Source organism: Mya arenaria, chromosome 6, assembly GCF_026914265.1.
Source record: "Mya arenaria isolate MELC-2E11 chromosome 6, ASM2691426v1".
Lineage (NCBI taxonomy): Eukaryota > Metazoa > Mollusca > Bivalvia > Myida > Myidae > Mya > Mya arenaria.
Genome location: NC_069127.1, coordinates 41086341 through 41358840, shown reverse-complemented (window position 1 = coordinate 41358840; position 272500 = coordinate 41086341). Strand labels below are relative to the sequence as shown.

General features: G+C 33.8%; 8 protein-coding genes and 3 long non-coding RNA genes across 14 annotated transcripts in view; all 11 read right to left on the bottom strand.

Moving 5' to 3' along the window:
• Positions 1-1815: 1815 nt before the first annotated feature.
• LOC128238332 (deleted in malignant brain tumors 1 protein-like) lies at positions 1816-52622 on the bottom strand. 4 transcript variants are annotated; one of them, XM_052954150.1, is made up of 27 exons: positions 52503-52622; positions 37939-38086; positions 37374-37537; positions 36825-36987; positions 36256-36419; positions 35731-35875; positions 35216-35388; positions 32749-32916; positions 31895-32062; positions 31412-31547; positions 30901-31070; positions 13909-14076; positions 13157-13324; positions 12291-12458; positions 11434-11601; positions 10599-10766; positions 9744-9911; positions 8879-9046; positions 8036-8203; positions 7495-7662; positions 6867-7034; positions 6040-6207; positions 5397-5573; positions 4614-4761; positions 4071-4234; positions 3075-3244; positions 1816-1950 (listed from the first exon to the last, which is right to left on the bottom strand). In XM_052954150.1, exons 1-27 carry the CDS (start codon positions 52570-52572, stop codon positions 1948-1950), a joined length of 4179 nt encoding a protein of 1392 aa, XP_052810110.1. In that variant the 5' UTR covers positions 52573-52622; the 3' UTR covers positions 1816-1947. The 4 variants fall into 4 exon arrangements, with proteins under 4 accessions (XP_052810110.1, XP_052810112.1, XP_052810114.1 ...); XM_052954152.1 differs by lacking the exon at positions 52503-52622 and adding an exon at positions 41519-41603; XM_052954154.1 differs by lacking the exons at positions 36825-36987; positions 52503-52622 and having other exon boundaries at positions 37939-38059.
• Positions 23203-29287, bottom strand: LOC128238342 (uncharacterized). The gene is made up of 3 exons (XR_008261671.1): positions 26540-29287; positions 24519-24706; positions 23203-23340 (listed from the first exon to the last, which is right to left on the bottom strand). It is a non-coding gene; the product is annotated as an uncharacterized LOC128238342 (long non-coding RNA).
• Positions 52623-71139: 18517 nt separating the features above from the next.
• On the bottom strand, positions 71140-71757 carry LOC128237797 (uncharacterized). Its single transcript, XM_052953383.1, has one exon. It carries the CDS (start codon positions 71755-71757, stop codon positions 71140-71142), a length of 618 nt encoding a protein of 205 aa, XP_052809343.1.
• A 5220-nt stretch (positions 71758-76977) lies between these two features.
• On the bottom strand, positions 76978-79845 carry LOC128238343 (uncharacterized). Its single transcript, XR_008261672.1, has 5 exons — positions 79723-79845; positions 79000-79100; positions 78506-78583; positions 77331-77401; positions 76978-77060 (listed from the first exon to the last, which is right to left on the bottom strand). It is a non-coding gene; the product is annotated as an uncharacterized LOC128238343 (long non-coding RNA).
• A 725-nt stretch (positions 79846-80570) lies between these two features.
• Positions 80571-140912, bottom strand: LOC128237796 (deleted in malignant brain tumors 1 protein-like). Its single transcript, XM_052953382.1, has 12 exons — positions 140828-140912; positions 139461-139608; positions 138933-139099; positions 137428-137569; positions 136885-137042; positions 133373-133549; positions 131716-131863; positions 131209-131375; positions 127069-127216; positions 126536-126702; positions 123547-123732; positions 80571-80632 (listed from the first exon to the last, which is right to left on the bottom strand). Exons 1-12 carry the CDS (start codon positions 140910-140912, stop codon positions 80571-80573), a joined length of 1755 nt encoding a protein of 584 aa, XP_052809342.1.
• A 291-nt stretch (positions 140913-141203) lies between these two features.
• On the bottom strand, positions 141204-146929 carry LOC128237795 (scavenger receptor class A member 5-like). Its single transcript, XM_052953381.1, has 5 exons — positions 146923-146929; positions 146269-146416; positions 145731-145897; positions 143809-143985; positions 141204-141262 (listed from the first exon to the last, which is right to left on the bottom strand). The coding sequence occupies exons 1-5, from the start codon at positions 146927-146929 to the stop codon at positions 141204-141206; spliced, it is 558 nt and encodes a 185-aa protein (XP_052809341.1).
• Positions 146930-153245: 6316 nt separating this feature from the next.
• LOC128237794 (deleted in malignant brain tumors 1 protein-like) lies at positions 153246-170536 on the bottom strand. The gene is made up of 14 exons (XM_052953379.1): positions 170532-170536; positions 169928-169962; positions 168298-168445; positions 167754-167920; positions 166836-167012; positions 163235-163382; positions 162699-162865; positions 161064-161211; positions 160520-160686; positions 159602-159778; positions 156004-156151; positions 155468-155634; positions 153831-153978; positions 153246-153456 (listed from the first exon to the last, which is right to left on the bottom strand). Exons 1-14 carry the CDS (start codon positions 170534-170536, stop codon positions 153246-153248), a joined length of 2013 nt encoding a protein of 670 aa, XP_052809339.1.
• A 4442-nt stretch (positions 170537-174978) lies between these two features.
• On the bottom strand, positions 174979-195825 carry LOC128237793 (deleted in malignant brain tumors 1 protein-like). The gene is made up of 15 exons (XM_052953378.1): positions 195807-195825; positions 192156-192303; positions 191620-191786; positions 189989-190136; positions 189445-189611; positions 188527-188703; positions 184931-185078; positions 184395-184561; positions 182761-182908; positions 182217-182383; positions 181299-181475; positions 177696-177843; positions 177159-177325; positions 175525-175672; positions 174979-175147 (listed from the first exon to the last, which is right to left on the bottom strand). The coding sequence occupies exons 1-15, from the start codon at positions 195823-195825 to the stop codon at positions 174979-174981; spliced, it is 2265 nt and encodes a 754-aa protein (XP_052809338.1).
• A 1244-nt stretch (positions 195826-197069) lies between these two features.
• On the bottom strand, positions 197070-203499 carry LOC128237792 (putative DMBT1-like protein). The gene is made up of 5 exons (XM_052953377.1): positions 203481-203499; positions 199827-199974; positions 199290-199456; positions 197658-197805; positions 197070-197280 (listed from the first exon to the last, which is right to left on the bottom strand). The coding sequence occupies exons 1-5, from the start codon at positions 203497-203499 to the stop codon at positions 197070-197072; spliced, it is 693 nt and encodes a 230-aa protein (XP_052809337.1).
• A 20996-nt stretch (positions 203500-224495) lies between these two features.
• Positions 224496-233643, bottom strand: LOC128238341 (uncharacterized). Its single transcript, XR_008261670.1, has 3 exons — positions 233422-233643; positions 227569-227968; positions 224496-224736 (listed from the first exon to the last, which is right to left on the bottom strand). It is a non-coding gene; the product is annotated as an uncharacterized LOC128238341 (long non-coding RNA).
• A 16902-nt stretch (positions 233644-250545) lies between these two features.
• The window catches only part of LOC128237790 (deleted in malignant brain tumors 1 protein-like), a 431829-nt gene continuing 409874 nt past the window's right edge, over positions 250546-272500 (bottom strand). The window contains exons 38-59 of the mRNA XM_052953374.1: positions 272319-272489; positions 269627-269731; positions 269177-269268; positions 267585-267746; positions 267179-267253; positions 266322-266421; positions 265596-265739; positions 265213-265291; positions 264909-265008; positions 263713-263762; positions 263476-263587; positions 262975-263078; positions 261883-261985; positions 261202-261355; positions 259140-259209; positions 258929-258995; positions 258665-258750; positions 254775-254901; positions 254368-254409; positions 253692-253760; positions 252868-253011; positions 250546-252712 (exon numbers count right to left, since the gene is read on the bottom strand). Of these exons, the coding sequence (XP_052809334.1) occupies positions 252692-252712; positions 252868-253011; positions 253692-253760; positions 254368-254409; positions 254775-254901; positions 258665-258750; positions 258929-258995; positions 259140-259209; positions 261202-261355; positions 261883-261985; positions 262975-263078; positions 263476-263587; positions 263713-263762; positions 264909-265008; positions 265213-265291; positions 265596-265739; positions 266322-266421; positions 267179-267253; positions 267585-267746; positions 269177-269268; positions 269627-269731; positions 272319-272489 (2177 nt within the window). The 3' untranslated portion in view covers positions 250546-252691. The remainder of the gene's footprint in view (positions 252713-252867; positions 253012-253691; positions 253761-254367; positions 254410-254774; positions 254902-258664; positions 258751-258928; positions 258996-259139; positions 259210-261201; positions 261356-261882; positions 261986-262974; positions 263079-263475; positions 263588-263712; positions 263763-264908; positions 265009-265212; positions 265292-265595; positions 265740-266321; positions 266422-267178; positions 267254-267584; positions 267747-269176; positions 269269-269626; positions 269732-272318; positions 272490-272500) is intronic.

Genomic DNA, 272500 nt, shown 5'->3' with positions numbered 1-272500 from the left:
TACTACTACTACTTCTGCTTCTACATCTACTGCTACTACTACTACTACTACTACTACTACTACTACTACTACTATTACTACCACTACCACTACCACTACCACTACCACTACTACTACCGCTACCGCTACTACTACTACTTCTACTACTACTACTACTACTACTACTACTACTACTACTACTACTACTACTACTACTACTACTACTACTACTACTACTACTACTACAACTACTACTACTACTACTACTTCTACTACTACTTATACTTCTGCTACTTCTTCTACTGCTTCGGACGATTCACTACCCTGCCTTGGTCATACCAAAGAATGCTGTCCGGGCATGGTGTTATTCAAATATGACATATTTGCTTGATATTATTAATAGCAACTTGTAATACTACTGTAATATTAGTTAGCTTAATTCAAGTATTTATAAAGTAAACAATGAACACATGATTTCGTGTACCAGTAAGCTCTTTGTCTGCATGTTTACCCCGAAGATTCCGTTGCAGCAACGTAGCGTTTAAACGTAAGCAAATATTTCTAATTATTCATTAGGCTTTCTGAGTCGTATCGGATGTTGCTGTTCTGACATAATCGTAGTAGGGGGATAAAGTAATGATACAAGCGTTGTGCGTTATGTAATGAAAGCACTGATAGTGCTGAAAGGCTTGAGCGACGAATACTTCTATTGGTTACTCGCTGCCAGCAAAACTCACTCACTCACTCACTCACTCACTCACTCACTCACTCACTCACTCACTCACTCACTCACTCACTCACTCACTCACTCACTCACTCACTCACTCACTCACTCACTCACTCACTCACTCTCTCCAATTTATATTCTCACTCACTCACTCACTCACTCACTCACTCACTCACTCACTCACTCACTCACTCACTCACTCACTCACTCACTCACTCACTCACTCACTCACTCACTCACTCACTCACTCACTCACTCACTCACTCACTCACTCACTCACTCACTCACTCACTCACTCACTCACTCACTCACTCACTCACTCACTCACTCACTCACTCACTCACTCACTCACTCACTCACTCACTCACTCACTCACTCACTCACTCACTCACTCACTCACTCACTCACTCACTCACTCACTCACTCACTCACTCACTGGTCCAATCTAGTATGATTTTCAACTCCACATTAACTCATTCAACTTAATATTGAATTTTTGTGATCTATGATAAAAATCAATAACACGAATACGTAACACGTGCACCGAAGAATGTGCTTGTGTGGGTTGTGTATGTGCTGTAAGGCACCGCTGGTACGGTGCCACAATCTGTGTATAAAAAAACTTAAAAAAGGAAATATTCTAACTGTTGGGCTTATATCCCAGAATTTAAATGATATATTTAATATTGATTCAAATATTCTAATTTTAGCTTATAATCAATTCAAGTGTATTATGAAGTAAAATGATAAAAAAACACGATTTCGTGTATCTAAAAGCTCATTTTGATTAAGCATTATTAATTATGAAATAATACAGATAATATTTATAATTTATTTACGATAGGAATGAAAATTAAATTCAAATGCTTTTCAAGAAATTCGTTTTAAATCTTAAATGGTCGATTTAATTAATTGTCTTGATTGAACCTTTATGTTATTAGAGCGGTGGTTTTTCATATTTTCGTTTAAAACTGAAAGCAGTGTTTTATGCAGGCAAAAACTAATGGAACGGAAAAAATGGTTTCCACAAGTCAGTAGCCTAATATTAATTCATGTATACCACATACCTCGAGTACATATTGGGGAGGTTCCATCCAATTGGCCGTCAGCTTGACATGTCCTACCTAAATTGCCATTTGTATGGATGTAGCCTCCTGCACATGTGTACGTTATTGTCGTGTTGTAAAAAATCGTTCCTCCAGAATCATTGGAAGTGTCATCTACGTTCAGTACAGGGCAGGTTACTAGGAGAACGAATTTATAACAAGTAATACCACTTCAATATCAACTTTGTACGAACATTTCCAATACTTTAAGATCATTAAACAGTTTGCATACAAAACCAATCTGATTTGAAACACAAATTAAGATTTTAATAAACTTGTAAAACATGTGGTTCTGAATTCACGCACGGCGTATACTAATTAAAATGTGTATAAAAATAATAGTATTTGGTAGTTAACATCCCTAGCGCTACACTTGACATGAATGTGAATACTAACTTCAGAGATTTACATTGTGCCATTATGCCATACAGCTCCACGATAATACTTTCATTTTATGCCATGTTGAATCCAAGAATCTCAACAAACAGGAATAGTTGTATAAGTTTATTTCTTTTTTTGGATTGTAACAATTGTTTTTACCTAACGACAGATTGTTTGACGTCATAGAATTTCTTGACTTTGACATCAGTTATGAAGTGCCCTTTTCGGAATCCGAATTAGGCATCTTAAATAATGTAATATTCTAAACAACTCTTTTCAACTCTTTCCAACACTTTTCAACACGCTTATTTATAACAGCGATTCACAGTTTCGATACAGTAAAGAAGCTCACTTTTAACTGTAAAAATGATCTATGATCTATGTTACACGGATGCGGCCGTAACCTGTACATGTTCTTATTAACAGAAACAATCTTAGTATAAAAAACAGCAGAAAATACATTTAAGAAAGATTCAAGTAGAAAGTGATATGCATATGTATTTAAATAGCAATTATGGATACGGAAGCATACAGATAATTTGATTTCAATGCTTTTTCGAACGTGTTTCTGTTTTCCTTTATATTTTTTAATCGTATTCCAATATAAACTATTAATTCAATGGCTTATTTTTCATTCTTGGGCCAAGAACACGATTGAAAGAATGCTTACAAATACATTACCAAAGAAATAATATTGTCTTAATTTATTTTTCATGGAAGCATTTATGATCAGGGGTCGTTTCATCAAGACACTTAGGAGAAATTTGTACTTAGAACATGGTTTTCAGAACTAGTATGGTGTTGCTTATAAACTTAGGTCCGAAGTTTCTCGTCGAATTACTGACGAACCGGCCCGAAATTAAAAAGAAAAATACTCCTACCATTACAATTAACTCCGACATCTTCGCTATGCCCGCAGTTCTGCTGTCCCCATGCACTGAACGTACACGCGTCGATCGAAGCCTCGTCTCCTTGACAAGTGACATCGTCCAGCCAAATCGGGCCACTACCTGCACCGAAATCAGCAACCGTGCGTAATGCCACACTGTCACTAGAATAGATGAAATTTTGATGAACACATACTTTTATAATAGAAATGCATTATTTCTTAGATTAAGATGACTTGTTTTTGATACTTAAGAAAATGAACTTTCGTAATGCAATCATTGCAAATGCTGACACCCATACGATTCAAGTTCTTGGATTGATATGAATGCTGGTGTTCGTTTTACTTTTTTAATTGTCTGCCAAACAATTTCAGAATTTTCCCACGAATAAGTCAGTAAAGCATACACAGATGTTTAAAATAAAACAAAAATATCTAACCGAGAATTACTTCAATAAAATTAGTTTTGTTTAAACATTGAATCATTTATGAAAAAAAAATACGTAGGATATCCGAGCTGTCGACACACGACCTTGGCAAAGTTTGTATTTATGCCATCATCACAGACAGTACCCCATGTGTCATTGTGAAATACTTCAACACGACCCTCTAAGTACGTTGTACCGTTACGTAGTTTTATAGCAGGTGTGCCTAAAGAAGGATGCATACAATATGAAATTACGTTCTACCTTCAAAAATCTTGTCTACGTCTATATTTTATGTTTTATATGGGATTATGTTGATTTCCGAATGGTCATATGTGTTCCTGAAGTATTAACAATGTAAGCCTTGCATTGTTATATAAAGCAATCCCCATCTACAATATTTTAGTGTTTTTCCTTTAATATTAATATGCATTCTCGATTGTACTTGCTGTTTTGTATCTGAATTTTATATGACGCATGTAAACTTTGTATGTTTGAATAATGTATGTACTGCATTTTTCTATTGTACTCTTTAGAAATGGAGAAAAGAAGGTGTAATCAGGTACATAATACTCCGACATCTTCGTTATGTCCGCAGTTGTGTTGTCCCCATACACTGAACGAGCACGCGTCGATCGAAGGCTCGTCTCCTTGACAAGTGACATCCTCCAGCCAAATCGGATCACTACCTGCACCGAAATAGGCATTCGTACGTAATGCCACACTATCACTAAAATAGATGAAATTTTGACAAACACGTACTTTTATTCTGGAAATGCATTATTTCTTATTGTTGACCCTTTCCACACTTGGTGTACGCAACTGATTAAAATTACTTGTTTTTGATATGTAAGAAAATGAACTTTTGTAACACAATCATTACAACTGCTTAAAACATAAAGAAGCCCACATGATTCCGATTCTTGGATTAAAATGAATGTTTATGTCCTTTTCATTTTTTCAATTTTGTATAATTGACTGACAATCGATTTTGAACATTTTCCTTGAATAGGTGATTGAAGTTGTGAAAAATATTTAAAAAGACCGAGATTTACTTCAACAAAACTAGTTTTGATGTAATCATTTACATAATTAGGAAAATAAATTACGTAGCATATCCTAGCTGTCGACACACGACCTTGGCAAAGTTTGTATTTGTTCCATCATCACAGATCGTACCCCATGTTCCATTGTGTACTACTTCAACACGACCCTCTAATTGAGTTGTACCGTTAGTTAATCTAATAGCTCGTGTTCCTAAAGAAGGATGCATACAGTTTTAATTATGGTTAACAAAAACTATTTGATCATGATTATCTTAAATCCTTCTTTCAGAAATATTGCTTTCGTCTATATTTTTTTTTATGTTTATTTTGATTTCCGAATAGACATACATATTCCTGAAGTGTTTACAATTTAAGGTCTGCATTTTTATATAAAACATTCGCATTTCATTTTTGTGTTTTTCGTGTATAAGTAAGCTCATTCTGATTAATCTTTATAATTTATGAAATAATACAATAATATTCATCATTTAAACTACGATAGGAAATAAATTAAGTTCAAATTGTGTTAAAACATTCGTTTTAAATCTTAAGTGGTCCCATTTTTCAAGGGTTCAATATTTTTTTGCGAAATAAACGTGATATTGAAATCGAATGATTAGACTTGGATTTGCAATTAATCTTCAAGATCGAGAAGCCTACACTGAACAACATGTAACTGTAGGGAAAGAAGGTCTAGATTGAAACTTTATGATTCCAGAGTGATGGTTTTTCATGTTTACGTTTGAAACTGAAAACCGAGCCTAATGCAGGCAAAAGCGATTGGAGTGGAAAAAAGGTTTCAATACAAATCATTAGTCTCATAATTATTCATATAGCCTTATATACCTGGAGTACAAGTTGGGGAAGTACCATCCAATTGGCCGTCAGCTTGACATGTCCTTACTAAACTGCCATTTGTTACAATGTAACTTTCTGCACACGTGTACGTAACAGTCGTGTTGTAAACAATCGTTGCCCCCGAATCTTTCGAAGCATCCTCTACGTCCGGTACAGAGCAGGTTACTATGATAACGAATATATATATATATATATATATATATATATATATATATATATATATATATATATATAAAATAGCACTTCGATATCATTTTTGTTCTTACATTTTAAGTACTTTAAGGGCATTTAAATGTTTGCAATTTTGTTGTTTAAATGTCTTTAATTGATTTGTTTGATTTATATATATGCATATACGTTAAACGACAACAGAAAGCCTCATTTAAATACGATAAAGCTTATTATAATTTAATAACAATTGCGTTATTTATGCTTTTCCGGAAAAGTAAGCATTGCAGGTTGTATGTTAATATCATTATGTTAAATCATATTTCTGAATGAAAGAGTTTAATAATCTTGTAAAAAATGTGGTTGTGAATTTAAAATCAAACTAATCGTTGCAATTGTTAAAACAGTTTGATATGCTTAATATGAAGATGATTATTAACCGTTCTATTTATGCGTATCGTACCTGGATGGCAGTACGGTGGTGTGGTCCAACCGCTTGTCGAGCATAAAATAATCTCTGCACCCGACGCCGTATATCCAGAATTACACGAGTACGTTACACGCGCACCTAGGAGTGTGTTTGTGGGGGCTGTGTACGTGCTATGTTGTACAACTGGTACATTGCCACAATCTGTGTATGAAAAGCTTGTTGACAAAAGGATAGGAAACATTATAACCAATGAGCTTATATCCCTGAATATAAGGTATATATTTAATATTTATTCAAGTATTCTTATTTAGCATATGAACAATTCAAGTTTATTATGAAGGAAAAAAATTAAAAACACGATTTCGTGTATCAGTAAGCTCATTACCTGCACGTTTACCGCGACATTATCATAGCAGCAACAATGCGTACAAACGCTGTCTGAGTCATGCCACTGATTGTTGTTTGGACATAATTGTAGCAGCAACAAGTACTCGTACAAACGTAGTGCGTTTTGTAAACTGATAAGTCACTGTGTATTTTGGAATAAAGCCCTAGTGTTTCATCCGTTAGTGGTTCTAGTCAGGATGATAATTATAGTAGGAAATCGAGCAGGAGTCATTATTTAACCTTTTGTTGTATTAAATGTGACATATTAGCTTGATATAGAAACTTGTAATACTAAACTGATATTTGCGAAACCATATTGATGGAATTTAAAATATGAAATTCTTATGTTCGATCGAATTCTAGACATAATTTACATTGCGGATGAAATCAAACTTAACGTCGCAAGGTCCTAAACCGTTAGATATACTAAATACAAAGATGATTATTTATCGTTACATTCATGCGCATCGTACCCCAATGACAGACTGGTGGTGTGGTCCAACCGCTTGTCGAACATGAAATGATCACTGCATCCGACGACGTGTATCCAGAATTACACGAGTAGGTTACACGAACACCGAGAAGTGTGTTTGTTGGGGCTATATACGTGCTGTGTGGAACTGCTGGTACGGTGCCACAATCTGTGTTTAAAAGTTGTAACAGTAAGCTCATTGACTAAATTTTGCCGCGACATTATCGTATCGTAGCGGCATCAAGTACTCGTTCAAACGTAGTGCGTTTTGTAAAAATGATAAATAATTGTGTATTATTGAGCGTTAATATAGCCCTATTGTTTCATCTGTTAATGGTTTTAGTGAAGATGATATTTGTAACAGGAAATCGAGTGTAAGTCGCAATTTAACCTTTGGTGGTATACACATATGACTATTTGCTTTATATTATTAAAACTTGTAATACAACTGTGATATTGGCAAAAACATATTTATAAAATTTAAAGTCTAAAATTGTCATGTTCGATCGAATTCCAGACATAATTTACAATGTGGAGAAAAAATCAAACTAAACGTCGCAATTGCTAAAACAATTTGATATATTTAATATGAAGATAATGATTAATGGTTACATTTTTGCACATCGTACCCCAATGGCAGACTGGTGGTGTGGTCCAACCACTTGTCGAGCATGAAATGGTTTCTGCACCCGTCGACGTATATCCAGAATTACATGAGAACGTTACACGTGCACCGAGAAATGTGTTAGTGGGGGCTGTATATGTGCTGTGTGGAACCGCTGGTACGGTGCCACAATCTGGGTATGAAAAGCATGTTGAAAACAGATAGGAAACATTTCAACTAATAGGCTCATGTCAAAGAATTAAAATCATATCTTAAATATTGATCCAAATATTTTTATTTTGGCTTATAATGAATTCAAGTGTATTGTGAAGTAAAAATAATAACAAAACACGATTTCGTGTATCAGTAAGCTCGTTGACTTCATGATAACGCGACATTATCGTAGCAGCAACGATACGTATTTATGGAATTTAAAATATGAAATAATAATGTTCGATCGATTTCCAGGTTGTGGAGAAAATCAAACTTATTGTTGCAAATGCTAAAACAGTTCGATATACTTGAAACGAAGATAAGATTAATCGTTCTATTTATACGCATCGTACCTTTATGACAGACTGGTGGTGAGGTCCAACCGCTTGTCGAGCATGAAATGATCACTGCACCCGACGCCGTATATCCAGAATTACACGAGTACGTTACACGTGCACCGAGGAGTGTGTTTGTTGGGGCTGTATACGTGCTGTACGACACTGCTGGTACCGTGCCACAATCTGTGTATCAAAAGCTTGTTGAAAAAAAAGGATAACAAACAACTTTCTATCTATTGGGCTGATATCGCAGAAATTAAATTATATATTTATTATTGATTCAAAAAATCATTTTTAGCATATAAATAATTCAAGCATTCTATGAAGTAAATGAAAACACGAATTTGTGTATCAGTAAACTCGTTGGCTGAATGTTTACCGCGACATAATCGTAGCAGTAACGTAAGTGTACGCGAAGATTTCGGATGATTCATTTCGCTATCTGAATCATTCCACAGATTGCTGTTCATACATAATCGTTTTGTGCGTTTTGTAAAATGATAAGTCATTGTATATTATCGATCGTAAATAAAGCCCTAGTGTTTCATCCGTTAGTGGTTCTAGTCAGGATTGAAATTATAGTAGGAAATCGAACGGGAGTCACTATTTAACCTTTTGTGGCATTAAAATATGACATATTAGCTTGATATGAATAGAAACTTGTAATACTAAACTGATATTTGCAAAAACATGTTGATAGAATTTAATATATGAAATTCTTATGTTCCATCGAATTGCAAACCCAATTTATTTTGTGGAGTAAATCAAACTAAACGTCGTAAGTTCCTAAACCGTTTGATATATATATATACTAAATACAAAGATTATTATTTTTCGTTACATCCATGCGCATTGTACCCCAATGACAGACTGGTGGTGTGGTCCAACCGCTTGTCGAGCATGAAATGATCACTGCACCCGACGACGTGTATCCAGAATTACACGAGTACGTTACATGTGCACCGAGGAGTGTGTTTATGGGAGCAGTATACTTGCTGTGTGGTACTGCTGGTACGGTGCCACAATCTGTGTATAAAAAGCTTGTTGAATAAAAACAGAAAAAAAAAACAATTTTCTAACTGATTGGCTTATATCCCAGAATTCAAATTATATTTTTATTATTGATTCAAGTATTTTTGTATAAGCTTATAAACAATTCAAGTGTATTATAAAGGAAAACTAGAAACACGATTTAATGTATCAGTAAGCTCGTTGGCTGCATTTTTACCGCGACAATATCGTAGCAGCAACGTAATGTACGCGAAGATTTCGGGTGATTCACTACGCTGTCTGAGTCATGCCGCAGATTGCTGTTTGGACATAATCGTATGCAACAAGTACTCGTACAAACGTAGTGCGTTTTGTAAAAACGACAATTGATTGTGTATTATCGAGCGTGACATAGCCATATTGTTTCATCTGTTAGTGGTTTTAGTGAAGATGATAATTGTGGAAGGAAATAGAGTTTAAGTCGCAATTTAACCTTTGGTGATATTCAAACATGACTGTTTGCTTGATAATAATAAAAAAAACTTGTTATACAACTGTGATATTGGCAAAACATAATTATGAAATGTAAAGTATGAAATTATCATGTTCGATCGAATTCCAGACATAATTAATAATGTGGAGAAAAATTAAACTAAACGTCGCAATTGCTAAAACAGTTTGATATACTAAATACGAAGATAATGATTAATGGTTACATTTTTGCACATCGTACCCCAATGACAGACTGGTGGTGTGGTCCAACCGCTTGTCCGGCAATATATGGTCATTGCACCCGACGACGTATATCCAGAATTACATGAGAACGTTACATGTGCACCGAGAAATGTGTTAGTGGGGGCTGTATATGTGCTGTGTGGAACCGCTGGTACAGTGCCACAATCTGGGTATGAAAAGCATGTTGAAAACAGATAGGAAACATTTCAACTAATAGGCTCATGTCAAAAAATTAAAATCATATTTTAAATATTGATCCAAATATTTTTATTTTGGCTTATAATGAATTCAAGTGTATTGTGAAGTAAAAATAATAACAAAACACGATTTCGTGTATCAGTAAGCTCGTTGACTTCATGATAACGCGACATTATCTAGCAGCAACGAAGCGTACAAACGAACGCCATGAAATCGTATGATTGACTGCGCTGTCTGAGTCATGCCACAGACTGTTGTTTGACATAAAAGTAGCGGCAAAAATTACTCGTAAAAGCGCAATGTGTTATGTGAAAATGATTAGTCACTGTGTATTATCGATCGTAAATATACGATAGTGTATCATCTGTTATTGGTTCTACTCAAGATGATAATTTAAGTAGGAAATCAATCGAGAGTCGTAATTTAACCTTTGGTTGTATTCAAATATGACATATTAGCTTGATATAGATAGAAACTTGTAATACTACTGTTATATTAGCAATTACGTATTTATGGAATTAAAAATATGAAATAATAATGTTCGATCGATTTCCAGGTTGTGGAGAAAATCAAACTTATTGTTGCAAATGCTAAAACAGTTCAATATACTTGAAACGAAGATAATGATTAATCGTTCTATTTAAACGCATCGTACCTTTATGACAGACTGGTGGTGAGGTCCAACCGCTTGTCGAGCATGAAATGATCACTGCACCCGACGCCGTATATCCAGAATTACACGAGTACGTTACACGTGCACCGAGGAGTGTGTTTGTTGGGGTTGTATACGTGCTGTACGACACTGCTGGTACCGTGCCACAATCTGTGTATAGAAAGCTTGTTGAAAAAAGGATAACAAACTTTCTATCTATTGGGCTGATATCCCAGAAATTAAATTATATATTTATTATTGATTCAAAAAATCATTTTTAGCATATAAATAATTCAAGCATTCTATGAAGTAAATGAAAACACGAATTTGTGTATCAGTAAACTCGTTGGCTGAATGTTTACCGCGACATTATCGTAGCAGTAACGTAAATGCCCGCGAAGATTTCGGATGATTCATTTCGCTATCTGAATCATTTCACAGATTGCTGTTCATACATAATCGTTATGTGCGTTTTGTAAAATGATAAGGCATTGTATATTATCGATCGTAAATAAAGCCCTAGTGTTTCATCCGTTAGTGGTTCTAGTCAGGATTGAAATTATAGTAGGAAATCGAACGGGAGTCACTATTTAACCTTTTGTGGCATTAAATATATGACATATTAGCTTGATATGAATAGAAACTTGTAATACTAAACTGATATTTGCAAAAACATGTTGATGGAATTTAAAATATGAAATTCTTATGTACGATCGAATTGCAAACCCAATTTATTTTGTGGAGTAAATCAAACTAAACGTCGTAAGTTCCTAAACCGTTTGATATATATACTAAATACAAAGATTATTATTTTTCGTTACATTCATGCGCATTGTACCCCAATGACAGACTGGTGGTGTGGTCCAACCGCTTGTCGAGCATGAAATGATCACTGCACCCGACGACGTGTATCCAGAATTACACGAGTACGTTACATGTGCACCGAGGAGTGTGTTTATGGGAGCTGTATACGTGCTGTGTGGTACTGCTGGTACGGTGCCACAATCTGTGTGTAAAAGGCTTGTTGAATAAAAACAGAAAAAAAAATCCTAACTGATTGGCTTACATCCCAGAAATTAAATTATATTTTTATTATTGATTCAAGTATTTTTGTATAAGCTTATAAACAATTCAATTGTATTAAAAAGGAAAACTAGAAACACGATTTAATGTATCAGTAAGCTCGTTGGCTGCATTTTTACCGCGACAATATCGTAGCAGCAACGTAATGTACGCGAAGATTTCGGATGATTCACTATGCTGTCTGAGTCATGCCACAGATTGCTGTTTGGACATAATCGTATGCAACAAGTACTCGTACAAACGTAGTGCGTTTTGTAAAAACGACAATTGATTGTGTATTATCGAGCGTGACATAGCCCTATTGTTTCATCTGTTAGTGGTTTTAGTGAAGATGATAATTGTGGAAGGAAATAGAGTTTAAGTCGCAATTTAACCTTTGGTGGTATTCAAACATGACTGTTTGCTTGATAATAATAAAAAACTTGTAATACAACTGTGATATTGGCAAAACATAATTATGAAATGTAAAGTATGAAATTGTCATGTTCGATCGAATTCCAGACATAATTAACAATGAGGAGAAAAATCAAACTAAACGTCGCAATTGCTAAAACAGTTTGATATACTAAATACGAAGATAATGATTAATGGTTACATTTTTGCACATCGTACCCCAATGACAGACTGGTGGTGTGGTCCAACCGCTTGTCTGGCAATATATGGTCATTGCACCCGACGACGTATATCCAGAATTACATGAGAACGTTACACGTGCACCGAGGAATGTGTTAGTGGGGGCTGTATATGTGCTGTGTGGAACCACTGGTACAGTGCCACAATCTAGGTATGAAAAGCATGTTAAAAACAGATAGGAAACATTTCAACTAATAGGCTCATGTCAAAGAATTCAAATCACATTTTGAATATTGATCCAAATATTTTTATTTTGGCTTATAATGAATTCAAGTGTGTTGTGAAGTAAAAATAATAACAAAACACGATTTCGTGTATCAGTAAGCTCGTTGACTTCATGATAACGCGACATCATCGTAGCAGCAACGAGGCGTACAAACGAACGCCAATAATTCGTATGATTGACTGCGCTGTCTGTGTCATGTCACAGACTGTTGTTTGACATAAAAATAGCGGCAACAATTACTCGTAAAAGCGTAGTGCGTTTTGTCAAAATGATTGGTCACTGTATATTATCGATCGTAAATATAGCCATATTGTATCATCTGTTATTGGTTCTACTCAAGATGATAATTTAAGTAGGAAATCAATCGAGAGTCGTAATTTAACCTTTGGTTGTATTCAAATATGACATATTAGCTTGATATAGATAGAAACTTGTAATACTACTGTTATATTAGCAATTACGTATTTATGGAATTTAAAGTGTGAAATAATAATGTTCGATCGATTTCCAGGTTGTGGAGAAAATCAAACTTATTGTTGAATTTGTTGCAATTGCTAAAATAGTTCGATACACTTGAAACGAAGATAATGATTAATCGTTCTATTTATACGCATCGTACCTTTATGACAGACTGGTGGTGAGGTCCAACCGCTTGTGGAGCATGAAATGATCACTGCACCCAACGCCGTGTATCCAGAATTACACGAGTACGTTACACGTGCACCGAGGAGTGTGTTTGTTGGGGCCGTATACGTGCTGTACGACACTGCTGGTACCGTGCCACAATCTGTGTATCAAAAGCTTGTTGAAAAAAAAGATAAAAAAAACCTTTCTATCTGTTGGGCTGATATCGCAGAAATTTAATTATATATTTATTATTGATTCAAAAAATCATTTTTTAGCATATAAACAATTCAAGCATTCTATGAAGTAAATGAAAACACGAATTTGTGTATCAGTTAACTCGTTGGCTGCATGTTTACCGCGACATTATCGTAGCAGTAACGTAAATTTCCGTAAGATTTCGGATGATTCACTACACTTTCTGGGTCATGCCACAGATTGCTGTTTGGACATAGTTATTGCGGCAACAAGTAATCGTACAAGCGAAGTATGTTTTGTAAAAATGATTAGTGATTGTGTATTATCGATTGTAAACATAGCCTTAGTGTATCATCTGTTAGTTGTTCTAGTCAGGTTAATAAGTATAGTAGGAAATCGCGCGAGAGTCGCAAATTAACCTTTGGTAGTATTTAAATATGACATATTACCTTGATTTAAATAGAAACTTGCTATACTAAACTGATATAAGCGTAAACAAATACTTAATACGAAGATTATGATTGATCGTTACATTCATGCGCATCATACCCCAATGACAGACTGGTGGTGTGGTCCAACCGCTTGTCGAGCATAAAATGCTCACTGTGCCTGACGACGTATATCCAGAATTACACGAGTACGTTACACGTGCACCGAGGAGTTTGTTTGTGGGGGCTGTATACGTGCTGTGTGGTACCGCTGGTACGGAGCCACAATCTGTGTATATTTTTTTGTTGAAAAAGAGATAGGAATTATTGGAACTATTGAACTGGTATCTGTATACGCTTCAAATGAGCTGTGAATGACAATCTTTACAGGTTCCCATTTTCACGGTTCAGTTGTGCCCAAAAAACGATTTCCATCACTGCCGGAAAGAAAGTAGACGCTGGACTTCAAGCCCGTATTCAACTATTTCACTTAGCGCTCCTATGTTGAAATAAACTATACAAATGATTTCATTTGTAAACATGTATTTATGTTATGAAGAATAACACCCTGATTCGTATAGAAAACAAAAAATGCGTTTTTTTTAAATATTTACAAATTTAAGAATTTCCTTCTTCTCCCTCATATGCATAATACATTTAAACTGCGTTGCTAAGTTGTGGCTAAAATATTCATTGTTACTACCGGTGCAAAGTTGAATTTATGAAATGTAATGTGCATGTTTATATTTTTTATGATAATGTATTTAAATAATGAACATTGATGTTACATAAATGATAAAACTCATGCGCACTGCATACCAGTCCTATTGAAGTATGCAGTCCTATTGAAAAGTTATAAAGCGCAAGATAGTAATTAAAAGGAAAATATATACTTAAAAATTTTGCTAGCAGAACTTGATTGTACGCTCTTTTACAAGTTAAAATACATCTTTAAGCAAGTAGTTATTCCAATTAATTAATTATAGTGATTAAAAAAAGGAATATTTCGACTATGAAACTACTACTACTACTGCTACTGCTGCTGCTGCTGCTGCTGCTACTGCTGCTGCTACTACTGCTACTGCTACTGCTACTGATACTACAACTACTGCTTCTGCTACTGCTGCTGCTGCTACTAATACTATTACTACTACTGCTACTGCTGCTGCTGCTGCTGCTGCTACTGCTACTATTACTACTACTAGTACTACTACCACCACCACCACCACCACCAACACCACCACCACCACCACTACTACTACTACTATGATAGCCTATATGCGTCTTTATGCTACGATTTGAAATTTGTAAGCAAATCGGTATCATTGTTTAACCCGCTGCTGAAAAGAAATGGTGAAACAGTGAAAGAGAATTAAATTAAAAAGCAAATTGGTTTCTAAGTATATACATCTAATAGTGTTTTATTGGCATTCTTCTGTGACTTGGAATGTAATTGATCGAATATCAGACAAAGGAAAACACAAGTCATCTCAAACAGCATCCGGTTTAAGTTTGCAAATCCGGTTTACTTGCAAACTTAGTTTTTATAGAAAGTTTGCCCATTAAATCAGAAATATTTTAAGTAAAATTTAAAAAAAAAAAGTTTTAAGAAATATGAAAATTTTAATTCCAAAATTGATTTCTCCCGTTGGCCACCAATTGGATTTTAGGCCCCCCCCCCCCCCCCCCGCGGGGTTTTGGCAAACTCCAATTGGAGAATATTCCATATGAGCCAAAACGGGGGGAAAATCAGCAATTGGAAAAAGATCAAATATTACAATTTGGAACAGAAAATTACATTTCTATTTATGTTTTGAGTACTACTGGTTAGCGACCCCTTTTCGGCCGGAAATGGAGGTTTTTCTTACGTTACTTTTGACACAAGATAGCTATTACGATGAAACTTAACACTCAGATAGGTTGGCTCTTTCGACAAAAACTGTGTAATTTGTTTTTGAAAATAGCTAGGGATTCCGAATATTTCCACGCGCAAAGTACCCTTATAATTTCGCTTAAATAAGCACCCTACTGTACCAATTATTCGCCCACCCCATTAATTCGCTATTCTTACGATGTCTTTCATATACGTATTTCTTTCTAAGCTATATCTTCAAACATTTTCATTTTAATTGACCAGTCTAGCCACCGTTTAAAAAGACAATTGATCAATAAGTATAACATGTTTACTATTACATACTGTTAATGTATGTGTAAAATGATACAACACCTACTCAGTAATTCTTCTCTTAGCAGAAAATTTAAGAAGCTGCTGGGATCTGGGATTTCTTCTTGAAACATTATCTACATAATGTATGCATATTTATAGACTTTCGAAGAGGGACAACGCATGTCGGTACAAGAATATAATGATTTATTCAAATTTGAGTTGCTTCCCTTAGACGAAAAATTTTGCGATAACTTTACCGTTTTGAGGTTTTACCATTTGCCTTTTTGAAAATTGAACTTAAAAACAGCAATTTATGGTATTTGAATAATTTATCACCGGCTTTATACTTTATTATGACAAATCAATAGTGTCGTCTGATAGTGCAAGGTATAAGGAAAATTAAAAAATCCTTACAGGGCCTCATGCAAGCGAGCGCGCGCGTTATGACGTCATCCCCGCGTGTAGTCTAAAATAATAGACGTGTTATATGGGATTCTTCCAATCCCTTACGTCTAAACGGGAATGTGCAAAAAACGGGGGTGTTTTAAAAATATTGAAATTGTTTTAAGTGAAGTATTTTATGGTTAAAATTGATCATAAAGAGTTATATTCATATTTTACCATGTAACTGAAATGTTATTTTGCACTAAACAAGCATTTAATGCATTAAAACAAGTTGTTTACCTTTCCAATAAAACGAAAGTTGACTGACACAGAAAACAATTATGTGAAGGGGAACAACTCGATACAATCGTAATAACTTGGCCTCCTCCGACAAAGTTCGAGATAGACTTCGTTATACAATCGTAACAACTCGGCCATGGCCAAAATGTTCCGAGCGATTTAAAACTGTGCCCTGAAGCCTTGCAGGTGCCCTTCATGTATATATCGTTATGTTTTGACAGAATGAAATGAAAAAAAGCCGTCAAACTCATAATTATAAGTTGGGATATTTATTTTTTGTGTACGGAACTAATATAAAATAACATTATCTGTTAATATTTCTTTTTTTTATGATATTTTATAGACTCTATATGCTTTAACCCGGAATCCTAATCGGAACAACTACCCACTTTTGATACTAAACAATTTGTACGTGAAGGATTTGCCATATCAAAAATCTAAAAAAAATCCGCCAACGTAAAATTATTTGGACTACCCCGCGTGCAACTAACAAGGTTAGAAGTGTAAACAATGTTTATTTGGGTCAAATTCCACATACTACTTACATTTTAACGCAGAAAACAGCTGATATCTGTCAAAAGAGATGACGCAATAAAACGCCATACTAATTTGTGTAAAATATTTCGTTTTGACTGGTTTAAACTGGGTTGGCGAAAAAGTGGTACGGGCGAATAATAGGTCGCTAACCAGTAGAGTTAATAACTTTATTAAAATCTAAAAAGAATTAAACAAAATATGATTTTGTAAAAACGGCTCTCCAATTGGTGAAATTTCCAATTGGAGAATTCCACAGTCAATTTCTATTGATAAAATTCACCAATTGGAGAATACAGAAGTTGGAGAACACAGAAGTTGGAGAAATCACCAGTTGGAGATTTCCACAGTATTACAGCTGCCGGGTTAAAAAAAGTTGGGATATATACATGTCATCATATAATTGCTAATTAATTTAATATTGATAGAATATTCAAGAAAATAACAATGCAAGATGTTAGTTGTAGTAATGTTACCTGATTTCGCGTATACCATCGGCATTTTCAACTTGTGTGCAATCTAAAGCAGTTTTATTATAAACAACTGCGTCAGATGTGTAGTTTTATTATTCCTTTTCAGAAAACTGTTTTATCAAAATGCATATTTCACTAATAAATCTAAAAAATCAAACTGTTTGCTTAATTTTGCATTTTCCAAAGATACTTCTTGGTGGTACTTGGTTATAATATTGAATTTTTAATCGACTTTAAGGTTAGAGAACCCTGAATGTATTCCTTAAGACCACTCGGTCAAGGATTACCCGTGAAAGCGCAAGCACTTCAAACAGGGTCCTTTAATTATTTTTCAAAGCACCGATGAAGGGGTACAACTTTCATTGGTTAAATCTTACTAAAATAAACAAGCTCGATTTTGCTAAAGGTGAATAGCTGATAAAATCACTCTCGAGTCCGTTTCCTGGCTAGAAACTGTTACTGTGTCACTTTTGAAAGGCCATCCATGAGATAGTACCCCTGGTGGGGATCGAACCCACATCGTCGTGGGTTAGAAGCAGAAACCTACACCACTAAACCACTTTCATCCTTAAGGTACCGAGAGGCAGGCATCACGCGGCAAAGGGATCGAGCTAAATGTACCATGAAATGAACCCACGACTACGACTTCAATAGGCTACGCCTTAACCAATAGGCTACGGAGACGGTATTAATGCATATACTCAATTGCAGATTCAGGGGCGGGGGGGGGGGGTCGGTCCCTCCACCCCTTTGAATCGTCCGTTTATACATTCTCAGTCAATATCGGGGAAAATACAATATTAAGATAAAAATGCCCTATTTCGGACTATAAATTAGAGGAGTACACCTACCCCGGCCCAACATTTTAAGCCATTCAATTTTTTGTTCTGAAGGAGGGGCGGATGTGGAAAGATTGAGCCAATGAGTTTCTGTAATCAGAATTGTTGTTTCGTAATGTTATAGTTCCTTTAAACCGTTTAAACGTTTTAGGACATCGAAATAAACAGACGCATGTTCAGTTTAAACATACTCTGTATACAACGTTCTCGTACTCCAGTGCGATGATGCTCTGCATTATATTTATCATCCGACCTCTGATGAACAGGAATGACAACGTTTAAAAGCTATTATTTATACAATTATGATCATCTGACTGACTGAGTATCTGCCAAAACTTTTCTATTTAAAGAGACTCTCTCATGTTTTGACACCAGACATATTTTTTTCTCGTAATGCATCTGAACACTTATATTTATTTTACTCCTTGGTACTGAATTTGCAGAAATAATAGTAACCAGGTTGATTTTCTTTTATACTTCAAGTGCATTTTTAAAAAGATGGGAGCAAGCCCATGCCGGTGCAGATAACACATACTGTCATACAAGATTATGTCAATCAATTGATTGTGCAACAGCCTTTTGTTGAATCGTGTTTGTAACGCATTTCAAAATTTTGGACTTCAAAGACTATATATTTTAGCACATATCAACATTTAGGGTTCCAGCCATCAATAGCTTAGCTTTAACACTTAGCTTGATTCACAATACTTTATTTCGTAACAACAATCTATACAATCCAAGTAAAAGATGCATTTTCAAAATTCTGAACGCTTCGCTTAAATTTACTCAAAAACTCGAGTTCGAAAGATTTAAAAAAGTATGTCATAAACATATCCCCTTTAGCGGCTGAGGAAGCCGGTCCAAACCATTCACATACTAAAAAACTGAGTTTCTTAATATATACATCTCTAATAAATTTGCCAAATAAAATTCAACATGGGTAAACAATTATAAAAAATAACGTATTTTATGTATTGCAACATATTTATAAAAAGATAAAGTCAATTGAATCAAATGAACATTTTCAATGTACTTTCTTTCCCGCGGTAAGTGGACTTTTCATCTTACTCCAACAAGTGAGAAGTATGGCTGATTCTCTTCGTGACTGAAATCAACTTTTTTAAACACTTGGTGTATTTCAAATCTAGTCCATATAAACATCCCCTTTAGATTCTTTGACGATTGCATTTTCCATGGGAGATCACTGCGTAGGATAAACATACAAGTGTTGTTTAGCCACACTGTGGTTTCAATAATGTCAGGGGCGTAGCTACCCCTCTATTCGTGTGGATTCATAAATGTGCTGTGGGGTTCGGGGGCATGCCCCCCTCAGAAAATTTTGAAAATCATGGTGCAATCTAGTGCATTCTGGGCGTTTCGATGTGCATTATTTAGTACTGGAAAATAACCAGTTTTTGGATCATGTAGTCAAGTTCGCATACTGCTACTTTTTTTTTTTTTCAGAACCATGTTTTTTTCAGCCGCGTATTCACGTATAGGCGGCTACACGCCTGTATGTTGTGCATATGAATGTATAATTTGGTTTATATGATGCATCCTTAATGTAACACCTCATTGCTGCTACACCGATAGAAACTTCATTGGATGTTAACAGTAAAAGAACTAGCACTGACGTTCCCAATTTTTGTCTGGGTCATTTAAATAATAGAAAACAAATTACAAGATAAACAAATTTGTTTTGACTTCTTTAATGAATTATATAAACACATTGTACAAACATATCATGACACTTTTAAACAAAAAGTATGTTGTCAATTAAACAGTATGCTAGCTTTAAAGATTGAGGCAAACCATTGGAATTTTACAGCGGTCTTAAAAAGGTGTATTTAAAGCTGCAATCTTACTAATTGATCGTTTTGACTACCTGCACTCTTTTATTGTTGGTCTATTTATAGCCATATATTCAAAGCCATCATTTCAACTATGAAGTTATTTTTAACTTTCAACTTTTTTATAGCATATATTCAACAAAATATACCAAAAATACAAGCCATGAACAATATGATTGTTCAACTTGCATTGTCCTTGACCTTTTAAAATGACCATTTTCCTGTTCTGTTTATTTGTAAGTTGTGCCCTGAGGAATGAAGTATGACTGTATGAATCACAAAAAGCAATAAAAAATCCCCGGCTACCCCTGCAATACAGCAGTAAAATCATACAATTTTCAAGATTGATTGTGCTGCCAAATCAAAATCAAAGCGCTGAAAGCGCTGCAAGACTGTCGTTGACGTAACTGAAGCAAGCAAACACTACCGCAAAGTTCTTTCAAATGAAACGTGATCAAATGATTTCATACAAATGATGAACACTCTTTAAGGTAGATGAAGAAGGATAAATGTGATTATAATAAGCACAAATATATTGGCCCTACTTAATCATGTATCCAATGGCCTACAAGATTCTTAATTCAAATTTCCTAATTTTGAACCGCTTTAAATTAGTTAAATGCATATTCATTATGTTAAAATTGCTTCAATTTATGACGTCGCTTATAACAGTTTCAATAAGCAATTACATTCCTTCATTTCATTAGGGTCTGTTGAAGCCAATGTCTTTAAAATGCAAATACAATACAAACTATACCCAAGATTCAAGGGACATAATAAAAATATAACTTTAAAATGATGAAGAACTTCTATCAACAGAGTCCACATATCTACAAAATTTGTGCTCGAGTTACTTTCTTTGATATAAAAGTGAAAACAAATCTGCATGGTGCATCATACCATGAAAAAAACTAATATCTTTAAAATATGTTTTCTAGTTTGTTTTTATTATAAAAGTGTTAATAAATCTGCATGGTGCTGAAGAAAAAAAAACTAATGTCTTAAATTTCAAACCTGCAGCATTAATTAGCGCCATGTTGTCAAGAATATCTGGACAATTGAATGAAACATGCATGGACCGAAATGACTGCTGGTTTTTCATTGACAAAAGATGCCTTTGAGGCAGTTTTAAGATTATGCTATTCAAAGTATGAGGGTAGTTGGTACAGTTTTCACTCATATTCAGATGATGGCTGATATTTGCTGATAAACATGTATCCTCTTAGCAGCAGGGAATAAGTAAATGACATAGTTTTAATGATCAATATTGGAGATGTGACCTTGACCTCCAAATCCAAAGGGGTCATCTGCTGGTCACCCCAAACCTAAATTTCAAGTTTGAAGGCCATGGGTGCAGACTTTGTCGAGTTGTCACACAGGCAAGCTTTTTGCGTTCAATGGTCTGTGACAAATCAATAGGGCTCACCTACTGGTCAGGCCCAACCTCAACCCCAAAGTCAAGATGTTCAAGGGCCATGGGTGCAGGCTTTGTCCAGTCATTATTAGTACAACCTTTTAGCATTCAAGGTCACTGTGACCTTGACTTTTGACCCAATGACCCCTTAAATCAATAGGATCTTCTAATAGTCAGACTTAGCCTCCATGTTGAGTTTGAGGGCCATAGGTGCAGGCATTGTCAACTTATCAGTCAGATGTATGGTTTGACACCTTCCTGTTCAAGGTCACTGTGACCTTTGGCCATATTACCCCTAAAATCAAAAGGGGTAATCTACTGGTTAAACCAAACTTTCATGTTAAGTTTGACAATAGGTCTAGGAATTGTAGAGTTATCACCCGGAAAAGCTTTGGTCTACTGTCAGACAGACGGACGTAGCGGCCAACATGTGCAAAGCAATATACTCCTTTTCTTTGAAAGGGGCATAATAAATTGAAATTGATTAAATATTTTTGTTTATTATGTTAATTAACTTACACTACATACAACAAGTACCATTTTGATATTTTCGAATGCTCATTTGGGCATGTACATGGGTTTTGATCTGACTATGAACATGAAACTACATAGTGATGTTCCCTCCTATCAATTCTAAATTTAAATAACCATGAGAAAAAAGAATGTTTTCACTGCACCATGAATAAATATGTCAAACAAAATAAATGTCAAGTTATTCAAGATTCAAGATAACACTGTTCTTTTGATGATTTCCGTGCATTCCTGACTGCAGGTTTTTCCCATTTTCTCACACAGTTATTTCATATTGGCCTTACAAGGTCAGATCTTGAGTTGGGTCTTCATTGCTGGACACTATCTCTTTATCTCCACACAGAAAACACACTGGTGCAAGTTTCACTGCAACAACTGCAAAAAAGTTATATTATATTCTAACTGAACTCTGCATCAATATTCAATTATTTTTTATTGGATTTAGGAAATGTCTTTGTTTTAAAGGGTTCATATAAATTAATGCATTTTTTTCAATTTAATGCATTATCATGCTGGACTCTTTGACATTGATGGTTAAAACAAAGAAGGCATATGATTTGTGTACAGATTAAACATTATTTATTATAAATATGTTCTTTAATTATTAGACAAGTGGCAACAATTTCCCCAGTTAAAAAAAAACTTACATTTGTATATCTGCAGATTAATCATTTGCATTTCTTTTGCTTTGATCATTTAAGTCAAATGAGTTAGACATGATAATGCATTAAAATAAGAAATATATTTTTGGGCATCAATCTATAGTGTGTGCCTTCAATCTAGAAATAAATTTCTTCTCAACAGATGCTAAATTATAAAAAAATATATAAACCAAGATTTTGATTATGACATACCTGCATAGTTAGTGGTCTCCATAACTGCTCAGAAATGCTCCCTATGACAAACTAAGTGCTGGTGTATGGCTGGGTAATAGTGCTGCTCCAACCAATAGCGCAATTCTTCCTACAGGTGGACCAGCTCCTCAATATGGTTTCTGTCATGGCAGTGATAACAGTATGTAACATGCCCTTTTCTACTTTCCAGAGAATGAATCTTCCAATCTAAATTACAAATTTAAGAACAAATATATACATATGCACATGTAATGTTGTTAAAAACAAACCATTTAGATGCCACAAAACTATAAGATTTTAGGTGAAAATTGAGCCAAATCAAAACATTTAGTCATTTAAAGCTGCACTCTCACAGATTTACTGTTTTTACAACTTTTGTATTTTTTGTCTTGGAATGACCTATTTTTTTGCTAAAATATCTGCAAACCAGTGATATAAGACTACTGACAAAATATTAGATTGCAGACTTCCATATTTCAGGTCGAATACAAAGGTTTTATGGCTTAAAGCGTTACAAACGGTTTAAGAAAAATGCATAAAACATTTTGAACTTAAATATAAACATTTTCTGACAAATTTATTGTCAGCAATCTTATATGAATGGTTAACATGCATTTTCACATAAATTGACCCGTTCCAAGACAAAAAATAAATAAAGTAGTCAAAACATTCAATCTGTAAGAGTGCTGCACTCTCAGTCACAGATTTAAGGTTTTGACAACTTCTTTTACCTTTTGGCTTGGAATAAGCTAATGAAAAGCAGTATGAAAACTGATGAAATAAGACTGCTGACAAAAGATAAGATCATGTTTTTTTATATTTACATTTGTAACTATTGGTTTTATGGTTAAAAGCATTACTAACGCTTTACTAATAATGAGATTTTTGGCACAGAACATCATCTTTTGACCGTATTAAAATAAGAAAACAGCGTTCCAATATTTTCAGTTGTCTTTTTTGACTGAATTAATATAAGAAAGCAGCGATCCCCTTTTTCCAGTTGTCTGTTATGTCCAGTGTTCAGAAATTCGCATAAAATAATTCATTACAAGACCAAGAAATAAAAAAAGAGTTGGTAAAACAGACAATCTGTGAGAGTGCAGCTTATACAAATGATATGCATTATCAGCAAAGTGCAGACCTACTCACATCCTGGCTACACAACCAGTTACTGAGTACATTCATCAGCTTTACTGATTCGAACCAGGCACATTTATATTGGTAGACTAGCATTTTACCATTCTGTGCTGGCCAGTAAAGTTCTCATTTGAAATAGAATTCAAAATGTGTATACCTTTGTTCATTTTTTTGCCAACTCTGTTTCAACTGAACTTCCTAAATGAATGAGAAGTTTCAAAAAATAATTACAATATCTCAGTAAATACCTGCATTTATGTGTTTCTTGTGCAATCTGTCAGCTTTCATTTTGTCCACCTCAATACTTGTAATATTCTAGTCTGATGTACTGCCATCCAATTTTTAAGTCAGGTCAGGCAGCCATTTCAGCTTTGTTCCAGTTGATTGTATCAGATGATGTTAACAATACTAGCCTTGTATCCAGGCACTTCTCAATCTGAAAGTTTACAAAAGAACATGGCCTGTAATATTTAATAAGAAAATCATAATTGTTTATTCCTGGATGATGGGTTCTAAAGTAAACCTTGGAGAAAAGATGCTACTGGTATGGTGCTTGAACCCACGACCGTGTGAACATTTGCATGGAGATCTGTCAAACTGAGCTAACTGGGTAACTGATTTTTAGGCAGCTCCCAGCTTGGCTCTACAATTGACCGGTGCATTATACATTATAGAGACAATAAATCAAACACTTGAAGCACTAGTCCAAATAATAGTAACTTAACTGATCTTTTTACAAATTTTGAAATGCCATATCCTTCACATACAATTTTTTTGTACCAAAAGTGGGTAGCTATTCCGATTGGGATTGTGGGTCAGATAATTATATATATCTAAAATATGAGTTATGTACACAAAAAATAAAAGCTGACGAATTATTATGAGTTTGATGAGTGTTTTTCTTCATTTCATACTGTCAAAACATAATGATATAAACTGTTATACATGAAGATCACCTGCAAGGCTGAGGTGCATAGATTTACATAGATGTAAAATGGTTGTGTTTAAATGCATTAAATGCTTGTTTTGTGAAAAAAATCTTTGCACTTACATGGTAATAACTAAAATACGAATATAAACCTTTAATATCTATTTCAAACATATAATACTTATCTAACTACGATTTCAATATCTTTCAATCCCCACCCTGTTTTGCACAAACCTGATTAGACGTAAGGGATTGGAAGAATCCCATATAACACGTCTATTTTTTAGACTATTGAAGCATATATGTTCTTTTTTGATGGTTGAGACGTTTCAGGTTAAACAACAAGTAAAAATGCGAAATAATTTTAGTGAATAATCTACTCTGAATTGAAAGTAACATGAAGATGTTGTAGTGAAGGATTTGCCATATATATATATATATATATATATATATATATATATATATATTATATATATATATATATATATATATATATATATATATATATATATATATATATATATATATATATATATATATATATATATATATATACACACATTTTTTTAATCATAAAAAGAGTCCATCAACGTACGAATATTTGGACTAAGAGATGTAGATCAGCTAGATGTACCTCTAGTCCAAATAATTGTACGTTGACAGATTTTTTTACGATTTTTGATACAGCAAATCCTTCACATACAAATTGTTTTGTACGAAAAGTGGGTAGTCATTCCGATCGGGATTCCGGGTTAAAGCAAATAATTATGAGTTTGATGTTTTTTTCTTCATTTCATTCTGTCAAAACATAACAATATATATACATGGAGGGCACCTGCAAGGCTGCAGTTCACAATTTTACAACAATCGAAACATTTCGGCCATCAATTGTAACAACTCGCCATCTTCGGTAAGCTTCGAGATAGTCAATCCCTGTTGGATACTGGCTGAGGTGTTCAGATTGTTCGGCCAAGGCCGAGTTGTTACGATTGTATTATCTCGAAGCTTGTCGGAGGTGGCCGAATTATTACGATTGGGTCAAGTTGTTCCACTTGGCATAATTGTTGTCTGTGTCAGTCAACTTTCCTTTTAATGAAAAGGTGAATAATGTGTTTTAATGCATTAAATGCTTGTTTTTTTTGCAAAATAGCTTTGCACTTCCATGGTAAAATATGAATATAAATCTTTACTTTATTATCCATTTCAACCATAAAATACTTCACTTAATACAATTTCAATATTTTTCAAACACCCCCGCTTTTTGCACAAAACCGTTTAGACGTTAGGGATTGGAAGAATCCCGTATAACACGTCTATTATTTCAGACTAATGTACATGTACCTTCGTGTCCGAAATCGATCACTTCCTGGCAGCTCATTTCTGGATTGTCTCCATCTAAATTTAACATTTTTAGACGCATACATTGATGCCATTTTTGCTTCGATTGATGTTAAAGCAATAGCACTAAATACAGGTCGGTTATTTTGTAGAAGAACGTGTTCGAAGTAACATTCAATTTCATTTTCGCATAATCGCCGCCATATTGTGTATGACTTTAAAAACTACATCCTATACTTGGCTATAGTCCAAAATAACAATAGGCATAACGTTGACACACTGTGATAGGTATAATCCATATAATTTACTCAAACAAATACAGTAGTTCGATTGCTGCTGAAAAAATCATTTGAAACATAAAAGCTATTTCACAAAATATTACATGACATGAACTCTTTAACCGCGTATGATTTATTTCTTAATAACTTTCATTCATAAAATAAGTTCTTTGCCGGGGTTTGCCGGGTCAGTCTTTTATGCCGGGATATGTGTGACGTCACACGGGGTGCAAACATGTGGTGTATTTTACTATTGGATGTAGGGTAAAATGACTTTGTATGTAAATGCTATACTTTCATTATTTTTCATTATTTTGTTCAATAAAACTCACCAAATTGCAACGGTACAACTATACTAAGAGTAGCACGCAATGTTTGTCATAAAAAAGACAATAACGCGTTAAATACACATAAGCAGGTACTTGACGCCCCACATTCACGTAAGTAGTTCTGTTGCTACGCAGGTGGTGTGTATTAATATATTCATGTTCAATATGTCGTGTCAGGCGACTAGTCGCGTTTCTGAAATACCGCTCTCTAAAGACTGTCGATTGCAGCCGACAGTCTAAACATGTTTGCCAAAACATTTAGAGCTACATTCTCACAGATATACAGTTTTAACAACTTTTGTTTTGTCTTGGAATGAGCAAATTTTTGCGTAAATATCAGCAAACCAAAGGTAAAAGATTGCTGACAAAACATCAAATCCCAGATTTCATGATTAATGTTACTAATGGTTTAAGAAGTGCATAAAACATCAATGTTTTAACTTAAATAGAAAAGTCTGCGATTAATTTTTTTGTCAGTAGTCTTATACTATTGGTTTCCATGCATTTTTCGCAACGATTGGATGGTACCAATCCAAAACAAACAAGAGGCCCAAAAGGGCCTATGCTCTACTGGCTGGGTTTGTGTGGTCAACATCACTGTTTTCGAAAAGAACCAACCACTTATGGGTATCTGAATACTCAAAACTGAAGACTGTATCATATTCGCAAGCATTTATTACAAAAAAGCATTTTTTATACTATCAAGGCCCATCATCTAATAATTTCAAGGCCAATAATCCAGGAAACATGGGCAGATCAGGTTTTTGAAAGGAACTGAGCTCTGATTGATATACTGGACAAGTTTCATCAAGATACAATCATAACTGAAGACTGTATCGTGTTACCGAGCAATTGTTTACCGACACACTATTTTTTTTATTATCAAGGCCCATAATCTTGGCATGCATAGGCGGATCTGGCTGGTTTTCGAAAGGAACCGAGCTCATATGGATATGTAGATACTGTACAGGTTTCATCAAGATACAATCAAGATACAATCAAAACTGAAGGCTGTATCATGTTAACGAGGATTGTTTACAAACGCACGGATGCACATACTACGTACACATTACCATCGCATAAGCTCTTCTGGCCTTTAGAGCTAAAAATGAAAAAAAGTTGTCAAAACATCCCCAAGTGTGAGAGTGCATCTTAAACATTTGAAAGTAACTCTGTTTGTCTCATGCCCCTAAACAGGGTTTATTCATATTATATGAGAAGTGGGCTTGTCCCTGTATTTTTTATTGTATGATTGCAGTAATGGATACTGGTCTCATTACCTTCTGACAATTTTTCATCAATTTTAAGGAAACAGAAAACACATATTAAGCTCATATAACGCTGTACAAATTTAACCTATTTCATTACATTGAGAAATAGTCCCTAAAAATATTAATTGTGGAAACATATCTTATTTAAATACATACAGGAAATGGCGACATCATTTACCCTTTAGCATGAAAAATGCACAGAGACTTGAAGGGAATGTGCTGAATTTTGACCTCTAAAAAAATTAGTGAAATTTTACCTAAAATAATCCAAAATATATATGTTTTTCTTCAGATTCATCAAAGGGGTCACTCATACCAACTATCTAGCATAAATAACTATGAATTACGGCACTTTTACAAAGTCAGAAAATCTCGATTTGTCTAAATAGACACTTGCATTGATATTTTCTTGAATTAAATCTACAATATTAAATTAATGAGCAATAATATCATGACATGTATATACAACTTTATTTCTCCTCAGCAGATGTTATACAGTGGAAATCTCCAACTGGTTATTCCTCCAACTTCTGTGATCACCAACTTCTGTGATCTCCAATTGGTGGCTTTTATCAATAGAACTTGACTGTGGAATTCTCCAATTGGAATTTTCCCCAATTGGAGAACCGTTTTTACAAGATCAATTTTTTTGATAATTTATTAGAATTTAATTATGTTTAATAATCTAGTACTGCAAACATAAATAGAAATGTAATTTCTTGTTCCAAATTGTAATATTTGATTTTTTTTTCAATTGCTGATTTTTTCCCCCGTTTCTTCTCATATGGAAAATTCTCCAATTGGAGTTTGCCAAAATCCCGCGGGGGACCTAAAATCCAATTGGTGGCCAACGGGAGAAATCAATTTTGGAATAAAAAAATTTCATACTTCTTAAAACTTTTTTTTTAATTTTACTAAAAAATATTTCTTATTTAATGCCCAAACTTTTTATGCGTCATTTTTGAAGTTGATATATAAGATAATAAAAAAACTAAGTTTGGAAGTAAACCGGATTTGCAAACTTATACCGGATGCTGTTCTCACCAATGTCCGTTCCCCAAATAATACCTTGTCCTTTTTTTGGCCCATCGATATGGGTTGTCATACCGTCTTCTCATGGTGAATGTTTGTGAAAATATATTTTAAAGTACATCAATGCATGGACAAGTTACAGCCCGGACAAGAAAGAAATAAAGAAATTTTAACAAACGACCCTTTAGATATGACCTTGACAGTTGACCTTTATGGGTCTTACCGGCGATACGCCAGCTTCTCAGTATGAACATTTCTTCTTTTTTAAAAAGAAAACCATTGCATGGTCATGCAACAGTCCGTTGCGAACATGTATGCCATTTTTTTCAAAATCTCCTATGCATGGATGGGTCATAGCTCTGACAAGCCAAAAATGAAAAAAAAACACCAATGACCAGCTTGACTCTTGCTATTTTGCCAAATCCGACAATGAACAACAAAGTAACATACATTATTGTTGGCGCTCGGCAATCCAGCAGACAGCCCTACAGTCCGCCGATATACCCCAATCCAATAACCTATTTTTTCTTCGAAGAACTTAGATATAGAGTGATTTTTTCTATAATTATTATTATCATTATTATTATTATTATTATTATTATTATTATTATTATTATTATTATTATTATTATTATTATTATTACTTTCATGTCACATTTAAAATGTAAGAACTAAATTATCATTGTACAATCCTTACATGTTTCAGATCCCGCGTACATGCATATTTGCTGTTAAATGCATGCATGTCCATTTTAAGAAATTCTTCGTGTATGCAACACACTATAACTGCTGCAAACAATAGATCTATGTTGCATACACCCAACACATGTATACATACTATATTGTTCTAGCAAGGCGATGTGGCCGTAACTTGTACATGTTCTAAGAAGGTGCGATTTTAGTGTAGAACTTTAGCAGAAAAAAGAAACGTATCAATATTTCAAGTAGAAAATGATATGCATATGTAATTAAAGAGCATGTATGAATACTGAAGCCTACAGATGATTTGATTTCAATGCTTATTCGAACGTGATTTTATTTTCCTTAATATCCTTACATTAACTATTAATTCAAATGCTCAATATTCACCCTTGTGCCAACAAAATAGTTTTGGCATTACGGACGATTCATTAAATACGAAATTTGTTATAGCCTTTACGGCAAATAAGCAAAGAGAAGGAAATCGGTCCCAGAAACCGTAGTTTGGTTCTATACAGTGTTTTTTGTACGAACGAATGCTTACCAGAACAAAATTAAGAAAGGATTATGTCTCGATTTATTTTTAATGTGAAAACATTATGATCAGAGGGTCGTTTCATCAAAACACTTTGGAGAAATTTTAACTTAAACCATGGTTTCAAAACTAAGGTAATGCTTATAATCTTAAGTGCGAAGTTTTTAATATATATTTCTTGACGAAAAGGCACGCAACAAAATTGTAAAAAAAAACCTACCATTACATATAACTCCGACATCTTTGTTATGTCCGCAGTTGTGTTGTCCCCATGGTCTGAACGTGCACGCGTCGATCGAAGGCTCGTCTCCTTGACAAGTGACCTCGTCCAGCCAAATCGGGTCACTACCTGCTCCGAAAAAGGCACTCGTACGTACTTCCGCATTGTCACTGGAATTGGTGAAATTTTGATAAATACATATTTCTATTCTTAAAATGCATTATTTCTTAGAAAGGTCCCTTTTTAAAGCAATTATTTCAAATGTTTAAAGCATTAAGACACCCACACGTCTTGATTCCCTTCTCTGGATTATAATGAATGCTTGCGTCATTTTCGCTTTTTGTAATGTGTATTACTAACTGCCAATCTATATCGGGCTTTTCGCATGAGTATGTGAATAAAGCCAAAACAAATGATTACAAAACCAGCATCAAAACAAAAATGCTTGACCGAGAACAACTTCAACGAAACAAATATTCTAATCATTCGCTCATTTATGAAAATAAATTACGTAGGATATCCGAGCTGTCGACACACGACCTTGGCAAAGTTTGTATTTATGCCATCATCACAGACAGTACCCCATGCTCCATTGTGAAATACTTCAACACGACCCTCGTGCATTGTACCGTTACGTAGTCTAATGCCTAAAGAAGGATGCATACATTTTGAAATTTTGTTCTAACGAATACTTTAACATGATCATCTTAAATCATTCTTCCAAATATCTTGTATTCGTCTATAGTTTATGTTTTATATGGGATTATGATGATTTTCGAATGGTCATATATGTTCCTGAACTATTTACAATTTAAGTCTTGCATTGTTTTATTAAACATTCTGCATCTAAAGTATGAAATTGTCAAGTTCGATCGAATTCCAGACATAATTTACAATGTGGAGAAAAATCAAACTAAACATCGCAATTGCTAAAACAGTTTGATATTCTTAATACGAAGATAATGATTAATTGTTACATTTATGCACATCGTACCCAAACGACAGACTGGTGGTGTTGTCCAACCGCTTGTCGAGCATGAAATAATCTCTGCACCCGACGACGTATATCCAGAATTACACGAGTACCTTACATATGCACCGAGGAATGTGTTTGTTGGGACTGTATACGTGCTGTGTGGCACCGCTGGTACCGTGCCACAATCTGTGTATAAAAGGCTTGTTAAAAAAGGAAGGAAAATAACTTTCTAAATAATGGGCTTTTATCCCAGAAATTTAATCATATATTTATTCTAATATTCTTATTTAGGTTATAAACAATTCAAGTGTATTATGAAGTAAAAAGTAAAAAACAACAACACGATTTCATGTATCATAAGCTCGTTGGCTGCATGTATACCACGACATTTTCGTAGCAGCAACATAAATGAACGCGAAGATTTCGTATGATTTGCTACACTTTCTGTGTCATGCCGCAGATTGCTGTTCGGACATAATTATTGCGGCAACAAGTAATTGTACAAGCGAAGTATGTTTTGTAAAAATGATTAGTGATTGTGTATTATCGATTGTAAACATAGCCTTAGTGTATCATCCGTTAGTGGTTCTAGTCAGGTCAATAAGTATAGTAGGAAATCGCGCGAGAGTCGCAAATTAACCTTTGGTGGTATTTAAATATGACATATTACCTTGATTTAAATAGAAACTTGCTATACTAAACTGATATAAGCGTAAACATATTTTTGGAATTTAAAATCTGGAATTCTTATGTTTGATCGAATTTCAGAAAGAATTTACATTGTGGAGAAACTAAACGTTGCAATTGCTATAATAGTCTGATATACTTAATACGAAGATTATGATTAATCGTTATATTCATGCACATCATACCCCAATGACAGACTGGTGGTGTGGTCCAACCGCTTGTCGAGCATGAAATGCTCACTGCGCCTGACGACGTATATCCAGAATTACACGAGTACGTTACACGTGCACCGAGGAGTTTGTTTGTGGGGGCTGTATACGTGCTGTGTGGTACCGCTGGTACGGAGCCACAATCTGTGTATATTTTTTGTTGAAAAAGAGATAGGAATTATTGTAACTATTGAACTGGTATCTGTATGCGCTTCAAATGAGCTATGAAAGACAATCTTTACAGGTTCCCATTTTCACGGTTCAGTTGTGCCCAAAAAACGATTTCCATCACTGCCGGAAAGAAAGTAGACGCTGGATTTCAAGCCCGTGTTCAACTATTTCACTTAGAGCTCCTATGTTGAAATGAACGATACAAATTATGTCATTTGTAAACATATATTTATGTTAGGAAGAATAACACCCAGATTCTTATAGAAAACAAAAAAAAAAGTGTTTTTCTTAAATATTAACAAATTTAAGAATTTCCTTTTTCTCCCTCATATGCAAAATACATTCTGTAAACTGCGATGCTAAGTTGTGGCTAAAATATTCATTGTTACTACCGGTGCATAGTTAAATTTATGAAATGTAATGTGCACGTGTACTATTACAACAACTACTACTACTACTACTACTACTACTACTACTACTACTACTACTACTACTACTACTACTACTACTACCACTACTTCTATTTCTACTACTACTACTACTACTACTACTACTACTACTACTACTACTACTACTACTACTACTACTACTATCACTACTACTACTACTACTACTGCTCAGAAAGACACACACACAGACGAACAAATGATAGCCTATATGCGTCTTTATGCTACGATTTGAAATTTGTAAGCCAATCGGTATCATTGTTTAACCCGCAGCTGAAAAGAAATGGTGAAAGAGTGAAAGAGTGTCAAATTTAAAAGCAAATTGGTTTTTAAGTATATACAATTAATCGTGTTTTATTGGCATTCTTCTGTGATTTGGAATGTAATTGATCGAATGTCAGACGAACGAAAACACAAGTCATCTCATCAATGTCCGTTCCCCAAACAATACCTCGTCCTTTTTTGGCCCATCGATATGTGTTGTCATACCGTCTTCTCATGGTGAATGTTTGTGAAAATGTATTTTAAAGTACATCAATGCATGGACAAGTTACAGTCCGGACAAGCAAGAAATAAAGGAATTTTAACAAACGACCCTTTAGATGTGACCTTGACAGTTGAGTGGTCTTAAGCCAGCTTCTCAGTATAAACATTTCTTCCAAGTTATTTTTTAAAAAGAAAACCATTGCATGGTCAGGCAACAGTCCTTGGCGAACATGTATGCCATTTTTTTCAAAATCTCCTATGCATGGATTGGTCATAGCTCTGACAAGCCAAAATGACAATGAAAGACCAATGACCAGCTTCACTCTTGCTATTTTGCCAAAATCCGACAATGCACAACAAAGTAACATACATTATTGTTGGCGCTCGGCAATCCAGCAGACAGCCCTACAGTCCGCCGATATACCCCAATCCAATAACCTATTTATTCTTCGAAAAACTTAGATATAGAATAATTTTTTTCTATTATTATCATTATTATCATTATTATTATTATTATTAAATTTATTGTCACATTTAAAATGTAAGAACTAAATTATCATTTTACAATCCTTACATGTTTCAGATCCCGCGTACATGCATATTTGCAGTTAAATGCATACATGTCCATTTTAAGAAATTCTTCGTGTATGCAACATTCTATAACTGCTGCAAACAATAGATCTATGTTGCACACACCCAACACATGTTTACATACCGTATTGTTCTAGCAAGGCGATGTGGCCGTAACTTGTACATGTTCTAATTAAAGGTGCGATTTTAGTGTAGAACTTCAGCAGAAAAAAGTTTAAAGAAACGTATCAATATTTCAAGTAGAAAATGATATGCATATGTAATTAAAGAGCATGTATGAATACTGAAGCCTACAGATGATTTGATTTCAATGCTTATTCGAACGTGATTCTATTTTCCTTAATATTCCGATATAAATTATTAATTCAAATGCTCAATATTCACCCTTGTGCCAACAAAATAGTTTTGGCATTACGGACGATTCATTAACTACGGAGTTTGTTAAACCCTTTAGGGCAAATAAGCAGAGAGAAGGAAATCGGTCCCATACACCGTAGTTTGGTTCTATACAGTGTTTTTTGTACGAACGAATGCTTATCAGAACAAAATAAAGAAAGGATTATGTCTCGATTTATTTTTCATTTGAAAACATTATGATCTAGAGGGTCGTTTCATAGAGACACTTTGGAGAATTTTTTACTTAAACCATGGTTTCAAAACTAAGGTAATGCTTTTAATCTAAGGTGCGAAGTTTTTAATAACTATTTCTTGACGAAAAGGCACGCAACAAAATAGTACAAAAAACCTACCATTACATATAACTCCGACATCTTCGTGATGTCCGCAGTCGTGTTGTCCCCATGCACTGAACGTACACGCGTCGATCGAAGGCTCGTGTCCTTGACAAGTGACATCGTCCATCCAAATCGGGTACCCACTACCTGCACCGAAAAAGGCACTCGTACGTACTTCCGCATTGTCACTGGAATTGATTAAAATTTGATAAATACATATTTCTATTATTAAAATGCTATATTTCCTAGAAAATGACCCCTTTTAAAGCAATCATTTCAAATACTTAAAGCATTAAGACACCCACACGTCGTGATTCCCTTCTCTGGATTAAAATGAATACTTGCGTCATTTTCACTTTTTTAAATGTGTATTACTAACTGCCAATCTATATCGGGCTTTTCGCATGAATATGTGATTAAAACCAAAACAAATGATTACAAAACCAGCATAAAAACAAAAAAGCTTGACCGAGAACTACTTCAACAAAACAAATATTCTAATCATTCGCTCATTTATGAAAATAAATTACGTAGGATATCCGAGCTGTCGACACACGACCTTGGCAAAGTTTGTATTTATGCCATCATCACAGACAGTACCCCATGCTCCATTGTGAAATACTTCAACACGACCCTCGTGCGTTGTACCGTTACGTAGTCTTATAGCACTTGTGCCTAAAGAAGGATGCATACATTTTGAAATTTTGTTCTAACGAATACTAAAAGATCATTATTATCTTAAATCATTCCTTCAAATATCTTGTATTCATCTATAGTTTATGTTTTATATGGGATTTTGGTGATTTTCGAATGGTCATATATGTTCCTGAACTATTTACAATTTAAGTCTTGCATTGTTTTAGAAAACATTCTCCATCTATTTTAGTGTTTTTCCTTGAATATCGATATGCATTCTCAATTGTACTTGCTGTTCTGTATCTAAATATTAAATGATGTATGTACACTTTGCATAATGTATGTACTGTTTTTTAATACTAGGCATTTTATTCTATTGTACTCTTTAGAAGTGGAGAAAAGAAGGTGTAATCAGGTACATGTTACTCCGACATCTTCGCCATGTCCGCAGTTGTGCTGTCCCCATGGTCTGAACGTGCACGCGTCGACCGAAGGCTCGTCTCCTCGACAAGTGACATCGTCCAGCCAAATCGGACCACTACCTGGACCGAAAAAGGCACTCGCTCGTACTTGCACAATGTAACTGGAATTGATGAAATTTTGATGAACACATTCGTTTTTTTTAGAAATGCATTATTTCTTATTATTGACCCTTTTAAAACATGGTGTATGCAACTAAATAAGATGACTTGTTTTGATACTAAGTGTTTAAGAAAATGAACTTTTGTAACGCAATCATTACAAACGCTTAAAGCATTGGACACCCACATGATAATCATTCTTGGAATAAAATGAATGCTGTTGTCCTTAACACTTTTCAAATTGTGTATCCGGGACTGCCAATTAATGTCGGGCTTTTTGCACGAATAAGTGATTAAAGCCAAGACAAATGCTTAAAAAAGAAACAAAACAAAAATGTTTGACAGTTTATTACTTAAACAAAACTTGCTTTGTTTTAATCATTTACTAATGTACGAAATTAAATTACGTAGCATATCCGAGCTGTCGACACACGACCTTGGCAAATGTTGTTACAATAACTAGGCCATCTAGGCCATCATCACAGATAGTACCCCATGTTCCATTATGAAATACTTCAACACGACCCTCTAAGGGTGTTGTTCCGTCACGAAGTCTAATAGCATGTGCGCCTAAAGGAGGATGAATACATTTTGAAATGTGGTTGTATCAAAGACTATAAGATCAGGATTATCTTAAATCTTTCTTTGAAACATCTTGCTGTCGTCTATAGTTTATGTTTTGTATGGGCTTATAGTGATTTCCGAATTGATATATACGTTCCTGAAATATTTACAATTTAAGTCTTGCATTGTTATATAAAACATTATACATCTATTTTAGTTGTTTTCCTTGAATATCGATATGCATTCTCGATTGTACTTGCTGTTTTGTATCTAAATATAAAATGATGTATGTACACTTTGTATGTTTGAATAATGTATGAACTAATTTGTAATACTAGGCATTTTTCAATTGTACTCTTTAGAAATGGAGAAAAGAAAGTGTAATCAGGTACATGTTACTCCGACATCTTCGTGATGTCCGCAGTTGTGTTGTCCCCATGGTCTGAACGTACACGCGTCGATCGAAGCCTCGTCTCCTTGACAAGTGACATCGTCCAGCCAAATCGGATCACTACCTGCACCGAAAAAGGCACTCGTACGTACTTCCACATTGTCACTGGAATTGATGAAAATTTGATATATATCTTCTTCTATTTTTGAAATGCATTTTTTCTTATTATTGACCCTTTTAACACATGGTGTATGCAACTAAATAAGATGACTTATTTTTGATACTTAAAACATGAACTTTTGAAACGCAATGATGACAAATGCCTAAAGCATAAACCACCCACATGATTAAGATTCTTGGAGTTCAATGAATGCTGGTGTCCTTTTCACTTTTTCAGTTGTCTATCCGGGACTGCCAATCGATTTCAGTTTTTTTTGCTTGAATTAGTGATTTAAGCCAAGAAAAATGTTTGCAAAACAGCAACAAAACAAAAACGTTTTACCGAGAATTACTTCAACAAAATAAGATTCGTTTTAATCAATTACTTATTTAGGAAATTTAATTACGTAGGAAATCCGAGCTGCCGACACACGACCTTGGCAAAGTCCGTACCTAGGCCATCATCACAGATCGTACCCCATATTCCATTGTGAAATAACTCAACACGTCCCTCTAAGTGCGTTGTTCCGTTACGTAGTCTAATAACACGTCTACCTAAAGAAGGATGCATACATTTTGAAAGTTTGTTCTAACAAAAACTATTAGATCATAAATCAACTATAACATATGACCGTGATGTATGACCCTTCAGCCAGCAGAACGCAACACTGTCGGGGCAAAAAGCTCTATACAGCTCTATAAAGGAGACAAAACAGCGTATCGAGGGTTTGTGCAATACACGAAGGTTTTACTCGATGAACTCAATATTTGCTTAATGCGACGAGCTTTTTTATTGGTCGATGATGATAACAGAAAAATGAAACTTCATAGTTTTGCACTCGATTTTGCAGCAGTTGAATCCTGTTTTGTTCTGATATCAAATTTAACACAGGGTAAAACTGATTTTTTTTTTCCAATTGACTTAACAATAAAGAAGCTATAGGTGTTTTCCATTTCCTAAACAATTCTGTAATTTTAAGGAAGTTGGCATGGATTGGGACCATAATACGTTTTAATATGTTCGTGTTTTAAATAACACTCTTGTTTGCAAGCTAAACCACTATGTTATTGTATGTATATCGAATGTCTTTATCACAGGGAAAACGTGTTTCTATGTCGACTAATAAAGATAATTTTAATTGATGCACATTGATAAGAGGTGTGAAGAGATATATAATTTACGTTACACCATCAAATTTCACTTAAAATTAAAGGTTGCCTATTTTCATCAACACAATGCCATTAAGATGACTTTAGAAAATCGACCACAGCAAATGCCCTTTCAAACATTTGTCAACTATCTAGACGCCATTTTGAATTTATTCATCTATGACATTTCTGCATATATGCAGTTACACATTGTTTTGATCTTAGAAGTAAAAATGAGATGACAAACAACGTCAAGATTCCTGCCCATATTTCTATGATTATTTGAATCAACAGTCAGCCATGTCGGATCTTGAATATCTATTAATTTCCAAAAGGTCAAATAAACGAGGCCATCAATCGGGGCTCTATGCTATCAGGATATGCAAACACATTTAAAATATCCCACTGTGTTGCCGTTGTAATGGGAACAATGCTTCCCCCCCACCCCACAATTAGCTATGACCGTGGATCATTTTTTTAGACAAAAGACCTCCCCCACATGTAGAATGCTAACTCCGAATATAATTACAACCCGCCGATGTTTATTCTGTATAGAAAAATGACCCCTAAGAATAAATTATGTAGACATATAGATAGACAAATTTATGTTCACAGACATAGAAGATGCGAACTAAATTGGCATGTTAGAATTATGCTAATGAATATAAATAATTAATCAATTGGATGCTACATAAATAAAACATATCATGTACTGTATACTTATGAAACAACTTATTACACAATATAGTTACCAAAAAGGAAATTTATACAAATAATAACAAGGACGAACCTTAAATTTATCTTGACCTGAATTACGAGTTCATATAAAACTAGTATCATACACTGTGTCAAAATGTTTAATAAAGAATAAAGGGACTTATTCATCATTTATTAGGTAAGAAATCTAAACAATTAACTGATTGTTGTGAATTGTAAACGAAATGCTTGTTTCAGTTTTAAAACAATATTAACAGTTTAAATAAGAGCTTTATTGTAAATAGTTATTATAAAGTGTGCAAATGCTCCATTTTGCCGAAAAGCATCCATACGTAACGCTATTGAAAATCAACTGTGTTTATAATATTAAGGCTTCGGTTTTACAAAAGTGTAAGTGAATATCTATCAATTTCGTGTTTTCCATAGATGTTAGCACAACAACTCAATTTAAAAAAAAATACGAAAAAAATACGTTGCCAATAACAATCTGCGTACAAGTCAATTTAATGGCACAAAAGCAATCCTATTTTTGTCTTCTTTGATGCTTAATATTGCAATATTATGTATACTTTTGAACATTTTAATCTATAGCTGAAACGGGCTATTAAACTCTCCAAAGAACGAAAGCATACACTGGAAGTACTTAACAATAAACACACAGTTAGTTTATATATATATATATATATATATATATATATATATATATATATATATATATATATATATATATATATATATATATATATATATATATATAAAGTCCCATTTCTCTGATAGCTCCATTGACCTAAATGATAAATGTGGATACCTGGTGACCTATACAATGGTGGTATAATTTGATAAAGATTTGGTTGCTGATTAATTATATGCCAAATAAATGACCGAAAATATATATAGTTTAAGTTGCAACCTATAGAATAATTTAACGGTAGCAATGTCTAGGTTACTTTTTTCATCTCATAAGCTGTCTTTTGAAACCGGTAGATGTACAATTAAAATTACAGAACGATATGCTGATGCTGCTACTATTGTAACTACTATGCGATATGTTTATTATAAACATACACTTGCACCAGAGGGGTCAACATGTTATACTCTGGGAATATCTTTCCACATTTCGAGTGTCAATTTTCTAAACAAAACTTATCATCTAGTAGCACACATATCAACAAGAAACTCAATGATACTCATTTATAAGGATTGTTTTGCGTAAATCAATGATAAAAATTGGATTTTTTAAATGTTCGACTACTGGGTTTTTGTCCCTGTTTTTAATTCATTAGTAAAATAAACCTACAAAACATTTATATGTAATAGTTACTTGAAGCATTATTTTTAAACATTTATTAACACAAAATCACTTCTTTGAAATTTCAATGAAAACCATTGATACAATAATTTTCTCCTAAATTTATAACTTTTCAAACTCTCAATACCTGGCTCTGTAAAACGTGGTTAAAAACCTTTAAGCCAAATTAAAAATGTTAAGAAACGAATTGGAAATAAAATGTTATTTTCCCCACTCGCTCAAAAATTTCCTCAGCCAAAATCAGACAAAAAAGTATTTCAATTGGCATAGCCAATCATTCCAAAAAAAAATACGCATCGCATAACCAATATGTGAATTTTCAATGTCCGGTTATTTTACAGAATGTTCGAATTTCATGGGGCCACAAGGTCTCAGAAAATAAAAAAAAGTTATTTACTTATTGGCTGTGTCTGTACATATAGAACGCAACATAAATATTGACCTCGAATTACGATTCAGTATCTTACACTATTGTATCCATGATACAGCATATTTCACTGCTTATAAAAATAGTTACAAATAGTTATTATCATATTTAATTAAATCGGACAATACAAAATAGCAGTGCTCAAAAAGTAACTAGTAATTTGCAACACCAACACAATAGTCTTACATTTATCACAAAGTAATTGACTTGTTCAGATATGTTATTATATAATTTCTTATTTGTTGCTGTTATTTATTTATTACCAAAATACATTGTATATTGTAGTATGTTTTGTATGCATTTATGCTATAAAAGTTATTCTGTGAAGCAATATTTGAAAACAGAAATCACGATAGTGTTATTGAAAGTCATTAAATACTCTTACCTTGACAATTGGTACACGGAATAAAGAAAATCCCTATCATCAAAGGTAAAAATATTAGAGTTCTATTGCAGTATTACACAAGTCTAAAGAAGAAATTCTATTTATGACGATCTAAAATATATTTTTTTCTGATATATGTCTTTGACGTTGACGTTCATGATTTGTAAATGAGACACTTAATGGCACAGCTCAGTCACTCAAGCCTTGTGCGTTCCCAATGAAAATGATACAGCCTGTGTTTACCTCCCAGCAGTCTTTGCTCTAGTATTATGCAAATGAAGACGATATGATACTTCGAAAAGGTCTTATATAATTTTGATATAAGTTGAATTGAAGGGCAGGCTTGTTTAAGTATGAACTGTTAAGAATATGTACTGTCTCAGTATAGTTTATTGTGTTCCTCTTCATACATTAACAGATGGGATTCCTTCTCTCTGAATATTGAATAAATATGGTCGAACGACCCATTGTGTTAGTTGCAGATGCGTTTAGTTGACAAAAATGATAGTGATGATACTGTAAACGAGTGTGTTGATGGTGAAGGTAATGTATATGATGATGCTGACGTTGATGATTATGTTGATCTTGAAAAAGTTTGATTAACCAAGTGGTATAACATATTTAGAACTGGTCTGTGAAAACTTGTCGTTCTCATGAATACAAGATCTTCATAGTGAACACTGGGCAAAATCATTAATAAGGTGTCTTTATGGTGCACTGTAGTCCACTGTAAACACTGGTCTAATGCAAAAATATAATGTCTTTATGGTGATTAAGAATGCACTGTCTGAGTTGTAATCATAAATGGTCTTTATGTTGTAGAGTAGTCTTAAGCATTACTAGACTTTTTTCTTGTTAAAGACTGGCCTTAATCAAGTATACACTCTCTTCATGGTAATCAAAAGTACACGGACTTCGTGGTGATCTTGAGTACTCTGCCTTCACGATAAAGACTTTTTAATCATTAATTCACGTTTTTCATTATAAGGAACTGTCTGAGGCATTGCTACAATGTCTTTCGGGTGATTATAATTACACTTCCTTCGTGGTGAAGACTTCTTACTATTTCATACGCGTTCTTCATGGTGCCTGCACACTTAAGCATGAAGACTGGTTTAAGCGTTAAAACACATTCGTCCTGCTAATGATTAATACACTGCCTGTTTGGCGAATACTTGTCTAAATCATGAATACACTGTCCTCATGCCAATAACTGGTTAAAATGTCAAAAGCTACACATCTCTGACAAACCACAATGTATTTTTTTGTTTAGTTCAAACTTCCTCCAGAAAAAAGATGTTCTCGCAATAATGCAAGTGTTGCATTTTTGAATTAAGATAACACTTACAAACTATTACAGTAACGATGATACCGCTATCATTTTTGACAATAAGATGAAGTTGAACAACGCTTATGTACCTCTAAACACTGATATATTTCATGTGGCCTATGTCTTGCATGTTACTGGTAATAATGATACATAATTCATATAAGCTTCCTGGATTGGAACTAACGAATACGATTAATTTCCTTCTTGTTTAATAATGAATCTAGCTGGTCGATACCCGACTGACCAATCAGTGTTTAGATAAGACGGGGCTTATCAGTTGCCCGTTCGATCCGCCATGACCTCCGACAATCAGCACTTATCAACAGTAGTGTAATTACGCTGTTTTCTATACAAAATGTGTCTCTCATAACTTAAAACAGACTATTAAGGAAATCCGAAATACTGACATTTTCCCAAATGCTGCTCCAATTATGCATTTTGTTTTTGTGTTTTTGTTTGTTAAAAATGTTACCTTTAAAAAGACTTTTCTACACTCCAAATATATTTATCGTTAATGTGTTATAATGTACATTATATACGTTTACTTGAGTCTCTAAAAAGGAAATATCACTTTGAGTAATTAGTATAAGAGATAATATTGACGATATCTTACGATTAATTTTCACTTTGAAACTGTTCTCCTTCATGTGCATAAAGTTTACATTGGCTTTTAAGTTTGTTTTGATATACTTATAGGAATAAACTCAGTTGATTTAAGTAACCTTTTTTTAGTTTAGATAAAATATATAATATTATATAAATAAATGTCACAAAAAGTATATACGTATAGATAAACGAAATCATCTTTGTAAATGACGCAAAAGTATCAAAGTATAATCTTGTGATAATGACTGTGATCATTTCGTTATTGTTGCTTGTAAGAACAGTTTTGCGTTTCATTTAATACGGATATAAATTCATTGAGAGAAGCATAAAGGTAGTTATATCATTAATAATAATGCATTTAACTTGTAAAAATAGGTGTTTCATAATGGGGAAAGGAAGAAAAATAGCAAAATCCATTTTTGACAGTTTTGACATTTGATCTAGTAAACAATCGTCATTTTCTGTTGACTTTCGGAAAGGAAAATAATACAGTTTTTGTTTCCTTAATTTGAATTTAAATATAGAATCGTCCTTTCTACTGTAACAAAATTACAATGTTATTAAGGAAAGAAATGTTTCAAAGTTTCAACATTAAATTATTTCTTCCTGAATCATACATTGATTTCAAATGATAATGATAAATCTAATATTATGTTTTAGTTGCTTTTAATGCTATGTTTTACCAAGTTCCCTGCCTTTCAGAGTATTTGTCGAAGCGCCCTTACTAAGGGGTTACGTGACACTGTAGGCGTTGCCTTATCGCTATGGTGTGGTGTCAATTAAAGTTGAAACAGGGAACAAATATACAAACTGTAACCATTTCACTGTAATGTATTTTCTGTCAGCTATATACATATTAGTAATCATCAACTGTTCTGAACATATCACACGTATGATGTTTGTTAGTTTTGAAGTAGGATATATAATTTGTATTACACGGCATCAACTTGAATGTAAAATCTAGTCGATATTATTTTTATTTTAATTTTTCTAAATTTGGCCCCGCTTGTGCACAAGGATTGAATCCGAAGCCTACGAGATTATTTTTAAGATGTACAACAGCTTACGATGATTTAATAAACATACTTTTTAAATTAAGATTAATAACTTTTTTATTATAACTATCATCAGTTTAATTTATATTTTTTCATTAAAATCGCTTTTAACACATACTTAACACAAAGCGGAAATATATACCTTCTTAAAATGTTTTTAGGATTTTGTTTTTCTTTGAAAGGGAAATTAATAACCATATTGTTTCCCTAAATAACAGCTGCCATTCAATGAACACATATAATGCAACAAAGTTGTTTTTGTTGTACCACATTTCACTTTCTTTTGATCAGAATGTCAAATTTAAATTCTTATATTTTTCTTATATCTTATAACATGCTATTTGTCGTTTTTGTGTACTCAAAATGATTTCTTTTTCTGTCTAAATGTCTATGTTTTGCTTTAATACTTTTGAAATGAAATATATACGAAGAAAAAGGTTAAATATATACAACCATTTACTGAATATTGTAAAATGCACTTTGTTGTATTCGGGACGAAAAAACGTGTGGCAAATCATAAGGTGTGTTCGAAAAAAGCTACTGACGGCTAAAACCCTTCGACAAATGTTGATTTATGCTCAAATATTGTCTTTTGCAACGTGAATCAACACAAGGTATAAACGACAAGTTATTCTTATGTTTCTGTATGAGTCCTTGTGGGTGTGAGCTTTTGTTGTAAGTTTTCCTTGAACTTACTGAGGTGGGTTTGCTCCCAACTTAAACCAGAACATTTGTTTATACTCTAGGTGTATTTTATCTGCAATTTCTGTATCAAAGAGTGAACTAGTTATAATAGAGATCTTTGCAATTGCCATTAAGGGAAAATATTGGAGCCAAAACATGAGCGAGTCCCTTTAAGTATGTTATTGATATATTGCAAAGTAAAAGAAGTTCAACAGAGTTATTCGATGTGTAAACTTATGTAGAAATTACAATCACTGAAACAAACTGTGTTTCAGATAAAAACACTTATCATTTAAAATTTATGTAAATATCTTGAAGGCTTCTAATCGTTGGTTTACATAACTAAAATTTTGTCTGCTTATTACAAGCAAAAACTGTTTAAGTTGTAAGCAGAACAGAAAAGGCCAGAACATTGATTCAACTTAAGCATAAAAGGCTCATTGTCATAATAATATGTATAACAACAAAATATGGCATGAGATTATAACATAAGTTTTTATAATATAGTTTACATAAATAATGTGAGAATATGTAAACTAAAATCAAGAACATACAGGCATAATACGTAAAGCCTTCATTAGGTAATAAGTAATGAATTTGATTAGATACTAATTATTTATGTATACTGATGTATGGTTGATAAGTACAACCACATGATCTTGTTGAGTATTGTTGAATCTATTGGCTGTATAAGAAAAGGATTCATTTTTAAAATATTGAATACAATTTTGTATCTGTTTGTATCAAAAAGCTTAAATAACTTAACTGATAAACGCCACTATAGGATAACCTATGCAATATAACTAGTGTAATAACTATGCAAATAAGGTAGCATCATCACACAAAAATGTATTCATACGCTCTGTAAAAAAACTTAAACATACAAACATCAGAAACGATGTTTCAAAAGAAATCATGTCGGTGTTAACAAACTTAGCTCCACGATGGAACGAATTGTAAAAAAATATTTGGCTAAATTTAAACAAACATCGTCCTGATTATAGCGCCAGAAAATACCTCGTACTGAAATTGAATGACAACAGTGTTCCTGCGAACCAAATTTTGCAAATATCGGGACACATGAAATTGCATCTATAAACAATTATAGCCACATAATTCCAAATCAACTCAAGGAAATATGCAACATCATGTACTCCAGCGAAAATACCCCGTCTACTTCCATATAAAATGCATAGTATAGATTGTTCGCCAGCAATACGCAAGTTGACACAGTCACTGATTCGTCATTAAATCTCACCTTTTTGCTGGTGTTATGTACAACAATTTGGTGCTCCAATTTACGGAGGTAATATTCATGTGCACATCCATCAAAATAACAAAAAAACTATGCTGAAATCCACCAGCTACAAACGGATTCCCACCATTGAACGAGACTGTGGCGCTGACTAACGGTCTATTCAAACTTCAACCGCCAAATGACAAGTACACGCTCGTGTCATTAGTTATGGCATTGCCCTTATAATTAATTTGCTTGATTTAAATGGATTTAATTATGTATGTTTATTTTTTTTGAGTAAAACTTTTGAAAATCGGTTGAAAATTTGGACAAGATTTATGCTTTTATTGTAAATAAGATGTTTTAATGTCGGACTATTTTCTTTCCTGAGAATGAAGCATCTTAATAACAGACAACATTTTTTTGCAATAGGACACGAGAATGTGTATTACGGAAACGTTGACATATATTTCGACCGTAAATGAGTTATGTTATAAATAGTGTTTATGTTGTATGAAATGTATTAACATCGTCATTTAAAAACGATAAAATATCGACAGAGTCATGTTTTTATCGTTTATAAATTAAACTCGTTTAATAATTCGATACAAAATAAACACTCATTAGAGATATTCTATTTACTAATTATAAAATTTGCTTTAATAGTGGAATCAAAATGCACTTAATAATTAGACCACACGAATTGAATGTTGTGTTCGTCCGAGTACTAGGAAAATTGAAGCAAGTGAGCGAAATGAAATTAAAGAGTTTCAGAGTTTATGGGCGAATCGGCATGTTTGCCTTTCGCCATTTACAAACTATCTACTAATGCCTCTAGTCACAAAAGTATAGTGATATAGCAATTATGTAATGACAAAACATATCTATTTACAAAAGCAATATTCAGTGAATGAGATGAAAGTCTAAATCTTGACAATTCTTCACTGTTGTTGTCATTTTTGACACACTTTAAATATTCGTCAATACAAATTCTTGTTTGAATCTAAAATAGTATTTCCATTTTGGGTTGAGATGTTAAGTTATCATACCACGTTTGAACATATTGGTCTCTGACTCTTTGGGTTAACATAGGCATATAATTGTAATCAGTATAAAAAATTAACTAAAACATTACCATTACCCATTCTATTTAACAAATCAGACATAGCGGAGTACCATATTTATTCTAGCAAGACGTATGTTAGTATTGTATCACATGTTGTATTGTTTTGTAAACATACGGTTCATTAATGAATTTGGATTATTATTATTTTTTATCCAATATTTTAATGCTCTCTCTTAACAGATTACTGACAAAAGGAACCGTCCTTGCTGGCCTCAAACGGCGGCACTTGATGTATATTTTACAAAAAGGTGCAGAAACAAGCTCAGTAGCAAAAAGTGTAAACATACACCCGGTTTAATGGCACTGGGTAAACGCCAAAGACATAGAACATAACATCACAAAAAAGAAACATAGAAGAACAGCACAAACTCAATAAACAGTACAGTGCATACATACTATATATATATATAAAACTAGGTATGTTTATCAATAATTGTTATCAGGAATTATGAATTATGTTGTTCAACACCAAGAATATGTTTGCAGAATTTAAATGGAGTTTTTCTAGCTCGCTATGATCATATCTCCACCAAATCTCCGATCCATATAAAATGATTGGTACAACAAAAGCATCAAGCAATGATAATTTAGTTTATCTAGTGTTAATCTACTTAACACAGAGAGAAGATGGTTATATGCATTTAAAGCTTGTTCATTCAGCATTTTTACAGCATTATTAATATTTCCAGTATAAGAAAAGTTAAAACCAAAATAACAAAAGTTCTCCACCACATCAACAAATTCGTCATTTATTGTCTATCTAAAATTACAATAGCTTTTCCTGCTTTCAAACAAACATATTTTAGTATTTTTTATGTTAATTTTTAAACCCCAGTTGCATGACTACACATACAGAGAATTTAGCTAATGTTGTAAACTTACAGGATCAGTGGTAAATACAATGTAATGCGATATCATCAGCAAACAATAGCATAAAAATAGATAGTGTATCTTTGTCCGACTCATTTAATTGTGAAATTGTGATTTATCATCTTAGAGCTAACGCCAGATTCTACTAATTTTATCCACAATGCATTATGGATAACAGTATCGAATGCTTTTCGTAATCAACAAAAGCACAATGTAGTTTGTATTTGCTCAGAATAGTTTTCTAAATTTAATGCATGTAGGATAAGAATACAATCAGCAGTACTATGACTATTTCTAAATCCATAATGTGAATCATTTAATATATACATTATTGTTTTCGCTCCATTGATCAATTATATTTCTAAGGACCAATGGAATTATCTTTACAGTTATATAAACCAAAGTTATTCCTCTATAATTTGCCGGATCTGATCAATCACCTTTTTAAAAATTGGGACAATAGCCCTTTTACACCATGCTTCAGAATAGACACTCTTCTGAAATATGAAATCAAACATTTTCGTTGGAATCTATGAAACAATTAGCAACAACATTATATATTCACAGCTCTTATTACGTTTTAGACTAGAAATAACTTTACACATCTCATCAACAGTGAAGTCACAATCCAATTCATTAATTTCAATACTTTTCACAGAATCAGGATACTCGTTAACATCGAAATTGCTGGGATAGGGTGCATTTGACATGTCTTTGAAATGGTGAACACATTCATCAATACTTATATGAAAAACTACAGAAACAAGCTAATGTCATTAGAATTTGTATTCTTTTAACCTTTAAACTTTTTGATAATATATTTTCAAAATGATCTTGCATTTGTCTTGCTAAGTGTAGCTAATGTACATTTTTCAATAGATGAATACCTTCGTTTGGCTTTAAGATTGGCTTTACAATACACAGTTCTAGCATTAAAAATAATAATCTGTTATCAAGTGTAGGATTTTCAGAATACAGCCATTTACAATTGTAAAATCCTTTTTACCTCTCTTACACGTGTTGTCAAACCAAGGGGACTGTTTTCTGTCCGGAAAACTATTTCTGTTACTTGACATACAAATAGTTCTACCATGTACAGCAAATGCTATATCATTATCAAGGTAGACAGATTATCGATATTTTCAAAATAAGGCTTATAATTGTTTAGTTTATTGGCGTTTAGCTTGTGCCATTAAACGGGGCTTATGTTTAAACTTTCGGCTACTGAGCTTGTTTCTGTTGTTTTTCATATAAATATTGATAACAATTTTTCCTGTTCAGAATCACCCCACATAATTGTATCATATAAAAACTGTCCGTTGCAATTTTTCATATTGTCTAGCTTCATGGTAAAATATATTGGACAGCTGTCCGAAAATTCATTTACTCCATGCACTTCAAACTGTTCTATCAATTGAAATATATCATAATTGACAATATCTTAATCAACAACACTAGCGGCTAATCTATTCCTGATCAGATAATAACAAATAAATTTTCCCTCTTCTCTGCGACCATTAACAATAAAAAAACACTCTTTTCTTTGCAGAGTGTTAACAGTTTATTTCCAAACACGTTAGATTTCTTGTCAAACGACGATCTATTAGGTATTTATTAGGTAAATTATCAACTGGTAAATATTAAAATGGCATGTCATCAGATCGGTCCAGATTTATATTTTGCATAGTATCTGACCTCTGGCCTACCCTGGAATTCAAATCCACTGTAACAAGTATATTTCCAAGTTCGCTATAATGTCTTATATCATTAGACAATAGTTTAAAAAAGTCAAAATTCGAATAAAGGTGAATTCATGTTTTCATTGACATTAGAATATTCAGGTGGAATGTAGCAACTACAGATATAAATATCATTATCTGTCCAGAAAAAAATGTTTTGTCCAACCTAATCAAAACTGATTCGTTGATATTAACAGAAATATATTTAATAAAACATTTTTTTTTTGTTTTTAGTAAATTATTACACCTTCACTATTATAGTTTTTTTTATCACATTTTGTCTACATTAGTAGTTTTAGCATTCCATTTTTCAGAAAAAAAGTCATATTTGTGTACCAAATTTATACAATCACTGTCATTAAGTTGCGATGAAAGTCCCTGTACGTCCATGTAGGAAATAGGAGCTGCTTCTCACCGACTTCATAGGGCCTGTTGCTCGCTCCGCTGGCCGGGCGAGCCTGGTTCCGGGGGCTGCGTGGATGGGAAGGGGGGGGGGTTGGGTAGCTCCGGGACGGGACCTGGAAGGGGGGGGGGCGGTCGTGAGGTACAAGGTAAGGGATTAGCTTCCTCCGTCGGTCATGGATGGCCTTCGGTATTTGGTCGCTTACACTGAACTGAGTACAGCGTTATTTAGTATGGACCTCTTCTTTTACTATTAGTTTGTCTCCATCGTACTTGAATTTAAAAAAAAAAATAGGGCGTGTGTTATCCTGATCATATCTGCCAATTCTATGGGCCTTATCAAGTTTGAAATCAATTTGTGCGTTTTTTAAGCTCTTTTTCACAAAACGTTATAACTTAATCAACGCATTGTTCCGTCATTTGCAGATCAGCTGAGGGTTCTTCGGTGATGTTGAAAAATAGAAGATTAAATATGCAAAACCAGCTTTTCCATTTTGTTTAAAACAATACGTTAACGAATGCGAAACCACAATTTCATAATATTACTATCAATGGAGATAATCCTTAACAATATTAGTTTTTATCTGCAACTTATGGAATAATTTAATTGTATCAATGTCTAAATAATTACTTCTTTCATCTTATAATCTGTCTGTTGAAACCGGTAGAAGTACTATCAAAATTTCAGAACAAGATTCTGATGCTGCTACTACTGTAACTACTCTTCGATCTTTCTTTTTTTATTAACATACATTTATCTCCTAGGGGTCAACATTGTATACCCTGGGGTCATCTTTCAACATTTCAAGTGCCACTGATACTCATTTTTGAAGATTGATTTGCGTAAATTAATGCTAAACAGGAGTATTTCTTTAATGTTCGACTACTGTGTTTGTCCCTGTATGTATTTATTGTATTAATAAAATAAACTTTCAAATGAGTTATATGTAAACGTTAATTGAAGTATTGTCCGCATTATTCTGCATTAGTTTAAAATATTTATTATAACAAAATCGCTTATTTAATATTCCAATGAAGTCTGATCATTGATACAAGCTTTTTTACCTAAATTTACACTTTTTAAAACATGCAATATCTGGCTCTGTAAAACGTGGTTTTAAGCCAACTAAAAATGTTTATAAATGAATTGGAAAAACATTTAATTTCCCCCGCTCGTTCAATTTTTCCTGAGGCCAAATCAAACGACCAAAAAATCAAATTAGCGTGGCCAATCTTTTAAACCAAATATTATTTTGGTGTCATATGAATGGTTTTTGTGCGCAGAATAAAAACGTATCATTAAATAAAAAAAGAAATACCGAAATAAATAAATACATTACAGTTTATTTTCAAAGATATTAACACCGGTCAGTCTGAGTTCAAGTGAAATATTAAACGACTATACAGAATGTTATAAATGGATAATGATCATTTGGCCATTTATTTTACATAATACTCGAATTGTATTGGGTCTCCATGTCTCAGGGAAAAAAGTTATTTACTTATTAGCTGTGTCTGTACATATGGACCGCATATAATTATTGACCTCGGATTACGCTTTAGTCACTCACACTATTTTATCCATAAGACGGCATATTTCAACTGCTTATAATTTTTTTTTATAAATGATCATTATTATATTTAAATTAATTGGACAAAATGAAATAGCAATGGTCAACAATCAATAAGTAATTTGCAACACCAACACCAATAGTCTTTTTGCATCTTACATTCGTCACAAAGTAAATGACTGGTTCAGATATGTTATTACATAAATTTATATTATTAACTGTAATGTTTTAATTATGATCAAAATCAATTGTACAATTCACTTGTATGTTTTGTATGCATTTATGCTACAATATTTTTTCTGTGAAACAATACTTGAGAAAATAAATCAGGACTGTGTAATTGAAAGTCAATGAATACTCTTACCTTGACATTTTGTACACGAAATAAAGAAAATCTCTATTATCAAAAACTTCCAAAAAAGACCAGTTCCCATCGTGAAGAACCTTCTTCGGCGTTAAAATAGTGTTTTTAGCAGTGTCATACCAGTCTAATGTAGAATTTCTAATACATCACGGATCTTATATAAAACTTATTTAACAGGAGCTTCCTTGTATTCTTATGATTCGTAAATTAGCCAATGAAAAATCAAGCTCGTTCACTTCAGCTTTGTGCGGTATTTATGAATAAAATACCCTTGGTTCTATTATAAAGCAAACAAAGAAAATACAGTATTAGTGTCATATCACACCCAAAGGTTTTGACTTCTTAATATTTCATGAATATTAGGCCAGGATTTTAAGGATGAATTATTTAAGATATGCAATATCAGATTTAAATTCCTGTGTTCCTCTATACATATAATCTTATGAGACTATCTTTTTCTGAATTATTATACTGAATATAAATGGTCGAACGACCCATTGTGTTATTTGGACCAAATAAATACAGACACGTTATAAATATGCATTAAAAACGATATTCGTTTATTTTGATTGAAACCTCTGCGTATGTTTGTACGAACATTATAATGACGATGGTTTTTGTTGACAAAAATGATGGCTATGATACTGAAAACGAGTGCGGTTTTTATAATAAAGATTATTACAAATCATTATTTCATGTGGCCTATGTTTTACGCTTACCGGACAATAATGATACATAAATCATATATCCTACCTGGTTGGGAGCTAACGGATAATAACATTTGCTACTTTTATATTATATTTCATAATAAATGCGCACTTTTAAATACTGTTTACGCTGAATTATTCGTGACAAAATAAGTATGAATACAAAATACGAGATAATTTCCTTAATTATTTGATCATGGTATATCTGAGGATTCAATCTAGTTAATAGCAAGCAATGCAATAAGGTGTCCGATACATAAAAGATGTGAAATTTAGATGCGAGGTGATCCCATATTAGTTTGCTATCATGTGAAAGTGATTTCACGTAATTTAAGTCGAAATGAAAGGGCAAATATACGAACAATAATATTTACTGTATATAAAATAAATAGCATGTGTTTGCGTACCTGATCGAAAAAACCCGACCATATGGCACGTGCGGAAAGTCGATAACGAGGCTTGTCGAATTACCGGCTCCACAACCTGCCCGATGGAAAACAGCGGCAGTAAAGGCATGTTATTGGCTACAAAGTTTTTTTGTTTGAAAACAGAGTGGTAACTGAAGAATGTTCAGACTGAGATTGTGTGTGAGAGAGGGAGAATGAAAGTGGACGGTTGATTATTGTTTTTTTTTCAATTTCTTGGTTGGCTTGTCGAGAACATAGATAAGAGATGTTTTTCTGTAAAATGTTCAACAACACTAAGTCAAAGAAGTTTTTGTATGAGTTTAGATTATTGTGTCTGGTTATCAAAACTGCCTGTGTATCCGGCACATTTGTTTGGAGGAGTTTATGGCACAAACGCTTTCGTACACGGGTTTTGTCAGCTCTGGCAGGATGACATTGGCTAGTTTTATACCAACTGGTGCAAATATGAACCACTGATCATCTTCATTTGGAAAATTGTTATGCAAGCTAACAGGAATGGATGACAATCAGCTGTTCAATAGTCAACTTACCCGTTTGTAAAAAATGTTAAAAAAACTAATAAGTTTGAGTATACATGCCAGGCGAAGTCCCTCAAAATCAAAGAGAATTTATACCTATTTCTTTAATGCTTTTTGATGAAATATGGAGTTTATCAGTGAAATAACAACAGTGAATATATCAATTTGATATTTTTACACTCAAAATAAGGTGTGAAAATATCAACTTTAAGAACTGCTTTTAAAATCCATCGTAGTTACTTCCCCTTGATCTAATCAGAACACTTCACTTTGAACCAGAAAATGTTGGCAAATAAAATATTTAGAATTTAATGAAACGTTACATAAGTTTAAATAAAAATGAAGTTTGGACATTAACAACTTGCCATTTATTAGAAAAATGGTTATCGCGTTTTTTTAAACGTTTTCTTTATCTTGAAGCTGAATGTTCGAACATTTGCTTTCATACCATTCAAATTACAGACGAAAACGTCTATTCGAACATTGAATGTTATATCATCGTTCAAATGTATTTTGAACTATTTGTCGTTTTAATACGTAATACAAACTTTCCGGAAAATTCACACTACAACTTACAGATTTACTGATATATTTTTTACCCCACCCACGCCTCAAATTTGTCAACAAACTAGCGTGGTCCTCATCATTACCTGGAAATCGACCTGTCTTCAAGCAAAACAGACTGGTCTCTGACAGTAAGATGACAGAATATCCATGTATCATGAAACACACTCTAAAACGAAGAAAAACCCATTCGACTTTTCAAATTTTTACTCAATAAATGGCGGCGTAGTAATTTTGTTGTGTATTCATGCCCCGCTTAAAATAAAAGTGTTTTCGTTATTATTTTGGAACAAAGATGCACTATTAAAACTTCATTGATTACTGTTCATAAAATCTTTGCACTTAAAAACGAGCGAATAATTGACTATAAAAAAGAATATCAGAGAACTTTTTCTCAACAAACCGGAAATAGAAAATTGACAGCTACGTCATCAGCTAATATATATATATATAGAATTTGCGTGGGGGGCGTCCTACGGGTAACGGCATATAAAACACCCTTTTAAATAAATAAAAATACTAATAAAACTCCGAAAATAAGCATAAAAGAATCAGAAAAATTGATTATTTCAGTTTAAGATCGTATTTTATTTCACTCGTGGTTATAGGAAAACTATATTTTCATAAAATAAAATACGATCTTACACTGAAATATACAAATATCCTCTACATATTTCCTTTATTTGGTCAATTATTTATTGTAAAAACGTGCCAAAATCGAGATACCATGGGTGAAAATATTCATTTTGCGTTTATATGACATGAAGTATCCTGAGGGTAAATTTACCCCACTACCATACGTTCGGCAAACTTACCACTCTGTATTTGCATTTGTATGCATATATTTGCCTCTGGGGTAAATCTCAAGTCGTCATATAAACGGCTGGTTTCACTGTTTTTAAAATCTAAGCCCGGTCTCACTTTCAAATGAACAAACGTCAGCGCGCACATTGTTCAGGAACAACATTTCAGCGACGTTATTTCCGAAAATGACTTTCTTATCGCTTACAATTTAGCGTTTGTTCTGAAAACTGCAATTAATTCTTTTTATATCTGTTTTCGGCATATAATAAAAAATGTTTGTTTCAGTATACGATCTCATTTATTTCATCTTGTGGACACAAAAAGTAAACATTTATCTCGTTGCCACGAAGTCGTGAAATATAGCTTTTGGTGATCACTCGGTGAAATATATCACGATATTTCACTATTTCAACATATATTCCATTTATTTCATGCTTTTCGATGAAGTTTTAATTTGTTTTCTTTTTCACTGCTCTTGAAGATTTTGGTTACCGTTAAAGTAACCTAGCATTAACAGTGCCGGGTTGAACATTTCTAAAATGAAAGGCAATTCCTAAAGGATGCCACGCCTTATCCATTTTCCTGCCCTTTTTCAGGAGTAGTCAGCGACTGGAGGAACGCTTTGCCTCGTACCACCGTTTTCCCTGTGAGATATCTTCATGCAGCGTTTCTTCATTTATTAACATGTTATTACTGTTAGCATTATTTCCTTTTATATGTAAAATCTTCCCTCAAAAAGCAATGCCTTCCGTGACATTATTAAATTGCACTTGTGGTCAGATTGTTGAGTGGTATAAAATGCTTTGCTTTTAATGTTTGCTTTTCAACTTAAAGGGACTCTCCCATTTCATAGGAACATACATTGATAATGAAAAAAGTCTTGCAATGTCGACAGGGTGGCTGAACTAAATAATGGTAAAGAGTCGTTACATGACCAAATAGATGCTATTTTGTTAATATATATTTCAAAATGTGGCGATTTTTTTTTGTTGAATACTTTTTTGACAAATGATTTAAAACTGGATTAGCGAAATTTTGATCAGACGATGGTTTAGTTGCTTTATGTGAGGTTCTTACATAATCTAATTGAGAACATGAGTATTTACAAACAAAATATGTGACAGTCCTTTTAATGAGCTAAATAGCAAAGTACTATTCTTGTATAATTACCATTCATAATTCATTGAACTTGTTAATTTATATTGATAAAAACTCGTCAAGGCCCGTTTTTATCGATTCTATCAAACTTGTTTAATAAATTATAGTCACCGAAATATAATATTATTTAATTTATTTATCATTATATTTTTGATATACTGTATATTTATATAAATAGTGTAATAACATTTGACATGACGTTATTAATTAGAAGCGCTAACAAAGGGTGCGTCATGTAATGATTTCTATGTATTTAGCTCTGTAAATCATTAAATTAGTATTTATGATAAAATACAATATCAAGTTGGTGGCTATACATAATTTCTTTAAAATTTAATCCAAGGTTCGTTTTTCATTTTTTTTATAGAAAACTCGTTAAATAAATATTGTACTGAGTTACAGATCATGTTATATCCCCAATTTATATCAAGGGGAGAAAATATTATTTTTGAGCAGTTTTTTGGTTTTGTTTAGCTAAAATTATCAGTTTATTTAGATTTGTGAACTCGGCAGTACCATATTTGTTGTTCATAAATGGAGTAAATATTCAGGGTTCCCAATAAGTTTCAGTTGACCTGTCTCAAAAAGTAAAGTAAACGACCAGCTACTACTTATTTTACTTAAAACTAACTGATGTTTCCAAATTTCTTTTTGAGGACACCGGGTCTATTTTGTAACTTCTTTTTAGCTTGCTATTTTATTTTTATGTGGCAATACTTATCAAAAAGGTTTTGGTATTTCAGAAAAACGACCAAACTGCTGATCTTTCCACGAATTGTGCTCGGCTCATACTCCTTCCCATGTGTGAAGAAAAATGTTCATCTCCTGCGATGAAATCATGAAGACTTCCCTTAACACATTTTGGTATTCAGGAACTTCATGTAGGATGTAGTGTTAATCTTGCTTTTTGGGAGCTAACCACGCTATTTAGCAGAAGTTAACTGGACCGGAGCAAAATGTTTACAATGAAAGCGTTGGAGTTTTACACTGGCTCTAAAATGTTGAACATGGTATGGATGAGCATGGACTGGCAGGCGGGGGTCTATTGGAGGGACGGTATGAAGGTTTAAATGGAGAAATGGGATGAATTGCACACTGACACTATTGTAATTCTCTTAGTCTAGGTCATGATTTGCAATTGACTGCATGACCTGATCAACTTCAAATTGATCAACCTGTACAAAAACAATGAAAAAGGACATGAAAGTTTTCGGAAGGCAATCCTTTCACTAATTCATAGGGCTCGGTAGATGAGCAGTGACAAACCCGAACAGGACACAAATCCCAAACACCTGTAAAATTAAGTGTTTATTTACATCGATTAATAAACCCTTTCAATTGTACCGTGCTTGAAATTATCTACTATTTATTCAACATGCTCGATTTTCAGCGCTGGATTGCGATAAAAGGTACAGAACAGATTTGAGCGCGTGCAACGCTCCCCGTAGAAACCAAAGCAGTGTAAAGTACGAAATATCGTTGCAAAGCTAACTTTTTCAAGGACAGGGAGGTAGTTGGAGAAAGTGGAAACATTTGGCTGGGACGGGGTGTAAAATGTACGAACAATTCCCACCGGATGTGCTGAATAAACGCTTCAGGCTGGTTCCCATGAAGGATGCCCGGAAAGAGGGCAAGCGGGAATCCCGTTCGGTCTCGGCGAATACGTGTTTACACACCGAACTCGACGTGATACAGGTCACCAGAAAAGCGCCCTATCATTATATCCCCTATATATTTGCAAAGTGATATTAATTTAAGATTACACTAATATTATATTGTATTGATTTTATTATTATTTGCTGATGACATTGCCATTGTAGGCAAATCTCCTGATAAAATTCAAACTTATTTCGATAATTTAGCAAATTACTGCAACACTTGGGGATTAAAAGTTAATACTATAAAAACTGAAGATACTTTTAACATTTTGCAAAGCCGTACTAGGCGTTAGACAATCGTCTTCAAATGTTGCTGTATACGGTGAATTGGGTAGATACCCATTGTATATAAATATATATGTACATATTGTAAAATACTGGTTCAAACTTAAGAAAAGTGATGATATAATTATTAAATCTGTCATAGAAGACGCCATGTTAGATATTGATAACAATCAAAATAATTGGTCAATAAGGTAAAGCACCTTCTCACCTGATATGGCTTTTATCATGTATACTGTTATGATACACAGGTAAACGAAAACCAGTTCATTTGTATTTTTAAACAGCGTCTGATAGACGAATATTTACAACAATGGCATGGAAGTAGTGTTGGGAATCGGTTCCAGTTTGACTATCGATAATCGGTTCCACTTATCGATAGTACAATCGGTTTTAGACAATTTTAATTGTAGTTATATTCTTGTACAATAACTCATAATCTTTAAGTATGCTTATTGAATGTATTTGTTTGAAGTTATTTAGTGTTGTTGTTGCTTTCGGCCTTATTGATAACAATAACTAATGCACACTTCCGAATGTATAAATGAACACATAGGAAAAAATAGGCAGATATTAACTGAACGCAAATGACAACAGGCAAGAAGTAAAACAACTCGCTGGTTGAATCGATGATCCATTATAACCAAATACAATCGATTGTCGCCCATTTCAGGCCAAACCAATCAATTTTCTATTTTATTGGTATACTTATGATCGGAAGTAGAGCAGCAACTAGGGCAAGCCCGTAGTGGATATCCTATTACCCATCATTTCAATCAAGGAAAACATAGCCTTTTCAATATTTATTTCATTTTCATTGTCTTTAAGAGAGTTGCCAATCGCCAATGAGAGGCTGAGATAGTAGAAGCCGATCTGCCCCCCCACCCCCAAAAAAAACAACAACAAAAAACAACAACACCAAATACTGAACTGAGTGGGTCAACTATTTTGGATTTTTTTTGGCTTGGCAACACGAAATGTTACAAATGAAGCGTGCTGTTGTTTTTGCAAAGCGCCAAATATGTTCTGCACATAGTAAAATGACTTTGTAACGGCTGTAGCAAACATAGCATAGCGTAGCCGACATGCATACATATATGTATAAATACATTGCGTAAGAAGAGCATGAACACTAAAGCATTTTGCATGATTTAAAAGCTGAATGTTGCATATCTGTTTTATACCCAGTTGATCATGTATTGCAAAGAGCTGAGACCGGGCCAAAGTAGCCTCAGGAAAGTTTTAATAATTGTGTCACCTGCCAATAATTTGGTTGGCGTTTTCATGGCGACGCGATAAATTTGCAGCAATATGATTTTGCATAGACAAGTATAGCGTACAATGGGTCAATGGGCTAGCATAGCAGGCAAACATAGCATAGCGTATATAATGACATAGCATAGCGTATATAATGACATTGTCCGTCTGCTTTTTCATGCTTATTAGTGTATTGTTAATGTTTCTTGCGCAAAAGTGTTTCACAGCAAGTCACTTCGAAGTAAAAGAGTTAAAGCATGGTTCTAATGTAAATATATGAAGCTGGGACAAAGTAAGTAATTTGCAACACGCAATGGAATATACGTGGAAGTTGAAATGCCCGCGCATGTATTATGCAAAACATAATGAGCTGAAGATTTCAAGAAGTTTAAACGCGGTGGCATTTATGAACAAGTCGTTTCCTTCCGGCGTTAAATGAACGCCGTCGGGAAGTAGGTGCGATCTATTAGCTGTATGGGAAATGTAGAAACCGCCTTTTGACAGAGTGGCGTTTTTACAAAAACTACTAAGGCGCCGCCTCGTTTTATTCATAGCGACATTATTGGAAGAACGACGCCATCGGGTTCGTGGTAAAATTTGAGAAAATACTACTTTAACGTTAGGAAGTAAGCGGTTGACCTTGTCGAGCAAAGAAATGTATTCACCAATCTCTACTTTTAGTTTACGTTTTCCAATGTCATTACCGCCGCAGTGGATAACCAAGACGGATGGAGGGTTAGTATTAGCGCGGTCCAAGTGTTGTAGCTTTCTTCCGACATCCATTAATCGCATACCACCGTATCCTTGCCACCATATTTCACATTTGGGAATATGAAGATTTATGTTCTTATTTCTGGCGTGGCAAAACGCTGAATTTATGATTGAGGAGCCCACAATCCACACGTGTCTGACACCTAAATGAAAAGAAGTGTTAAATCAATTTCGGGATAACTCCAGAGGTAGTTGCTTGAATATACGACTTATATGCCCCTGATTTCCATCTACCCGCAGCCTTTATTGTATCCGCAGAGCAGCCTAGCATTGCGGCGGTTGTTGCAGCCCCAATACGAAAGGAATGAGTTGTATTTTCCAAAATCGACGTTTAAAAGAATCAACGCTTTCTTTAAAACTGTAGAGAATTGTGTACGAGTTAATGGCGTGCCATTTGGATGACAAAACAGTGTACCGCTTACTTTCGGTCTGCGTATCGCGTATTGTTCAAAGCTAATTATTGGACATAGTGACTTTCCAGTTTTCTTGAGTTTGATGACCTGCCCTTTTGATTGCTGATCGGTTTTGGACCCCCTTAAAGTCAGCAAAAGCGCATCTTCGACAGGATCATACGATACGTCCCTGTTGGACAGAACCCTATCACTTAAGCCCCGGCTGGTTAAAGCTATTTCGCCGACCCTGAAGAACCCAAAGAATAGAATGCTAACGTGAAAGCAGCGGTAAACAAACAGCTCTCATAAGCATTATGGCAGACTGATGGTAAGTTCCGAACAATGTCCGTAAGCAGATTGACGGTAATTGGTAGTCTTGTTTTTATTGACGGCTTTGATCTCTGAATACCTATTAATACTTTGTTCACAATGTAGTTATCTGTTATGTCATCATGACCTAACAGCTTACATTGGCATCCTATGGCGCACTTATATTGTCTGGCGGTGTTATGCGTCACACCTTCCAAGGACAGTGACGATAGGAACAAAATAATTTCCTCAACTGTTGGAGGCCAAGCTTGAGATAGTTCATGCTTAGTTCTAAATGTTTCGAACCACCTTACACCTACAGCGTAAGATGATAAAGTATTTTCTGACAAGGATGATTTAATAAGTCGTGTAACTTCATTCCGGAGATCATTTTCCGAAAAGCGTCTGGGATTACTTCCGGAAAGGTTGACAGCGGCACGCTGTGGAAGAGTCTGTCCCACTGTTTACGGGAAATAAAATAAGCGATAAAATTGTGTTTAGATGTGATACGTACAGCCTTAAACAGTATATATTTGCGCATGCATGCCAATACAAATTGCCTGACTAAATGCATTAGTCTTTTTGACGTTGACGACTGACTGTTCAACACAGATACTAGTGCGTTATTGTCAATATGTAAGAGAACTAAGCTATTGGATAGTTTGGTACCTCATAAGGTCGTAGCTAACAATACCGGGACCATTTCCAAGAATGTTATGTCTCGCATAATGTCCCCATATTTCCAGTGTACCGGCCATTGAAAATATGCCCATTTCCCTTGAAAATAGCAAGCACAACCTAAGTCTGGATTGCCAGCGCTGTCGGTGCAAAGCTGCAGGGTTTCGCTGTCGTGCCAGACTTTGTTTGGAATAGGGCAAATTCCATTAAAATTAGACAAAAATTCTAACCACATCAATAAATCTTCTTTCATGCCTTGCGTTTTTCTGACTCGGTAATAACTCTTTTGTGCACCCGACATTGCATCGTAAAAGCGTCTTGTGAAAGCTCTGCTTGATCGTATTGATCGACCGAAAAAACAAAGTAAAAATTTGTAATATAATAGCTTTTAATTCCGAGAGCTTCTCAAGAGGTATGCGTATCAACATTTTTTCCGAGTCAATTTCCATTCCTAGAAAAGTCATCACTGTTGTCGGCCCTACGCTTTTATCAGTATTAATTGGGACGCCTAATTCATTGCATACGGTAGTAAATGTTGTCACCAGGCTTTGGCAATTTCCCGTTCCATGTTGACCGCAAAAAATAGGGTCATCCAAGTAATGACCGAGTGTATTTTGGCCGGATAGTGTCGCAACTGACCAGTGAATAAATTTTGAAAAACACTCGAAATAAAATGGGGCACAACTCACGCCAAAGGGGAGATTCCGATCTATGAATATTTTCCCATTTATTTTAATTCCTAGTAAATTGAAATCATCTGGTATAATCGGGAGAAGCCGAAAAGCCGATTTAATGTCGCGTTTTGCCAAGAGTGAACGTTTACCCAATTCGAATACCATGACGGCAACTTTGTCAAATGATGTATAAGATACGCTTTTCAGTTCTACGTCTATATTTGCATTTACACTTGTATTGTCATTTCTTGGGAAACTTAAGTGTGTAATAAGTCTGAACGACCCATCAGATTTCGGGACTAGTCCCACAGGTGAGATTCTTAAATTATTTATAGGAGGAGTTGAAAAGGGACCAGTCATTCGACCCGCATCTGCTTCATTTAATATCTTTTCTAAAACTTCATCTGCGTTTGTTACCGCCGATTGTAAATTCCTCGCCTCATAATAGCGGCGCAGACCTAAATAGCCTAACCGGAAACCATGCTTAAACCCGTTTAGAAGTATATCGGCGTGATCCTTGTTTGGGTATGAAAAAAGGTAATGTTCGATTGCATTTACGTTTATTGGACTATATCCCGGGGCTTTTAACCGAGCGAATTTTTCATTGGTATCTAGCGGGGAACCTAGGTCGGAACTGCGGACGGGATGGCGCGAACTGCGAAGGGGCAGGCCGGGCGTGGTAGGCTGCGCCACGGACCTGATATGATGCCCCGTATGAGCCGAGGCGTCGGTTATTTGGACAGGATCTAAAAGGATGATCTGAGCTACATTTAAAGCATTTATGCAAGAAGTTGCAATGATATCGTGTTCACTGTCTGTAATTAAAATCATTGCATTTATTGGGCAAGGTTCTCGCTAAATCTGCAGATGAGTTGGGAGAGCTCATACAAAGGAGCCACAATTCATAATCGATTTTTGAAAATGAAAGGCCAGTTGGGTCGCTGGAGAGACGCAAACGAAACTGCTGGTCGTATTCAAGCCATCCCAGGCCGGGATATTTTTTAGCCCCAAGCCGAATTTCCCTGCCGTACTTAAGTATCTCTTGGGTTCTATGTGGATGTGCGGCCAAAAAGATGGACGCATAAATAAAAAAAGCGTCCGTCCATGATGATATATCTTTAATTTTTGATCGAGATGATTTTGCTTTCATTAAAATTTCCCCGTTCGGACCAAGTGTTAGTTCTTGCTCGTTCGCAGTGTGCGTCTCTCCAAACAGGGACGCAAACTCGACATAATTCCCCGAGACGATCTTATCTCGTATAGACGGAGAGACAGAGTACCCTAACTGCGCGTGTATGCTAGGTAGCATAGCAGGCACATCGAAATCAAGACATAACTGGGGAGGGGTCATCATACCTTGCCCATGGTCTGGCTCGGCTATCACATGCGTTTGAAAGGCCGTTGGCGAAGCACTGGTTGTCGGCGGCTGACTCTGGTCGGAAGTTGCTGTAACGTGGTGGGGACACTGCGTGGATACCTGCTCCTGGGGGGTCGTTGTTTCGGCAGCTTGATTCTCGTACTGGACTGAAACAACACGTGGGGGGTCTGGTTGCGGGAGCGTATGGTGGTGCAGGAGGATTCAGCCGGGCGCGCTTGGCCGACCGGATCTCCTCAACCATTCGAAACATTTCAGTCATCTCAACATGAAACAAAAAATATAAACATTTAATATTCTTCAAATAAGTTAGCTTTGTTATAACTTAAAATGTGTATGGAGACGAGTCACTGCCATTACGCGAAAATGACGATAATTCGTAAAAATATTTATTTTCGGTGAATATAAACTAAACGTGCCACTATAAAACTAAATAATGTTTTAACAGATGTTAGAGAACAACAACAACAAAAAAATAAAAAATAAAAATAAAAAGGTAATAAATCAAAATAAATCAGATTTTAATATAAGAGCTGCCACAGACTGACCTTTCTCTTAAGATAGTCAGAGCAAAAGAGGCCTGAATAACCATGTGCTTTGTAGGGGGCGCGCACTGCGGCCAATCAGAACAGTGTACTAAGTTACGTCATGTAATTGCTGGCGATATGGTTGTGGAGCACTATTAATTAGATGTATTACCAAGATACCAATAACGAAAGCTATTAAAGGGATAATTTGAAATAATCGACCATCGGAACATCACTACATGGAAGTGTTAATGAAAATGGCGTTTTAACTGTTTATAGAGTACTTAAAACTGCATTTGAGTTTGAATTCTATTTAGACAAAATTATGTCAAGAAATCTTTGAATTGCTATCACAACAATACGTTTATGTTCGCATAATTTAAGAATTCATACTGGCAGATATGATAGATTAGAGCGCCACTTACGTCTTTGTCAAGTATGTGATTCGAACGAAATAGAAGATGAATTTTATATTAAAGTGTTCACCTTATGTCCAATTAAGACAAACTTAAATTAAAGGTTATTATAGAATTAAACCCAGTATGTATAAACTTGTGCAACTGCTTAATACACAGAACATATCTGAAACATTTTTGTTAAGCAAATGTATATTGGAAGCATTTAAGGTGCGTTCTATTTTATTAATGAATCTATAATTATAAGCCTTGATACACATATTTACCTCAAGCAGTAGTATGCTTTGTTAACATTTGTAACTATGTGTGATCATTTATGTTTATACATAGAATGTTAGTCTGTTTTAATGTTAGAAAGTGTAAATTGAATATCATATGTTCCAACATATACTAGTATATAAAAAGCAAACTAATGGTTTGTATACTATTATAGTTGATTTGTTATTAACTATTCCAGTTCATCCTTAAACATAGATTGATTATAATATCGATTTAATATTTCACACTACATTGTATAATTGTAATTGTAATATGTTTAATATGTATATGAAACACAAAATAGAACTGTATAGTTGACGTGAAATAAATTCGGTTCTGTTTTGTTCTGTTCTGATAAAACAAAAACGTATGGTGTTTCGTAAGAGAGGCGTGTTATTGCCCAGTGAAAAACGGACTTATAATGACCATGACATTCACGTTGTTAACGACTTTAACTATTTAGGTGTTGTGTTTAATTATACTGGCAATTTTAGCCGTAACCAAGAACATTTGATAGGTAAAGCCCTTAAGGTAATGAATATTTTTTTTGTAAATGTCAAGAGTATGAATTAAAACCAAACATATTGTGTCAGTTTTTTGACGCATTTGTTGGTTCTATCTTAAATTATTCGGCAGAGGTTTGGGGGTACACCAAATCTAAGGAGTTAGGAAGAATTCATTTTAAGTTTTTGAAAATATTATTAAGAGTCAAAACAAATACTCGCAATGCCACTGTTTATGGCGAATTAGGAAGATACCAGTAATATATTCAAATACATGTGCGTGTATTGTTGTATTGGTTTAAGGTTGCTACCCTGATACTATCATTACCACAACTATATATACGCAAGCTAAGAATAATTGTGATAAAGGTTGTCGTAATTGGTTGTATAACATAAGAAAGATATTGAATGATTTTGGTTTTAGTTATATTTGTGATGATATTAACAATATTGATGTTAATGGATTTATAACAGTTTTCAAATGTAAAAAACATGATGCGCTTAAACAAGATTGGTATGGTACTTTAGAAAAAAACACTCACTCACTCACTCACTCAAATCCCATTGGCATTACTCACTCGCTCGCTCGCTCACTCACTCACTCACTCACTCACTCACTCACTCACTCACTCACTCACTCACTCACTCACTCACTCACTCACTCACTCACTCACTCACTCACTCACTCACTCACTCACTCACTCACTCACTCACTCACTCACTCACTCACTCACTCACTCACTCACTCACTCACTCACTCACTCACTCACTCACTCACTCACTCACTCACTCACTCACTCACTCACTCACCCACCCACCCACAAACCCACCCACCCACCCACCCACCCACCCACCCACCCACTCACTCACTCACTCACTCACTCACTCACTCACTCACTCACTCACTCACTCACTCACTCACTCACTCACTCACTCACTCACTCACTCACTCACTCACTCACTCACTCACTCACTCACTCACTCACTCACTAACTCACTCACTCACTCACTCACTCACTCACTCACTCACTCACTCACTCACTCACTCACTCACTCACTCACTCACTCACTCACTCACTCACTCACTCACTCACTCACTGACGCATACTTGCAAGAGGCGTACATTGAGGACGCATGATGTAGACCTCCAACTGAGGACATGACTTTACCGTTGTTCTACATGCGTGAAACTTCTTCTGGAGTATCTTTGTGGTTACATTAGTATGTATTGATACTTTTTTAGTTGATATTCCGCTTATTTCGGAACTTGACATTACACCTGACAATGGGTACAGTCCACACACTATTTCGCACTGAGGACCCAACCAGTCATTGAGGACTTCAAATGGGGACTCCACACACACGCACATTGGGGACGACGCACACCTACAACTGAGGACATTACGCACTAATATTTAATATATTTAAATACATGCAATACAAGCTTCGAATAGGCATTGTACATGGTAGGTCCATATCCAGGGCTACACTAGAATGTCAAAAATGGTATTTTCAAAGAGTAAAAAGCATCAAAATCTTAAGGAGTGATATGTTATGCTCGAGATGGAACAAAGGCTCTTCATAGCATCCACAGTGTCATTCAAAAGGAATGTGTGCCTGTAAACAATGTTTCGTAAGGGTCAATATACTCGCTCTGTCTATATCATTTCTACTGATTTTTACGAAGAAGCGGCTCAATGTTGGAGGTACCATACTTGCTGTCCAAAAGACTTTACTGCGTTCACTAGCAATTGTTTACGGACGCGCAGATGGACGGACGGGCGTACACCGCGCCGTCGCACCAGCTCTTCAGGCCTTTGGCTAGTACAGCTCATAAAACATAGAAAGAAAATCCGCAGATCGATTATTACCAATGTTTTAAGATTGTGAACTGCTAATTGGGTTCTGGTGTATTGAATATTCTTTAAAGAACAGTACTTTTTTACAAAATCGTCCGTACCTGATGGTCTTCCACAAAAATATCATTGCCCTTTCTATTTATAAGGGCATGCATGTACAAGTATGTTGTTGTTGTTTTCTGATCTACAGCTGATGTTATGTTGCGTGGTGGCCATGACATGTCGTGGTGTACTTCGTTCATAGTGTAGTTACTTATTGTCTTTTCTTGCTCTGCACAGCACTGCTGAAGTTGGTGAAGAGGGCACTGAAAATATCATTACTGGCAATATTCATATATTTTATTATAAACAATATACTTGGCCAATGTATAGGATTCGAAATGGACTCCCTTGTACATACAATGTACTAGTATTATGATACTAATTAAATTTTGATAATCCCTAAAGTCGTATGATTGTCGTACGGTCCGAGGAGCATGGAATTTAGTCCAAAGATCGTAATGTGTTGCAGGTCCATATCGGTACCCTATGAAGCTTTGTTTGTAAGGGGATCGATCAGATCCATACTTGCAACCATCGAAAGGCAATTCATTGATCTACCCCTGTGAATGAATTATCGTGACGGCACCCACTCACTTTAGATTTTATGCATATCATAATTATTATTATTATTGTTATTATTATTATTGTAAATAAAAGGATATGTGCATGTTAAAGAAATGGTTCGCCACAAGAAACAGAAATATATTCCTCATGTAATGAAGTGTCGGCTTCGATATACATTCATAAGTGACTGAGTTGAAACAAATACGTGTGTCACTTGTTCGATTTCTTGCTTTAACTCAGGGTTGTAATGTTCTTTTTCAATGCGTTCTGATCAGAAACTCTATAAGATGGAGGCAAACGGACTTTGACGCATCTTGTAATGAATACATTTTCAGGGTAGCATTGTAACGACGCATAACAGCATCGCCGCATAAACGAAATCGACCACGTTTATTCGGTGATTTTCAACGCATAAACTGGACTTTCTTATGTCGCAAAAGGAACACTTTCGCCGCATAAAACAACAATTAAAACATATACTAGTTCAATAGTGGTTGATAAAGTTTCATCAAGATCGGACTTAGTTTTTTGTGTCTACCTAACCAAGCTTTGAACTAGACTTTTAGAGACGTAAATTCTGACAAAGATTTAGTAAGATCGGTTTAAATGTGAACCAAACCAATTGATTTTTCTGCGAAAACGTTTGAAATGATGTTTGGCCCGACTGATAAAAATGGTTTTCAAACTTTACATGTTCCAATGTCCATTGCAAGTAGTCACTAGTTATGCACGTGTGATTTGTAACAACTGCACCCACCCCGGGGAATATCGGGGCCTTTGAACCAATCCCTGGTAAAGCCCCCCGTTATCCCCCACACTCACACCGGGGTAGGGTGGTGGCAGTGGTTACCATTACGTTAAATAAGCAAAGTTGTGAAAAACGCCAATGGTTGCTAAAGGGCAATGTGTGCCACAAAATGACAATAAAACAATTTTTACTGACTAGGTCAAGGACCATAACACTGTCATTAATATATGTATGTATAAATGAAAACTCGTGTGCACAACTTCACATGCCAGTGAACATTTTGTAAAGTTTGGTGACTCTATGTGTGGTAGGTAAGGAGCTATGCGAGCACTAAAATTATTCTGAAAAGAATATCTCAATTTTGACTGAATCAAGGGCCATAATTATATCGTTACTTAGACAATAAAAATAAAAGAAAATAATTAAAGGAGGTACACAGCTTCATACAACAATGAATAAATGTAAGTGACTCAGAAGTCTGCCATGTCACAAGATTTCGGGACGGACGGACGGACATTATCACCATCATCATCATCATCATCATCATCATCATCATCATCATCATCATCATCATCATCATCAACGTCATCACCATCGTTTTTGTTGAAATATTAGAACTCTAATTTTTAGCTTTATAATAAATGGTTAAGTTAATCGTCTTTATGTGGCAAAAAGGCACAGTTGCGCCCCATATAAGCAATTTCTGCTTTATGCGTTGAGCGTCGCCGCACAAACGTGGTCGCCATGTTTATCATTGAAAATCACCGCATAAATGAAAAAAAAAACGTTTATGCGGCGATGCTGCTATGCGGCGTCACATAGCATGCCTTGGATTTCCCTTCAAGACCTGAACATCAATTCTGTGATAATTTTAAGCATCGGATTTTGTTCTTCTTTCTACATACTTTTTTCTTTTAAGTTTCTTTTACGAAAAACGAACATTTGACAAGGCTTCCAGAAATCACCACAGACTAGGTGAAAACCCGGGGGCGGGGTGGGGGACTCACGCTTATATCGTACACCCTCGCCACTGGCGTATGTATTGCTGATATTGCCAATAAAACTCGAAAAACATTATTTGTAAATTATAAATTGTTGTAAAGCAACAATTTTAACGATTGGTGTGCTCGTTATAATCAATAGTTTGTTTATCTTCTCTTATCATTCATTGTATCACATGTCATGTCACTTACATAATTTGTTAAATAACTGAGAAGTGGAATAAAAGAAAATATATTATATAACTTAAAAAAATAAGGTGAAAATGTTGCCTACCGTTAAGATTCATAAAATTCATTGCAGATAACGCTTTGAAGTTTTCGAAAAATATATAAAGATTATTTTGTTTCCATGAACCACATGCTACTGATATTTCTTTCTAAAAGTTTGCTCTTAAATGATGTATTTCCATTATTCCTTGCTCTTACTACCAGTTGCTTTACGAAGTAAATGAATGTAAATGGTTTAAAAGAAATATCACAATAAAATAATCACAAGCTTCAGTACTAATATGCAAACACGTCTGACTAGTATTGAGGATTATATGTGTACCCACTTCACTGCCTTAAAAGAATGTCACAACCGCTGTAATCTAGCTTCTTCCTTGTGTATCAAAGGCTACTTCTGTCGCTTTGTACACCCATGGCTCTATGTCGCACCCCTTTTCATGGATGAGGGACCTGTTGTCGCGTTTTACTTAAACATTGTATTCCTTCTATGTAATATGAAGACCATAATATTTTAGTATTATTGAAATATCTTTTGAAGGTTAAAGGTCCGTAGGTTTTGGCGAACTTTACGCCAATGACTTTCGGTTATGATGGAGGAGGGCATGTCAAAAGGTTTCGTCCCCCCTGCTATGTATATGCCTGTCGAAGCGAATTAGACATAATTTGTCTACGATGGATGCACTGCATCTATACCATCGAAGACAAACCATCACTGCCTTCCACTCCACTGGAGGCGCCACCATCACTGCCTTACACTCCACTGGAGGCGCCGCCATCACTGCCTTCCACTTCACTGGAAGCCCCACCATCACTGCCTTCCACTCCAAATGAGGTGCCACCATCACTGCCGTCCACTCCACTGGAGGCGCCACCATCACTGCCTTCCACTCACTCCACTGAAGTTGCCACCATCACTTCATTCCACTCCACTGGAGGCGCCACCATCAACTGGCTTCCACTCCACAGGAAGCGCCATCATCACTGCCTTCCACTCCACTAGAGGCGCCACCATCACTGCCTTCCATTCCACTGGTGGAGCCAACATCACTGGCTTCCACTCCACTGGAGGCGCCACCATCATTGCCTTCCACTCCACTAGCGCCACCATCACTGCCTTCCACTCCACTGGCGCCACCATCACTTCCTTCCACTCCACTAGAGGCGCCACCGACACTGCCTTCCACTCCTCTGGAGGTGCCACCGACACCGCTTTCCACTTCACTGGGGACGCTTCCAACACTGCCTTCCACTCCACTGGAGGCGCCACCGACACCGCCTTCCACTTCACTCGAGGCGCTACCAACACTGCCTTCCACTTCAATAGAGGCGCTACCAACACTGCCTTCCACTCCACTGGAGGCGCCACCAACACTGCCTTCCACTCCACTGGAGGCGCCACCGACACTGCCTTCCATTCCACTGGAGGCGCTACCAACACGGCCTTCCACTCCACTGGAGGCGCTACCAACACTGCCTTCCACTCCACTGGGGGTGCCACCGACACCGCCTTCCACTTCACTGGAAGCGCCACCATCAACGCCGTTCACTCCATCAAGACCGCCACGGTTGTGCAGCGTTAGTCGCCTTTACGGCCGCAAACATCATCACGTGGAAGGTTTCGGTAATATGGCGACAGAAAACTCAGAAGTGAGGAGCAGGGGGAGGAGAAATATTGAACTGTTTGTACGTTCTAGTAGTATCATTATCATTATTACTTTTATTGTCACTTTTACACACACTCTTCTCCTTATTGCTATTATTATGCGTGCTACAAAATAAATGTAAGAATACTATTACTCCTTTTAAAAAAAACAACAACAACATATATACACAGTCAATACGTCCCCAACATATTTATATGATAAATTTAAAATATGAATATAAAATGCTCCTCGCTGTTAAAGGCTGTGTTATTCGATGCATACTCCATTCCATATACAATTATTTATTAAAATTAGTAGTAAATGCAACAATAAATTGTGGGGACGTTCTTGGGGACGCTTTTAACTAAATGGGACTTTTGACCATAGGACATTTTGACATGGGGACGTTCTTACTGAAAGTAATATTAATATATGTACCGGCCTGGTTGCAGTGACACTTTTGCTAGAGCTATAAAGTACATTTTTTATGGCAATGTCCTTATACTTATGTTGTTAAACTCATCTCGAACCGTGAACTGTCATCTGGAGATAGCTACAGTTTACACACACATTCGCACTGAGCGCCCTACCAGTCTTTGGGGACTGAAAACTCCAAGCACAGGCACACTGGGGACCTTGCACACCTACAACTGTGGACAGTACGCACAACTGTATAGTTATTTAATGCTATAGTTATTTAATGCTACGTACTTTATGAATTCCACTACTGGGGGTATATAAATTCAACCGTTAGATTGTTAGACTTATTTTTTTCTTTATTGTAAATTTCATTACTTATTGTTCTCTGTGAATACCGTACAACTACTGAGAACATTTTATCTAAAACGCACGACTGCTGTGCTTTCTATTGATATATTTCTTTTCAAAATCGTGTCTTATACATTCAAATGCCAGCACATATATGAGGACATTGTTAGATCTATTCAAAAAAAAAATGTTGTTTAAAAGCAATTCATTTTGTAACAATACAGAATAAGGGATACATTATGGAGGGATTCTAATATCATTTTACTGTGTTACTTCTACAAAAGTGGTTCTTTAAAACCGACGTGTTGGCCACAGGAACCACTTGGTGTTGAATGCTCTTTCTTCCGCAATCCTTGTTTTTAAAACTTTAAATTCCGAGAAAAATTTGGAATATTCCTTTCAAAAGTAGGATGAGAGTCATCATACCGGCAACCCATTTTCGTGTTGTAAGTCAGTGTCGTGTTTCATCAGTATTTGAATCAACATGTTGTCAAAGCATTCTTATATTTGAAACATCCTTTTCAAATCAGTATAAGCAAGCGCTTATAAGGCTTGGGTCACAGGAGCTGCGGTCTCTATGTTCTGGTTAGCAACGAAAATTAAAGGATCAGGATATGTTTGGTAAAACAAACGTTTCATTCTAATCCAACACGAAACATTAAAACAAATATGTCCTAGTTTGGATCAAACTCTAAACCCCTGTTGATAGCTGCATAACGAAATAAAGACTGTCAGAAAGAAAGTCTGAAGATCGACTTCTTCACATGTGTTAAGATTGTGGACTGCCTTCCGGGTTCTGCATGGTGTTTTGAATATTCTCTAAAGAATCAAAACATTTTTCTTATAAAAAGGGGCTATCCCTCATGGTCCCTCACAAAAATATCATTGCCATGGCGGATCCAGGAATTGAAGTTAGAGGGGCGAAACTTATGGGAACATAAAAAGTAAATTTGGACGATTTGAGGGTGGTGGGGGTAGCGCGATGGGTGTGCCCCATCCCTATATCCGCTAGTGATTGCCCTCCTATTTAAAAGGGCACACATGTTCTGTGTTGTCAGACCAACCACAAGTTCAACTTGCACACTTTAAAGGGACTCGTTCATGGTTTATTAAATGCACTTTTCACGGATTTTTTTTTCGAAATAAAGTGTAACAAAAATAATAAGGTGTGTTAAACAAAGATACTGACGGCTGAAACCCTTCAACAAATGTTGGTATATGCTGAAGTATTAGCTTTGAAGTCCACAATTTAGAAATGGGTTACTTACGCTATTCAACACTATGCTGTAGCGTGATTGGTTGTTTGACATAATCACGTGATACTAACACTGTTTTCAATACACTATAGGGTTTTAATTTCCTTGAGTTTAGTACGAGTTCCTTGATAATGCCTCGGATTTCTATTTTTTCTTAACTGTACCGGCGTGGGTTCGATACCCACTAAAACCGGGTTGTTTTTTAATACTGTGTTGCTGGTTTTCTGCAATTTCGGTATCAAAGAGTAATATATACATAGGTGTTTTCGGATTCAGATTTTCAGGGCAAAATTATTTTTGGTGCAAAAACCATGAACAAGTCCCTTTAATAGTGCTCTTCGAATCAAGGTATTTTTCTGGATTATAAAATATGGCCTTTGCACTGAAAATAGAGCACTTCTTCATCAGATTCTATATTGCATTGGTAGTGTTGCATATTATATCATAACTTCCAATAATGTCTCAATAAAACCGAGACTGCAATAAATTTATTGTGTATGTATGTCAGTGATCTACAGCTGCTGTAATGTTATGTTATGTCGTGGTGTACTTCGTTCATAGTGTAGTTACTTATTGTCTTTTCTTGCTCTGCTCAGTATTGCTCAGGGTGGTCAAGAGGGCGTTGGAAGTTAGAGGCAATATACAGTCTCAATAAAACCGAGTCTGCTTTTTTCATACTTTGAAAATATTTTTCTTTTTCCAAAATATCGTATTCTTTAGATTTTTATTTTATCAGCGAGTTGATGACTGATGCAGATCTGACCATTCACTATTTTCCCAGCATTACTGCCTTGTTAACATGGAATATAAAATAGTTAATACACGACAATTATTCAGTCAAACTTTTATTGACAAAGCATACTTTAGCTATTAAAAAACAATTGTGAAACAAACAAGAACAGAACAATCATTCATTTAGTATCTTCAAACATTATAAGCTACGGGGTTAGTAGGTGACCCGATATGGGATATACGGGCAAAGGAACAATATTGAGTAACGCGATGGGAAGCTCGAAAACTAGTTTACTGCGCCCTGTATATATATCGTGTCACCTACCCACAAATATGAGATGTTTGGATGTCTAGTGACTCAATATTATTTTGGTGTCAATTGAAGAAATATCAAAGTCGAGAAATAGTTTCAAAAGAGTTTCCAACATATTTTTGTCCTACAACATTGTAGGGGTCATCAGACTTTAAAATTTAACATAAAGCTCTATGGAGTTAACAGAACCAATGGGTCAGAAACACTAAGGAGTTATAATTGTCATGGTTATTACTATGGTTAATCCACTTTCAACAATTGTTCATTCATAGAGCTGATCTGAAAAGCTTTCCAGGTCTTACAAAAAACTTGCATGAAACAGCAGTGGGTTAGAAATGACTATTGCATTGTCAAATATCTAAATGCTCTTTTAAACACATTTTTTCACAATGCACCAAGATTTTCACCACGTTAAACAAGGAAAAATAGTATAAATGGTTAAAGTCTCATCCACATTTACAGATAAAACAACATCATACAAAACAATAACAACAAAAAATATGTAGTCATTCTTTAAGGACTTATAAGTGACTATACTGAATTTAACCATATACAAATCAATCATTCACTGTTCAGTGTATAAAGATTATATACAGGGAAAGAAATCCATCTATATAATTATATTAACCATCTATATATAAACTATCTTGTTTTTGTTTACAGCCTTTTTAAAGATTGATTTCTTTCAGATACATTGCATGTTAATTTAAGCACATTGTTACACAATTGTCTAAGAAAGTACAATGATATACAGTATCTAGTACTCACAAATTAATTTATTTTAAAATTACATTAAACCTTAGTCACAAACTGAATAATAATGATAATAAAAAGATGAATGAAAAAAAGAAACATAAAACATCTATTAATATAAATATTTTTAAAAACTAAAAATCATAATTTTGCAGAATCAATTACAGTACTCTCATAAATTAAATTTCAAAGGGTGAAAGTGAAAAGGTTCTAAGTGACTTTAAATAAAGAAACAGATAGAACCTTTTCGCTTTCACCCCTCACATTGGAAAGGATACAAAAGTTTGCTTTCATCACACACATAATATTTGAAACCTTTCTTTACAGCATTTGCTTTTACAAACAGATTATTTCTTATATCTTCATAGAATGGACATTGAATGAGGACATGTAATTCAGTTTCAACTGCACTGCTACAACAGGGGCAAATTCTCTCACAAACATTCAATCTTTCATATCTACCTGTTTCCATGTAAAAGCTCATGGCTTTATTATGAATAACATCAATACAGGAAAACTGTTTTCTTCCCCACATGCAATCACCAGCCAAACCAATGGGTCATACAGTTTTGAATATATACATAAAAAATCCCAAATTGCCTTGCATTTTGCAATTAAAAGCCCCAGCACTCGGCTCCCTGCTTGTGACACTAAATTTGCCATAAAATTATATTATAAAGATTCATTTAACAGCAGTCATAGATATGTACATTTGTCAGTATACTCTAAAACTTGTTCATCACGTTTAAAAACAAAATCGGATCTAGGCATTGAACCTGTTTGAAATGGAACATCATTACTTTTAGACATAACCATAATGGTTATTTTCAATCCAGTTATAAAGACAAGTTAACATATCCTGTAAAATCATGTTCATTTTTTGCAAGAATAACTACATCGTAAACATATATTGCTTACATCAATATTGACAAACGTGTACCATCTGTAAGTCCTAGTGCATTTAGTTGACAAGCCAAGTTGTTTATAAAGCAATTAATCAGTATCAGGGATAACTTCATATCAAACAAATCTGACATATATCCGTTATGTCTAACACAAGACTGTACATTTTCATAGTGATTTAATTGCTCTTTACATTCTACTTTTAACCCCCATATCTGTAATATGGATTTGAGCTAAAAAGTTCACTCCCCCCACCACAGTTTTGTCTTTACGTTTAATGGCTTCTTACGATGTTCTAACATATCCATATAGGCTTATCCATTGTCCATGATCTGTTTTTCAAACAAGGGTTCCTTTTTATGGTTGCATCACACTGCAATTTTGAAGGTAATATTTGAAGTTTGAAGCATTTACTCAAAGCTTGATTCACTGCAGCTTTTTCATCCGCACCCCATGGTGTTCTCTTTCCCTTTTGTGAACAAAGAAATAAAACTGAGTTTACAATGTAAAACACAAATGCTGTTTTTAAGCAACTGTAAACATGAATAAATGTGCATAATGAAGATAAAGTCCCATAATTATAATTGGTATAACTACAATGAACTCATTGAGGAGTTTACAACTACATGTAATAAGGATATTAAATATATAAAAAAAATTCCAATAAATAATAAATATTATTTAATAAAGATGTAACTATGGCACATGGTTTATAGTTCAATAATTGAGGGATTCTTACCAAATTTCACTTTCTTCTTTAATGGGTATCATCACTATCAGATTCCTCACTATCACTTCCAATAGCAGCAACTACAGGTAGATAAATCATCATTAGCAATAAGCAACTTAATTGCAGAATCTAAAACACATTAAACAAAGGGCTAATATGAAACCAAGCATTAAAGACAGATTTTTCATTTTAATGTATGCCTAATGAGGAGTAAGTAAATGGTATTTGTAATTTATCAGATTTTTCTTGAACTAAATATTTGCAGACAAATAATCCGATTAAGTTTTATGAAGAAAGAAAGTTGGATTCAAAACGTGGAATAAAAATCTTCCATGATTCTTTTTAAGTACTTCCTCATATTTTAACTACTGACCCCTAGTTTTTGACTTAAGAAAACCCCTATTCGAAAGAGATATCTAGCATATAAATAGCCTGACCAAGTTACATGAAGTTTTGTGAAGATCACATTTGACCTAGAGGTAGCTACATTTTGTTCATAGATGAATCATATTATTTTTTGTTAGATATCTTGCAAACAATCATTCTGACCATGTTTCATGAATATTTGATCAAATCCGTTGATATGTCAAGGTGAAATAATTTCCTACAATCTTACCTGTTCCTATTTTTGACCTGAGATATACCCATATTTAAATCTGTGCAAGATATCATGCAGACACATAATCTGGCAAAATTTTATAAATATTTGGTAAAAGCTGTTATGACAGTGTATTTTATTTCCCTAAGATTTGACCTTATGACCAAGATGTTGACTCAGAATGATGCATATTCATTAATGTGCATGATACATATTAAAGTTCTGACCAAGTTTTATAACAATTGGACAGAAAGTAATATTTTTTTTAAAAACTTTAACAGAATTGTAAACAACATTAGATCGCCCGCTCACCAGTTTTTCCATATTCTAAAACCCCTATTTGTTTTGGGAAAATTTTGCCGAATAATTAATTAACGATAAGTTTAAGCACAGCATATGTGATATAAAGGCAGGAATAATTAATATACTTATTTTAACAGAACAATGATTAACAACTTTCTGCTTTTACTACAATGATTGAAACAAAGTTTTACCACTGTAAAATGAGGACAGTAAAATCAGACAATGAGGACAGTGGGAACCAACATAACACACATTAATTCTTACCAAATCAAACTTTACTTACATAGTTGCTTTTTTGGTGGCTGCCATTCTGTGTCACTATCATCTTCATCAGTGTCTGATGGCATGGTGTTTTTATTCACTGTAATGAGCAAACAGTAAGGCTTAAATATTTACTACAACTGATATAGCCTGTCATATCATTAAAAAGAACAGTTGATTTTTTGCAACATGACTTTTACAAAGTCTCAATCATTGTGCAGTTTGCATTTCTTTGCAATGTGAAGTGGAGTCACTGTCATAATTTATAAAGCAGTTAAAAAACCTGATCATTTTTTAGTAATCAAAACTTAAGGCATAGACATTGTATTTATTATATACGCTAAATTTACAAAAAGCAATAACAGTGTTTTGTTTAATGGAAATTATAATTGAAAATATTTCAGTCAAGTGCTGATACTATATCCAACCTTATTTGAGTTTTTCACAAATTTCACAACCAAGTCTCAGGGACAGTCAGAAAGGACAAAGAATGCTGTTAAAAGACATTGGCCTTACATGATGTGTGCAACTACCCATCTGCACAAAGAATAACTGCGTCTGGAGACAATGACATACTTCAGTACCACCCATCTGGCTTAAGAGTCTTCGGATAACATCTGAAAGAAATATCATTATGCACTGAGAAGAGTATGTTTATAATACATTCATTCATATACAGATTAATAATATCTCGTGTATGATTGCAAGCATATAACACATCACTGATTATCTAAAACTAAGACTGTGTCCATAGGGCCATAGGTCTCAAAATGTGAGCAAACCAAAACTAAAGCCATCACAGGAGTGATAGCATTTTTGAAACAGGGTGCAATTTAAAGACATATTATTAAGTGTAAACCAACAATCTATCTGTCAATCAGCATAAATTACTAGCTGATGCCTTTCATAGATCTTTCATAAAGAGGTTGCCTTGAACAAAGTTTGAAGGAGTAAACATCTGCTATTCAATAATGTTTATACAATTGAAGACATTGTGTACACAACGGGTGACAGTGTGTGGACAAGTGGGGACAGTGTGTGAACAAATGAGGACAGTGTGTGACCAAATGAGGACAGTGTGTGAACAAATGGGGACAGTGTATACATATCTAAGGATATTTTAAACTCTTATGAATAATTGACAACTTTATCCTTACACTGAACTCATATAAGATTTCCTAACAACCATGAGCCTAACTTATGGTGAGAAAGGTTATAAAATATAGGTTATGTACTTACAATCAGGGACTACAAGAATGTCCACTTCCTCAGGTGTCTGCTAGTTTGCGCATCTCAATCATCTTGAAAACTCCGGTGGCCTTTTGCTGAGAAAGATACATGATTAAGTTTATGGTACATGCAAAAATAAGTTAATATGTTCTCAGTTATTTTCCCCAAGACTACAGTTACAGACATACAGTGCATGTATACCGAGTGTTAATTACGTCATAAATGCTACGTCGGAAGGCAACATTATGTTTCGAATGAAGACTTTAAACAAAGATTACTTCACTATTTCTTCAACATTTTAAATGAACCATACCATAGTTAACGCCCCTTACAAAACCCCGCCTTCAGTCTTTTACCAGAGTCTGATTGATAGTTTTGTTTCTTACAACACTTCGACAAACCATTTCACAAAAAGGCCGTCTGACAGAGCACTGTCAAAATATTATTTTGTAAACAGGTTTGTCAAAGTGTTTGATGAAACTAATCACCTTATCAACTTTCGGAAAGAAACGAAGGCGGGACTCTTTAAGTGTCATAGGCTGTCCTTTGTTTAATTTAAATGGTGTAGTAAATGAAGTCATCTTTCATTTAAGTCTTCATTTTAAGCAAAATATTGCCTTCTGACATGGCATGTATGACTTAATTTATCACGTGGTATTCACACACTGATTAAGTAGGCTGGAGAAGCATTTTATATTGTAATTCTTAATGAAATATATCAATATTTTATATATGTTGCGTGTAAGGCTCCCATGTTTACAATTGAAAACGGCATCGTGTCTTTTATGGGCCTTAAATCTTTACAAAATGGCAGCCCGTTTAACCGAAACGATCACATGATTAAAAACTGTGCGAAATTATTCCCAGTATTTTCCGTGTCGTATGTTATTAAGGATGTCAGATTCGTCAGACAAACGGTCTGAAGTGTAGCAACATATCATTTAATATGAGAAAGATGGTCGTACGAAGGTTAAGTGTAGCTTCTGCGAAAGAGAATTGTCTTAATTTTCGGGGGGAAAAACAGGGACAGTGACGAATCATTTGAAGCAGTTCAACAAATCTTTTAAACAATAAACAGTTGTTGTTTTTAATTATAAACAGTCACTAATAATTCAGTTTTATAAAATGCTGATTAAGATAGTTTGCCTTGTTCATTAATTGTTAACATAAATTTCTAAATGATCACATTGAGAGGACCCCCTGATAAAAATAGAAATCACAACCTCACAAAATGTGTGTATATATGGCGTTAATATAAATGAACAATTGGGAAATAAAAAAGATATTGGATTAATTTGTGCAAAGATTTATGATATACAGGTAAACAGAAAGTTCAATCCGGATCCTGACTAGTAATACGTGCAGACTAAAATTTATGCATCAGTGCAGCTTGTAGAGTGAGTCAATGAAACATGTAGATATATATATATATATATATATATATATATATATATATATATATATATATATATATATATATATATATATATATATATATATATATATATATATATCTACTGTATACATTTACTATGACGTTCAATAAACAGAATCGTTTTGGTCTTCATGTTCCGTATACATGTTTACAAAATTCTGTTAATTTATTTGCCGCTTCTCACCAAGGCAACCAAAGTAAGATTCCCAGCCAGGGCTTATGTGAGTTCGGACATGTGTGTTTTCTCAGGATTCTCCAACACTTCGTGCAACGTCATGCAACAACTTTGGGAATTTTATTATTATAATGTTTTGATCAAGGCATAAAACAAAGAATGCTGAATAGTAGGACGCCAGTCTTTTGTGCCGTAAATGTTACTGTAACAAATCGATGGTCGCATCATAAAGGCATCAAAGTCAGCAGTTTTGGCATCTTTTTTGACACATGAGCAAACTAGTTCACCATAATTATTGTACCGATAATAAATGTCTGTCACCTCTGACCTTGTTGATAATGTAAACAACAAAGCGGAAGCGTTAACCCGCATGCGCACTGTGAAATAACCTGTTTATTATAGATTCATGACGTAACTCTAGTCACAAAGTCAGCCATATGTTCGCTTTATTGTGTGCGACGTATTAATACTAATATCATTTTTACATGCACTGTAAAGAAATTTTGGGGGACCCAAATTTAGGTAATAAATTAATGAAACGCTATTTATTTATTGATATTTAGCTTTTATTGTCAAAGTTTAATACGGAATACCTGACTTCGGAGTTCAGGGGCTATGATTACGAACAGTCTCAAGTCCAAGTCTAGACTCAGAAAAGCATTTTTATAAAGGAGCAAAAAATCATATTTATTCCATTTTCTTTACAAAAAATATGTAAATTATAGTTAAACATTCAACTACTGATATATTTCAGCTAATTCACCATTAATGCTTTGATAGAAGAAAAAAATACAATGGAATGATGTTTTGCCATATTGAGTCTTGAGTCTGAACTCAAACTTGAGACGGTTCGTTATCACTGCCCCAGGTGTCCCTCCCGAACACTGAGTCAAATCCATTCGCCGCTTCAGTTTTATATATAATAATCTTTTAACATAAAAAATGTAAAACAAAATATATATTGCAATTAATTAATGTTTGGTCTTTGTTATGTCAAAGGCGATACGCCAGGAAAGAAAAGGTCATGGCCAGCCAATCAAATAACAGATGATAATGAAAAGGCTAAAACGGAACTATGAACAGAAAAGGAAAGACAATGCCAGCCATCATGATTTATAATAGGAATCGGCTGCCTTTTCCAGTACTTTGTTTTGTTTGGGCCAGTAATTTTTGAAAGCGACTTGCCTGATAACAGGTTTAGGGAATGTTTTAACATTTGAATATTCATTTTGTTCCCTAAACGCCACAAGTCGACTAATTCATACCACTGTAAAATATACTTTTCAACTATAACTCCACAAAATTTAACACTGCATTGTTAAATTAAAACGTGGTTGCGTGCCGGAGTGAGTGAGTGAGTGAGTGAGTGAGTGAGTGAGTGAGTGAGTGAGTGAGTGAGTGAGTGAGTGAGTGAGTGAGTGAGTGAGTGAGTGAGTGAGTGAGTGAGTGAGTGAGTGAGTGAGTGAGTGAGTGAGTGAGTGAGTGAGTGAGTGAGTGAGTGAGTGAGTGAGTGAGTGAGTGAGTGAGTGAGTGAGTGAGTGAGTGAGTGAGTGAGTGAGTGAGTGAGTGAGTGAGTGAGTGAGTGAGTGAGTGAGTGAGTGAGTGAGTGAGTGAGTGAGTGAGTGAGTGAGTGAGTGAGTGAGTGAGTGAGTGAGTGAGTGAGTGAGTGAGTGAGTGAGTGAGTGAGTGAGTGAGTTTAATGCCTGGTGATTCCATATTCTTAAGTATGTTTAATGCCCGGCGACTCCATTATCTTTTGTACACTTAATGCCTGGCGATCCAATACTATTTTGAATTTTAATGCCTGGCGACTCCATGTGCCTTTGCATGTTTAATGCCTGGCGAGTCCATACTCTTTTGTATGTTTAATGCCTGGCGAGTCCATACTCTTTTGTATGTTTAATGCCTGGCGAGTCAATACTCTTTTGTATGTTTAATGCCTGGTGAGTCCATAAGCCTTTGTTTGTTTAATGCCTTGTGACCACATATTCCTTTGTATGTTTAATGCCTGGTGACCGCATATTATTTTGTTAGTTTAATGCCCGGTGATTCCATGTTTCTTTGTATGTTTAATGCCGGGCAACTTCAATATTCTTTTGTATGTTTAATGCCGGGCGACTCCATACTCTTTTGTATGTTTAATGCCTGGTAACTCCAATATTCTTTTGTATGTTTAATGCCGGGCGACTCCATACTCTTTTGTATGTTTAATGCCTGGTGACTCCAATATTCTTTTGTATGTTAAATGCCGGGCGACTCCATATTCCTTTGTATGTTTAATGCCTGGTGACCGCATATTCTTTTGTTTGTTTAATGCCCGGTGACTCCATACTCCTTTGTATGTTTGATGTCTGGTGACCGCATATTCTTTTGTATGTTTAATGCCTTGTGACTCCATATTCCTTTGTATGTTTAATGCCTGGTGACCGCATATTCTTTTGTATGTTTAATGCCCGATGACTCCATACTCCTTTGTATGTTTAATGCCTGGTGACCGCATATTCTTTTGTTTGTTTAATGCCCTGTGACTCCATATTCCTTTGTATGTTTGATGTCTGGTGACCACATATTATTTAATATGTCTAATGCCTGGTGACTCCATATTCCTTTGTATGTTTAATGCCTGGTGACTCCATATTCCTTTGTATGTTTGATGTCTGGTGACTCCATATTCTGTTGTATGTTTAATGCCCGGCGACTCCATATTCTTTTGTGTGTTTAATGCATTGCGACTCCATATTCTTTTGTATGTTTATTGATTGGTGACAACATATTCTTTTGTATGTTTAATGCCTGGTGACCACATATTCTTCAGTATGTTTAATGTCTAGTGACCACATATTCTTTTGTATGTTTAATGCCGGGCGACTCCATATTCCTTTACATGTTTAATGCCTGTTCACCATATATTCTGTAGTATGTTTTATGCCTGAATACACCATATTTTTTGTATGTTTAATGCCTGGTGACCGAATATTCCTTTGTTTGTTTAATGCCCGGTGACTCCATGTTCTTTTGTATGTTTAATGCGTGGCGACTATATATTCTTTGGTATGTTTATTGCCTTGAGACACCATATTCTTTTGTATGTTTAATGCCTTGTGAACGCATATTCCCTTGTTTGTTTAATGCCTGGTGACCCCATATTCTTTTGTTTGTTTAATGTCGGGCGACTCCATATTCTTTTGTATGTTTAATGCCTTGTAACCACATATCCTTTTGTATGCTTAATGCCTGGTGACCGCATATTCCTTTGTATGTTTAATGCCTGGTGACTCCATATGCTTTAGTATGTTTAATGCCTGGTGGCCACATATTCCTTTGTATGTTTTATGCCGGGCGCTTCCATATTCTTTAGTATGTTTAATGCCTTGTGACCGCATATTCCTTTTGTATGTTTAATGCCGGGCGCTTCCATATTCTTTAGTATGTTTAATGCCTGGTGACCGCATATTCCTTTTGTATGTTTAATGCCTGGTGACTCCATATGCTTTAGTATGTTTAATGCCTGGTGGCCACATATTCCTTTGTATGTTTTATGCCGGGCGCTTCCATATTCTTTAGTATGTTTAATGCCTGGTGACCGCATATTCCTTTTGTATGTTTTATGCCGGGCGCTTCCATATTCTTTAGTATGTTTAATGCCTTGTGACCACATATTCTTTAGTATGTTTAATGCCTGGTGACCACATATTCTTTTGTATGTTTAATGCCTGGTGACCACATATTCTTTAGTATGTTTAATGCCTGGTGACCACATATTCTTTAATATGTTTAATGCCTGGTGACCGCATATTCCTTTGTATGTTTAATGCCTGGTGACTCCATATGCTTTAGTATGTTTAATGCCTGGTGGCCACATATTCCTTTGTATGTTTTATGCCGGGCGCTTCCATATTCTTTAGTATGTTTAATGCCTGGTGACCGCATATTCCTTTTGTATGTTTTATGCCGGGCGCTTCCATATTCTTTTGTATGTTTAATGCCTGGTGACCACATATTCTTTAGTATGTTTAATGCCTGGTGACCACATATTCTTTTGTATGTTTAATGCCTGGTGACCACATATTCTTTAGTATGTTTAATGCTTGGTGACCACATATTATTTTGTATGCTTAATGCCTGGTGACCACATATTCTTTTGTATGTTTAATGCCTGGTGACCACATATTCTTTAGTATGTTTAATGCCTGGTGACCACATATTCTTTTGTATGTTTAATGCCTGGTGACCACAAATTCTTTAGTATGTTTAATGCTTGGTGACCACATATTATTTTGTTTTGTATAATGCTTGGCGAATCCATATTCTTTTGTTTGTTTAATGCCTGGTGACCAAATATTATTATGATTTGATATGAATCGGTTTTATTTGCAGAATTGAAAGAAAAATAACACCGAAAAAAATATATCATACAATTGTATAGATAATATGTCTAGCTTGTTTTAGTTGTAATTAAAAGAAAATCTGTTAATTTATATTATGTACCTTTGATAATTTATTTCATATGAAAGCCAAATTACTTAAGATGAAATTACTTTCCACCGTGAAATTGCATTTTCCCAATTTGCTTGAGTGTTTAATAAAATATACTATTGCTATCACATGGACCATATATGATGCGCGTAAATAACGTTAATTCAACAAATCGCGATGTTATTTCAAACACTCAATCCTGGTGGGACAGAGACTGTGCTTTAGCTAAACAATTAAAGTCAGCTGCATCATGAAGATTTCGATTGACTAGCGGGTTGTTAGATTTTCAAAACGATATTTCACTGCATAGACATTTCAAAATTCACTAAAAGGCAATTGTAACAGCAAGCTAAAAGGAATGAGTTAGTATTGTCTAGTTGTATTCCAAAATCTTTTTGGAAATTATTAAAAATGTCCAAACGTATTAGAAAAAAGAACCTCTGCGCGTAGACTCTGCTACATTGTGGAACTATTTTTGAGAACTATTGTTTAATGATGATCAACCAAACCTAAACGATATAGCTTTTGATACAAATATATTTTAAATTGGGAAATTACCGACGGGGAGGTTATTGCAAGTATTTCAAAATGAAAAGAATTTACCAAAGTACAAGAGAATCCATAAATCCAGTGTCGCGTCAATTATTAAAAAGGGTTTTCCAGATATTTGGAGATATAGTATCATAGTCCCAGTGCACAAGTTGGGCTCTAAAGAAGACCCATCAAATTATAGGGGTATTTCTCTTATAAATTTTATGAATAAAATATTTTCAAATAAAATACATGATAGATTATGTGCATGGGCAGAACACTTTAGCAAAATCGATGAGGCAAAGACTGGATTTCGGACTGGTTGTTCGACAATAAGATAATATTTTATATTTCCGATTATGAAAAGGCGTTTGATGGACTGATACGCCATAACTTGTTTACCAGTTTGCATAAAATAGGAGTTCAGGGAAAGCTCCCCCGTATGTTGATGTCTATGTATTCAAATCTACGCGGGTGCGTCCGAGTTGGCGACGGCACAGTTACACAACCCTTTATTTGTTAGCGGGTTAGCAGGAGACAAGGGAACCAATACAATAATTTTTAATCTATATATTAATGAGTTATCTTCCTTCCTACAATCAAGGGTTAAACGGGTATCTTTATTACTGAGCATATCGCGGACATAATATGCATAATGTTTTGCAGATGATGTGGCGAACTGCGCTGACACTGCTAGTGAATTACAATAACATCTAAATTCTAATTAAAAATTCTGCGAAAATACTGGTATACCTGTTTTTCAAAACAAATGCCAAAAATTATGGTTTCATGAATTAAAACAGTGAATATTTATTAGCTGTAAAAAACGATGTTCATATGGATCGCAAAATCATTATTAACCTCGGTTCACGCCCTGATCAATAATGATTTTTATCCGTATGCATTGACAGCATAATTCAATGCTGATAAATTAATAAAAGTACCAGGTATTTCATCATATTATATTTAAATAAATCGCCATATCTATGATGACCAAGCTTAAAAGTAAACAATTAGCTAGCTCCACAAACAATATAGTATTATTGTAAATTACATTCGTCACTTTCAGATATATGAAGTACATAATTATCTAATTTGCATTTTAACTTTTTGGTTTTGTAGTATCGGCATAAAGTGTGCACTGAACTATGGTTTTAATTCTTTAATACTACAGGATTTTCTGTGGAATAATACTTGAGATTAGTTTTTGAAAGTAGATTAATATTCTTACCTTGACAGTTTGTACACGGAATAAAAATAAGCTCTATCATGAAAAGCGTCCAAAACGGGCCAGTTTCCATGGTGCCAAACAATCTGCAGTTTTTTAGCAGTATCACAACACTTTAAAGACACAAATCCAATAGATAATGGATCTGATATATAATTATTTCAGATATATATCCCTGAATATGATGTTAATGATTCTTAAATTAGTCAAGAAATTGTCTAGCTCATTCACACTAGCCCTGTACGTTCTTAATAAAAGTGATACAATAGCTGTTTGCGTTCAAGCAACCTTGGCTCTAGTAGGATGCAAATGAGGAAGTTAGAATCTTTCCATCACGTCTAACAGTGAATGAGGAAGTTATGATATGGCCATCATGTCATGGGGTCCAATAGTCGTTTAAATGACCAAAACATAAAATTATTAAATATGTTTTATTTAATTTCGAGGTTCCATATTTTGGCAAGCATGCTACATTCATTTGTTGAAACATAACAGCGGGCAATCATTGGAGCCATAACATTTTGTTATGTGTTAAAAATGCTTCAGTGCGTCTTCTGTTGAAGTGCCAATGAGGGCAAATGGACGTAAACAAAGAGTTGTTTTTCTATAAACGGTCTTAATGGGCAAAAATAAAATAAAATCAGGGAATGTAATTCCTCATCTGATTGGCATTGGTTTGTTTTAAATTGAAGTTAAAATAAAGTTCTGAAAAAAATCAATAAATGATTGTCTTGCACGACTTGCTAGAGCATAATGTTGACAACATAAAACTCTGAATTTCATAAAAAGTGTTATCATACCTTAGTTTTTAGCAATTCGTTCACCTATTTGAAGGTTTTAATTAACAAAAAGTTTTCTAAACTTGGTGAACTAGATTCGATTTTGTGAACCTTGTGGTGCCATTGAATATGCTATGGTGCTAAAGAATTGTAATTCTGTGGGAAACGAATTGTTAAAAAATGAAATAATTTACAGGTTAAGAACCATTCACTGTATGGTAGCTGTTGAAATTACCATGCAACGTCGACCTCATTGACATTAGTTTCATGTGAACAACAGTCATGATTCATATTCTAAAATAACAACGTCTGTCCCATGTTTAAATATTTTACGATCAAAGTAAACGATAAGGATTCAGTGTTCCGCTTTGAAATACAGTCAATCATTGTGTCGAATATCCCAGGTTCGATGCCATTTGACAGTTCACAGTCGAGTGGATTGAAGTTTCTAAATGTATTACCAGAGGGGCATCAAAAGTTAATTTGAAAGGATGCTGGAGTGAACGCACTAGACCCCAGCAGCTGCATACTTGTCATGTTATTTATTTAATTAAAATAAACGTTTTTTTAACCGAAAAAAGGAGGATGTGTTTTTACGCCGATAAGATTACAGAAACAGAAGTTTGCTTCCATTGTGTAGCAGGTTTTCGGTGCCATTTTGATACAGAAATAACATAGTTATATTTTCGACAGACATTTCCGAAAGAATGCAAATGTTTTTTATCCAAAATCTTATACAATCTTCTTTCCTACAATTTGTTTATCTCCTTATTACCCTAACAGATATCGCAAAAGACTCTTGAAAAAGATTGCTCCTCAAAACACAATTTGGCATGGACGTTTTGACACATTTTAAATATTGGCCTTCCACAACGTTTGCGCTGTGGCAGGTCATTAAATAATTTTGATATAATTTTGATATTTTTATGTTTTTTTTTTAATTTTAGGCCAAGAATGAACTGTTTCAAAATGAACTGGTCTAAAGCATTAATATACCGTCTTCATGGAGCGGACTGCGCTTAAAAGTAAATGCACGGCGTTCGTTATGATGACTAGACCTAATCATAAATAAATGGTCTTGACTGCGAAGACTGATCTTCACTAATACACCATTGTCGTGGCAAACACTGGTCTAAATCATTTTCCTACATCATAAATACACTGTCGTCATGGTGAAGACTGGTCAAAATCATTAGTACAACGTCTTCGAGGCCGACGTGTGGTCTGAATCATATTTATTTATACTCTGTATTTGTATCAAATAATGGTGTTCATCATTTATACACTGTATTCACGGCGAAGACTTTTCTTATTCATTAAGACACTGTTTAGACGGTTAATACTTGGCATATGCATTTATATACTGTTATCATGGAAAGAATGGTCTGAATCATTAATACATTGTCTTGAACGCAAATAATGGTTTTATCATTACTACACTGTCTTCATTGTCTTATTTTAAGACACTGTCTACGTGACAAAGACTGGTCGTATTTATTAATACACCATTTTCGTTGTGAAGACTGGTCTTCATCATAAACAAACCGTCATTATGGTGATTATAAATACACTGTCTTTTTGTAGTGATAATCACCATGAAAATAATATGTTTATGATGAATACACTTCGTGGTGATCATTATTACACTGTGTTCACGGCGATCATTAATACACTGCCTTTACTGTGATCATTAATACACTGTCTTCGTGGTGATAATTAATACACTGTCTTCGTGATGATCATTAATACACTGTCTTTACGGTGATCATTAATACACTGTCTTCACTGTGATCATTAATACCATGAGAAGACGGTATGACAACCCATATCGATGGGCCAAAAAAAGGACAAGGTATTATTTGGGGAACGGACATTGGTGACTGAATGAAAGTCTGTTGTATGCTGATATAAATATAAATATATATATATATATATATATATATATATATATACAAATTCAACCTTTGGGATATTTTGCCAATTTGAACAACCTTTGGAAGACATTATCATTAAATGCTATATATCCTATAATAATATATCCTTTGCATTTTCCTTCATAAAATATGCATATATAAATGTAGTAAAGCATTATTAATGATGCTTTTTTTCAAAAATACTAACCATCGAGAATATACAATTTTTGACTGTCGCCTAAAGGTTAAGCGCCGGATGTTCATGAAAAAGTACAACCTTTGGGTTAAGTACCCCAAAGGTTGTACTGTATATGTCGGTAAAAGGTTCAATAATATATAATGTAACTTAACTACTTAACTCAGTCGGTAGAGAGGTCTGAATGTCTCGCGGCAGACCCTGTTCGAATTAAAGCGGTAAATATCGGTTAACCTAATACTTTAGTCCTACTGACAACGTTAAGATGCCAGTTCGGTAACCATGATTTATGTAGCCATCTCCTCAATCCTTTCAAGATATTGTCAAATTATTATTCCTTGCATTTTGTTTGCTGTGTTCATGACAATATTTGAAGTTAATTTTAATTCAAAGTCGGGCTAGGTTGTGATCTTACCCTCACACTAAGACGAAGGTTTATGAACCTTAATAAACAATAACAACAAAATCTATGTCATTATTATTAAACCAAATACATGTTGCTTGTCCAATGACATACTCTATTGCCGTTTTCATCATTGCATTACTCTTGTAAAAAAGCAGCATTGTTTGCAATTATGACGGGGTTGCTTAATCGCTTCAACCACCCGTTGGTGTGTAAGCTTTTTTACACTTGCACTCGGGCCTTGCCCATTCGACGAGTGCTCTGGTAAGAGTATTAGTTATTTAAGATATTTCGAGAATGGTGCACAGCCACAATACAGCCCTGGTTTGAGCCAATCCAATTCTTTGACGTGCCGCAAAGTACAGGACTGTCACACGGGACCCCGATTAACGTCCATCCCGGAAGATGATAAGTATATTAATGTTGCGGTTGGGAATCGAAACTGCTGTGCCTGGATTGACTAGTCTGACCACGGAACCACCCGCAAAACGTTGACAAGCTAGTAACCGTGTATTTCGGTATTTTCTCCCTATATATGGCGATACCGGTGAGCAATGATATGGTTGTCGGAATACATCCTCCGGCGGGATTATGTATGTCAAAAACGAGTCCCCTGTATCCAAAAGCGTAGATAGCAGCTAGCTTTTTTCATTTTCGTGTGCTGGAAGAACATCAATAATGATGAAACGGGTATAAAAAATACAAGTTATTATGACTATATGTACATTGCAGCATGAATGACTCATTTAAGTAGTTTAATACGAAAAGTTGAAATTGTTGTGTATGATGCCTTAATCCTGTTATGCCAATGCCAAAACGAAATTGTCTGATGGAGGCGCAGACATCGGCGAACCTATACTTGGAGGAAGAATTGGCTATTGGATTATATATATATGTCTCTGGTGTAATGTCGTCTGCGATTTCATACGTTTTCTTCTCGACTTAAACAGACGTGTCGTTACAAACCAGCTGTTTTTGTACTTTCAATAACAAATAGAAACTACTCTTTGCTAATATCTACCGTTATGGCATTCCTTAAAGTACAAGGGACACACGTAGTGCACGTGCGTTTTTCAAAATAATTTCAGAACTGAAATAAGAGTGAAATCTATATACAATGTAAACTTATTATGTTTTTAATTTGAAAAGCTGAAATGCTATGAAAATATGTACATATTCATTTTGATTAAGTTTCACTCGTATCTGTTTGATTGTTAAACCATTCGAATTATTTATATGACGCTTTTTCTAAGAAAATAATGACAAACAAATCAGTAACGTATTATTTCACTTGAGAAACAACCACCAGAAACCATACATTAAAATTACACTTAGAAAAATGATTTGTTTTAATGAATGTAGTGCAGTTAATCTCTCCAAAAAAGATTTAAAGGGCACTTGACAATTATAATTGAATATTTGATACTGCATAAAAGCGGTAACAACAGGGGAAAAAATGCATAATAAACGATAAGAAGGTACAACATTCGCTCCAGGCGGTAGGTCCTGGCGCGAGCCCAAGACTGTCTGCACATCATCTTTCCGCGTATCTATAGCCCATTTAAACAAAGCGACACACGAACCTTCCCTAGATTGAATAGCAAACTGATATTGCCACTAATCGTTGTTTTCTTGATTCCATCGTGTATGCGGTCGAACAACTTCTTTCATGTGTCGATCTCTTTGTGGTTGATAAAGGAGATAGGTTGCCCCTCTTTCCCATTCCTAACCTACGTCCCTTAAAAGGGGTTTACATACTTAATTATTATACGGCTCCAGTTATTAATTAAGTAGAGTCCGAAAAATTAAACCGTGGCGTATTAAACAGCAAACCGTTTTAAAACAGTGTTGTTGTATTTTAAACTTTGGCATAACACATGTAAATGTGGGGTAGACGATGTATAACAAATATAAGATATTTTGAACATTACGTTTAAGATTCAAATATTGGTTTAAATATGTATCAAAATGAATCTAGGAACATTTTAATTCATTCAAAAATGGTTCTTATATAGTTTTCCCATCAATTTATAAAAAGTATTTCAATTACAAATCGAACTTCAGTTTTTCAGACATACTCATTCGTTTTACGATGTCTCTCCCAGAGGAGTCCGACTGCAAATATTAATTGTTCAGATATAAAGAATGTGTTCATTGGTAGCACGACGCCTAGTTTAGTTTCAACTATTTTTACTATTTGTGGGATTATATTGTTATAAAGTGGGGGTTGATGTTTTCACTTAAACCCAGGTTATGGTTACACGATAGAAGTCGAGACAACCGTTGGAGTATAAAAACCCCAAAAGGAATGAGGTCACAGAAGCGGAATTTTAAACGGGATAATGAGGCTTAAATTGAAATTGATTCGATTATGTTTTTTTTTAATGAAATCCCGATAACGGAAAAAGATTGATCACAAGTTCAGAAAACCTATTGACTATTTGACATAATATTTTGTTTAATTTTGACTGACAAAGAGGTGTATCACTGTAATATTATTAAAAAGGCATTTACTGCATGTTTTAAAGACAAATTAACACATAACAAACACTTTGCAAACACATCCTAGCAGTAAATGCACAGTTGTTTTTATGTAAGGTATCTTCGTGTTTCTTAACATGACTTTTACCTCAATTATACACCAATGATATATCTGAATCAATACGTAGAATAAATAACTGAGTCGGAAATAAAAACGTTTGTTTTATAATTATCAAGGTTTAAACAAAATCCTTATTGAGTTTACATGGAAAAGAGCTTTCATATGAAATACGTTTAAGCGACATGCAATATACATTGATATTTATTACTTCTTCAGGAAGGATCGCTAAAGATCAGGCCCCAATTTCTCGAAACTTCTTAAGCTTAACAGGCTTAAGTCGCTTATTTCAATTAGCCAAAATACATATTAATAGTGAATTTGTATAAATGAAAAATGGTTTATTGTGATACTCGTAGCGTTAATTTCTATCTTAAGTATTAAACCATTTAAAGGAGTATATCAAACGCAAAATATTGAAAGACAAAAATAGTGGGTTTAGCTTAATCCTGTTATAAGAGACTTAAGAAGTTTCGAGAAATTGGTGCCATATCGTTATTTACATGAAGATTACAAAGGCCATTTTCCTGCAAAATAATAGAGGGAAGAACAAAGCAATAACACTAACATAATTTTACGGAATAGTTACATTTGTTTGAATTTTATTCATAATCTGCACTGAGCAGAGATTATCGATTGAAAATTTAAAAAAATGCACTTTTGGGACATATAAATTTGCATAGGTCCTTAAGTACAAATGTCCTGAAAATCTTGTGACAAGCATATCATCAACTTTTATGTATTTACTTTAATCTTTGATTTCGCATAACTTGACGTAAGAACGTGAAGGATTCTGTATTTAAGACACAACCGTTTCATTCATTGGCAGGTGTATTGTCCTTAAGTTTATAATAAATTCATATAATGTACTAGATGCCATTTTTTCTAAATCGAACAACTTATAGAATATTCAGTGTTTCACATATATTTTACTGTTTGAAATTATGAAATAAAACGAAAAGGACTTTATGGACTTATGCATGGCATAAAGAACGATATATTAATCAACTTTTAACCCTACCGAGCCCGGTAAACAAACACTTACTATTACAATTATTTTGATGATGTATTATTCACGTTGTGGTGACAAAACTTTTCTTTTTCTTTTCTGATTTCGTTTTTACATGAAAGGATGAGGTATTTCAGAGTATGATTTTACATATCGGTCTAACCATAAACTATTAGATACATGTCACCACAAAAACATAACGTCAAACGAACGAACGCATCAAGAAAGAAAATATCGGAAATAATGTATATGTTATAAACAATGTTTCAATTTTTCTCATTTAAAGCTTGTACACAACCATTGTACTAATAGAAGTCCAGAATGATACATGCTATGCAAGTTGATGGTGTTATTTTGATAAAGCTTCGGGTCCAAGTACATAGTAGGTTTTTGACCCACACCTAATTCATTCAAAAACAAATATTCAAATATAGAAAATAAATTATATTCAGTGAAAAAGAGCATACACTGGACTAGGGGCGACATGTTTATGTCTAGATAGTCCAGTATGGGTAATAATTATCTCGTTCTTGAATACTTAATTGGAAAACAATCGAACGCGGGCCGTTTGAAAAACAAAAACAAACAAAAAACCAAACAAAAACAACATAAATATGTAGATAAACATTTGAAAAAACAATCAGAAAAATAAATCAATAAAAAATGTCAACATATTCTTTGGTATTGAAGAAGTTTTAGAATTCAGATAGTAGTGAGGCAACTGGGAATTCAACAACAAAGAGGTCAGTTCACATTATTATATATGTATACACAATGGACGAAACGTCCTGATCTCAGAACACTCTCTTGCCAATGAACTGTCTTACTCATCCTTTAAAAATATCAAAGTTACAGAGTAACTAGCTTTTAGATTTTTAAGACACGCATGCTATCCAATTTCTAAATTACAACAAGTCAAGACCAATGAAAAAAAAACATGTGTGGGACCACATATTTCATTTATAGTAGAGCCCGCAGTTACTCATTTGGCAAATTTCCCACAAACAAATGGGATTAACCCTCGGCCTCAGAAATATGTTTCAGTCTCACTTGGGGCTGTGACGGAGTCAAGCCATAACGCAGCCTCTATAGAGTGCGGGCAGACCTTTATAAACTCAACAACGGCAATAATAGACGCCAAGTGGCGACATATCAAGCCCGCTAAAAAAGCTTCAGACACAGTCAGACTATTTTCCATGTTATTGCAACACAGACTTACATGGAGTTCAACAGTAAGACGAAAACTATTTATATTTAGTATGATATATAATTTGGTAACGATCAACTTTAAAATTTAATAAACTCGAACATCTCAATTTATTGTGTACTCAATTAATTAATGTTTCAATAGAACTATTTCAATTGTTGACCTCTCAGTGTTACCTTAAGGTCCGGCTGATGTGTGTGCTACGGCGCCTTATAAATTGTGAAACCGTTTTGAAAATCCTACTATGAATGATAAATACAGCCAGGACAATGTTTGCTCAGGATCAGTTAAAGTACTTTGTGTACTTACGGTTTGTTGAAAATACTAATATACATGGTAAAGTTTCAACCCGGACTAAGTTCAGTCAAAATAAGTTCCATTTACAGTATTCATTTTGATATTTAACTTGTATTGTGTCTTTGACATTTGACGTACAAATCATTGCTGTGCGTTCATACCGCTTGTACGCTCGTACTTAGGCGGGATTCCGATCGGCCAAACTTCATAAACAGACAGAAAAAAGGTACATACATTATCACTACGAATTCGTGGCTTAATTAAATCAATCTTTATTAACAGAACAGAATTTACCATACCGAAACAACAGTTTTTCTTAAGATCCGGTTTTCTACGATCATCATAATTATCAAATCACTATTGAACCCTCGGACAAATCCCGCCAAATATGATATTTCTGCGATGACCGTGATAGTATGCAACTGACTGGTATGTTTTGCTTATTTAGCGAAAACAGTTATCTAAAATCTACGGCGTGCTTAAAAGATGAAAGAGTCATTTAGAAACGTTTAAAATTATAATCATATACACATATATGTTATAGCACCATAACTGATGATAACATTTTACTGAAAATAATGTATATATGCCATATTCTAACATGGCACATACTACTCTTACTGACAATATATTTTCTGATCCCTAAACTTTACTGTTAGGCAGAGATAATATATAAATGTCATGCGTAGGCAATTAAAAAGGCAATTTATTTCTATGTCCTTTTATATTAAAATGTGTTTACACCTCAGAGGAATAATGAACCCACAAAAACAATAACAACCAAAAGTAAATAAAAAGCAAAAAAAAATAACAAATGCGATAACATTAAATGTAAAAACCCGTATAGCAAAACTATATTCTTTTTTTAACACAGTGACTTTTCGGTAAAATTTTCTGATCCTAATCAAAACTTACTTTTAGGCAGAGGAAAATATTCATGTCATGGGTAGGCAATTAAAAAGGCAATTTACTTCTATGTCCTTTAATAATAACAAATGCGATAACAGTAAATATAAAAACCCGTATGCAGAACTGTATTCTTTTCAAACACAGTAAATTTCGGGCAAAAGAAAATTTTGTCATGTGGTAAAATAATTTCATGTCTCCCAAAGGTTGGTGCGATGTTACCCAAAGGTCGGATTGTGTTAAACATTTCGGACACTATATAAAGTCATTTTCTTGAAAGGTCACTGTTGCTCTTCATATGTTATGAGAAATAAATGTCGCAAGTGTCAGGTTCAACGCGGGGAAAGGGCAACTACTTCAATTTCAAACATGCAATTTATTCATTTGTATTGTTAGAATGTTTACTATATAGTGATAAAATACCCGTGTATAACAATACACGACAGCCTAAAGCGTACAGTCGATATTATTTATAATGTAATGTGACAAGAATGTGACCTCATCCTACAGTTTGTGATCCAAGTTGGCACCTATCAGGTCAAATCAAGTCCTAAGTTGTGCATAAAGTCACTCCGGTTTCTGGTTAATATGTACCTAATAGAAAAAAATAATGTCCCGAACAGATCATTTAATGTACTTTGCCATGACAACGCGGCAAAGTAGTCAAAATATGGGGACAAACTGGTACTCAGCTGTACATATCTGTGTCATCGCCCAATAAGCACATACTAGGAACATACGAGATATGACCATAGGCTATTTATGGGATGTTTAAAGTTGGGGAGCGGTAAATATTTAATTTTTATGTATGCAAAATATTCCTCTTTCGTTAGAATGTTCATTAAACAATAATAAACAATCTCTGTGTATAGAATTCATGATTTTCTAAAGTGGACACTCGAGACTCTTATAATGTTACATCGTGTGACAACAAAGTACTGTTTGTGGTCCAAGAGAACACATAATAGGAACAAACTGGCACATCACCTGACTCTATATTGATCTCCGCCTACTGGTTGTCGCCCTGATATAAATATTAAAGCGATAGCGTCTTGAAAGGAGCATCAAGTGACCTCTGTTTTCTAGTGTTTGCCCTAGTAGACACATATTAGGGACATAATAGACACGAAGTGAACAGATTATGTCTTATGTACATTATCTGAACATATAGTGACCTCCTTCTACTGATTGTCATGTCATGCGAGTGTTGACAGCCAATGTAAATGGCCCATTTCTTAAATCTTATATAAGGCGAGTTTTGTAGCCAATTAAAACGGAGGAAACTCATATTAGCCGAGTTATATTGATATTGGCAGAGTTTGGTCGATATGGAATGAGTTCTGGGATATATTTTCTTCAATTATCTGGTATTGCTACCGCAATTGTCTAATAGTAATAGTTGATTAATAATCAAATGTATGCATGCCTTGTTACAATGTTATAGAATAGTATATAAAAAATCCCAATTTTTGATATAATATTATCAATTAGGTGCTATCATAGTGGCCTAGTTATTTGTCCGAGGTTAGATGTATTTGCCTGAGCCCAAAAGGGCGAAGGCAAATACATCCGACCGCGGACAAATAACTGGACCATTATGAAATCACCTAATTAATAAATGTTTTATTAATTGACTTTTACCATTTTTGTTAAAACATTTTTATAAGTTACCAATTCACATTGAAGCCATAGTTATCCCTTATTCATTCATGGTGTCTGCTTTTCTAGAATCGACTATGCTGATTTTGACATTCAACATTAAAGTGACATTGCAAATGCTTATGGAAAAAGCTCTGTACATTATAAGAAAGCATTTCTTTTTATCTTAATTTCGTAAATCGTTAGCCAAATGTTAAATGTTATACCTTCGTTGTCCATTTTGTCGGTGTGCACAAAATATTCGTAAAATCTACCAACGGGTTAAATACAACTGTAATATCAAACCGTAAAAAGTGGTTCAAGTATTCAAAATAAGTTAATGCGATGCAAACAATTTTCAAAACAGTCAGAAAACGGAAAACACAATGGCTGCTTTAAAAAATGATTACTAGAAAATTTCTCATAATAGACGGGTTTCGACAGCCAATGAAAATGACCCATTTCTCAAATCCTATATTAGGCGAGTTTTGTCTAACGGAGGAAACTCATATTGGCCTAGTTTTGTTGATACTGGCCGAGTTTAGTTGATATTGAGCGTGTTTTGGCGGCGTAAATTGTCTTCAATTGTCTGGTATTGGTACCGCGTTTCCTCTGTATCTCGTCAAATACGTAATAGTTGATTAAAAACAACAAATTCTAATAAGTGACTACTAGGGTGACGACCGGTCGGCTAAAGTCACTATGTGTATGGCTTGGACATGTATGCCTATTTTAATGGTGACAATCAGTAAGCGGAGGTTATTATTTTCAGTTCAGAACTATTATGTCGCTATCATTATTTTTTTTAATTTAATAATATTTTATTGCATGAGAACACATTTCACAATGACAATATCAATACAAATTTTAACACAATATTTAGACCGACATTATAAAATCAAGCATGCAAAGGGATTGGGCCACGAGTTATGCCAACATCAGTTACGGCCCTCTCCCGTCGCTATCATTAGCCTACTTATGCGACAGGCAGTAGGCGAAGGCCACTATTTCCTGTTCAGGACTTCAGTGTCGCGTTTAAGTGCATTCTAGGACGGTAACAAGAAAGCAAAGATCGCTTTATGTTCATTTCAGGATTTATATGTCCTTGTTATATTTTTACAGGGACTTGATTTACATTATGAATGCATGCATGAGCTTAAATTTTGATTTACATCAATTTCAAATAAAACAAGTATAATCAAAGTTATTTGTTATTAATTAAACACTGTTTCGACATAATTATATACTGAACTATCCCTTAACTAATATTCATAACGGTGTTAAGGTGATGCACATTTTCACGACTTTATGTTTTATGTCACTAATAAATCGCGCATGCTGTTTTGTCTATAAATTGTTTGTTCGACATACCGTCAATCCATATCCCGACTTAGGATTAACGGTGTATAAATGAGTATATTGACATCGGCTTACCGATTATTGCCCTAGTAGAAACAAACCCGAGACATGCTATTACAAATCAGAACTGAACTGAACATAAATGGATATACGCCATGGCTGGCAGCAAAGAATTCTCATAAAACGGACATAGTAAACATCCACTATACAGTAAGTGTTGTAGGCGATCTATATCATTTGAGTTTTAAGAACTATGTTTGGAAAAATACAAGAATATGAGGATAATGGGGATATATAGTACAAGTGGAATATAAAAATATTGGAAATATATTGTCATAAAGTTATTAAAAACTATCGAGTATACTGGCGAGGAGGAAACAAGTCAATGATTAGGAAAAAGTGTAGAAATCTAACTGCTATGCGATTTGGGTCAAAAGAAACGCGTCAGTTGGAAACTAGCATTATATGTCTGAAGATCTCAGCAAGTTGACACAAACTTCTGCAAAAACAGTGATATGTTGCAACCGACTTGTAAAGTATGCCAATATGAGCATAAAAGTAATCTTAATAATTATTACAATACGCCTCAAAAAAGAGTGATACGTTTGAAATCGTTCCAAATTATCCAAATAAATATGTATTTCTTGTAGCACCATAACTTATGATAAAATTATAATCATTATTAATTATTTGATATATATTCTAGCATGGCAAATACTAATTCTACTCACCTATTAGGCTGAGGTTAATATTCATTTATTTTTTAGGCAGTAAAAATGATTATCTTCTCCATCCTTTAATACCATAAGTGTGTCCATCCACATCTCATCAGAACATTGCAACTACATAAAATATATTATATTATAATTTAGATATATTGGATTACACAAAATGTAATGAACCATATGCCAAATAATGTTTTATTAAACACAATACCTTTTTGGAAACATGCTATATAACCATCTGATAACAAGTACAAGTTTCCCAAAGGTTGTAACCATGTAACCCAAAGGTCGGATTTGTTTAAATATTCCGTAGACGATTTACAATCTTTTTTCTAGAAAGGTCACGGTTGCTCTACTGCTCTACACACGACAATTTCACATATACCATGTTGAAAGTTGATGGGGGTCGACACTCTAGTTTCCTTTTACTGTTGCCTGAACATACAAATTAGTGACCTCCACCTACTATATAATATATATAAGAATATAACAGTAATGAAGTGAACAAGTTATGACCTCATGATAGCGACATACTAGGTATGAGCCAAAAACAGAGTGATACCAGTCTATTGACATCCCCTACTATTATCTACCTTGTCGGAACATAATAGGGACATACTGGGCCATATCGGAACACATGGTGACCTCCGCCAACTAGTTGTAATCCTACCAGCTGCATTGTAGGGATAAACTAGACATACTGTAATCTTATAGTGAACTGCACCTACTGCTTGTCGCCATAGAAGGCGAAAGAAAACGACATACTAGTCCTGACTAAAATAAGTGACCTCCGCCTACTGGTTGTTGCACTAACTGGCACAAAATAGGAAAATACTTCGATTAAAGTAAACAAAAAGCTGAGACTTTCGCCAACCGGTTTTCATCTTCGTAGACGCAAAATAGCGACCGAATAGACATGAAAGTGATCGCCCCTACTGTTTTTTCAATAGAACGCAAATAATAGGGACGGACTATTTCTAGACTATAAGGCAAATTATAGAAACATCATAGACGTGAAATGTTCATTATGACCTGATTGTGGTTCTTGCACTAATAAGCACCCAAGAACAAGAGTGACCTCCTGCTACTGGTTATCGCTCTTGCCATAGAAGGGATATTTAAGGGACATTATTGGTTTGAACCAAACACACAGTGACATTTGCCAACTTGTTATTTCCCTGGGACGAACAAAACAGGGACATATCGGAGCTGAACTTAACATAAAGCGATCTCTGTCTATTGGCTGCCACACTTGAAGGCACAAAAGAGCGACATACGCGCCCTGAACCGAACTGGACATAGTTACTTTTGCCTACATTTCGTTGCACTAGTAAGCACCAAAAACGATATACGAGCTACACACATATTTCTGCATAAAACATGTCAACATAACTTCTTTGGTTTAGTATAGCATGGCACGTACTACTGTTTCTGACCACATATTTTCTGAGACCTAAACAATGCTTTTAGGCAGAGGTTAAATATTCATGTCATGTCTAGGAAGTTAATAACCAGATATACCTTTATGTCCAGTTATATAAAAATGCGTTTACACAACATTAGAACCATGGATTTACAGCAACAAAACAATAAAACACAAAAAAGAAAGAAATGCGATAATATTAGATGTAAAAACTCGTATGCAAAACTATATTCTTTTTAAACACAAAGGTTGCAACAATGTTACCAAAATATCAGATTGGTTTATATATTTAAGACATTATAAAAAATCATATAAACAATCAGCCTCAGCTGAACACAAAATGACCTCCATCTACTGGTTGATACCCCAGATGGCATATATCTTAAACCGCACCATACTATTCAGTCTTGAACAAAATATGTACGAGTGTTTACCTTAATAAACAGCGGTCTTCATCATGACCTGGCGCCCTATAAAAACATTCCCTGGGCATGAAGAGAGTATATAATGACCTCATACTTCTGATTGTTGCCATAGTTTACTCATTTTAGGGAGTTACTAGACGTGAACTGGGCATAAAACTGCATCAAACTACTGGTTATCGCACTAATAGACACATAAGTGTGACGTACTTGACCTAAAGTGAATGCGCAGTGACCTCTGCATGTCCTAGTGCCCTAGCGGCCATATATAAGGTCATCATTCAGCCTCAAACATTAGCAGGCCATGCTGCTTAATGCACAAGTATCTTTATCATTGGAACATACAGGGCCTGAGTAAACATAAATTGGCCTGCACGTACCAGTTGTCGCCCTCATGTGCGCATCTAGTGAATCAGCCTACTTGGTGTCACCCTGTTCGGCACGAAAAAGACATACCAGGCCTGATTTGATCACATAGTTAATGACCACCGCCTACTGGTTGTCGCCCACAATAAAGACATATGAGTCCTGAACTGAACAAAGAATGATATCCGCCTACTTGTTACCGCGCTAGAAGACACAGTGTAGGGATATACTAGGCTTGAACTAAACAGATTGTTGAAAATCAATATAGTTGGATCACAAAGTGTCATCCTCGTTATGCCTGACGCCCTAGCATATGCATAAAAGAGACTTACTAGTTCTGTACTGATTGTATAGTGACTGCCGGCATGACCTTGGACCCTAGCGTATACTAAGCCTAATCTGAACATATGGTGACAGCCGCCTACTGGTTGTCGCCCTAGTATACACATATAAGGTAAATACTATACCTGAACTGTATTGTTGGCACATATAAGGGACAATTTAACCTTGGAATAGGCTGAAAATATAGTAACCTCCGCCAGCTGATATTCCACCGAGTAGGCATATGTTATGAACGGCTTGGGCCTGAGCTGAACCTTTGAAAACCACCGCCTGCTAGTTGTCAACCTTGTTCTAAAAGCGCATAACAGGGACCATACTAGACGTGAGTTTAGCACATATTAACCTCTACAATCTAAACGTCGATCTTTTAGGTACATAGTAGGGACATGACCTCATGTGAACTAAGCTATGTGTTCTTTACATTTGGCTTCGAAATTATATACCAATTGAATGGATTACATGGAACTTCAAATTATTTTCTTAGCCGCGTACCAAATAAGACGTTTTTTAATTATCTATACAGTCGAACCCCGTTGGCATGACATTTTCATTAACAGATGTAGAGCAACATTAAGGATATACTCAAAAAATGCTTGTAAATAATTTCAAAAGTATTTTTTTTCAAATACAACCTTTGGGTAACATCGTTGCGACCTTTGGGAGACATTGAAAATTTTCACCAGAAGGTCATTTCTTCTTCTCGCTAATAGTCAATGCGCGTTTAATAATAATAATATATTATTGCTAACGTTTTATATGTAACATGTTTTATTATCGCAGTTGTTATTTGATAAGTATATTTGAGTTGTTGTTTTTAACCAACGTTCTGATAAAGTGGCTACACGCGTTTTTATTCGGACGGAAATTGATTTTTGTTATTTACTCCTAAACATCACACCTCACTAATACTTTACTTAGTACTAAAAAATAAGGCATCGTTTATTGTAACAAACAAATATGAATCACATGGTACTTCAAATTAAATTTCGTTGACGCGTACTCAAAAAGACGTTTGCAAATATCTATACAATCGAATCCCGTTGGCTCGATTTATCAGGGACTGGCCGAAATACTTCGAGCCTCGCGAATATCGTGTCAAGCGGTATATTTGTGTATATTTAGACGTTTAAGAATGACCTGTTAACCTCGTTTGTTGTTTGCTACGTTATATCCTAAAGCGTTATTATTACCGTGTGCATATCGTACAGTTCACAACATGACACATTTGATAATATGAAATAATTTGACTTTTTCTTCATTTTATTTAAGCAATACAAATATAAACCAATCCATAGAAAAACAATAAACAAGCAAACTTAATACTTATTAAGTTGGAATTCTAATGAAGAAAAGTGTTGTGTGTGAACCCAATCTTAACAATTAATATAATGAAACATAGAATAGCATTTTAACGATTCATGTTTTCTTAACATAAACTTATAAAATTGATTAAGGTAGTTTCAGAGGCATCGATAGTGGAGAGAGAATGTGCACAAAATAAAAAATGCGTACTGTCGAAACAGATTATCATTTTCTACTAGTGGTGTGTCCATATTATAGATATCTGAGATCTTCATGTTTACCAAGAAATTATTGGTCTTGGCCAACTTTACAACTTTACATGGATTTTGATATTTAATGAATAGTTATTAAGTAGGTACGCTAAATAAACTAGCAAAATGTATATATCTAGCATGTGACCAACGTTATAATTAAATTTTATATATGTACACGTTATTGTTTTCTACAAATGAACTAGAACAACAAGGTAAAGTGTTACCATTTAAAAAGATAATACATCAATATATAAATCAAAACCAGAATTAAAACCAACATTTAGACACTAAAAAGTCTCATTCTATTAAACATACACAGTAAGCGATATGTCAAACACGAAATCCTCGTGCACGTTCTTTTCAATGCGATATTTATGTCAAATTTGTTCTTATATTCAACAATATTCAAACCATATAATTTCGTCGGGCATGTTATTTACAAACATAAATTATTATTGTGTAAATGGGGAAGTTATGGATAAATAAGATTATTCTATTTTCGCTTTTTAAATATTTAACAACATAGTTTTCTCATTATTAATAGGTACATTTGTGTGTGTATAGAAATGACTTGTTCACCGTCTTTAAATTATATTATGAATAATAGCAATGACATTTTTATGTTTATGATAATAAAACTGAAACTTGACTTTGACATACTTTTGACGTCTGTATTCGTGCCAATTAAAGTGAAAGCATGTTTTCTCAAACTGTTAAACCATTTGAATCTGATAATGATTATAATACCAATCAAGAGAATTTAAAATTTTAAAAAGGATATATACAGTGCTTAGCAAAGCAAACAAATCAAGGTGTGAAAATTGACATCGAGTAAAACAAACAAAACAAAAGGCTAAATCTTTACTAAAGACCGCAATATTACATCGAGCGTTGAGAAATATTTAACCTCAAAATACCAAGCTAACCGATCGAATTTTATATGAACATATTGAAAAAACAAAAACTTTAAATCTTGTTCGAGCCAACGAGGATATCGAACCTTGCGATACCGAGACACCGAGTTTCGACTGTAATCGAATATTAATTCATTGGCATCAGTGGCCGATCTGCCGACATGAAAACCTATCATATTTATCATTTTGTCACTTCCGATTGCACTTAAGTTTGGGTCGCAATTTTTACACCTTATTTAATATATTGCTTAACGCTATGCCTCTATAATTTTTATATTTACTCGCTTCACCACGTATTCAGTCATAAATTGTTGTTATTATTACCCTCTCTCAATGACTCCGGGTATTCTGCGTTATTTAACATTATGTTTTACAATTTGAGCAAATTTAGCGGAACTCATTGCAAATGAATTCTTAACAAAAAAACATATTATTGCCGGGGCTTTTTCGCTATAGAAGACATATAATTCTTAAGTTCTGATTCCGATATTATCCCATCTAGCGACTCATATGCCTTAAAAGGCACATTGAATTCTTTTTCATTATTCGCAACACCAAATGGTTTTTAAAATGCTTATACAACTCATCTATAGATAAGCATTCTGAGCTGGGTATACTTTTCTTGTACTGAGTTTTCAATTTTTCCCAAACTGTTTTGTTGTTTTATTGCCATTTTAGCAATTCTACACCTTCATTCTATGTTATAATAATTATTATTTTATTACAATCATTTACCGTATTTCTATCTTTATTCATTGTGTTTTAGCACAATTTGCAATATTTCAGTAAATAAATTAAATGAGTCATCAATGTTTGTATTATAAATATTGTCACACAACGCGGTTAATCGTTACTGTGCGACTGTAGTAAATTTAAGAATGGATTACGTTCTCCTACGCAATTTGTTTACTGCGGATGATATCCAATTGATCAAGTAATTGAACTCCTGTTTGTAATCAAATACCTTATAAACATATTGTTATTACCGAATGGTCATAGAATTGTGTGGAAGGAAGTATTTTAAAGTTGCTCAAAAGAGAGAAATATCGATAGTTAATGATAAAATAATCTACCGGTTTATTTCCGTTAGAAGTATGGCAAGTAAAGTCGCTTATTTTACTATCCTTACTAGTAATTTTTTTCCGTGGTTGTCTAAACATTTATCTTTACTTATTATGTTAGGAACATTTGTCAACATGTGTTCGAACTGCTCGTTGTCTATATTATTATAAAAACATAATGATACATCATAAATCTGACATTTGCGTTTGTATATAAATTACATATTCACCGTCTTTAAATTGTATTATGTATAATAGCAATGGCATTTTTATGTTGATGCTAATAAAACTAAAACTTGACTCTGACATACTTTGAACGTCTGTATTCGTGCCAGCTAAAGACCGAAATTAAAGTAAAAGCATGTTTTCTCAAACTGTTAAACCATTTGAATCTGATAATGATTATAATACCAATCAAGCAAATATAATCGATCAGCGCCTCGGCTTAGCTAAGCAAATAAATCAAGGTGTGAAAACTGACATCGAGTAATACAAACAAATCAAAATGTTAAATGTTTACTAGAGACCGCAAAATGACATTGAGCGTTGAGAAATATTTAACCTCAAAATACCAACTAACCGATCGAATTTATATGAACATATTGAACAAACAAAAGCTTTAAATCTTGTTCGAGCCAACGAGGATATCGAACCTTGCGATACCGAGACCCCGAGTTTCGACTGTAATCGAGTATTTATTCATTGACATCAGTGGCCGATCTGCCGACATGAAAACCTATCATATTCTATATATGGGGTCAGTGGAACACTGTCAGCGGTCGAGGGGGTTCTCGTGGTAGCTTTAGCGGCCACAACCGTGGTCGTAGATAGATAAGCGCCGGGTTTTGGAATGTGCGAGGCTGGAAAACAGACGCTAATTCTGACAACCATATACTACGATCTTCCTGCGTTCTAACTTTGAACTTAGATATAATAGGTATTGCCGAGAGCCATTTACTTGGTAATGAGGAGATCTATCTTGATGGCTATTCATGGTATGGCCATAATAGGACACATATTCACAGGAACGCAAAGACTGGTTCTGGAGGTGTCGGTTTCTTTATTAGGAACTCCTTACTTAGTGAATTTAATGTATCAGTGGTTGACAATTTTAATGAAGGTATTCTATTAATAAAATTAGCTCATAAGCATAGTGATATGGTTATTTTGCCTTGTGTCTGCTATTTACCGCCCCGAACATTCTTCCAGAATGTTTGATGTAAACCATTTTTATGATTCATTAGTCTCTTTGATTTATCAATATAGAGATGTTGGAACAATGTATATATGTGGAGATTTTAATAGCAGATGTGGAGATAATGATGACTTTATCCGTGGTATTGATGATGTTATTGACAGGGAAGTTATTGATTTTACTATGAATAAGTATGGGGAACTGCTTTTAGACTTTTTAATTAATGCAAACATGTGTATGTTAAATGGCCGAAATAACGCATGTAATAACTTTACTTCTGTATCGACTAAAGGAAAGTCTGTAGTTGATTATTGTTTTGTGAGCCACGAAAAGCTACCAGGTTTTGTTCAGTTTAATGTAATTCAGGTCACAGATCTTATAAACAGATCTGGTATAATTGCAACAGTCGCATCAGGTGCACTACCTGACCACTCTTTATTGGTGTGGGATATTTTACTAGAACGTGATGTTTATAACACTTCTGTAAATTACTCTTACGCATCTAGTTATACAAAATTTGATGTTAAAAATGTACCAGGTGATTTTATGCTTGATGTTGAAACATTATACCATGTTAACAATACCATTTCCAAACTCGAGACGGGTTTTCAGACACAATCGGATATAGATGGGGTGTACAATGATTGGTGTAATATTATTAGCCATAATATGAATAGTAAATTGCCAAGTAAAGTTATAAAATTTGGTTCAAATAACAAGAAACGTCGTCCCGGGAAACCTTGGTGGTCTGATACTTTAACTGAGGTTTGGAATAACGTATGTATTGCAGAGAAGGCATGGCTATCTTGCGCTGATATTGGTATTAAGAAAACTCTTAAAACTGTTTATATAGATAAACGTAAACTATTTGATCGTCAAGTACAACGTGCTAAACGGTTATACTGGTTTACATTACAAACGCAATTGCTCGATGAATGTAATGTTGACTCTTCGAAGTTTTGGAAGTCAGTTGGTAAAATAGGTGTCAACGTCACAACCAGCAATGTTATCCCAATGGAGGTGGTTATGCCAGATGGTTCTATTTCCAATGATGTAAATACTGTCCTTGACAAATGGAAACATGATTTTAGCTCACTGTTTAATACTTCAAATTATTTATCTGTTGGCAGTCAAAGTAGTGTTAATGATCGAAATAGTTATGTTACTAATGATGGAAATATGGATCCTTGTTTCATTGATGGTATATCAGTCCTGGAAGTCAGAAATGCATTAATGTCTGTAAATAAAGGCAAAGCATGTGGAGTAGACAATATTCCGGTAGAGGTATTGAATAATGATGCGTCTGTTTCTTTTCTTCACGTACTGTTTAGCATTTGTTTTGACAAGGGTATTGTCCCGTCACTGTGGAGTAAGTGCATTATTAATCCTATACCTAAATCGTCCACGGCGGATAAAAGAGATCTCTTATCGTATAGGGGCATTTCCCTGGCGTCATCAATGTACAAATTGTATTGTCATGTGTTAAACAGCAGGCTAAGCAAATGGTCTGAAGAAAATAATATAGTTTTTGATGAGCAGAATGGCTTCAGGAAACGTAGAATCACGACTGATCACATTATGTCTTTATATAATATTCTTGATACAAGGAAGAAGTCTCGTAAATCTACTATTTGTGCCTTTATTGATTTTAGAAAAGCATATGATACTATTGATAGAAATATTCTATGGAATAGGCTATCCGATCTAGGTATTGGTGGTAAAATGTTTACAGCTTTAAAGTCTATTTATAATACGGTTTCCTCTTGTGTCAGGGTTAATTCCCTTAAAACTGAATGGTTTGATGTAGATTGTGGCCTAAGACAGGGTTGTATTCTATCGCCTCTATTGTTTAATTTATTCATTAATGATTTGTCAATTTACCTCAAATCGTTTGGTGTTGGTGTGCCTGTTAATGACGATAGAGTCTGTATTATCATGTATGCTGATGACATTGTACTGTTAGCCGAGTCCGCAGACGAAATGCAGTTACTTTTGTCTGCCTTGGGTAACTGGTGTTCTCTAAACAATATGCATGTTAATTCTACTAAGAGCAACATAGTCCATTTTAGACCCAATTCAGTATCACGTACAACTTATATTTTTGTGTCTGGTTCTAGTCAGTTAACAGCGGTAGATAGATATACTTACCTTGGTGTGCTTTTTCACGAACACTTAGATCTAAAGGTTGCTCAAAGTGCAAGTCGAGCCCTAGGTTTACTGATTGCTAAATGTAAGATTGTTGGAGGACTCCCATACGATGTATTTACAAAACTGTATGACGCAGTTGTTTGGCCTGTTGTTGGTTATAGTGCTCCTCTGTGAGGATATCGGTCATACGCTTGTATAGAGGCTGTACACAACAGGGCTCAGAGATATTTCCTTGGTGTTGGTAAATATACGCCTTACGATGGGTTGGCTGGTGAAATGGGTTGGAAACCCCTGATAGTTCGCCAGTGGAAAAGTATATCACTGTACTGGTCAAAGATAGCATGTATGGACGATAACAGATTTAACAAACGCGCTGCACTCTGGGCATACAGCAATGGAACTCAACTGTGCAAGAACTGGTTTTATTATGTAAAGTCCTTTCTTTTGACAAATGACTTAAATATGTATTTACGTTTAGATGGTCACATTTGTGCTAGATTCGTGCAAGCTGTTGAGGAACGTGTATATCATAATTTCAAGAGCAAATGGTATGGTAGATTGCAGAACATTATTGGGTCTTCTGGGCATGGTCAAAATAAGCTAAGACTGTATAGGACTTTTAAGTCTGAATATGTAACCGAACAATATTGTAAAATAATTTTGCCTCTTGCTCATCGGTCAGCTTTTAGTAAATTTAGACTCGGGGTTGCCCCAATTCGTATTGAAACTGGTCGGTATGAAGGCCTGAATGTTGAAAGTAGAATTTGCCCTTTTTGTGGAAATAATTCTATAGAAAGTGAGTTGCACGTTATGTTGCACTGTTATGTTTACAATGATCTAAGAGAAGACTTATATACTAAGGCTTTAATGAAAAATAACATATTTAGTGATATGCAAGATATTGATAATATAATTACCTGTTTTCCAGCACAGATCCAACAAGGATAAGGACCTGTGCCAAAACCTGTTACAGTATTTTACAAAGGCGTCGTTTTTTACTTTGTAAATAGAGTTACTCTTTTATTAGCATCTTCACTATGTATGTTTTATTATGTTGTCATGCTTCCAAACAGTTTTGCTAATAAGTTATATTATTTTAGCTCATTTAATATTCTTGGTTTGTTTTTTGTTTTGTTTAAAAAAAAGAAGAAACTATTAATTTTTATATTTTACTACTCGATATGAAATATTTATTGATAAATTTAGCAAATCTGTTAGCTTTTAGAATACATGTACATGAATATTTTGTAGATAGGTAAAATATTATTGTAAAAGGTCATGGACCATCTCTTATAATTCCGAATGGAATGGCATTGCACTGTTTTTTAATGTTATTTTACATTGTATGTGTTTTATGGTATGTGCAATGATGAGATGTAAATAAAGATACAAACTAAACTAAAATTGTTCATCATTTTGTCACTTCCGATTGCACTTATGTTTGGGTCGCATTTTTACACCTTATCTAATATATTGCTTAACGCTATGCCTCTATAATTTTTATATTTACTCGCGTCACCACGCGTTCAGTTATATATTGGTGTTATTATTACCCTCTCTCAATGACTCCGGGTATTCTGCGTTATTTAACATTATGTTTTACAATTTGAGCAAATTTAGCGGAACACATTGCAAATGAATTCTTAAAAAAACCCATTAAATTATTGTTGCCGGGGCTTTTTCGCTGTAGAAGATATATAATTCTTAAGTTCTGATTCCGATATGATCCCATCTAGCGACTCATATGCCTTAAAAGGCACATTGAATTCTTTTTCATTATTCGCAGCTCCAAAAGGTTTTTAAAATGCTTATACAACTCATCTATAGATAAGCCTTCTGAGCTGGGTATACTTTTCTTGTACTGAGTTTTCAATTTTTTCCAAACTGTTTTGTTGTTTTATTGCCATGTTAGCAATTATACACCCTCATTCTATGTTATTATTATTATTATTTGTATTATTATTATTATTATTATATTAGTATTATTATTATTATTATTATTATTATTATTATTATTATTATTACAATCATTTACCGTATTTCTATCTTTATTCATTGTGTTTTAGCACAACTTGCAATATTTTAGTAAATGAATTAACTGAATCATCAATGCTTGTATTTTACATATTGTCACACAACGCGGTTAATCGTTACTGTGCGACTGTAGTACTTTTTAAGAATGGATTACGTTCTCCCACGCAATGTGTATACTGCGAATATCCAATTGATCAAGTAATTGAATTCCTGTTTGTAAACAAATACCTTATAAACATATTGTTATTGCCGAGTGGTCATAGAATTGTGTGGAAGGAAGTATTTCAAAGTTGCTCAAAAGAGAGAAATATCGATAGTTAATGATAAAATAATCTACCGGGTTATTTCCGTTAGTATTACGGCAAGTAAAGTCGCTTATTTTACTATCCTTACTAGTAACTTTTTCCGTGGTTGTCTAAACATGTATCTTTACTTATTATGTTAGGAACATTTGTCAACATGTGTTCGAATTGCTCGTTGTCTATATTATTATGAAAACTTAAGAAGCCAATTTCATCCGCCATGCAGCCGTTTAAATCGCAATTTAATGCAAGTATATAATCACTGCTATATATTTCGATTTCCTGTTTAGTTTTACCATTTGTATGCTTTTCAGTGATCGTAATATTATCTTAAACCCTATCCTTAAAAGAAATGGAGATACATCCACTATAACGATCTTTTCTTGTATTTTAAGTTCCAAATAAATACTCAATGGGAACATTTCCTATGTCCAAATTTATAGTGTAGTTTACATGAATTTCGAATAATTTTTTTAGCCGCGTACCAAATAAGACGTTTTTAATTATCTATACAGTCAAACACCGTTGGCATGACATTTTCATTAACAGATGTAGAACAACATTAAGGATATACTCAAAAAATGCTTGTAAATAATTTCAAAAGTATTTTGACAAATACAACCTTTGGGTAACATCGTTGCGACCTTTGGGAGACATTGAAAATTTTCACCAGAAGGTCATTTCTTCTTCTCGCTAATAGTCAATGCGCGTTTAATAATAATAATATATTACTGCTAACGTTTTTTATGTAACATGTTTTATTATCCCAGTTGTTATTTGATAAGTATATTTGAGTTTGGTTTTTTTAACCAACGTTCTGATTAAGTGGCTACACGCGTTTTTATTCGGACGGAAATTGATTTTTGCTTTTTTAATTTCCTAGACATCACACCTTATTAATTCTTTACTTAAGACTGTAAAATAAGGCATCGTTTATTGTAACAAACAAATATGAATTACATGGTACTTCAAGTTAAATATCTTTGACGCGTACCAAATAAGACGTTTTCAATTATCTATACAATCGAAACCCGTTGGCTCGATATATCAGGGACTGGCCATAATACTTCGAGCCTCGAGAATATTGACTTGTTAACCTCGTTTGTTGTTTGTTGTTTGCTACGTTATCTCTTCAATAGTAATTATTACCGTGCGCATATCGTACAGTTCACAATATGACAAATTTGATAATATGAAATAATTTGATTCTTTTTGAAATATATTTACTCAATAAAATTATATAAACCCATCCATAGAAAACTAATCTTGATGCTAAATTAGTAGGAATACGTGCGAATAGCTTGGTTTGAACCGAGTCCTCTCAAGATTGCCCACCATTTGACAGTTGTATTAATTCTTCCATTTGGAGAAACCTTAGCGCAATAATTTTATCTGAAGACGCCTGATCAAAACACAATCAGATTTATACCTGTACTGACATAACCATTAAAACGCACATTAGATGAGTTTGGACATACATACATGTAACATAATGCAAATGTTACGAAAGTTGAATTGGATATGTTAATCCAACGTGTTTATGATCAATGCGTACTTTGTTGGTTTCAAGATGTTAATAATAGTAAAAAGCTAGAAACGTATGTACTTATGAAAATAAGTGCTGTAAACCCAATCTTAACTATATTCATATAATCAAACATAGAATAGCATTTTCACGATTCATGTGTTCTTAACATAAACTTGATTAAGGTAGTAAGAGAGGCATCGATAGAGCAGAAAGACTGTGTACAACGTAAAATATATATGTACTGTCGAAACAGAATATCATGTTCTAATAGTGTGTCCATATAAAAGATATCTGAGATCTTCACGTTTACCAAGATATTATCGTTCTTGGCCAACATTACAATTTTACATGAATTTAAATTTTTAATGAATTGTTATTAAGTATGTACGCTAAATTAACTTGCATACTGTGTATATCTTGCATGTGACCAACGTAATACTAGTAATTAAGATGTAAATATGTACACGTTATTGTTATCTACAAATGAACTAGAACAACAAGTTTTACACTTTAAAAAGATAATCCATCAATATATAAATAAAAACCAGAATTCAAACCAACATTTAGACACTAAAAATTCTCATTCTATTAAACTAATACAGTGGGCGATTTGTTAATCATCGTGCACGTTTTTATCAATGAGATATTTATGTCAAATTTGCTATTGGTTTTGGCCCTGGTAGGCTCATGATAGCGACATACTAAGTATGAGCCAAAAACAGAGTAATACCAGCCTATTGACATCGCCTACTATTATCTACCTTGTCGGAACATAATAGGGACATACTGGGCCATATCGGAACACATGGTGACCTCCGCCAACTAGTTGTAATCCTACCAGCTGCATTGTAGGGATAAACTAGACATACTGTAATCATATAGTGAACTGCACCTACTGCTTGTCGCCATAGTAGGCGAAAGAAAACGACATACTAGTTCTGACTAAAATAAGTGACCTCCGCCTACTGGTTGTTGCACTAACTGGCACAAAATAGGAAAATACTTCGATTAAAGTAAACAAAAAGCTGAGACTTTCGCCAACCGGTTTTCATCTTCGTAGACGCAAAATAGCGACCGAATAGACATGATAGTGATCGCCCCTACTGTTTTTTCAATAGAACGCAAATAATAGGGACGGACTATTTCTAGACTATAAGGCAAATTATAGAAACATCATAGACGTGAAATGTTCATTATGACCTGATTGTGGTTCTTGCACTAATAAGCACCCAAAAGGGCTAAGCGGAACAAGAGTGACCTCCTGCTACTGGTTATCGCTCTTGCCATAGAAGGGATATTTAAGGGACATTATTGGTTTGAACCAAACACACAGTGACATTTGCCAACTTGTTATTTCCCTAGGACGAACAAAACAGGGACATATCGGAGCTGAACTTAACATAAAGCGATCTCTGTCTATTGGCTGCCACACTTGAAGGCACAAAAGAGCGACATACACGCCCTGAACCGAACTGGACATAGTTACTTTTGCCTACATTTCGTTGCACTAGTAAGCACCAAAAACGATATACGAGCTGCACACATATTTCTGCATAAAACATTTCAACATAACTTCTTTGGTTTAGTATAGCATGGCACGTACTACTGTTTCTGACCACATATTTTCTGAGACCTAAACAATGCTTTTAGGCAGAGGTTAAATATTCATGTCATGTCTAGGAAGTTAATAACCAGATATACCTTTATGTCCAGTTATATAAAAATGCGTTTACACAACATTAGAACCATGGATTTACAGCAACAAAACAATAAAACACAAAAAAGAAAGAAATGCGATAACATTAAATGTAAAAACTCGTATGCAAAACTATATTCTTTTTAAACACAAAACTAACTTTCGGAAAGCAGAAGATTTGACCATCTGGTAACATCATTTCATGTCTTTCAAAGGTTGCAACAATGTTACCAAAAGATCAGATTGGTTTATATATATTTTAGACATTATAAAAAATCATATAAACAATCAGCCTCAGCTGAACACAAAATGACCTCCATCTACTGGTTGATACCCCAGATGGCATATATCTTAAACCGCACCATACTATTCAGTCTTGAACAAAACATGTACGAGTGTTTACCTTAATAAACAGCGGTCTTCATCATGACCTGGCGCCCTATAAAAACATTCCCTGGGCATGAAGAGAGTATAAAATAACCTCATACTTCTGATTGTTGCCATAGTTTACTCATTTTAGGGAGTTACTAGACGTGAACTGGGCATAAAACTGCATCAAACTACTGGTTATCGCACTGATAGACACATAAGTGTGACGTACTTGACCTAAAGTGAATGCGCAGTGACCTCTGCATGTCCTAGTGCCCTAGCGGCCATATATAGGGTCATCATTCAGGCTCAAACATTAGCAGGCCATGCTGCTTAATGCACAAGTATCTTTATCATTGGAACATACAGGGCCTGAGTAAACATAAATTGGCCTGCACGTACCAGTTGTCGCCCTCATGTGCGCATCTAGTGAATCAGCCTACTTGGTGTCACCCTGTTCGGCACGAAAAAGACATACCAGGCCTGATTTGATCACATAGTTAATGACCACCGCCTACTGGTTGTCGCCCACAATAAAGACATATGAGTCCTGAACTGAACAAAGAATGATATCCGCCTACTTGTTACCGCGCTAGAAGACACAGTGTAGGGATATACTAGGCTTGAACTAAACAGATTGTTGAAAATCAATATACATGTAGTTGGATCACAAAGTGTCATCCTCGTTATGCCTGACGCCCTAGCATATGCATAAAAGAGACTTACTAGTTCTGTACTGATTGTATAGTGACTGCCGTCATGACCTTGGACCCTAGCGTATACTAAGCCTAATCTGAACATATGGTGACAGCCGCCTACTGGTTGTCGCCCTAGTATACACATATAAGGTAAATACTATACCTGAACTGCATTGTTGGCACATATAAGGGACAATTTAACCTTGGAATAGGCTGAAAATATAGTAACCTCCGCCAGCTGATAGTCCACCGAGTAGGCACATGTTATGAACGGCTTGGGCCTGAGTTGAACCTTTGAAAACCACCGCCTGCTAGTTGTCAACCTTGTTCTAAAAGCGCATAACAGGGACCATACTAGACGTGAGTTTAGCACATATTAACCTCTACAATCTAAACGTCGATCTTTTAGGTACATAGTAGGGACATGACCTCATGTGAACTAAGCTATGTGTTCTTTACATTTGGCTTCGAAATTATATACCAATTGAATGGATTACATGGAACTTCAAATTATTTTCTTAGCCGCGTACCAAATAAGACGTTTTTAATTATCTATACAGTCGAACCCCGTTGGCATGACATTTTCATTAACAGATGTAGAGCAACATTAAGGATATACTCAAAAAAATGCTTGCTAATAATTTCAAAAGTATTTTTTCAAATACAACCTTTGGGTAACATCGTTGCGACCTTTGGGAGACATTGAAAATTTTCACCAGAAGGTCATTTCTTCTTCTCGCTAATAGTCAATGCGCGTTTAATAGTAATAATATATTGCTAACGTTTTATATGTAACATGTTTTATTATCGCAGTTGTTATTTGATAAGTATATTTGAGTTGTTGTTTTTTAACCAACGTTCTGATAAAGAGGTTACACGCGTTTTTATTCGGACGGAAATTGATTTTTATTATTTAAATCCTAAACATCACACCTCAATAATACTTCACTTAGTACTAAAAAATAAGGCATCGTTTATTGTAACAAACAAATATGAATCACATGGTACTTCAAATTAAATTTCGTTGACGCGTACTCAAAAAGACGTTTGCAAATATCTATACAATCGAATCCCGTTGGCTCGATTTATCAGGGACTGGCCGAAATACTTCGAGCCTCGCGAATATCGTGTCAAGCGGTATATTTGTGTATATTTAGACGTTTAAGAATGACCTGTTAACCTCGTTTGTTGTTTGCTACGTTATATCCTAAAGCGTTATTATTACCGTGTGCATATCGTACAGTTCACAACATGACACATTTGATAATATGAAATAATTTGACTTTTTCTTCATTTTATTTAAGCAATACAAATATAAACCAATCCATAGAAAAGCAAACTTAATACTTATTAAGTAGGAATTCTTATGAAGAAAAGTGTTGTGTGTGAACCCAATCTTAACAATTTATATAATGAAACATAGAATAGCATTTTGACGATTCATGTTTTCTTAACATAAACTTATAAAATTGATTAAGGTAGTTTCAGAGGCATCGATAGTGGAGAGAGAATGTGCACAAAATAAAAAATGCGTACTGTCGAAACAGATTATCATTTTCTACTAGTGGTGTGTCCATATTATAGATATCTGAGATCTTCATGTTTACCAAGAAATTATTGGTCTTGGCCAACTTTACAACTTTACATGGATTTTAATATTTAATGTAGGTACGCTAAAAAAACTAGCAAAATGTATATATCTAACATGTGACCAACGTTATAATTAAATTGTATATATCTACACGTTATTGTGTTCTACAAATGAACTAGAACAACAAGGTAAGTGTTACCATTTAGAAAGATAATACATCAATATATAAATCAAAACCAGAATTAAAACCAACATTTAGACACTAAAAAGTCTCATTCTATTAAACATACACAGTTAGCGATATGTCAAACACGAAATCCTCGTGCACGTTCTTTTCAATGCGATATTTATGTCAAATTTGTTCTTATATTCAACAATATTCAAATCATATAATTTCGTCAGGCATGTTATTTACAAACATAAATTATTATTGTGTAAATGGGGAAGTTATGGATAAATAAGATTATTCTATTTTCGCTTTTTAAATATTTAACAACATAGTTTTCTCATTATTAATAGGTACATTTGTGTGTGTATAGAAATGACTTGTTCACAGCTTTAAGTTATATTATGAATAATAGCAATGACATTTTTATGTTTATGATAATAAAACTGAAACTTGACTTTGACATACTTTTGACGTCTGTATTCGTGCCAATTAAAGTGAAAGCATGTTTGCTCAAACTGTTAAACCATTTGAATCTGATAATGATTATAATACCAATCAAGCGAATTTAAAATTTTAAAAAGTATATATACAGTGCTTATCAAAGCAAACAAATCAAGGTGTGAAAATTGACATCGAGTAAAACAAACAAAACAAAAGGCTAAATCTTTACTAAAGACCGCAATATTACATCGAGCGTTGAGAAATATTTAACCTCAAAATACCAAGCTAACCGATCGAATTTTATTTGAACATATTGAAAAAACAAAAACTTTAAATCTTGTTCGAGCCAACGAGGATATCGAACCTTGGGATACCGAGACACCGAGTTTCGACTGTAATCGAATATTAATTCATTGGCATCAGTGGCCGATCTGCCGACATGAAAACCTATCATATTCATCATTTTGTCACTTCCGATTGCACTTAAGTTTGGGTCGCATTTTTACACCTTATCTAATATATTGCTTAACGCTATGCCTCTATAATTTTTATATTTACTCGCGTCACCACGCGTTCAGTTATATATTGGTGTTATTATTACCCTCTCTCAATGACTCCGGGTATTCTGCGTTATTTAACATTATGTTTTACAATTTGAGCAATTTAGCGGAACTCATTGCAAATGAATTCTTAAAAAAAACCATTAAATTATTGTTGCCGGGGCTTTTTCGCTGTAGAAGATATATAATTCTTAAGTTCTGATTCCGATATTATCCCATCTAGCGACTCATATGCCTTAAAAGGCACATTGAATTCTTTTTCATTATTCGCAGCCCCAAAAGGTTTTTAAAATGCTTATACAACTCATCTATAGATAAGCCTTCTGAGCTGGGTATACTTTTCTTGTACTGAGTTTTCAATTTTTCCCAAACTGTTTTGTTGTTTTATTGCCATGTTAGCAATTATACACCCTCATTCTATGTTATTATTATTATTATTATTATTATTATTATTATTATTATTATTATTACATCATTTACCGTATTTCTATCTTTATTCATTGTGTTTTAGCACAATTTGCAATATTTCAGTAAAGGAATTAACTGAATCATCAATGCTTGTATTTTACATATTGTCACACAACGCGGTTAATCGTTACTGTGCGACTGTAGTACTTTTAAGAATGGATTACGTTCTCCCACGCAATGTGTATACTGCGAATATCCAATTGATCAAGTAATTGAATTCCTGTTTGTAAACAAATACCTTATAAACATATTGATATTGCCGAGTGGTCATAGAATTGTGTGGAAGGGCGTATTTCAAAGTTGCTCAAAAGAGAGAAATATCGATAGTTAATAATAAAATAATCTACCGGGTTATTTCCGTTAGTATTACGGCAAGTAAAGTCGCTTATTTTACTATCCTTACTAGTAACTTTTTCCGTGGTTGTCTAAACATGTATCTTTACTTATTATGTTAGGAACATTTGTCAACATGTGTTCGAATTGCTCGTTGTCTATATTATTATGAAAACTTAAGAAGCCAATTTCATCCGCCATGCGGCCGTTTAAATCGCAATTTAATGCAAGTATATAATCACTGCTATATATTTCGATTTCCTGTTTAGTTTTACCATTTGTATGCCTTTCAGTGATCGTAATATTATCTTAAACCCTATCCTTAAAAGAAATGGAGATACATCCACTATAACGATCTTTTCTTGTATTTTTAGTTCCAAATAAATACTCAATGGGAACATTTCCTATGTCCAAATTTATAGTGTGGTTTACATGAACTTCGAATTATTTTTTTTAGCCGCGTACCAAATAAGACGTTTTTAATTATCTATACAGTCGAACACCGTTGGCATGACATTTTCATTAACAGATGTAGAACAACATTAAGGATATACTCAAAAAATGCTTGTAAATAATTTCAAAAGTATTTTGACAAATACAACCTTTGGGTAACATCGTTGCGACCTTTGGGAGACATTGAAAATTTTCACCAGAAGGTCATTTCTTCTTCTCGCTAATAGTCAATGCGCGTTTAATAATAATAATAATATATTACTGCTAACGTTTTTAATGTAACATGTTTTATTATCCCAGTTGTTATTTGATAAGTATATTTGAGTTATTGTTTTTTTAACCAACGTTCTGATTAAGTGGCTACACGCGTTTTTATTCGGACGGAAATTGATTTTTGCTTTTTTTTAATTTCCTAGACATCACACCTTATTAATTCTTTACTTAAGACTGTAAAATAAGGCATCGTTTATTGTAACAAACAAATATGAATTACATGGTACTTCTAGTTAAATATCTTTGACGCGTACCAAATAAGACGTTTTCAATTATCTATACAATCGAAACCCGTTGGCTCGATATATCAGGGACTGGCCATAATACTTCGAGCCTCGAGAATATTCAGCCAAGCGGTTTTGCGTACTGTATGTGTATATTTATACGTTAAAGAAAGACTTGTTAACCTCGTTTGTTGTTTGTTGTTTGCTACGTTATCTCCTCAATAGTAATTATTACCGTGCGCATATCGTACAGTTCACAATATGACAAATTTGATAATATGAAATAATTTGATTCTTTTTGAAATATATTTACTCATAAATTTATATAAACCCATCCATAGAAAACTAATCTTGATGCTAAATTAGTAGGAATACGTGCAAATAGCTTGGTTTGAACCGAGTCCTCTCAAGATTGCCCACCATTTGACAGTTGTATTAATTCTTCCATTTGGAGAAACCTTAGCGCAATAATTTTATCTGAAGACGCCTGATCAAAACACAATCATATTTATACCTGTACTGACATTACCATTAAAACGCACATTAGATGAGTTTGGACATACATACATGTAACATAATGCAAGTGTTACGAAAGTTGAATTGGATATGTTAATCCAACGTGTTTATGATCAATGCGTACTTTGTTGGTTTCAAGATGTTAATAATAGTAAAAAGCTAGAAACGTATGTACAGTGAAACTGCGTTCCCTCGAACAAGCGGTCGCTCGAGAACCGGCGTTCCCTCGAGGTCGGAGCTTGGGATGATAATTATGACAGTTAATGACGAGAAGTTAATTGTGAGAAATTTAAATGAGTAATAAAAATATGATTAAAACACTATCATATCGATCCAACATCGGGATCTCTAAAAAAAAAAATCCTTCTTGTCACTTTGCTTTGCAATATGGCAAATGAGAAAGAACTTACAAATTGTCGAACACCTGAGCAATCTAGTGAAGGACCCATGACTGGGGGGATAGCTAGATCGGGTTCCTTACTTTCAAAATGTCACACCCAAATGAAAGAAAATAATTGTCAAACACCTGAGAAATCTAATGAGGACCCATTACTTATACCAAGACACCAACACGCCCACTCACGTCCTTTACAGGAAAGAATCGGTGTCTTAGTAAACAGTCTGTTTGACGACTTCAAACTTAAAATACACTGAAAGATATTTCATATCAAACTGGAAAATTGAAAATCGGGTCGCTCGAAACATCGGATCCCTCGAGTTTTGTCTTCACGAAATTGGAGGTAGCCAATAATAATCAGGGAGGGAGGAAGGAAGGAAGGACGGAAGGAAGGAAGGACGGACGGACGGACGGACGGACGGACGGACGGACGGACGGACGGACGGACGGAAGGAAGGAAGGAAGGAAGGAAGGAAGGAAGGAAGGAAGGAAGGAAGGAAGGAAGGAAGGAAGGAAGGAAGGAAGGAAGGAAGGAAGGAAGGAAGGAAGGAAGGAAGGAAGGAAGGAAGGAAGGAAGGAAGGAAGGAAGGAAGGAAGGAAGGAAGGAAGGAAGGAAGGAAGGAAGGAAGGAAGGAAGGAAGGAAGGAAGGAAGGAAGGAAGGAAGGAAGGAAGGAAGGAAGGAAGGAAGGAAGGAAGGAAGGAAGGAAGGAAGGAAGGAAGGAAGGAAGGAAGGAAGGAAGGAAGGAAGGAAGGAAGGAAGGAAGGAAGGAAGGAAGGAAGGAAGGAAGGAAGGAAGGAAGGAAGGAAGCAAGGAAGCAAGGAAGGAAGCAAGGAAGCAAGCAAGGAAGCAAGGAAGAAGGAAGACATTACAAGAAGATCAAGCAGCACATAATACAAAAGTGTTAATATTTGGCTTGTAAATCACACAGTGATTCAAACATTTCGCAATCAGCAGAGCTTATATAACGCCTCCTAGTGAGCCGAGGCTCATGTCCACCATGGAAAAAATGATAAGTATAAATTGCATTAAAATAGTTCATGATGATACTAGTAACCTCATACTATTATGTTATTATTAACAAATCACATATACGGAAAGAAAGTATATCTAAAATATTTATGTAAACGATATGCATTGCCATAGGTTACACATCGTTTCAATGATCATATAACACAACAAAAAGACGACGACAAGGATGTCAGACGAATTCAAATGATTTGTTTACTACATAAAACTACTGAATGCGAATGTTTCGACTTGGGTTAACAATTGTTCTGCGAGAATGGTGGGCCTATGATAAATTACAGGTAGATGTAAGGATATTATGTGTTAAATTGACTATTAAAATTTAAAAACGGTTTTTGTTCATGTTTACATATGAAACTGAAAGCAGTGTTTTGAGCATTAAATACGATTAACAATGAAAATGGTTTCCATAAACCAGAAGCCAAATATTTATACCTAATACCCACATACCTCGAGTGCAAGTTGGTGAAATACCATCCAATTGGCCGTCAGCTTGACATGTTCTTACTAAACTGCCATTAGTATGGACGTGGCCTCTTGCACATGAGTACGATACGGTTATGTTGTAAACAATCGTATCCCGATTATCCCGATTATCCTTGACCGCGCCATCTACGTTCGGTACAGAGCAGGTTACTGTGATAACAAACATTAACACTTTTATTGCAACTTTGTACTTCACTTCAAATCAATTAAGGTCTTAATCAGATAATATGTCGACAACATTGTTTTCTTATTTTGTTAATTTTTTTAGTTTGATTTATGTTTATACATTTACACCACTCGACAACAGAAAGTCTCATTTAAATTACAATTGAGCTTATTTATTACATCATTCAATTTAAATTTCGTTATTTATTTTTTTAGTCAAAAAGGCCTGTTGTATGTTCAAATGATTATGTTAAAAAGAATTTCTGGATATAATTACTTGTTAAGTGTTAAGTAAACGTGTTAAATTGAGTCTTTGATGTCACTATCAGTGTTTATTAATTAAAATGTGTATCAAAAGTTGTAGAATTTGCTGGTAAACATCCTTAACGCTACAAATAACATGAATGTCAAGACTAATATTAAAGCTTGTCACGATGTCATTATGCCATGTAACTCCAAAGTAATACGTTGATTGTATGTTATGCTATATCTGGTCCTTGTTGTACGCTACGTTTTATAAAATTATATTTGGAAGAAACATTACGTTATCCGTATGTTACCTATGTATAATTGTCTCAAAACTCCACATTGCTTCTAAATGAAGAACCTTTATTGGAATTACATCAGGCAATATTCGGTGGTTTACTACATAAACACAGATGGTCAGACGCAATAGTATTTCTTTACATATTTCTTTCTTATATTTATAGCAGAAGGTTTTAAATAAACAAAGTATAATTCATCTTTCACGGCAGTAGTATTCCGACAAAGACCAGAGTTTACTTTTAGATACATTTCACTCTCAGTTCTAAGTACTTTTCCTGGTATTCCACATTTATTAATCTTTAGATTATGCATTTCTATAGACGATATCAAAACCTTACATTTACAAACCAAAAATGACGTATAATCTCTTTTTCCAATTTTGTACTATAAAATTAAGTTAAGTCTTAAAACAGCATCAGATGCGGAACGTCCATTTCAAAATCCGAATTGGGCGTCCGTAATAGAATTACGTTCTCTATAACTGTTTTTAACACGCATTTTTATAATAGTTTCGATAAACTATAGTAGGTCCCTGTAACTGGATACATGATAACCTGAACATTTTCATGCCATTGTTTAGGAAAGAAACCATAATTCAATAGTAGTAAATAATCACACATCTACGCGAAGAAATGATATCCACAATTTCGAAAAAAAATACTCATTTAACAGATAATCATTGCCGTAAGCTTAACATCGTTTCTATGATTAAAAAGCATTGATTATATTTTAAACAGAAAAGTTTCACCCCGTTCTGTGAAGACCGCATTTGGTTGAAATAAGTCCATATTAACAATAAAATCATAATTATTTTTTCCACCGAAAGTTATTGGTACTTATGTGTTCAAAATATTCATGAAATTTATCAAATGGTGTTTTGTTTGATTTATTTGAAAATTGGAATTCTTTTTTTTCAAAACCCTTTAGGCTACTTTTCTGATTGCAATGTCCATCATTCTATCAGCCACATGTTTCTCCCTTCGAAATTAGTCTTATAAGTAGTTTACTGTCAGATAGATCTTACCTGTTAGCATCAGATTTGTCATTAGTAATAGTCTTAGAGCCTCAAAATACAAACTTCTTGCCCTAGTACTTTAAATATACCACTTCTTACACCACCACCACCACCACCACCACCACCACCTCCTCCACCACCACCACCACCACTACCACTACTACTACTACTACTACCACTACCACTACCACTACTACTACTACTACTACTACTACTACTACTACTACTACTACTACTACTATGATACTACTATTACTACTACTACTACTACTACTACTACTACTACTACTACTAATACTACTACTACTACTACTACTACTACTACTACTACTACTACTACTACTACTTCAACTTCGGATATTGGTTGTTGTAGCAAGACCAAAGAAATTATAATGTCTTGATATCTTTTTAATGGACGCAAATATTTATCAGGGATCCGTTTCATCAAGAATCTTTGGAGCAATTCTGTTCTTTTCAACAGTAGCACGACATTGCTTAAAATCTCTTAATAAACCGGACAGCTTACGGGACTATCAAGCGACCATTGCATATAACTCGGGTATTCTCACTATAGGTGCAGTCAATATTTGTGGGAATAGAGTTAATTCCAAGGAACCTTGACCATTTTCCTTTGTCCTTTCTTGGAGACCACTAATCCTTGGACACATTGAAGCCCGGAAAAGCCAAAACAATAGGGTATTTTACCATTAGATCTTAATTGTGGTTTTGGCCGTAATGTATATATTTTCAATGTTAACATAATAACTATGATGAGTTCGGACAAAATGTCAAAGCCAATGTTCAAAATTGAAAGACATTCATCCTTTTGGTACAACTTGGAGGCCATCATTTGGACTACATACATCCTATATCTGAGACTACTAGTTCATAATAATATCGTAAATCCTTCTTTCAAACATTTTGCTTTCGCTTTTGTTGATAGTTTATGTTTTACAATTATTTTGATCTCCTATGGTGATAAAAGTTCCTTAAGTATTTACTATTAAAAGTTTACATTGTTATATGAAACTTTCGCATTTCCTTTTATTACTTACTAACTCACCTATAATATTTAATTCATTTTCGATTTTACTAACTGTTTTGTATTAAAAGGTTTATCTCTATTGTACGCCTTTTATGTTTGATTGATATATATATTATATACTGTGTTATTTTATGCATTTTCCTAATTAATTATGGAACATTGAAAGTAATGGTGATATATACTACATGTAACTCCAACATCTTTTCCATGTGTACAGTTGTGCTGTCCCCATGGTCTGAACATACACAAGTCGATCGCACTTTCGTTTCCTTGACAAGTACCATCGTCCAGCCAAATTGGGCCAGTACCTTCACCGTAATAGGCATTCAAAAGTACCGCCACATTGGTCCTGTAATTGAACATGTCTGATAAATATATATTTAATCTAAAAATGCATTATCTCTAATAATTGACTCTTTCCACTCATGATATTGGCAACAGATTTTGTCATTTAAAAAAACTTTCTTTTACTGAATCAATACATATGTTCGAAGCATAAAGACATCAACTCGATTCGGATCTCTGGATTGAAATTAATGCTAATGTCTTTTTCGCTCTTTTAATTGTGTCACCCATCCTGCTAATAAAATTTAAACTGTCTGCATGAATAAGTTATTAAAACGAAAAAAAGCAATAAATGTTTGCCCTAGAATTATTTCAACAATTTCGTTTTGTTTCAATCACAGTGACTTACAAAATTAGGAAAATAACTTACGTATTATATCCGAGCTGTCGACACACAACCTTGGCAAAGTTTATGTCTAAACCATTCCCACATACCGTACCCCATGTTCCATTGTGAAGTACTTCAACACGTCCCTCTAATTGTATTGCACCATTACGTAGTCTTATAGAACTTGAACCTAAAGAATAAAAACATTTATATTTCTAATTTAAAGTTATAACGTTGCTATTAAAATTTCAACATTCAATTGTGAAATTTTTCCAGAAGACCCTTCGTGTGCCGGTGGACAAACGAATGCAACTGGTGATGATAGTGAAAGAAAAATTCATTTCTAAAATGGCTATGACATTTGAATACTCTAACATGACTTGAAACCATTGTACATCAAGGAAATCATATTTACTAGACACACTGCAATGTAAAGAGGTTTTCTATAAGGGCGATAAGAAGATCTAGCAATTTCAACTAATGTTGGATAAGAATTCATATGAGCAAGAGTAACGTCATACTCTATTTGCTTTTATTATTTTAAAAACTAGTGATTTGTCGAAACGCATCTATCTCTAATCCGCCCCTGAATAGTTAAAACAGTTCATCGAAGGGTTGCTGAATTAAATATAAAATGCTATTATTGATATGAAACTCATATCGCTTTATTTGCAATTTGGCAAATTGACATGTGCTTTGACTAGGAATGAAATTGTTGACAGATAGATGGTTATGCATAACAAAGATGACAAACAGGTGACATACAAGCAAATCCTACCACTGACCCTTAAAGTTTGACCTTTACTTTTTACGTATTTACATAGGTCTTCCAGGTAACATACATGGTCAAGTTATAGCTCGAAAAGCCAAAATACAAGGACTTTTTACCAATGACCGTAATGAGTAGGACCTTCGGCTTTGATCTATTGTAAAATCCCTTAATCCTCGGATATGTTACAGCCCAGACAAACCAAAGTACAAGTTTTGTTTGAGCGTTCAAATAGTAAATTCTTTAGTGTTGTATTGACCTTTGACTTACTTACTACGGTCTTGCAATCGACATGATCTTTGAAGGTACAGCCAAGATACAACATTAATTCTTTCTTAATAACCACCCAACCAGCCCCCCCCCCAAAGAAAAAAAAAAAAAAAAAAAAAAAAAAAAAACACAACAAAACAGCAACAACAAACACCCCCCCCCCCCCAAAAAAAAAAAAAAACAAACAAAAAAACATTTTATAACGTGAGGTTTCTTTCAGACCTTGTAATATGTCATTACTTGTCATTCAATATTGTGAAAAAATCAGACCAAATTCAGACTAGAACTATTAATACGTTAAGGTTTCCATTTTTATTTTAACAAACAACTACAAGTCACGTTTATTAAGTAATTTACGGCCACGGCCAAATATACAAAAACATATATACATCAATGTCGTACAATTTTATCTTTATCATTTTCATAACTATTTTAAGAATATTCTCTTTCAATTTTACTTACATTCTGCTTATTTGCTATTAAGGCTCATGTGAAAAACATTGTAGCAAAGTTTATGAGAATTCTTGAAATAATCTCTTTTGGTCTATCAATAATTCTTTATACATGTATTTAGTAAATGATGAAAGACGACGATATAAGGTCTCAGTGCTAAATACTTGTGACTTTTCAACGTTTTATACATCTATTCCACAATATTTAGTTACAAACAAATTGACTCCTCTTATCGAAAAACCTTTTACTAGGGGGACAACTTCTTATTTGGCAGTTAATGATAAAAAAGCTTTTTATTTCCAATGATTGCTCAGATAAATATATAACTTGGACATGCACAGATGTCATTGAAGTATTTAATTTTATCTTCACATCATCAACTTCCTGACTTACCCATACGAAACCAAACCCAAATTTAAACAAGACCTCTCTAACCTCGGACGCCCACGTTCGCCTCCCTATGCTGTGTTAGAATACGATAACAGCTCCTGGGATATCGATAATTCGGCATGATAGTTAATTTACAACAATACTTCATACATTTGCATGTATAGTCTAAAAAGTGGTCAACGACCACATTTTCCAAATGGAACATCATTATTGACAAACCTATTTACGCCTAAAAACATTTACAATATTGATTTTGAACGCGTTCTTTCAAAGGATAATATTTAATTCCTCTGATTTCGGATCAATAAAACAACTTTTATACTGGTTTCGACATAGAGTCAAATATCTTAAAGTTTTAGCATTGTAAAGACTTCCAAATTTATGTTAAATTCCTTGGGTCCAATTGACCGATTTGGTAGCTGGCATAGCTAACTTATTTAAGGCTTGGGACCTTGACAAGCTGGGCGTAAATATCAAGCCCATATTCTTATAAAATGAATCAACAATAATTCTCATGACATCGAATGACCACTTTTCAGTGCTTAGGAGATGTCTACCGTTAAGGAATACTATAATCTCAGTTTTGTTATGTTCACTGTTATCCCGGTGCCTACACATTATGTTTTAATTGCATTCATTTGTCGCTTTGGGTTTGCAACGTCATCAGCGAACATTAGCGTTCGTATGTCAGATATTTCGTTTGATACAAAGATACCTGAATTGCTGTGGTCTCTTAAATATATATATATATATATATATATATATATATATATATATATATATATATATATATACAAGACACAAATCAGAGGACTACAAATGTCACCTTGACGCGTACCTTTTAAACAACTGAAGCTTTGTGTGAGACCATGTTCTGACTAGCGAGGTTTCCATTCAAAGCTTTCAATGTTAAAAACATTGCCGTAAAACATAAGCTAATCATGAATACAGATCTGGTTAATGGATATTATCAAAGTCTTTGGCGAAGTCAGCGTATAAAACATAAACTCTACCCCTAGCCTTTGGAAGATATTTTGTATCAGTGCATTAACAGTACAAATATGATCAATCGTTGAAATACCAGATCGGGATCCTGCCTGGGCCTCATCTTTTTTACCATTGTTTTCTACCCAACTGTATAGCCTACTGTTAAGTAAGATTTTTTACAGGGTAAATTTTTCAATGATATACATCGGTTTTATTAGGGTAATACGTTGAGCCAGAATTATGAATAGGGCAAATAATACTCTTAGACCATTTATAAGGAAATTGACCCGAATCAAAGACAGGATCAAATGATCGAGTTAAAAACGGTTATGTGAAATTCTTAGTAGTTTTGAGCGAGTACACCATTTGTTCCTGGAGCTTTATCTACGGCAAGCGCGTTAATAGCTCGAAAAATTTCTTCTTCGGTAAACGGTGTATTTTATGTATCATCTTTGAATTCCCCTCGATTTCCTAACTCATTTTCTATTTCAAAACGTAACCGTGATCATTCAAATTTACATCTGCCGAAAGTTTCGAAAAGTGCTCAAACCAAGCACCAGGAGACATCTTATCGTTTAAATTGCATCTTGTAGAGCCTTTTAGTACTTTTCAAAACTCATTGGGCTTACTACGATTTTTAATAAGCCCAAATCTCCCCCATGGTATTGTAATCTATTGCTAACACGCAATATTTAAAACAAATTTAGCCTGCTTATACGCCATTAAATCAGAATTTTTGTAAGATTGACGGTATTTGCTAAGATTTCCAATCTTTATTCGTTTTATAACCTCACATAACCTACCTCAAATCTTTAAATGCATTTCAGAAGTGGTGATTCGTCAATATTACTAAAAGTTTTTAAAAATAAAAAAATAAAAGTTTAAAATTAGTTTGTACGCCGTAGAAAGACGCCTATTTGAAAGTAACCTTTCATTTTGTTTATATTTTTAACATTATTTATTTCGGAACATTTTGAAGGCAATAATAAGAATTATATACAATCTAAACCTATGCCGACAAGTACATGATACTATCATAAATCAATCATTTTTCTTCGTCAATATTTTATGTTTTATATAGGAATATTTTGATTTCAATATTAAAGGCTTGCATTGTTGTATGAATCATACGCATTCCTTTTCATTTTTTTCTGTCGATATAAATGCTCGATTTTACTTTCCTTTTTTTGTATCTAAATGCTCTATCATGTATATACACATTGCATAATTGATTATGTATGAACTATACTATAATGTTCTATATTTGTTTTCCATTTTACTCTTCAGAAAGAGATATTTAAGGTGATATATACTACATGTAACTCCGACATCGTCATTATGTCCGCAGTTGTGCTGTCCCCATGGACTGGAGATACACAAGTCGATCATAGTCTCGTCTCCTTGACAAGTAACATCGTCTAGCCAAATCTGGCCACTACCTGCACCGAAATAGGCACTCGAATGTACCGTCACATTGTCCCTGGAATTGAACAAGTCTGATAAAAAACATATTTCTGTGATTGAAATGCATCCGTTCTGATATTTGACCATTTCCACTCATTATATATGCAACTGACTGGAATAAGTTTTTTTTATAATAAAAAGAACAACTTTTGAAATTCAATCACTTCAAATGCTGAAAGAATAATAAGACCCATTTGATTCCGAGTCCTGACCGGAAATAAATGCTTATGTCCTTTTCCCTTTCTCATTTGTGTATGAGACTGACAATACATTTTTAGAACTTTTGCATATATGTACATGAAATACAAATTGTTTGTGTTGTTTCAATTATTTACTTATTTGGCAAAATAACTTACGTAGCATATTCGAGTTGTCGACAAACGACCTTGGCAAATTGTATATCTATAACAGACCCACAGACAGTACCCCATGTCCCATGGTGAGATACTTCAACACGACCCTCTAATTGCGTTGAACCGTTTCGTAGTCTAATAAGACTTGAACCTAAATAAGAAACATTGTTAATTTCAATTCTAACGTGGCTTTTAAAATGTAAACATTCCATTGCGTAAAACTTCCGCAAGACCCTTAATGTGCCGTAAGGTAGTCAAATAGAAATGGTGACGATAGAACCTAAAAAATGGAAATATCGAAATTAAACTCAAGCATAACCATGACAATTTGAAAATTTAAATAGGACTCGTAACCATCGGCTAAGGGAGAAGATATTGCCTAGACATGCCAAAAGCGACCATGTTTGCTATTTTCACATTAAGAAGGCAAATTAAACGAGTGATGAATAGGCATACAAATTGACAAGAGTAACACTATGCACTAGAGCTCTCAACAATTGTGCCTAAAGGAAAACATATTTACTAGACACGCAAATATGTCACTAGGTTTTCAATTGCTATTGAAAGGTTTTGGCAAATTGAAGTTGTGATGAATACGCATACAGGTAGGCAACGATAAATGTTTGCTTTAATTCATTTTCTATGCTAAAAAATAATGAAACAGTTGAAACCAAACTTTTATAGACGTTCAAAAGAAACGAGAAATGTTTGAAAACCTTGATGGAGTGATATACTTTATAGAATATTAGTTTTCCTGAAAATGCTTGCAGGGTTAAAATGTGAAATCCTTACTAGTGACATTGTGCTTAGACTTATCCTGTCCACTCACGTAGATAATTGATTAAAAACATCGTATTTTGGTATAATTGCATCGAGATATAATGAATGAGTGCAGTGACAATCATCAAGTATAATTTTGGAAATAATTATATGGGCGTTTCAAAGGAAGCGATTTTTTTCACCGTTTAGTTCTCTTTTTGAATATACCTCCTACAGATGAAACACATCTTTACCTGGTATACCTAGATAATTCAAATATTAGCTCTGATATTTAATTCCTACAACATATATTATTTCAGGTACAAATCTTGTTGCATGATACTCATTATTCAGACAAACTTTCGCGTTATTTTCTTCTTGAGAACGACCAATATATGAATGTTGGAAATTAAATCAATTAAATGAAATAGCACGGCTATTAAAACGTCAATTACTATAAAAATTATACATCGAATGTTAAAAAAAAACAACAAGCATGGTTGAAGAGGTTCATATTTTATATTTCATTGTAACAGTTGTAAATACTTAAACACAAATGGTTCGAACTGTTATAAAGGGTATCAAAACATTTTATTCAATCAACAAAAAAATACACATACACATATAAAAATACAAAATACACATAACCTCTTATTACGATATGTATGTTAACCATGATCATTGACATAAGCACAACATCGTTTCAATGATCATATAACAAAACAAAAAGACGCCAAAGGAGACACACGAATTCAAATTGATAAGGTTAATAAGTTAAATACAATACTAAATGCGAATGTTTAGACTTAGGTTTCAATTATTGTACGAGAATGTTTAGTCTACGATAAATCACACAGTAGCGTAACCAGTAGGCGAATTATTAAACCTAATACTAACAAACCTCGAGTACAAGTTGGGGAAATACCGTCCAATTGGCCGTCATCCTGACATGTCCTTACTAAATCGCCATTAGTATGGATGTGACCTACTGCACATGTGTACGTTACTATCGTTGTGTAAGCAATCGCTGCCCTAGAATCTTTGGAAGCGTCTTTTACGTCCGGTACAGAGCACGCCCCTGTGAAAACGAATATACAACAAACAATAACACCTTGATTGCAACGTTGTACTTACACTTCAAATCTTACAAGGACTTTAACAGATTGTATGTTGACAACATTGTTTATGGATTCGTTTAATTTATGTGTTTGCATTAACATCATACAATCAAGCTTTCTATGATTTAATTTGAACTGCATTAATTTTATAAGTTTTTTAAGTTAGCACCGCCTGTTGTCTGTTCAATTTATGATATTAAATACTATTTCTGGATGGAATTTCTTGTTTAGTGTTTAATAACATGTCAAATTTAGAACATGTTCTGTGTTTATTTATTGAAATGAGAATCAAAATTAATTGAATTTGTTTGTTAACAAACCTTAAGAGCTACAGATAACGTGAATTGCGATACAAATTTCAGAGCATGTGTTGGTGTCATTATGCCATGTTACTACATTTATTTTGTTTGATGTTATATTCGGTTGTTGTTACTCTACGTTACTTAAATTCATATTTGGAAAAACATAACACTATCAGTATGCGACGTATTTATAATTTATGTCATAATACAACATTGCTTTTGAATGACACATTTATATGGAATTCATACCGGGAGCTGTTAGGGGTCTTCCGTCGCTAAAACCATTACTTTTACATTTAATACGCCAAGTGGCGTCAGTCAGTTAATCTGATTATTGTATTCTTTGGTGTAGGTAACCATAAAAGATAGATATACGTATAGATAGATGAGTGGATGGATGGATGGGTGGATGGATGGATGGATGGGATGGACTGATGCATAGATGGATATATTTATTTATGACATGTATACTGTACATCGCATCGCAACAACTCATGTGTTTACAATAAATTACGTCAACATGTATATGCAACAAAATCATAAATTATTTGTTATATAAATGAGAAGATGAAAAAGTTAAGAGGATGAACAAAAGGATGTAACCATGATTCAGTAGTATTAAACGAATCACATATATGCGAAGATATAATATATACAGCTTCGATAAAATATGCGTTTAAAAGATAATCATTGTCAAGGGCTTGACATGGTTTAAATAGTAGAAAAACAATTTAAAATAATTTATTATAATTTTAACAGAAGTAGTTTTACCAAGTTGTGGTAAGACCGTATGTGGTAGATTTATGGCTATGTATCATTCAAATATTCGGCATGAATATTATAACCACCAAATGTATTAATACCAATGTTTGAAAATATTAATTAAATTCATCAAGTGGTAATTGATTTTATTTATTGGAAATTTTTAAATAAAACACATTTGCAAAACTCTCATGCCTATTTATCATTAAGAATTCAATTTCCATCATTCTTTCTCTATAATACACATTGTTCATTCTTCGAAAATAGTTTGATCAATAGTTTTACGGTCACTCAAATTTAACCTCTGTGCATCAGATTTCTCATAAGCAGTTGCCTTAGTGCCTATAAATGGAAGCTTCCTAACTATTTTTACCATTTAAAAAAAAAATATACTTTATCTTTATAACGAACGTACACGTCATTTCGGAATTTAAGTCGTTGATATTGTGGTAAGCCCTGTTTGCGCTGATGTTACATTTGATTTGAGAACTGGTTAAACTTTAAAAACAATGAAAGAACGATAATTTCACTGTTTCAAATAATGAAAAATCAATTTTATTTCACTGATAAATCTCTAAAAACTATCGAAAAACATATGATTAAGTATAATTTTGTCCCATAGCAATGAATACTATACCGAAGCGAAATCAGCGAATTCGTTAAAAGATTCAATAGTAAAATTGTTGATCTTGGATCAATTTAACTCATTTGATACTACTACTACTACTACTACTACTACTACTACTACTACTACTACTACTACTACTACTACTACTACTTCTTCTACTTCTACAACAACAACAACAACAACAGCAGCAACAACAACAACAACAACTTCTACTTTTACTACAACTAGTACAACTACTACTACTGCTACTACTACTGCTACTACTATTACTACTACTACTACTACTACTACTACTACTACTACTACTACTACTACTACTACTACTACTACTACTACTACTACTACTACTACTACTACTACTACTACTACTACTACTACTACTACTACAACAACAACACAACAACTACAACAACAACAACAACAGCAACAACAACAACCTCTACAACCACTACTACTACTACTACTACTACTACTACTACTACTACTACTACTACTACTACTACTACTACTACTGCTACTACTGCTATTACTGCTACTACTACTACTACTACTACTACAACAACAACACAACAACTACAACAACAACAACAACAGCAACAACAACAACCTCTACAACCACTACTACTACTACTACTACTACTACTACTACTACTACTACTACTACTACTACTACTACTACTACTACTACTACTGCTACTATTGCTATTACTGCTACTACTACTACTACTACTACTACTACTACTACTACTACTACTACTACTACTACTACTACTACTACTACTACTACTACTACTCCTACTACTACCACTCCTACTACTACTACTACTGCTACTACTACTACTACTCCTACTACTACCACTCCTACTACTACTTTTACTACTACTACTACTACTACTACTACTACTACTTCCACTACCACTACCACTACCACTACCACTACTACTACTACTACTACTACTACTACTACTACTACTACCACTACTACCACTACTACTACTACTACTACTACTACTACTACTACCACCACCACCACTACTACTACTACTACTACTACTACTACTACTACTACTACTACTACTACTACTACTACTACTACTACTACTACTACTGATACTACTACTACTACTACTACTACTACTACTACTACTACTACTACTACTACTACTACTACTACTACTACTATTACTATTTCTTCTACTACTACTACTACTACTACTACTACTACTACTACTACTACTACTACTACTTCCTTTTGGCCATCATCAGGTGTGCATACATTCTTTAACTAAGACCTCTAGGTCATAGGATATTATTAGAAATCATACTTTCAAACATTTTGCTTTCGCTTTTGTGAATATGTTATGTTTTATAAGAGATTATTTTGATCCTCGAGTTGCTATAAATGTTCCTTAAGTATTTACTATGTAAGGCTTGTATTTTCCCTTTTAGATTCATACACATTTTCGATTATACTGTTTTGAATCTAACTGCTAAATTATGTATGTACGCTTTTACTGCGCGTTTAATATATGTACACAACTTTTATATTATGCATTTTTCTATTTTATTATACCGGAACGGAGAATTGAAAGGTGATATTTACTACAAATAACTCCGACATCGTCTCCATGTCCACAGTAATGCTGTCCCCATGGTCTGAGCATACACAAGTCGATCACAGTCTCGTTCCCCCGACAAGTAACATAGTGCAGCCAAATCTGGCCATTACCTGCACCGAAATAGGCATTCGCCACGTTGTCCCTTTAATTAAACAAGGTTATTAAATAAATAATCATCTGATAAAATTGCATTTGCTTTCATTTTTTACCCTTTTTACTCATGATATATGCAGCTGACTTTGATATTTATAAAAACTAGTTTGCTACTGAATCAATACAAATGCTCAAAATATAAAAACTCACACTTGATTCTGATTTTTGATTGACATAAATGCTGATGTCTTTTTATTTTTTTCATTTGTGTATCCCAAACTCCTAATTGAATTGGAACCTTAACATAAATAAATGCTTAAAGCGAATACAAAATGGTTTAAAAAAACAACAATAAATATTAAATTTTATATCTAGACAAAATTCAACAAGTTTGTTTTGTTTTTATCACTTACTGATTTAGCAAAATAACTTACGTATCATATCCGAGCTGTCGACATACGACCTTGGTAAAGTTTATATCTGTACGACAGATCGTACCCCATGTTCCACTGTGATATACTTCAACACGACCCTCAAATTGCACTGCACCGTTATGTAGTCGTATAGCAGTTTCACCTATAGAAGAGAAAAAGTACGTTTTATTTCTAAATCTAACGTGGCATTTATATTATGTTTTTTTTTACATTCCGCAAGTCCCTCATATTGCCGATAGACATTCGAATATAACTGGTGTCGAAAGTGCTTGACTAGGAATGTAAGGAGTGATGAATTGATGGCTATGCATAACAGGGATGTCAAACAAGAAAAATACAAGCAAATCTTACAACTGACCCTTAAAATGAGACCTTTAATTAACCATATATTTATGGGTCCTGCAGGGTGAACATTTGTGCAATCTGTCATTGCATGACCTGGTTACAGCTCGGAGAAGCCATCATCCAAGGTATTTTGAACAATGACATTAATGTGATCTTGACCTTTGATCTGTTGTAAAGTCATTTAATCCGTGGACATGTTACAGCCCGGACAAGTCAAAACACTAGGAGTTTTGGGGCATTTAGTGTGTTTATGACTTTTACCTACTGACATAGGTCTTGCACGCGGCAAATTGTAAAAAATACGTTTTTTCCAGACACTATTCAGAAAACTCCCACTGGTATAATCAATACGGTGAAATCTCCATTTTTATTTTAAAACACTCTGACATAGCGGCTTTGACACAGCGTTGGCTTAATAGATTCTATGTAGCTTGAAGCAAATAGATATTGGATGTGGTTTTAAGTAATCTCTCTATTTAAATGCATTTCAGAAGTGATATCTCGTCAGGATTACAAAATGTGTTCGAAATATCAAATAGAAGTCTTAAATAAGTTCTAATATCGTAGAAAAAACGCCTATTTTAAGTCAACTTTCATCTTGTATAAATTTAGAAGTAATCTTAGACGCCTTATTGATCTTGGTGGACTGTCAAAATGCTTTAATGATATTACATTTATATATACTTTTATATACTTTTTCAATGTTAACAATAAAATATAATGATTTCTGACTAAATATGCTAAAAGGCAATGCACGTATTTGAAAGAAAGTAATCATTATGGTACATCCTTAGGATAAAATACATTCCATAACTAAGACTACTAGTTCATAATACTATCCTAAGTCCTACTTTCAAACATATTGCTTTAGCTATCGTGAATAATTTTATGATGTTTTTATATGGGATTGTTTTGATATCCAAATGGTCATAAATGTTCCTTAAGCGTTGACTTTCTTCTGCTTGTATTTTTATATGAAACACTCGCATTGCCTTCTATGTTTTCCTATAAATCGGTAAACATTCTCGGTTGTACTTACTTTTGTATCTAAATGATTTATTATACTTGAACCCTGTGTACGCTTGATTGATGTATGCACTGTACTAGAATATATTTTTCCATTGTACTCTTTAGAAATGGAGAAAAAAGGTGATATGTACTACATGTAACTCCGACATCTTGATTATGTCCGCAGTTGTGCTGTCCCCATGGGCGTGACATACACCAGTCGATCATACTCTCGTTTCCTTGACAAGTAACATCGTCAAGCCAAATCTGGCCACTACCTGCACCGAAATAGGCATGCGAACGTAACGTCACATTGTCACTGAAATTAAGCAAGTCTGATACATTAAATTTGAGAAATGCAATTTTTTTATCAATGACTCTTTGCACTCATGCACTATGCAAATGATTCAGATAAAAAAGTTTTTCCATTAAAATTGTTTTTGTTACACAATCACTTCATATGCTCAATGCATAAAGACACCTTCTTGATTCCGATTCCTGGAATGAAATTTATTTTGCACTCATGTATCTAATACTTCCAATAAATTTGGAACCTATTGGCATGAACACGTGATGAAAGCGAAGAAAAATAATTTTAATAAAGCAATAAAATGCTTGACCAAGAACTATCTCTTTTTGGTTTTGATTTAATCATTTATTTATTTAGCAAAATAACATACGTAGAATATTCGAGCTGTCGACACACGACCTTGGCAAAGTTTGTGTCTATACCATCCCCACAGACGGAACCCCATGTTCCATTGTGAAGTACTTCAACACGTCCCTCTAATTTCGTTGTACCGTTACGTAGTCTGATAGCACGTGAACCTTAAGAAATAAACATTTGAATTCAATCATATCGTGGCTTTTAAAATGCAAACATTCCATCGTGAAAAGCTACCGCAAGATCCTCTGCATGCCTTTTAGCATTCGAATAGAACTGGTGGCGATAGTGCCTGAAAAAAGTAAATATTGATATAAAATTCTAGTATGGCTATGACAGTTCTTAAATTGTAATAGGACTCGCAGCCATAGTGTCAAAGGAAAACATATTTACTAGACATGCTGCAATGCGACCAGGTTTTCAATTTACGATTTTAGAAGGTTTTTCGGAAATTGAATGAGTAATTAATAGGCCTACAAAAGGTTATGGGGTAGACTTTGCCTTCTCAACAATTGTGCCTAAATCAAAACATATAAAAGCATGCAAGTGGACAATGGTAACAAATATAACTTTGAAAGAAATTCATCATTTTGTGTCATTTGGCGGCTATTGAAGATTTCGGTTTTTATCTTGTACAAAATTATATTTGAACCATTAAAGAAAACGGAAGTTGAGATTTGTTCTGATCCTCAAATTGAACAGATGGTTAAACATAACACTTTAATTTAAATCCAACACACTTAAAACAAATTGGGTGTTTAATTCATGAAAATTTATTAGATAAGTGTGGCTTTCGATTATGTTACTTTTTAAATTTTATATTTTAACTCAAATAACATACTTGTTTGCAAGATAAAGCACATTTATTTATTGTATATGGACTGTCTTTATCACAGTAAAATTATGTGTTACAAAAGAAGTGTTGATATGTTGACTAATAAAGATACTTTTAATTGATGTATATTATTAAGACTTTCAAATTTATTCAAATTGATCATGTTATCAGTGTAATTTTAAAAAGGGGCACTTAAACTTTAAATATTGCACCGTCATATTTGCATTCATAATATAATTATTAAAATGATTTCTGAAAATCAATCAAAGCAAATGACACGATCATATACAAATTTAACATTTTCGAACACTTGACAACCATCTATATACAAGATACAAGATATCTTTATTTAAAGTCGGGTATATACTTAAAAGAAACTTTATCCAAATGAGCTATTTTAAGACATGAATAACAAACATACATAAGATATCAAAACATAACAAAGACCTGGTGACCTGGAAATAAAAGTACATAATTTTGAAATAGGAACAATATTGAAACAAGTATTTACAAAAGCCGTTTGTTAACATATTCATGCATACAATTACAAAAAGTAAGATGGATAAGAGCACAGTATACTGTGATAACATCAAGCAGTTGCCTAAGCTGTACGTCCATTCCACACGCGGCCATCTCTCTACTTGAACTACCACTGAAAAATGGTTAGTTCTCTCAAGATTATAAATTAAGTATACTCGTTTACTTTTAAAAAAAGAATAAATGTAAGTAGCATTATGTACATGACAGTGTACAATGATTTGTAGTTTGTAGAAATGTTGCAAAAATGTAGCTTGCTAGAAAACGCATTTGGAAAGTATTGCTAAGAGGCGATGCTTAATTTATAGTGTAATTTAAATATTATTAGATGTTGCTAAAATTATTAGGAACAGTAGCGTAAAAAGGCATAGTTGCACCAATTCCTACCTAAAAGTAACCACCCCATCTCTGTCCGGCCACCGTCCTGACAATGTCAGTACCTTCTTCTGTGTAAGAATGTTAATTGAAAATTTCATCCATAACACCTTAACAAATACTTGCCGAAAAACACCCACAAGTAGTTATATGTGTTCGACAGAAGTTAATGATATATACATTTGAAACAATGATAAACAGATCCTAGCCCTTGTTTTTTCATTTATTAAATTTTATTCATATTCACAATGCCCGCTGAAATCTTTTCTGATATTTGAATGCCACATCTTGTTAGTGGATGTAGGCAATCCCACTGAAAAAAACACTCCTTCTCCGTGGAGACAAAGGATAAAAGATAATCAGCGGAACACCTTATTATAATTGCTATTTTCTTCTTATTGCTAAGTTATAAAAGCGTATTTGCACAATTGGCATTCACAAGGGGGACCTATCAAGGTGCGGATCAGCATTTTTAATTCTAAGTAGTTTAAAGAGCACCTTATTTTCTTTTGGAGGCTATTGCACGGAGAGAGTTTTTCCGATATTTAGTTGTTCTTGATGTTGGCTCATCTAAAAACTTTACATATCTGAAATTGAAATTACATGTCGCAAACGCAACAAGGTTTTGAACATATTCTAGTGAATCACTGAGCAGAAATTTGTATGTTTAAATAGCGATGCATCACATGTAATGTTGTAATGTTGGCAATTTAACGCATGCAGAATATTTTCGTAAGTAGAGGTGTAATCTTTAAAAAGATTTTTATAGCCCTTTTATATTATTTGATGGTATTGCTTTCCAAACAGCAGGATAGTAGTTGAAATTGGATCTGTTAAAACATTTAAAAATAATAAGCTTTATATTGATTGTAAAAATGCTTAATTTTTGAAGATTATTCAGTTGCTTGGCTGCCCTTTTGCACACTTAAGAATTATAAGTTAATTAACTATCTACCCTAACGCCTAAAAGTTTAACTTACGTTTCACAAACAATAATGTGATTAAGTATATTTAATTGTTGTATGTTTTAACATTGCCTAAGCAAACTGAAATTGCTTAATATGAGTTAGGTTTAGCATAAATTGGAAGTAAACCAGTTTATCAAAGTGTTACTTTCCTATTCAAGAGTGGTCTTAACAACTTCAGGATTATTTTACACATCTTATATACGAGGGTTGTCCGGGATGTTTTGAGACTGTTTCTATATTTTTACATTTCATATATAACACTCCGTCTGAATAATAGACGCCAAAAAGTCAAGTTAAAACATATGACGACAGTATGACGTCAGCTGCATTACTACGCAAATTATTGATTCCATCTAACTGTATACATTTTTGTAATGATCAACAGAAGTAGAGAAGTATTTCAAAGATGTCGGAAAAGATCCAACGATGACGTCACGCACGGAGCAGCGCGCTATGATGATATGATAACATAATAAGATTCTGCGACAGCAATTACAAATAGAAAATAAATAAATATCACGCTTTGGGAAACAGAACAGTTTTGAAAACGTTTGCAATTCCAAAATTATTGTACCCATTAACAGTACTTTAATCACATTCTAATAGATTTTAACTGATATTAAACAAAAATACTGAAACATTCATTGGACAATAAACCTGATGAAGTTTCACGAAATCAAATTATGCAGAATTATGAAAATGGAGGTTTAAAAATGCCGGACAATCTAAAATTCGAATGTGCAATAAAAGTATATATATATATAAAAGTTGGTTAAACGATTGTTGTTTCAAAACGGTTCCAATTGGGTAAAAGTATATAAAAAGATAATGATTAAATTTTGAAAAGATTTTATCTTCAAATGTTATCTAGACCCAAATAAAATTGATATGCTTGAAATAAAGTCGAAATTTCTTCTTAAGTTGATATTATTAAACCATGGACAAGTGTAACGTTTAGCAAAGAAGTAAGCTTTATAGCTAAAGAAACTATTTGGAACAATACTTACATTAGACAACAAAACGATGAGACATTTTCTATAAAATTTGGTACTGCAAAGGTGTACAATATATTGAGTATCTGTATAACTTTGAACAAAACAGTTGAAATGGGAGGCAGAACTAGGTGTAAATGATCTTGATTGGAAAAATATTTATACCCATTCATTCAAACTTTGCATTGATACCAAATAAAAGCATTTCATTAAAAATTCCTTATTAGAATACTGCCTGATAACAGTAGACTATATCGACACAATATTAGTTCTTGTGTTTTTGTGAGGTTTGCTCAAGGTATATAGATTCGAACAAACATATGTTTTGGGCCGCTATACGATTCAAATATTCGTTTTAAATCATGAGCGGTCCATTTTTATTAAAACTGAATTTTGCAAATGATTTGGCTGATCAAATGAATAAAATACTGAATGCCAATGTTGAAACTAGGGTTTGTTGTATATTATTATGTAACAACGGTAAGCCTACACTAAAACAACACATGTTAATTTAATAAAATAAGGTCTAACACATTTTAAACTGAAAGCAGTGTTTCTAAACGGAAAGCAGTATTTTTTGCATGTAAAATCGATAAGAGTGTAAACATGTTTTTCACAAACCAGTACCCGAATGTGTTATACATATAGCCCTCATACCTCGAGTGCAAGTTGGGAGAGTACCGTCCAATTGGCCGTCAGTTTGACATGTCCTTACTAAATTGCCATCAGTATTGATGTGGCCTACTGCACATGTGTACATAACTGTCGCGTTGTAAGCAATCGTTGCCCCAGAATCTTTGGAAGCATCGTCTACGTCCGGCACATAGCAGGTTACTATGATAACGAGTATATAACAATCAATAGCATTACGAGTGCACCTTTATATTATACTTAATTGCTTAATCGCAACTTTTTACGTAGTACAAATTTAAATACCTTCAGGGGCTTTAACAAATTGTATCTTGACACATTTTGCTATCACTTGAATATATTGATTTGCTTAATTTATGTTTTTGCATTACCACCCAACGACAACAGATGTTTTCATTTGAAATACAGTCTAGCTAATTACCATTCAATATTAATAACGTAATTAATGGTAGTTTTTTTAGTAAACGTAAGCGCCGCCTGATGTATGTTCATAGGGATTTGTTGAATAAAATGTATGGATGGAATTACAAGTAAAGTGTTAAATAAACATGTTAAGATAATTTAAGTTTCGTAATTCAGGTTTAATATATTTTTCTTAATTCAAATGTGTATATATCTCAATAGAATTACTAACGCTACGTTTAATGTACCTGATCAGTATGTATCTATTCATAATTTGTTATCAAATGAAAACTTGCTTCTGAATGACTTTGGGAGCTGTTCGAGAGTTTCCGTCGCCAAAACCATTACTTAAAAATTTAACAAGCCAAAATTTTACAAGCCAAGAAATGTGTATGTATACCATTCAATTTGTAGTATTGTTTGACCTTTGACCTACTGACATCGGTCTTGCAATCGACATGCCAACTTCTCGTGGTGAATATGCAATATTTTGATATTAACCTTTGCTGATTAGACAATGATTTTATTAGGTTTTTAGTATTTTTCCTATTTAAATGCATTTCAGAATTGATATCTCGTCGTACTCATTAAATATGTCCAAACTATCAAAAGTTAAGTCTAAAATTAGTTCTTATCTCGTAGAAAGACGCCTATTTAAATGTAAACATTGATTTTTGCCTTATTGAGCTTGGTATGGTCTAAAATTAGTTCTTATCTCGTAGAAAGACGCCTATTTAAATGTAAACGTTGATTTTTGCCTTATTGAGCTTGGTATGGTCTAAAATTAGTTCTTATCTCGTAGAAAGACGCCTATTTAAAAGTAAACGTTGATTTTTTGCAGCCATCTTGGACGCCTTATTGAGCTTGGTATGGTCTAGTTTTTTATAAGAACATCAATGCGTACTGTTTGAAGATAATAATGTGACTTCTGAACAAATGTCAAACCCACTGCACAAAATTAAAAGAAAAAAGTTTTTTTTGTACGATTTGGAGGCAATCAATAAGACTACAAGCATTCTATAACTAAGACTCTTAGTTCTTGATGTGATTAAAAAATCTTATTTCTAAACATATTGCTATTGGCATCGTGAATATGTTGCTTTATATGCAATTATTTTGATCTCTGAAAGGTCATTATGTTTCTTTAGGATTTAACTATTGAAGGTTTGCATTGTTATAACAAAATACACATTTCCTTTTATTGTTAACTTTATCTCCTAAATAATGATATACATTCTCGATTGTACCTGGTGTGCTGTACCTAAATTTTTGGTTATATTTGTACGCTTTGTATGCTTGATTTATGAATGAAGAATAGTATTAGATTATGCATGTTTCTATTGTACTTTCCAGAAATGGAGAAGTAAAAGATACTACATGTAACTCCGACATCTTCAGTGTGTTTGCAGTTCTGGTGTTTCATGGGTTGAACATGTATATGCTTGATTGATGTATGTATTATTATATCATATTATGCATTTTTCTATTGTACTCTTTAGAACTGATAAATCAAAGATGGTATATACTGCATGTTACTCCGACATCTTCATTATGTCCGCAGTTGTGTTGTCCCCATCTATTAAACATACACAAGTCGATCACAATCTCGTCTCCTTGACAAGAAACATCGTCCAGCATAATCTGACCACTACCTGCACCAAAATAGGCCCCCGTACGAACAACAACATTGTCCCTGGAAGTGAACAAGACAAACAAATACATATTTCTAGACAAAAAAACAACATTGTTTTTCTGATTATTGACCCTGTCCACTCATGATAAATGTTACTCATTAAGATAACTTGTTTTTGATATCTAAAAAATGAACTTTTATAAATCACTCTCTACAAATGCTCCAAGCATAAAGACAACAACCTGATTCCGATTTCTGGATTGAAATTAATGCAGATGTGTTTCTCACTCTTTTATGTGTGTATCATATACTGCCAATAAACATCGTTTTCTAAATTAGTGATTAAAGCGAAGGAAAATGTTTTTCATGAACAAGAAATTCTTTAACATTTTTTTGTTTTAATCATTTACATATTTGGCAAGATAACTTACGTAGCATATCCAAGCTGTCGACATACGACCTTGGCAAAGTTTATGTCTGTACCATCATCACAGATCGTACCCCATGTTCCATTGTGAAAGACTTCTAAACGACCCTCTGATTGCGTTGAGCCGTTACGTAGTCTAATAGCACTTGAACCTAAAACATTTCGAATTTCAATTTAAGGCTTTTAAAATGTCAACTTTCAATTGCAAAAAGCTTCCGCAAGTTTTTCCGCCTGCCGTGATTTAGTCAAATAGAACTGATGACGATAGTAGAATGTGAACATTTTCAATACGGTAAAGTTTCCATTAAAATTGGATGTGGTTTTCAGTAATTTATCTATTTAAATTCATTTCAGAAGTGATATATCGTCGGAATCACTAAATGTGTTCGAAATATAAAAAGATGTCTAAATATAATCGTATATCGTAAAGAAGACGCCTATTAGAAAGAAAACATTCATTTTGTTTAATTTTGGCAGCCATCTTGGACGGCTTATTGTGGTTGGTATGGTCAAAATGCTTTGCAATAACATTGATGCATGCTTTTAATGTTAACAAAAAACTACCATGATTTCTAACTAAATGGCAAAGCCAATAAACACATCTGAAATACATTTAACAGTTTAGTACATTTTTGAGGCCATTATTAGGATTACATACATTCCATAAATAAGATTACTAGGTCATGATGTTTTCATAAATCATAGTTTTCCAAAGATCATGTTTTCGTTATTGTGAATATCTTATGATAAACATGCGATTATTTTGATATCTTAATAGTCATCAAAATTCCTTAAGAATTTTATGTTTATGACTTGCATTGTTACATGAAACATTCGCATTGCCTTTTTCTTTTAAAATCGATGTTTATTATACTTTCTGTTTTGTATCTAGTTGCTGTATTATGTATGTGCAATGTTTATGTCTGATTTACGTATATATTGTTATATCATAATTATACATTTTTCTATTGTAGGTGATATAAGGTGATATATACTGCATGTAACTCCGACATCTTCATTATGTCCGCAGTTGTGATTGTCCCACGTCCTAAACATACACAAGTCGATCAAAGTCTCGTATCCTTGGCAAGTAACATCGCTCAGCCAAATTTGCCCACTACCTGCACCGAAATAGGCACTCGAACGTACCGTCGAATTTTCCCTGCAATTGAACAATATTTATATGAAATACTACAGAAACAAGCAAAGTAGTCGAAAGTTTAAACATAAACCCCGTTTAATGGCACAGGGTCAACGCCAAAGACATAGAACACAAAAACAAACAATCACAAACCATAAACATGGAACAACAGAACTCCATAAGCAACACAGTACATATATACTATATAAAAACTAGGAGTGTTTATTAAGGATTGTTAGGTACCGAACGGTCAGTAAAATGTAAATATACTGGGGGTTTAACAAATACATATTTGTATTTCAGATATGCATTTTTTATTGACTCTTTCCACTCATGATATTTGCAACTGAATACACGAAATTGTCTTTCTTACTTTTTTCATTTGTGTATTCTATGCCGCCAAAACATTTGGAACTTTTTACAAGAATCTGTGATTAACGTGAAGAAGAAATGGCTTAACAGCAAATGCCTGATCAAGAAATAATTCAATATTTTATTGTCCTGATTATTTATCTATTTAGCAATATAACCCACGCATACTTACGGATATCCTAGCTGTCGACACACGGCCTTGGCAAAGTTTGTGTCAATACCATCGCCACAGACCGTACCCCATGTTCCATTGTGAAGTACTTCAACACGACCCTCTAATTGCGTTGTACCATTACGTAGTCTGATAGCACGTGAACCTTAAGAAATAAACATTTGAATTCAATCATATCGTGGCTTTTAAAATGCAAACATTCCATCGTGAAAAGCTACCGCAAGATCCTCTGCATGCCTTTTAGCATTCGAATAGAACTGGTGGCGATAGTGCCTGAAAAAAGTAAATATTGATATAAAATTCTAGTATGGCTATGACAGTTCTTAAATTGTAATAGGACTCGCAGCCATAGTGTCAAAGGAAAACATATTTACTAGACATGCTGCAATGCGACCAGGTTTTCAATTTACGATTTTAGAAGGTTTTTCGGAAATTGAATGAGTAATTAATAGGCCTACAAAAGGTTATGGGGTAGACTTTGCCTTCTCAACAATTGTGCCTAAATCAAAACATATAAAAGCATGCAAGTGGACAATGGTAACAAATATAACTTTGAAAGAAATTCATCATTTTGTGTCATTTGGCGGCTATTGAAGATTTCGGTTTTTATCTTGTACAAAATTATATTTGAACCATTAAAGAAAACGGAAGTTGAGATTTGTTCTGATCCTCAAATTGAACAGATGGTTAAACATAACACTTTAATTTAAATCCAACACACTTAAAACAAATTGGGTGTTTAATTCATGAAAATTTATTAGATAAGTGTGGCTTTCGATTATGTTACTTTTTAAATTTTATATTTTAACTCAAATAACATACTTGTTTGCAAGATAAAGCACATTTATTTATTGTATATGGACTGTCTTTATCACAGTAAAATTATGTGTTACAAAAGAAGTGTTGATATGTTGACTAATAAAGATACTTTTAATTGATGTATATTATTAAGACTTTCAAATTTATTCAAATTGAGCATGTTATCAGAGTAATTTTAAAAAGGGGCACTTAAACTTTAAATATTGCACCGTCATATTCGCATTCATAATATAATTATTAAAATGATTTCTGAAAAACAATCAAAGCAAATGACACGATCATATACAAATTTAACATTTTCGAACATTTGACAACCATCTTTATACAAGATACAAGATATCTTTATTTAAAGTCGGGTATATACTTACAAGAAACATTATCTAAATGAGCTATTTTCAGACATGAATAACAAACATACATAAGATATCAAAACATAACAAAGACCTGGTGACCTGGAAATAAAAGTACATAATTTTGAAATAGGAACAATATTGAAACAAGTATTTACAAAAGCCGTTTGTTAACATATGCATGCATACAATTACAAAAAGTAAGATGGATAAGAGCACAGTATACTGTGATAACATCAAGCAGTTGCCTAAGCTGTACGTCCATTCCACACGCGGCCATCTCTCTACTTGACCTACCACTGAAAAATGGTTAGTTCTCTCAAGATTATAAATTAAGTATACTCGTTTACTTTTAAAAAAGAATAAATGTAAGTAGCATTATGTACATGACAGTGTACAATGATTTGTAGTTTGTAGAAATGTTGCAAAAATGTAGCTTGCTAGAAAACGCATTTGGAAAGTATTGCTAAGAGGCGATGCTTAATTTATAGTGTAATTTAAATATTATTAGATGTTGCTAAAATTATTAGGAACAGTAGCGTAAAAAGGCATAGTTGCACCAATTCCTACCTAAAAGTAACCACCCCATCTCTGTCCGGCCACCGTCCTGACAATGTCAGTACCTTCTTCTGTGTAAGAATGTTAATTGAAAATTTCATCCATAACACCTTAACAAATACTTGCCGAAAAACACCCACAAGTAGTTATATGTGTTCGACAGAAGTTAATGATATATACATTTGAAACAATGATAAACAGATCCTAGCCCTTGTTTTTTCATTTATTAAATTTTATTCATATTCACAATGCCCGCTGAAATCTTTTCTGATATTTGAATGCCACATCTTGTTAGTGGATGTAGGCCATCCCACTGTAAAAAAACACTCCTTCTCCGTGGAGACAAAGGATAAAAGATAATCAGCGGAACATCTTATTATAATTGTTATTTTCTTCTTATTGCTAAGTTATAAAAGCGTATTTGCACAATTGGAATTCACAAGGGGGACCTATCAAGGTGCGGATCAGCATTTTTAATTCTAAATAGTTTAAAGAGCACCTTATTTTCTTTTGGAGGCTATTGCACGGAGAGAGTTTTTCCGATATTTAGTTGTTCTTGATGTTGGCTCTTCTAAAAACTTTACATATCTGAAATTGAAATTACATGTCGCAAACGCAACAAGGTTTTGAACATATTCTAGTGAATCACTGAGCAGAAATTTGTATGTTTAAATAGCGATGCATCACATGTAATGTTGTAATGTTGGCAATTTAACGCATGCAGAATATTTTCGTAAGTAGAGGTGTAATCTTTAAAAAGATTTTTAAAGCCCTTTTATATTATTTGATGGTATTGCTTTCCAAACAGCAGGATAGTAGTTGAAATTGGATCTGTTAAAACATTTAAAAATAATAAGCTTTATATTGATTGTAAAAATGCTTAATTTTTGAAGATTATTCAGTTGCTTGGCTGCCCTTTTGCACACTTAAGAATTATAAGTTAATTAACTATCTACCCTAACGCCTAAAAGTTTAACTTACGTTTCACAAACAATAATGTGATTAAGTATATTTAATTGTTGTATGTTTTAACATTGCCTAAGCAAACTGAAATTGCTTAATATGAGTTAGGTTTAGCATAAATTGGAAGTAAACCAGTTTATCAAAGTGTTACTTTCCTATTCAAGAGTGGTCTTAACAACTTCAGGATTATTTTACACATCTTATATACGAGGGTTGTCCGGGATGTTTTGAGACTGTTTCTATATTTTTACATTTCATATATAACACTCCGTCTGAATAATAGACGCCAAAAAGTCAAGTTAAAACATATGACGACAGTATGACGTCAGCTGCATTACAACGCAAATTATTGATTCCATCTAACTGTATACATTTTTGTAATGATCAACAGAAGTAGAGAAGTATTTCAAAGATGTCGGAAAAGATCCAAGGATGACGTCACGCACGGAGCAGCGCGCTATGATGAAACACTGTGTTCGCAGCAGGATGAGTCCTACAAAAACATATACGTCTCTAACCATGGATAAATCAAAGCCAACATATTCAAGGGCTTTTGTATTTTGCTTGCATGGAGTTTCAGTGACGGGCATGGAAATGTGTGCGATTTAAAGCGGAGCGGCACACCGTCAGTCGTGAGTGAAAGTGACGTTAATTAAGTGCGGGACAGGTTACAAGAAGACCGTCGGAGGACAGAGAGGGACATTGGCGAATTAATTCAGCTAAAAAGGACAGTTGTTCATAATAATTATCATAAAAGAGTGGTACGGACAGATATTCAAGCAATGGGTTGAACGGCACCGTAAATGTGTATGTGCAAAAGGAGAGTATTTTAAAAAACTGTAAATGATATGACGCAATGAGCAACGAAGTGCTTAGTGGCTTGTAATCTGTACTTTTTGTAATGTTTGTTATACACATTTACTTCGTAGTATATTATTGAAACTTTCAGAATTTGCCTATATCAGACACAAATATCAGCTGATAAAATTTTAAATGCATCTTATGAGTGGTTTGTTTATATGAATCCAGTCTCCAAACTTTCCGGACAACACCTTGTATATCATTTTGAGCAATAATGATAAAAAATGTTCTTTTTATGCAATTTCACATGTCCTTTATTTTAGTAACTAAACATGTGCTGGTTAACGTCTACATGTAAATGTTCATGCCCATATATGTACGAATATTTTACAGTTAATCTCATGGCGGCCATTTTGGACACCAACTTGAATATCTCGTGTAAACCAGGCCATTAATCGAGGGTCTTGGCTAGCAAACTAAAAAAAGACTTTCTTTGCACTGTGATGCAAAATTTACTCGATTTAAAGTAATTCAAATGTAATCATTTACATATAACTTTGAATGTTATTGTTTTGGACTGAAATACTATCAATAACTTCAATCCATTGTTCATGGAAGTAACCCGAATTCAATATTTGTTAACAAAGCACATGTATGCGTCACATGTATGCGAAGAAAGAATATGAACAGTTTTGATACAATATGTATGTAAACTATTATTATTGACATAAGCATAACATAGTTCCAATGATCATATTACAAAACATAAAGACGCCAAAGGTGACACAATAATTCAAAATGATAAAGTTAATCAATTATATACACTACTAAATGCGATTGTTTATACTAAGGTTTCAGTTATTGAACGAGAATGTTGAGTCTACAATAAATAACATAGTAGTATAACCAGTAGCCGAATAATTAAACCTAATACTAACAAACCTCGAGTACAAGTTGGGGAAATACCATCCAATTGGCCGTCAGCTTGACATGTCCTTACTAAATCGCCATTAGTATGGATGTGACCTACTGCACATGTGTACGTAACGGTCGTGTTGTAAGCAATCGCTGCCCCAGAATTTTTGGAAGCGTCGTTTACGTACGGTACAGAGCACGCTTCTGTGAAAACGAATATATAACAAACAATTACACTTCGATTGCAACCTTGTACTTACACTTCAAATCTTTACAAGGACTTTAACAGATTGCATGTTGACAACATTGTCTAATTATATTGTTCAAATGGATTTGTTTAATGTATGTGTTTGCATTAACACCATACGACAGCAGAAAGTCTCATTTGAAATACAATCAAGCTTACTATGATTCAATTTGAACTACATTATTTTTATTTTTAGTAAAAGTAAGCACCGCCTGTTGTCTGTTCAATTTAAGATATTAAATACTATTTCTGAAACTGCCCCTAAAAAGAAGCTTCGTAACTATTTTTATCACTTTCTGTTCCATTTTTAAAATATACTCAATCCTCATAACGAACGTAACGTCATTTCGGAATTGATGTCGTTGGAATTTTGCCTAGCCCTACTGTGCTGATGTTTGAGCTTGTCTTGAGAAAGGGTTAAACTTTAAAAACAATTCAATGAAAAAATACTATTTTCACTGTTTCGAATAATGAAAAATCAATTTCATTTCACTGTTAAATCTCTAAAAACTATCGAAAAACATATGATAAAGAACAATTGTGTAACATGGCAATGAAATATGTGACGGAGCTAATTCACTCATTCTGTACGTTTTTTATGCTTGATTAATGTATGTACAAAGCTTTTATATGATGCATTTTGCTATTGAATTCTACCGGAACGGAGAGGTGAAAGGTGATATTTACTACAAATAACTCCGACATCTTGATAATGTCCACAGTAATGCTGTCCCCATGGTCTGAACATACACAAATTGATCACAGTCTCGTTTCCTTGACAAGTAACCTGCTCCAGCCAAATCTGACCACTACCTGCACCGAAATAGGCATTCAAAAGTACCGCCACATTATCACTGGAATTGAACAAGTTTGATAAATAAATAATTATCTGTTAAAATTGCATTTCCTCTGATTATTGACCCTTTCCATTCATAATATATGCAACTGCTTTTGATATTAAAAATAATATTTTGCTACTGAATCGATACACATGCTCAAAGTATAAAAAATCGCAATCGATTCTTATTCTTTGATTGACATAAATGCATATGTCTTTCCATTGTTTTTTTTCATTTGTGAACTGCCAATTAATATTTGGAACGTTTACATAAATAAGAGATTAAAGCGATAAGAAATGTTTTTAGAAAAGCAATACATGTTTTATTAAGAAATATTTCAACAAGTTTGCTCTGTTTTTATCACTTACTAATTTAGCAAAATAACTTACGTATCATATCCGAGCTGTCGACACACGACTTTGGCAAAGTTAATGTTTATTGCATAGCCACAGATCGTACCCCATGTTCCATTGTGGAATACTTCAACACGACCCTCCAATTGCGTTGCACCGTTATGTAGTCTTATAGAACTTGCACCTAAAGAAGAAAAAAGTACTTTTTAATTTCAATTCTAACGTAGCTTTTAAAAGTTTAACAAAGGTTTCCGCAAGTCCCTCCTATAGCCGATAAACATTCGAATATAGATGATGATGTCGATAGTGCTTGAAAATTGGAAAGATTTCAATTATATTCTCAGGTAACTATGATAATTTGAACCTTATTACAGGACTCGCAACCATTGTCCCGAAATAAATAAATAATTACTACAAGACCGCAATGCGACCAGATTTTCAATGAGCGCAATTAGAAGGTTTGTGCAAGTTGAACTAGTGTTCGATATGCCTTCAGATTGGCAAAGATAACGGGATGCTGTTTATGCTTCTCTATGTTAAGACTAGTGCTTTGTCGAAACGCACCGATATCAAATACGCATATGAATAAATATGATTAAACAGTCCAACGAAAGGTTCCTGCGTTTAATCTCAAAACGTTGTTATGAATATCGAACTCTTTTCGCTTTATTGGCATGATGGTATATTGGCATTTGCTTTGATTAGGAATGTAAGTAGTGACAAATGTATAGCTATGCATAACAGGGATGTCAAACAAGTGAAATACAAGCAAATATTACCACAGAACATTAAAATTTGATTTTAATTTATACGTTTATACATGTGTCTTGCAGGGTAAACATTTATGCCATTTGCCAATGCATAATCTAGATACAGCTCGAAGAAGCCAACATACATGGCATTTTGAACAATGCCCTTAATGTGACCTTGATCTTTGATACATGATTGTAAAGTGTTTTAATGCGTGGATATGTTACAGCCCGGACAAGTCAAAACACAAGGAGTTTTGGGCATTTCGTGTGTTTTTGACCTTTTACCTAGTGACATTGGTCTTGCACGCGTAATGCCAGTTACTCGTGGTGAGTATGCGCTATTTTAAAATCAACTTTTGCATGGCCAAGTTACAGCCCGGAGATAATACAAATTGTTGCAAAACACTCGCCTAACCACCATCCTGCCAACAAACTCCAATTTAAATACCTAGTTTTACCTTCAGTTTTAGTAAAATTTTGCTTTGCATCAGTCAATATTATCAAAAAAAAAAACATTTTCAGACACATTGCAGAAAATTAACGTTGTTTAAATTTGGCAGCCATCTTCGACGCCTTATTGATCTTGGCGGACTACTTGTTCATGATATTTTTCCTAAATCTTACTTTCAAACATATTGCTTTAGCTATCGTCAATAGTTGAAGATATTCTTAATTGGATTGTTTTGATATCCAAATGGTCATTAATGTTCCTTAAGAGCTGACTTTGTTAGGCTTGCATTTTTACATGAAACATTCGCATTACCTTCTATGTTTTTCGATGAACATTCTCGATTGTACTTACTTTTGTATCTAAATGATTTATTATGCTTGTACCCTGTGTATGCCTGTTGTATGAACTATACTATAATATATTTTTCTATTGTACTCTTCAGAAATGGAGAAATAAAAGTTGTTATATACTACATATAACTCCGACATCTTCTGTATGTCCGCAGCTGTGCTGACCCCATTGGCTGAACATACACAAGTCGATCACAGTCTCGTTTCCTTGACAAGTAACATTGTCCAGCCAAATCTCGCCACTACCTGCACCGAAATAGGCATGTGAACGTAACGTCACATTGTGACTGAAATTAAGCAAGTCTTATACATTAAATTTTAGAAATGCATTTTTTTTGTCATTGACTCTTTGCACTCATTAACTATGCAGTTGTGAAGATAAATTGTTTTTCACCATTTTGTTACACGATCACTTCGAATGCTCAATGCATAAAGACACTCGCTTGATTCCGATTCCTGGAATAAAATGAAAGCTTAAATCTTTTTCAATTTTGCATTTGTGTATCCCATACTTGCAATAAATTTGGAACCTATTGGCATGAAAAAGTGATAAAAGCGAAGAAAAATAATTTCAAAAAAGCAACAAATGCTTAACCGAGAAATACTTTAAAAATTGTTTTGATTTAATCATTGATCTTTTTAGCAAAATAACATACGTTGCATAATCGAGCTGTCGACACACGACTTTGGCAAAGTTTGTGTCTATACCATCCCCACAGACAGTACCCCATGTTCCATTGTGAAGTACTTCAACACGCCCCTGTAATTGCGTTGTACCGTTACGTAGTCTGATAGCACGTGAACCTTAAGAAAAAAACATTTTGAATTTTAATCATATCGTGGCTTTAAAATGTCAACATTCCATTGTGAAAAGCTACCGCAAGATTCTCTGCATGCCGTTTGGTAGTCGAAGGAACTAGTGTCGATAGTGCTTGAAAAATGGAAATATTGAAATAAAATTCTAGTATGGCTATGACAGTATAAAATTGTAATAGGACTCGCAACCATTGTGCAAAGGAAAACATATTACTAGACATGCTGCAATGCGACCAGGTTTTCAATTTACACTTTTAGAAGGTTTTTGGAAATTGTACGAGTAATTAATAGGCCTACAAATGGACATGGGGTAACACTTTGCCCTCTCAACAATTGTGCCTAAATTAAAACAAATAAAAGCATGCAGGTTGGTAAGGGTAACAATTGTTTAATGACCAAATATTAATTTGAAAGACATTCATCATTTTGTTTCATTTGGAGGCTATTTAAGATTTCGGTTTTTATCTTGTACAAAATTATATTTGAACCATTAAAAAAAAGTGAAATTTAGATTTGTTCTGATCTTCAAATTGAACAGATGGTTAACCATAACACTTTTGTTTTTAAATCCAACACACTTAAAAAACTTATGGGTGTTTAATTCATGAAAATTAATTAGATGGGTGTGGCTTTACTTATTTAACTTACACTGTGATATCATCAAGTAGTTGTCTTAACTCCTCACGCGACTGTTCCTTAACTTGACATACCACTGTAAAATGGTTAGTTCTTTCAAGAGTATAACTTAAGTATACTCGTTTACTTTTAAAACAGAAAAACATGTAAATAGAATTACTTGGGAAGTATAGCAGTGTACAATGATTTGTAGTTTGTAGTTTGTAGAAATGTTACAAAAATGTAGTTTGCTAGAAAACGTCTTTGGAAAAAAATGCTAAGATGAGATACTTAATTTATCGTGTAATTTAAATACTACTAGATGTTGCTAAAATTATTAGGAACAGTAGCGTACAAAGGCATAGTTGCTCCAATGATTGGGTAAATTCCTACCTAAAGGTAACCATCCATATCTCTGTCCGGCCACCGTCCTGACAATGTCAGTACCTTCCACTGTGTAAGAATGTTAATTAAAAATTCCAAATCGTAACGCCTTAACAAACACTTGCCGAAAAAACACCCACAAGTAGTTATATGTGTTCGACAGATGTTAATGATATATAAATTTGAAACAATGATAAAGATATATTAGCCCTTGTTATTTCATTTATTAAATGTTATTAATATTCACAATGCCCGATGAAATCTTTTCTGATATTTGAATGCCACATCTTGTTTAGTGGGTGTAGGCCATTCCACTGAAAGAACACTCCTTTTCCGTGGAGACAAGGGATAAAAGATAATCAGCGGAACACCTTATAATTCTCAATTTCTTCTTATGTTTTTAGTTATAAAAGCGTATTTGCACAATTGGCATCACAAGAGGGACATGTCCAGGTGCGGATCAGCATTCTAAAATCCAGGTAGTTTTAAGAACACCTTATTTTCTTTGGGAGGCTATTCCGCGCAGAGAGTTTTTCCAATATTTAGTTATTCTTACTGAAAATGAAATTACATGTCGCAAACGCAACAAGGTTTTGAACATATTCAATTGAAACACTGAGCAGACATTTGTATGTTTCAATAGCGATGCATCATATGTAATGTTGACAATTTCACTCTATGAGGAATATTTTCGTAAGTTAAGGTGTAATCTTTAGAAACAATTTTTTAGCCCTTTTTATTATTTGATGGTATGGCTTCAAAAATGCCCTACAACAGGACAGTAGATGAAATTGGATCTGTTGAAATATTTAAATATAATAAGCTTAATATTGATTGTAAAAAATGCTAAGTTTTTAAAGATTATTCAGTTGCTTTGCTGCCTTTTTGAACATTTAAGGATTGAATTCTAGGCATTATAATTTAATAAACTATCTACCCCAACGCCTAAAAGTTTAACTTACTCTTCGAAAACAATAATGTGATTAAGTGTATTTAATTGTCTTATGTTTTAACATTATCATAGCTCGAGCATATTGAAATTGCTAAATATATGTCAGGTTAAGAATAAATTGGAAGTAAACAAGTTTATCAAAGTGTTACTTTCTACTTCAAGAGTGGTCTTAACAACATCAGGATGTTTTTTACACATCTCATATACATCATTTTGAACAGTAATAACAAGAAGAATGCTCTTGTTATGCAATTTCACATGTTCTTTATTTTAGAACTAAACATGTGCTGGTAAACGTCTACACGTCAATGTTCATGCCACTATTTGTAGAAATATTTAACATTTAAATCTACTGGTGGCCATTTTGGACGCCAACTTGAATATCTCGTGTAAACCAAGGGCGGACGAGGCCATTAATCGAGGGTCTGGGCTAGCAAACTAAACAAACAAACTTTCTTTGCACCGAGATGCAAAATTTACACGATTTAATTGCCGTTACGATGAAACATTTATTGATAGAAACAAGTTGATATAATTTCAATGATTTAGTTATGAATAAGAAGTTTTCAAAAAGATCTCACGGAAAGCCACAAAAAGCCCGTGGGAGTCGCCAAAAATAATACTCGATTTTAGAGGAACAGTATAAACACATTGAACAAGCATAGGAATGTAAAAGTCACATCGCGATGTCCTTGTTCAGTGTTTTCTAAGGAATGAATGAATGAAAGAATAAAAAATGATTGAATGTATAAATGAATGTATGTATGTTCGTACGAACGAACGAACGAACGAACGAACGAATGAATGAATTAATTAATGAATAAATTAATCAATGAATAAATGAATTATTAAATTAATGAATTATTAAATTAATGAATTAATCTATTATCGAATCATTGAATTAATGTATAAAAGAATTAAATAATCAATGAATTGAATGTATGACTTTTGAAAATTAAGCGTTGTATAAAACACCGTAAGAAGATTATGCAGCACATAACACAAAAGTGTTAATTTTTAACTTGTAAATAACAAATAATCAAGATGTTTGAAAAAATGGAAGAAATATTTTTCTTCTCCTTTGAATATACCCAATTTACCTGGATAGTTAACATTTTAACTCTAATATTTAATTCCAGCATCATATAATATTTACAGTGCAAATCCGGTTGTATGATTCTCATTGCTAAGACAGACTATAGCGTTTTGTTTTTTAATAAACGACCTATATATGACTCGATGCAATATTTATGTAAACAATTATCATTGACATAAGCATAAAATCGTTTTAATGATCATATTACAAAAACATAAAGACGCCGAAGGTGACACACGAATTCAAAATGATGAGGTTAATCAATTAAATACAATACTAAATACGAATGTTTAGACTTATGTTTCAATTATTGAACGAGAATGTTGAGTCTACAATAAATAACATAATAGTATAACCAGTAGCCGAATAATTAAACCTAATACTAACAAACCTCGAGTACAAGTTGGAGAAATACCATCCAATTGGCCGTCAGCTTGACATGTCCTTACTAAATCGCCATTAGTATGGATTTGACCTACTGCACATGTGTATGTAACGGTCGTGTTGTAAGCAATCGCTGCCCCAGAATCTTTGGAAGCATCGTTTACGTCCGGTACAGAGCACGCTTCTGTGAAAACGAATATATAACAAACAATAACACTTCGATTGCAACGTTGTACTTACACTTCAAATCTTTACAAGGACTTTAACAGATTGCATGTTGACAACATTGTCTATTTATATTGTTCAAATGGATTTGTTTAATGTATGTATGTGTTTGCATTAACACCATACGACAGCAGAAAGTCTCATTTGAAATACAATCAAGCTTACTATGATTTAATTTGAACTACATTATTTCTATTTTTAGTAAAAGTAAGCACCGCCTGTTGTCTGTTCAATTTAAGATATTAAATACTATTTCTGAAATTACCTAACTGCCCCTAAAAAGAAGCTTCGTAACTATTTTTATCACTTTCTGTTCCATTTTTAAAATATACTCAATCCTCATAACGAACGTAACGTCATTTCGGAATTGATGTCGTTGGAATTTTGCCTAGCCCTACTGTGCTGATGTTTGAGCTTGTCTTGAGAAAGGGTTAAACTTTAAAACAATTCAATGAAAGAATACTGTTTTCACTGTTTCTAATAATGAAAAATCAATTTCATTTCACAGTTAAATCTCTAAAAACTATCGAAAAACATTTGATAAAGAACAATTGTGTAACATGGCAATGAAATATGTGACGGAGCTAATTCACTCATTTTGTACGTTTTTTATGCTTGATTAATGTATGTACAAAGCTTTTATATTATGCATTTTGCTATTGAATTCTACCGGAACGGAGAGGTGAAAGGTGATATTTACTACAAATAACTCCGACATCTTGATAATGTCCACAGTAATGCTGTCCCCATGGTCTGAACATACACAAATTGATCACAGTCTCGTTTCCTTGACAAGTAACCTGCTCCAGCCAAATCTGACCACTACCTGCACCGAAATAGGCATTCAAAAGTACCGCCACATTATCACTGGAATTGAACAAGTTTGATAAATAAATAAGTATCTGTTAAAATTGCATTTCCTCTGATTATTGACCCTTTCGATTCATGATATATGCAACTGCTTTTGATATTAAAAATAATATTTTGCTACTGAATCGATACACATGCTCAAAGTATAAAAATCGTAATCGATTCTGATTCTTTGATTGACATAAATGCATATGTATTTCCATTGTTTTTTTCATTTGTGTATTCAAAACTGCCAATTAATATTTGGAACGTTTACATAAATAAGAGATTAAAGCGATAAGAAATGTTTAGAAAAGCAATGAATGTTTTATCAAGAAATATTTCAACAAGTTTGCTCTGTTTTTATCACTTACTAATTTAGCAAAATAACTTACGTATCATATCCGAGCTGTCGACACACGACTTTGGCAAAGTTAATGTTTATTGCATAGCCACAGATCGTACCCCATGTTCCATTGTGGAATACTTCAACACGACCCTCCAATTGCGTTGCACCGTTATGTAGTCTTATAGAACTTGCACCTAAAAAAGAAAAAAAGTACTTTTTAATTTCAATTCTAACGTAGCTTTTAAAAGTTTAACAAAGGTTTCCGCAAGTCCCTCCTATAGCCGATAAGCATTCGAATATAGACGATGTAGATAGTGCTTGAAAATTGGAAAGATTTCAATTATATTCTCAGGTAACTATGATAATTTGAACCTTATTACAGGACTCGCAACCATTGTCCCGAAATAAATAAATAATTACTACAAGACCGCAATGCGACCAGGTTTTCAATGAGCGCAATTAGAAGGTTTGTGCAATTTGAACTAGTGTTCGATATGCCTTCAGATTGGCAAAGATAACGGGATGCTGTATATGCTTCTCTATGTTAAGACTAGTGCTTTGTCGAAACGCACCGATATCAAATACGCATATGAATAAATATGATTAAACAGTCCAACGAAAGGTTCCTGCGTTTAATCTCAAAACGTTGTTATGAATATCGAACTCTTTTCGCTTTATTGGCATGATGGTATATTGGCATGTGCTTTGATTAGGAATGTAAGTAGTGACAAATGTATAGCTATGCATAACAGGGATGTCAAACAAGTTAAAACAAGCAAATATTACCACAGAACATTAAAATTTGATTTTAATTTATACGTTTATACATGTGTCTTGCAGGGTAAACATTTATGCCATTTGCCAATGCATAATCTAGATACAGCTCGAAGAAGCCAACATACATGGCATTTTGAACAATGCCCTTAATGTGACCTTGATCTTTGATACATGATTGTAAAGTCTTTTAATGCGTGGATATGTTACAGCCCGGACAAGTCAAAACACAAGGAGTTTTGGGCATTTCGTGTGTTTTTGACCTTTTACCTAGTGACATTGGTCTTGCACACGTAATGCCAGTTACTCGTGGTGAGTATGCGCTATTTTAAAATCAACTTTTGCATGGCCAAGTTACAGCCCGGAGATAATACAAATTGTTGCAAAACACTCGCCTAACCACCATCCTGCCAACAAACTCCAATTTAAATACCTAGTTTTACCTTCAGTTTTAGTAAAATTTTACTTTGCATCAGTCAATATTGGAAAAAAAAAAAACATTTTTCAGACACATTGCAGAAAATTAATTTTGTTTAAATTTGGCAGCCATCGTCGACGCCTTATTGATCTTGGCGGACTACTTGTTCATGATATTTTTCCTAAATCTTACTTTCAAAGATCTTGCTTTAGCTATCGTCAATAGTTGAAGATGTTCTAAATTGGATTGTTTTGATATCCAAATGGTCATTAATGTTCCTTAAGAGCTGACTTTGTTAGGCTTGCATTTTTACATGAAACATTCGCATTACCTTCTATGTTTTTCGATGAACATTCTCGATTGTACTTACTTTTGTATCTAAATGATTTATTATGCTTGTACCCTGTGTATGCCTGTTGTATGAACTATACTATAATATATTTTTCTATTGTACTCTTCAGAAATGGAGAAATAAAAGTTGTTATATACTACATATAACTCCGACATCTTCTGTATGTCCGCAGCTGTGCTGACCCCATTGGCTGAACAAACACAAGTCGATCACAGTCTCGTTTCCTTGACAAGTAACATTGTCCAGCCAAATCTCGCCACTACCTGCACCGAAATAGGCATGTGAACGTAACGTCACATTGTGACTGAAATTAAGCAAGTCTTATACATTAAATTTTAGAAATGCATTTTTTTTGTCATTGACTCTTTGCACTCATTAACTATGCAGTTGTGAAGATAAATTGTTTTTCACCATTTTGTTACACGATCACTTCGAATGCTCAATGCATAAAGACACTCGCTTGATTCCGATTCCTGGAATAAAATGAAAGCTTAAATCTTTTTCAATTTTGCATTTGTGTATCCCATACTTGCAATAAATTTGGAACCTATTGGCATGAAAAAGTGATAAAAGCGAAGAAAAATAATTTCAAAAAAGCAACAAATGCTTAACCGAGAAATACTTTAAAAATTGTTTTGATTTAATCATTGATCTTTTTAGCAAAATAACATACGTTGCATAATCGAGCTGTCGACACACGACTTTGGCAAAGTTTGTGTCTATACCATCCCCACAGACAGTACCCCATGTTCCATTGTGAAGTACTTCAACACGCCCCTGTAATTGCGTTGTACCGTTACGTAGTCTGATAGCACGTGAACCTTAAGAAAAAAACATTTTGAATTTTAATCATATCGTGGCTTTAAAATGTCAACATTCCATTGTGAAAAGCTACCGCAAGATTCTCTGCATGCCGTTTGGTAGTCGAAGGAACTAGTGTCGATAGTGCTTGAAAAATGGAAATATTGAAATAAAATTCTAGTATGGCTATGACAGTATAAAATTGTAATAGGACTCGCAACCATTGTGCAAAGGAAAACATATTACTAGACATGCTGCAATGCGACCAGGTTTTCAATTTACACTTTTAGAAGGTTTTTGGAAATTGTACGAGTAATTAATAGGCCTACAAATGGACATGGGGTAACACTTTGCCCTCTCAACAATTGTGCCTAAATTAAAACAAATAAAAGCATGCAGGTTGGTAAGGGTAACAATTATTTAATGACCAAATATTAATTTGAAAGACATTCATCATTTTGTTTCATTTGGAGGCTATTTAAGATTTCGGTTTTTATCTTGTACAAAATTATATTTGAACCATTAAAAAAAAGTGAAATTTAGATTTGTTCTGATCTTCAAATTGAACAGATGGTTAACCATAACACTTTTGTTTTTAAATCCAACACACTTAAAAAACTTATGGGTGTTTAATTCATGAAAATTAATTAGATGGGTGTGGCTTTACTTATTTAACTTACACTGTGATATCATCAAGTAGTTGTCTTAACTCCTCACGCGACTGTTCCTTAACTTGACATACCACTGTAAAATGGTTAGTTCTTTCAAGAGTATAACTTAAGTATACTCGTTTACTTTTAAAACAGAAAAACATGTAAATAGAATTACTTGGGAAGTATAGCAGTGTACAATGATTTGTAGTTTGTAGTTTGTAGAAATGTTACAAAAATGTAGTTTGCTAGAAAACGTCTTTGGAAAAAAATGCTAAGATGAGATACTTAATTTATCGTGTAATTTAAATACTACTAGATGTTGCTAAAATTATTAGGAACAGTAGCGTACAAAGGCATAGTTGCTCCAATGATTGGGTAAATTCCTACCTAAAGGTAACCATCCATATCTCTGTCCGGCCACCGTCCTGACAATGTCAGTACCTTCCACTGTGTAAGAATGTTAATTAAAAATTCCAAATCGTAACGCCTTAACAAACACTTGCCGAAAAACACCCACAAGTAGTTATATGTGTTCGACAGATGTTAATGATATATAAATTTGAAACAATGATAAAGATATATTAGCCCTTGTTATTTCATTTATTAAATGTTATTAATATTCACAATGCCCGATGAAATCTTTTCTGATATTTGAATGCCACATCTTGTTTAGTGGGTGTAGGCCATTCCACTGAAAGAACACTCCTTTTCCGTGGAGACAAGGGATAAAAGATAATCAGCGGAACACCTTATAATTCTCAATTTCTTCTTATGTTTTTAGTTATAAAAGCGTATTTGCACAATTGGCATCACAAGAGGGACATGTCCAGGTGCGGATCAGCATTCTAAAATCCAGGTAGTTTTAAGAACACCTTATTTTCTTTGGGAGGCTATTCCGCGCAGAGAGTTTTTCCAATATTTAGTTATTCTTACTGAAAATGAAATTACATGTCGCAAACGCAACAAGGTTTTGAACATATTCAATTGAAACACTGAGCAGACATTTGTATGTTTCAATAGCGATGCATCATATGTAATGTTGACAATTTCACTCTATGAGGAATATTTTCGTAAGTTAAGGTGTAATCTTTAGAAACAATTTTTTAGCCCTTTTTATTATTTGATGGTATGGCTTCAAAAATGCCCTACAACAGGACAGTAGATGAAATTGGATCTGTTGAAATATTTAAATATAATAAGCTTAATATTGATTGTAAAAAATGCTAAGTTTTTAAAGATTATTCAGTTGCTTTGCTGCCTTTTTGAACATTTAAGGATTGAATTCTAGGCATTATAATTTAATAAACTATCTACCCCAACGCCTAAAAGTTTAACTTACTCTTCGAAAACAATAATGTGATTAAGTGTATTTAATTGTCTTATGTTTTAACATTATCATAGCTCGAGCATATTGAAATTGCTAAATATATGTCAGGTTAAGAATAAATTGGAAGTAAACAAGTTTATCAAAGTGTTACTTTCTACTTCAAGAGTGGTCTTAACAACATCAGGATGTTTTTTACACATCTCATATACATCATTTTGAACAGTAATAACAAGAAGAATGCTCTTGTTATGCAATTTCACATGTTCTTTATTTTAGAACTAAACATGTGCTGGTAAACGTCTACACGTCAATGTTCATGCCACTATTTGTAGAAATATTTAACATTTAAATCTACTGGTGGCCATTTTGGACACCAACTTGAATATCTCGTGTAAACCAAGGGCGGACGAGGCCATTAATCGAGGGTCTGGGCTAGCAAACTAAACAAACAAACTTTCTTTGCACCGAGATGCAAAATTTACACGATTTAATTGCCGTTACGATGAAACATTTATTGATAGAAACAAGTTGATATAATTTCAATGATTTAGTTATGAATAAGAAGTTTTCAAAAAGATCTCACGGAAAGCCACAAAAAGCCCGTGGGAGTCGCCAAAAATAATACTCGATTTTAGAGGAACAGTATAAACACATTGAACAAGCATAGGAATGTAAAAGTCACATCGCGATGTCCTTGTTCAGTGTTTTCTAAGGAATGAATGAATGAAAGAATAAAAAATGATTGAATGTATAAATGAATGTATGTATGTTCGTACGAACGAACGAACGAACGAACGAACGAACGAATGAATGAATTAATTAATGAATAAATTAATCAATGAATAAATGAATTATTAAATTAATGAATTATTAAATTAATGAATTAATCTATTATCGAATCATTGAATTAATGTATAAAAGAATTAAATAATCAATGAATTGAATGTATGACTTTTGAAAATTAAGCGTTGTATAAAACACCGTAAGAAGATTATGCAGCACATAACACAAAAGTGTTAATTTTTAACTTGTAAATAACAAATAATCAAGATGTTTGAAAAAATGGAAGAAATATTTTTCTTCTCCTTTGAATATACCCAATTTACCTGGATAGTTAACATTTTAACTCTAATATTTAATTCCAGCATCATATAATATTTACAGTGCAAATCCGGTTGTATGATTCTCATTGCTAAGACAGACTATAGCGTTTTGTTTTTTAATAAACGACCTATATATGACTCGATGCAATATTTATGTAAACAATTATCATTGACATAAGCATAAAATCGTTTTAATGATCATATTACAAAAACATAAAGACGCCGAAGGTGACACACGAATTCAAAATGATGAGGTTAATCAATTAAATACAATACTAAATACGAATGTTTAGACTTATGTTTCAATTATTGAACGAGAATGTTGAGTCTACAATAAATAACATAATAGTATAACCAGTAGCCGAATAATTAAACCTAATACTAACAAACCTCGAGTACAAGTTGGAGAAATACCATCCAATTGGCCGTCAGCTTGACATGTCCTTACTAAATCGCCATTAGTATGGATTTGACCTACTGCACATGTGTATGTAACGGTCGTGTTGTAAGCAATCGCTGCCCCAGAATCTTTGGAAGCATCGTTTACGTCCGGTACAGAGCACGCTTCTGTGAAAACGAATATATAACAAACAATAACACTTCGATTGCAACGTTGTACTTACACTTCAAATCTTTACAAGGACTTTAACAGATTGCATGTTGACAACATTGTCTATTTATATTGTTCAAATGGATTTGTTTAATGTATGTATGTGTTTGCATTAACACCATACGACAGCAGAAAGTCTCATTTGAAATACAATCAAGCTTACTATGATTTAATTTGAACTACATTATTTCTATTTTTAGTAAAAGTAAGCACCGCCTGTTGTCTGTTCAATTTAAGATATTAAATACTATTTCTGAAATTACCTAACTGCCCCTAAAAAGAAGCTTCGTAACTATTTTTATCACTTTCTGTTCCATTTTTAAAATATACTCAATCCTCATAACGAACGTAACGTCATTTCGGAATTGATGTCGTTGGAATTGCGCCTAGCCCTACTGTGCTGATGTTTGAGCTTGTCTTGAGAAAGGGTTAAACTTTAAAACAATTCAATGAAAGAATACTGTTTTCACTGTTTCTAATAATGAAAAATCAATTTCATTTCACAGTTAAATCTCTAAAAACTATCGAAAAACATTTGATAAAGAACAATTGTGTAACATGGCAATGAAATATGTGACGGAGCTAATTCACTCATTTTGTACGTTTTTTATGCTTGATTAATGTATGTACAAAGCTTTTATATTATGCATTTTGCTATTGAATTCTACCGGAACGGAGAGGTGAAAGGTGATATTTACTACAAATAACTCCGACATCTTGATAATGTCCACAGTAATGCTGTCCCCATGGTCTGAACATACACAAATTGATCACAGTCTCGTTTCCTTGACAAGTAACCTGCTCCAGCCAAATCTGACCACTACCTGCACCGAAATAGGCATTCAAAAGTACCGCCACATTATCACTGGAATTGAACAAGTTTGATAAATAAATAAGTATCTGTTAAAATTGCATTTCCTCTGATTATTGACCCTTTCGATTCATGATATATGCAACTGCTTTTGATATTAAAAATAATATTTTGCTACTGAATCGATACACATGCTCAAAGTATAAAAATCGTAATCGATTCTGATTCTTTGATTGACATAAATGCATATGTATTTCCATTGTTTTTTTCATTTGTGTATTCAAAACTGCCAATTAATATTTGGAACGTTTACATAAATAAGAGATTAAAGCGATAAGAAATGTTTAGAAAAGCAATGAATGTTTTATCAAGAAATATTTCAACAAGTTTGCTCTGTTTTTATCACTTACTAATTTAGCAAAATAACTTACGTATCATATCCGAGCTGTCGACACACGACTTTGGCAAAGTTAATGTTTATTGCATAGCCACAGATCGTACCCCATGTTCCATTGTGGAATACTTCAACACGACCCTCCAATTGCGTTGCACCGTTATGTAGTCTTATAGAACTTGCACCTAAAAAAGAAAAAAAGTACTTTTTAATTTCAATTCTAACGTAGCTTTTAAAAGTTTAACAAAGGTTTCCGCAAGTCCCTCCTATAGCCGATAAGCATTCGAATATAGACGATGTAGATAGTGCTTGAAAATTGGAAAGATTTCAATTATATTCTCAGGTAACTATGATAATTTGAACCTTATTACAGGACTCGCAACCATTGTCCCGAAATAAATAAATAATTACTACAAGACCGCAATGCGACCAGGTTTTCAATGAGCGCAATTAGAAGGTTTGTGCAATTTGAACTAGTGTTCGATATGCCTTCAGATTGGCAAAGATAACGGGATGCTGTATATGCTTCTCTATGTTAAGACTAGTGCTTTGTCGAAACGCACCGATATCAAATACGCATATGAATAAATATGATTAAACAGTCCAACGAAAGGTTCCTGCGTTTAATCTCAAAACGTTGTTATGAATATCGAACTCTTTTCGCTTTATTGGCATGATGGTATATTGGCATGTGCTTTGATTAGGAATGTAAGTAGTGACAAATGTATAGCTATGCATAACAGGGATGTCAAACAAGTTAAAACAAGCAAATATTACCACAGAACATTAAAATTTGATTTTAATTTATACGTTTATACATGTGTCTTGCAGGGTAAACATTTATGCCATTTGCCAATGCATAATCTAGATACAGCTCGAAGAAGCCAACATACATGGCATTTTGAACAATGCCCTTAATGTGACCTTGATCTTTGATACATGATTGTAAAGTCTTTTAATGCGTGGATATGTTACAGCCCGGACAAGTCAAAACACAAGGAGTTTTGGGCATTTCGTGTGTTTTTGACCTTTTACCTAGTGACATTGGTCTTGCACACGTAATGCCAGTTACTCGTGGTGAGTATGCGCTATTTTAAAATCAACTTTTGCATGGCCAAGTTACAGCCCGGAGATAATACAAATTGTTGCAAAACACTCGCCTAACCACCATCCTGCCAACAAACTCCAATTTAAATACCTAGTTTTACCTTCAGTTTTAGTAAAATTTTACTTTGCATCAGTCAATATTGGAAAAAAAAACATTTTTCAGACACATTGCAGAAAATTAATTTTGTTTAAATTTGGCAGCCATCGTCGACGCCTTATTGATCTTGGCGGACTACTTGTTCATGATATTTTTCCTAAATCTTACTTTCAAAGATCTTGCTTTAGCTATCGTCAATAGTTGAAGATGTTCTAAATTGGATTGTTTTGATATCCAAATGGTCATTAATGTTCCTTAAGAGCTGACTTTGTTAGGCTTGCATTTTTACATGAAACATTCGCATTACCTTCTATGTTTTTCGATGAACATTCTCGATTGTACTTACTTTGTATCTAAATGATTTATTATGCTTGTACCCTGTGTATGCCTGTGTATGAACTATACTATAATATATTTTTCTATTGTACTCTTCAGAAATGGAGAAATAAAAGTTGTTATATACTACATATAACTCCGACATCTTCTGTATGTCCGCAGCTGTGCTGACCCCATTGGTGAACATACACAAGTGATCACAGTCTCGTTTCCTTGACAAGTAACATCGTCCAACCAAATCTCGCCACTACCTGCACCGAAATAGGCATGTGAACGTAACGTCACATTGTCACTGAAATTAAGCAAGTCTTATACATTAAATTTTAGAAATGCATTTTTTTTGTCATTGACTCTTTGCACTCATGAACTATGCAGTTGTGAAGATAAATTGTTTTTCACCATTTTGTTACACGATCACTTCGAATGCTCAATGCATAAAGACACTCGCTTGATTCCGATTCCTGGAATAAAATGAAAGCTTAAATCTTTTTCAATTTTGCATTTGTGTATCCCATACTTTCAATAAATTTGGAACCTATTGGCATGAAAAAGTGATAAAAGCGAAGAAAAATAATTTCAAAAAAGCAACAAATGCTTAACCGAGAAATACTTCAAAAATTTTTTTGATTTAATCATTTATCTTTTTAGCAAAATAACATACGTTGCATAATCGAGCTGTCGACACACGACTTTGGCAAAGTTTGTGTCTATACCATCCCCACAGACAGTACCCCATGTTCCGTTGTGAAGTACTTCAACACGCCCCTGTAATTGCGTTGTACCGTTACGTAGTCTGATAGCACGTGAACCTTAAGAAAAAACATTTTGAATTTTAATTATATCGTGGCTTTAAAATGTCAACATTCCATTGTGAAAAGCTACCGCAAGATTCTCTGCATGCCGTTTGGTAGTCGAAGGAACTGGTGTCGATAGTGCTTGAAAAATGGTAATATTGAAATAAAATTCTAGTATGGCTATGACAGTATAAAATTGTAATAGGACTCGCAACCATTGTGCAAAGGAAAACATATTACTAGACATGCTGCAATGCGACCAGGTTTTCAATTTACACTTTTAGAAGGTTTTTGGAAATTGTACGAGTAATTAATAGGCCTACAAATGGACATGGGGTAACACTTTGCCCTCTCAACAATTGTGCCTAAATTAAAACAAATAAAAGCATGCAGGTTGGTAAGGGTAACAATTGTTTAATGACCAAATATTAATTTGAAAGACATTCATCATTTTGTTTCATTTGGAGGCTATTTAAGATTTCGGTTTTTATCTTGTACAAAATTATATTTGAACCATTAAAAAAAAGTGAAATTTAGATTTGTTCTGATCTTCAAATTGAACAGATGGTTAACCATAACACTTTTGTTTTTAAATCCAACACACTTAAAAAACTTATGGGTGTTTAATTCATGAAAATTAATTAGATGGGTGTGGCTTTACTTATTTAACTTACACTGTGATATCATCAAGTAGTTGTCTTAACTCCTCACGCGACTGTTCCTTAACTTGACATACCACTGTAAAATGGTTAGTTCTTTCAAGAGTATAACTTAAGTATACTCGTTTACTTTTAAAACAGAAAAACATGTAAATAGAATTACTTGGGAAGTATAGCAGTGTACAATGATTTGTAGTTTGTAGTTTGTAGAAATGTTACAAAAATGTAGTTTGCTAGAAAACGTCTTTGGAAAAAAATGCTAAGATGAGATACTTAATTTATCGTGTAATTTAAATACTACTAGATGTTGCTAAAATTATTAGGAACAGTAGCGTACAAAGGCATAGTTGCTCCAATGATTGGGTAAATTCCTACCTAAAGGTAACCATCCATATCTCTGTCCGGCCACCGTCCTGACAATGTCAGTACCTTCCACTGTGTAAGAATGTTAATTAAAAATTCCAAATCGTAACGCCTTAACAAACACTTGCCGAAAAACACCCACAAGTAGTTATATGTGTTCGACAGATGTTAATGATATATAAATTTGAAACAATGATAAAGATATATTAGCCCTTGTTATTTCATTTATTAAATGTTATTAATATTCACAATGCCCGATGAAATCTTTTCTGATATTTGAATGCCACATCTTGTTTAGTGGGTGTAGGCCATTCCACTGAAAGAACACTCCTTTTCCGTGGAGACAAGGGATAAAAGATAATCAGCGGAACACCTTATAATTCTCAATTTCTTCTTATGTTTTTAGTTATAAAAGCGTATTTGCACAATTGGCATCACAAGAGGGACATGTCCAGGTGCGGATCAGCATTCTAAAATCCAGGTAGTTTTAAGAACACCTTATTTTCTTTGGGAGGCTATTCCGCGCAGAGAGTTTTTCCAATATTTAGTTATTCTTACTGAAAATGAAATTACATGTCGCAAACGCAACAAGGTTTTGAACATATTCAATTGAAACACTGAGCAGACATTTGTATGTTTCAATAGCGATGCATCATATGTAATGTTGACAATTTCACTCTATGAGGAATATTTTCGTAAGTTAAGGTGTAATCTTTAGAAACAATTTTTTAGCCCTTTTTATTATTTGATGGTATGGCTTCAAAAATGCCCTACAACAGGACAGTAGATGAAATTGGATCTGTTGAAATATTTAAATATAATAAGCTTAATATTGATTGTAAAAAATGCTAAGTTTTTAAAGATTATTCAGTTGCTTTGCTGCCTTTTTGAACATTTAAGGATTGAATTCTAGGCATTATAATTTAATAAACTATCTACCCCAACGCCTAAAAGTTTAACTTACTCTTCGAAAACAATAATGTGATTAAGTGTATTTAATTGTCTTATGTTTTAACATTATCATAGCTCGAGCATATTGAAATTGCTAAATATATGTCAGGTTAAGAATAAATTGGAAGTAAACAAGTTTATCAAAGTGTTACTTTCTACTTCAAGAGTGGTCTTAACAACATCAGGATGTTTTTTACACATCTCATATACATCATTTTGAACAGTAATAACAAGAAGAATGCTCTTGTTATGCAATTTCACATGTTCTTTATTTTAGAACTAAACATGTGCTGGTAAACGTCTACACGTCAATGTTCATGCCACTATTTGTAGAAATATTTAACATTTAAATCTACTGGTGGCCATTTTGGACACCAACTTGAATATCTCGTGTAAACCAAGGGCGGACGAGGCCATTAATCGAGGGTCTGGGCTAGCAAACTAAACAAACAAACTTTCTTTGCACCGAGATGCAAAATTTACACGATTTAATTGCCGTTACGATGAAACATTTATTGATAGAAACAAGTTGATATAATTTCAATGATTTAGTTATGAATAAGAAGTTTTCAAAAAGATCTCACGGAAAGCCACAAAAAGCCCGTGGGAGTCGCCAAAAATAATACTCGATTTTAGAGGAACAGTATAAACACATTGAACAAGCATAGGAATGTAAAAGTCACATCGCGATGTCCTTGTTCAGTGTTTTCTAAGGAATGAATGAATGAAAGAATAAAAAATGATTGAATGTATAAATGAATGTATGTATGTTCGTACGAACGAACGAACGAACGAACGAACGAACGAATGAATGAATTAATTAATGAATAAATTAATCAATGAATAAATGAATTATTAAATTAATGAATTATTAAATTAATGAATTAATCTATTATCGAATCATTGAATTAATGTATAAAAGAATTAAATAATCAATGAATTGAATGTATGACTTTTGAAAATTAAGCGTTGTATAAAACACCGTAAGAAGATTATGCAGCACATAACACAAAAGTGTTAATTTTTAACTTGTAAATAACAAATAATCAAGATGTTTGAAAAAATGGAAGAAATATTTTTCTTCTCCTTTGAATATACCCAATTTACCTGGATAGTTAACATTTTAACTCTAATATTTAATTCCAGCATCATATAATATTTACAGTGCAAATCCGGTTGTATGATTCTCATTGCTAAGACAGACTATAGCGTTTTGTTTTTTAATAAACGACCTATATATGACTCGATGCAATATTTATGTAAACAATTATCATTGACATAAGCATAAAATCGTTTTAATGATCATATTACAAAAACATAAAGACGCCGAAGGTGACACACGAATTCAAAATGATGAGGTTAATCAATTAAATACAATACTAAATACGAATGTTTAGACTTATGTTTCAATTATTGAACGAGAATGTTGAGTCTACAATAAATAACATAATAGTATAACCAGTAGCCGAATAATTAAACCTAATACTAACAAACCTCGAGTACAAGTTGGAGAAATACCATCCAATTGGCCGTCAGCTTGACATGTCCTTACTAAATCGCCATTAGTATGGATTTGACCTACTGCACATGTGTATGTAACGGTCGTGTTGTAAGCAATCGCTGCCCCAGAATCTTTGGAAGCATCGTTTACGTCCGGTACAGAGCACGCTTCTGTGAAAACGAATATATAACAAACAATAACACTTCGATTGCAACGTTGTACTTACACTTCAAATCTTTACAAGGACTTTAACAGATTGCATGTTGACAACATTGTCTATTTATATTGTTCAAATGGATTTGTTTAATGTATGTATGTGTTTGCATTAACACCATACGACAGCAGAAAGTCTCATTTGAAATACAATCAAGCTTACTATGATTTAATTTGAACTACATTATTTCTATTTTTAGTAAAAGTAAGCACCGCCTGTTGTCTGTTCAATTTAAGATATTAAATACTATTTCTGAAATTACCTAACTGCCCCTAAAAAGAAGCTTCGTAACTATTTTTATCACTTTCTGTTCCATTTTTAAAATATACTCAATCCTCATAACGAACGTAACGTCATTTCGGAATTGATGTCGTTGGAATTGCGCCTAGCCCTACTGTGCTGATGTTTGAGCTTGTCTTGAGAAAGGGTTAAACTTTAAAACAATTCAATGAAAGAATACTGTTTTCACTGTTTCTAATAATGAAAAATCAATTTCATTTCACAGTTAAATCTCTAAAAACTATCGAAAAACATTTGATAAAGAACAATTGTGTAACATGGCAATGAAATATGTGACGGAGCTAATTCACTCATTTTGTACGTTTTTTATGCTTGATTAATGTATGTACAAAGCTTTTATATTATGCATTTTGCTATTGAATTCTACCGGAACGGAGAGGTGAAAGGTGATATTTACTACAAATAACTCCGACATCTTGATAATGTCCACAGTAATGCTGTCCCCATGGTCCTGAACATACACAAATTGATCACAGTCTCGTTTCCTTGACAAGTAACCTGCTCCAGCCAAATCTGACCACTACCTGCACCGAAATAGGCATTCAAAAGTACCGCCACATTATCACTGGAATTGAACAAGTTTGATAAATAAATAAGTATCTGTTAAAATTGCATTTCCTCTGATTATTGACCCTTTCGATTCATGATATATGCAACTGCTTTTGATATTAAAAATAATATTTTGCTACTGAATCGATACACATGCTCAAAGTATAAAAATCGTAATCGATTCTGATTCTTTGATTGACATAAATGCATATGTATTTCCATTGTTTTTTTCATTTGTGTATTCAAAACTGCCAATTAATATTTGGAACGTTTACATAAATAAGAGATTAAAGCGATAAGAAATGTTTAGAAAAGCAATGAATGTTTTATCAAGAAATATTTCAACAAGTTTGCTCTGTTTTTATCACTTACTAATTTAGCAAAATAACTTACGTATCATATCCGAGCTGTCGACACACGACTTTGGCAAAGTTAATGTTTATTGCATAGCCACAGATCGTACCCCATGTTCCATTGTGGAATACTTCAACACGACCCTCCAATTGCGTTGCACCGTTATGTAGTCTTATAGAACTTGCACCTAAAAAAGAAAAAAAGTACTTTTTAATTTCAATTCTAACGTAGCTTTTAAAAGTTTAACAAAGGTTTCCGCAAGTCCCTCCTATAGCCGATAAGCATTCGAATATAGACGATGTAGATAGTGCTTGAAAATTGGAAAGATTTCAATTATATTCTCAGGTAACTATGATAATTTGAACCTTATTACAGGACTCGCAACCATTGTCCCGAAATAAATAAATAATTACTACAAGACCGCAATGCGACCAGGTTTTCAATGAGCGCAATTAGAAGGTTTGTGCAATTTGAACTAGTGTTCGATATGCCTTCAGATTGGCAAAGATAACGGGATGCTGTATATGCTTCTCTATGTTAAGACTAGTGCTTTGTCGAAACGCACCGATATCAAATACGCATATGAATAAATATGATTAAACAGTCCAACGAAAGGTTCCTGCGTTTAATCTCAAAACGTTGTTATGAATATCGAACTCTTTTCGCTTTATTGGCATGATGGTATATTGGCATGTGCTTTGATTAGGAATGTAAGTAGTGACAAATGTATAGCTATGCATAACAGGGATGTCAAACAAGTTAAAACAAGCAAATATTACCACAGAACATTAAAATTTGATTTTAATTTATACGTTTATACATGTGTCTTGCAGGGTAAACATTTATGCCATTTGCCAATGCATAATCTAGATACAGCTCGAAGAAGCCAACATACATGGCATTTTGAACAATGCCCTTAATGTGACCTTGATCTTTGATACATGATTGTAAAGTCTTTTAATGCGTGGATATGTTACAGCCCGGACAAGTCAAAACACAAGGAGTTTTGGGCATTTCGTGTGTTTTTGACCTTTTACCTAGTGACATTGGTCTTGCACACGTAATGCCAGTTACTCGTGGTGAGTATGCGCTATTTTAAAATCAACTTTTGCATGGCCAAGTTACAGCCCGGAGATAATACAAATTGTTGCAAAACACTCGCCTAACCACCATCCTGCCAACAAACTCCAATTTAAATACCTAGTTTTACCTTCAGTTTTAGTAAAATTTTACTTTGCATCAGTCAATATTGGAAAAAAAAAAACATTTTTCAGACACATTGCAGAAAATTAATTTTGTTTAAATTTGGCAGCCATCGTCGACGCCTTATTGATCTTGGCGGACTACTTGTTCATGATATTTTTCCTAAATCTTACTTTCAAAGATCTTGCTTTAGCTATCGTCAATAGTTGAAGATGTTCTAAATTGGATTGTTTTGATATCCAAATGGTCATTAATGTTCCTTAAGAGCTGACTTTGTTAGGCTTGCATTTTTACATGAAACATTCGCATTACCTTCTATGTTTTTCGATGAACATTCTCGATTGTACTTACTTTTGTATCTAAATGATTTATTATGCTTGTACCCTGTGTATGCCTGTTGTATGAACTATACTATAATATATTTTTCTATTGTACTCTTCAGAAATGGAGAAATAAAAGTTGTTATATACTACATATAACTCCGACATCTTCTGTATGTCCGCAGCTGTGCTGACCCCATTGGCTGAACATACACAAGTCGATCACAGTCTCGTTTCCTTGACAAGTAACATTGTCCAGCCAAATCTCGCCACTACCTGCACCGAAATAGGCATGTGAACGTAACGTCACATTGTGACTGAAATTAAGCAAGTCTTATACATTAAATTTTAGAAATGCATTTTTTTTGTCATTGACTCTTTGCACTCATTAACTATGCAGTTGTGAAGATAAATTGTTTTTTCACCATTTTGTTACACGATCACTTCGAATGCTCAATGCATAAAGACACTCGCTTGATTCCGATTCCTGGAATAAAATGAAAGCTTAAATCTTTTTCAATTTTGCATTTGTGTATCCCATACTTGCAATAAATTTGGAACCTATTGGCATGAAAAAGTGATAAAAGCGAAGAAAAATAATTTCAAAAAAGCAACAAATGCTTAACCGAGAAATACTTTAAAAATTGTTTTGATTTAATCATTGATCTTTTTAGCAAAATAACATACGTTGCATAATCGAGCTGTCGACACACGACTTTGGCAAAGTTTGTGTCTATACCATCCCCACAGACAGTACCCCATGTTCCATTGTGAAGTACTTCAACACGCCCCTGTAATTGCGTTGTACCGTTACGTAGTCTGATAGCACGTGAACCTTAAGAAAAAAACATTTTGAATTTTAATCATATCGTGGCTTTAAAATGTCAACATTCCATTGTGAAAAGCTACCGCAAGATTCTCTGCATGCCGTTTGGTAGTCGAAGGAACTAGTGTCGATAGTGCTTGAAAAATGGAAATATTGAAATAAAATTCTAGTATGGCTATGACAGTATAAAATTGTAATAGGACTCGCAACCATTGTGCAAAGGAAAACATATTACTAGACATGCTGCAATGCGACCAGGTTTTCAATTTACACTTTTAGAAGGTTTTTGGAAATTGTACGAGTAATTAATAGGCCTACAAATGGACATGGGGTAACACTTTGCCCTCTCAACAATTGTGCCTAAATTAAAACAAATAAAAGCATGCAGGTTGGTAAGGGTAACAATTGTTTAATGACCAAATATTAATTTGAAAGACATTCATCATTTTGTTTCATTTGGAGGCTATTTAAGATTTCGGTTTTTATCTTGTACAAAATTATATTTGAACCATTAAAAAAAAAGTGAAATTTAGATTTGTTCTGATCTTCAAATTGAACAGATGGTTAACCATAACACTTTTGTTTTTAAATCCAACACACTTAAAAAACTTATGGGTGTTTAATTCATGAAAATTAATTAGATGGGTGTGGCTTTACTTATTTAACTTACACTGTGATATCATCAAGTAGTTGTCTTAACTCCTCACGCGACTGTTCCTTAACTTGACATACCACTGTAAAATGGTTAGTTCTTTCAAGAGTATAACTTAAGTATACTCGTTTACTTTTAAAACAGAAAAAACATGTAAATAGAATTACTTGGGAAGTATAGCAGTGTACAATGATTTGTAGTTTGTAGTTTGTAGAAATGTTACAAAAATGTAGTTTGCTAGAAAACGTCTTTGGAAAAAAATGCTAAGATGAGATACTTAATTTATCGTGTAATTTAAATACTACTAGATGTTGCTAAAATTATTAGGAACAGTAGCGTACAAAGGCATAGTTGCTCCAATGATTGGGTAAATTCCTACCTAAAGGTAACCATCCATATCTCTGTCCGGCCACCGTCCTGACAATGTCAGTACCTTCCACTGTGTAAGAATGTTAATTAAAAATTCCAAATCGTAACGCCTTAACAAACACTTGCCGAAAAACACCCACAAGTAGTTATATGTGTTCGACAGATGTTAATGATATATAAATTTGAAACAATGATAAAGATATATTAGCCCTTGTTATTTCATTTATTAAATGTTATTAATATTCACAATGCCCGATGAAATCTTTTCTGATATTTGAATGCCACATCTTGTTTAGTGGGTGTAGGCCATTCCACTGAAAGAACACTCCTTTTCCGTGGAGACAAGGGATAAAAGATAATCAGCGGAACACCTTATAATTCTCAATTTCTTCTTATGTTTTTAGTTATAAAAGCGTATTTGCACAATTGGCATCACAAGAGGGACATGTCCAGGTGCGGATCAGCATTCTAAAATCCAGGTAGTTTTAAGAACACCTTATTTTCTTTGGGAGGCTATTCCGCGCAGAGAGTTTTTCCAATATTTAGTTATTCTTACTGAAAATGAAATTACATGTCGCAAACGCAACAAGGTTTTGAACATATTCAATTGAAACACTGAGCAGACATTTGTATGTTTCAATAGCGATGCATCATATGTAATGTTGACAATTTCACTCTATGAGGAATATTTTCGTAAGTTAAGGTGTAATCTTTAGAAACAATTTTTTAGCCCTTTTTATTATTTGATGGTATGGCTTCAAAAATGCCCTACAACAGGACAGTAGATGAAATTGGATCTGTTGAAATATTTAAATATAATAAGCTTAATATTGATTGTAAAAAATGCTAAGTTTTTAAAGATTATTCAGTTGCTTTGCTGCCTTTTTGAACATTTAAGGATTGAATTCTAGGCATTATAATTTAATAAACTATCTACCCCAACGCCTAAAAGTTTAACTTACTCTTCGAAAACAATAATGTGATTAAGTGTATTTAATTGTCTTATGTTTTAACATTATCATAGCTCGAGCATATTGAAATTGCTAAATATATGTCAGGTTAAGAATAAATTGAAAGTAAACAAGTTTATCAAAGTGTTACTTTCTACTTCAAGAGTGGTCTTAACAACATCAGGATGTTTTTTACACATCTCATATACATCATTTTGAACAGTAATAACAAGAAGAATGCTCTTGTTATGCAATTTCACATGTTCTTTATTTTAGAACTAAACATGTGCTGGTAAACGTCTACACGTCAATGTTCATGCCACTATTTGTAGAAATATTTAACATTTAAATCTACTGGTGGCCATTTTGGACACCAACTTGAATATCTCGTGTAAACCAAGGGCGGACGAGGCCATTAATCGAGGGTCTGGGCTAGCAAACTAAACAAACAAACTTTCTTTGCACCGAGATGCAAAATTTACACGATTTAATTGCCGTTACGATGAAACATTTATTGATAGAAACAAGTTGATATAATTTCAATGATTTAGTTATGAATAAGAAGTTTTCAAAAAGATCTCACGGAAAGCCACAAAAAGCCCGTGGGAGTCGCCAAAAATAATACTCGATTTTAGAGGAACAGTATAAACACATTGAACAAGCATAGGAATGTAAAAGTCACATCGCGATGTCCTTGTTCAGTGTTTTCTAAGGAATGAATGAATGAAAGAATAAAAAATGATTGAATGTATAAATGAATGTATGTATGTTCGTACGAACGAACGAACGAACGAACGAACGAACGAATGAATGAATTAATTAATGAATAAATTAATCAATAAATAAATGAATTATTAAATTAATGAATTATTAAATTAATGAATTAATCTATTATCGAATCATTGAATTAATGTATAAAAGAATTAAATAATCAATGAATTGAATGTATGACTTTTGAAAATTAAGCGTTGTATAAAACACCGTAAGAAGATTATGCAGCACATAACACAAAAGTGTTAATTTTTAACTTGTAAATAACAAATAATCAAGATGTTTGAAAAAATGGAAGAAATATTTTTCTTCTCCTTTGAATATACCCAATTTACCTGGATAGTTAACATTTTAACTCTAATATTTAATTCCAGCATCATATAATATTTACAGTGCAAATCCGGTTGTATGATTCTCATTGCTAAGACAGACTATAGCGTTTTGTTTTTTAATAAACGACCTATATATGACTCGATGCAATATTTATGTAAACAATTATCATTGACATAAGCATAAAATCGTTTTAATGATCATATTACAAAAACATAAAGACGCCGAAGGTGACACACGAATTCAAAATGATGAGGTTAATCAATTAAATACAATACTAAATACGAATGTTTAGACTTATGTTTCAATTATTGAACGAGAATGTTGAGTCTACAATAAATAACATAATAGTATAACCAGTAGCCGAATAATTAAACCTAATACTAACAAACCTCGAGTACAAGTTGGAGAAATACCATCCAATTGGCCGTCAGCTTGACATGTCCTTACTAAATCGCCATTAGTATGGATTTGACCTACTGCACATGTGTATGTAACGGTCGTGTTGTAAGCAATCGCTGCCCCAGAATCTTTGGAAGCATCGTTTACGTCCGGTACAGAGCACGCTTCTGTGAAAACGAATATATAACAAACAATAACACTTCGATTGCAACGTTGTACTTACACTTCAAATCTTTACAAGGACTTTAACAGATTGCATGTTGACAACATTGTCTATTTATATTGTTCAAATGGATTTGTTTAATGTATGTATGTGTTTGCATTAACACCATACGACAGCAGAAAGTCTCATTTGAAATACAATCAAGCTTACTATGATTTAATTTGAACTACATTATTTCTATTTTTAGTAAAAGTAAGCACCGCCTGTTGTCTGTTCAATTTAAGATATTAAATACTATTTCTGAAATTACCTAACTGCCCCTAAAAAGAAGCTTCGTAACTATTTTTATCACTTTCTGTTCCATTTTTAAAATATACTCAATCCTCATAACGAACGTAACGTCATTTCGGAATTGATGTCGTTGGAATTGCGCCTAGCCCTACTGTGCTGATGTTTGAGCTTGTCTTGAGAAAGGGTTAAACTTTAAAACAATTCAATGAAAGAATACTGTTTTCACTGTTTCTAATAATGAAAAATCAATTTCATTTCACAGTTAAATCTCTAAAAACTATCGAAAAACATTTGATAAAGAACAATTGTGTAACATGGCAATGAAATATGTGACGGAGCTAATTCACTCATTTTGTACGTTTTTTATGCTTGATTAATGTATGTACAAAGCTTTTATATTATGCATTTTGCTATTGAATTCTACCGGAACGGAGAGGTGAAAGGTGATATTTACTACAAATAACTCCGACATCTTGATAATGTCCACAGTAATGCTGTCCCCATGGTCTGAACATACACAAATTGATCACAGTCTCGTTTCCTTGACAAGTAACCTGCTCCAGCCAAATCTGACCACTACCTGCACCGAAATAGGCATTCAAAAGTACCGCCACATTATCACTGGAATTGAACAAGTTTGATAAATAAATAAGTATCTGTTAAAATTGCATTTCCTCTGATTATTGACCCTTTCGATTCATGATATATGCAACTGCTTTTGATATTAAAAATAATATTTTGCTACTGAATCGATACACATGCTCAAAGTATAAAAATCGTAATCGATTCTGATTCTTTGATTGACATAAATGCATATGTATTTCCATTGTTTTTTTCATTTGTGTATTCAAAACTGCCAATTAATATTTGGAACGTTTACATAAATAAGAGATTAAAGCGATAAGAAATGTTTAGAAAAGCAATGAATGTTTTATCAAGAAATATTTCAACAAGTTTGCTCTGTTTTTATCACTTACTAATTTAGCAAAATAACTTACGTATCATATCCGAGCTGTCGACACACGACTTTGGCAAAGTTAATGTTTATTGCATAGCCACAGATCGTACCCCATGTTCCATTGTGGAATACTTCAACACGACCCTCCAATTGCGTTGCACCGTTATGTAGTCTTATAGAACTTGCACCTAAAAAAGAAAAAAAGTACTTTTTAATTTCAATTCTAACGTAGCTTTTAAAAGTTTAACAAAGGTTTCCGCAAGTCCCTCCTATAGCCGATAAGCATTCGAATATAGACGATGTAGATAGTGCTTGAAAATTGGAAAGATTTCAATTATATTCTCAGGTAACTATGATAATTTGAACCTTATTACAGGACTCGCAACCATTGTCCCGAAATAAATAAATAATTACTACAAGACCGCAATGCGACCAGGTTTTCAATGAGCGCAATTAGAAGGTTTGTGCAATTTGAACTAGTGTTCGATATGCCTTCAGATTGGCAAAGATAACGGGATGCTGTATATGCTTCTCTATGTTAAGACTAGTGCTTTGTCGAAACGCACCGATATCAAATACGCATATGAATAAATATGATTAAACAGTCCAACGAAAGGTTCCTGCGTTTAATCTCAAAACGTTGTTATGAATATCGAACTCTTTTCGCTTTATTGGCATGATGGTATATTGGCATGTGCTTTGATTAGGAATGTAAGTAGTGACAAATGTATAGCTATGCATAACAGGGATGTCAAACAAGTTAAAACAAGCAAATATTACCACAGAACATTAAAATTTGATTTTAATTTATACGTTTATACATGTGTCTTGCAGGGTAAACATTTATGCCATTTGCCAATGCATAATCTAGATACAGCTCGAAGAAGCCAACATACATGGCATTTTGAACAATGCCCTTAATGTGACCTTGATCTTTGATACATGATTGTAAAGTCTTTTAATGCGTGGATATGTTACAGCCCGGACAAGTCAAAACACAAGGAGTTTTGGGCATTTCGTGTGTTTTTGACCTTTTACCTAGTGACATTGGTCTTGCACACGTAATGCCAGTTACTCGTGGTGAGTATGCGCTATTTTAAAATCAACTTTTGCATGGCCAAGTTACAGCCCGGAGATAATACAAATTGTTGCAAAACACTCGCCTAACCACCATCCTGCCAACAAACTCCAATTTAAATACCTAGTTTTACCTTCAGTTTTAGTAAAATTTTACTTTGCATCAGTCAATATTGGAAAAAAAAAAACATTTTTCAGACACATTGCAGAAAATTAATTTTGTTTAAATTTGGCAGCCATCGTCGACGCCTTATTGATCTTGGCGGACTACTTGTTCATGATATTTTTCCTAAATCTTACTTTCAAAGATCTTGCTTTAGCTATCGTCAATAGTTGAAGATGTTCTAAATTGGATTGTTTTGATATCCAAATGGTCATTAATGTTCCTTAAGAGCTGACTTTGTTAGGCTTGCATTTTTACATGAAACATTCGCATTACCTTCTATGTTTTTCGATGAACATTCTCGATTGTACTTACTTTTGTATCTAAATGATTTATTATGCTTGTACCCTGTGTATGCCTGTTGTATGAACTATACTATAATATATTTTTCTATTGTACTCTTCAGAAATGGAGAAATAAAAGTTGTTATATACTACATATAACTCCGACATCTTCTGTATGTCCGCAGCTGTGCTGACCCCATTGGCTGAACATACACAAGTCGATCACAGTCTCGTTTCCTTGACAAGTAACATTGTCCAGCCAAATCTCGCCACTACCTGCACCGAAATAGGCATGTGAACGTAACGTCACATTGTGACTGAAATTAAGCAAGTCTTATACATTAAATTTTAGAAATGCATTTTTTTTGTCATTGACTCTTTGCACTCATTAACTATGCAGTTGTGAAGATAAATTGTTTTTCACCATTTTGTTACACGATCACTTCGAATGCTCAATGCATAAAGACACTCGCTTGATTCCGATTCCTGGAATAAAATGAAAGCTTAAATCTTTTTCAATTTTGCATTTGTGTATCCCATACTTGCAATAAATTTGGAACCTATTGGCATGAAAAAGTGATAAAAGCGAAGAAAAATAATTTCAAAAAAGCAACAAATGCTTAACCGAGAAATACTTTAAAAATTGTTTTGATTTAATCATTGATCTTTTTAGCAAAATAACATACGTTGCATAATCGAGCTGTCGACACACGACTTTGGCAAAGTTTGTGTCTATACCATCCCCACAGACAGTACCCCATGTTCCATTGTGAAGTACTTCAACACGCCCCTGTAATTGCGTTGTACCGTTACGTAGTCTGATAGCACGTGAACCTTAAGAAAAAAACATTTTGAATTTTAATCATATCGTGGCTTTAAAATGTCAACATTCCATTGTGAAAAGCTACCGCAAGATTCTCTGCATGCCGTTTGGTAGTCGAAGGAACTAGTGTCGATAGTGCTTGAAAAATGGAAATATTGAAATAAAATTCTAGTATGGCTATGACAGTATAAAATTGTAATAGGACTCGCAACCATTGTGCAAAGGAAAACATATTACTAGACATGCTGCAATGCGACCAGGTTTTCAATTTACACTTTTAGAAGGTTTTTGGAAATTGTACGAGTAATTAATAGGCCTACAAATGGACATGGGGTAACACTTTGCCCTCTCAACAATTGTGCCTAAATTAAAACAAATAAAAGCATGCAGGTTGGTAAGGGTAACAATTGTTTAATGACCAAATATTAATTTGAAAGACATTCATCATTTTGTTTCATTTGGAGGCTATTTAAGATTTCGGTTTTTATCTTGTACAAAATTATATTTGAACCATTAAAAAAAAGTGAAATTTAGATTTGTTCTGATCTTCAAATTGAACAGATGGTTAACCATAACACTTTTGTTTTTAAATCCAACACACTTAAAAAACTTATGGGTGTTTAATTCATGAAAATTAATTAGATGGGTGTGGCTTTACTTATTTAACTTACACTGTGATATCATCAAGTAGTTGTCTTAACTCCTCACGCGACTGTTCCTTAACTTGACATACCACTGTAAAATGGTTAGTTCTTTCAAGAGTATAACTTAAGTATACTCGTTTACTTTTAAAACAGAAAAACATGTAAATAGAATTACTTGGGAAGTATAGCAGTGTACAATGATTTGTAGTTTGTAGTTTGTAGAAATGTTACAAAAATGTAGTTTGCTAGAAAACGTCTTTGGAAAAAAATGCTAAGATGAGATACTTAATTTATCGTGTAATTTAAATACTACTAGATGTTGCTAAAATTATTAGGAACAGTAGCGTACAAAGGCATAGTTGCTCCAATGATTGGGTAAATTCCTACCTAAAGGTAACCATCCATATCTCTGTCCGGCCACCGTCCTGACAATGTCAGTACCTTCCACTGTGTAAGAATGTTAATTAAAAATTCCAAATCGTAACGCCTTAACAAACACTTGCCGAAAAACACCCACAAGTAGTTATATGTGTTCGACAGATGTTAATGATATATAAATTTGAAACAATGATAAAGATATATTAGCCCTTGTTATTTCATTTATTAAATGTTATTAATATTCACAATGCCCGATGAAATCTTTTCTGATATTTGAATGCCACATCTTGTTTAGTGGGTGTAGGCCATTCCACTGAAAGAACACTCCTTTTCCGTGGAGACAAGGGATAAAAGATAATCAGCGGAACACCTTATAATTCTCAATTTCTTCTTATGTTTTTAGTTATAAAAGCGTATTTGCACAATTGGCATCACAAGAGGGACATGTCCAGGTGCGGATCAGCATTCTAAAATCCAGGTAGTTTTAAGAACACCTTATTTTCTTTGGGAGGCTATTCCGCGCAGAGAGTTTTTCCAATATTTAGTTATTCTTACTGAAAATGAAATTACATGTCGCAAACGCAACAAGGTTTTGAACATATTCAATTGAAACACTGAGCAGACATTTGTATGTTTCAATAGCGATGCATCATATGTAATGTTGACAATTTCACTCTATGAGGAATATTTTCGTAAGTTAAGGTGTAATCTTTAGAAACAATTTTTTAGCCCTTTTTATTATTTGATGGTATGGCTTCAAAAATGCCCTACAACAGGACAGTAGATGAAATTGGATCTGTTGAAATATTTAAATATAATAAGCTTAATATTGATTGTAAAAAATGCTAAGTTTTTAAAGATTATTCAGTTGCTTTGCTGCCTTTTTGAACATTTAAGGATTGAATTCTAGGCATTATAATTTAATAAACTATCTACCCCAACGCCTAAAAGTTTAACTTACTCTTCGAAAACAATAATGTGATTAAGTGTATTTAATTGTCTTATGTTTTAACATTATCATAGCTCGAGCATATTGAAATTGCTAAATATATGTCAGGTTAAGAATAAATTGGAAGTAAACAAGTTTATCAAAGTGTTACTTTCTACTTCAAGAGTGGTCTTAACAACATCAGGATGTTTTTTACACATCTCATATACATCATTTTGAACAGTAATAACAAGAAGAATGCTCTTGTTATGCAATTTCACATGTTCTTTATTTTAGAACTAAACATGTGCTGGTAAACGTCTACACGTCAATGTTCATGCCACTATTTGTAGAAATATTTAACATTTAAATCTACTGGTGGCCATTTTGGACACCAACTTGAATATCTCGTGTAAACCAAGGGCGGACGAGGCCATTAATCGAGGGTCTGGGCTAGCAAACTAAACAAACAAACTTTCTTTGCACCGAGATGCAAAATTTACACGATTTAATTGCCGTTACGATGAAACATTTATTGATAGAAACAAGTTGATATAATTTCAATGATTTAGTTATGAATAAGAAGTTTTCAAAAAGATCTCACGGAAAGCCACAAAAAGCCCGTGGGAGTCGCCAAAAATAATACTCGATTTTAGAGGAACAGTATAAACACATTGAACAAGCATAGGAATGTAAAAGTCACATCGCGATGTCCTTGTTCAGTGTTTTCTAAGGAATGAATGAATGAAAGAATAAAAATGATTGAATGTATAAATGAATGTATGTATGTTCGTACGAACGAACGAACGAACGAACGAACGAATGAATGAATTAATTAATGAATAAATTAATCAATGAATAAATGAATTATTAAATTAATGAATTATTAAATTAATGAATTAATCTATTATCGAATCATTGAATTAATGTATAAAAGAATTAAATAATCAATGAATTGAATGTATGACTTTTGAAAATTAAGCGTTGTATAAAACACCGTAAGAAGATTATGCAGCACATAACACAAAAGTGTTAATTTTTAACTTGTAAATAACAAATAATCAAGATGTTTGAAAAAATGGAAGAAATATTTTTCTTCTCCTTTGAATATACCCAATTTACCTGGATAGTTAACATTTTAACTCTAATATTTAATTCCAGCATCATATAATATTTACAGTGCAAATCCGGTTGTATGATTCTCATTGCTAAGACAGACTATAGCGTTTTGTTTTTTAATAAACGACCTATATATGACTCGATGCAATATTTATGTAAACAATTATCATTGACATAAGCATAAAATCGTTTTAATGATCATATTACAAAAACATAAAGACGCCGAAGGTGACACACGAATTCAAAATGATGAGGTTAATCAATTAAATACAATACTAAATACGAATGTTTAGACTTATGTTTCAATTATTGAACGAGAATGTTGAGTCTACAATAAATAACATAATAGTATAACCAGTAGCCGAATAATTAAACCTAATACTAACAAACCTCGAGTACAAGTTGGAGAAATACCATCCAATTGGCCGTCAGCTTGACATGTCCTTACTAAATCGCCATTAGTATGGATTTGACCTACTGCACATGTGTATGTAACGGTCGTGTTGTAAGCAATCGCTGCCCCAGAATCTTTGGAAGCATCGTTTACGTCCGGTACAGAGCACGCTTCTGTGAAAACGAATATATAACAAACAATAACACTTCGATTGCAACGTTGTACTTACACTTCAAATCTTTACAAGGACTTTAACAGATTGCATGTTGACAACATTGTCTATTTATATTGTTCAAATGGATTTGTTTAATGTATGTATGTGTTTGCATTAACACCATACGACAGCAGAAAGTCTCATTTGAAATACAATCAAGCTTACTATGATTTAATTTGAACTACATTATTTCTATTTTTAGTAAAAGTAAGCACCGCCTGTTGTCTGTTCAATTTAAGATATTAAATACTATTTCTGAAATTACCTAACTGCCCCTAAAAAGAAGCTTCGTAACTATTTTTATCACTTTCTGTTCCATTTTTAAAATATACTCAATCCTCATAACGAACGTAACGTCATTTCGGAATTGATGTCGTTGGAATTGCGCCTAGCCCTACTGTGCTGATGTTTGAGCTTGTCTTGAGAAAGGGTTAAACTTTAAAACAATTCAATGAAAGAATACTGTTTTCACTGTTTCTAATAATGAAAAATCAATTTCATTTCACAGTTAAATCTCTAAAAACTATCGAAAAACATTTGATAAAGAACAATTGTGTAACATGGCAATGAAATATGTGACGGAGCTAATTCACTCATTTTGTACGTTTTTTATGCTTGATTAATGTATGTACAAAGCTTTTATATTATGCATTTTGCTATTGAATTCTACCGGAACGGAGAGGTGAAAGGTGATATTTACTACAAATAACTCCGACATCTTGATAATGTCCACAGTAATGCTGTCCCCATGGTCTGAACATACACAAATTGATCACAGTCTCGTTTCCTTGACAAGTAACCTGCTCCAGCCAAATCTGACCACTACCTGCACCGAAATAGGCATTCAAAAGTACCGCCACATTATCACTGGAATTGAACAAGTTTGATAAATAAATAAGTATCTGTTAAAATTGCATTTCCTCTGATTATTGACCCTTTCGATTCATGATATATGCAACTGCTTTTGATATTAAAAATAATATTTTGCTACTGAATCGATACACATGCTCAAAGTATAAAAATCGTAATCGATTCTGATTCTTTGATTGACATAAATGCATATGTATTTCCATTGTTTTTTTCATTTGTGTATTCAAAACTGCCAATTAATATTTGGAACGTTTACATAAATAAGAGATTAAAGCGATAAGAAATGTTTAGAAAAGCAATGAATGTTTTATCAAGAAATATTTCAACAAGTTTGCTCTGTTTTTATCACTTACTAATTTAGCAAAATAACTTACGTATCATATCCGAGCTGTCGACACACGACTTTGGCAAAGTTAATGTTTATTGCATAGCCACAGATCGTACCCCATGTTCCATTGTGGAATACTTCAACACGACCCTCCAATTGCGTTGCACCGTTATGTAGTCTTATAGAACTTGCACCTAAAAAAGAAAAAAAGTACTTTTTAATTTCAATTCTAACGTAGCTTTTAAAAGTTTAACAAAGGTTTCCGCAAGTCCCTCCTATAGCCGATAAGCATTCGAATATAGACGATGTAGATAGTGCTTGAAAATTGGAAAGATTTCAATTATATTCTCAGGTAACTATGATAATTTGAACCTTATTACAGGACTCGCAACCATTGTCCCGAAATAAATAAATAATTACTACAAGACCGCAATGCGACCAGGTTTTCAATGAGCGCAATTAGAAGGTTTGTGCAATTTGAACTAGTGTTCGATATGCCTTCAGATTGGCAAAGATAACGGGATGCTGTATATGCTTCTCTATGTTAAGACTAGTGCTTTGTCGAAACGCACCGATATCAAATACGCATATGAATAAATATGATTAAACAGTCCAACGAAAGGTTCCTGCGTTTAATCTCAAAACGTTGTTATGAATATCGAACTCTTTTCGCTTTATTGGCATGATGGTATATTGGCATGTGCTTTGATTAGGAATGTAAGTAGTGACAAATGTATAGCTATGCATAACAGGGATGTCAAACAAGTTAAAACAAGCAAATATTACCACAGAACATTAAAATTTGATTTTAATTTATACGTTTATACATGTGTCTTGCAGGGTAAACATTTATGCCATTTGCCAATGCATAATCTAGATACAGCTCGAAGAAGCCAACATACATGGCATTTTGAACAATGCCCTTAATGTGACCTTGATCTTTGATACATGATTGTAAAGTCTTTTAATGCGTGGATATGTTACAGCCCGGACAAGTCAAAACACAAGGAGTTTTGGGCATTTCGTGTGTTTTTGACCTTTTACCTAGTGACATTGGTCTTGCACACGTAATGCCAGTTACTCGTGGTGAGTATGCGCTATTTTAAAATCAACTTTTGCATGGCCAAGTTACAGCCCGGAGATAATACAAATTGTTGCAAAACACTCGCCTAACCACCATCCTGCCAACAAACTCCAATTTAAATACCTAGTTTTACCTTCAGTTTTAGTAAAATTTTACTTTGCATCAGTCAATATTGGAAAAAAAACATTTTTCAGACACATTGCAGAAAATTAATTTTGTTTAAATTTGGCAGCCATCGTCGACGCCTTATTGATCTTGGCGGACTACTTGTTCATGATATTTTTCCTAAATCTTACTTTCAAAGATCTTGCTTTAGCTATCGTCAATAGTTGAAGATGTTCTAAATTGGATTGTTTTGATATCCAAATGGTCATTAATGTTCCTTAAGAGCTGACTTTGTTAGGCTTGCATTTTTACATGAAACATTCGCATTACCTTCTATGTTTTTCGATGAACATTCTCGATTGTACTTACTTTTGTATCTAAATGATTTATTATGCTTGTACCCTGTGTATGCCTGTTGTATGAACTATACTATAATATATTTTTCTATTGTACTCTTCAGAAATGGAGAAATAAAAGTTGTTATATACTACATATAACTCCGACATCTTCTGTATGTCCGCAGCTGTGCTGACCCCATTGGCTGAACATACACAAGTCGATCACAGTCTCGTTTCCTTGACAAGTAACATTGTCCAGCCAAATCTCGCCACTACCTGCACCGAAATAGGCATGTGAACGTAACGTCACATTGTGACTGAAATTAAGCAAGTCTTATACATTAAATTTTAGAAATGCATTTTTTTTGTCATTGACTCTTTGCACTCATTAACTATGCAGTTGTGAAGATAAATTGTTTTTCACCATTTTGTTACACGATCACTTCGAATGCTCAATGCATAAAGACACTCGCTTGATTCCGATTCCTGGAATAAAATGAAAGCTTAAATCTTTTTCAATTTTGCATTTGTGTATCCCATACTTGCAATAAATTTGGAACCTATTGGCATGAAAAAGTGATAAAAGCGAAGAAAAATAATTTCAAAAAAGCAACAAATGCTTAACCGAGAAATACTTTAAAAATTGTTTTGATTTAATCATTGATCTTTTTAGCAAAATAACATACGTTGCATAATCGAGCTGTCGACACACGACTTTGGCAAAGTTTGTGTCTATACCATCCCCACAGACAGTACCCCATGTTCCATTGTGAAGTACTTCAACACGCCCCTGTAATTGCGTTGTACCGTTACGTAGTCTGATAGCACGTGAACCTTAAGAAAAAAACATTTTGAATTTTAATCATATCGTGGCTTTAAAATGTCAACATTCCATTGTGAAAAGCTACCGCAAGATTCTCTGCATGCCGTTTGGTAGTCGAAGGAACTGGTGTCGATAGTGCTTGAAAAATGGTAATATTGAAATAAAATTCTAGTATGGCTATGACAGTATAAAATTGTAATAGGACTCGCAACCATTGTGCAAAGGAAAACATATTACTAGACATGCTGCAATGCGACCAGGTTTTCAATTTACACTTTTAGAAGGTTTTTGGAAATTGTACGAGTAATTAATAGGCCTACAAATGGACATGGGGTAACACTTTGCTCTCTCAACAATTGTGCCTAAATTAAAACAAATAAAAGCATGCAGGTTGGTAAGGGTAATTGTTTAATGACCAAATATTAATTTGAAAGAAATTCATCATTTTGTTTCATTTGGAGGCTATTTAAGATTTCGGTTTTTATCTTGTACAAAATTATATTTGAACCATTAAAAAAAAGTGAAATTTAGATTTGTTCTGATCCTCAAATTGAACAGATGGTTAAACATAGCACTTTTGTTTTTAAATCCAACACACTTAAAAAACTTATGGGTGTTTAATTCATGAAAATTAATTAGATGGGTGTGGCTTTACTTATTTACCTATATTTAACTTACACTGTGATATCATCAAGTAGTTGTCTTAACTCCTCACGCGACTGTTCCTTAACTTGACATACCACTGTAAAATGGTTAGTTCTTTCAAGAGTATAACTTAAGTATACTCGTTTACTTTTAAAACAGAAAAAACATGTAAATAGAATTACTTGGGAAGTATAGCAGTGTACAATGATTTGTAGTTTGTAGTTTGTAGAAATGTTACAAAAATGTAGCTTGCTAGAAAATGTCTTTGGAAAGTGTTGCTAAGATGAGATACTTAATTTATCGTGTAATTTAAATACTACTAGATGTTGCTGAAATTATTAGGAACAGTAGCGTACAAAGGCATAGTTGCTCCAATGATTGGGTAAATTCCTACCTAAAGGTAACCATCCATATCTCTGTCCGGCCACCGTCCTGACAATGTCAGTACATTCCACTGTGTAAGAATGTTAATTGAAAATTCCAAATCGTAGCACCTTAACAAATACTTGCCGAAAAACACCCACAAGTAGTTATATGTGTTCGACAGATGTTAATGATATATAAATTTGAAACAATGATAAAGATATATTAGCCCTTGTTATTTCATTTATTAAATGTTATTAATATTCACAATGCCCGATAAAATCTTTTCTGATATTTTAATGCCACATCTTGTTTAGTGGATGTAGGCCATTCCACTGAAAAGAACACTCCTTTTCCGTGGAGACAAGGGATAAAAGATAATCAGCGGAACACCTTATAATTCTCAATTTCTTCTTATGTTTTTAGTTATAAAAGCGTATTTGCGCAATTGGCATTACAAGAGGGACATGTCCAGGTGCGGATCAGCATTCTAAATTCCAGGTAGTTTTAAGAACACCTTATTTTGGGAGGCTATTCCGCGGAGAGAGGTTTTCCAATATTTAGTTATTCTACTGGAAATGAAATTACATGTCGCAAACGCAACAAGGTTTTGAACATATTCAATTGAAACACTGAGCAGACATTTGTATGTTTCAATAGCGATGCATCATATGTAATGTTGACAATCTCACTCTATGAGGAATATTTTCGTAAGTTAAGGTGTAATCTTTAGAAACAATTTTTAAGCCCTTTTTATTATTTGATGGTATGGCTTCAAAAATGCCCTACAACAGGACAGTAGATGAAATTGGATCTGTTTATATTGAAATATTTAAATATAATAAGCTTAATATTGATTGTAAAAAATGCTTAGTTTTTGAAGATTGTTCAGTTGCTTTGCTGCCTTTTTGAACAATTAAGGATTCTAGGCATTATAATTTAATCTACCCCAACGCCTAAAAGTTTAACTTACTCTTCGAAAACAATAATGTGATTCAGTATATTTAATTGTCTTATGTTTTAACATTATCATAGCTCGAGCATATTGAAATTGCTAAATATATGTCAGGTTAAGAATAAATTGGAAGTAAACCAGTTTATCAAAGTGTTACTTTCTTCTTCAAGAGCGGTCTTAACAACATCAGGATGTTTTTTACACATCTCATATACATCATTTTGAACATAAATGATAAGAAGAATGCTCTTGTTATGCAATTTCACATGTTCTTTATTTTAGAACTAAACATGTGCTGGTAAACGTATACATGTCAATCAATGTTCATGCCACTATTTGTACGAATGTTTTACATTTAATTCTACTGGTGGCCATTTTGGACACCAACTTGAATATCTCGTGTAAACCAAGGGCGGAACTAGGCCATTAATCGAGGGTCTGGGCTAGCTACGTTACGATGAAACATTTATTGATAGAAACAAGTTGATATAATTTCAATGATTTAGTAATGAATAAGAAGTTTCCAAAAAGATCTCACGGAAAGCCACAAAAAGCCCGTGGGAGTCGCCAAAAATAATACTCGATTTTAGAGGAACAGTATAAACACATTGAACAAGCATAGGAATGTAAAAGTCACATCGCGATGTCCTTGTTCAGTGTTTTCTAAGGAATGAATGAATGAAAGAACAAAAAATGATTGACTGTATAAATGAATGTATGTATGTTCGTACGAACGAACGAACGAACGAACGAACGAATGAATGAATTAATTAATGAATAAATTAATCAATGAATAAATGAATTATTAAATTAATGAATTATTAAATTAATGAATTAATTTATTATCGAATCATTGAACTAATGTATAAAAGAATTAAATAATTAATGAATTGAATGTATGACTTTTGAAAATTAAGTATGTATAAAATCCCGTAAGAAGATTATGCAGCACATAACACAAAAGTGTTAATTTTCCACTTGTAAATAACAAATAATCAAGATATCTCGCAATCAGCAGAGCTAATATTACGCCTTCCTAGTGAGCCGAGGCTCATAATAACCAGTGCAAATATGATTAGTAAATATGAACTTGTTTATAATTGTTTGAGTTACTGTAATGCTATTTAGTAAGAAATGGATGACGAAAACAAGTTACTAAAGAATGAACTTTGTTATGGATGTTCTTATAAGAAGATGCAGGTTTGAAAACCTTCGTGGAGTGATACACTTTCTAGAATATATGATTTGCTGAAATGGTATGCATGGTTGAAATGAAAAATCGTTACTAGATAATTTTCCCCGAGTCTCATCCTGTCCACTTACGTAGAATGTTCGAACAAAAAAAACGTGCATAATGTTTTAATTATTTATTTAAAATCACAATCAAAGTGAATTTGGCGAAACTACTTGCAAAGAACGCATTTCATAGGAAAGGAAAAACAATCTAGATCGATAAAAGTTCATAGAAGTACTGTTGTCTTAGATGATATTCAAGATATTTGTAAAAAATGGAAGAAATATTTTATTCTCCTTTGAATATACCCAATTTACCTGCCTGGATAGCTAACATTTTAACTCTAATATTTAATTCCAGCATCATATAATATTTACAGTGCAAATCCGGTTGTATGATTCTCATTGCTAAGACAGACTATAGCGTTTTGTCTTAATAAACGATCTATACATGATTCGATGCAATATTTATGTAAACAATTATCATTGACATAAGCATAAAATCGTTTTAATGATCATATTACTAAAACATAAAGACGCCGAAGGTGACACACGAATTCAAAATGATGAGGTTAATCAATTAAATACAATACTAAATGCGAATGTTTAGACTTATGTTTCAATTATTGTACGAGAATGTTGAGTCTACAATAAATAACATAGTTGTGTAACCAGTAGCCGAATAATTAAACCTAATACTAACAAACCTCGAGTACAAGTTGGGGAAATACCGTCCAATTGGCCGTCAGCTTGACATGTCCTTACTAAATCGCCATTAGTATGGATTTGACCTACTGCACATGTGTATGTAACGGTCGTGTTGTAAGCAATCGCTGCCCCAGAATCTTTGGAAGCATCGTTTACGTCCGGTACAGAGCACGCTTCTGTGAAAACGAATATATAACAAACAATAACACTTCGATTGCAACGTTGTACTTACACTTCAAATCTTTACAAGGACTTTAACAGATTGCATGTTGACAACATTGTCTATTTATATTGTTCAAATGGATTTGTTTAATGTATGTATGTGTTTGCATTAACACCATACGACAGCAGAAAGTCTCATTTGAAATACAATCAAGCTTACTATGATTTAGTTTGAACTACATTATTTCTATTTTTAGTAAAAGTAAGCACCGCCTGTTGTCTGTTCAATTTAAGATATTAAATACTATTTCTGAAATTACCTAACTGCCCCTAAAAAGAAGCTTCGTAACTATTTTTATCACTTTCTGTTCCATTTTTAAAATATACTCAATCCTCATAACGAACGTAACGTCATTTCGGAATTGATGTCGTTGGAATTGCGCCTAGCCCTACTGTGCTGATGTTTGAGCTTGTCTTGAGAAAGGGTTAAACTTTAAAACAATTCAATGAAAGAATACTGTTTTCACTGTTTCTAATAATGAAAAATCAATTTCATTTCACAGTTAAATCTCTAAAAACTATCGAAAAACATTTGATAAAGAACAATTGTGTAACATGGCAATGAAATATGTGACGGAGCTAATTCACTCATTTTGTACGTTTTTTATGCTTGATTAATGTATGTACAAAGCTTTTATATTATGCATTTTGCTATTGAATTCTACCGGAACGGAGAGGTGAAAGGTGATATTTACTACAAATAACTCCGACATCTTGATAATGTCCACAGTAATGCTGTCCCCATGGTCTGAACATACACAAATTGATCACAGTCTCGTTTCCTTGACAAGTAACCTGCTCCAGCCAAATCTGACCACTACCTGCACCGAAATAGGCATTCAAAAGTACCGCCACATTATCACTGGAATTGAACAAGTTTGATAAATAAATAAGTATCTGTTAAAATTGCATTTCCTCTGATTATTGACCCTTTCGATTCATGATATATGCAACTGCTTTTGATATTAAAAATAATATTTTGCTACTGAATCGATACACATGCTCAAAGTATAAAAATCGTAATCGATTCTGATTCTTTGATTGACATAAATGCATATGTATTTCCATTGTTTTTTTCATTTGTGTATTCAAAACTGCCAATTAATATTTGGAACGTTTACATAAATAAGAGATTAAAGCGATAAGAAATGTTTAGAAAAGCAATGAATGTTTTATCAAGAAATATTTCAACAAGTTTGCTCTGTTTTTATCACTTACTAATTTAGCAAAATAACTTACGTATCATATCCGAGCTGTCGACACACGACTTTGGCAAAGTTAATGTTTATTGCATAGCCACAGATCGTACCCCATGTTCCATTGTGGAATACTTCAACACGACCCTCCAATTGCGTTGCACCGTTATGTAGTCTTATAGAACTTGCACCTAAAAAAGAAAAAAAGTACTTTTTAATTTCAATTCTAACGTAGCTTTTAAAAGTTTAACAAAGGTTTCCGCAAGTCCCTCCTATAGCCGATAAGCATTCGAATATAGACGATGTAGATAGTGCTTGAAAATTGGAAAGATTTCAATTATATTCTCAGGTAACTATGATAATTTGAACCTTATTACAGGACTCGCAACCATTGTCCCGAAATAAATAAATAATTACTACAAGACCGCAATGCGACCAGGTTTTCAATGAGCGCAATTAGAAGGTTTGTGCAATTTGAACTAGTGTTCGATATGCCTTCAGATTGGCAAAGATAACGGGATGCTGTATATGCTTCTCTATGTTAAGACTAGTGCTTTGTCGAAACGCACCGATATCAAATACGCATATGAATAAATATGATTAAACAGTCCAACGAAAGGTTCCTGCGTTTAATCTCAAAACGTTGTTATGAATATCGAACTCTTTTCGCTTTATTGGCATGATGGTATATTGGCATGTGCTTTGATTAGGAATGTAAGTAGTGACAAATGTATAGCTATGCATAACAGGGATGTCAAACAAGTTAAAACAAGCAAATATTACCACAGAACATTAAAATTTGATTTTAATTTATACGTTTATACATGTGTCTTGCAGGGTAAACATTTATGCCATTTGCCAATGCATAATCTAGATACAGCTCGAAGAAGCCAACATACATGGCATTTTGAACAATGCCCTTAATGTGACCTTGATCTTTGATACATGATTGTAAAGTCTTTTAATGCGTGGATATGTTACAGCCCGGACAAGTCAAAACACAAGGAGTTTTGGGCATTTCGTGTGTTTTTGACCTTTTACCTAGTGACATTGGTCTTGCACACGTAATGCCAGTTACTCGTGGTGAGTATGCGCTATTTTAAAATCAACTTTTGCATGGCCAAGTTACAGCCCGGAGATAATACAAATTGTTGCAAAACACTCGCCTAACCACCATCCTGCCAACAAACTCCAATTTAAATACCTAGTTTTACCTTCAGTTTTAGTAAAATTTTACTTTGCATCAGTCAATATTGGAAAAAAAAACATTTTTCAGACACATTGCAGAAAATTAATTTTGTTTAAATTTGGCAGCCATCGTCGACGCCTTATTGATCTTGGCGGACTACTTGTTCATGATATTTTTCCTAAATCTTACTTTCAAAGATCTTGCTTTAGCTATCGTCAATAGTTGAAGATGTTCTAAATTGGATTGTTTTGATATCCAAATGGTCATTAATGTTCCTTAAGAGCTGACTTTGTTAGGCTTGCATTTTTACATGAAACATTCGCATTACCTTCTATGTTTTTCGATGAACATTCTCGATTGTACTTACTTTTGTATCTAAATGATTTATTATGCTTGTACCCTGTGTATGCCTGATGTATGAACTATACTATAATATATTTTTCTATTGTACTCTTCAGAAATGGAGAAATAAACGTTGTTATATACTACATATAACTCCGACATCTTCTGTATGTCCGCAGCTGTGCTGACCCCATTGGTTGAACATACACAAGTGGATCACAGTCTCGTTTCCTTGACAAGTAACATCGTCCAACCAAATCTCGCCACTACCTGCACCGAAATAGGCATGTGAACGTAACGTCACATTGTCACTGAAATTAAGCAAGTCTTATACATTAAATTTTAGAAATGCATTTTTTTTGTCATTGACTCTTTGCACTCATGAACTATGCAGTTGTGAAGATAAATTGTTTTTCACCATTTTGTTACACGATCACTTCGAATGCTCAATGCATAAAGACACTCGCTTGATTCCGATTCCTGGAATAAAATGAAAGCTTAAATCTTTTTCAATTTTGCATTTGTGTATCCCATATTTCCAATAAATTTGGAACCTATTGGCATGAAAAAGTGATAAAAGCGAAGAAAAATAATTTCAAAAAAACGACAAATGCTTAACCGAGAAATACTTCAAAAATTTGTTTTGATTTAATCATTTATCTTTTTAGCAAAATAACATACGTTGCATAATCGAGCTGTCGACACACGACTTTGGCAAAGTTTGTGTCTATACCATTCCCACAGACGGTACCCCATGTTCCGTTGTGAAGTACTTCAACACGCCCCTGTAATTGCGTTGTACCGTTACGTAGTCTGATAGCACGTGAACCTTAAGAAAAAACATTTTGAATTTTAATTATATCGTAGCTTTAAAATGTCAACATTCTATTGTGAAAAGCTACCGCAAGATTCTCTGCATGCCGTTTGGTAGTCGAAGGAACTGGTGTCGATAGTGCTTGAAAAATGGTAATATTGAAATAAAATTCTAGTATGGCTATGACAGTATAAAATTGTAATAGGACTCGCAACCATTGTGCAAAGGAAAACATATTACTAGACATGCTGCAATGCGACCAGGTTTTCAATTTACACTTTTAGAAGGTTTTTGGAAATTGTACGAGTAATTAATAGGCCTACAAATGGACATGGGGTAACACTTTGCTCTCTCAACAATTGTGCCTAAATTAAAACAAATAAAAGCATGCAGGTTGGTAAGGGTAATTGTTTAATGACCAAATATTAATTTGAAAGAAATTCATCATTTTGTTTCATTTGGAGGCTATTTAAGATTTCGGTTTTTATCTTGTACAAAATTATATTTGAACCATTAAAAAAAAGTGAAATTTAGATTTGTTCTGATCCTCAAATTGAACAGATGGTTAAACATAGCACTTTTGTTTTTAAATCCAACACACTTAAAAAACTTATGGGTGTTTAATTCATGAAAATTAATTAGATGGGTGTGGCTTTACTTATTTACCTATATTTAACTTACACTGTGATATCATCAAGTAGTTGTCTTAACTCCTCACGCGACTGTTCCTTAACTTGACATACCACTGTAAAATGGTTAGTTCTTTCAAGAGTATAACTTAAGTATACTCGTTTACTTTTAAAACAGAAAAACATGTAAATAGAATTACTTGGGAAGTATAGCAGTGTACAATGATTTGTAATTTGTAGTTTGTAGAAATGTTACAAAAATGTAGCTTGCTAGAAAATGTCTTTGGAAAGTGTTGCTAAGATGAGATACTTAATTTATCGTGTAATTTAAATACTACTAGATGTTGCTGAAATTATTAGGAACAGTAGCGTACAAAGGCATAGTTGCTCCAATGATTGGGTAAATTCCTACCTAAAGGTAACCATCCATATCTCTGTCCGGCCACCGTCCTGACAATGTCAGTACATTCCACTGTGTAAGAATGTTAATTGAAAATTCCAAATCGTAGCACCTTAACAAATACTTGCCGAAAAACACCCACAAGTAGTTATATGTGTTCGACAGATGTTAATGATATATAAATTTGAAACAATGATAAAGATATATTAGCCCTTGTTATTTCATTTATTAAATGTTATTAATATTCACAATGCCCGATAAAATCTTTTCTGATATTTTAATGCCACATCTTGTTTAGTGGATGTAGGCCATTCCACTGAAAAGAACACTCCTTTTCCGTGGAGACAAGGGATAAAAGATAATCAGCGGAACACCTTATAATTCTCAATTTCTTCTTATGTTTTTAGTTATAAAAGCGTATTTGCGCAATTGGCATTACAAGAGGGACATGTCCAGGTGCGGATCAGCATTCTAAATTCCAGGTAGTTTTAAGAACACCTTATTTTCTTTGGGAGGCTATTCCGCGGAGAGAGGTTTTCCAATATTTAGTTATTCTTACTGGAAATGAAATTACATGTCGCAAACGCAACAAGGTTTTGAACATATTCAATTGAAACACTGAGCAGACATTTGTATGTTTCAATAGCGATGCATCATATGTAATGTTGACAATCTCACTCTATGAGGAATATTTTCGTAAGTTAAGGTGTAATCTTTAGAAACAATTTTTAAGCCCTTTTTATTATTTGATGGTATGGCTTCAAAAATGCCCTACAACAGGACAGTAGATGAAATTGGATCTGTTTATATTGAAATATTTAAATATAATAAGCTTAATATTGATTGTAAAAAATGCTTAGTTTTTGAAGATTGTTCAGTTGCTTTGCTGCCTTTTTGAACAATTAAGGATTCTAGGCATTATAATTTAATCTACCCCAACGCCTAAAAGTTTAACTTACTCTTCGAAAACAATAATGTGATTCAGTATATTTAATTGTCTTATGTTTTAACATTATCATAGCTCGAGCATATTGAAATTGCTAAATATATGTCAGGTTAAGAATAAATTGGAAGTAAACCAGTTTATCAAAGTGTTACTTTCTTCTTCAAGAGCGGTCTTAACAACATCAGGATGTTTTTTACACATCTCATATACATCATTTTGAACATTAATGATAAGAAGAATGCTCTTGTTATGCAATTTCACATGTTCTTTATTTTAGAACTAAACATGTGCTGGTAAACGTATACATGTCAATCAATGTTCATGCCACTATTTGTACGAATGTTTTACATTTAATTCTACTGGTGGCCATTTTGGACACCAACTTGAATATCTCGTGTAAACCAAGGGCGGAACTAGGCCATTAATCGAGGGTCTGGGCTAGCTACGTTACGATGAAACATTTATTGATAGAAACAAGTTGATATAATTTCAATGATTTAGTAATGAATAAGAAGTTTCCAAAAAGATCTCACGGAAAGCCACAAAAAGCCCGTGGGAGTCGCCAAAAATAATACTCGATTTTAGAGGAACAGTATAAACACATTGAACAAGCATAGGAATGTAAAAGTCACATCGCGATGTCCTTGTTCAGTGTTTTCTAAGGAATGAATGAATGAAAGAACAAAAAATGATTGACTGTATAAATGAATGTATGTATGTTCGTACGAACGAACGAACGAACGAACGAACGAATGAATGAATTAATTAATGAATAAATTAATCAATGAATAAATGAATTATTAAATTAATGAATTATTAAATTAATGAATTAATTTATTATCGAATCATTGAACTAATGTATAAAAGAATTAAATAATTAATGAATTGAATGTATGACTTTTGAAAATTAAGTATGTATAAAATCCCGTAAGAAGATTATGCAGCACATAACACAAAAGTGTTAATTTTCCACTTGTAAATAACAAATAATCAAGATATCTCGCAATCAGCAGAGCTAATATTACGCCTTCCTAGTGAGCCGAGGCTCATAATAACCAGTGCAAATATGATTAGTAAATATGAACTTGTTTATAATTGTTTGAGTTACTGTAATGCTATTTAGTAAGAAATGGATGACGAAAACAAGTTACTAAAGAATGAACTTTGTTATGGATGTTCTTATAAGAAGATGCAGGTTTGAAAACCTTCGTGGAGTGATACACTTTCTAGAATATATGATTTGCTGAAATGGTATGCATGGTTGAAATGAAAAATCGTTACTAGATAATTTTCCCCGAGTCTCATCCTGTCCACTTACGTAGAATGTTCGAACAAAAAAACCGTGCATAATGTTTTAATTATTTATTTAAAATCACAATCAAAGTGAATTTTGCGAAACTACTTGCAAAGAACGCATTTCATAGGAAAGGAAAAACAATCTAGATCGATAAAAGTTCATAGAAGTACTGTTGTCTTAGATGATATTCAAGATATTTGTAAAAAATGGAAGAAATATTTTATTCTCCTTTGAATATACCCAATTTACCTGCCTGGATAGCTAACATTTTAACTCTAATATTTAATTCCAGCATCATATAATATTTACAGTGCAAATCCGGTTGTATGATTCTCATTGCTAAGACAGACTATAGCGTTTTGTCTTAATAAACGATCTATACATGATTCGATGCAATATTTATGTAAACAATTATCATTGACATAAGCATAAAATCGTTTTAATGATCATATTACTAAAACATAAAGACGCCGAAGGTGACACACGAATTCAAAATGATGAGGTTAATCAATTAAATACAATACTAAATGCGAATGTTTAGACTTATGTTTCAATTATTGTACGAGAATGTTGAGTCTACAATAAATAACATAGTTGTGTAACCAGTAGCCGAATAATTAAACCTAATACTAACAAACCTCGAGTACAAGTTGGGGAAATACCGTCCAATTGGCCGTCAGCTTGACATGTCCTTACTAAATCGCCATTAGTATGGATTTGACCTACTGCACATGTGTATGTAACGGTCGTGTTGTAAGCAATCGCTGCCCCAGAATCTTTGGAAGCATCGTATACGTCCGGTACAGAGCACGCTTCTGTGAAAACGAATATATAACAAACAATAACACTTCGATTGCAACGTTGTACTTACACTTCAAATCTTTACAAGGACTTTAACAGATTGCATGTTGACAACATTGTCTATTTATATTGTTCAAATGGATTTGTTTAATGTATGTATGTGTTTGCATTAACACCATACGACAGCAGAAAGTCTCATTTGAAATACAATCAAGCTTACTATGATTTAATTTGAACTACATTATTTCTATTTTTAGTAAAAGTAAGCACCGCCTGTTGTCTGTTCAATTTAAGATATTAAATACTATTTCTGAAATTACCTAACTGCCCCTAAAAAGAAGCTTCGTAACTATTTTTATCACTTTCTGTTCCATTTTTAAAATATACTCAATCCTCATAACGAACGTAACGTCATTTCGGAATTGATGTCGTTGGAATTGCGCCTAGCCCTACTGTGCTGATGTTTGAGCTTGTCTTGAGAAAGGGTTAAACTTTAAAACAATTCAATGAAAGAATACTGTTTTCACTGTTTCTAATAATGAAAAATCAATTTCATTTCACAGTTAAATCTCTAAAAACTATCGAAAAACATTTGATAAAGAACAATTGTGTAACATGGCAATGAAATATGTGACGGAGCTAATTCACTCATTTTGTACGTTTTTTATGCTTGATTAATGTATGTACAAAGCTTTTATATTATGCATTTTGCTATTGAATTCTACCGGAACGGAGAGGTGAAAGGTGATATTTACTACAAATAACTCCGACATCTTGATAATGTCCACAGTAATGCTGTCCCCATGGTCTGAACATACACAAATTGATCACAGTCTCGTTTCCTTGACAAGTAACCTGCTCCAGCCAAATCTGACCACTACCTGCACCGAAATAGGCATTCAAAAGTACCGCCACATTATCACTGGAATTGAACAAGTTTGATAAATAAATAAGTATCTGTTAAAATTGCATTTCCTCTGATTATTGACCCTTTCGATTCATGATATATGCAACTGCTTTTGATATTAAAAATAATATTTTGCTACTGAATCGATACACATGCTCAAAGTATAAAAATCGTAATCGATTCTGATTCTTTGATTGACATAAATGCATATGTATTTCCATTGTTTTTTTCATTTGTGTATTCAAAACTGCCAATTAATATTTGGAACGTTTACATAAATAAGAGATTAAAGCGATAAGAAATGTTTAGAAAAGCAATGAATGTTTTATCAAGAAATATTTCAACAAGTTTGCTCTGTTTTTATCACTTACTAATTTAGCAAAATAACTTACGTATCATATCCGAGCTGTCGACACACGACTTTGGCAAAGTTAATGTTTATTGCATAGCCACAGATCGTACCCCATGTTCCATTGTGGAATACTTCAACACGACCCTCCAATTGCGTTGCACCGTTATGTAGTCTTATAGAACTTGCACCTAAAAAAGAAAAAAAGTACTTTTTAATTTCAATTCTAACGTAGCTTTTAAAAGTTTAACAAAGGTTTCCGCAAGTCCCTCCTATAGCCGATAAGCATTCGAATATAGACGATGTAGATAGTGCTTGAAAATTGGAAAGATTTCAATTATATTCTCAGGTAACTATGATAATTTGAACCTTATTACAGGACTCGCAACCATTGTCCCGAAATAAATAAATAATTACTACAAGACCGCAATGCGACCAGGTTTTCAATGAGCGCAATTAGAAGGTTTGTGCAATTTGAACTAGTGTTCGATATGCCTTCAGATTGGCAAAGATAACGGGATGCTGTATATGCTTCTCTATGTTAAGACTAGTGCTTTGTCGAAACGCACCGATATCAAATACGCATATGAATAAATATGATTAAACAGTCCAACGAAAGGTTCCTGCGTTTAATCTCAAAACGTTGTTATGAATATCGAACTCTTTTCGCTTTATTGGCATGATGGTATATTGGCATGTGCTTTGATTAGGAATGTAAGTAGTGACAAATGTATAGCTATGCATAACAGGGATGTCAAACAAGTTAAAACAAGCAAATATTACCACAGAACATTAAAATTTGATTTTAATTTATACGTTTATACATGTGTCTTGCAGGGTAAACATTTATGCCATTTGCCAATGCATAATCTAGATACAGCTCGAAGAAGCCAACATACATGGCATTTTGAACAATGCCCTTAATGTGACCTTGATCTTTGATACATGATTGTAAAGTCTTTTAATGCGTGGATATGTTACAGCCCGGACAAGTCAAAACACAAGGAGTTTTGGGCATTTCGTGTGTTTTTGACCTTTTACCTAGTGACATTGGTCTTGCACACGTAATGCCAGTTACTCGTGGTGAGTATGCGCTATTTTAAAATCAACTTTTGCATGGCCAAGTTACAGCCCGGAGATAATACAAATTGTTGCAAAACACTCGCCTAACCACCATCCTGCCAACAAACTCCAATTTAAATACCTAGTTTTACCTTCAGTTTTAGTAAAATTTTACTTTGCATCAGTCAATATTGGAAAAAAAAACATTTTTCAGACACATTGCAGAAAATTAATTTTGTTTAAATTTGGCAGCCATCGTCGACGCCTTATTGATCTTGGCGGACTACTTGTTCATGATATTTTTCCTAAATCTTACTTTCAAAGATCTTGCTTTAGCTATCGTCAATAGTTGAAGATGTTCTAAATTGGATTGTTTTGATATCCAAATGGTCATTAATGTTCCTTAAGAGCTGACTTTGTTAGGCTTGCATTTTTACATGAAACATTCGCATTACCTTCTATGTTTTTCGATGAACATTCTCGATTGTACTTACTTATGTATCTAAATGATTTATTATGCTTGTACCCTGTGTATGCCTGATGTATGAACTATACTATAATATATTTTTCTATTGTACTCTTCAGAAATGGAGAAATAAAAGTTGTTATATACTACATATAACTCCGACATCTTCTGTATGTCAGCAGCTGTGCTGACCCCATTGGTTGAACATACACAAGTGGATCACAGTCTCGTTTCCTTGACAAGTAACATCGTCCAACCAAATCTCGCCACTACCTGCACCGAAATAGGCATGTGAACGTAACGTCACATTGTCACTGAAATTAAGCAAGTCTTATACATTAAATTTTAGAAATGCATTTTTTTTGTCATTGACTCTTTGCACTCATGAACTATGCAGTTGTGAAGATAAATTGTTTTTCACCATTTTGTTACACGATCACTTCGAATGCTCAATGCATAAAGACACTCGCTTGATTCCGATTCCTGGAATAAAATGAAAGCTTAAATCTTTTTCAATTTTGCATTTGTGTATCCCATATTTCCAATAAATTTGGAACCTATTGGCATGAAAAAGTGATAAAAGCGAAGAAAAATAATTTCAAAAAAGCGACAAATGCTTAACCGAGAAATACTTCAAAAATTTGTTTTGATTTAATCATTTATCTTTTTAGCAAAATAACATACGTTGCATAATCGAGCTGTCGACACACGACTTTGGCAAAGTTTGTGTCTATACCATCCCCACAGACGGTACCCCATGTTCCGTTGTGAAGTACTTCAACACGCCCCTGTAATTGCGTTGTACCGTTACGTAGTCTGATAGCACGTGAACCTTAAGAAAAAACATTTTGAATTTTAATTATATCGTAGCTTTAAAATGTCAATATTCTATTGAGAAAAGCTACCGCAAGATTCTCTGCATGCCGTTTGGTAGTCGAAGGAACTGGTGTCGATAGTGCTTGAAAAATGGTAATATTGAAATAAGATTCTAGTATGGCTATGACAGTATAAAATTGTAATAGGACTCGCAACCATTGTGCAAAGGAAAACATATTACTAGACATGCTGCAATGCGACCAGGTTTTCAATTTACACTTTTAGAAGGTTTTTGGAAATTGTACGAGTAATTAATAGGCCTACAAATGGACATGGGGTAACACTTTGCTCTCTCAACAATTGTGCCTAAATTAAAACAAATATAAGCATGCAGGTTGGTAAGGGTAATTGTTTAATGACCAAATATTAATTTGAAAGAAATTCATCATTTTGTTTCATTTGGAGGCTATTTAAGATTTCGGTTTTTATCTTGTACAAAATTATATTTGAACCATTAAAAAAAAGTGAAATTTAGATTTGTTCTGATCCTCAAATTGAACAGATGGTTAAACATAGCACTTTTGTTTTTAAATCCAACACACTTAAAAAACTTATGGGTGTTTAATTCATGAAAATTAATTAGATGGGTGTGGCTTTACTTATTTACCTATATTTAACTTACACTGTGATATCATCAAGTAGTTGTCTTAACTCCTCACGCGACTGTTCCTTAACTTGACATACCACTGTAAAATGGTTAGTTCTTTCAAGAGTATAACTTAAGTATACTCGTTTACTTTTAAAACAGAAAAACATGTAAATAGAATTACTTGGGAAGTATAGCAGTGTACAATGATTTGTAGTTTGTAGTTTGTAGAAATGTTACAAAAATGTAGCTTGCTAGAAAATGTCTTTGGAAAGTGTTGCTAAGATGAGATACTTAATTTATCGTGTAATTTAAATACTACTAGATGTTGCTGAAATTATTAGGAACAGTAGCGTACAAAGGCATAGTTGCTCCAATGATTGGGTAAATTCCTACCTAAAGGTAACCATCCATATCTCTGTCCGGCCACCGTCCTGACAATGTCAGTACATTCCACTGTGTAAGAATGTTAATTGAAAATTCCAAATCGTAGCACCTTAACAAATACTTGCCGAAAAACACCCACAAGTAGTTATATGTGTTCGACAGATGTTAATGATATATAAATTTGAAACAATGATAAAGATATATTAGCCCTTGTTATTTCATTTATTAAATGTTATTAATATTCACAATGCCCGATAACATCTTTTCTGATATTTTAATGCCACATCTTGTTTAGTGGATGTAGGCCATTCCACTGAAAAGAACACTCCTTTTCCGTGGAGACAAGGGATAAAAGATAATCAGCGGAACACCTTATAATTCTCAATTTCTTCTTATGTTTTTAGTTATAAAAGCGTATTTGCGCAATTGGCATTACAAGAGGGACATGTCCAGATGCGGATCAGCATTCTAAATTCCAGGTAGTTTTAAGAACACCTTATTTTCTTTGGGAGGCTATTCCGCGGAGAGAGGTTTTCCAATATTTAGTTATTCTTACTGGAAATGAAATTACATGTCGCAAACGCAACAAGGTTTTGAACATATTCAATTGAAACACTGAGCAGACATTTGTATGTTTCAATAGCAATGCATCATATGTAATGTTGACAATCTCACTCTATGAGGAATATTTTCGTAAGTTAAGGTGTAATCTTTAGAAACAATTTTTAAGCCCTTTTTATTATTTGATGGTATGGCTTCAAAAATGCCCTACAACAGGACAGTAGATGAAATTGGATCTGTTTATATTGAAATATTTAAATATAATAAGCTTAATATTGATTGTAAAAAATGCTTAGTTTTTGAAGATTGTTCAGTTGCTTTGCTGCCTTTTTGAACAATTAAGGATTCTAGGCATTATAATTTAATCTACCCCAACGCCTAAAAGTTTAACTTACTCTTCGAAAACAATAATGTGATTCAGTATATTTAATTGTCTTATGTTTTAACATTATCATAGCTCGAGCATATTGAAATTGCTAAATATATGTCAGGTTAAGAATAAATTGGAAGTAAACCAGTTTATCAAAGTGTTACTTTCTTCTTCAAGAGCGGTCTTAACAACATCAGGATGTTTTTTACACATCTCATATACATCATTTTGAACATTAATGATAAGAAGAATGCTCTTGTTATGCAATTTCACATGTTCTTTATTTTAGAACTAAACATGTGCTGGTAAACGTATACATGTCAATCAATGTTCATGCCACTATTTGTACGAATGTTTTACATTTAATTCTACTGGTGGCCATTTTGGACACCAACTTGAATATCTCGTGTAAACCAAGGGCGGAACTAGGCCATTAATCGAGGGTCTGGGCTAGCTACGTTACGATGAAACATTTATTGATAGAAACAAGTTGATATAATTTCAATGATTTAGTAATGAATAAGAAGTTTCCAAAAAGATCTCACGGAAAGCCACAAAAAGCCCGTGGGAGTCGCCAAAAATAATACTCGATTTTAGAGGAACAGTATAAACACATTGAACAAGCATAGGAATGTAAAAGTCACATCGCGATGTCCTTGTTCAGTGTTTTCTAAGGAATGAATGAATGAAAGAACAAAAAATGATTGACTGTATAAATGAATGTATGTATGTTCGTACGAACGAACGAACGAACGAACGAATGAATGAATTAATTAATGAATAAATTAATCAATGAATAAATGAATTATTAAATTAATGAATTATTAAATTAATGAATTAATTTATTATCGAATCATTGAACTGATGTATAAAAGAATTAAATAATTAATGAATTGATTGTATGACTTTTGAAAATTAAGTATGTATAAAACCCCGTAAGAAGATTATGCAGCACATAACACAAAAGTGTTAATTTTCCACTTGTAAATAACAAATAATCAAGATATCTCGCAATCAGCAGAGCTAATATTACGCCTTCCTAGTGAGCCGAGGCTCATAATAACCAGTGCAAATATGATTAGTAAATATGAACTTGTTTATAATTGTTTGAGTTACTGTAATGCTATTTAGTAAGAAATGGATGACGAAAACAAGTTACTAAAGAATGAACTTTGTTATGGATGTTCTTATAAGAAGATGCAGGTTTGAAAACCTTCGTGGAGTGATACACTTTCTAGAATATATGATTTGCTGAAATGGTATGCATGGTTGAAATGAAAAATCGTTACTAGATAATTTTCCCCGAGTCTCATCCTGTCCACTTACGTAGAATGTTCGAACAAAAAAACCGTGCATAATGTTTTAATTATTTATTTAAAATCACAATCAAAGTGAATTTTGCGAAACTACTTGCAAAGAACGCATTTCATAGGAAAGGAAAAACAATCTAGATCGATAAAAGTTCATAGAAGTACTGTTGTCTTAGATGATATTCAAGATATTTGTAAAAAATGGAAGAAATATTTTATTCTCCTTTGAATATACCCAATTTACCTGCCTGGATAGCTAACATTTTAACTCTAATATTTAATTCCAGCATCATATAATATTTACAGTGCAAATCCGGTTGTATGATTCTCATTGCTAAGACAGACTATAGCGTTTTGTCTTAATAAACGATCTATACATGATTCGATGCAATATTTATGTAAACAATTATCATTGACATAAGCATAAAATCGTTTTAATGATCATATTACTAAAACATAAAGACGCCGAAGGTGACACACGAATTCAAAATGATGAGGTTAATCAATTAAATACAATACTAAATGCGAATGTTTAGACTTATGTTTCAATTATTGTACGAGAATGTTGAGTCTACAATAAATAACATAGTTGTGTAGCCGAATAATTAAACCTAATACTAACAAACCTCGAGTACAAGTTGGGGAAATACCGTCCAATTGGCCGTCAGCTTGACATGTCCTTACTAAATCGCCATTAGTATGGATGTGACCTACTGTACATGTGTACGTAACGGTCGTGTTGTAAGAAATCTTTGCCCATGAATCTTTGGAAGCGTAGTGTACGACCGGTACAGAGCACGCTTCTGTGAAAACGAACATATAACAAACAATAACACTTCGATTTCAACGTTGTACTTACACTTCAAATCTTTACCAGGACTTAACAGATTGCATGTTGACAACATTATCTATGGATTTGTTTAATTGATGTGTTTGCATTAACATCATACAATCAAGCTTACTATGATTTAATTTGAACTGCATTAATTTTATTTAAAGTTAGCACCGCCTGTTGTCTGTTCAATTTATGATGTTAAATACTATTTCTGGGTGGATTTTCTTGTTTAGTGTTTAATAACATGTCAAATTTAGAACATATTATGTGTTTATTTATTGGAATGAGAAATAAAATTAATTGAATTTGTTTGTTAACAAACCTTAAGAGCTACAGATAACGTGAATTGCAGTTCTAATTTCAGAGCATGTGTTGGTGTCATTATGCCATGTTAATACATTGATTTTGTTTGATGCTATATTCGGTTGTTGTTACTCTACGTTACTTAAATTCATATTTGGAAAAACATAACACTATCAGTATGCGACGTATTTATAATTTATGTCATAATACAACATTGCTTTTGAATGACACATTTATATGGAAATCATACCGGGAGCTGTTAGGGGTCTTCCGTCGCTAAAACCGTTACTTTTACCTTTAACACGCCAAGTGACGTCAGTCAATTAATCGGATAATTGTATGCTTGAGTGTAGGTAACCATAAAAGATAGATATACGTATAGATAGATGAGTGGATGGGTGGATGGGTGGATGGATGGATGGATGGGATGGACTGATGCATAGATGGATATATTTATTTATGACATGTATACTGTACATCGCATCGCAACAACCTAAGTGTTTACAATAAATTACGTCAACATGTATATGCAACAACACAATAAATTATTGGTAATATAAATCAGAAGATAAAAAAGTTAAGAGGATGAACAAGAGGATGTAACCATGATTCAATAGTATTAAACGAATCACATATCTGCGAAGAAACAATATATACAGCTTCGATAAAATATACGTTTAAAAGATAATCATTGTCACTGGCTTGACATGGTTTAAATAGTATAAAAATAATTTAAAATAATTTTAACAGAAGTAGTTTCACCAAGTTCTGGGAAGACCGTATGTGGTAGACTTATGGCTATGTATCATTCAAATATTCGGCATGAATATTATAACCACCAAATGTATTAGTACCAATGTTTGAAAATATTCATGAAATTCATCAAGTGGTAATTGATTTTATTTATTGGATATTTTTAAATAAAACACATTTTCAAAACTCTCAGGCCTATTCATCATTAAGATTTCAATATCCATCATTCTTTCTCTAAAATACACATTTTTCATTCGTCGAAAATAGTTTGATGAAAATTTTACGGTCACTCAAATTTAACCTCTGTGCATCAGGTTTGTCATAAGCAGTTGCCTTAGTGCCTATAAATGGAAGCTACCTAACTTATTTTACCATTTTTAAAAATATACTTTATCTTTATAACGAACGTACACGTCATTTCGAATTTAAGTCGTTGATATTGTGGTAAGCCCTGTTTGCACTGATGTTACACTTGACTTGAGAACGGGTTTAACTTTCAAAACAATGAAAGAACGATAATTTCACTGTTTCAAATAATGAAAAATCAATTTTATTTCACTGATAAATCTCTTAAAACTATCGAAAAACATATGATAAAGTATAAATTTGACCCATAGAAATGAATACTGTACCGAAGCGAAATCAGTGAATTCGTTTGTATGTTTAATGCGTGGCGACTATATATTCTTTGGTATGTTTATTGCCTTGAGACACCATATTCTTTTGTATGTTTAATGCCTTGTGAACGCATTGTCCCTTGTATGTTTAATGCCTGGTGACCGCATATTCCTTTTGTATGTTTAATGCTTTGTAACCACATATTCTTTTGTATGTTTAATGCCTGGTGACCACATATTCCTTTGTATGTTTAATGCCGGGCGACTCCATATTCTTTTGTATGTTTAATGCCTTGTAACCACATATTCTTTTGTATGTTTAATGCCTGGTAACCGCATATTCCTTTTTATGTTTAATGCCTTGTAACCACATATTCCTTTGTATGTTTAATGCCTGGTGACTCCATAGTATGTTTTATGCCGGGCGCTTCCATATTCTTTAGTATGTTTAATGCCTGGTGACCACATATTCTTTAGTATGTTTAATGCTTGGTGACCACATATTCTTTAGTATGTTTAATGCTTGGTGACCACATATTCTTTAGTATGTTTAATGCCTGGTGACTCCATAGTATGTTTTATGCCGGGCGCTTCCATATTCTTTAGTATGTTTAATGCCTGGTAACCACATATTCTTTTGTATGTTTTATGCCTGGTAACCGCATACTCCATTGTATGTTTAATGCCTTGTAACCACATATTCCTTTGTATGTTTAATGCCTTGTAACCACATATTCCTTTGTATGTTTAATGCCTGGTGACTCCATAGTATGTTTTATGCCGGGCGCTTCCATATTCTTTAGTATGTTTAATGCCTGGTGACCACATATTCTTTAGTATGTTTAATGCCTGGTGACCACATATTCTTTAGTATGTTTAATGCTTGGTGACCACATATTCTTTAGTATGTTAAATGCCTGGTGACCACATATTCTTTAGTATGTTTAATGCCTGGTGACCACATATTCTTTAGTATGTTTAATGCCTGGTGACCACATATTCTTTAGTATGTTTAATGCCTGGTGACCACATATTCTTTAGTATGTTTAATGCCTGGTGACCACATATTCTTTAGTATGTTTAATGCCTGGTGACCACATATTCTTTAGTATGTTTAATGCTTGGTGACCACATATTTTTTAGTATGTTTAATGCTTGGTGACCACATATTATTTTGTTTTGTATAATGCCGGGCGAATCCATATTCTTTTGTATGTTTAATGCCTGGTGACCAAATATTATTATGATTTGATTTGAATCGGTTTTGTTTGCAGAATTGAAAGAAAAATAACACCGAAAAAAATATATCATACAATTGTATGGATAATATGTATAGCTTGTTTTAGTTGTAATCAAAAGAAAATATGTTAATTTATAGTATGTACCTTTGGCAATTTATTTCATATGAAAGCCAAATTACTTAAGATGAAATTACTTTCCACCGAGAAATTGCTTTTTCCCAATTTGCTTGGGTGTTTAATAAAAAATACTTTTGCTATCACATGGACCATATATGATGCTATTTCAAACACTCAATCCTGGTGGGACAGAGACTGTGGTTTAGCTAAACAATTAAAGTCAGCTGCATCATGAAGATTTCGATTGACTAGCGGGTTGTTAGATTTTCAAAACTATATTTCACTGCATAGACATTTCAAAATTCACTAAAAGGCAATTGTAACAGCAAGCTAAAAGGAATGAGTAAGTATTGTCTAGTTGTATTCCAAAATCCTTTTGGAATTTATTAAAAATGTCCAAACGTATTAGAAAAAAGAACCTCTGCGCGTAGACTCTGCTACATTGTGGAACTATTTTTGAGGACTATTGTTTAATGATGATCAACCAAACCTGAACGATATAGCTTTTGATACAAATATATTTTAAATTGGGATATTACCGACGGGGAGGTTATTGCAAGTATTTAAAAATGAAAAACATTTACCAAAGTACAAGAGAATCCATAAATCTAGTGTCGCGTCAATTATTTAAAAGGGTTTTCCAGATATTTGGAGAGATAGTATCATATTCCCAGTGCACAAGTTGGGCTCTAAAAAAGACCCATCAAATTATAGGGGTATTTCTCTTATAAATGTTATGAATAAAATATTTTCAAATAAAATACATGATAGATTATGTGCATGGGCAGAACACTTTAGCAAAATCGATGAGGCAAAGGCTGGATTTCGGACTGGTTGTTCGACAACAGATAATATTTTATATTTCCGATTTTGAAAAGGCGTTTGATGGACTGATACGCCATAACTTGCTTACCAGTTTGCATAAAATAGGAGTTCAGGGAAAGCTCCTCCGTATTTTGACGTCTATGTATTCAAATCTACGCGGGTGCGTCCGAGTTGGCGACGGCACAGTTACACAACCCTTTATTTGTTAGCGGGTTAGCAGGAGACAAGGGAACGTAACCAATACATTAATTTTTAATCTATATATTAATGAGTTATCTTCCTTCCTACAATCAAGGGCTATACGGGTATTGTTATTACTGAGCATATCGCGGATATAATATGCATAATGTTTTGCAGATGATGTGTCGAACTGCGCTGACACTGCTAGTGAATTACAATAACATCTAAATTTTAATTAAAAATTCTGCGAAAATACTGGTAGGACTATTAATAAGAAGATGACAGACATAATAGTGTTTAGGAATGGCGGGCCTCTGCGGTCATACGATCATTGGTATTTCAATGGCATACCGGTAAATGTTACATCAGTATATAAGTACATGGGACTTATCTTCACGCCCAATTTATCCTGGCAAAATCAAAATTAGCTGCACAAGCCCATAGTCAATTCAAGGTATAATGGCTTACCAGAGGGGATACCATAGTTAAGCCTATACTTTTTTACGGTGTTGAATAATATGGTACGGAAATATTTGATATTCTTGAACAAGTACAAATTCAATATTGTTAGGAATTCCTTGGGGTAATTATTATGTTAACGATTGTGTTGCATTGGAAGAATTCGGGAGGTTTCCTCTATGTATTGATCATCATATGTATTAAGTCCTAGTGCACACTACTATATATGTCCAATGAACGTTATCCAAGAAACTGTTATTTAATGCTTAAACGACATGATGACATTGGAAGGAAAAATTGGTTACATCTGTAAAGAATTTATTATACAAATATGGTTTTGCTTTTGTTTGACTAAGTAAGGAAGTTGGAAATGTTTGTGAATTTTTAATATTATTTAAGCAAAGGTTAGTTGATTGTTAAAGACAAAAATGGTTCGAAAATATGAGAAACTCACACGATGTGACCCTTATACTCATTAAGCAATTTAAAACTTTATTAAATCCAGAAAAAATATTTATGTATTAATCAACCATTTCATGTGAATAAATCGTTAGCGAGATTTCTATGTTCTAGCCATAAATTGTTTATTAAGACTGTTCGACATTTGGGTATCGAAAGGGAAAATCGAGTGTGTAAATCAAAAATTATGGTTTCATGAATTAAAACAGTGAATAGTTATTAGCTGTAAAAAACGATGTTCATATGGATCGCAAAATCATTATTAACCTCGGTTCACGACCTGATTAATAATGATTTTTATCCGTATGCATTGACAGCATAATTCAATGCTGATAAGTTAATAAAAGTACCAGGTATTTCATCATATTATATTAAAATAAATCGCCATATCTATGATGACCAAGCTTAAAAGTAAACAATTAGCTAGCTCCACAAACAATATAGTATTATTGTAAATTACATTCGTCACTTTCAGATATATGAAGTACATAATTATCTAATTTGCATTTTAACTTTTTGGTTTTGTAGTATCGGCATAAAGTGTGCACTGAGCTATGGTTTTAATTCTTTAATACTACATGATTTTCTGTGGAATAATACTTGAGATTAGTTTTTGAAAGTAGATTAATATTCTTACCTTGACAGTTTGTACACGGAATAAAAATAAGCTCTATCATGAAAAGCGTCCAAAACGGGCCAGTTTCCATGGTGGCAAACAATCTGCAGTTTTTTAGCAGTATCACACCACTTTAAAGACACAAATCCAATAGATAATGGATCTGATATATAATTATTTCAGATATATATCCCTGAATATGATGTTAATGATTCTTAAATTAGTCAAGAAATTGTCTAGCTCATTCACACTAGCCCTGTACGTTCTTAATAAAAGTGATGCAATCGCTGTTTGCGTTCAACCTTGGCTCTAATAGGATGCAAATGAGGAAGTTTTTTCTTTCCATCACGTCGAACAGTGAATGAGGTAGTTATGATATGGCCACCATGTCCTGGGGTACAATAGTCGTTTAGATGACCAAAACATAAAATTATTAAATATGTTTTATTTAATTTCGAGGTTCCATATTTTGGCAAGCATGCTACATTCATTTGTTGAAACATAACAGCGGGCAATCATTAGAGCCATAACATTTTGTTATGTGTTAAAAATGCTTCAATGCGTCTTCTGTTGAAGTGCCAATGAGGGCAAATGGACGTAAACAATGAGTTTTATTTTTTTCTATTAACGGTCTTAATGGGCAAAAATAAAATAAAAAAAAAAATCTGAAAAAAATCAATAAATGATTGTCTTTAACTTGCACGACTTGCTAAATCATAATGTTGACAACGTAAAATTTTTGATTTCATAAAAAGTGTTAACATACCTTAGTTTTTAGCAATTCCTTCACCTATTTAAAGGTTTTAATTAACAAATAGTTTGCAAAACTTGGTGAACTAGATTCGATTTTGTGAACCTTTTGGTGCCATTAAATAGGCTATGGTGCTAAAGAATTGTAATTTTGTGGGAAACGAATTGTTCAAAAATGAAATAATTTACAGGTTAAGAACCATTCACTGTATGGTAGCTGTTGAAAAAACCATGCAACGTCGACCTCATTGACATTAGTTTCATGTGAACAACAGTCATGATTCATATTCTAAAATAACAACGTCTGTCCCATGTTTAAATATTTTACGATCAAAGTGAACGATAAGGATTCAGTGTTCCGCTTTGAAATACGGCCAATCATTGTGTCGATTATCCCAGGTTCGATGCCATTTGACAGGTCACAGTCGAGTGGATTAGAGTTTCTAAATGTATTACCAGAGGGGCATCAAAAGTTAATTTGAAAGGATGCTTGAGTGAACGCACTAGACCCCAGCTGCATACTTGTCATGTTATTTATTCAATTAAAAAAACACTTTTTTAACCGAAATATCTAAGAAAAAGTGCCACTGTATCTGATTGCCCGATTATCATTTATGTGAAATACTTAAATAATATAAAAAAACCATAAATTACACACTTTTTTTATCTAAAGGTTGGTGAATATCGTTTCCAGATTCCCATCTTAAACTTCCATTTTCACTCTATGTTTTGCCATTAAACGTGTTTTATGTTTAAACTTCTGGCTACTGAGCTTGTTTATGTAGTATTGTCATATAAATATCAATGGAGATTTGTTTGCTGTCACCATTTTTGTAGATAAGGAGGAGGATGTGTTTTAACGCCAATAAGATTAGAGAGACAGAAATTTGCTTCAATTGTTGAGCAGGTTGTCTGTGCCATTTTGACACCAAAAAAAACATAGTTATATTTTCGACAGACATTTCCGACAGAATGCAAATGTTTTTTTATCCAAAATCTTGTACAATCTTCTTTCCTACAATTTGTTCATCTCCTTATTACCCAAACAGATGTCGCAAAAGACTCTTGAAATAAATTCTCCTCAAAACTAAATTTGGCATGGACGTTTCGACACATTTTAAATTTCGGCCTTCTTCAACCACTTTTGCGCTGTGGCAGGTCATTAAATAATTTGATATAATTTTGACATTTTTATGTTTTTTTTTTAAATTTTAGGCCAAGAATGAACTGTTGCAAATATGTAATTTACAGAGTTAAATTCATTTGTCGCCTCTTTTTGTACATCAGATGAGACTCCTTTCTCTCTAAATATCTAACGACCCATATTGTTATTTAGACCCAGACAATTTTGATTTGATTAATCACGATCATATTTGTTTCTATTGATTGAAACATCTGCTGTCGTTGGTAAGACGATTATAATTTTGCTTTTCTGTTGACACTTATGAATAGTTGTTGACACTTATGAATACATTTTTTTCATGGTGAAGTCTGGTCTTAAGCATTAATAGACCGTCTTCATGGAGCGGGCTGCGCTTAAAAGTAAATGCACGGTGTTCGTTAATATGACTAGTCCTAATCATATATAAATGGTCTTGGTTGCGAAGACTGGTCTTCACTAATACACTGTTGTCGTGGCAAACACTGGACTAGTCATTATAACGAACACCGTGCATTTACTTTTAAGCGCAGCCCGCTCCATGAAGACGGTAATGTAATAATAGACCATATTTAAACTCCTTAATAGACCACCTATTCGAAACAAAACAATCTGAATCCCTAAAAGGATTTACTAAAATTTAAACAATAAATAAGTTTTCTTTTCGGAAACATTTTTTTTCATTTAGCCTTTTTAAGTGTAATTTCTACAATTGTTTACATATTATATAATCGTAAATATGGTGATTGGTCTTCCTTAATTTAGAATATATCATACAATATTTAGGAAGTAAAATAACTACAAACACGCAGCTGTTGTTTAATTAAATTATATCTTTCATCTCAAATTAATTAAAGCAAAATAAGACAATTACACGGAACAAGGAAAACATGTAAAGTGTAAGACAAAATCATGACATAAGTGGTCAAAAGAATTCTCGGAAGTTATATTTGACAATCCGATCACAAGAAAATGAAAAAAGTAAATTAAAACTAAGCATTCATTTTATTACACAGGAAGAAATGTATTGATCCGAAATTAATTTATAACAAAATAACATCGGAACATTGTAACAATATAGATAATCCTTGAATGTCAGCTCTTATGTAGGGAAACAAACTGTGCATTGTTTACCTTTTGAAATTAAACAACGGAACTCAAATTAGTTTTAAAACGACGTCAAAACTGTTTTTTGCTTTGTCTTCTTTTCTCTATTAAGAATGGCTAGTTTAATTTGTATTAATGAATATTCATTAATTATATTTAAATGTTTTTTTAGAATATCAACATCGATGACAAATACACTACGTGTGTTTAATTGATGTGACCTTATCTTAATTTGAAACATTTGTTATTTAAGTGATTGTAACGTGATTTGTTATCGTTTTCCATAGAACAATGTCTCAACCATATTTAACGTAATTCATAAGCGTCGTCCGTTTACTCACAATAGGGAGACAAATTATGAAACATAACAATCACAAGATGTCGACATTACTATTCACTCAGATTGATTCAGTGTTCTTCCTCATTTAGCACTTACAAATACTTAACCTATTATATTTAACGTTAAAACGACCTCCAATTTGTGTTTGCAAATCCTAGATTTCGCAAACTCAAGTACCCTTTAAATACGCTGTAATCGAATACTGACGTATAATTTAGTTAGAAGGCTTCATTAAGGTGTGATTTTGGTGTTTTTTGTTTGCGAAATGTTTTTGGAAGTTTGTCTAATTGACCCACCAACTTCGGGCCCCAGCGGGGTTTTTGCAGAAAAACACGGGGTTTTTCACACTCCCGCGGGATTTTTCCCCCGTTTTTCAAGAGCTGGGGAAAAATCCCGCGGGGTTTCAATAATACACGATTCAAATTAGTTTAGCTCAAAACAACATCTTATATCAAAAGAAACATTATGCTTCGACACCGGAAGTGAAATAACGCGAAACAAAAAAACCCCGCTTTTCAGTACGGGGTTTTTCTCCAGCGGGATAAAATTCCTACATTTTATCAAAAGAAAAAAAATCAATTCAAGCTTTATGTTTTTGAGATTTTATACATTACTTTAATGTAAATACTAATTTGAATGACTATTCTAGAGTCATTTCTTTCATTTGAGAAATCTATTAATTTAATGCATATTTTACGGGAGAAAAACCCAGCAAAAATCAGGAATGCTATTTAACGGAAAAAAAACCACCGACAAAAGCCATTTCAATTTCCAGCGGTTGGATGTTGTTAAGGAAGTGAAGTTGTTTTACATATTTATATTGAGTCAATAATATTAAGTTAACATGTGTTTTTAATAAAAAAAGTCAGATTTTAATAATTAGTTGTTTGTAACCGTCGGCATAGTCGATATACAGCCGTTATAGCCATCAGTGATCTTCCAGTTTATTTATTGTCTACATGATCACTTTCATTCAAGGCTTTAAAATTTCATTTAAGAAATAACAAGTGATATATAATTTCGTTTAAATAATGGATAACTAACCCCCAACCCCACTCCCCTTCACTGCCACTTAACATTTTAAAGCTGCACTCTCACAGTTTTGCCGTTTTAACAGATTTTTTATTTTTTGTCTTCGAATTACCCATTATTGGTATCTTGAAACCAGTGGTTAAAGACTGCTGTCAAAATATATGATAGCAGATTTTTAAATTTCAGTCAGAAAACTTATCTTTTATCTCTATAAACCGTTTCTTACGGTTCAAGAAAAATGCATGAAACATAAAATTTTAACTTATAAAGAAAAAATCTGTGACTATTTTTTTGTCAGCAGTCTTATATGAATGGTTTGAATGCACTTTCAGGTTCCATGACAAAAATTAAAGAAGTTGTCAAAACGTTCAATGTGTGAGAGTGCAGCTTTAATAATTATCTCTAATTATTTTATTGTCTAGGAAAAATACCATTAATGACTACAATTTTTTTTTGCTTAACAAAAATCTTCCCCCATAGACACACACACAAGTGACACGACCCATTTCATACTAATGTAATACTTTTGTAATCTATACCCTGTGTCCACAATGTTTTATACTGAATGTTAAAGGGTTGGTAAAACAGTATGGATAAGGGTGTTCAATATGGGGATTAAACCCATGATAGACAATGCACTAGCATTGTCTCCTACTCAGCCCCGGTGGCTGATCCCGTCGGCTGATTCCCACCCAGACATACATTAAAGGGACTTGGACACCAGATGATCCAAAAACAAGATATTCAATATTACCTCAAAACAAGCCTAGCCGAATCAATACCAATTATTATGAGACTGATATTACATCATTTAATGTGTTTAAAAGATTTCATCACTGTCTCTCTCTCTGAGACAAGTAATCTTTAAAAAATAGCACATAATGATTTTCCTGTTTATTAGTATTATCATATCTACATTAAGCATGTAAAGGTCACATAAACATATATACAGATAAATACAGATAAATACATGATTGCTATTTCTAAATTTACTTCGATTTACATGGTAGACAAAGTGAGTTTATTTCAACTTATATGATTACATAAGTAAGATTCAGTGCACTGTACACTGTTGAAACATAACAGTTTGATGATAAATTTTGACAATTTTCACTTTTTCTTGCAATGTAGAATCTTGAGTCCGGTCCCTCTATTATCAGATTCTGTGAAATAATTGCTTTCAAACAATTGGAAGAGCTGCATGGTGTACTGAATACAGTAGTTTAATGAATTCCATCCACTAGCTGAATAAAGGATGAACACACATTTTAAAACCACATATCAGAAGTTTTTGGAGAGCATTATGTCAGCAAATTTAAATGCAAAACAGTGTTGGAAAATAAACAATTTTTATTTTATTTTACATGTTTTATCAATGATACATGGCGATCATCAACTTATTATAAAAATCAGAATTAAAAAACAACAACATTTAACCATTTATTAAAGCTGCACTCTCACAGATTGAACGTTTGACATTTTTTTTTATTTTTTGTCTTGGAGCCATTATAGTTTTCGAAATTCCATAGAAAACAGTTAAATAAGACTGCTGAAAAATTAGATTGTAGATCTTTATATTTCAGTTCAAAAATTGATGTCTTATGCAATAAAACATTAATTTTCAAACATAAATATGAAAGTCCGCAATTTGATATTTTGGCAGCAATCTTTTATCACTGGTTTACAGATATTTACGCAAAAATGTGTTCTTTCCAAGACAAAGAATATAAGAGTTGTAAAAATTGTATATCTGTGAGTGTACAGCTTTAACTGTCCATTTAAAATTGAACAGTACAAATTTACTTTGATATTAGTATAATACTATTACATATTTATAAATCAATATAAAAACAATATTCTAAGATCTAAATTGATAATAACTTTAAAAATGAAAAAAACGAATGAAGAAACATAAGTTCAAAATATGCAAATAAGCTGCACACGCACAGATTTACGGTTTTGACAGCTGTTCTATTTTTTTGTCTTAAATGAGCAAATTTCTACATTCTTTTTTTCAAATCAGACTGCTGACAAAAGATCAGATCGCAGATTTATAGATTTCTGTTCGAAAATTAATGTGTAATGGCATTCAACATCACTTCTTGAACTTAAATAAGAAAGTATGCAGTCTTATGACACTATTTTTCATGCATTTCCGCATAAATTGGCTCTTTCCAACCCAAAAAATAAAGAAGTTCACTTCAATCTGTGAGAGTGCAGCTTTAAGTCAATCTTAATCTTACATCATTGACTAAATTCACTCTATTGGTCAGTAATCCGAATAGCTGTACATATTATTCTCTGATTCAATTAGTCTGACCAATATTAACAGCCTAGTTTCAGTCTAGCAAATAAATTCAACACAAGTTGTTTAATTCTTCTGAGACTGACAAAGAATTAAAAACCCACATTCATGAAAAATATTTTCGATATATGAAAAAAACAACACAAAAAATAGATTCAAGAATAAAAGAAATATGCATCCTTAAATATATATTGCATATAAACAATTAATTATCTATTATAAAGTTAACCTGAGTTACAATGTTTTATCTATAATTGTTGCCATTTATATTTAATAGTTATATAATTATCATGTCTATCAAACAAACCAAAAAAATGTCATTAAATATTTGAGATAAGCACAGGCTGACACAAGAACTAAATATTTAAGTCACAGTTGACAAGGCAAACAGTTCCTACCATGATATATATATATTTATACACATGTATGTCAATAATTCTCGAAAATTGTTCCACCGCCCCCCCCCCCCCCCCCCCCCATCATGAATCTGCAACGCGTTCAGTAAAGATGTTTGCGGCGAACGTTTGCTGTTTGGTTTCCCGCTTAACGTATATGCGCTGCGTTGCAACAGAGATACAAAACAAAACGTTTGCGAGCGTTTTATAAACGCTCGCCTGACTGAACGCACTGCTGATATCCTGGCCTCAGAACACTCTTTACATATCCCTCTTCCTCCTCTCTTTAAAATGATCCTCTTTTTGCCATTACTCTGTCCTCTCCATTGAAGTTAGCCTGCAATTTAAGAAAGGAAAATTTAAATTTCACACAAAAATGGCACTTGTTTATACCAGCACATTTGGCATATGACAAGAGCACCACCTGCGGGTTCTGAACCCTCGTCTGATTATATCCTTTTATTGTAAATTTATTTCATATTGTACATTTGAAAGTGAATATTCTAATGTTTAAAAGTGATAGCTCTGATAGTTTGCTTGTAAGCCGCCTTCTAAGCACATTATTTTATTAAACTTAAAAAAATTAGACTATAGTCCACAAATACTAAAATATCCCCCATCCTCCCCATTCCCTTCCAAATGTGTTTGATATATTGAAGGCATAATCCTTTCATTTTCTATGAAGAAGCTTAGTGTCCATTTCTCAAAATCAACCAAAATTCACGTTTTTTACCCTAAAAACAGGTGAGACTCAATATCTTTAGGGTATAATGTGAAGAAGGGTATAAGATGTACAAGTTCCCCAAGTTTCAAAGTGACAACTTTGATAGTTTCCATTTAACTGACCTGAACGCAAAACTTAACCCCAAGGCAAGGATAACAATCAAGTGATGACAATTGCTGCTTGTCATTTTTTTCAATAATGTATGAATTTAACAGTGTTTATTAAAGGGACTAGACACCAGATGATACAATTGCAAAAAAATAGATAACTGTCAAAAACTTACATACAATTGATATACTAGTGTATAACTTTTAATCTTACTTTAATAGCTATATAACATTGCTTAAGACACATAATTTCACAGCTTTTGCACATATTGTCGATATTAAACTTTCTGGGGTGTGTTTACCACATAATATAATATCCCAGTAAGTTTAAAAAAGCATCAGTATATTTATCTGTTTTCATAAATGGATATAATATAAACTTGGAAAACTTAATTCACTATTTTTACACAATGAAACCCAAATGAGATAGTCAAATGATTGCTCTGTTTATTTTAATCATGTAAAATTATTTATTATATATATACCCATCATTTATCCACACGTAATACTTATCGCAAAATATGGTAGGCTGTATTCCACTCTAGTGCACTACAGCCGTTTTCAACTCTTGTGACGTCACGTCATAACAACTTTACAAGTGTCATTGCGTGATGTTAAAATGACTGTGTCAGAGATTTGCACCAAAAAAAGTTTTTTCTATAACGAATCTCAGGACAATTATCTAATAGAATGTGTTACGCTTTGATGTCATAATTGTAAAAAAAGATTGTGTCGGAGACCCCGCGTCGCAAAAATTGAAGTCCAACTTCACGTGATAACACCTTCTAGCCAATCACGCATGATTGAATGAATTCTACCTTGAACACATACCCAGTAATCTTTTTTAATGGAAAAATACTAAGTAACTGCTAAACTTAAATAAATTGTAAACTATGTGGTACTTCAATTAGTACGTTTCAATGCATTGTACACATCGATGCCAAGTTTATGTCATTTTTCGACAATTTGTTTTTTTCGCTATTTCATCATCTGTGAGACAGACCCTTTAAAATGACATTTATTATGAAAACATGTGGCTTTTAAGTGATGTTACAAGTAAATTAGTAATGTATATATAATAAAAGGGTTATCAGTATGGCGTTTTGATCCGGGAGGCTTGTGCCTTGTGAAATCCGAATCTGCAAAAATCCACTCAAGTTAAATACAACCTCCCGGATCAAAACGCAGTACTAATAACCCTTTTGTATTATCAGCCTTCTAAATGATCACATCGACAGTTCTAGGCTTATTTTGAAGAAATACTGTACTTGCCAACCTGGTGTCTAGTCCCTTTAAGTTTATGGCTACATTGCACACAAATAAAGTAGGTATGTTGCATGAACATAATCTTGTATTTTGAAGAAATACTGTACTTGCCAACCTGGTGTCTAGTCCCTTTAAGTTTATGGCTACATTGCACACAAATAAAGTAGGTATGTTGCATGAACATAATCTTCAATAAAAAAAGCCTATTCAAAATATATTGTTGAATACTTCAATAATGTTTCAAATCTAATGGAAATCAGCCAACTTGAGGTAGTCATTCTTTTTTGAGTCATTAACAAAATAAAAAGACAATAAAAAAAGTCATATGCTCATTGACTTAAAGAATCCATGATAGCCACTAGCGGATCCAGGGGGGGCGCACCCAGGGGGGGGCGCACCCGGCGCACGCCCCCCCTAAAATTCCCGGAGCTTACATGTTCTTTGGTATGGAAACAATAAAATATACTATATTTTCCTATTTTTTCTTCCCTCGCTTCGCTCGCGTATCTTTATACAACATTGCCTTTTGAGATGTACTCGTACACAACACAGAGTGCACGCAATTTAAACGTTCCCGCCTTCCCTTACTGTAATAATTCGGCACTATATAACATGATCATGTTGATGCGCCGTAAAACCCATACAAACAAACACATCAGTCAATTAATTTCCTTTGGGTACAAAGAATATGGCACCTAGAATATGTTGAATAGTAAAAGTATCTGAACATGGGTTCACAATGATACATGTATCTTCCCTCGTTTTTCCCGCTTAACGAAAATATACAAATTATATAAGCCACTTAGTCGTCCTAATAGAAACCTCGTTATGATATTAGAACTATAGGTATGCCCCTGGATCTGCTAGTGCAACCTTTAGAGTGATTAAAAGTTACGCCCCCCCTAACCCAAAATCCTGGATCCGCCCCTGATAGCAAATTGATTGTTTAGTTTTATTCAATTACATTATTTAATCAATGACGTTCTAATGAGTAGGTCATATTTATGAAATAAGACAAATAACTATATCTTAAACATGTGTATGTCAAAACTTTGCATTCATATATACATACCATTCAACTTTGTCTTTGGTGTGTGTTGCATTTGCAAGTCTAGAAGAAGATGATGATGCTGGTGTTCTTAAAGAGTGTGTTGCTGGTGTTCTTGTAGTTCGAGTAGTTTTATTCGGGTAGCTGTTGTTGCTGATGTTTGTGTTTAGGATGAATTTGTTCTTGAAGCCGATGTTTTTGTAGTTGTCCCTGCAGGAAGTGTTGATGTTCTGGGGTTGAAGTTGTTGTTCTTGAAGATGGGGTTGGTGTTCATGTTCTAGTAATCAGAGTTGTTCATAAATCTGGAGTTGCTTTTGTTTGTTTTTGTCAGAAGTATTGAAGTTCTTATACGCAGGGTTGTTCTTGTAAATTAAGTTGTTGTGTCAGGGGTTGTTTCAGGATCCCACTCAAATATGTCGAAGGCCTTAAAAATAAGAGAATGTGAAGCTGTGACAAGTTTTTTTAAATGACAAAAAAGTTTCACATTTTAATTATATTTTTTCTTATTAAATTTAAGTTAACATTTTATGCTAAAGTTTAGAATGTCACAGAATATATATATATATATATATATATCCCTCCTTAGTTGAACCACCACTTGAAAGATTAAAACTTAAATTGTCACTATCAAGATGTGTTTTATTACCCCCAATTAACCCCCTAATTCACTCCATTTGTTAGGTTTAGAAGTGTTACTATGGAGACCTTTAAAGCCAATATTTTTAAACTAGTATTTTGCTTCAAACACTTTCAACAGAACCTACCATAATTCAAGAGTTGGGCCCCTGACAGCCAAGAAAGAACTTTACATTTGCAGGGCTTGTGGGCTTGTGATTATTTTGATCACTGATATGATAACATGGACATAATAAGGCCTATACAAATCTTTGTTTACACCCATCTGAATTTATTTTATTCTTCCTATTTTATTTTTTTTGCGTTTTGATCAAAATCCGTTTTTTCAGAGACCTAAAATAATACCCTGATACAGGTCAGTTTGCTAAAGAATTATGGTCGTCCAAAAAAAAAGTAATGCCTGCCTATCTACCCTTTTTTGGGGGGATGTTAGTAGAAACTAAGAATATTTGTTTCGCCTAATCAAGGATTTAATTTGAAGACAGTTTTGCTGCATACTATAATATATTTTTACTTTATTACATTGCATTGTGTGGGAGTAGGATTTGATATATTGGTGCAAGGTATTTTGATTATAACAATTCCAGGAAGTTTATCAAAATGCTAATCTTTATGCAAGATGTGTCATGTTTGGTGTCATTATTTTGCTTTTATAATTCACTTTTATATTCAATAATATATTGATAAATTTGTATCAATGTAAAAGTTTAATTTTTATTACAAGCAAATGAGGCAAATCAAAATAGTTCCTCAGTTGGTAAGATCCATCTACATTTCATGTCAGTATTTATCTTAGCTCCGCCCCTTTCACTGGACTTGACATTGCCCCTATCACTGTTTTTGACATCTGATTGGCTGAGTTAAAATTGCCTTTTAATGTTTCTTTATGAATGACAGTTTTATACAGGGAATGCCTGGTTAATGTGACAATCATTATTCTGAAAATGGTGCTATAAATATGATTATGAATAGGCTTATAATTTATTTAAGATAATAAACATAATCTGCAGTTATGCACTTTAATTGATCAAAATACATTTTCCTTAATTATGCTTAAAATATAAATAATTGCTTATGGTCATGTTGATTTATAGGCTAATAGCAAAGAGGAAAAAAAATAATACATATAATCATATGGAAAGGAAAAATTGAGGTGAATTTTATGTGAATATCTTAAATGTATAATTCTCCATTTTGCTAAAGTGGCTAATTGTTATTTAATTCAGATGTTTTTTTGTTTTTTTTTGTACATTTTATCTTGGCATTTTGATATTATTTCAAGGATATTCTGGATATGCAGTTTTAATGTCTTTTGTTTGATTAAAAAATTAGTTTCTATTTGTGTAAGAAAAGCCAGACAAAACTATAATTATTGTTATTATTTGCAATTGTTTAAACCTGGGAGTAAGATAACATATTATTGGTCCCAGTTTAAACATAATTTTGCTTTAAGTGTTTATTCAATATTTTTACCAGCTTTCTTTGTACAGTGCACTTAAAGCTGCACTCTCACAGATTGAACGTTTTGACAACTTTTTATTGTTTGCCTTGGAACCAGCCAATTTTGCAAAAATCCATGGAACCAGTTATATAAATAAAACTACTAACAAAAAATCCAAAAAAGTATATAATATGCATTTTCCTTAAAAAACATCAATTTTTCAAACAGAAAAATGTGAAAATCTACGATCTGATTTTGTCAGCAATCATAAATTGATTTGCAGATATCTAGGCAGAAATTTGCTCTTTCCAAGACAAACAAAAAAAAAGTTGTCAAAATGGTATATCTGTGAGAGTGCAGCTTTAATGTCATCTAACACCTAGATTTTACAGCAATTAACAAGTCTTACTTTTTGTTTTTAATTTTAAGTTTAATTGGGTTATTATAAGGGCCCTTTCCATATCTTGATTAAGATTTTTTTTTATTGGAAAAGTTTAAGTATGTTCTCTCCTACTATTTTCTAATTGTGGACTTTTTGTTAATAGAGAATTTTATCTTCATTATCTCAACAACAACAGGATCAGAGTGGCATAAATGCAGCCACAGAGACAATTATAAACAAAAGACTTCTAAAATAGACCTGCCACATATGAAAAATTCATATAACTATACATGAAATAGACTTAAATCATACTGGATTTGCAATTGCAATTGTGTTATTTGTTATCGCTGATTTAAAAGGAACACTATATATTCTTAGAATAAAGGAGTGGAAATCCTCAACAGAAGTCTCTGACTGTTGAAAAAACTACATCAGCCAACCTCAAATACTCTAAGGCTGACCAACAGTAATCTTTCAGTAGGAACTGAAAACAAGAAGGCACACTAGGGGCGCTACTGTGCTATTCCCCAGTCATTCAAAGTACCTCCTGTGAACGCGTTAGCGGACTTGCGCCCAATTTTTAGCAAAATATTGTGCATGAGTGTAGCATTAGACATATATATTTAAGATATATATAATCCAAATGTGAACTTATTTGACAGCTTCAAGGAATGGAGAGAACTCAGCGGATTATTTTGTTTCGCCAAGGCATGTAGGAAAATGAAACCCATTTCATCATAAATTCTGTTTATTCCAGTCACTTTAACAATAGTAAAATCTTTCAACTAAAAAAAATAATATTAGTGTCTGCAATTTCAGAATTTCAGAGTACCATCCACTCATAATATATTATCATTTATCATGGTGTAATTAATTAAGTCATTTTGACATCCTACTGTTAGTTTTCAAATAATATACTAAAGTAATAATTACCGGTACATGTACATTACCATGACAGTCACACCAATGGGAAGACTTATTTAGGGACTGACATTATAATTCACCAGTCAATTGTAACCACAGCCCCTCCAGGTCCGGGGAATAGCCGGGACTTTGAGTTTCGGTCCAGCCGACCCCGGGTAAAATCCCCGCCCTGCAGGGACAAACTAATGGTTAAACCCCGGCCAAATGCCCCCGCACCCCAGAGACTCTATATAAGGCCCAATCTTGGCTTAATTTGGCCCTATGACAAAACCACCGCGGTCACCCGGCCCTGCGGGACCACCTCGAAAGTAAAAACACAGCCCTTTTCTCCGGCTATCCCCGGTATACCCCCGGACCTGGGTGGGGGGGGGGGGGAGCGTGGATACAATTGACTGGTGAATCCATGGGGAGACTTATTTAGGGAAATAACATTGGCATACAATTATATAGTAATTAGTTATCCTGACATGTACTTTACACAGAATCGCTACATGGTGACAGTTACTCTGGGACGGACATTACATTTACATACACTATACTAATAGTATTTCTGACATGAACATTGCAAAGACACACACCAGACACCCTTAGGGTGACTTAATTAGGGACAGACATAACACTGATATTACAGTAATTAATTATCCTGATGTGCACTTTACATAGAATCCCTACATCGGGACAGTTAATCAGGGACGGACATTACATTAACACCACTATAGAAATAGTAATTCTGAAATGAACATTGCAAAGACACACACTATGGGGAAAGTTTATCAGGGCCTGTCACACTAAATTGACATACACTATATAGAAATAGTTATTCTGAAATTTATGAACATTGCAAAGACATACGCCATGGGGACAGTTAATATGGGACGGACATTACATTGATATACACTATAAAAATAGTTATTCTGATATGAAAATTGTAAAGAAACACACCATGGGGACAGGGATTTCAGGGATAGACATTTCATTGACATACATTATAGGAATAGTTATTCTGCCATTATCATTGTAACAACAAATGCCATGGGGACAGTTATTCAGGGACGGACATTACATTGATGTATACACTTTTATAAGTACTAGTTATTTTGACATATTGACATTTTAAGACAAGCGCCATGAGGACTGAGTTATTCAGGGACGGATGTTACATTGACTAGACTTAATTGACATACACTATATTGTTATAGTTATTCTTACATGAACATTGCAAAGACACACACCATGAGGAGACTTATTTATGGACAGACATCACACTTGACAATAACCATACACTAATAATTATCCTGACATTTACTTTACATAGAATTGAACCATTGGGACAGTTATTCAGTGACAAACATACATTGACTAAATGACATTATACTATAGTAATAGTAATTCTGACATGTACATTGTGATGACACACCCAATGGTGACAGTTATTAAGGGACGGACATAACATTGACACACACTCCAGAAGTTGGTATTCTCAAATGTACCTACAAAGAATCTCACCATGGGGACAGTTATTCAGGGACAAGCATTACAATTACATACAATATAGTATAAATAGTTATTCTAAAATGTACTTTATAACAAAAAATGACACTATAGTGACATTTATTCAGGGACGGACATTACATTTGACTTTCAATATATAGTAATAATCATAATAGTCATTCTAAAATGTATGGTACATTACAAAGACACGTGCCATGGGGTCAGTTATTCAAGGACGAACATTACACTGACATATACTATAGTAAGAGTTATAAGGACATTTAGTACAATGAAGAGATACATCCCATGGGAACAGTTATTCACGAACAGACATTACATTCATGTATACAACTTACAAATTAATAATTCTGAGGACAGGTACATTGAAAGTAATCACATCTTTGAAACAGATTACATTAAGGATTTGCCATATCAAAAATCATAAAAAAATCTAAACGTATAATTATTTGGACTACTTGGGGTACGGGATCATTTGGCAGGGATTTTACCGGCAGTTTGTCCCCGCAGGACAAGGATTTTACCCGGGCTTGGCTTGACAGAAAGCTAAAGTCCCCGCTTTTCTCCGGACCTGGGAAGGCTGTGATTACCGGAGGCCTTACCTAGGGTCCTTGGGGTACGGGATCATTTGGCAGGGGTTTTACCGGCAGTTCCTCCCTGCAGGACAAGGATTTTACCCGGGCTTGGCTGGACAGAAAGTCAAAGTCCCCTCTATTCTCCGGAACTGCGAAGGCCGTGATTACTCGAGACTGGGTGTATACCGAGGATAGCTGGGGAAAATGAGCCTTTGCCCGGGCTCAGCTGGACGGAAAGTCAAAGTCCCTGCCATTCTCTGGACCGGGGGGGGGGGGCGGTTATAACTGACTGGGTATTAAGATATTCTTATTAAAATTGTTTGTGTCAAGTAGATCTACCTGTGTTCTTAGCTGATACATATTCAACAAGCCACACAAAAATGCAATAGAATAAAATATATATGACTTACCATGGAAGTTAGGGATATATCCATTTTGAAAAACTTAGTGTCATTCAGTCATTCTGATTCATCGTTCTACAAAGCTCGATGATTTTGTTTATCTTCTATGAAAAACAAAATAATTCGTCTGACACATTCGTAATTTTCCAGCATGATACATGTACCCTGGTATTGATTATTGTAATTGTATGTTTGTGTTAAACCGGTTTAAAGTCAGATTCAAGTACCAATAATTAAACAATTTTAAGTACCAATAATTAAACAATTTTAAGCAATATCATCTTTTTAACGTAACAACTCTTTAACGTCACGTATAATTTTCATTCCTGCAGTATTTTTAAAGACGGTTAAAAAAGGAAGATTATTTTTTTTTAAAAAGGTTACATTACACTATTTCATAAGTTTCGAAATTAGTTAAATTACCTTTAATAATATCATTTACATAACTAACATGGTTGTTATATTAAACATATAAGATACATATGTAGTAACATTTGTTTTTGCTTTAAATGAAGTGCAATAATCGCGTTTTAAATCATAAATAGTCAAAACAGGTTTTGCTGGGTTTTTCTCCCGTAAAAAACATTCATAAAATTTCTGTTGTTCTTTAAATAAAAAGCAAGTATTTCAAAATCCTTAAACAAGTGATGATTAACATCATAACAATAATATAATAGCTTAGAAGTGGGGTTTTTACGGATTTTGCATTATCGGTAAAATCTTGGAGTTTTATCCCGCAGGAGAAAAACCCCGTACTGAAAAGCGGGTTTTTTTTGTTTCGCGTTATTTCACTTCCGGTGTCGAAGCATAATGCTCCTTTTGATATAAGATGTTGTTTTGAGCTGAAATAACTTGAATCTTGTATTATTGAAACCCCGCGGGATTTTCCCCCAGCTTTTGAAAAACGGGAGAAAAATCCCGCGGGATAGTGAAAAACCCCGTGTTTTTCTGCGAAAACCCCGCTGGGGCCCGAAGTTGGCGGGTCAATTAGACAAACTTCCAAAAACATTTCGCAAACAAAAAACACCAAAATCATACCTTAATGAAGCCTTCTAACTGAAGTATCGGCCAGTATTCGATTACACCGTATTTAAAGGGTACTTGAGTTTGCGAAATCTAGGATTTGCAAACACAAATTGGAGGTCGTTTTAAATGATTACATGTATGCATACTTATAACAGAAAATATATAACAGTGAAGCTGTTAAAGTTTGTATATATTTGGTCTTTGTTTCAATTGAAATTGGGCGCCAAAAATGCGAGTTTGTCATAATATTATGAGTAAATGTATAACGTTTTTCTTTTCTTTGTGTGCACAGGAAATCCCTTCAAATCATACAAACTAGTATGGGGTCAACAGGCATCCAACTTTCACAAATTTGTGTATCGGATATATTATAGGATACTGCTTGCTATAAGTAAAATAGATATATTATATGTACGTTTAACATCGTGCCAAAGAGAGGTGATAAGTATACTGTTGAAAGAACTTATTTCGCAATGAATTTAATGAGATATGAGTTAAATATTGCAAGTGCATCCTCTTGAAAAGCTACAATTTCATACTAATACTCTCACAAATAACTCAAGTTGAAACAACATTCACAAGTGTACATTTTAATATGAAACTATAGATAAATGCGGTGATTTGCTACCAAGAAAGAAAAAAAAACTCGTAGCCGTAAATCGTGACCAGGAAGACAATACGAATTCTGTATCACCCTTTTCTTGTGAACCTTAAGATATAGGACATATAAAATATATGCTTGTAAAGCGGTGTATTATGAATAACATTATCAAAAATCACTGTATTGTCGATATTGCTGACAGTATCATCGCTATCATTGTAAACAATTCGCATTTGAGTTTAATCCAATGAAGTCCAAGTAAATGTACGTAACTGTTTATTGTAAATAATTATGTATAGTTTATATAGAACTAAACTCTAGTATGCTTAATGGTTTGAGACAGATGTCTTGATGTTAACATTTTAACCAGTGTTCACCATACGGACAGTGTATTAATGATGTGTTTATATTATTAAATTATATTAGTATGATGTTTATTATATTATGTCTTCATCACCAAGATTAAGAGCAGTTCGCCCACTGAATACAGTGTATTAATGATAGAGGCCATTCTTTACCATCACCACTGTGTATGCATAATGGAAACCAGACTTCATCGACAAGTCCTGACTATGTTATACAACTTGGTTAATAAAACTGGTACAAGATTAACATGGTCATCAACACCCATCGCATTATCATACTCATAATTATCAACACACTCGTTGTCAGTAGCATCGTCATCATTGTGTCAACAAAACGCATAATTATAATCGTCGTATCTACGTTGACAGCGGTTTCAATCAATATAAAGTTTCGTCATTAACGTTTAAAGGGTTTTGGTCAAAATAACACTATAGGTGGTTCGACCATTTATATTCAGCATTTTGAAAGAAATAAGTCTCATGTTTCCAATGTGAAAGAGAAGTACACATAATTAAACTCTGCATGTTACATATTTAAAACATCCTTTATCAACCCTGGCCTTAAAAAAACAATATCAAAAGCACCCTTGAGTGTAATATGATGACAATACCACATCTTCCTCGTTTGCATCATAATTTCTCTACAGGTGGTAAGAAAGAAATAAGTCTCATTCAATGTGAAAGAGGAGCACACATAATTAAACTCTGTATGTTACATATTTTAAACATCCTTTAACAAGCCTGGCCTAAAATTAAAAATAAAACACATCAAAAGCACCCTTGAGTGTGACATGATGACAATACCACATCTTCCTCATTTGCATTATAATAACACTATAGGTAGTTAGAAAGAAATGACTCATTTGCATCACACTTGAGCCAAGAGTGTTTGGTAGTAAACATCTGCTGTATCACTTGCAGTAATAATGCACAGGGCTTGTGTGAATGAGCTGGACTATTAATCGTCTATTTTACGAATCATGAACATCGTATTGTAGGACAATCATCTGCAATTATTTTATATAAGATCCATTATTTTTTTGCAATTTCTATATCAAACTGGTGTAACACTGCTTTAGAACTCTACAACACCACTGAAAATCGTTTGACATCATGGGAACTTGGCCATTTTGGACGCTTCTTGTGGTTATTTTTATTCCGTGTAGTCAAGGTAAGAGAATTCATTTACTTTAAAAACATAATTATGATTTCTTTTTTTAAGTGTTATGTCACAAAAATTAGTGTAGCCTAAATGAATACAAAATATAGTTCAGTGAACAGTTTATGCCGATGATATTAAAGGAAAATAGTTACTGTTTTCATATATTGTCTGAATTATTTAAATATAATAACATAATTGGTAGATATGTTTACCTATTAGCTGTGAAAATATGCTTTCTAATGGCTAAAGATCAATAATGATATTGCGATTCATTTTCAACAGCGTATTTCACTGCTTACAAAATGAATTACTGTATTATTACATGATACCAAGAATTTTGGCATTTTGAAAAATAAACTGGTCCGCGTATATTTTATACTAGTAAGGCCAGGAATCCATACATTTCACCATCAGGTATAAGTTTGAAAATCCGGTTTATTTGCAAACAATTGTTAAAGACACAAACATTCAAAGTGGCACACAGTTAGTTTAAATGTTATATACTAAGGCATCGAATCTATTTGCGTTGTATACTCCAAAATTCATATATTTTGATTTTGTGAGAACGATTGTAAAATTGGAAAATTGCATTTCACCAATAAGGGGAAAATCTCTATTAGAGAATACTTTAAAGCATTTCTAGGATTACTGGACACAAAGTGGTTTTTTTAGAATTTGGGGCATATGAAAGTTGAGAATTCCTAAAGACTGTGCTGGAACTGCCAGGGCTAAATAAAGATAATTAATAATTAATAAGTATGACAGTAAATGATATTTAAAAAAAATATTCGAAAAGTAACCTGATTCCGTGTTCCTTTTTTCCTCCGGGACTTGCATGCAATCCAACATAGTTTTCTTATATACAACTGCGTCAACTGTACCGTTAAGTTGGCTTTCTCCTGAAGAGATCCAAGATGTACAATACCATTACAAACTTTAAATGAGAATTTCTTGCGAAAATAATGTACTTTTTCACTTCCTGGTATGCTCTCTTCTTTAACTTAAATGAGTAGATTAAAGGTAAAGTATTTGTACCATTAGAATGCGATTTATGGCTTGCGTGGGGTTATTTGTTAGTTCTTTTTTTGTAACTGTGATCCTCAAACACGTATTTCGAGCGTCTTCCCCAGAGGGAATCACTTTCGTATTGGTGTTTCGTAATCCTAGTACAATCAACAATTGTTATATAGTTTTATTACATTCCTTCCCTTTTGAATTACAAAGGTTTAAATGCAGGGTGCTTGAATGACTGGAAACAAATATTTTATTGATATAGCTCAAATGGTGGTGTACCAAAACAGTCATTGATCAGTCAAATACATTGTCTTACTCTTTGCTGATGCGCAAACAGTTCATTTACCAGCCTAGTACATTGTCTCCTCTGGGTTATTGTTTCGATTACCCACCAACCCACCCCCACCCAGATAGTCGGAAGGGAAATGGTCTGTTTATTTTTCAGAAGAGTATGAACGCCGCCAATTTGCGACAGCTACCTTGAGCACTTCTTCTCAAGGCTGCTGGCGAATATCGGCAACAATGGCTGCGATACTACAGAGATGACTTGGTACACCACAATGACACTGGTCGAACTTTAAATAGGAGTTGTCGATCTTTAGCGACAGTTTATTTTCCAGCCAATGCCGTTACGCTTCCCTGGATGCTTCAAAAGCCTTTTTTACTGATAAATTTTATCCAAAGTGAGCGTTCGGGTGCCGTTAGAGATCAATTAAGCCCTGGCTTCCAGAAAAGCAATAAACCTCGATTATCTATTCTTTTAGATGGTAGAATAACTTTACCATTCATGACATATATTTATCCCCTGCCATGTAAAACAAGGACATTGTCCGTATTAAAGCAGTGTCAGAACTTTGCCCCAAACCTCATATTGAACTGCACAATATTTTTCGTTGACTGTGTAGTCAATTCCAAGAGCTTTTATCCCTTTAGAAGATAGACAGGCCTCAAGTGTCTCGAGAATAGACCTATTCCAGATTCGTGTTTTGGGTGTAGCATGGTAGGTAGCTCCGCTGATGAATAGCTGAATGGATAGCAGAATGTAAAGACACTACCTTTAAATTAATCTGAAAGTCTGGATCCTGTGGTGGGACCTCTATAATACAATGAAGATCATAGATCTTTCTAGACAACGCTGTAGTTATATCCAGGTGGAAGTGTGAATCCCAGGCTACTGGTAGGTCCTGTGTCGTCACAGCCCCGAATTCGTCCCTTAGGATTCCAATGTTCTCTGACCAAAGCAGATCACACAATACCAGCTGAAGTCTCCAGTGATAAATTAGAGAGGGTGTCGAAATGAGAATATATCGCTGGGTTGGTCGTCTAAGTACCCACTCTAGCAGCAGAGGATGTTTGTACTCCCATGACATTCTTTCCCGTTGATTTTTGATAACCCCTGTCTTGTTGCTCATCATGTCCGAGGCACTTGAGGGTTTAGTTTGGTGACAACGTGTCGATCGTCTAGGAGACGGTAATACAAAATGACGAGGTGGTGATTTTCGTGTAGGTACAGTTATAAAGACATTGGCTTTAGCCCCACATCACCACTTATAATGCAGTTCTTTAAAGAAAAGCGTCAACCTCTTCTTCATCTATTTCCATAAAGGAATCTGCTGTACTCAAGCTTAACCTTTAGGGTTTCTTCATTCACCGTATATTCACGTCATTCACCGTGTTGCAACCACTTACATTCCTGGTCAAAGCTCAATGGCAATAAACGCTCCATATATATCAACATACTTGATATATGTTTCAACAACTTTTCACAAAACTGTTTCACTCTTTCAATTAGGCGGCGAGTTTGGTACTATTGGTGCTCGAGTTTAACATGGAAAAGCTTAAGCCAACAGTTTTCCTGGACCACCTGTATACTTTTCACATTTTAATAGCGCATATTCAAAACCCGGTCGCTTTGAAGCGTGTCTATTAATACGTTTTCCATTTGACACAATAGTTGTAAGTCGTATAAGAATTTTCAAATTATAATGACCTTGCTTGAGTTTAATTTCTATTATAAAGGTTTCATCGTCACCATTTTTACTCGACTACCTTACGGTACGCAATACGCATTGCAGGAGCTTTTCACAATGAAATATTAACATTTTTGACGCCATGAAATAAATGAATTTCAAGTTTTATTAGACTTGTGTTTTAAAATAGAAATGGAAACTTCACCATATTCATTGTATCAGTAGACAGATCAGAATTTTGTTTAAAATAATGGTATCTTCACAATATTGAATGACAAGTTATATATTTCAAGGTCTGAAGGAAAACCTAGGTTATTATGGAAACGGGCTGTTGGGCGAGCGGGTGGCAACAATTTGTGCAGTTTTTGGGAAGTAACTTTGCGAAGGATTATGTAAAAATACCACATATGTTATAGTCTTGCTTGAATTTAAATTCAATATTTCCTTTTTTCAGGCACCATCGCCACCTTCCCTTTTCAACAACTTAACGGCATCCGGAGGGATTTGCGGAAGTTTTTTACGAAGACAATTCAAAAACCTAGTTTAATTTAAAATTCAAAATGTTTTTGTCTTTTCTTATTTAGGTTCAAGTGCTATCAGACTAAGTAACGGCAGACATACACAAGAGGGTCGTGTTGAAGTATTTCACAATGGAATATGGGGTACCATCTGTGATGATGGTATAAACATAAACTTTGCCAAAGTCGTCTGTCGACAGCTCGGATATGCTACGTAAGTTATTTTTCTCAAAAGGTAAATGATATTGTCTAAGTATTTCTGTGTCAATTTTAGTTGCTTTTTATACATTTTTATACTCCTTAATCAATGAATCTTGCAAAATGTTCCGAATGTAATAGCAGTATGATTTTCACAAATAATCAAATAAAAAATACACAAGCAATTTCAATCCAGGAATCGGAATAAAGTGGTGTCTCTATGCTTTGAGCATATATAGTGATAACGATACAAAAGGTCCTTCTTTTGTACATAAAAATAAGTAGCAAAAAGGTGGAAAGGGTCAATAATCAGAGAAAATGCATTTCTTGAATAGAAATACTACTCAGACTTGTTCAATTGCAGCGACAATGTGGCGGTACGTTCACGAGCCTTTTTTGGTAAAGGCAGTGACCCGATTTGGCTAGACGATGCTACTTGTCAAGGAAACGAGACTGGGATCGATACGTGTACGTTCCAACCATGGGGAAAACACAACTGCGTACATTCTGAAGATGTCGGAGTTACATGTAGTAAATATAACCCTTCATTTTATCTTTTTTGTAGAGTTCAAAACAAAAATGGCTCATATATAATAGTACAGTTCATACACTTATCAAATATACAATGCATGAACAAAAAAATAACAACAATTAAATGGAATGAGAATGTTTCGCAATGCAAGTCTTAAATAATAAATACTTAGGAACATAATGACCATTCGGATGGTACTTGAGAAAGAAACGAGTCAGTGATTGAGTTGCGTATGTTCAGACCATGGGGACAGCACAACTGTGTACAAAGAGAAGATGTCATTGTTACGTGCAGTAAATATTACTCTCATTTCTCCTTTTCTGTAGAGTTCAATAGAAAAATGCATTATATGTTAGTATTGTACATAGGGAATATTATTTTAGTCGATAGATCCGTGGTGCATCACTTCGAATTGCTTGTGGAAGAATCAGGATCACACGAAACCAAAGGTCGAGTGCGATACGGATTCTTCCACAAGCAACGTGAAGTTATACAACACCACGGATCTACCGACTTACAATTTTTTTTTTTTTATATACAAAAAACATTTTAATTTCATCGAACCCACACACACGTAAGCAACTAGACAAAATAGTATCACTTAATTAAAGATGTACAATACAAAATATAAATGAAGTATGAATTAATTAATTCACCAACAATTGTGAAACGTCACTTATGAATTGACTTAATCGAAAGTAGACGTCCGCCATTTTTAAAAGTAAACGGTTGTCGGGTTGAACTGTTCAACTGGTAAATGTGAGGTGTTTTTTTATGGAATTAATCACTTTACGGGTACTCAATCATTGTCACTATCGATTACACGAATCCGTCTACGTTTGTTTTCCTGTGGCGATCTGTCGTAGTGGTTGATAGTGATTTAATAGTTGAGTAGCCGAGCATTTTGAAGTGTTTGTGGAAATTTCTTTGGACATGTGGTTTGCTATACTGGAATGCATTTGGGTGGAGATGTCATCCGATCGAGCCGGTACTGCCAAAGTTTTATTGCTTAACATTTCTTTACTTTATTAAGAATTGCTCTCATATACAACTGAACAATAATAAAACTATATAACGATTTCTTTGTATTATATTACGTAAACCAGGTCAATCTTAAAATAGAATGGCGGAAATAACCGAACATGTACGATCAAAAAGTAGTTCTGGTCTAGTGTGAAATACGGAAACAGAAAACTATGTACAGTGTGTAATACGGGATTTTTTTGTCCGATCATTTGTATTTTTCAGTTTAAAAAATGCATTTATTTATAGAATAATACACCTCGAGGTGTGCCAAAAATCCATAATGAGACTACTTCCGGTTAATCGCGCACCTGAACAGGTAACGGCAGAGTTCGACGTAATTAGCAACGCAAACATGGCCGGAGAAAGTAATCAACTGTATTGAAGTAGAAAAAAATATAGTATGAGAAAGAACGAAGAAGAAAAGAAGGAGAGACAAAGTAAAAGATGTGTAAGTGTTGGTGGTTTGAGTCGATCACTGGCTTTCAAATCATTTTGACAAATAAATAAAACGATGAACTGCATCAAACAGAGTACTATTTTGTTCTACAGTCAGTGAGTCATCACCATATAGTAAGCAACGGAGGGTAACCTCAGTTAGAGATTGAACAGTATTAAACATATTTTGCCTTTGTTCAGTAAAGAGAGGACAAATAAAGAGATAGTGGTATGTAGTCTCCTGTCTCCCACACTTGCAAAATGGTGAGGGAACAATATTTTTAACATAGAGATGGTGATTCAAGGAACTACAATCGTTGCGTAGGCGAGTTTGCAGGACCTAAAACCGGCGTATCCCGTAATAAAATATAAGTGTTTTGGGCTTATCAGAATAGAGGTATGATTTAAAACCAACGATATTGTGTATAGCCTTTGCGTCAACTGGAAGAGCATTCCATGCAGATATTGTAGAAGGAAGGAATGAATTCATATACAAAGATGTGCGGGCTCGGAAACTAGATATATTGGATGAATTTTTAAGTGTTCTTGATGAAGCTTGTCCTACAGTCTGGGGAACCAGAACCGACACGTAATCTGGCGTATAACCATTTTTCATTTTAAAGAAGAGAAGAAGGTTGTGTTTCTCGCGTCTAGTACTTAAAGTTTCCCAACCAGATTCAATTTGTAGTAAATGCAGAGAAACAAGTCTAGTACAACCAGTAACTATACGTGCACATTCGTTTTGTATTTTATCCAGTTCGTCTTTTTCGGATTGTGTACAATTATCCCAGATAGCATCTGCATACTCCAAGATAGTCCTAATAAAGGAAAGAATTATTACCTCCAGAGACCGCCTTTCAAGTAGATAACGAAGACGTTTCATTATATTAACTCTGGACCAGGCTTTATCTTTGATGTAGTTAATATGAGCATGCCAACTGCAATCATCAGAGAGAGAAATGCCAAGATGTTTGTGAGTTTCAACAGAAGGAATAGCTGTGTCGAACATATTCACTGGTGGGTGAATGGGTTTATTTCTTTTACGATATATGACCATTGATTCTGATTTAGATGGATTGAACTTAACGAGCCATTTGTCGACCCAGAGAGATATTTTGTTAATATCATTCTGTAGTTTTAAGGCTGTAGACGAAGGGGAGTTGACAATAACAAAGAGACTCGTATCATTCGAAAAAAGGTTTATATTTGAATCAACCCCCTTAACAATATCATTATTTGATGTTTACGAGGAACAAAAGAAGACATAAAATTGATTCCTGTGTGACTCCAGCTTTAATCTCAGATAATTAGGAAGTAGCTCATGGAATAACAAACGCGCTGAGACCTATTTCCTAAGTAATTGGAAAACAAAGACAGTATACGACCAAAAAGTCCTGCTTTTCAAGTTTGTACAATAGACCACGATGCTAAACTTTATTAAACGCTTTACTTATATCGAAAAGGACAACTCTTATTTCAAGTCCATCGTCGAGAGCTTGACAGAATGTATTATAGTGATAAGTTAACTGGTTAACAGTAGAGTCAACGGGCATAAAACCTGATTGAAAACTGGTAAAGAAGTGTGAATCACGAAGAAAATTAAATACATGTTTAAATACAATTCTTTCAAAGACCTTTTCCATTGTATTAAGAAGAGAGATTGGGCGATAGTTAGAGGGGTTGGAAGGATCACCTTTTTTGAGGACGGCGCAGACATTTGAACATTTCCAATCTAATGGCATAGCCGAAGAATTAAGCAAAACATTACAATTCACATAAAAGTTGGCTAAGTTGGACAGATGCTTCACGTAGGATACGATTATTAATGCCATCTGGGTCCGATGCTTTACCTGTCTTGAGACAATTAATTTCCTCACCCTCAGATGGTAAAATGATTAAGGATTCTAGTTTTCCTTGTTCAGCTCTAATTTCGTGTTGGGGAACAGCTTGACTGGAGTCGTCAACGTATGTTTGGCGGACAAAAAAGTCATTGAGAATATCCGCCTTATGTTGTTCATCCGTAACAATTTCACCATAAAGTGGAATGACTAGTGACGGAATGCCCATTGATGTTGTCGGAGTGATAAATGATTTTAAAGTTTTCCACCAGTCCTTTGAACTGAGCTCACTGGATTTGAGATTCGAATCAAGTTTATCAAAATAAAGTGATTTAGAACTACGAACGAGAGCAACTACTTCGTTTCGCAAGCTGCGGAACCTAGTCCAATGTGTCGGATTATTTTAGCGTTTAGCTTTTCTAAAGGCACGTTTTCGCTGCCGGATTTTTAATTTAATGCTAGCGTTCATCCAAGGAGGTTCATTTGGATAAATATGTACTACCTTGCTTGGAATACAACTGCTGGCAATATCAGTAATAGTTTGTGTTAGATAAGAGGTAAACAGATCTATATTAGCATTTCTAACAGTTGTCCAATCAGAATCCGAAAGCTTCTGTCGTAATTGTACATAATTGCCATTATCATATTTCTATACTTTACGACGAGAGAACTTCTGTACTGATTTTTGGTATCTAAAAATTCCAAATACAGGGCAATGAAATCGAATGTTTTGCTCGAGAAAAGGCTCACAAACACCACTATGGACAAGAGAGTTTGAGTTAGAGACGAATAAGAGGTCAATAATTGAGGACGAATGCTCAGTAAAATGTGTTGGTGCTGAGATACATTGCTCAAAGCCAAACTGCTGTGACCGAGAATGAATCTTACGCCCTGAATTAGTAACTCGAATGTTAAGATTTAAATCACCTGTTTACAATAATATCATCAATACCGCTTTCTCTCGCCAAGCCTATTGAGTTTACAATGTTATTAAAGTAGTTGTTACCCGAATTAGGAGGACGATAGAAGACACCAAGCAGAATACGCTTAATTATGCGGATCTTAACTTCCAATTAAAGACACTCGATATCATTTAATTCTAAATCGTTTCTTCTTTTAAAATTGATACCTTCTTTGATATAAGCGGCAACACCACCATACGAATCACCGCAACGATCTCGCCGGGCCGGTCGCGAAAATCCAGGAATAAGAATTTGGTCGTTTAATATTGAAGAAGCTAACCACGTTTCCGAAAAGGTAAGAATATCAAAGGAGGCTAGCTCAGTTGTAAGCAAATCCAATTTCGGTAAAAGACTTTGAATATTGTAGTGTATAAGGGACAGGTAGTTTGGACTACACAAAAAATTCGAAATATTAAGAGAACTTTCACCATTCAAACTGACAGTGGATGAATTGTGACTTGAACTAGGACCAGGATTTGGGTGAATATCTCCGGACAATAAAATAATAGTGTACAACCAAGCTAGTATAACCGTGGAAAATAAAAATTCCGTTAATTATTTCGCAAAACAAGCATTATTACGATACGTTTCACTTGGAAGAGCGAGCTCCATCGGACATAGACAGGTGAATGTTGTTCGAACGAACAATATTTGACTTGACTGAGTAGCTGCTATGACTGTTCTGAACTATAACCAATGCGAAAAATATTGTCAAAAATAATGGGAATTTAACATATAGACAGTACTAAGGCATGACAATTATTGATGGTATATCACGAGCGGTCAAGATATGCGCAAAAGTAAAAACAAATACATTTCTACGGTTGTCATGCCTTTCAAAACTATACTGTAGATATTCAGCTGGACAAAAAAGACATGATTCGACTCTAACCACCAAATAACACAGAAACTGTATAGAGAGGGAAGGGAGAGAAGAGAGAGAAAAGAAAACAGTAATAAATGCAATTCACAAGTAGGCATTGGGGAAGCGTTCTTACAGGCCGATGATTAAAAAAAAATATCCGTTTTAAATAAGATCGAAAATATTAATATTATAGCTGTAGAATTGACCAGTAAAGTGGTTATTCAACTAGAAGAAAAAACAACAGGAAAACATATTTGATGCAAAAAGAAGAAAAAAGTGTTTAACACCTACAAAACAATGAACTTATTGCTGTAATAGTAATTCATATTTTCATCGAAGAGTTTAAACTGTGATCTTAAGGAATTGAACATTAATTTACACTAAATGGTAATCAATCGTATGCACAAGTTGATAACATACATAAGAACATGTCAGTTTGTACATAGACACAAAGGATACCTTAACACTATTAAGTAACCTATTTAACATATTTTCTTGAAAGATCCTCAGTTTACTTAAAATTGAAATAGAAGTTGTTCAAACGAGATACATAATTAAAATCAAGTAATCATCAATGGTACAGTACAGTACATATACACACTATTAAGATGCCGTAACTATAACGAGTATCCGTGAAGTATGGCATAGGTTTTTTATCTATATGACAAAATAGGTAGTATGCTATGTATAAGGACAGATGAATGGAGATATTTTTATAAATGTTTACATAAAAGCATAAACATGAATATTGTATACAACTTGAAAGACACTAGCACACTCACATGTGTATACATACTTACACATAGTTACGCAATACAACACGCAGTACCATTAATGAGTAAATAACCTAATGTCAGATAACCTTTAGTTTAAAAAGACTTAAACAACTTTTAATGAAAAGGACACAAGTTTAAATGTGAATAATGAGTGATTAAACATCGCGTTTTAAGTGAAAATAAATAAATGATAATTTAAAAAAAAAGAAAAAAGAAATAAATTTAACCCAATGTTAGCATAGATACTATCTTAAAGATTATTAAAACCAATACATCATGAATCGACAGGTATGAATTATGGCACAGGTAAATAGTATATGCACAATAAATTCATCAAAGCGAGACAGACATACTCGTACACCACAATGAAAAGGATTAAATCGATGTAAGTGGTCATTTTACTGATATACACTGGTCACCAATAAAAGCGTCACACTTAGAACAGAAGCTTATTGAGGTCGTCTTCTATACTTACACGGTGTACATAACTGCTTCCAAGCATTTTGATTAAGATTGTTCCATCGTGCGTCCAAGTACTGAGTAAATATTTGGGTTTGACTTGTTGCCTAGCCAGGAAAAGAAGTCGCGATCAGTTGGTTCATTTGTTTCGATATTATTTTCAGACATTATGATTGAGTAGGGTAACCTTTTTCCAGTAGTATAGATTTGAAAACAACTGGCGTGGATTTTCAGAGATAATTAGTTTATAATAAACTTATATATAACATTTTCGAAAGTTCACAAATCCAGAAAATTTAGTTTAACTATTCATACTTCGAATTTCGGCCCATCCGACGTTGAATACCTAGCACATCGCAGAGTAATTCTCGAATTAACTGAGAGCAGATTTAAACAGCCTAAACCGCCATGACACCGGAAGAAGGAGTTTATTTATCCTTTATTCGATTGACTTAATACTTCACACAGTTGTTTGGGACAATCACACAATGAGGTTACATAACTCCATATTGAATTTATCCTTAATACAAGTTATGGGCCCTGTTGACTAAGGAACTAAGGTCAAAGTTTAAGGGCATGTTAAAGTTTTAGGGCAACTTGGGATTTTAATAAAAACACTCCTATACCCTTTATTTTATCGACTTAATACCTCGCAAAATCATTGACGACCATCTTACAAAGTTACATAACTCCATTTTTACCCTAAATAAAAATTAAGGCCCTTGATCGACTTTTTTATTGTTTTGACAGGCACATTTCTATATTCTTAACCAGACGTTCACAAAGGGACAACTATTTATTAGAATGACTTGCGTCATTGTCGGACAGGCTGGTAGGAGAGCAGCGTCAAAGTCACCTTACGTATCGAATAATTTAACAAGGCTTTACATATAGTGACCATACTTGCTATAAGGACACACTTGCTAGAAATAGAAAAATGGTTAGAACTGAAAAACTTATGTCATGGTTGACATAGTGTCACCAAACTTGGTATGTAGGAAGAGTTTATGGTGGACTACTATTGAATAGTGTTTGGGGTCCCACGGATCAAGGTCTTTGTAACAAAAATAAAAGGAAGCAGTTGAAACTAAATCTATTCTGCCAATCATTAAAAAAACCGGTTTTGTCACATCGGGGTTCTTGTTTACTTTTTAATCTTATTTTTATTGCTTTTGACAGGCACATATAACATCATGATTTTCACTTCTAAGACAAAGCGGCGTAGTCGAGCGTGCTGTCTTACGACAGCTCTTGTTCATATAAAGTAATACATATATGTTAACTTCAAAAAAAGTTGTGTTATTTGACTTGGATAGCCAGGGTTAGCTGTCCTAGTGATATTTGGCTTTAATAGCCAGGGCTAGCTGCCCTATTGTGAGTTTTGGCTTGGATAGTCAGGGCTAGCTACCCTTTTGTCAAATTTGGCCTGGAAAGCCAAAACTAGCTGCCCTTTTGTGGTATTTGGCTTGAAATGTCAGGGCTAGCTATCTTTTTGGGATATCTAGCATAGATGACCAGGGATAGAGGCCCTTTTTGTGGTATTTGGCTTGGATAGCCAGGGCTACCTGTTTTTTGTGATATCTAGCTTAGATAACCAGGAATAGAAGCCATTTTGCGTAAGTTGGCTTTGATATGTGGGGCTAGAGTTTTTTTTCGGATATTTAGCTTTGATAAGTAGGGCTATATGCTTTTTTGAAATAATTAGCTTAGCTAGCCAAGACTTGAAATCCTTTTGTGATATTTGGTTTGGATAGCCAGTGCAAGAGACACTATTGTGAAATTTAACTTGAATATCCATGGTTTGTTGTCCTTCTGTGATATTAAGCTTTGAATGCCAGAGCTATAGGCCATTCTGTGATATTTAGTTTGGATGGCCAGGGGATAAGGCCCTTGCATGATATCTAGCTGATATAGCAAGGGCTTGAGACACTTTTGGAATATTAAGCTTAGATTGTTAGGGCTAAATGTCCTTAAGTGATATTTAGCTTATACAGATATGGGTAGAGACCCTTTTGTGATGTTTAGCTTAGATAGTTAGGACAAAATTCCCTTTGTGAGCTTTAGCTAAGATAACTTTGGATAGAACCCCCTTTTGTGATATCAAGCTTGGATTGTCAGAGCTAAAGACCAATTTGTGATATCTTGCTTTGGGCTAGAGACCCTTTCTGTGATATGTAGCTTCGATAACAAGAGATAGAGACCCTTGGGGTATTAAGCTTAGATGACTAGAGATTGAGACGCTTTGTGATATTTAGGTTAGATTGTTTGGTATAGAGACCTTTTAGTTTGATGTAGGTTAGAAAATTAGGTATAGAGACAAGTTGCTTATAATATATAGGTTGAAGAGTGTCTTTATGACTTCGATTTGATACGGACGCTTTTAAAGGAAGTATTTATTTATTGTATATGCTTTTCATTAATATATTTATCTGTAACATGAATAACATTAATAGATATAACAATAATTGATTTATAACTATCCTCTTTGTTTGTCATGACATGTTCACCAAATACAATGCCAATTCCTAAACTGTTTGGGAAGTTGTATTTTGAGATAAGTAAACAATTATTTTACTCACGTATTGAGTGAGTAGATACAATTAGTCACAATTCAAAAAATATAAACTTTATTGATTTCATGAGATTGGCTTAAGTACTCGTTGTACTTCAAAACTTTGGTGAATTAGTTTGGCGGGACACTAGAAACATAATTTCATCATGGAGAAAACTAATCTGTTTTCGTCACTCGAGGTTGTGTTTTGTAAAAAGTTAATTGGAAATGTCTGATAGCGAAGATATAAATTTGATCATATTTCCCGCCCACCCCTTCCCTTTTTTTAGGTTAATTTCGCTGAAACAGGTGTTCTGTTAATATGCATATTTATTTAACATAAGTAAGTTACGTATTTGTTACTTTTATAATCTAAGGTTTAACGTATGTTTAGTTTCGTTCCAGTTGTTTTGTGATGTTTATTAAAGTACCAAGCACCCTAACCCTTAAACATAACGCCATACCTTAAATATATGACGGCATACATACTGGTCGACGCTGTTATCGTCATTGATCTGTATGTGAACAAACACATTTTATTACGTTTCTTTATACACATGTGCGTTTATGGAGGACATTTACTATTTTATCAGTCTCCAAAGTATGCAGTCTACGTATGTGTAACCGGTTTTGGATGTGCTTTCGAAGACATGCACTTTCTTTGTATATATATTTCAACAATGTGCGACCTGTTTAAAATATCTTCAAAATTCAATCTCTTAAAATGTTTCCATGGAAATATTCACAATTTGTATGGATCCACTTAACAGTGTAAATGTGTTATTTACAGGACAACACAGATGATTAACAAACTCTTCAATATATCTGACTTTATTCTGATTATTTCATACTAAGTTCTAATATGACGTGCATAATATACATTTAGATTTGAAACAATGTTTCAACGCAGGAGAGCTGTTTTGTGTTTCTTAAAATGACAAAGAATTTAGTGGTTAGTGTTGTTAATGTATTAATTGACCAGAAAAACTATTAAAAGTACATGTATATTACAATATCATACATACATAATGTTTAATATACAAACATACTAAAAACAATTGTCTGTTTTTCAATGAAAACACACCAGTAAGTGTCGGCGTGCAAACAAGTTATGGAATCTGACCTTCAAATAAGCTAGTTCTCCCGATATTTGCATTGCTGTCATGGAACAGTTTTAAGCCTGGTGAACACCAAACAAATGTGGTATAATTCAAACCGCATTTCAATCAGAATACTATTATGTAAAATAAATGACGAAATGTACAGAATACGTAAGGTAAGAATAGTTTGTATATTTGTTCTCTTATTTAGTAGATCAAACGCAAAATGACCTATATTACAATCTTTGATGTTCAATATATCTTGTTTGTAGGTATACTATTAAACTTTTTTGTCTGCGCACACAACTCTTTCAAAAGAAACCAAACTTATATGGGCCACCAAGCATCACCATTTAACGTTATAGTTATGGAGATATCAGAGAACTAGAATTCTACATTCACTTATTTCGCAATCTGATTCCTTACCCATGATATTTAAATGACACTTGGTACACATGTAACAAGTTGTCAGTCTCCTTAGACAAGTCAGTTTTGCCACATCCTATATTGTAAATGCCATTCCATTCGGAAATCAACAAGGCTGGACGCCAAGCTGGCACCCGACCAGAGGCCCTTAACTGTTGGTCGAACAGTATTATGCAGTACACTCAAACAAAGTTTAAACATTACTTGGGTCTAAGAAAGTGTGATGCATTTTCATTAGGCACGTATCAGTTTTTATAATATCAACTTTTTTAACATGGAGCAAATACATTGGATTAAAGAAATAAATATATACAAGGAAAATATAACGATTAGTGTTAATGAAAGTGCAAAATTTACATACTAAAACAAATTGCGCTCTCTGTTAAATATAGTAAAAACTATTGTTTATTGACTCATACAGGAAAGGGATTTTAGCGACATTTATGAACGGTCATAATATTTTTATTGATCATTTTACTAGGCAAGTTCCCTTTGCAGATTCTTTTCGGACTATTTACCGGTCAAATCATAATGTCTTTGAACAACTGTTATGTAAAAAATCATTTCTTGAAACAGTAATTCATTTGTAAAATTGCCATATAATTGAGTATCTCACAAGAATATGATTTCAAACATTCATCTGCAAGGCTGAACTTATGATTGATATAGAATTTTGCAATATGTTTTTGCAGAAGTAATATTGCACAAAACTCCGCATTTTCATAGACTTGATTACATAATGATTATACCAACTTAAAAATAGATGTGTTAGAACTGGTTGAGAGTATATATAGCTCAATGGGCGTAACAGTATACAAAAATACAAAATACACAAGTTTATCAATTATTATAACAATGAAATCAGGCCCAATTTTCTCAAACATTCTCTCCTAATAAGAAGATCACGGTAAAACTCTTATTTGTGTGTATGCACAATTTGTAATATTCTCATTTTGACCAGTTTTGAGAAAAAAATAAAAGCGATTGTATTTAAGCTTAAGGCAGAAACGTTTTATTTTGAGAAAATTGGGCCAGTTTACTGATAAGCAATACAATTCTTTAAACAGATAATAATAATAAAGCAATATTGTGACTATAAGTCATCCCTTGTAACCACCAACTAGTGTACAGTTATGAAACAATAATTGATTACAAATGGAATTGTTTCACATCCAGTATTTGTATCATCTGATGTATCACGAATACAATTTTCTTTTAAACCTGTGTTATGGTTCACTGTCCGTTGCAAATTCGTTCGAAATATCTCCATTCATGACAACTTGATCTGCATTTGTGGAAGTTACCTAAATCTCTTTTCTGATTGTATTCTCGGTTGGTACAAGGGGATTACAGTCGTTTGAAAACTCCGTCACTTTCGAAATGCTATGATAGTTGGAAGATTCATTCTGAATGTTGCAATCGCAGTTTCCGGTCGGTATTGACTTCTTGTTTGTTTTATTTGCGTTGATGCAGCAACTGAATTGGAAAAATGATGCATTTTATGTGTAAATTAAATAATGTAAGTATGAATAAAACATAACTTTTGTTCAAAAACTGTTTTGGATTATAATATAAAACATGGTTATTTATAGCAATATGTTATGTTAAATAAATATATTTAGAGAAATTACCTTCAATTCTACTCGGACTTCTTCTTGTTTAACTGACGTTGTCTTTCCTTCCGCTTCAGATCGTTCAAGCGTTCCCGTTTCCGACATGTTCGTTCCTTTTGTATTGTCACTGGAACTGTGTTGCTTGCCCAATGCCATTCGTCTCTTTAAAGAATGAATGCGATCAATTGTATAAAACGATTAAACTTCTACTAAGACAATACATATGTAATAAAATAGAAGCGAACATGTAAACATGTACTAAGACATTAAAAGCGAACAATTAAACATATAAATATATGGAAGCGAAGAATTTAATTTGTAAAATATTTGATGCGAACGTCTTATAATGAAAAGCAATGGCATATTAAAGGTGTCCGACCTAAAAATATGTTTCGGAGCAGTAAATATGTTATATCTAAGGTATACATTATGCAATGTCGTGAACTCTAGCCGAATAACCCGTATTAGTTTGGTATCATTTGAAAGACTTGTGTTTGCAGAAAAAGTAAAGATTTTGCCACACACAATTTAACACACAAATTTAATTGGCATCCAAAGATTAATAAAAAGTTAAATATTTCATTACGCGCGAATTCACTTGAAGTAAAGAACAAATATATAAAAACTGTAATAACTTCATGATTATATAATATTTCGGTCATATAAATAACATATAAGTTATCGGCAAGCAAATACTTTTCAAGTGATACCAAAATAAATGCGGTCATCCGGCATCAATTGTTTTAATTAAGGTTAATGGCACTATCAGTGAAATGAAATATTTGATGGTCGGATTCCTTTAGTCAACTTGAAAGAATTGAGACTATAACATACAAACTTACTTGGTGTTCATCGCTAAATTCATCCAGTGTTCGCTTTCTTTCTCTTGATAGTTGAATAGCCCGTTTCAGCTATAGATTAAATTGTTATTATAATTAATACATGTGATATTGCAATATTCAGCATCAAAAGAGACGAAAGTGAAACATAGCTAATCAGCAAAAAAGAGCACTCCTTGGTTGGTATTCGATATTCGACTTAAGTAAATCGAATGATCATGCATCATTAACTTCATTCACTCTATTGGTCTGTTATAAAAACAAACAAGTTATCACATTAGCTTCATCGTTCTGAGATCTTTTTAGACTAATATTAAATCCAGCCCTTGTCTCGTTTTAAATAATTATAAACAGAATAGCCCTAATTTGAATTAAGCATTTTGTTCACATTCGTATTTGTTTCGATACCTGATCCAATGAAACGTGAACAAGTCCCTTTAAACTGAGACAAAAACTCTGTGCCCGTTACACCTATTGACAATGAAATACTTGTTATTGGCGCCAAATTGTAAAGGTTCTGTGGATTCACCTTTGATCAATTCTGTCTGAAAGTGCCTTCCAAATAAACACAACTTTCGTTACTAAAACAGAGTTGTATTCTTTTTTCAATTAATATGCTAGCCACTCAATCCAAAATGAAAAACAAACAAAAACATATAAGACCTTAAATTTCATATACCTGTTTATTCAGAAGACAGTGGAATATGGAAATAAACACACCCTGAAACAAATGAAAAAGATACATCTAAAGACACAAGCTCGTAAAAAATACAAACGAGAACAGTAATAGACTGCCATATACCCGCCGTATTAAGACCAGCATTATTTTCGCCTTACAACACAGGATAACATTGAAAATATCAAAGTGCGATAACCAAAATACTGCAAACATAGTTATTGTTCTGTGCACTGCACTTCTCCTACTTTTTATATACCGAGTGTAATGAATGAAGATTGACTTAATGAAGTTAGCTAAGAAAAAAATATTAACCTTTATTAATGTGATAAATTCAACCGTATTTCTACTCTATTCTTATAAACGGACAAATAAAACAAAAGGAACACTACAGTAACCAACAAACTAACCTGTGATGCGTTAAAAATGCAAAACACAATTTGAAACCACTGAGTTTTCTTGTTCACAGCAAAGAAACCAAACACCCAGCCGATACCCATTATTGGTAACAACACAGACAGTGCCGTAATCGTCATTCTGAAAGGAGGATTCAAATATTGTTTGGTGGAATTATATAGCTTTTTGTATGTACGTACGTATCCACATAGTACATATATCTGGAAACATATCATTCGGAATTTGTTTTTAAAGTTAATACAAATCGTTATTTACTCATACAAATAGAATGATTTTGAATAAAAGCTAGCAGATCATCTTTAAATATTGTGAGTGGTTTCGTCCGTATTTTAAACGCAATGCTATTTCACTGAGGCTGCGCCTACCCCAATAAAAAGGAGGATTTGACACTCTATTCGTACTGGTATAAACGTGTAGCTAAGCGTAAAATTAAAAGTAACAGTAAGCCTTCATAGTGGTTTGCGAAATCTTCTTTTCTACTTGTATCGGTTTACCTACTTTCGCGTTTAGATAAACCACTTTATGGTGATTTTGTAGATGCCATCAATGTTCATCTCGTATGAGTCTACTGCTACATCTATGATGCAGATTATGTTATAACAAGAGGACCTAAATGGCCACATAACGTTCACCTGATTACAATTACCAACAAGTCAATTGATATTAAGGATGTTGCTGCTTATCACGGAATATTGTGACTGACGAGCAATTTGTTAGTTGATTAGTAAGTTGGTCCTTGTAAATGAACATCAAAATATTTTATCTAGGGAACTCAACCCGTGTCAGCTGATTGCTCCCATGAGATGGCAGTGGAGGACGACTGTTGCTATGGAAGTCAAGTCATAGGGTGTTACTTTTACATTCAATAAACATATTTAAAATCTTTGTATCGTATGTTGTTTCACTGCCAACATTCTCAATTATTACTCCACCCCGTAAATTATCATGTTTGGTAACTTATATACGTGGCGTAGCGAAGTAATTAGCTATCGACCTAGAGGGTGTTTTTTTTTGTTTTTGTTTGTTTGTTTATTTTTTTTTAAATTTGGATTTATTCAACAATATGCATTTTACATAACATAGTATGACATTACATAATACCAATTAACAAGCATGCTATAAGAATGCAGTTATGTTATTTACGAATAATAATTGAGATACTATGAATGTAAAACCAATCTAAACCAAAAAAAGACTGGGAAAAAATGAAGGAAAAGAAAAAAATCACAAAACATGCATGTTAGTGATCTAATTGTTCATTTCGATACATTGTTTTATTCATTTGTACAAACAACTTTTGAAAAAGTGTAGTTACAAAAACAAATTTCTTACAATTGCCCAATTACTTTTAAATTTATCTGAGATATTTGTATTTTTATAAATGTTCCATGCTAACTGAAGGCTATTTCTGAAACCAATTACTGTTGGAACACACTTTTTCTTTTACACAATAATTAATTTCTTATATTCTAATAAAAGTATATCAAATTTAAAGTTATTATACCCAGAACCTAACAATACAAACATACTGTTTATGACAATACTTGAGTCATTTGTATTCAACTTTTGTAGCATATCCTGCAATACCGGCTGTATTTTATTGCAATCCCAAAAGAGATGTAAAAGAGTTTCTTTACAGCATTCACAAAAGGAGCAATCATCATTTTCAACTAGCTTCATTTTATATAATAATGAGTTTGTTGGTAATATTCTATGAAGAACTCTTAATTGTAACCATTGGATGTAAGAATCCTTTGTACACTTAAATACACAGCTATAGACATTTTTCCAATTAATACTGACATTTTCATATTGTAACAGCCATTTGTGTTGACTTGTAGGAACTTCATTATTATCAATAAAGATTTTGCAAAGAAATCTATTAACATTTTCTTTTGTCAAAATTGGGTTAATAAAAGTGTTCATACATGGGTTACTACATTCTAAAAAGTTAAAGACATTGAACATAAGATTACAATGCCTTATATAGGCCTTAATTGCAGAAGTCAATCCATTATAGTGTAAAAAGTTGATTTTCTTATCAATTATTGCTTCAATTTCCAATAGGCTATACAGATTTCCATTGGCATCAAAAACATCTTTCACACAACGAAATCCCTTATTAACTAGAGGGTTTGTTAACCTTAAACTAATACGTCGGTGTTTTATATAAATACATATCAAGTTATTTCTACTTTCATTTTTCATTTTAACAACTTATCCAAATGAAAACGCATTTAATAAGCAGATAGAAGTTTATATTGCTACAGTTAATTCATTTAACTCCCATGTAATGTATTGATCGATTGAATTATAGTTTTGTATGACGCGAGATGTTAACATTATTTTAATTTATTGTGTAACGATCGGGCAATTGTCAACGTTGTCTGACATTGTGAACAACTCTTTGTACCTGCTCCCTATTATATACTTTAACATATTTGCATTGTTGCAGATGATAAATATGATATGTGTCCAGTAAACGTTGTAAGCGATTTAAACGAATATTCCGTGTTCAATACCAATGTGAAAAAAATACAGAAACAAGATCAGAAGCAAAAAGTTTAAACATAAAGCTGGTTTAATGGCACTGGGTAAACACCAAAGACATAGAACACCAAAACAATAATTCACAAACAAGAAGCACGGAAAAACAGCAAAAACCTCCACAAACAGCACAGTGCATACATACTATATAAAGAAACTAGGTATGTTTATCAAGGAAAGCAAGGTACCGCCTTGGAAAGTTTCAACCTGTTCCATAAATATACCACCTATTTGTGGTCAAAGGTGACCCAGCGATACAACTAAAGTCATTGGTTGATAAGGAGGACATTGGTTGATAAAGTAAAAATTGATCGCTTATTAAGGCAATGATTGCTTAGGAGGTTAATGGTTGCTAAAAAGTGGTTGATAAGGTAGTTATTTGTTGGTAAGGATATCATTTATTTCTATGAAAATGTGGTTTCTAAGAAAGTCATTTGTTATTAAGGAACTGTTTGGTTGCCTAGTAAATGAAGTCATTTTTGTTAAGCAGGTCATGGGTTGCTTAGGAAGTCATTGGTTGCTATGGATGCAGTTAGCTATTATCCACATCATAAGCTACATACCAAATATCGAGTGTCTGTGCCTTCCGGTATTAGAGAAGCAGTTTTTTTAAACATGTTACTTAAAAAGTATCTTGAAAAAACGAAACCTACGGGGCGGGGCCAGCTTTGACCCAAAAGGCACTATTTAAACAATGCTGGTGAAGAACCACTACATGAGGCTTCATACAAATTATCAATGGTCTGGGCCATGCGGTTTGAAAAAGACAATTGTTATTATAGGGACATCAATTGAATAATATTGGGTAACGGCCATTACATAAGGCTTCATACTAATTATCAACGTCTTCGTCGTGTGGTTTCAGAGATGAACTATTTTCACTATACAAATAAAAATAAAACCTGAGACCTTTAGGCATTCAACCCTGGGAAATAATTAGAACAATTTTGGTTAAAGGCCACAACATAAGATTCTTACCACATTTCAAAGGCCAGGGATTTACGTGTTCAGAGAATAAAAAACAAATATGTTACTATATAAATATATAGGAACCTAAGTTCCCTGGGCGTCAATTTTTGACCACAGTGATATTATTTGAACACCTTGGTAAAGTGCCATTTCGTGCGAATACATACAAACTATCAGAGGTCTGGGATGTGCAGATGCTGTAAGGATGATTTGTAAATGTATAAGTAAATGAATATATAAAAGTCACACACTTCTGGGGCGGGGCTACATTTGACCACAGCGACACATTTTGAAAATTCTTGGCAGACGTTTGGTCAACTGCAGAAAGTAAATTACTACAAGAACAATATAACTTAAAATGCATTACTTAATTCTGTCAAGAGTGTCTTTGTTCTTTGCGACCTTCGTGTTGCATAGCTTTACCAATACAATCGATATGATTATACCATTGACCTGCAAAAATACAACATATAAGTATTTTGCTTCAGATGACAGAAATTGTATATAGCTAAATGCCAGCCAACACGTGAACATTGTTCCAAATTTGTATATGATAAGTGCAAATAGATGTTACAACAATAAACGATTGTCTTGAACATTGAATAGAACAAACGTCAGTCCATGCTCTTACCAAGATAACAAAAGCAACAGGCCCCGCAAATGTCCAGAACATCCAATGATCAATATCCAGCCAACAACTGTAACATTTTGATGAATATCATACACAAACAATACATATTGCACATCTTATTAAGATAGACAAAATCTGTGACAAATCGGAGGAAGGTTCATGCTAAAACTTATTATCCCATTGCGACTAATACGTCTGATAGACTACGTACCTTGCTTTCGTGCCATATCCCTCAAGTTTGGAAACGCTGGCGGCAGTAAGCACGACAGCTATCGGTGGCACTAATAAACATACAAAAGAAACCCATGATGACTTCATTTTATATAATAAATAAATATATAAATCATACCTCCGTCACACTAAAACAACATGTTTTTTACGCACATGACCTGGCGATGTACGGTAAAAAACACAGTCGAAGGAGTGTTATCAACGTACACATCAAGACTCTCTCATCAACGACCATATCGTACTATAAAATGTATATTTGTAACTTTAAGTAGTAGTTTATTTATTTCTAAACATCTTACGATATTTGTCATGAAAACCACATCTGGTTTAAATTTGTAAACAAACAACGCTTTCAATAGTCGCCGCGAAAAGCCACGGATTGCAAAACGACAGTTTGGTCAACAAGTTTGAAATGATATTTCGGCCGAGAGTTTTAGAAAACATCATGAGTTGCTTCGATATACTTACAAAACTCCTTCGATAAGTATTTAATATTATAACGGAATCGCAAGAGAATGTAGTGTAGGGCGATACGTTTCGTGTTATTGCGGAATTGTACGACCTTAAATGCGTCTTGTGAAGTTATAAGTTAGAGGGTATACGAGTTTATGCGATAATTTGCGACATAGACGCGGTATGAGTACGACTTAGTAAGATGCATCACGAGTATTGTTCGAGTTAAAGAGATAACCTGCGACATGAGCACTGAAGAAAAACGATTAGGTACGATGCATGACGAATTATGTACGAGTAAAAGCAATAAGTACCGACATGGGTTCGACTTAGAACTATACATGGCCAGTTCTATTCGAGTTTATGAGCGTTTCGACAAACCGATGTTAAATATCAGAATATGGTGTTTATAATACTGCAGTTGAAGTATGTTTCATTTCTTTTTGAAGTTCTTGGCTGCTGAAAAAGGTTAAAAACAGCTCACTGTTGTATTATGAAATAAACTTCCTTTCTAGTATTCTATTAATCATTCTGTTTTCTACATTTTACAGGTTCTTCGTAATGAAAGGCTAATCTGCTTGTCAATGTAGTTTTAGTTGTTTTATTGAAAATGAATAATTAAAACGACTTTGTTCCCTCTAAAGGAGATGGTAAAACAATCCCGAATGAACCAGTCTAATACCCGAAGATCACACCCGCGCAGAGTCGTACAGATGCCGAATGCACTTGAAAACACTCCGGTTATCCCTATGTTTCTGCTACGTTTCATAATCGACACAAACCTTACTTTGCTACTTTATACCGTGCCAGTACCCTCGAGAGTACCCACGTTGGAGAATGTTGGAATTGGTACTGTTATTAGTACGAATGTAGGATATGATGCGATAAGTTGCACAATCTCGCATAGTTGATAAAACACTAGTATAACACTACTTCAGAGTCGCATATATGTTGAAAACACACAAAGAACACACGTGCAGTGCACCAAAGATATCAAATTCACTCGACGAACTGTCGTTCACTGTCACATAGATGTCGAACACACTCGAATAACACTCGTTCATTGTCGCAAATATGTCGGATACACACGAAAAACACTCACTTAATTCCGTACAGATGTCGAATACATTCAAAAAGCACTCGTTCAGCGTCGTACATTTGTCGGATACACACGAAGAATTGTCAGAGTTGAGCGTTAATCAAATCGCACAGTATGTCTTAATAAGTTAAACGTTGTATGCCCGTTGAAATACTTTTGTAGAAATAATGCAGTCGCCACAACCAACAATCGGAGAAGTGTGACAGAGTTCTAACTAGCCCAATAAAACCATATCACAATGTACAGTTCGGTAGAATATCAGATATGTTATTTGAACTTTAGACACTGTTGTTGTTATTTTTCAGAAAGCTTTGACTTCTAAAATTGTCAAATATGTTGTGTTTTTTAATTCACGTAAAGACGTAATCTGGTTTGATATTTTTTAAGAACTTTGCAAACGCACTAGCATTAGAAAACACGATAACGTCTATTTAAATGGAAAATGATTGTTTGTTTTTCAAAGAAACAAATGAATGGAAATATATTTTACCAAAGGCCACGAGGAGGTACATGACAAGCTTGCTTTTGCCACTCTTGAAGACAACGGCGACGGCGACGTACACGTTGAGGCCGACAGAAAGCATGGTGAAAAAGACGGTCAGGAACACAACGTGCAGGGAAACGGCGATCCATCGACAAACGGTCTGTGTTTATTACAATAAAGGCGAGAGTGATGACACTTTTATCAATAATAGTCAATGATTAAAAAAACCTTCGAGCTCAAGTTATGAGTGCACTTAGTATGACAAAACATGTATAATATTATAAATATTATACATGTTTTGTTATAATAAAGACATTCATAACTTGCGTTCGAATGTTATTTACATCTCAAGGATAGTGATTGACGTAACCATTGTGTACAATGTTTACATGGCAAACGTTAAATAACAAGTGTGTTGTATATGTAAATGTAGGGTTTCCGAACGGCTTAGCTCCGCCTGCTTGATACCGTTACGATGTAGGAGTGAATCAATAGACCAAATTTGATGAAAAATACTTGAACATGGTATATTAATATATGTTGGGGACGGCCAGGGAAAAAGTAGTTCGATGGTGATCTAAATTTAAACTTTATTGAATGTCACTACATGCCGAATTGGTCGAGCCCGATTACAAAGTTTAAAAAAGGTAAACATGGCCATGGAATTGAATACGACAGGTGATTTACCTGGTTTTCTGTTTGTCCGATCCCAGCGAGGAAGAGAATGTTGGCCAGTAGCAACACAACACACAAACACATGGTGAGAGACTCCCGTTCACTGCGCAGTATCCTGTGGTAAAAAACGTTATGAATGGATCAGAATGGTGTGAAATAACTATAATTATATTACTCATTATAGTTAAATATATTTCTACAGATAAAAATAACAATTGTATGAAAAATTGGGTTATCATCGAAAAACTATGTTTTAAATTATGGGTTTCAAGTTAAAGCTATGCTTTCGCTCACAAATAATGTAATCTTATAATGTTTGAGCATTGATAAAACTAAAGGTAAATTATAATAAACCGCCCCGAAAGTTCAGCAATTAAGCGTCAGCTTCGGATGCGGAAAATCACGCGTTAAGTCGCCGACCGAGTCATACCGAAATTTGCTGATCAAATTGTATCAGCAGCTCCCATGCCCATTTCTTAGCAATAGAGGAATTTACATGGAAAAATTGTACTAAAAGCTGGTTAAACCAGTGGAAAAATGTCTCCCGTGTTCCGGAACTTTACACCGGGCACATCAAAAAACTTCAGAAGAGCCTGGATATCGCACAGGAATCTCCTTGTGGCTTACTCTGTTTCTTCAAATTGATACTTTCTTGATGTGACTTGGAATTTCAGTCACTTTTATCTGATAATTATTCTAATATCTTTTACTTAAAACCTTATTATTTGCTTAAAATTATTTTCGATCACCCTTCTGCACAATATCAAGATTCAAAAATTATAGAGAACATAGATATTTTAAAATAATTGACCGAGTCTTACTTGCAATAGTGGACATTCAATGCGATGGTTGTAATTATGAGGTTGAGGATTTGGAGACCATCATCAATAAATATGATAAGCCTCTTCGACGTTATCGCGATACAAATTATAGAATAAGAAAATATTATTACCAATTTTACTTTAGGTAGCGGGTAGGCAAGGCGATGGTAAGGATAAGGGCCAGGTTTGGGAGGCCTCAAAACGTGCGTTATAAATGTTTGCACCATATTTCGATACATATGATGCAAAAAGTTCATGTTTCAAAAATTGTAATTAATATTACTTCCAGTAGAAGGCATGCAAGGCGATGGTCACGATGAGGGCCAGGATTGAAAGCCCGCTACCAATGTACGTGATGACCATTGAAATATTCTGCACCACCTCACTCTGCAAAGTAATGTAAGCGATTGTAGTATTGGTTGTGACAGAATTTGATTTGCACATAATCAAATCCTCCGATTTTATGGCCAGCTTGCTTTAGTTCGTTTGCATACATCATTGCATTTGAAAAAGGTCAATTGTTAAAAATATCAAAAAGAGTATGATTTTAAAATATCTTGCCTCTGTATCGCATCACTTCAAATTCATTACCGGCAATACGGCGTAAAATATTGAATTCTGAGCACATTAACACTTCTATCATCTGTAACATCATTTTAAGGTTTAACTGACCGAATACATTTTATATTAATATAATAATGGTTTAAATATATATACTTAATTAATAAGTAATATTGAATCGAATAATTCTCATCTATATATAAATTTTAAATGTATATCTCACTGTAGATGTGTATGGGCTTATCAACAAAGCGAAGTTGGTGAGATGATTACACGCACATTGGACCTGGCTGGCGTTGGAAGACACCACGTTACAACCAGATGTAGACCATGTTCTGTAAGTTAATATATACACGTACGGTTATCGTGTATTGTACACAAAGTGATTTTATTAACCATATCCAAAAGCAAGAAAAAAATATCATGTCCATTAGATAGAAAATAAACGCATACTACTCACTCAGTTGTTGTGTTCCAAAACGCGCAGAATTTTCTGTATCTCGACACGCTCTTAAAACGAAAATAGATACTGTTTATGATTGGAAATAAAATAAGGACACATAATATTCGGATTAACTACTAGCTTTAGTTTCTTGCTTTTCGCTGAAATTGAAATTGAGTTTCACCAATGAAATAACAAAATAGTTAGATATTTTCACTTCAAACAAAGGAGTGAAAATATCAACTAGACCGATTATCTCACTTTTGAAACAGCAAATGATGTTTAAATCCAGAATTTGATATATTTGAATAAGAAACAAAAGGTTAAAACAAATATGAAAAATAAATATAAACTAACCTCCTTTTGTAAATGGTTATATTAATTTTCAAACGTTTTCATGGACCTGCATGCAAAACCATTCAAGACGAAAACAAATGCTCGATATTAAATTCGATTCTACATCAACGTTTACATGACATAATTATTAACCTGTCTGTCTGTAATAGGAACTTCCAGGAAAATTAACACAACACTTAAATGAAAAATAAACTAAAATATCACAACATCTGCGACACGTCAAATGTTAACAACGAAGCGTGGTCTTAACTCTTCATTTCGAACATGGTCTCGGACAGTGATCCAGTGATTGAATACCAATATATACAATATACTTTGCGTAGACTTAGAGAATATATCAGTGAAACAAAATTGATATTTTACTGCTTCAAACAGTGACTTTACCCATTTGATGGGGTTTTTGGTTAACACTTTTGAACTTTCACGGGTAGACTGGTGGTAATGGAGTATGCACAAATGGTGTTTTCATAATAAAAAATGCAATACCAATAAATCATCTCCGAAATTAAGCATGAAAGAAACAGGATTGTTGTTGATTTCTGTGTTAGGTCATATTTTATTTATTTTGTGATTATAGAAATATCCTCTATTACATGTGTTCTTTAACAAGGACACTGAACTCGATAAACTGGCTGGATCTATTTGATCTACCTTTTTATTTTCACTATCAGCGCATTGAATATACACTACAATTTTGTCGTCTTTTCGATCTTTCATACGCGCCATAACGCCATAACATATAAAGACTAAATGCCAAACGTTACGCGGTTGATAGAACGATTCAAATTATCTTCACTGCACTCACGCTAATTCTACAAAAAAAAAAAAATCCTATACAAAATAGAACAAACAGTTACCTGAAATGTTTGGAAGTTGAGCTGTATTTCGGGGTCTACCTTAACAGGCGCCTGTGGGAGCAGATGCAGGGACAGCACTTGAGAGCTAATGGTGGCGTTTCTGAAATATGACAAAGGCATATAACGGCAATTCCTACATAATTAATTACGCCCCTTAAACCAACTGTTTAAATAGTGGCATAGCTTGATTAGCTTGCTAAGGACAAAGTCATAAATGTTTTGATTTCTAGGATCACCGCAGTTTTACCAAGATGTCTGCTAAGAAAGGAGATGAATGAAGATATATCGTTTCAATGCTACTTACTCTGCCTGGTCGAGCTTTGTGGAAACAGCCTGTGAAAGGTTTTTGTAGACCAAGCCAACAAACGTCGTTACGTTCTCACCTGCAACGGGAAATGTTGATAAAAGAGTCCAATGTTTTCATACCTTAGATATTATCGCTTATTTATATATATCTATGATATTTTTTCCAGTTATTCAGGAAATTACGTATGTGTTATTATATTATATACTATAGCGCCTTTGCCAACACACTTAACAGATATTAAGAAAGGTATTTCAAAACTAACATATGTTATGCTTCTTAATCGATGGGTTAAAATAAAAAAAGTAGACAGTGCTTTCTTTGTTATGTGATTGTCACTTAAAAGTTATGAAACCATTTTCATCCCCTGGAATCGAGCATACCCCTGAGTGCTTTTAAGTTTATATTAACAGAAGAGTGCCGTTCGGCCTGCCACTCGTCCCCGGTGGAGTTCAGACTCTCGCTGCTTGGAAACTGTAGTGAGGGGCTGTCTCCATCAGTAGTGTCCACCCTCGAGTACGTCAACACTACAAGGCATGTCGTCAAAAGAGGTTTGAATATCAAGGGGATTAAGCGATAAGTTTTAAGTGGCATTTCAAAAGAAGCAGATAAATGTTTTCCACGTTCACCATTTGACATGTGTGCAATATAATAAAAGATAGTTGTGTGGAAAATATATTGTGAAAAAAGGAATTTGTTATTCGCAGAAGTAAATAACCGTTTAAATCCCGTTTCTCTTAGTTTTGTATCAAACGGTATGTTTCTGCGTGTACCATTACTTCGTTCCGTATTATGTAACGAAAGGTCTTTGGAAGATAGTTTTGTAACAGTTGAGTAGCATATGCGTTGAAATATGGAGAAAGACATGATTGCAAACGAATTTAAGTACATGTGTCAAAACAGGAGATATTGTAAATGAGGAACAGTTTGTGTGCAATTGACGTCATGTTTGTATATGTAGAAGGAAGTAAGACATGCGAGCAAAAAGTATGAAAAGTTGTGTACCTCTTATTGTAGTTAAGATATTACGCTGTTTGTAAAGGTATGTTTATAAATAAGCTTGTAAAATGATAGTGTGATTGTAAACAAAAACTAATTAATAGACGCACCAATGTTAGGTTTATTGACGTTGGACGACGTGCGGGAGTTGGAAAGGCGTATGGCAAACTCGTCTATCACTGTCAGCAGCGACTCTGCACCTATGTGGTTCTGTGAACAAAGTTCAGATGGAGTTCATACCGAGTTGGCCATAAGGGATACCAGTTGAATTTAGAATCTGATATAATAATCATAATTTTTGATTGCTTCGTTATATGTATATGTTATGCTAGAAGCTATTACGAATCACTCTCTTAGTTGAAATGAATACGTGTGCCCTGTTTGATTGGACAAAAAGACTAGCCCCTAGTGGGACTCGAACCTACTACCTCTGAAGGTGTTCGAACCTACAACCCCTAGTGATGCTCAAACTTCGACATATATAGAGGTTGAACCTATGACTTCTGGTTGGACTCGAACTAACGACCTCAAATGAAATTTGAACATACGACGTATGTTGGGGCCCTAAACTACGACCTCTTGTTTCGATCGAGCCTACGGCTTGAGTTGGAGCTCGAACCTACGACCCTTGTTGAGATCAAACCTACAACATCTGGCGGAGCTTGAAACTACCACCTCTCAACGGGCTTGAACCTACAACCTGTGATGTAGATCGAACCTACGACCTTAGATGGTGCTGGAACCTATGGATTCTGGTGTGGCCCGAACCTACGATCTTTTGGTTTAGAGGAGGTCAACTAATCTCTGCACTAATCTCAGCGCGTAATTAGAAACATAATTTAAGAAGTTGCAATCGGGGCTAACGGTCATTTTAACACATGATTTGTTTTAAGTCATATTTAACATAATTAATGTATCTGTACATGTAATGTGTATGCATCTTTGGCTATAAGGTCGGTTGTCTTACGTTCTGTATGCGGCTTTGCCACTGCTTGCCGTTCGCTTTGTCGTCAATGAGAAAGCTTGCCGTCTCAAGAAAATCCTTGAATATTAAAATACAATTTACCATAAAAAATGTTCATTATACGGTTTAATATGTTTATTTTGTAAGGTCTTATCTGAATAATTACTTTCTCATGAATATTCTTTGCAACGGTTGGTCGTATTACTTAGCTTTTTTATCTTACGTCGCCCTCCATACACGCTATACAGAGAGTAACAGAGAAAACAATTCTGATGTCATTAAATAATGAAGCACTAATGACGTTTACTATTTCACCCCTCTGTATGCAAACCAAATTAAACGGTGCGAAAAACACGATATGATAATTGTGATAATACTATTTAATCGCGCCTTTCCATCAAACACTCACATCGATGCTGTCTTTGGTAAACGCTGTAGTTTTAGAAACGACAGTCTGCAGGGTGAGTTGTGTCTCCAGCAAATCCCCGATAAATAGAGTGTGCTTCCCATCCGCTATGTCGGACTTTAACACAGCTAAAGCCGCGGCCCCGTCTATGCTACCGTTAGTCAGCTGTATTATTAAAATAGAGCTGTCACAGGAACGTAACAAATTCTTCCGAAAGGCCTCCTTGGACAGATGGCCATTAGTATTTGGGCTTGAGTGGACAGTTTCCTTGAGTTTGAAACATATTTTTATGATGATCTACCCTATCTTCCCATTACGATTGAAAATAGTTAATCTGTAACATTTTTTATTGCGAAGTATGTACATAGAAATTATAAAACACTACAAGATGGCGCAGGTATCAACTTAACTCTGAGCCTACGTTTTCTCCAGATATCGATCGGAAACGGCTTTTCAGCTGAAGGTCACCATAACCTTAACTTTTGAAACACTGACTCTAAATTTTATGGAGATCATCTGCTGGTAATTTACAAACTTATCTTTCTAGTTTGAGGTCTCAGTTAATGATCAAAACAAATTATCAGCTGGAGATCACGAATAACTTTGACCAACTGACTTCAAAATAACTAGGCTTCATCTGCTTGATATAATCAACACACATTCAAAGCTTGATGTCTTGCTGGGCATAAACTTTCATTAGTTAATGATTGGAAACATATAGTTAGCTCGAGGTGACAGTGACTTTTGATTTCGGCCAATTTACCTCAAAATCAAGAGGGTTCATCTTCTGTTCATTATCAAACTACCAATTTTGCGGTCCATGAGGCATATCAATTTCTACATACTAATTACAAACCAATTAACAGCTCGATTTTACCACCACCATGACCTTTTACCTCTTGACCTCAAAATCAATAGGGTTGTTCTGCTGGTAATTATAAACCTGCTGGAGTTTGATGGCTCTGGGTGTAAGCGTTATTCAGTTATTGATCGGTAACGGATTTTCACCTCTAGGTCACCATAACCTTGACTATGACCTGCTGATCCCAAATTATTAAGGGTTCATCTGCTGTCCATATCCACCTGCCTACCAGGTTTGAGGTCCATTGACAATAACATTCATCACGTATTGATAACAAACCAATTTTCTGCTTGAGGTTACAACGGACCTAACCTTTAAACTACTGACCTCAAAATATATAGGTTTCATCTGCTTGTTATAACCACCCTCCCTTCTACGTTTTGGGTCTTTGTGCCAAAAACCTTTTTAGTTATTGATCGGAAACCGTGGGGACGGCCGGAGGGATAGACAGACGGACGTACAGACAGTCCGATTACAATATGCATTTAAGGCATAACAAACCTTACAGTTGGTGAACAAGTCTAAGCTGTCTTTGTATCTATATATCCGTTGTAAATAATTGGTAGCAATTGTTTGCCATATTTCAAGGATACATTCAATATCAAGGTTGAATGCGCACATGTAAAGCACTCGTGTTCTACAAGTATATAGTTTGTAAACACTCATGCCAAAGCATACATTTCAATATATTGTATTCCTCTGCGATCACTATTTTCAACCAATGTTTGCCAACCTGTTCCGTGAGATCTTTGAGGATGACCAATGTACAGTCGTAGTAGGGCAATAGAAACACACCGTCTTTTCGGCAGTATCGCGTCACTAGCCCTGTGGATAATGCGTGTACATAATTCTTACATGTATACAAAAACTATTTTCTTGCTAACTTCCTATTGTTAAAATCATAGTCAAAATTCTAAAACATAGTATAGGCCCAAAGTATACAACGCAGCCAAAACCAAATGAAAGTTTTTTCTTAATGATTAACCTTAAATGTATATTCTTTTTAAATGTTCAAAATACTTTAAAAATAGAAAAATACATTATGTATACCGAAACAAAAAAATCCATTTATACCAATTTGATCTGCAACTCAATTGTGTTTTGCAAGTTATGCTACTAAGTTTGTGCCTTAATTTTACTGTCCATGCGTTGGAATAAAGTGAGAAAGGGAGGCGATATTGACCTGTGTATCCCTGTGGGCATTCTAGGTTGAGCTCTGTGCCGCCCTCCGTGTAGTTCCAGAACATTCCCTCGTCATCTAAATCCTCCTCGCAGAATTTTTCCGTCACTTTAACACACGCGACAGGTTGAGTTTTAATGCATTGAACCAAAACGTTGCAACGAATTAAATACATACTTGCAAAGTCAGTTTCGTGTAGATTGCATATGAGGATACCATTTAAGAATATTAATGTTAATAGTTGGAGAGTTTTGGTTAATTTACACAGCTTACACCTTTCTTTTCTCATTTGTCATCGGGTGCAAGACACGCTTATTTTATGGATTTGTTTGTAAAAATACCACTCAATAGACTTGTCAACATTTGATTGTTCTCCACTGTCAAATAATAAAGGAAATGTCATGGTCAAAGCTTTTCCAGGAAAAACAAAATAATCCTGAGATTACAACCTCGTTTGAAAGGGCTTAGATAAAACTTTAAATGCCACAGTCTGCTACTATAAAAAAAACTACATGAGGAAATGGCGGTTACCCAAAGTCCCCGCTGACGATAACTGACTTTAATTAATTTATACAGTTCTATATGCCTCGCCTCATAGTCGCTGTTTCTCTGTTCTGCAAATCGTTCCGTACTTGTATAACGGTTGGGAGCCAACAGCTCATTTAAAGCATATTGATGCATTTGGTGGCCTTTAGCAGGATCATTCTGCAATGCTTTTCTCTTTTAACTAAAACTAAGACATGGTTTGGAATACAATTTACAATTATGTGTGATTCAACACGCTTCTATGGTACTTTTCTTTGAGGTACATTAATCTCAAGGTTATTGTTAAGGCTCTTGTAACATTTTATACACTAGTTGGATTCAAAATGAGTCCAATCCGACATATAACAAAGTTTGTATCTGGCATTTTTCGACAGGTTATGAACGAGCTAGGAAACAAACATTATAGGATTCAGCCCGTCATCCTGAATGTCAAAGTAAATTAGACAGACTTCACCAGACATTGAAAAATATGATACGGTCATAATGTTTTGACATTTAAGGAAATCCTGTGGACGCTAAAACTTCAGTAAATTTACTTTAGTCTATAAATGCCATCAGAAACAAGTTGATAAAGGTATGCAGGGCTTGCATGATCCAATTTCAAAAATTTTCAGACGAAGATGACACAAACGTGTTTTTAGAATGCTAAAAAAGGGTCTATACCCAGAAAATCAGTACAGTCTAGTCTAAGTATTTTGGTCCAAACACTGTTGACATGAAAGGCAGTGATCTTAATCATATTGTAAACACTCCTGGGAGGCGTAAACAAAAACAAATGTGTAAAGTCATGTTTTTAAAATAAAATAATACAGCGAAAACTGTTTCAATAAATTATTGTTAGTGGTCAACTCTGTTCCAAAGGAATCATTTATATTTTTAGGATATATTTGTGATACTTTTGATAAGTTTGATTCTAGCTTGACCTGAAAACTCGGACGTTGTTAAAAACCTTGAATAAAATGTTGATCACCTGAGACCACCAAAAAGGGACAATTAAGAACAGTTGATTCCTGTATATGAACAATTATTTTCTGATATTCCAACAAGGACTGATTAAATATTTCTTGATGGCATTGTGGAGGACATTAAACAAGTAGTAATTGCAAAACCTTTGACACATTGCTTTAGAGAGGATCAAAGTTAGCTTGAAAAAGGTCATAATTCTTTTGATAGAATGAAGGCCAATACTTAAGAGTACACTAGTCATCTTATGAATATTAAAATTATGTCGTTTAATAAAATAATCCTTGTTAAATGCATGCATAATGCTATATCTCATTTCTCATTTCTATTACTTGTATTTTCAAAGAAAATTATATTACATAGAAATTTTCAAAGAGGGAAAGTGTTACATATATATATATATATATATTAAATTAAGTCTTCATTGTTTAATAATCTAGTTTCATTGTAAGGTGACCAAGATCATTAAAGTAAATTATTTTTCCCCATATAACATTTTATAATATATTAATAAGGAATTGTTTGAAATGATCTAGACTTTCTATCTATTCCATGTATAGACATTTAAGAATAAACAAGATTTATATGTAATTTGAGAGAAATTTCTTCAGGAATTTTGTAGTATTTTCTGGAACATTTGTATTTGGTTAACAAGGGCAAGCTTCTCTGAACTTAGGGTTTGGTGTAAAAATAAGTTTCACAGTTGTAGAAGTTTCCTAGAATCTTAGATTTAATTTCACTATTCTGAGAGAATTACATTTCAACCTTTTGTGGGAGTTATTCTGAGTGTTGTTGCATTTAAATAGAGTTCATTAAGTGTTTATTTCCGTGGAAATTGAACATGAAGATATTTTGTGAACCATTGGACTTAAGATATAATTCTTTATTCTAGGTAACTGTTAGACAATCTTGAATTATTCTTCATTCTAGGTATTTAAAGAAAGTGTTACTTTGGTAAACTGTAAAGCAACGTTGTTTAAAGATTTTTGTTTGGTTGTTTCCTCTGTTGCGTTTGGAGGTCGTAATAACTTTTAATATTTAATTTTGAATATTGTATGTTTACTTTGTATGTATTATTGTCCAGTTGAGAGGTATGGAATCAATAAATGTATCGCTTGTTGTGAATGAGAAAGCGAAAGTGGTTTCCACACCCAGTATCCGAATTTATATACCTATAACGACATACCTTGAGTACAAGTTGGGGAAGTACCATTCAATTGGCCGTCAGCTTGACATTTCCTTACTAAATCGCCATCAGAATAGCCTCTTGCGCATGTATACGTAACTGTCTTGTTGTACACAATCGTTGCCCCCGTGTCTTTGGAAGCGTCGTATACGTCCGGTACAGAGCAGGTTACTACGAGTATA

What these genes read in the sequence shown, in the direction of transcription:
- LOC128237793 (XM_052953378.1), bottom strand. An exon ending in CGACAGCTCGATTATGCAAC is followed by an intron (nt 191,787 to 192,155) that starts GTATGTTATTTT and finishes GCTTAATTTCAG; the next exon opens with TCACAATGTGACGTTACGTT. An exon ending in AGATGTCGGAGTTATTTGTA is followed by an intron (nt 181,476 to 182,216) that starts GTAAATATCACC and finishes TCGTTTTCACAG; the next exon opens with AAGCGTGCTCTGTACCGGAC.
- LOC128237797 (XM_052953383.1), bottom strand. Translation starts at nt 71,757, where the DNA reads ATGGTGGCGCTTCCAGTGAAGTGGAAGGCGGTGTCGGTGGCACCCCCA.
- LOC128238332 (XM_052954150.1), bottom strand. Translation starts at nt 52,572, where the DNA reads ATGGGAACTGGTCTTTTTTGGAAGTTTTTGATAATAGAGATTTTCTTT. An exon ending in TGTCGGAGTTATATGTAATG is followed by an intron (nt 14,077 to 30,900) that starts GTAGGTTTTTTT and finishes AAATATACACAG; the next exon opens with ATTGTGGCTCCGTACCAGCG. An exon ending in ACCACCAGTCTGTCATTGGG is followed by an intron (nt 10,767 to 11,433) that starts GTACAATGCGCA and finishes TTCTATACACAG; the next exon opens with ATTGTGGCACGGTACCAGCA.
- LOC128237795 (XM_052953381.1), bottom strand. An exon ending in CGACAGCTTGGATATGCTAC is followed by an intron (nt 145,898 to 146,268) that starts GTAAGTTATCTT and finishes GTTCACTTCCAG; the next exon opens with GGACAATGTTGTTGTTCGTA. An exon ending in AGATGTCGGAGTAACATGCA is followed by an intron (nt 143,986 to 145,730) that starts GTATATACCATC and finishes TCGTTATCATAG; the next exon opens with TAACCTGCTATGTGCCGGAC.
- LOC128237794 (XM_052953379.1), bottom strand. An exon ending in CGACAGCTCGATTATGCAAC is followed by an intron (nt 155,635 to 156,003) that starts GTATGTTATTTT and finishes GCTTAATTTCAG; the next exon opens with TCACAATGTGACGTTACGTT. An exon ending in AGATGTCGGAGTTATATGTA is followed by an intron (nt 153,979 to 155,467) that starts GTATATAACAAC and finishes TTTCTTCTTTAG; the next exon opens with GTGCAAGTTCTATAAGACTA.
- LOC128237796 (XM_052953382.1), bottom strand. Translation starts at nt 140,912, where the DNA reads ATGGCCGCGTGTGGAATGGACGTACAGCTTAGGCAACTGCTTGATGTT. An exon ending in TTCCCCAACTTGTACTCGAG is followed by an intron (nt 131,864 to 133,372) that starts GTTTGTTAGTAT and finishes TTTCTTATTTAG; the next exon opens with GTTCAAGTCTTATTAGACTA. An exon ending in AGATGTTGGAGTTACATGTA is followed by an intron (nt 123,733 to 126,535) that starts GTATATATCACC and finishes TTGTTATCACAG; the next exon opens with TAACCTGCTCTGTACCGAAC.
- LOC128237792 (XM_052953377.1), bottom strand. An exon ending in CGACAGCTCGATTATGCAAC is followed by an intron (nt 199,457 to 199,826) that starts GTATGTTATTTT and finishes GCTTAATTTCAG; the next exon opens with TGACAATGTGACGTTACGTT. An exon ending in CGACAGCTCGGATATGATAC is followed by an intron (nt 197,281 to 197,657) that starts GTAAGTTATTTT and finishes GTTCAATTCCAG; the next exon opens with TGATAATGTGGCGGTACTTT.